The sequence below is a fragment of the Heterocephalus glaber genome, unplaced genomic scaffold, assembly GCF_053883595.1.
Source record: "Heterocephalus glaber isolate CG9 unplaced genomic scaffold, H.glaber_assembly_v1.0 deba00000281, whole genome shotgun sequence".
Lineage (NCBI taxonomy): Eukaryota > Metazoa > Chordata > Mammalia > Rodentia > Bathyergidae > Heterocephalus > Heterocephalus glaber.
This window is the reverse complement of record NW_028258139.1, coordinates 34,825,850-35,114,207: the sequence shown is the minus strand read 5'-3', so window position 1 is coordinate 35,114,207 and position 288,358 is coordinate 34,825,850. Positions and strand designations below refer to the sequence as shown.

The following is a 288,358-nucleotide window of genomic DNA, read 5'->3' as shown; positions in this document are numbered from 1 at the left end:
GAGATTGAAGATGATATCAGAAAATGGACAGACATCCCCTGCTCCTGGGTAGGAAGGATTAATATAGTGAAAATAGCCATACTTCCAAAACTGCTATATAGATTTAATGCAATTCCAATTGAGATCCCAGCAGCATACTTCATGGACCTTGAGAAAACAATCCAAAAATTCATTTGGAACAAGAAGAGACCCAGAATAGCAAAAGCAATTCTAGGTAACAGAGACATGGCAGGGGGTATCACAATCCCCAACCTGCAACTCTACTACAAAGCTACTGTGTGAAAAACAGCATGGTACTGGCAAAGAAACAGACTTGAGGATCAGTGGAACAGATTAGAAGAGGCAGAAACAACACCAGACACACTCAGCCATCTCATCTTCGATAAAGGAGCCAAACACCCTCACTGGAGGAAAGATAGCCTCTTTAATAAATGGTGCTAGAAACATTGGGTTTCAACTTGCTAAAGATTAAAACTAGACCTATATCTCTCACCATGCACTAAACTACAATCTAAATGGATTAAAGATCTAAATATTAAAATAAAAACTCTGAACCGGTTGGAACAGAGGTTAGGTGGAACTCTTGAAGACATTGGTGTAGGAAAAGATTTTATGAACAAAACCTCAGTTGCCTGTGAACTAGCACAAACAATCAACAAATGAGATCTCTTCTTATTAAAAGGCTTCTGCACAGCAGGCGAAACCACCAGCAGTGTGAAGAGACAACCCACAATGTTGGAAAAAATCTTCACCTGCTCTTCCTCAGACAAAGGTCTACTATCTCGAATCTATAAAGAACTGCAAAAGATCAGACCTCCCAAATTTAAAGACCCAATTTGAAAATGGACATCTGAAATGAACAGACATTTCTCAGACAAGGAGGTAGAAATAGCAAATGAACACATGAAAAAATATTCACCATCACTGATCATTTGAGAGATACAAATGAAAACAATGCTGAGATTCCACTTCACTCCAGAAAGAATGGCTGCTATCATAAAATCAACCAATAACAAATGCTGGCAGGGCTGTGGGGAAAGAGGAACCCTGCTCCACTGCTGGTGGGAGTGTAGACTGGTGCAAGCACTGTGGAAATCAGTATGGAGATACCTCAAAGAACTAGGACTGGAAGTCCCATTTGACCCTGCTATTCCACTGCTGGGCATCTTCCCCAAAGAATTAAAAGAATCATACCACAGTGATATATGTGCACCCATGTTCATAGCAGCGCAGTTTGTGATAGCTAAAACTTGGAAACAGCCCAAATGCCCATCAACTGGAGACTGGATAAAGAAAGAATTTTTTTTTATAAAATGGAGTACTACTCAGCCATAAAAAATGAGAAATTAGAGACATTTATAGCTAAACGGATGCACATTGAGGCAATACTCTTAAGTGAAATAAATAGGACACACATGCATAAATACCAAATAGTTTCTCTGGTGTGAGATACTGAAAATGTAAATAAGGACTAAAACATATAATAGGTAATGTGAAATAGGAAGAAAAGGGGCAAAGAGGAAGGATATGGGAGGAGTAGGGGAAAGGAAAGAAGAGAATGGAATTAATATGAGAAAATGGAAAAATAGGAACAAAATCTTTGTAAATAGGGAGGAATGGAGGGTTTGAAGGGAAGGCTGGGCAAGGGTGAAAAATAAGAAACAAGAGAGATTATGTAAAGGTGCAAATTCCCAATGATGAATGTCATTATATTGTATACCTATAATGTACCAATGATTAAAATGAATAATTGATAATGCAAAATAAGAAGAAAAGGTCCAAAGGTGTAGGGGTAGTGGGAGGGGTAGGGAAAGCAAAGGAGGGAAAGGAAAAATGATGAGAAGTGGAAAAAATATAAATAAAGTCTTTGTAAATAGGGAAGCGTGGAGAGGGTGAAGGGAGGGCTAGGAATGGGGAAAAAATAAGAACCAAGATGCATCATGTAAAGGTACAAGTTCCCAATGAGAAATGTAAATCTGTTGTATGCCTAAAGTGTACCAATAAAAGAATTTAAGAAAAGAAGAAAAAACAAGAAATCTTTAATAGAATTGGAATACATGAAAAATTGTTGGGAGTTAAGGAAAAATAGCTGTCAGGCAGGGAAAATATAACCTTTATTAAAAATCAATAGGGAGGGGATTTATCTCAGTGTTTTCACTGCCTGCTGCGCAAGCACAAGGACTGAGTTGGATCCCAGGTACCAAGACAAAAAAAAATCAATAGGGAATCTTACTAATAACAGCTCTTGCCTTTACAGTTTGACTCTACTGTTAGAGCAATTAGAAAGTCAAAGTAGAGAGAAACTAGGTCCAGAGAGCACCAGTTAACACAATTACCATAAGAATTTATCAGAAAGAGTTGATAAAGCAGAGGAACCCAGACAAATAAAAGTGCAGGGAAACTAGCCCCCTTACCCATCTTTGATAAAATGACAAAGGAAACAAGGCCCCTAATGACTCTCATTTAATATGTAAAACACACAAAAAGACCTATCGAAATACACATGTATGTATATTCTAACTTCAGCATCCATGTATTTTTTGAAATTTACATACTTTATTAAAAGAACAAAATTAAACGTAAAAGTAGCATACTAAAATGAGTTACAAAATGCACACTTCTTTTTTTTTTCAAAATGCACCCTTCTAAACACTGACAGGCATTACAGCACTAGAACTTGGGTGGGGGGGAACCCAAAAGTCAACATATCTGCAGTTGAGGGAATGAGCTATTGAATTTTGTAGTCAAAATATGATGATATAATGGGAATGGTTTTTATTTGTAAAATATTCTGATCATTATTTAAATCCACAATTTTTGTACTGGCCTGAACATTTTATTATGAGTCTTTTTAAATTGCCTTTTTTCTTCTCAAAGCAGTGCCTCCATTTTTTATATTCCAGACTGTTAGCCCTTAAAGAGTACATTTAGGAGTATCCCTTTTATTTAAAAAATTCTTAATTTATAGCTGGGCATGGCAGGACAAACCTGTAGTCCCAACTAACTAGGAGGAAGAATCAATATATTATTACACCAGATACACATATGTACCTTTTACTTAATCATTAACTCTAAGCAGCCTTTCTATCAGCTCCCCACACACTTATCCATCACAAGGACAAGAAGGAATCAAATGACCAGAAAGAATGCAGACAGAAGTGCCCAGGTTAGGATCAAAGACAATGAGGGAGCCATTCAGCTGCCAACAACTTCCAGGTGCCTACCAGGGGGAAGGGAAGCATCATTAATTCTAAATAAAAGGAACCAGGAACAAGGGCCTTTGGGTATTCAGTTTTGTGATGCTCCCTATTCTTCCAGAATACCTGTCTACTTCCCTTTTTCCACACTTTTCCAAATAAATCATCTTCTTTTATTTTAAACTTCACATCTTTAATTCCTTTCTAGTGCTAAGAGTTTATGATCCCAGTAGCTGCATGTTCCAGATGAGGAAAGATGGGTACATCCTCACCCAAGCTACTATTATAGATGGATGAGCTAGGAAGAACTATTACAGGCAGTCAGATCGGGCTAGTGAGAAAGGTTCAGGACAAATACATCATAGATGCACCAGAGATACATCAGCTGAAAACCAGGCCTCAAGATAAAAAGATGACCAGACTTACATACTTCCTCAAAGAACAAAAACTGGGCCTAATGAAGTCTAGACAGACATCAACCATCCCGGTGGGTGACCAGAGACCTCTGGACCCACCACTTCCTAGGAGAATCTTTGTTCTTTCCATCCATGCTTGTTACATGACTTACTTTCCAATTGGAACATCATTACCTAAATGACTGTATTTGTAACCTTGTTGGATGTTCATGGATGTGTTCCACATTGTACCCATATCGGTTTCACACTATAAAACTCCTCTGTAAAGTGGGTTTCCTGGTTACCCACTCAGGAGCTTTCCTATCAATAAATATCTTCCTACTCTTAACCTCCATTGTTCCTAGGACTCATTCTTTAATTTCTAGAGAACAAGAACTCAGTATATCATACAGTTAACAGCTTGGGAGATATAATATTTCGTATTTCATCTCCCCATTATTTCTGGTACCACCCTAACATGAGAAAACATTCTTAACTCAGAAATAAGTCTTTTAATTCTGAATTCATGTTTTTGTAAGGAAGATAGAATATTCAGAGTGTTTTATCATGTCCAAATAACAAAAGAAATAACCCTCTGGATAACTTTTCACAACATAAAGAAAGATGAGTTAGGAGAGTAAAGCACAAAAGTTAAAATCTTTGGAAAAATAAAAATAGTATCTGAGTAAAAAGAATTGGATTTCAGGATAACTTTGCTTCTCAGGATTAACTCTCTGCTCAGGTAAGAAGTGTCAGAATAGTAGAAGGGATATTTGCAAAAGGGAAACTACAAATATGACTCGAGTTCAACTAAATAGGAAACTGATGTTGAGTTTTCAATACTGTAAACAAGTATCTGATTAAGATAGCATAAAACTGACTCATTTTGTAAACTGTTATTTTCTACAGTATTTGGTTTCTAATTTTCAGTGTAGTTGTTCCCAGCCAGTTAGGGTCACATGCGCTGGTTCATCCACTCACTACTGACCAAATCAAACAGGTCATATACTTGAGTGAAAAGGACTTATTCAATGCTAGCTACAATGAGATGGAGGGGTCTATTCGCTTGATATCACCATTTCACTATGTACAGGTGGCAAAGGTCTTTTACAGTAAGGAACAGAGGGGAGAGGGAACAGAGAGGCAAAGTAGACTTTCACACTTGCATTATCACTTCTAGCCATTTGTAGCTCATCCTTATTCTTGTGGAAATCAAACAGGGATCCTGGGATCTTCATATTCTGTCACTTCTTTTAAGTTGATGAGTGGAGGGGCTGTTGGCCCTTTTGATACTTAACTGTTGTGTCAGCCTGAATAAGAAACACCCAACTGATTGGATTGCATAGTTCTGGGTGTGAGTGACACCAACTATGGGCTTATAGCCTGAATAGAATAAAAAGGGGAAAGAAGAAGGAAATCTTCAGATTCTTTGGAGGTGCTTGCATTTTCACAATCACCTTTGGATGTTCATCACCAGGCTTCCAGAACAGATCAATCCACCTTCCAATGCAGACTTTTCAGCCTCCCAGCTCAGACTCTTCAACCTTACAGCTCAGAATCTTCAGCTTTCTTCCATAGACCCTATGGCTTCCAATGGGACTCTGAGTGAGCATTAGGTCTCCAAATTTTGACTGGATTATTCAGCTCTCCAGTATATAGACAGCCCTTTAGCATTATTCCACACCTGACTCTGCAGGTAGCCATTGTAAGCTCAACTATCTATATTTATATTAATATCTTATTTGTCTATCTCCCTATTATTGTATTATATTAAATCTATTACCCTAGTGATCCCTGACTGATACACATTTTGATACCAGGAGTGGCTCTAGAGAAACAGATGAAATTCTTTAATGTTTTTAGTGTTTCCTGAAGTTGGCTTTTATGAGACCTTTAGCTGCCATATTCTCTCCTTCTGATAATATGTGGAGTACTGATAGTTCATGGTCTGAATTTTTTAAAATGATAAACAATGTAAATTCATCTGATTATCCTAGTTCACCACTGGTGAAGTGTAAGGAATTTAGAGACTCCATATATAATGTTTTGAATACTTTTGGGAAAGTAGGAAATATTATGCTCACTGGTTGCTCTTAGAATCTCTGGAAAAGCTACTAAATGAAAATAATAAGTTCAAATCAAGCATGAAAAATCTAGTCTTCTGAGTGTGAAGACAAATTAACAAAGAAAAATAAAGAGCTCAAAGATTCAAATTCCCAGCTCCACACATGCATATAAACTATCTTAGTTTCTATGTGTATCCTGAAAGAGAATCAACTCTCCATTAGCCACAAGGCTGAGATTGCAGAAACCAAAACACAAGCCCTCATAATTCAATTGGCTAAAATATGGTGTTAGTTTAATGCTTAGCCTCAAAGGGTACCTGGATTAAAGGTGAAGGCTCTGATCAGAAAAGAATGGGATTCTATAAATTGGGACAGAGATGTTTGGGAGGATCTTGAATAGGCTGGGGACATTGAGTTCCTAGACTCTAATGAAATTATTTTTCCAGAGAAAGAGAATTCTCCATTCACAGTGGCAGAAGTGTCCCTAATCCACTCCCTCTGGTGAGAAAACTAATCCTATGTTGACCAGGCATGATAATGCTGTCACTCCTCAGGACTCACCCTCATCACACACTTTTTCTTTTAGACCTACAACCAGGCTCAAATTGCAGAAGGCTCTTTATGTGAGGTACACAGTATGACACATGAGGAGGTCCACTATTTCCCAAAGAACTTGAGTTTTCTAACTCCTATAAGCAGAAGCTTGATGAACAAATGTGAAAATGGATTTTAAAATAGGAGAATGGATTTTAAAATGGGATAATAGTAGCAAAAACATATAGCTGGATCAGGTGAGTTTGTTGAAGTGGAATCATTGAATAAAGATTGTAAATTTAATGTTGCAGCTCATAGAGTTTTAATAATTTATTTGGCTAGTTGGCAAAAATATGGATCATGGGCTGGGGATTTAGGTGGTTTTGCCACCTGCTGTGCAAGCGCAAGGACCCGAGTTTGATCCCTGGTATATATATATGGATCAAAAGATAGCCTGGAGTAAATGAGTTAGCGATGCCTGATATTTCTTGGTTTACTGTTCATTAGGGGAATCAAAGTCTCAGGGAAATGGGAATGCTTGAGTAGATTTGCCATGTTAAACCTAATCTTTCACATGGGATGATCTAGAAAATGTACCTTTCACTAACACCTCGAGAAACATATTTGTGAGGGGAAAAATCAGCATTCCTAAAGAGCCCTCATTGTCCTTCTCTATGCCAGACCTTAAAGTGAGGACTATAATTATTCAACTGGGAAACTTAAAGGAAGTGTGTTTGATTTGGATCCCAGAGTGGCAGGGCCAAGTGACAGCACTCACCAACCAAGTACAGGGTACACATACTTACCATGACTGACAGCAGAAGCAGAGTAATGATTGGAACAGTCTGATACATGTAAACTTATGGCATTGGCTGATTAGCCACAATGTTCCCAAAAGTGAAACAGACAAGAGGCCTACTAAATTTTTACTATATTTATATAATCAAACAAAGTTAAAGGTAAAATGAACAGAAAACTACCTCAAATCATAGTAACAGAGAAAATCATGGTCCCTCAACCAGTCCCCAGGTTTGAGACAGTTTACAGATGTGGAACCCTGTGAATGAAGGGGTAGCCAAGACCTCTTGGGGATGGACCCTGGTGCACCATCAAAAATTTATATAGTCAATCATTTTCCCATCCTTCCTCAAAGGGACCTAAGGCTTTTGGCTAGGGTAACTGTACCTTGGCAGAAGGAAAATAATCTGACATTTCAGGAACTACAAGACACTGGTTCTGAAATAATGCTGATTCCAGGGGATCCAAAACATCTATGTGCCCCTCCAGTAAGAGTAGAGGCCTATGGAGATCATGTGATCAATGGAGTTTTGGCAAAGGTCCAACTCAGAGTATATCTAGTAGGTCCCCAAATCTATCCTGTTGTCATTTCCCCTTTTCCAGAATGGAAAATGCTCACATTGATTCCCTAACTTGTAGTGTGAGAGCTCTTATGGTTGGAAAGGGCAAATGGAAGCCATTAGGGGTGTTTTACCTTGTAAAATAGCAAACCAAAAGCAGTATTGTGTCACTGGAGAGATTTCAAAGATTAGTGACACTATCGGTGACTTGAAATATGTAAGGTGTGCAGACCACATTCTCATTTATTTATCCTATTTTTCCTGTATAGAGGATGGGTAGGTCTTGGAGAATGATGATGGATTACCATAAACTGAATCAAGTGGTGACTCCAATTGCAGCTGCTTTAGCAGATCTTTTTTGCTTGGCAAATTAACATGTCTCCTGGTACTTTGTATGCAGCTATTGATTTGGCAAATGCCTTCTTCTCCATACCTATCCATATAATTCATCAGAAACTATTTACTTTCAGCTTGAAAGGCCAACAATATACCTTCATTGTCTTACTTAAAGGTTATATTGATGCTCCAGCATGTGTCACTAATTAGTTCACAGGGATCTTGATTGCCTTTCTCTCCAACAAGGTATCTCACTGGTTCATTACACTGATGACATTATGCTCTTTGAACCAAATGAGCAGGAGGGAATAACCAATTTGGACTTATTAGTAAAGCAACTGTGAGCCATATATAGGAAATGAATCAAACTAAAATTCAAGATCCCTCTATTTCAGTGAAATTTCTAGGAGTTCAGTGGTCCAGGGCATGCAGAGATATCTCTTCTATGGTGGAAGATAAGTTGTTGTATCTGGCTCCCCCTACAATCATCAAAAGAGGCAAAATGCTCAGTGGCCCTGTTTGGATTTTGAAGGCAACACATTTCTCATTTATGTATTTTATCTGCCCCGTTTATTGAGTGACTCCACTAGTTCTGAGTGGACCACAGAACAAGAGAAGCCTCTTCAGTAGCCCTAGGCTGCTGTGCAAGCTGCTTTGCCACTGGAGCTATGTGCTCCAACAGATCCAATGGTAGAGGTACATAAAGTGTCAGTGGCAGATAGAGATGCTGTTTGAAGTTTCTGGAAGGTGACCATAGGTGAATCTCAGTGGAGGCCTTTAGGATTTTAGAGCAAGATTCTGCCATCATCTGCAGGCAGCTAATTTCTCTTGGAAAAACAACTCCTGATATGTTACTGACCTTTAGTGGAAGCTGAAAACTTGACCATAGGACACCAGGTTACCACGCAACCTGATTTGCCTATCATAAACGGTATTATCTGATCCACTGAGTCATAAACTTGGATGTGTACATCATTAAGTTGAAGTGGTATATACATGATCTAGCCAGAGAAGGTCCAGAAGACACAAGTAAATTACACAAAGAAGTTGCCCAAATTCCCATTGTTCCTATTCTTGCTACCCTGTTCTGTCTCCCAGCAAGCATCTATCGCCTCATGGGGTATCCCATATGCTCAGCTGTCAGAGGAAGAAAAGGCTAGGGCCTGGTTTACAGATGGTTTTGCATGTTATGCAGGCTTCACCTGCAAGTGAACAGATGTAGTATTATAGCTTTTTTTGAGGACAACCCTAAAGGATAGCAGTGAAGGGAAATATTCAAGGTGGGCAGAACTTTGGGCAATGCACTTGGTAGCATATTTTTCCTGGAAGAAAAAAATGGCCAGATATGAGACTATATACTGATTCATAGGCTGTGGCCAATAATCTGGCTGAATAGCCAGGAATTTGGATGGAACATGACTGGAAATTGGTGACAAAGATATTTGGGGAAGAGGTACATGGATAGACTTCTCCTTATGGGCAAAACATGAGAGATATTTATATCCCATGCAAATTCTCACCAAAAAGTGGCTCAGCAGAAGAGGAATAATAATCAAGTGAACAGGATGATCTGTTCTGTAGACCGCAGTCAACATCTTTCTTCAGCCACTCTTGTCATTGCCCAATAGGCTCATGAACAAAGTGGCCACGGTGGCAGGGATAGAGGTTATGCATGGGCTCAGCAATGTGGACTCCCACTCACCAAGGTTTGTCCCGTCCCACGGGTAAGTCAACGGAAACCCTAGAGAGGGAGTGAGAATGACAAAGGACAGGGGACACGAGAGATGGAGACAAGACAGGTTTCTGATCAAGTCTCGTTTATTGTGGAAGCTGCTACAGCATATATACCGTAGGGTTAGAGGGAAGGAGCAAGGGGAGGGTACTGGGGCTACTTCCTTGTTGCCGGGTAGACTTGCAGCAGGCCCACACATGCCCATAAAAGGCACTCAAGAGTTCTAGCGGGGGGGGGGGCAAGGTCCCCCACAAAGGTTCATCTAGCTACAGACACTGTTGAATGTCCAGTATGCCAATACCAAAGACCAATGCTGAGTCCCCAATATGCCATAATTTCCTGGAGTGGCAGGTTGATTTTACTGAACTGCTTCTGTTATGGCTTATTTTGAGATATCCCCCCAAAGCCTCATTCACTGAGGTGTGGCATTTTGGAGCTGGCTGGATCTAGGGTGTGAGACACGGGGATTAAGGATGTGTGGTATTAAATTAGTCCACTGATTAGAATTAGCAAAACAGTTCTAAGAGTGGTTGAATGGATTTAGTGAAAACAGAAGTCCCACCCTGAGTGTGGGTGGTACCACTGAAAAGGGTTGCAGCATGATAGAATAAAATGGAAAGGCAAGCCTAAGCTTGCTGCTTTGGTGCCTCCTGCTATGCCCCTCTCTGTCCTGCCCTGAATTGGAGTTAACGATGGACTGAAACCTCTACACACTGTGAGCCAAAATAAACCTTCCCTCCTTTAAATTTGTGGGTGATGGGTGTTTTGCCTCAGCAGTGAGGAAAGTAACTAAGACAGATTTTGGTACCAGAGAAATGAGGTCCTTACTGTGACATGACCTGACCATGTGGTGTAGAAGCCTTTGGTACTGGCTTGTGGGAGGAGTTTGGAAAGGTTTAGAGATCCCAGCCAAAGAAGCATCCCTAGAATGCCTTGCCTGAGGCTGAGATTAAGGGTGGAGGAATAATTAATTTTATGGGGGAAACTTCAAGGCATTCTAATTTGAGGTGGTGGCATGGCTACGGTTGGGAGCTTTTAGCCAGATCTATGTTGAAAATCAAGAGCAAACTGCACAGCAGAATGATTTAAAATGTTTTGAGTTTGGTCAGAAAGGAAACTATATTTTGGCCTGAAAAAAAGGAATAGAAAATTTTGTTATTGAAAAGGAATAGGACAATAGAAAAGATGGCTAGAAGGTATCACAAAATAAAAAAGACTCCAGTCTTTGCAGCCTCCAGGTTGCAAGGGTGAAAAATTTGTTTTGAAAAGAGAGCCCCAGAGCACGGTGTTCCAGAATGGTGGTGGCCTAAGGAATTTGTTCCTCCAGATTGATTTCATAATCCTCAGAATCTAAGCACTTGACCCCTAAACCCAAGAAAAAAGGAAATCTGGCTACTGCTCCAGTTGGCAGCAGACCCTGGCATCATTCACATGGTGCAAATTTTAGGATGTATGCAGAATGCAAAAGTTGTGAGGTCAGGAAGGCTTTCACCTAGATTTCAGAAGAAGGCCTTGGAGGCCAGGCAGTGTGCCCCTGAGAGGACAGTGTGTGAAGCTGTGAGTGTGAGGCTGAAGATACAGTGGATAGCCAAGAGGGTTGAAGGAGCCAGGAACATGGATCATCTGAGGAAAGCTTCAAGGATTGAGTAAGGGTAGCCCAAGAGAGAAGCCATAGGAGCTACAATCACCAGCAGTGCTATAGGAATGGAGCCATCCAAGCCCTTTGGAGATCACATCTCACCTCCAACTGCCCCATATACTGAACATGGAATTATGAGATTTAATGTTTGCTCTGCTGTATTGTGAACTTTCTTTGGCCCTGTTTCTTTGTATCCCCCTATTTGTATATTTTGGAATGGAAATATTTATCTTGTGGGATTATATGTTGGAAGCATTTAACTTTCTTTTCTTTTGTACAGGGCATCCTAGCTAAAAGTCTGCCTTAAATCTTGTAGGATACTTTGGAGTTGGACTTTTCAACAATTCTGAAATTGTTACAACTTTGGTAATCCTTAGAGATGGACTAAATACCTTTTGATATACCTGAGTCTTTTGGGAGCCAGGGGAAGATGTTATGGCTTGTATCTAAGTGTCCCCTCCCCCAGTGTCTCATGCACTCATAGGTGAAGTTTGTCAGAGATGGCTGGCTCTGGGGTGTGTGATACCCATGTGGTACCGAATTAGTCTGCTGATTGGAATTAACCTAGTTCTGTGGGTGGTTGGATGGATTTAGTGAAACAGAAGCCCTAACCTGGTTGTAGGTGGAACCATTCAAAAGGCTTCGAGTCTAATTGAGATAACAGGAAAAGGCAGGTTTGCTGCCTTCTGCCTGCCATGCCATAGATTGCTTCTCCTCTGCCATGCCCCTTTACTGGACTGCCCTGCCTTGGAGCCAGCTGACTATAACTGAAACTGCTACAAAATGTGAGCCAAAATAAACCTTTCCTTCTTTAATGTGTGGCTGTTGGATATTTTGTCTCAGAAATGAGAAAGTAACTAAGATAGCATCTCTCATGGAAAAGGCAGCACTTTGTCCCTACTTGAATGGACACTTATTCTGGGGATGGATTTGCCTTTCCTGCACATAATACTTCCAAAAACTACCATCTGTGGACTTACAGATGGCCTTACCCACTGTCATGGTATTCCATATGGTATTGCCTCTGATCAAGGAACACATTTTATAGCCAAAGTAAATGGGTCAGTGGGCTCATGCTTATAGAATTCATTAGTCTTGCCATGTACCTCACCGTCCAGAAGCAGCCAAATTGATAGAAATGTGGAATTGTCTTTTGAAGATAACAGCACCAGCTAGGAGGCAGTAGCTTGCAGGGCTGGGGCAAGGTTCTTTGAAAGGCCATCTTACTTTGAATCAGCATTCACTATTATAGTACTCTGTTTCTCACAGCCAGGATTCATGGGCCCAGGTATCAAAGGGTGAAGTGGAAGTGGTGTCACTCACCATTACCCCTATTGATTCACTGGCAAAATGTTTACTTTCTGTAAAGGAGGAAAGGTTGTACCAGAAAGTATAACAATGAATCCATTGAACTGGTATTAACACTTCTCCTTGGTCATTTTGGTCTCCTCATGCTTCTGAGCAAATAAGCTAAAAAAGAGTGGCAGGAGTGACTGACTCAGACAAGCAGGGGGAAATTGGACTGTTACTCCACAATGGAGGAAAGCAAGAATATATTTGGAGTGCGGGAGATCTCTTAGAATGTCTCCTACTATTACCATGACTTGTTATTAAGGTCAAAGAGAAACTACAACAACTCAATCCAGGAAGGATGACAAATGGCTCAGAAGCTTCTGGAATGAAGGTACTGGTCCTCCTCCAAGGAAAGAACAAAAATTTTCTGAGGTGCTTGCTGAAGGCCAAGGGAATACAAAATACGTAGTAGAAGGCAATTCTAAATACCACCTACTACCCCAAGGTCAACTACAGAAACAATGTTTGTAATTGTAATAGTTCTCTCCCAACATCCTTCCTATGTAATATAATGTTCACAGACTTAATACTAATTCTTTAGTATTGTTAAGCCTATGTCATAAGGTTCAAGTTATGAAATGTTAGAAGTAAGGAGCACACAAAGAAAATTTGCCTTCTGTTTTAGTGAAGAAATTAGTGTGTTTCCATTTGTACACAGGATAGTTTTACCATATTATGCATAATTATGAACTTGTCTTTTTATAAGGAGTCTAAGAATGGTTTAAGGAAGTGTGACTGGTTGTCATGTTCACAAGTGGTGGATTGTGACAGCTATCTGTTATGTCAATTTGAGTAAGAAATGCCCAACTGATTGGCTTAAAATAGTTCTAGGTGGGCCTGAAGGGGTTTACTGAAGATAGATGCTGGGTGTGAGTGGCACCGACCAATATGCTTGTAGCCTGAATGGAATTAAGAGGAAAGAAGACAGCCTTACTTTAGTTTCTTTGGAGGAAAAAAAACATTTTTTGCCAAATTCATCATCTGCAGGCTTCCAGCAGAGACTTCAGCATTCCAATGCAGATTGTTCACCTTTCAGCTCAAACTTTTTAAATTTCTAGGATAGACCCTTTGGCTTCCAACAGGACTCCCGCAGTGAGCTTTAGGTGTTCCATCTTTGACTGGATTGTTTGATTCTCCAGTACAGTATACCCCGCGAAGTCAAAGTTCAGAGTTTGAGCCTTCAGTCATTCACGGATTTTTCTTTAGTACTTCACTAATAATTGTTTGCAGAAACTTCCACAATATCACAGAAATTGAAAATATCCTCTGCAACTATATTTTTGGTGGGAGATGTGCAAGTAGCCAATCTGAGAGAGTTATTCAGTTCTCCTTTGCTGTTGTCTGCTGCCCTGTATCCCATCTCTGGCAATTGCACTAGCATTCTTGCATCATAACAGTTTGCTGTACGACGTGTAACAATCTTGAGTGTTCTTGGTTTTGTTCTTCTGAAAGCCCTAAGATCCCTATGATGCTGCCAAAGTGTCCTGCACCTTCTAAGCTTTTTAAATACAGCATTTCATTAAATTAAATTATGTAACTGTAGGAGATATAGCATATTTAGGGTTTGAACTATAAAATAGGCATTTATAGGCCTTTTTATTGACCATATGTGAAATTGTAGGTGCTCTAGGAATGTAAACTCTGCCATTCTCAAGAGTCCACTGCACACAGCCTTTATGTAATCTTCTATACCTAATTCTTCAGGCAGACATTGTAAATTATGTGTATAAATATATTGTATTATATTAAATCTTTTCATCTAGTGAGCCCTTATTGATACAGCTATGTTCTCCACAAGAGGAAGTTTGGAGAATTTGCTTATCTCTAAAAGAAAAAAATCTAACTTTTAAAGTTCCCTTTTGAAGTTCTTTTAACATTTCCGTCAATCTTAAGGGCATTTAAGTGTCGCATTATCTGGATTGCTGTTTGTCACATGAAAATAAAGCCAAAATCAGAAAATATGTTTACATTTGCTACAAGTACTTTTTTTTTTAGGCAATCATACATAAGCTCCCTCTTTAATTACTTCTTCTGCTCTGGTTATTTTACTAGATGACAGGTAGTTGCCTCTTTGGTGTTTATAACTTTCCCCTCTTGTCTCTAAATGCATTTTCTTTTTTTGAAAGCATTGCCAATTAACCTTCTGCAGCCTTGTCCCACAGTGCCAAAATAGCTTTCCCCAGTGATGATCAGTTAGAACCTGTCCCTTTTTGAAGGGAATGTAACAGAAAATTGGTGCCAATATCGTAAGCCATTTTTGTCAAATTTTAGCAATGTTGGATATTTAGAAAGAGTAGCTATTAGGCAAATATTTAAGAATCACCTCTTCTTGTAAATCAATATGAACTGCCTTTTGGGAGAAGCACACAATCTACTAGTGCCAAGACCAAGAATTGCAATTTAGTGCACATATAGAACTTTAAACAATTTTGAATTCAATATTCATAAATTGTCTATTTTACCAACTAAGAACAACATTTTTTATCAGACTATCTCTTATTGATGAGGAGGATCATGAGTTTATGCAGTAATATGACTATAAGCAATACACAAGGCAACAATTTAACAGTGATTTACTTTTATAGCAGTTTAAGACAATAATTACAATTGAAGACATTATATCATGATGTTTATATTTTTGAAATAAGGAAAGTAACATAAAAATAGTATACGTAACAAAACTTTAATATTAAACAAAACTTCAAACAGATATTTAAGCAAATGAACTTCTGTTATGGTTTGTATCTAGATGTCCCCCCAAAGCCTCATTCCCTCCTAGGTGGGAGATTTTGGAGGTGCCCAGCCATTGGGTGTGTGATGCTGGATTAGGCTGTGTGATAACTGTATCAGTACACTCATTGGATTAGAATAATTCTGGGTGTGGATGAATGGATTTATTAAAGACAAAAACCCCAACTTAAGTGTAAGTGACCCAAATCAATACACTTGTAGCCTGAGTGAAATATAAAAGGAGGTTTGCTACTGCTGCTGTTACTTCACTGCTTTCTGCCTACCCTGCCATGAACTGTTTCTCTTCTGTGATGCCTCTCTACTATGCTACCATGTCTTGGAGACAGCTGAGTAAGGACTGAAAACTCTACAAAGTATAAGCCAAAATAAACCTTTTCTCTTTTAACTTGTGGGTGTTGAGTATTTTGTCCCAGCAATGAAAAGGTAACTAGGACAAAGTCCTAAAATTTATTTTTTAGAAACATTTAATCTCAGCAACAGAAAATATAAGAACTTATTGTGGCTAAAATCTCCCCTTTTATTGTTTTGTTGCAAATTTCACTAAGAACAGATCAATACAGTAAGCCTTAATTTTAAAAATAGATTTTGACATTACACCTTATTATAATTTTTAAAAATAATTTTTAGATAAACCTATCTCTAATTAGAGGTGTTTTTCTCAAAAGTTATACTGCTAATATATGGAATCAATTTACAACAAATCTATAACTTTATGTTATTACAAAATGATGTCACTGCACACATAGGTCATTGGATGTTTTAAAACTTATGTTATGGAGACTTCAAGAAAAATGGTAGAGTGGTAAGCAGCAACAGATCAGACTGTCCAAGATTCAAAATTCTGACACAAAATATAATAATGTGGGAAAGAAAAGAAGGAGGGAGGTGGAGTCCTGGGACCCAGGAAAAATATGATGAGAGAGTTGTGCCCTATAGAGAAACTGAAGAGACAGAACATAACCTATAAAAACAAAATGGCAACTTGCACTTTCTCCCACCTACTGGCTTACTGCTGGTGAAAAAGGAGGGCTGAATCTATAAGAGATGTGGTGAAAGCTGGGGTCTCCAAAAGGCTCAGGGAGAAATGCAGTGGTGGAATAGACCAGAGAACACTGTGGGCTGCAACTCATGGTAAGTGGGTATAGCCCAGGGACCCGCAGTTTCCCCTGAAGTGAGTGCTTGGACACTATAACACAGATAGGACTGACTGGGCACAAGACTTGGAGCAGCCATAGGTTGGCTTTATCTCAGGACTCCCAGCTTTATGTTCCCACAGTGACTGGGCATCAGAAATGAGAGACATGCATGGTGAGAGTCATGATCAGGCCTGCAAATGACACAGTGTTTTGAGTTAAATGACCAAGGCCTGACCCACGTGGACAGAGGCCAGGCTCAACCCAAATCTGCTTCCACTTGAAAGCCCTGGGGCTGGTGCTCCTGCCCTGCTCCTACTGCCTGTGTTTTGATAACTATATTCAGTTTGGACCTGAGCTTTGACTGTCTTCTTTGTCTGCCATCAAGAGTGGGGACACTTCCTCAGTTGGACTTTGCCCTGATACTGTGCCCCAGAAGATAACCACACATTTGAAATCACAGAAAAAAATTTCTACTTGCTTTGGTTTTGCGAAGTGTGAATATTTTTAAGGTTTTAAAAAATTTTTTTTCTCTTTTTTCTTTCTTCCTTCTTCACAAGTTTCTTGAGGTTTGTCCCCTCCCTTGTTCCTAATCTCTTTTTCTTCTCTATTTTCCCCTTCTTCCTTCTGTTTCCTCCCTTTATTTCTCTTTTATTTTCACTATCTCTATAAATTCTTTCTTGTTTCTCCCTTTTTCTTTCATTTTCTGTCTTCCTAATTATTTTATTCTACCTTTATCTAATTCTATAGTTATCCTTCTCCTGCCCAATATGATCCCTCATACCTTTTCTATCTCTTTTTCGTGTATCATAGAGTTTAAGGTTTTAAAGTTTTTCTTTGCATTCCCCCATTTACAAACCCTGTATTTTCAAGGACATAACCAAAAAGTTTGTTAATCTTTTGATACTTTACAAAATTACTGTTGAACTATTTTCTACAATTAGTGAAAATATATTTGTCAAATTTACTACATATTAGCTATACGTTAACACGTGGGTTGCATTAATGTTTACATCATAATTATTGACTTTTTATCTAGGATTAAGGTTGGAACATAATTGGTGCTTTTGGTTTGTTAATATTTAATTTGTCTGCATTTATTGTAAGGTAGATGACTTGCTTGATATTACTAGGGTCCCATACTTGTCACTCTCTCTCTATAAGCCAATAGTCAAATAACTTTTGTAACATCAAAAATACTAGAATACATTCCTACAGAACTTGGATACTTTGTTAATTACATTGTATCCTCACTTTTCAATTTGACCAAGTCAGGTCCTTGGCTGTGGCAAAGATCATAGTTATCCATGCTCAAAATACATCACTGAAAGCAAATAAAGAGATTTCTATATTGGTAATGAAATCTTCAGATTACAAGCACCCAAAAACCTCAACACAAAGCAAAAAAGGCACAAACAAAAACAACCAACACATGAGAAGAAAAAGCAACAAAATGGCTCAGAAAACTCCTAACTCCACTGAAGCCAATTTAAGAGCCAAATAGCATAAGCTATAGAGCCAAATAGTATAAGCTATACACCTGAATTAAATGAAAGAATAGTAAGGATATTAGAAAGTAGCTTAAAGAAGTACTCAGTGGGATAATAGAAATTATAAATAAACAGATAGTGAAAGTAATATCTAAAAAGATGCAGAGGCTTTCAGAAGACATGAATGAGGAGTCAGATGACCTAAACAAACAATAAATACATGAATGATCAGTTGATCAGAGGATTGGTGACCATAAAAATGTTTCAATCAGAAATCCATGAGATTAAAAACTCTTAAAAGTATCGGTGGTAGAACTGACCAATGTGAGGATAGAATCTCAGATATAGAAAACAATGATGTCTCCAATGTCCAAGTACTTAAAAATACTTCAAAAACAACAAGACAGCATGATAAATGGATACAAAATCTGCTACATGATGCAAAGAGGACTAATCTAAGAATAACTGGAACAAGTGAAAATCAGAATATAACACACATGGCAAAAAAAACTTGTTTATAGAAAAATGGAAGAAAACTTCCCAAATGTAGGGAAAAATAATCATAGAGATAAATGATGCATATAGAACCCCAAATAGTTATGATCAAATGATAATCTGTTTATGCCACATTATACTTAAAATTCCAGAAGTCCATCACAAGGACAAAATTTTAAACATTTCTAGGGAAAGACAACAAGTCACATATAGATGTAAACCAATAAAGATCATGGCAGACTTCTCTCCACAAGCCCTAAAAGATAACTTTCAACCACAGCTTACTCATTCAGCAAAACTCTACTTTAAAATTGATGGACAAATGAGGTATTTTCATGACAAGGAGCACTTCAAGAAATAAATGAGCACTGAACCAACATTACAAAAAAATTTAAGAATATCTTAGACACAATGAAACTAATAATATCAATTTGACAAAAAGAATGAATAAACCTGGTCAGATGAGCAGCTAAACAAAATGGAAAACATGGGGACATCAGCAGCACAAAAATAATGCCATTACAGGAACTAGACAATACCTGTCAATAGTAACTTTCAATGTGAATGTTCTCAATTCCCCATTCAAAAGACACAGATTGGAAGAATGAATCAAGAAACAAAATTCAACCATACACAGTATAAAAGAAACACATTTAATTCAAAAAGATACCCAGGGATAAAAAATCAAAGGATGGAAAACAATACTTCATACAATAAGAAGCCAAAAGAAGTAGGAGCTGCAATATTCATTTCAGATAAAATGTATTTCAAGGCAAGATTAATCAGAAGAGATAAAAGAGATCACTACATATTGGTTAAGGGAACAGTTCAACAGGAAGACTTTACAATTATAAATTATGCACCAAATACTGGCACACCCAACTTCATAAAACAAACACTAATGGACATGAAAAATCAATGAACAACAACACAATTGTAATGAGAGAATCTCACTCCACTCTCAGAAGAGAACAGATTGACTAGGCAAAAAATCAATAAGAAATATCAGAGCTGAACCTAAATATTGAACAAAAGGACCTGGTAGATGTTTATAGAGTGTTTCACTTAACAACAGAGTACATGTGCTTCTCAGTAGCACATTGGACTTTCTCCAAAATAGACTACTATCCCACAGAGCATGCTTAAGTAAGTGAAAAAGAACTGAAATTATTCCACACATATTATCAGACAATAGAAAAATGAGACCAGAAATTAATGGCAAACAACACTACAGAAACTATTCAAACACATGAAAATCTAGTAATACCCTCTTGAACAATCAATGTCACAGATAAAATTAAAGAAGAAATTATACAATTTCTACAATCAAATGATAATGCTAGTATGATATACCAGAATATATGAGATACAATGAAGGCAGTCCTAAGAGAGAAGTTTATAGCGGTGGATTCCCACATAAGAAAAATAGAGTAACCTCAAATAAATAATCTAATTATGCACCTCAAGGTCCTAGAAAAACAAGAACAACTCAAACCCAAAGATAGTATGAAGAAGGAAATTATAAACATAAGGGCAGAAATTAATGACATTTAAAATAAAAATTATAAGGAATCAATGAATCAAAGAATTAATTCTTGGAAGACTGAACAATATAGACAAATGGTTAGTCAATCTTACTTTTAAAAAGAAAGAAAAGGCCCAATCCATGCAATTAGAAATGAAAAAGATGAAATTACAACAAATTCTGTGAAAATCCAGAAGATTATGGGTAACTAGTTTGAGAACCTGTACTCTAATAAAATGGAAAACTTAGAAGTGAATAAATTCCAAGATACATATGAACTACAAAAGCTAAACCAATAAGATAAAAATTCTGAATAGTCCAATATCAGTCATTGAAACTGAAGAATAAACATTACCAACTAAGAAAAGCCTAGGTCTTCATGGATTTACTACTGCATTCTATAAGAATTTTAGAGAAGCTCTAATACCAATAGTCCTCAAACTCTTTAATGAAATTGAAAGGGAAGTAGAATTCTCAAAGTCATTCCTGGAAGCAAGAAATACCCTGCTCTAAAAACCAGAAAAACACTTAATCAATAAAAGAGAACTACAGACCAATCTATATAATAAGGTAGATGCAAAAATCTTTCATAATATACTGGCAAACAGAATGCTGTAAATAATCAAAGAGATCATATATCATGACCAAGTAGGATTCATGCCAGGAATGTAAAGTTGATTCAACATACACAAGTGAATATATGTAATACACCACATAAACAGAAGTAGGGACAAAAATCACATGATCTCAATAAACACAGAAAAACATTTGACAAAATCCAAAATCTATTCATGATAAAAGGCTCAAGAAAATATTAATAGATGTTTCTTATCTCAATCTGATAAGGGCCATCTATGACTAACCAATGGCTAACATAATATTTAATAGTAAGAAGCTGGGAGATGTCCCTATTAAATCAGGAACAGAACAAGGATGTCCACTACCACCAATTTTGTTCAACATTCAAGCTGGAGCAATTAGACAAGAAATAGAAACAAAAGTGATATGGATAGGGAAAGAAAAAATTAAATTATCATTATTAACAGACAACATGATTCTCTACATAAAAGACCATAAAAACTACCATAAAAGACTCCTAGAACTAATAACCAAACTCAGGATATAAAGTCAACACTCAAAAATAAAAAATATTCCTGTATACCAATAACACTCTCACTAAGAGAAAAATTAGAGAAACAACACCTTCACAATATCACCAGGAAAAATAAAATACATAAGAATTAACCCAGATAAGGAAGTGAAAGATCTTTATAAGGAAAACTATAGTACTCTGAAGAAAAGATTGAAGAGGATATCAGAAAATGGAAAGATATCTCATGTTGCTGGATAGGCAGAACCAATATATTTTAAAAGGCCATACTTCCAAAACTGTTATACAGATTTAATGGAATCCCAGTCAAAATACCAATAACATTTTTACAGAACTGGAAAAAGCAGCCCCAATATTCATTTGAAATCAGAAGAGACCCAGAATACTCAAAGAAATTCTGAACAACATGGGCAAGGTAGGACCATCACAATCCAAGACCTCAAGTTATATTACAAAATTACAGTTATAAAAACAGCATAGAATTAGCCAAAAAGCAGACATGTGGATCTGTGGAACTGAAATGAAGATATAGAAAGAAAGAACTTCAGGCACATTTAGCTAGCTATATGACCTTTGACAAAGGGACCAAATGCTTTCACTGGAGGAAAGATAGCCTCATTAACAAATGGTACGTGGAAAGCTGGCTATCCACATGTCAAAGATTGAACTTAGATGCATTCCTCACACCACACACTAAAATAAAATAAAAATGGATCAGATATCTCCACATTAGAACACAAAAACTTAGTTTGTTGGAAGGAAAAATAGACAAAACTCTCTAAGACATAGGTGTAGGCAAAGACTTTCTGAATAAACCTCAGTTGTAGAAAAAAATAATACCAAGAATGAACAAATGGGATCAAAATAAATTAAAAGGTTTTTGAACAGCAAACTTAACAACCAACAATGTGAAGAGACAACTCACAGAATGTGAAAAAAAATTCTACCAGCTATTCTTTTTTTAAATTTTTATTTATATATATATATTTATTGGTACATTTTAGTTATAAAATACATTTACATTTATCATTGGTTTTTTGTACCTGAACATGATGTATCTTAGTTCTTATTTTTTCTCCCATTAGCTGTGCACCCTTCAACCCCTCCACTCTTGCCTATTTACACAGAGTTTGATTCCATTTTTTTTTCTTTCTCATAATTTTTCCTTTCCCTTCTTCCCTTTCCCCTTTCCCTCCTGCCATCCCCAAACCCTTGGAGCTTTTCCTATTTCAAATTATCAATTATTCATTTTAATCATGTTATCCCTTGTTTACACTTTCAATTTCTTACACTAGAGAAACTATTTGGTATTTACACATGTGTCCTATTTATTTCACTTAAGAGTGTGGCCTCAATATGCATCCATTTAGCTATAAATGTCTCTAGTTTCTCATTCTTTATGGCTGAGTAGTACTCCATTTTATAAAAAAACCACATCTTCTTTATCCAGTTTCCAGTCGATGGGCACTTGGGCTGTTTCCAAGCTTTAGCTATTACAAACTGTGCTGCTATAAACATAGGTGCACGTATATCACTGTGGCATGCTTCTTTTAATTCTTTGGGGAAGATTCCCAGTAGGGGAATAGCTGGGCCAAGTGGGACCTCTAGTCCTAGTTCTTTGAGGTATCTCCATACTGATTTCCACAGTGGTTGCACCAATGTACATTCCTACCAACAATGGAGAAGGGTTCCTTTCTCTCCACACCCCTGCCAGCATTTGTTACTGGTTGATTTCTTGATAGCAGCCATTCTTTGTGGTGTTAGGTGGAATCTCAGTGTTGTTTTCATCTGCATCTCTTGAATGACCAGGGATGTTGAACATTTTTTCATATATTTATTTGCTGTTTTTACTTCTTTGTCTGAGAAATGTCTGTTCATTTTGGATGCCCATTTTTGAATTGGGTCTTTGAATTTGGGGGGAGGGGTCTGATATTTTTCAGTTCTTATATATTCTTGATAGTAGACCTTTGTCTGAGGAACAGCTGCTAAAAATTTCTTCCCACATTGTAGGTTGTCTCTTAGCTCTGTTGGTAGTTTCTCTTGCAGTGCAGAAGCTTTTTAATATGATGAGATCCCAGTTGTTGATTCTTTATGCTAGATATTCTTTAGACAAAAGACTAACATGTAGACTATATAAATGTAAAAATTAGACATCCCATATTTAAAGACACAATTAAAAATGGGCCTCTAAAATGAATAGACACTTCTCAGAGGAAGAAATACAAATGGCCAAAAAATACATTTAAAAATGTTCAACATCACTGGCTATTTAAGAAATGCAAACTAAAACCACACTAAGAGTCTATTTCACTCCAGAAAAAAATGGCTACCATCAAGAAAGCAATCAATAACAAATTCTGGCTAGGTTGTGAGGAGAAAAGAACCTTTCTTATTGTTGGTGGGAGTGTAAATTGATAAAACCACTATGGAAATTAGCAAAGAGGCTCCTCAAAAAACTAAAAATAGAAATTCCAGCTATTCTTCTTTTGAGTACCTTCCCCAAAGAATTAGAAACATTACACCACAGCAATGTACCTATATTTATAGCACCAGTTTATAAAAGCTAAATTTTAGAATCAGCCTATATGACCATCAACAAATGAAGGTACAAAGAAAATGTGGTACTTATACAAAATGGAGTGCTACACCAGTTGTGTTAGTCACCTTTCTCTCATTGCTAAGACAAAATACCCAACTCTCAAAGGTAAAGAGGAGAGGATTTATTTAGCTCACAGTTCATGGAGAGCTCAGTCCATAATCACCTGACACCAAGGCAGCGTGGAAAGGGCAGACAGGCCTTCTAGAGGAGAAACAGTTCATGGTGTCCAAAAGTCTGCAAAAGCAACAAGAGACCTTATGAGCATCTTTCTGCCCCTTTTATTCTACACAGACTACTTAGGGTGGGTAGCACTCATGCCCTTAATCCTAGTGCCCACCATAAATCAACACTCTAGATTCAGGTACCTCTAAAATAGCCCAACCTCATTCACATGAGGTTTGAGGGGGACATCTAAAGCCATAACACCACTTTTGAAAAAGATAAACTTGAGGCATTTGTAGGAAAATGGATACACCTTGAGACCATAATGTTAAGTACATAAGACACACAAACTAGTACATCCTATGATTTCCTTTATCAAATAATTTAGTAGGAAATAGGAAAGAGAGAAAAGACAAAACAAATAATATGTATGTATTTTTCTGTTGTTAGTCTTTGGTTTTACTCTAATAATGGTGTGGAAACTCACTTTGCAGGATTTACATTTCTTTGGGTATGTTAGGTCTTTATTGTTGTTGTGAGCATGGTATATTTTGAAAGAAAAAAGTAAATTCCTAGAATAGGAAATATGAAGATAGAGAGTAGCTCAATGATTACCTAGATTTAGCAAGGAGATATTGGGAGATAATGGCTAGTAGTCAGTGTTTTGATTTAGTGTGGCAAAAATGACCCAAATTTGATTATGGTTGTGTACACTTCTGTCATTGTGCTGGAGGCTCTTGAATCTTACATTTTAAGTTAGTAAATTGTGTGGTATGTAGATTTTTGGTTTATTAAAGTGGTTTTATTTTTTAAAACTCATGTTACTAACTCATAATTTTGTCCTGACTGCAAAAGGAACTTTATTAATTAAGGGCATTTACAATGGCATAATTGTGTCATAAACTGCATCATATATTGATGTAAGCATTGTACATCTAGAAAAGAACATAAATATGACATAGTTGACATGGGAAATGCCCCAAATGTTTTTTTCTGAGCTTACAATACTTTTCAGTAAAAACAAAGTGATTTTAAAATTTAAAAATTCATTTTAAACACTTAATTTAACCAAAGACTCAATAATAAAATAGCAGTAGTTTACCTATTACAGAGAAGCAAGCAAGCATTTTAGCATCTCTTAAAACTACTGGCATTAGATAGCATAAACACATTAACAGACTATGTATGTCAAGCTAGTAACTTTATACAACAAAAAAATTCTTTTTTTAAAGCCAACTCTTACTAGAATATTAAATAAGTTGTGCTTATACAAATTATTAACTTTAAAATGATGAACAGATAAAACCATAAATTGCTTTGAGACTTATTTTTAAATGTTCATTTTTAAACAATTAAACTATAGCTTGACCAAAGTCTCCATTTTCAGATACATATTGGCTCTTTAGAATAGTTACTCTGAAAATTATTAAGAGAATCAAATATCTTTTAATCTTACATCAGTGTTACACAGATACATGTAACAGCAATCTATGAAGTACATTTAATAGACTCAAATATATTATTTATAAATTTTAAGAAGCAAAGAATACATGAATTTATACTTAGAAAATGTCTTTAGCCTCTTAATTTAATTGAAAATAAATTAGATATTTTACACCTATACAATGACCACAAAATGTAAAACATCTCACAAACACAGGTTAATGTCCCAAAACAAATTTTTTTCTTGAGGAAAAATCTTTAAAAAGTTGTAGTCAGTATCTCAAATTGCATCTACATGTACTAGAACAGAATGCTATTTTAAAATTCTTGAAGAGTGGTCTGGGACTTTTGAGGTTGAATATTTACATTTACACCAATGAAGTCTTTTTAACAAAAATTTTATGTCACCAAGAGGAAATAAATAGATAGCAATGATGCCCACAAGTGAATTCTTTTGGAAGACTGCAAAAGGAACTTTATTAATCAAGGGCATTTAAAATGGCAAAACTCAAAAGATCTAGAAAATCCCAAGTACTGAGGGGAAACAGCTAGTTCCTTATTAGCAACTTTTGGCTTTATCATTCCAGAGTTCTGTGAAGTGATCACTTATTTAAACATGGACCCAACTTTTTCAGGAATTTGAAAAGAAGTACAGCCTGGCTAGACAATGTTTACTCATATTATAGTCAGCTAAGTTAAGGTTGAACAATTATAAGCAGTCACACAGGAAAAGGCCCTCTAGAGAGTCAGTGCAAAAGATGAGAACAAATTACAACTGTGGATAGAGGCACATCTGTCCAAGGCCAGGACTCAAAGTAAAGATGGAATGACCAGGACTACATGCCTCCCCAAGAGATAAGCAAAAAATTGAAGGTTATACTATAATTGGTACCACTGGGTCCAATAAAACCTAGATAGATATCAGTCAATCAGATGGGTGACCAGGACCTCCTGATCCATCCCTTCCTAAAAAGGTCCTTGTTCTTTCCATGTACACTTACTATGTAACCTGCTTCCTCATTGGATCAAGATTACCTTGGTGGCTATACTTGTAATCTTATTGATCGATCATGTTTTGACCCAAACTGTACACACCTCATGATTTTCTACCCACCTTGTGATTTTGCTTTACAAAACTTCCTCTGTGTATTTGGATCTGTGACAATGCACATTAAGGTCCCCTCCTGTCTCTTAGGAGCTAGCTTTCTCAACAAATTTTTCCTTCTCTTAACCTCCACTGTTCCTTAGAATTCACTCTTCAATTTTGGGGAACTCGCATATATATCATCCCACAGATTGGAAGTTATATTATTTCCCCTATACCATTTGGAGGTCTGCACTGAGATAATTGGAAGGAGGTAAGAATATGTTTTTGTCTCATGGATTCTGGATTGTGACTCATTTAGGTAATTAGAAATTGTCATCCTTGTTTGTCAATTGCTTATGCATTGAATTTTTGTGCCTTGTCTTTTTACACATTGTTTTTTGTTAAAATGATGATAAGTTGAGAACATGGGAAAATTATGATGTTTCTTTGATGGGACATCTTACTTTGGCAGACAAGGTCTTGTATTCCTGTTTTTATATGCTGCATTTGGACATATTAGTTGCTGATTTCACTGGTGTTCCTTGGTTGACCTGTTTGACTTGTTTTGACTGTTCTGGTTTGTTGTCTTATCTTAGACAGTGGTGCTAGAGAAAAGTAATATTAGACCATCCCCTAGTGGACTTTGATACTAACCAAAATGTCAATTTATGAAATGCTGTAAAATTGGTCTTTTTATGAAATCTAGTTTATATTTAGAAAATATACATGTCTATCAATCAATCACAGGACCCCAACTGCCAGTTAAAATGCAATAGGCCAGCAGCTGTTATTAAGACTTGGAGGACAGGTGAACAAATTTTACGGGGACAGTCTGGCCCCAATCACCCCTCTACACTCTAGAGGGAATGTGGACCCTACTCTGCATCAGTTTCCTTTCAGGTTTGATCTTTTGCTGGTGAGGAGGCAAGTTTAGCTCTTGAGATTTCCCATTCTTGCCTTTCCAGGCTGAGGGTCATGACTCTTGGGCAAATTGTCTCAATAACTTACCCTGAGTGTGAGAAGAAAAGACTTCCTTTTTAGAATGTCAATACTGATCTTTTCCTGTCACTTTATACTTTCCTTTTCTGGGACATGTTTCAGCTAAAGATTAGATAGGGAGAAAACCTGAATTATCTCAACCTTTCCCTCCCTTCTAACAACTAAGAACTTTTAAGTTGAGCCCAACTAGAAATTCAGAGTTTGCTAATGATGAAGAGAGGGAAATCACCTTCAATGAGAAACACATGCCATCTCTGGGTCAGATGAGACATCAGAATTTTGCCCTTCAAGTAGAACACACAGAAAAGCTATGTTCCTGCTTAGTGTTCTGGACACAGTAAGAGAAATTGATCCTGACACCCCGTGGTAACGACTAACTTCTGGGCGAGACTAGAAGGAACTATTTTCTAAAGAACAATATTTAAAGGACCAAAACACATTCAGTTTAAGTGAGAATCTCAAAATTTCTGGCTGTCTCTCCTCTTCTAGCCCTGATCCTCATCATTTATGTGTGTAGGGGAGGGAAGTTCTTCTACTAATGTGTAAATTGTGGTTGATGGATGATGAGTACAGATTTTAACCTGTGAGTTTCATAAATGTGTTGCAGATATAGAGACAGAAATTTTATAGTGGATTTTAAGTAAAACTTAGCCTTGTCTTGCTGCTAAGAAAGATTGCCTAGGTGATTAGGTATACAATACAAATGTCTTTGGAACTTCTTTGACCTAGGGCCCAGGGCAGAATTTTTCTGAGCCATTACTTGCCTCTATTTAGCTCTGGAGGTGATCTCATTTGCAGAGTGGGTAGTGCTCCAACCACTTCCAATTTGCCTTTTGATTTTCTCTCTCTCATTTCCTTTCAAAGAATTGGAAAGCAGTTATTCGAGTCTCTTGGTTATTGGTTTAATTTTGCTAGCAATGCTTCCTTCTTTAAGCATGCCTGTTATAGCTGGAATCAACTGTAGCTTGAGCTTTTGGAAACACATGCTGGAGTTAGGAGTGTGAGTCTGCAGAGAAGGTAAGGGTACATGTCAGTAACAGTGGCTAGTCCTACCTGACCTATCTTCTGGTCACTCTTCAGATTGGAGGCACTGCTCTGGGGCAGATCATCTCAGGGGATGTCTCGAGAGGATATAGAAACCATGTAGAGATTAAAATGGATACTTCTCTTCCCCTTGTTGCTTTGTAGGTGGGAAAGTCAAAGTCAAATTTTCTTACTCCTTTAAAATGTATTCTTAAGCACTAGAAATTGTTTGACCCTCACTTATTGAGAAAGAGCTGTTTAATATTTTTCTGCACCTATGCATGGCCTTCCTACCCTCAGAGGCAAAATGGAATGCAGAAAGAGGTACTAATTGTGATACTATTTCACAATTATGATTGCATTGTAAGACAGAGAAAATGGATGGAATTACCTTATGTTCACACTTTCTTTGCATTTAGAGATAATCCTTACTTGTATTCAAAGTGCAAATGTAAGCCACAAGAAAACCATACACCTCTGACCCTTAAAGCACAATCAGGTCCATTATTGAGCCTGAGGTTTCCCTCCCTTACCATTCAGATTCTAAGGACAAGATTTCCAAGCCAACCTTAACTAAAGCCACTACTGGACTATATCCATCTCTATCTGATTTTGTTCAAGCTCCTTGAGGACAGTATCTCTTACAGGACATGGGTGGAAAATTTGGCCCTACTTGGGTTCATGTGTCCTTTTCTCTGTGACCTCAAACACATCAAACAAGATGTACAAAAATTTTCAGATGACTCTGATAATTACATTGAGGTCTTTAGGGAACTTACTCAAACATATGAATGAGACTAGAAAGATGTAAATTAAATCAAACATTGGCTTCTAGTGAGAAATAAGCAGCATTACAAGTTGCTATTACATTGGTAAATGAATATCATATTGTCGATTTTAGAAGGCCAAAAGACAGGCAGCTAGGAGAACAGCTGGTTCCTACTAGAGCCCAAGCACTTCCTACACAAGATTCCTACTGGCCTACCAACCAGACTGGAGATTAGAATAGAAAATACATTCGGATATGTGATTCTTAAAGGACTAAGATGGATGAGAACTAAGCCCTTTGATTATTTCAAATTGTCAACTATTAAACAGGAGAAAATGAAAACTGCTCTGCCTTCTTAGATCATTTGCAAGAAGTATTGATGAAGCATATATCCCTGGCTCCTGATTCAGTAGAAGGACAGATTATTCTTAAAGATAAGTTTATTACACAGTCAGCCTCTGATATGAGGAAAAAGCTACAAAAGATTGCTTTTGCTCCAGATAGCTCTCTTGATTCTTTCATGAGAGTTGCCTCCTCAGTATTTTATAATTGAGATCAGAAAGAGGCCAAGAGAAAGTGGCTGCCTTGGCTTTGGCTTTAAAAGAAATAAATTATTCATTTGATTCTTGGAGCTCTAAGAAGAGATCAATGATTAAACTCATCTGCTATCACTTCAGAAAGACAAACCACCTTAGGAGGGACAGTGATAAGAACTATCATGACAAGAGGTCCCATGAGCCATGCTCTGATTGCAAAGATGACCACTGGAAGTCAGACTGCCCCCTGAGATGGAGGTCTCAGGGATCAGACCCATTTTATCAGCAGATTCAGTAAGGCTGAAGATTCCCAGAAAACCCTGTAATTTCTCCCTCTGGCTGGACTGTAATCTCTGTGATGGAGCCCCTGGTAATCATGATTTTAGAGGGAAAAGAAATCAGTCTACTTGTAGGCAAAGCCATCGGGAGCAGCCAATGGAGCACTTTCTTTCTTTTTTTTTTATTACTGGGGATTGAACTCAGGACCTTGCACTTGTGAGTCAGGAGGAATCAGTCTACTGATGGACACTGTCATGTCTCTCAGTCCTTATTTTCAATCCTGGCCTTCCTTCCAGCCATCATACTTCAGTGCAAGGAGTCACTGGAAAGGAGATAACTATTTCTTACAACCTTTAGGCTATAACTGGGATGGCTATCTCTTCTCCCGTTCCTTTTTGATTATGCCTAAAAGTCCAGTTTCTCTCCTTGGGACAGATATCTTGTCTTATTTGAATACTGTAATATTCTGTAATACTGTAATACTGCCTACCCCTCGTGGAGACAGAAATAAATCCTGAAATGTGGGCAACTAAAGGTAAAATAGGAATAGCAATAAGAGCTCCAGTATACAAATACATCTTAAAGATCCTAGTATTTCTCCTCACTGGAGACAATACCCTGTAAGTCCTAAGGTTAAATAAAGACTATTGTCTATAATTGACAACTTAGGGATAAAAGATTTACTTACACCCTACAATAGTCCCTGCAACACTCCAATCTTGGGAGTTCAAAAACCAAATGGAGAGTAGAGGTTGGTATAGGACCTCAGATTAGTAAATGAGGCAGTAGTGCCAATCCACTTGGTGACACCTAACCCACAGACTCTCCTTTCTCAGATCTTGGAAGATGCTGGTTGGTTTTCAGTGTTAGATTTAAAAGATGCCTTCCTTTGCATTTCTTTACATACAGATTCCTAGTTTCTTTTTGCCTTTGAAAATCCTCATGATCAAACCTCTCAAATGACTTGAACTGTGCTTCTTCAGTGGTTCAGAGACTGTCCTCATCTTTTTAGGCAAGTGCTTTTCCACAACTTGGCATATTTTGAATTTTCCAAAGTCACAGTCCTGCAGTATGTAGATGATATACTGTTTTGTGCCCTCTCAGAAGAGCTCTCTAGCCAACGCACTTGTGCTCTGCTGAGTTTTCTAGCAGACAGAAGCTATAAGGTCTCTAGGACTAAGTCACAACTTTGCAGCCTTGAGGTAAAATATTTGGGCCTTATCACTGGGTTTTTTGTTTTTGTTTTTTGTGGGGTTTTTTGGTACTGGGGATCGAACTCAGGTCTTTGCACTTGTGCAGCAGGCAGTGAAACCACTGAGCTAAATGGCCTGCTTCCCTCTGTTATTCACTGTGTGTGTTTTTTTGCGGGGGGGCCTTATCGTATCTAAGTGAACCAGAAGACTTGGGAATAGAGAATGAAAATAATATTTGCCTTCCTGAAACCCAAGATCCTAAAACAGCTAAGGGGATTCCTGGAAATTATGGGCTTTTGTCATTTTTGGATAGCAGGGTATGGTGAGATCACATGACCCCAGTACCACTTTATAAAGGAAGCCCAAAAGGCAGCTACCCATATTTTAACCTGGGAACCTGATTCCCAAACTGCATTCCAGAAGCTTAAATAAGCACTTCTAGTTGCCCCAGCACTGAGCCTACTGACAGAATATCATTTCAATCTATGTGCTGCTAAAAGACAAGGCATGGCTTTAGGAGTGCTTACACAGGATTGAGGACCTGCTCAACAGCCTGTAGGGTATCTGAAAGATAAATTAGACACTGTACCACTGAGATGACTTGTGTGCCTTAGAACTGTGGCTGCCACAGCTCTCCAGGTACCAGAGGCATCCAAGCTGACTTTAGGCAAAGATCTCACTGTATATAACCCTTACAATGTGGCTGGACTTCTTTCTTCCAAAGGGAGCCTATGTCTATCAGACAGCCAACTTCTTAAATACCAGGCTCTACTTCTAGAAGGACCAGCCATTCAAATAAAGACATGTTCTTCCTTAAACCCTACCACCTTTCTACCAGAAAATGAGGAAATTGAGGTTGAAAGACATGACTGTGAACAGGTAATTCTCCATAGGTACCCACACATAGACACACCAGTTACTGATCTTGATTTGACCGTCTTCTGTGATGGTAGTTCCTTCATGGAGAATGGGACAAGAAAGGCAGGGTATGCACTAGTGACTCTACATCAGACACTTGAAAGTTCCTCACTTGCCCCTGGGACTAGTGCCCAGCTAGCAGATCTAATAGCTCTAACTAGGACTTTACAACTCAGTGAAGGACAGAAAGTCAATATTCATACTGATTGAAAGTGGCTTTCCTAGTGCTGCATACTCATACAGCCATATGGAAAAAAGATATTATCTAACAGTCAGTGGATCCCCCATAAAGTATCATAAGGAGATAGATGTTCTTTTAACACTTGTCCATATACCGTCCAAGGTAGCAGTAATAAACTGTAAAGGGCCCCCAAAAAGAGTTGACGAAGTAAGTCAAAGTAATCAACCAGCTGCTGAATCTGCAAAAGAAGCTGATTGAAGACCCTCCCTTTTGGCCCCCAATCTGGGAGTGGTCCCTTGATCTTACTTGACCCAAATATTCCCAGTCAGAAATTTAATGGGCTTTCTCCCATGGATGTCAATTCCTTCCATCAGGATGATTACAATCAGATGATGGTAAAATATTTCTTCCTTGTGCTAGTCAATGGAAAATTATTAAGTATTTACATCAAAACTTTATCTTACAGAGAGAGAAGACCCACAAGATGGCCACAAAGGTATTCATAAGAAGGAATTTTTCTCAAACAGTACAACAGATAGTTAAGACATGTGAGTTAACAATCCTCTTAACTGGACCATAGTGCCTCCAGGTTTATATCCTAGAGAAGATTGACAGCACAATTTTACTCATATGCCAAATAGCAAGTGACTCTAATACCTATTAATTTGGGAGATGCTTTCATTAACTTGTTTGAGGTCTTTTATTGTAGAACAGAAAAAGCACAAGGAGATACTTGTGTAATTATAAAGGTGAATGCTGTGTGTACATTCTTGATCCTTTTGCTAATATCTTGATGGCTCTTCAATATGTTGAATGACAAGTTAATGCCATGTCAGGTTCTGAAATTCCCTGAACATTCTTCTTACCCTCTTTGTGGAAGGCTATTACTGGCTCTTCCTGGTGGAAATATTTGTTAGCTGTATTAGTAACAGTCCTGTTGCTCTCATTATTTGCCCCATACATGCTTAACTGTTTATTTGGCCTTGTCTCCTCCAGAATTAAAGCTATACATGTACACAAGACAAGAATGCCTGCCATCTATGGAGGGCCTTTAGATAGAACCTCTTGAAAGTATCTCTGACTGCTGATTACAACTGCAACCCCCTTTAGCCTGATGTAGCCAGAATGGTTATCTTGCCTTGCCCTCTTCAGAGGGAAGAATATTATAGAGAGCTAAATTAGGTAGGAATTTTATAGGCAGTCAGATGGGACTAGGCCCTTGAGGGAGTCAGTGAAGAAGATGAAAACACATTACAACTGTGTATGGAGGCACATCTGTCAAAGACCAGGACTCAAGGTACAGAGAGACCAGGCCTACATGCCTCCCCAAGAAATAAGCAACAAATTGATGATTATACTACAATTGGTTTCACTTGGGCCAATAAATATTACCTATATGACAGTCATCCAGATGGGTGATCAGGACATCCTAATCCATCCCTTCCTTAAAAGGTCCTTGTTCTTTCCATGTACACTTGCTATGTGATCTGCTTCCCTTTTGGATTGGCATTACTTAAGTGATTATACTTATAATCTTATTGGGTGGTCATAGTTTGAGCAATATTGTATCCACCTCATGATTTTGTTCTATAAAACTTCCTCTGGGATAACAGCTGCTCAAGCATGCAGGCCCCATCAAAAGGCCTACCTGGAAAACAGCTATGCAGGCATAAAAACCCCAGCCAGAAGCACACCCGGATACCATTAATAAGTGTATGCAGCCCCACCAAATGCCCACCTGACAACAGGAGCATAGGTGCACATGCCCCAGCCAGGGCCCTGCCCAGAAAACAGCTGCTTGGGCACACAGGCCCCAGCCAAAGGTCTGCCTGAAAAACAGATGCATAAGTCCCAGCCAGTGGCCTGCCCAGATACCATTGCTAAGCATGCACAGGCCCCACCAAGAACTCTACCTAGACAACAATGCAGTGTAGGGATCCACAAGGCCATCATTCTGAATCCAGGAACTGACCTGGTAGTGAACAGCAGAGAGAAGGTCTTACTGAGGCTTGCTGAGAATTGAAGCCCATGAGGTGAGCAAAGAGTCACCTGAACAGCAGACTGCATCTTTTGAAATGAGAAGACCCATAAATAAGATTCAAAACCACACTTCCAGATCACCAAAGGCAACTACAAGGGGCAATGAGAAGGAATAGTCTGATACTCAACCACCTAGACTCCCTGAACAGGCAAAAATGATCTACAAAAACTAAAATCAAAAAAAGTTTCTTGGATAACAACAGAGATTGTGTCCATAGTGAAAGATAAAACTAATAAATCTAGAACAGACACAGATGAAAAAATACAGGAGTTGAGGAACATGATGGAATCCCACCATAGGAAACAAATGTAATCCATAAAGCAGATGCAAACAGATATTCATGATATTAAAAACTCTATCAAAAGTTTATGCAGCAGAATGAGCCAATATGAGGACAGAACATCAGATATAGAAGACAGGATTGTGATTAGTGGCCAGGAAAAGAAAGATTTCTTAAAAAATAGTAAGGAAACATGAGAAATCAATCTAGCCGTTGCTAGATGATGCAAAAAAGAATAACATAAGACTAATGGGAGTCAATGAAGAAACAGGAGATAGTGCAAATTACGTAAAAAACTATTCACATAAGTAATGGCAGAAAACTTCCCAAGCAGGGGGAAAGAATTTGACATACCAGTAAGTGAAGCATATAGGACTCCAAACAGCCATGATTTTGAAAAATCTGCATGCAGGCATATAATAGTAAAGATTCCAGAAACCTAACAGAAGAACAAAATATCAAACTCTTGAACAAAAGAACTTAAAAAATGTTTACAGAGTGTTCCACCCCACAAAATCAGAATACACAGTTTTTTCAGCTGCACATTCTGCAAAATAGACCACATACTTGCTCATAGAACATGTTTAATAAATGCAAAGGATTGAATTTATCCCTTGTATATTATCAGATTATAGTGTGTTAAATTGGAGTTCCATAGCAAAAGAAACCCCAAGAATTTCATAAACACATGGAAATTGAACAACCAATGAGTCACAGGGAAAATTAAAGAAATCAGACAGCTTCTGCAATTGAATGACAGTGCCAATAAAACATATCAGAATCTATGGGACACAGTGAAAGCAGTCTTATGAGGGAAATTCATAGCAGTGAATATTCATTTTAGGAAAACAGAGAAAGCTCAAATAAATAACCTAATTCTGCACTTCAAGATTCTTGAAAAAGGGATGCTGGACCAAGGCTGTGAGTTGCGTGGAACAAGCCAAATCAGATCGCTGCAAACAAGCAGGTCTGCAGACACCATACCAAGTTTGCACATCATGCCAAACATGCCTAATCAGCCCACGCCCCAGCAGCAATCCACTGGACCCCCCCATCCCCGCTGTTCTGGTCTCTTCTCTGTACAGCCACCTGGTTCCACACTACAAAGACACAGAGGACACCAGACCACCAGACCACTGTACTGGGTAAATTGGAGTCATCTTCACTTTCCATCAGGACCAGGACTATCTTCAGGGGAAGGGCAGCTAGAACCTGCAATACAACTCTGCAGAGTTCAACCCTAAAGGAAGACAGGGAGCTCAACTTGGGACTTGCACCAGAAATCTGCCTGAATCTCATGGGTCTGTGATGAGCTTGTTGAGATTCACTGACATATATCTGCACACTGCTACCCACATTGTCTATTGTGACACCAGAGACATACCCTGAAAGAGGTCCTTCATCTTCATTGTTATTTTTTATTCCCCAAATTAGTATTATTAGTTTGGTTTTTTTCTCTTTTCTTTTGCTCTTCTTATCTTCAATTTTTTTTCCTACTCTTTGCAAATATTTGTTTTTCTCTCCTTTTTTTCTTTTCTTTTCTTCTTTCTTTACCCTTTCCTTTCTCTCTCTCTTACACTCACTCTCTTGCTCTCCCACATTGTCCATCTTCCCTTTTTGTCCCTGTTTTGGTCCTCATTCAGAGTTCTTCTTTATTTTCCTATTATTCTCTTTTTCCTTCTCACCTGTGTCCTCTGTCCACATTGCTAACCTTCCCCTATTCTTTGGTCCATCAGTCCCTCCCTCCCCAACCCCTTCTATCTCCTCATGCCAAAGGATAAAGTTGTGATATTGAAGAGTTTATTCACTATATGTTGGGTTAGTCCTCAATCTTGATTTAATTTACACACCTAAGGGTGATAGATTAATAACTACCAAAAAATGGCATTTTCGAAGATGTACTTGATGCAGTGATGTAGCTGATTGAATTACTTGTGCGAAGGTGTTGGTATTGATCTAATCAATGAACCTTCCTAGTATAAGGAAAATGAGATAGCTTTAGAGTCATTAGAGACTCAAAACTTAAAGACCAGCTATATCTGGAAGACAACTCTGAGAAGCAATCATTCCATAAGGGGTCTAATTGCAAGCAACAAAGATACCTACAATAAGCAATTTCAAACTATCAACCCAGGAGTTAAAACAAGGACAGTACCAAAAACAAAAATGAGAAGACATTTAAGCAAGGCACAAACTCAGACTTGCACCCCACCAAGGGTAAATCCTGGGGGAAATGAGATGGAACAGTCCCATAACCAACCACCTGCATAACCCTAAACTGATAGCACAGGAAGTAACAAAACAGAAGAATGAGGCTCTACAAAAATTCGAAGCAGAAATAATCTCCCAGATATCTACAGAGATGGTGAGCAGAGTGAAAGACATGATTAGAGGATCTTGAACAGAAACAGATAAAAAATAGATGAGCTCAGAAACATGCTGGAAGCCATGAATACCCAGCATAAGAAAGAAATGGAAACCATGATCGCCCAACATAAGAAAGAAATGGAATCCATGAAACAGATTCAAACAGATATTCAGGAGATCAAAAACTCCGTTGAAAGTATCCACAGCAGTTTAAGGGAATCTGAAAATAGAATATCAGATATAGAAGACAGGATCACGGTTAGAGACCATGAAAATAGAGATTTCTTAAAAATAGTAAGGGGCCATGAGAAATCAATCCAAAAACTGCTAGACAATGCAAAGAAGAATAACGTAAGACTGATAGGAGTCCATGAAAAAACAGGAGAAAGCACAATTGACATAAAAAACTGTTCACAGAAGTAATAGTAGAAAACTTCCCAGACAGAGGTAGAGAATTGGACATACAGATAAGTGAGGTATATAGAACTCCAACTAGCCAGGATCAAAAAAAACCTACATCTAGACAAATAATAGTCAAGATCCCAGAAACCCAACCGAAAAACAAAATTCTACAAGCAGTTAAAGAAAAGAAACAAATCACCTACAAAGGAAAGCCCATCAGAATCAAAGCAGACTTCTCAACACAAACCCTCAAATCAAGGAGAGCCTGAAGTATTTCAAGCCCTAAAAGAAAATAACTTCCAACCTAGACTGTTGTATCCTGCAAAATTATCTTTCAAAATCGATGAGGAAATTAGATACTTCCAGGACAAAGAACACCTGAAAAATGTCATGAACACAAAACCAGCACTACAAGCAATTCTAAACAATATCCTAGAAAAAAGCAATGGAGGCCACAACTCCATGAGGCCCAACAGAGGGAAGTCACCAGGCAAGGTAAGACACTAAAGGGAAAGGGGTAAAAATAAGAAATAAAAGAGCCAACAAAAGTAAAACATCATGACAAGGATAAATCAATATCTATCAATAATAACCCTCAATGATAATGGCCTCAATTCACCAATCAAAAGGAATAGACTGGCAGAATGGATTAAAAAGGAAAATGCAACAATATGCTATATACAAGAAACACACCTAACTCAAAAAGAAATTCATAGACTGAAAGTAAAAGGATGGAAAACAGTTCTCCACACCATAGGAACCCAGAAGAAAGCAGGGGTAGCAATCTTATTTGCAGACAAAGTAGATTTCAAACCAAAACTAAATAAGAGAGAAAAAGATGATCACTACATCCTTGTGAAGGTCACAATCCAAGAGGAAGAGATGACAATCCTAAATATATATGCACCAAATACAAATGCCCCTAACTATACAAAACAAATATTAATAGACATGAAAAACCAAATAAACACTAACACATTGTAGTGGGGGTCCCCGATACCCCACTATTACAAATAGATAGATCATCAAGACAAAAAGTTGACAAGGAAACTCTAGAACTGAACCAAGCTATTGAACAAAAGGACTTAATAGATGTTTACAGAGTGTTCCATCCCACAAAATCAGAATACACATTCTTTTTGGCTGCACACAGGTCATTCTCCAAAATAGACCACATCCTAGCTCATAGAACATGTCTAAGTAAATGTAAAAGAATTGAAGTTATCCCCTGTATATTATCAGACCATAGTGCCACAAAATTGGAGATCAATATCATAAGAAACCACAAAACCCCAACAAACACATGGAAATGGAATAACACCCTCTTGAGCAACCAATAGGTCACAGAAGAAATTAAACAGTTTCTACAAGAAAATGAAAATGCCAGTACAACATACAGGAATCTATGGGAAACAATGAAAGCAGTTCTACAAGGGAAATTCATAGCAGTGAATGCCCATATTAGGAAAATAGAGAAAACTCAGATTAATAACCTAATGCAGAAGCTCAAGCTCCTAGAAAAAGAAGAGCATAATGAATCCAAAGCTCGTACAGAGAGGAAATTATAAAGATCAGGGCAGAAATCAATGCAATGGAGAATAAGAGAACAATAACAAAAAATCAATGAATCAAAGAGTTGGTTTTTTGAAAGAATAAATAAAATTGATAAACTTTAGCCAACCTTATCAAAAAAAGGAAAGAAAAGGTGCAAATACATGCAATTAAGAATGACAGAGAGAGCACAGATTGTGTGTAGCTAAGTGGTGGACTTCGTGGTCACAAGGCCTTGGGTTAGGTGCCCCGACACCTCAGCAAGCATTTTGCAAGAGGATTGATTTTGGTCTACATTAGAATTGCTGAGTCCAGGGCAGAGAAGCTCAACTGGTCCCAGCACCCAGAAGGAAGCTCCCCACCTCCGTCCCAGGCTCCTAGGGCAGAGAAGGTGAGCCGGTCCCAGCACCTGGAGGGAAGCTCCCCCGCTGCCATCCCAGGCTCCTAGGGCAGAGAAGCTGAGCCGGTAACAGCACCCAGAAGGAAGCTCCCCACATCCATTCTAGGCTCCTAGGGGAGAGAAGGTGAGCCAGTCCCAGCACCCAGTAGGAAGCTCCCCCGCTGCCATCCCAAGTTCCTAGGGCAGAGAAGCTGAGCTGGCCCCAGAACCTGGAAGGAATCTCCCCTGCTGCCATCCCAAGATCCTAGGGCAGAGGTGAGCTGCGTGAGTGCCAGAAGGACACCACCCCCCCCCCCGCCGTGGAAATGAGAAAACACATAAACAAGCCTCAAAAACAGACTTGCAGATCACCTACAGCAACCCCAAAGGGAAACAAGATGGAACAATCTGATACTCAATCACCTGGACTCTCTGAACTGGCAACAAAAGAGGATCTAGGAAAAATGAAATCAGAAATAATTACTCAGATAATAGCAAAGATTTTGCTCATGGTGCAAGACATGATTAATAAATCTAGAGAGGACACAGATAAAAAAATAGAGGATCTCAGGAACATGATGGAATCCCAACATAGGAAACAAATGGAATCCATAAAACAGATACAAACAGATTTCCAAAAGATTAAAAACTCCATCAAAAGTCTGTGCAGCAGAATGAACCAATGTGAGGATAGAATTTCACATATAGAAGATAAGGTTGCAATCAGTGAGGAGGAAAAGAAAAATTGCTTTAAAATTGTAAGGGAACACAAGAAATCAATCCAGCAGCTGCTAGATGATGCAAAGAAGAATAACATAAGACTGATTGGAGTCACTGAAGAAAGAGGAGAGAGTACAGATGACATAAAAAAACTTTTCACAGAAGTGATGGCAGAAAACTTCCCAAGGAGGGAAAATGAACTTGACATACAGATAAGTGAGGCATATAGGACTCCAGCTAGCCTTAATCAAAAAAAATCTACACATAGGAATATAATAGTTAGGATTCCTAAAATCCAACAGAAAAACAAAATTCTACAAGCAATGAGATAAAAGAAACAAATCACATACAAAGGAGAGCCCATCAGAATCACAGCAGACATCTCAATGCAAACTCTCAAGGCAAGAAGAGCTTGGAGTGATGTATTTCAAGCCCTAAAGGAAAACAGCCTCCAACCCAGATTGATATACCCTGCAAAACTACCTTTCAAAATTGCTGGAGAAATAAGATACTTCCATGATAAAGAGCACCTCAGGAACTTCATGAATACCAAACCGGCACTCCAAAAAATTTTAGACAATATCCTAGGAAAAGACAATGAGAATCACAACCCCAGGAAACCCAGCAGAGTGAATCCATTGGGCAAATTCAACGCAAAGTGGGAGAATTCAACAAAAAGAAAAAGTCATGACAAGGCTTTTAAAACTTTGATCTTCATCTCCCCAATAAGTGTATAATTCAATCTTATTATTGTACTGATTAGTATTTTTCTGATTCTAGAGTTGCACACCATTCCTTGTGCTATACTGGCTATTTATCATTATCTTATGTCTACATTTTAATTGGGTTGTCTATTAATGAGCTGTAAGAGTTCTTTATATATTCTGGTCATAGGTTATATGCATTGTAAATATGGTCTGTTTAAGGACTACTTTTCATTTTAATGATGTCATTTAAAATTCTAATGGAATCTCATTTATCAATTTTTTTCTTTTATACATCATGTCTTTGGATCCTAGGTAGTTCTTGCCTACCCTGAATTCATAAATATTTTCCCTTATAATTGATTCTTAATATTTTATACTTTTAGGCTTTCTTATTTAGGTTCATAGATCCCTTCAAGTTATTTTCATGTATGGAAAAAAAGGGTTGAGGGTAATTTTTTATATATGGATACCAGGTATTCTAGTGTCATTTGCTGAAAACACTATCTCTTCCTTGGCTCTTGAATTGAGTTTATATTCTATAAAATGCTAATGTTAAATAATCTTTCAAAACTCAGTGGACCATATATGTGTGGTTCTATTTCTAGATTCTCTGTTTTATTCCAATGATCTATATGTCTTTCCTTACAACACCAACACTGCCTTGAATACTGTAGCTTTAGAAGAAGTCTTAAAATTAGGTACTAAATGTTTTCCAACACTGTTTTTGTTTTTGTTTTTAACTTTTCTAGGTCCTTTGTACTCCTACATAACTTTTAAATTTCAATATCCAATTCTTCATTTGTAGCAAGTATACACAGACCTGAATTTTTATATATACCTTGTGTTTTCTACTCCTGCTAAATTCAAGTACAAGTTCTAGGGGCTCCTAGAGATTTCTTAGTATTTTCTCTGTAGATGATCATTTCATCTACATATAAAGATTTTGCTTCTGCCATGCCAATCCTATCCTAGTTGTGTCATTTTATTGCCAGACTATTTTGGTGGGGACTAGGTTTCAAAGTTTAATGGACAGATAAAGAGTAAGCATATCTCCCCTTGTTCCCCACCTTAAGGAGAAAGCATTGTATCTTCTCCATTCATATAAGGCATTCTCGCTGGAAGTATGGAGCACATGTCTTTAATTTGTTGAGAAGTTTCTGTTCTACTTCTAGTCTCCTGACAGCTTTTACCATCAACAGCTGTAGAATTTAGCCCAATACTTTTTCTCCAACTAGTGACAGGATCATATGGTTTTTTCCTTTCCTCTGTTAAAATGATGACTTTTGGGCTGGATCTTCCAATGCTGAACCAACACTGCCATCCCTATAACAAAACCACTTTCTACATACTGCCAGATCTGACTTCTAGTAGTTTGTTTTGTTAAACAAATTTCTATCTATGTTCATACTTTTTTCTTCTATTATCTTTATCCAGTTTTAGAATTAGCACAATGTTGAGTTCCTAAAATGAGGGGAGAAGTGTTCCTTCTTTTTTCTGCTTTAATTGTTTGATATAATTTATCAGTTAAAATGTATATGAGCCTGCTGTTGTCATATAGGTAGGTTTTCAAGCTAGGAATATACTTTCTTTAATAGCTGTTATTCAAATTTTATATTTCCTCCAGAGTTAGTTTCATTAATTTGTCTTCCAAGGTACTTCTTAGAAGTTGTCAAATTTATTTCAAAAAAGATTTTTGTAATATGCTTTCTATATCCTTTTAAAATCTGTAAAATCTGTGGTAATGTCTCCTAGATCTTAATATTGTAATTTTTAAAATGTATAACTGATATTGTGTAACAGGAAGAAAAGGTCTAAAAGAGCAGGGGAATTGGGAGGGGTAGGGGAAGGGAAAAAAAGGAAAGAAAAAAATATGAGAAGAGGAAAAAATGGAAACAAGGTCTTTGCAAATAGGGAAGTGTGGAGGGGGTGAAGGGAGGGCAAGGGAAGGGGAAAAAAAATAAGAACCAAGAGACTCATGTAATGGCACAAGATCCCAATGATGAATGTAACTGTATTTTATACCTAAAATGTACCAATAAAGTTAATGGGGGAAAAAAAAGAATTGCGGAGTCATTCCAAATTTAAAAAAAAAAAAAAAAAAAAAAAAGAATGAAAAAGGTGAAGTAACAGCAGATCCAATAGAAATCCAAAGGATCATCAATACCTACTTCGAGAACCTCAACTCCAATAAAATGGAAAACAGAGAAGAAATGGGCAGATATCTAGATACATAAGAATTGCCAAAGTTAAATGAATAAGATATAGAAATTCTAAACACCCCAATTACAATGAGTGAAGTTGAAAATTTCATAAAATATTTACCAACAAAGAAAAACCCAGGTCCTGATGGCTTCACTGCTGAGTTTTACACAACATTTAAAGAAGAACTAACGCCATTACTCTTTAAACTCATCAAGGCAATTGAAAGGGAAACAAGGCTTCCAAGTTCATTCCTGGGAGCAAGTGTTACTTTGACTCCAAAGCCGAGGAAAGACCCAACCCAAAAAGAGAACTACAGGCCAATCTCCCTAATGAACATAGATGCAAAAATCCTCAACAAGATACTGGCAAACACAATACAGAGGGTCATCAAGAAGATCATACACCCTGACCAAGTTGGATTTATCCCAGTGATGCAAGGATGGTTCAACATTTGTAAATCAATAAATGTAATACACCATATTAACAGAGTCAAGGACAAAAACCATATGATCACTCCATAGATGCAGAAAACGCATTCGACACAATCCAGCACCCATTCATGATAAAAACCCTACACAAAATTGGAATAGAAGGTCTTTATTTTAACCTTATTAAGGCTATCTATGAAAAACCAACAGCCAACATCATACTAAATGATCAAAAACTGAAAACTTCCATACTAAAACCAGGAACAAGACAAGGATGCCCACTATCACCACTCCTGTTCAATATAGTTCTGGAAACATTAGCCACAGCAATTAGAAAAGAGAAAGAAATAAAAGGACTAAAGGTAGGAAAAGAAGAAGTTAAACTGTCATTATTTGTTGATGATATGATACTTTATGTAGACCACCAAAAAACTCCGCCAGAAGACTTCTAGACTTAATTGACAGATTCAGTAGAGTAGCTGGATACAAGGTCAACACTCAAAAACAATAGCCTTCTTGTACACAAATAACAGACTCACTGAGAGAGAAATTAGGGAAACAATTCCTTTTACAATAGCATCCAAAAAAATGAAATATCTAGGAATCAACCTAACAAAGGAAGCAAAAGACCTCCACACTGAAAACTACAACACTCTGAAAAAAGAGATTGAAGAGGATACAAGAAAATGGAAAGATATCCCTTGCTCCTGGGTAGGAAGAACCAATATAGTGAAAATGGCCATACTTCCAAAACTACTATATAGATTCAATGCAATGCCAATTGAAATTCCAACAATATACTTCACAGAACTAGAGAAAACAATTAAAAAATTCATTTGGAACCAGAAGAGACCTAGAATAGCTAAAGCAATTCTAAGCAACAGAGACATGGCTGGGGGTATCACAATCCCCTACTTGAAACTATACTACAAAGCTACTGTGATAAAATCAGCATGGTACTGGCAAAGGAACAGTGGAATAGATTAGAAGATGCCAAAACTACTCCAGACATACTCAGCCACCTCATCTTTGACAAAGGACCCAACCACCCTCATTGGAGGAAAGATAGCCTACTTAATAAATGGTGTTGGAAAAACTGGATTTCAACCTGCCAAAGATTAAAACTTGACCCATACCTATCACTGTGCACTAAACTAAGATCGAAGTGGATTAAAGATCTAAATATTAAGACAGAAACACTAAACTTGCTGGAAGATAAGTTAGGGAGAACTCTTGAAGACATTGGCATAGCAAAAGACTTCATGAACAAAACCTCAGCAGCACGGGAACTAGCAGAAAGAATCAACAACTGGGATCTCATCTTATTAAAAAGCTTCTGCACTGCAAAAGAAACCACCAACAGAGCTAACAGACAACCTACAATATGGGAAAAAATTTTAGCAGCTGTACCTCAGACAAAGGACTACTATCTAGAATATATAAAGAATTGAAAAAGATCAGACCCCCCAAATTCAAAGACCCAATTCAAAAATGGGCATCTGAAATGAACAGACATTTCTCAGTCAAAGAAGTAAAAGCAGCAAACAAATATATGAAAAAATGTTCAACATCACTTGTCATTTTGAGAGATGCAGATGAAAACAACACTGAGATTCCACCTCACCCCAGAAAGAATGGCTGCTATCAAGAAATCAACAAATAACAAATGCTGTTGGGGTTGTGGGGAGAAAGGAACCCTTCTCCATTGTTGGTGGGAGTGCAGACTGGTGCAACCACTGTGGAAGTCAGTATGGAGATACCTCAAAGAACTATGACTAGAGGTCCCATTTGACCCAGCTATTCCCCTACTGGGTATCTTCCCAAAAGAATTAAAAGAATCATACCACAGTGATATATGTGCACCCATGTTCATAGCAGCACAGTTTGTAGTGGCTAAATCTTGGAAGCAGCCCAAGTGCCCATCAACTGGAAACTGGATAAAGAAAATGTGTTTTTTTTAATACAATGGAGTACTACTCAGCCATAACGAGTGAAAAACTAAAGTCATTTATAGCTAAATGGATGTATATGGAGGCCATACTCTTAAGTGAAATAAACAGGACACACATGTGTAAATACCGAATAGTTTCTCTAGTGTGAGAACTGATAGTATAAACAAGAGTTAAAATGATTAAAATGAATAATTGATAATTTGGAATAGGAAAAAATGTCCAAAGACGAAGGAGTGAAGGGAGGGGAAGGGGAAAGGAAAAACTAAAAGAAAAAAACAGTGGAAATGAAATCTATGTAAATAGGGAAGGGTGGAGGAGCTGAATGGCGCACAGGTAATGGGGAAAAAAATAAGAACCAAGATATATCATGTACGGGTACAAACACCCAATGATAAATGTCAACGAACTGTATATCAAAAATGTACCAATAAAAGAAGAACAAAAAAAAAAGATTCTTGAAGAAGAAGAGTAGGACAAACACAAATTTCATACAAGGGAGAAAATTATAGAGATCAGAGGAGAAATCAATGCGACAGAGACTAAGAGAATGATACAAAAAAAATCAATAAAGAAAAGTGTTGGTTCATTGAAAGAATAAACAAAAATGACAAACCATTAGCCAACCTTATAAAATAAGGAAAGCCAAGGCCCAAATTGATGCAATAAGGAATGAAAAGGATGCAATTTCAATGGATCCAGCAGAAATCCAGAGAATCATTATACCTATGTTGAGAACCTATTCACCAATAAGATGGGAAACACAGAAGAAATGGACAGATTTCTAGATACATATGAATTACCCAATTTGAATGAAGAATACCTAAAAATTCTAAGCAACCCAATATCAATCAATGAAATTGAAAACATAATTAAAAATATACCAACAAAGAAAAGTCTGGGTCCTAATGGCTTCACTGATGAGTTCTACCATACATTTAGAGAAAAATTATTGCCACTACTCATTAAACCCTTCAATGAAATTGAAAGGAAAGCAATACTCTCAAATTCATTCTTGGAAGCAAGCATCACCTTGATATCAAAAGCAGAGAAAGACCCAATCAAAAAAGAGAAATATAGGCCAATCTCACTAGTGAACAGAGATGCAAAAATCCTTAATAAGATACTGCAAGTAGAATGCAGAAAATCATCAAGAAGATCATACACCCTGACCAAGTTGAATTCATCCCAAGGATGCAGGGATGGCTGAACATATGCAAATCAATAAATGTAATACACTGTATCAATAGAGCCAAGGACAAAAACAATATGATCATCTCAATAGATGCAGAAAAAGCATTCAACAAAATCCAACACTTATTCATATAAAAACCCTTCAAAAACTTGGAATATATGGTCTCTATCTCAACCTGACAAAGCCATCTATGAAAAACCAACAGTCAATATCATACTAAATGGTCCAAAACTGAAATCCTTCACACTAAAATCAGGAACAAGATGAGGATGTCCATTGTCACCACTCCTGCTCAGTATAATGTTGAAAATATTAGCCTCAGCAATTAGACAAGAGAAAGAAATAAAAGGAATAGAAATAGGAAATGAAGAAGTTAAATTGTCATTATTTGCAGATAACATGATACTTCATATAGACCTCAAGAACTCCACTGAAAGTCTTCTAGTCTTTTTTTTAAAGTCTTCTAGTCTTAATAACCAAATTCAGCAGAGTAGCTGGAAACAAGATCAACACAAAAAAATCGATAGCTTTCTGTACACAAACAACAGAGTCACTTAGACAGGAACTGGAGAAGCAAGTCCTTTCATAATAACATCAAAAATGAAATACCTAGGAATCAACCTGACAAAAGACATCAAAGACCTCTACTCTGAAAACTAGGGCACTCTAAAAAAAAAAATCAAAGAGGATATCAAAAAGTGAAACACATTCTTTGATCCTGGGTAGGAAGAGCCAATGCAGGTGAAAATGACCATACTTCCAAAACTTCTATACAGATTCAATGCAATCCCAATTGAAATTGCAGCAGTATACTTCACAGACCTTGAGAAAACAATCCAAAAATTCATTTGGAACAAGAAGAGACCTAGAATATCAAAACCATTTCTAAGCAACAGAGACAAGGTAGGGGGTATCACAATCCTCAACTTGAAACAATACTACAAAGCTATATCAAGGTACTGGAATGAAACAGACCCAAGCAACAGTGGAATAGATTAAAAGATGTAGAAATAGCTTCAGACATACTCAGCCTCCTCACCTTCCACAAAGGAGCCAAACACCCTCACTGGAGGAAAGACAGCCTTTTTAATAAATGATGATGAAAAAAATTGGGTTTCAATTTGCCAAAGATTAAAACTAGACCTAATCTCTCACCATGAACTAAACTAAAATCAAAATGGACCTAAGATCAAAATATTAAAATAGAAACACTGAATTGCTAGAAGAGAGGTTAGGAAGAACTCTTGAAGACTGGTGTAGGAAAAGATTTCATGAACCAAACCTCAGCTGCATGTGAACTAGCACAAAGAATTGACAACTGAGATCTCATCATTAAAAAGCTTCCTCACAGGAAGAGAAACCATGAACAGAGTGAAGAGACAACCAACAATGTGGGAAAAATTTTTTACCAGCTGTTCCTCAGAGGTCTACTGTCTAGAATATATAAAGAACTTTAAAAAAAAACAGACCTCCCAAATTTAAAAACCCAATCCAAAATGGGCATCTGAAATGAACAGACATTTCTCAGACAAAGAAGTAGAAACAAGAAACAAACATATAAAAAAATGCTCAGTATAACTGGTCATTCAAGTGATGTAAATAAAAACAACGCTGAGATTCCACCTTAGTCAAGAAAGAATGGCTGCTATCAAGAAATCAACCAATAATAAATGCTGACAGGGTTATAGGGAAAAAGGAACATTTCTCCACTATTCGTGGGAGTGTATCCTGGTACAACCACTGTGGAAATCAGTACGGAGACACCTCAAAAAACTAGGATTAAAGGATCCATTTGACCCAGCTATTCCCCTGCTGGGTATCTTCCCCAAAGAATTAAAAGAATTATACCACATCAATATATGTGCAGCCATGTTCGTAGCATCATAGTTGGTAATGGCTAAAACTTGGAAAAAACCCAATTACCCATCAACTGGGGACTGGATAAAGAAAGTGTGTTTTTTAAAAAATAAAATGCTGTATTACTCAGCCATAAAGAATGAGAAATTGGACATTTATAGCCAAATGGATCCACACTGAGGCGATACTCTTACGTTAAAAAAAATAGGATACACATGTATAAATACTGAATTGTTTCTCTGGTGTGAAAAACTGAGAGTGTAAATAAAGATCAAAATGTGTAATAGATAATATGAAATAAGAAGGGGAAGTGGGAGGCATATGGGCAGGGAAAGAAAGAAAATGAATTAATATCAGAAGAGGAAAAAAATGGAAACAGTCTTTAAATAGGGAGAGGTGGAGGGATTGAAGAGAGGGCAGGGGAATGGGGAAAAAATAAGAACCAAGATACATCATGTAAAGGTACAAACTGCCAATGATGAATGTTATCATATTGTATACCTAAAATGTACCAATAAAATTAAGAAAAAATAAATTCCTCTGTGAAGTAGGGTTTGCATTAAATCCACTTTTGGGTTCCCTCCTGTGTCTCAGGAGTTATCTCTCTCAATAAATTTTACCTACTCTGTACCTCTGTTTTTCCTTAGAATTCACTCTTCAGTTTTGGGGAACATGAACTCAGCCCATCAGACATCTAGTGGATGGAGAGTTATATTATTTCCCCTATATCATTCATTCAGAATTTAATACATAAGTCAAAATTATCCATTCCTTCACATAGACATTACAAAAGTTCTCAAATGGATTTTTATTAGGTGATGTCTAATAATCAGAAACATTGAATTACTCCCACTTCACTACTGTAATAAACCATATGTGATGTCTGTTATCTAACTCAGCTTCTGGTGAATAGAGTAACCAAGTAGAAGCTGTCAGGCTCTGTAAAGCTCTCTTCTTTAAGAAATCAGTCCTAAGAACATTTTGGTAAAATCAATCCTGAAATTGGGGCAGTCATGACATAGAGACCACTATAGGTGTGGGAAATAGGAAGATCTGGGCCTTAATCTGCTACTCATTAAAAGCATGATTCACATTTTGAATTGGGAATTTAAAAGCCATTTTTGGCTATACACTCTAACTGTTTTAACCAATATTTGTAAAAATTCTGCTGCTTAAGACCCTTTCTATTATCAGAACCATCCTTCATACTGGCTAAAAATTTAACTTTTAAAGAAAATGTCAAGCCAGTGTTATAATTACTTTATGTCAATGTTTAACTGATTCTGACTTCCAGCTGTCTTTAAGATCCTAATAAACTCAAAAATTTTAATTACATTCCCTTTATCATAGCCAGCTAAGTTATGTAGAAATATAGGCAGTCAGACAGGACTGGGCCCTCAAGAGTATCAACATGAGAGATGGAAACAAACACATTACAACTGTGGCTAGAGGTGCATCTGTTAGAAGCCAGGCCTTGAGATAAAGACAAAAAGACCAGGCCTACATACTTCCCCAAGGGATGAGACAAGTGATAACACCTGGTCTAATGAAGTCTAGATAGACATCAAACAACTTAGTAGGTGACAAAGACCCTCAGAACCATCACCTTCCTCTAAAGTTTTTTATTCTTTTCATGTACACTTTGTACATGACTTGTTCCCCAATTAGATCATTACCTAAGTGACTATATACTTGTCACCTTATTCGTTGATCATAGCTTTAACCCATGTAGTACCCATGCAGTTGTGCTTTATAAAACTTCCCCTGTGACGTGGGATCTCCAGAAACCCATTTGGGACCCCCCTTACCTCTCAAGAGCTACATCTCTCAATAAACACAGTATTTCCTACTCTTAACCTCTGTTGTTCCTTAGAATTCATTCTTTGATATGGGGAAACAGCAACTTGGTGTATCTGACATCTAGCAGGTTGGGAGTTATAATATATCTCCTATATCTTTTGGAGGTCTGATATTATTCCTATATCACCTTCATGCTCTTTAATCATTTTTATAACCTTTCCAAACTGAGATTTTTCCTAGAATCAAACACCTAAATTATAATTCTGATTGAATAACCAAGGGAAAATGCATGCCCATAGTTGGGGACCCTTTTGTTAAAACTTTTAAAATATTTCCTTAAGTCATGTGAACAAAAAGGTATTTGGATTTATGCTTTCTAAGTTACTGATCATTTTTTTAAAAAATTAATCTGGTTACATTTAAACAATATACAAATACAATACACATATAGGTCATAAAATGTAATACACACATACATACTAAGACACATAAAATGAAAATTTAAACTTATCATTTACCAGATTTTAAAAAGTTATATTATTGGCATGGTTTTCCTTTTTTACAGTCCTGTACAATACTTAATCTTAAACTTGCATATCTGAAGTTAGGAGGTTATAGCACCATGAGAAATATATAGTTAACATAAGTTTGAATTTCTTGAAACTTTCTTTTGTGTTTTAACTGGATAAATCTTAGTTAATTTAAAATCTCTTGTCTGAGCTTTTAACAAATTTTTATTTGTGTTAAAATTTAGTTATCACTAGCCAAGAGTTTACACATCATATCCTAGCTCTATTTTTCAAGGCCTCTAGAATGAAAAGGAAACCAGGTTAGGAGCAATGTATCCCATAAAGAAAAACACAAATTAAAATATCTGTAGTCAAATTTTTCCATTTTTCTAGCTGAGGGATAGAGGTGGCTGGTGATAAAATTTAATTTTAAGCAAAGAAGTTTTGACAAATATTTTGAAACACAATTGGTTTAGAATGAATCAAGTACTATTAGCCTAAATGAGGATAAATTTAAACCTAAATAAACTCACCAACACTAGCCAAGTAGCTGCACATGAAATCAGAGTTTACTTTCAATTATATAGACCATGTTGTATCACAATGAAATTATCTTTTTCTAAGTCACAAGAAACTAAAACTTTTATAGGGAGGTGTAAAATACCACAAGCACGTCTACTGAGCAGTTTACAATGAGCTCCTCAAACACATCAGCAGTGCCTATATCCTCTTAAAAATCTCTTAATCCAAACTTTTTTGTTGTTGAAAAAATGGTTCAAATGCCCTGAAATCTGTATTGGTTTAAAAAGAAGTCACAAAATGACTTGAAGTCCCAAAAGACTTACATGATTCTAGATGGTACTGAAACCCTGCTGTTCACCCTAGAATTATCATGTCTAGAGGGCATGAGCACCATCCCCTGCTCCAGGGCAGGGAATGGGCACTGATAAAAATGAAAGATATAAAGTTTAAGGAAAGGAAGACATTTTATTGGACACTAAGGGGGAAAAAGGGGAAATATTTATCCTGATAAATCAGAGTAGTGCCCCGCAAAGATGGAGGACCTGAGGGGTCTTTGTTCTCACTTTTTTATTGGGTGCTAGGGCCCTCCCCCTACCTAGAATTTGTAATTATCTGTTTGGGTATTTTAGGCCCTATGGGCTATTTTAGGCCCCAGGTTATATTGTCCATGTGCACATTCTTAAGTGAACTTCATTTCATTTCCTTTGTCTTGTAGGAAGAATTTATGGGTTTGTTAAGAGGATTTTAGCTCCAAGATTGAGTTAGCAATTAAGTAGTGTGAAGCAGTGAGAGATTACATATATATACTAAGTATACTATAATATAATATGTATTATATGTAAAATAAGTGTTGTCTTTTAAGTGGCCAAACCTCATCTCCTTTATAAGGTGGGTAGAGATGGCTAGGCTGACTTGGTTCTGGTGCCTGGCTGCCTTATCAGCTTTTTCCTTGTCTTGTTAATTGCTTTCTCCAGTGAAGCTTTAATTTAACTTTCTAGTCAGGATTAGCCAAAAGGCTTACTATGGAGTTAATCTTATTATTTCCCTTTCTGTCTCTGTCCTCTTTTCCAACAATAAATGTGATTGTAAGAAGACAAAGATAAAAGGAACAAAGGCAAATGAAAGCAAACCGAAACAAACAAATACTCCAAACAAAAACAAATGCCTGGGATTTGGTTTTCTACCTCAGAATCTCTTCTCACACCAGTCAGTACCCCTAAATGACTTGCAATAGGCCCAAATGGCTTCAAATTGTGAAGCCAATTGCCTTACCACAAATGGTACTGATGACTAATCAGTGGCCTTATATGACCTGGGACAGGTCTAAAATATTCCCAAATAGTGTAGTACAATTAGAAACAATGAAGCTGATTGAGTCACTCCTTTCCCTCCATTTAATTCTAAATTGTACCCAATAGTTATTTCTGCTTCCATTTTCCTAAAATTGGTGGAGAATAAAACACAAAAGCTTAGGAGATCACTTATGCTGTAGGTGAGAACACTTGCATGTTGGATCTCCTAGCTTGACATTTATCTTACTCCTACCTCATTACAGGTTTATAAATATGCAGTATATGCCACAAGCTAGTTAAGATCAGAGTAATTTCTGGGACAAGCATGAGCATTTAGAGCCCCTAAGATGACTCAGCACCTTGTCAACAAGTCCTTTCAATCACACCTAGAGATTCAGTGGAAGGCATCTTAGTGAAAGTGTCTAGCCTTTAAATTCTGAAAACTTGATTTACCTGCTCCTTTTTTGTTGCTGTTACTACTTTTGTGTAGTTTGACCTGTGTGCAGTGCTTTTCTGTCACCCAAGCATCTTTTTCTGTCTATGCCTTATCTTATGGCAGCTTGGACTTGCTGGAGCACAATTTCCTAGGATCTCCAATAAATCTAACTGTTTACTATTTACTAGTAGGTAAACACTTGACAATCCTTTCATTGTCATGCACAAGAACTTGGATTACAGTGGACCCTCAGTTGTTACCGGCCTGGCATATGAACAACTTAGGTTACTACCAGCATTTTAGTTTTAACTTATGACCAAAGAGCTCTGGAAGGAACATTGCAACATTCTTTCCTCTATGGGGTTAATGGAGAAATCCTAGACCAATGTCTAAGTACATTGAGATTTGCCTGTATGCAGGAGAGACTTTGAAGGCTTTGTAGAGTAGCCTGACCCTTCAATTCACTAACCTGAGTTGCAACCAGCCCTATGAATAAATTGAGTTTCTAAGTCAAGGGTCCACTGTACTTACTATTGGGTGTACATTTGACATTTCTTTCCTTGTCATATACAAGAACTTGGATTATTATAGGCCCATTCTGGTACAAGAAATAATACCAGAGAAGAAATATTAAATATTATATATTCCAACTTGTTAGCTCTCTGATACACCAAGCTCTTGCTCTCTAAAAATCGAAGAATGAATTCTAGGAACAATGGAGGTTAAGAGTAGGATTTATTGATAGGATAGCTCCTGAGGGGAGGAGAGGACATGAGTTGGGAACCTGGGTATCCCAGTTTACATAGGAGTTTTATAGAGCAAAACCCATGTGCATACAATGTAAGTCACAGCCATGATCAATCAATAAGGTTACAAGTATAGTCACTTAGCTAATAGTGGTCCAGTTGGGAAACAAGTCACATAATAAGCATGGATGAAAAGAATAAATATTTCTCCTAGGGAATGGTGGGTCCAGAGGTCTCTGGTCACACACTGGGGTTGCTGGTGTCTTTGTAAACTTCGTTAGGCCCAGTGTTTGTCCTTTGAAGAAATATACAGGTCTGGTCATCTTTTCTTTATTCTGAAGCCTAGTCTCTAACAGATATATCTCCAGCTGCAGTTGTGGTGTTTTTCAGCTTTGTCCTGGTTCTCTGGAAGACCTAGCCCTATCTGACTGCCTATAATATTTCTATCTAACTCATCCATCTATAATAACTCCTTTGTAATAGGTAAAGGTCCTTAGCTCAGACAGATAGCACTGCTTAGTGACCTAAGGGAGGGTCTAAATCATGGAGATCCCTGGAGTGTACTTTCCAGAAAAAAACAAGGCAGAAATAATCAGCTCCAAAACTAGATGAAACTTGTCCATTTACCAAATCAGGTACTAGACATTTCCCCTTTCATCAGCACAAGCATTTATAGCCATCTAATGCTATGGACAGGAAAAGAGGGAGATTTACAGGTGCATAAGTGTCCCCAGAAGCTGCTGGAAGGTCCCTAGAATCCTGAGCATGGGTTCATCTAGCCTTGACCAGTCAGTTCCTCTTCCCGATGACTGATAGTATATAAGGTTCTCAGGAGCAGAGGGTAAAATTCCTAAATGTTACTGAACCCCAAAATTGTTACTGATCACTTAGGGTCATATGCTCAGGTTCATCTGCTCAATGCTGACCAAATCAAAGGAGGCCATATAGTGGGATGAAAAGGAAAAAAAAAAAGGCTTTTTAAAATCTAGCTCCAAGAAAATGGAGTTATCTCTTTGCCTCAAATCACATCTCACTGTGCACAGGTAGGCAAGGATATTTTATAGTAAGGCACAGAGGGGAAGAAAAGTAAAAAAGATAATGCAAATCTCCATAATTGCTTTGTCCCTTCCAGCCATCTGCAGCTTATCTTCCTCTTTCTTGTGGGAAAAAACCCAGGTTATTGGCCTCCTGGTGCTATCATCTGCATATTCTGTCACTTGTATTCTGAGGAGAGGAGAGGATGTTAGCTATGTTCTCAGCAGCAGGAAGTCAGGAGAAGTTGCTTATCCCTAAAAGAAAAATTCTTAATTTTTAAAGTTCTATTTTACTGTGCCATTTACTTTTACAAATGGAAAATATTAGTAATGCCTGTAAATAAATCAAAGTTCCTTTTATCTTAGGTGTCTTTCAACAGAATATAACATTATAGAAGTATTATGGACAGCTAAATTAAATAAAAATATTACAGGCAGTCAGATAGGGTTAGGTTTTCATGAGAATCAGAACAAAGGTGAAACACATCATAACTCTGGCCAGAGGCACATCTTTTGGAGAACAGGCCTCAAATAAAGACAAGATGACCAGACTTGTATACTTTTCCAAAGGACAAACACTGAACCTAATGAAGTCTAGAAAGACATCAGTAACTTGGTGTGTGACCAAGGACCTCTGGACCCATCATTTCCTAGAAGGTGTCTGTGCTTTCCATGTACCCTTGTTATGTGACTTGTTTCCCCATTGGATCACTATCAACTAAGCAACTATACTTGCAGCCTTATTGGTTAATCATAGCTGTAACCCACATTGTACCCACATGGGTTTTGCTCTATAAAACTTCCCTTTAAAGTGGGGTCCCCAGGCTACCCATTCAGGTCTCCTCCTGCCTCTTAAGAGCTATCCTATCAATAAATATTTTCCTACTCTTAACCTCCATTGTTCCTAGAATTCATTCTTTGATTTTAGAGAACACAAACTTGGTGTATCAAACATCTAACAGATTGGGAGATACAATATTTTCATATTTCATCTCCTGTATCAGAAGGACAACAGTAATTTCATTAAATATTCATTTATTAAAATGCTAATGAGGAAACTTCTTAACATTTCAACAAATTGTACAGAAGAAGTTTTTCCTCTTAATTAAGTGTATCTAAGTGTGCCAACAGATTGGAGTCCTAGAAGGCTTCTAAAACTACCATAAGTTGCAGAGGCACAAGATTTATTAGGCAGAAATTTAAAAGCACACACTCAGGAGTGGAGTGCAGGCCTTCAAGAGAGAGATAGTAACCTAATGCTTCAGAGTTGGGTATATTTATAGGTTCTTGGGGATGTTTCAAGATGGTTATCTGGATGTGTATACCTACTGATATAGGGAGAAATATCTCTCAACCTGCTAGATGTCAAATATACTGAATTTGTCTCTCTTAAAGTCAAAGAATAAATTCTAAAGGACTGTGGAGGTTAAGTAGGAAAGGTTTATTGGGGAATAGTAATAGCTCCAGAGAAACAGAAGAGGTCTCAGAAGTGACTTGCCACTGAGGCCCTTTGTCAGGGACAATTTATATGGCAAAGTCACAATGTGGGTTCGGCCTGGGTCAAACTATAAGCAACCTATAGGATTATAAGTATAGATGCTTAGCTAATTTTGATCTAATAAGGGAGCAGGTCACATAGCAAGGGTACATGGAAAGGACAAAAGCATTTTGGGGAAGGGATAGGTCTGGATATACTGGTCAGTCACCTGAGTGACTGATATGCATCTGGACTTTACTGGACCAGGTAGTGCTAATTATAGTATAATTCCAAGTTACTGCTTATCTCTTAGGGAAGCATGTAAGCCTGGCCATTGCATGTTAATCTTGAGACTTTACATGTTCCTCTAGCCAGAATTTTGATGTCTTTACTTTTTCTGTTGACTCTTTTGAGAGCCCAGTCTCTCTCCGTCTGTCTATTAATTTCTGTCTCACTTAGATGTCTATAATACTGATACAGGAAATAATACCAGAGATGACATATAAAATATTAGATCTCCCAACCTGTTAGATCTCTGATGCACTGAGCTCTTGTTCTCTAAAAATTGAAGAATGAATTCTAGGGACAATGGAAGTTAAGAGTAGGAAGGTATTTATTGATAGCATAGCTGAGGGGGGGTCTTTTCCTGGTGTCTCTGGAAGCACACCATACAGTGTTTATTTAATTACATTTGTGACTATCTCTTTACCCTGTGCTCAACACACACACACAAACACATACACACACACTTAAACATATAGTTTATATATACATAATATCTGAGTCTTTCTGCTTGCTACAGTTGTGGTTTGACTGCTTAACTCTGAGTTCCCAGCCCAAGGTATGGCTTACTTCAATACACAATGCTCACATCTGACAACTTCAACTATTATCCCCTGCACTTGATTATCTCTTCAAGTTCTAAATTATCTTTTATGGTGTCCTTGTTCAAGAGGTAGGTAGAAAAATGGCTACCATGATCTGAGAGGCCCATGTCCTTCCACCTTGATGTTTTTGCATTGCAGCCAGTTAAACATGGACTGAATCTCCTTAAAAGTTGAGCCAAATCAAACCACTTCTCCATTAAACTGCAGATGTCAGTTACTGTGTTCACCAACAGGAAGGCTGACCAATACATGTGGTTATCTATACAATTGTTGGGAGGAGACCTCTCCATATCTACTGGGAAGATTTTCCACTGAAAAGCTTGAAAAGCTTTAAAATAGAAGGTTTTTATTATATTCTTTTAAAAAATGAAGCTTGAATAACCTCAAGGATTCATGAAGTTTATTCCCTGCAAAAGGTACAACAAATGTGGATCATCCTGTTTAGTCATCTAGGATTAGCAGGATAAAATTTTTCAACTTTTTCTACAGAAAAGAATAGAAAACAATGTAAGCTTTTTGCCCCCCCCCCTTCCTTTGTCATCTTTCAAATGGCTATTAGATATGAGAAAAAATAATTTTGAAAATAAAAAATAAAAATGAATGGCCTTCTTTAGGGTATGTCTCTGCTGTCACAACAGACAACGTGGACAGCAGTGGGCAGATCTAAGTCAATTAGTCTCAGCAAGCCAGCAGCAGTCCCCTAAGATTCAGGCTGATTTCTGGCTGCAAGGCCCAAGTTGAGCTCCCTGACCTTCTGCATGGTTGAACTCTGCAAGGTTCAACTGCAGGTTCCAGCTGCCCTTCCCGGAAGATAGTGCAGGTTCCGATGGGAGGTGATGATCCCTTCAGTTTACCAAGTGCGGTGGTCTGGTGTGCCTTTATTGCAGAGATTCTCTTCACTTTTCCAGTGGGCTTCAATTTTCATCAAGGAGCCTGAGAGAGGCCCTCTTTTTATTGTTCACTTCTGCTCTATCTTCTGAAGCTCAGGACAATGGCCTTTATGACCCCCTGTGCCTCTGGGGTGTGGATCCAAGTACAGGCGCAACCAGGAGGGGAGGGGGTTGCTGCAGGCGCCTGAGCCGCTCAGCTCCTCACCAGAGCGGCCGTGGCTGGCGGCCTGGAAGGGGGTGGTGTAGCGCGGATGGCTCCAGGAGGCCACCTTCCAACTCTTAATTATGAAATGTCAATGTACTAAGCTGCAGTAGAATCTGCTGTAAGAAACTGAGTTTAGCAGTTTTTTAAAAGCACACAAATCCTAAAGAAATTAAACAGTAAAAGAATTTTTTTTCTTTTGTAAGAAAAGCCAGAATAAAAATATACATTTTGTCAGGCATTATACTTTTAATCCAGCTTTACCTGAAATGTAGTTAGGAATGAACAGAATTAGATGAAAGTGCTGGTGGGAGGTCATATTTGGCAACCAGCACAATGAAGAGACACAACAGTGTCTTCAACCAGCAAGAGAAAACTCCATAGCCCATTAGCAGTGTAAGGGACCTTTGATGCTAGGTAAACCCCTTCATTTACTGGCAAAGCAAGGGGCCAAGAGAGAAGACAAGAAGCAAAATCCAAAGCCAGAGCATGAATCCTCATATTCTCTAACCGAAACAGGTGCTTTTTCTGTACCACATTTGTAGAAACTGATTATTAATTTGATCCAGCTTCGTATTCTGTCCATTGGCTGAATAGATGTGGAAGTATATATGGATATTTTAATTATTCTATATTTACAGCTTTTAAATACACTATGGTTTGTATAATTAAGATATTCAGTATTTGGATAAGAAAGAAAGGAAAAGAGAAGAAAAAGTATGAACCTTTCATTAATTTCCATAAGTTTTCCAAAGTTGAACATAAGGACACATAAACTCTGGAGACAGCAAAATATAGCTCCTAGCAATGAGGGTAATAGATGAGATTTCTCTTGTATTAAAGATTATCATGCTGAATTAGCAACTAAAATGCTTTAGGGAAATGCACTGAGTATTAAAAGTGTGCTTGATTACAAACAGACCAAAAGAGGAATAGCTCTGTCAAGTTGTGTATGGTTCTTCTATCAAAAACAGAGGACAAAGTTTCAGAAATACTTTATATGTATGCTTTTAGATTTGAATTTTCATATGACCAACAAGTTCAGCAGTAAATTACAACTGCTGATTATTTAAAACAGCTTGAAATATGGTAATAAATCTATAATACAGAATACAGTTTAGAGAAAATTAGTGATCTTTGTTTAGGATTTGTACTATTTCCTTCTTCCCTTCTTCTAGTCCTTCCCTTATTTTCAGAGACTTTTTACCTCCAGCATATTTTAATTTCTGACCATTTAAATTCAGCTCATAAAATTATAGTGGAGCCACAGCAAAAATTGCCAATTTGTCAGCAATTTTATATGTTGTTGGGATGGAAACACATAAATATTTCAGAGTTGTGTTGAATATGAATGTCAAATGATTTATTACATCTTCTGAACAATTTGAGGATAGTCATAAAACAAAGGTATTTTTCTTGAGAACTACAAATAATACCTTTCTTATCCCACAGACATTAGGCTCTGTGAGTAATGAAAAGCCTGAGTTTCTATCCAACTTTTACTTCTTATAAAATGAATGTGTGATTTCAGCAAGTATGTTAATATGTGCTCTAATTTTTCAACCATGATATCAAAATACATATAGCGCTCGATTTCACAGTGCCTTAAATTAACCTTTGATTGCCTACCAGGACAAGCAATCAATATTCAGCAGTATTCTGTCTCTAAGCTGTGATATGTCATAGGTTAAATGTTGTCTCAGTCACTTTCCTTTTTTCTGGGACTCAATGCCAGACACTATCAAGTTAAAGTGGAGAGGTTTATCCTGCTTCACACTGCAGAAGGTCTAGGCCATGTTTGGCAGGCACAAACAAGAAACTGCAAGGTGGGAGGGTCTCGGTGGAGGAAAGCTGCTCATGTCATGGTGGCCAAGAAGCAGAGAGTTGGGGGACAGGCTGAGGAGTGAGGTGTCAGCTTCTAACCAGGCCCCACCTCCCAGCAGTGAAACACCTGTGGTGCCCCTTAATCCAGTCCCTTTCCTCAAGCCCTGCCTGTGAGTGCAGGAGGGGGACATTTAGATATAAACCAAGACAGATGTGTTCAACAGCGTAAATGTTTTCTGTTTACAATGGGTTTATGAGAATATTATCCCATAATAAGTCAAACCTCTGTAATAATAAAAAATTATAGTTGAAATAACATGTGTTGCATTACACATTATATTAGGGGGAATAGAGTGTGAGTTGGAGTTACAGTGCTTGGAGTCTGGTCCTGTCTTCTTCATAAAGTCAGCTTGTTATGGGATATCTCTGACCTTCTACATATTTCTTGATACTACTTTTGATAAACTGCACAGCATTGCTCTGAGCATGTGTGTTTATGTGTATGTGGAGATTTTATAGTATTATTTTAGTTTACTAGTACATATGGGTAGTACATAATTTGTTTACATACTTGTGGTAATTGGTACATCCCAATTCCTTTTTTCATTCCTTATCCCTTCCTTTCCTCTCCACTCCCTCCATCTTTTCACCCCCTTCTCCTTTGAGAATGATCTATCTCCCTACTTCCTATTATGTATCTTTTACTTTGCTCTTTATTTTTATTCTGAGTTTCTCATATAAGAGAAACAATGTGATATTTAAGCTTGTGTGTCTGACTTACTTGACATTATGGTCTCAAGGTGCATCCATTTTCACACAAAAGACTCAAGTTTATCCTTTTTTTTAAGGCAGAGCAGTTTTTACTCATTGTGTGTAAATACCACATTTTCTTTATCTATTCATCTGTTGATGGACATATGGGCCTCTTCTGAGATTTACCTATTATGAATTGTACTGCTATAAATCATAGATATGCATATGTCTTTGTAATATGATGTCTTTAATTCTTTCTGGAAGATACTTAGAAGGGTAATAGTTGGGTAAAATGGAATTTCTTGTTTCAGTTTTTTGAGGAATCTCTACACTGATTTCCATAGTGGTTATACTAGTTTACATTCCTACCAACAGTGTAGAAGGATTTCTATTTTCCTACAGCCTCTCAAGCTTTTCAATTATTAGATTTCTTGAAGATGGCCATTCCTTCTTGGATAAGATGGAATTCAGGGTTATTTTAATTTGAATTTCTCAAAGGCCAGTGATGTTGAGCATTTATTCATGTATTTATTGGCCATTTTAGCCTTTTATCCCAAGAAATGCCTATTAATTTCACCTGCCCATTTTTTTATTATTCTATTTTTTGAGGGGAAGGTCTAATTCTTTTTAGTTCTTTATATAATTAGATATGAATGTTCTGTCTAAGAATTCATTGTCAAACATTTTTCCCCATTCTATACGTTGCCTTTTCACTCTGTTGGTTGTTTCTTTTTCTGTGCAGAAGCTTTTTAATTTAATGACCTCATTTGTTGATTTTCAGAACTGTTTTTTTTTTCTTAAACTCTTTTATGGGTACATTTTAGGTATACAATACGTTTACATTTATCACTGGGTGCTTGTACCTGTACATGATATATCTTGGTTCTTATTTTTTCCCCGTTACCTGTGCACCTGTCACCCCTTCCACCCTTCCCTATTTACATAGACTTCATTTCCATGTTTTTTCTTTACACATAATTTTTCCTTTCCCTTCTTTCCTTTCCTCTTCCCCTCCCACAACTCCTACAGCTTTAGACCTTTGCTTCCTATTTCAAATTATCAATTATTCGTTTTAATAATTTTAATCCTTATTTATACTTTCAGTTTTTCACACTAGAGAAACTATTTGGTATTTACATATGTGTGTCCTATTTATTTCACTTAAGAGTATGGCCTCAATATGCATCAATTTAGCTATAAATGTCTCTAGTTTCTTGTTCTTTATGGCTAAGTAGTACTTGATTTTTTTAAAAAAATCACATCTTCTTTATCCAGTTTCCAATTGATGGGCACTTGGGTTGTTTCCAAGCTTTAGCTATTACAAATTGTGCTGCTATAAACATGGGTGCACATATATCTCTGTGGTATGATTATTTTAATTTTGGGGGGAAGATACCCAGGAGGGGAATAGCTGGGTCAAATGGAACCTTTAGTCCTAGTTCTTTGCGGTATCTCCTTACTGAATTCCACAGTGGTTGCACCAGTCTGCACTCCCACTAACAATGGAGAAGGATTCCTTTCTCCCCACAACCTGGCCAGCATTTGTAATTGTTTGATTTCTTGATAGCAGCCATTCTTTCTGGGGTGAGGTGGAATCTCAGTGTTGTTTTCATCTACATCTCTTGAATGACCAGTGATGTTGAACATTTTTTCATATATTTATTTGCTGCTTTTACTTCTTTGTCTGAGAAATGTCTGTTCATTTCAGATGCCCATTTTTGAATTGGGTCTTTGAATTTGGGGGGTCTGATCTTTTTCACTTCTTCCTATATTCTTGATAGTAGTGCTTTGTGTAAGGTACAGCTGCTAAAATTTTTTTCCCACATTGTAGGTTGTCTGTTAGCTCTGTTCGTGGTTTCTCTTGCAGTACAGAAGCTTTTTAATATGATGAGATCCCAGTTGTTGATTTTTTGTGCTAGTTCCCTTGCTACTAAGATTTTGTTCATAAAGTCTTTTCCTATGCCAATGTCTTTAAGAGTTTCACCTAACTTATCTTCCAGCAAGTTTAGTGTTTCTGTCTTAATATTTAGATCTTTAATCCACTTCGATTTTAGTTTAGTACATAGTGATAGATATGGGTCTAATTTTAATCTTTGGCAGGTTGAAATCCAGTTTTTCCAACACCATTTATTAAATAGGCTATCTTTACTCCAATGAGGGTTTTTGGCTCCTTTGTCAAAGTATGGCAGAGTACGTCTGGAGTTGTTTCTGCATCTTCTAATCTATTCCACTGATGCTCGGGTCTCTTTCTTTGCCAGTACCATGCTGATTTTATCACAGTAGCTTTATAGTATAGTTTCAAATTGGGAATTGTGATACCCCCTGCCATGTCTCTGTTGCCAAGAGTTGATTTAGCTATTCTAGGTTTCTTCTGGTTCCAAATGAATTTTTTGATTGTTTTCTCTAGTTCTGTGAAGTATATTGTTGGAATTTCAATTGGCATTGCATTGAATCTATATAGTAGTTTTGGAAGTATGGCCATTTTCACTATATTGGTTTTTCCTACCCAGGAACAAGGGATGTTTTTCCATTTTCTTATATTCTCCTCAATCTCCTTTTTCAGAGTGCTGTATTTTTCAGTATAGATGTCTTTTGCTTCCTTTGTTAGTTTGATTTCTAGATATTTCATTTTTTTGGATGCTATTGTAAAAGGAATTGTTTCCCTAATTTCTCTCTCAGTGAGTCTGTTATTTGTGTATAAGAAGGCTATTGTTTTTTGAGTGTTGACCTTATATCTAGCCACTCTATGGAATCTGTCAATTAAGTCTAGAAATGTTTTGACTGAGTTTTTTGGGTCTTCTATGTAAAGTGTCATATCATCAGCGAATAATGACAGTTTAACTTCTTCCTTTGGTATCTTCATTCCTTTTATTTCTTTCTCTTTTCTAATTGCTATGGCTAATGTTTCCAGAACAATATTGAACAGGAGTGGTGATAGTAGGCATCCTTGTCTTTTTCCTGGTTTTCACATGAAAGTTTTCAGTTTTTGACCATTTAGTATGATGTTGGTTTCTCATAGATAGCCTTAATCAAGTTGAAATAAAGAAAATTCTAATTTTCTGTAGTGTTTTTAATCATGAATGGGTGTTGGATTTGGTCAAATGTTTTTTCTCCATCTATTGAGATGATTGTATGGTTTTTGCCCTTGGTTCTGTTAATATAGTGTATTACTTTTATTGATTTACATATGTTGAAGCATCGTTGCATCCCTGGGATAAATCCCACTTGGACAGGGTGTATAATCTTCTTCATGACATTCTGTATTCTGTTTGCCAGTATCTTGTTGAGGAGTTTTACATCTATGTTCCTTAGGGAAATTGGCTTGTAGTTCTATTTTTGGGTTGGGTCTTTCCCTGGTTTTGGAATCAAAGTAACACTTGCTTCCAAGAATGAATTTGGAAGCCTTGCTTCCCTTTCAATTTCCTTGATGAGTTTAAAGAGTAATGGTGATAGTTCTTCTTTAAATGTCTTGTAGAATTCAGCAATGAAGCCATCACAACCTGGGCTTTTCTTTGTTAGTAAATTTTTTAATTATATTTTCAATTTCACTCATCATATTTGGAGTTTTTAGAATTTCTATATCTTCTTCAATTAACTTTGGCAAATCATATGTATCTAGGAATTTGTCCATTTCTTCTGTGTTTTCAATTTTATTAGAGTACAGGTTCTCAAAGTAGGTATTGATAATGGTCTGGATTTCTGCTGTGCCTGTTATGACTTCACCTTTTTCATTCTTAATCTTTTTTTTTTCTTTTTTGGTACCAGGGATCGAACTCGGGTCCTTGTGCTTGCACAGCAGGCAGCACAACCACTGAGCTAAATGGCCAGCCCCACCTTTTTCATTCTTAATTGCATGGATTTGAGCCTTTTCTTTCCTCTTTTTGATAAGGTTGGCTAAAGCTTTATCAATTTTATTTATTCTTTTGAAAAACCAAATCTTTGATTCATTGATTTTTTTGTATCATTCCCCTATTCTCCATTGCATTGATTTCTGCTCTGATCTTTATAATTTCCTCTCCTGTACAAGCTTTGGGTTTGTTATGCTCTTCTTTTTCTGGGAGCTTCTGGTTTTGAATTAAGTTGTTTATTTTAGTTCGATCTGTTTTCCTAATATGGGCATTCATGGCTATGAATTTCCCACCTAGATCTGCTTTCATTGCGTCTCATAGATTCCTATATGTTGTACTGGCATTATCATTTACTTGTAGAAACTTGCCTTATTTCTTCTTTAATTTCCTCTGTGACCCATTGCTTGTTCAGGAGGGTGTTATTAAATTTCCATGTGTTCTTGGGGGTTTTGTGGTTTCTTATATTATTGATCTCCAATTTTATTGCATTATGATCTGATAATATACAAGAGGTAACTTCAATTCTTTTATGTTTACTTAAACATGTCCTATGAGCTAGCATGTTGTCCATTTTGGAGAATGATGCGTGTGCAGCCAAAAAGAATGTGTATTCTGATTTTGTGGGATGGAACACTCTGTAAGCATGTATTAAGTTCATTTGTTCATTAGCTTGGTTCAGTTCTAGAATTTTATTGTTGAGTTTTTGTCTAGATGATCTGTCTATTTGTGACAGTGGGGTATTGATGTCCCCCACTACAATTGTATTAGCACTTACTTAGTTTTTCATGTCCATTAATATTTGTTTTGTATAGTTGGGGGCATTTGTATTTGGTGCATATATATTTAGGACTGTCATCTCTTCCTCTTGGATTGTGCCCTTCACGAGGATGTAGTGACCACCTTTGTCTCTCTTAATTAGTTTTGGTTTGAAATCTACTTTGTCTGCAAACAAGATTGCTACACCTGCTTTTTTCTGGGTTCCTGTCACAAGGAGAACTGTTTTCCATCCTTTTACTTTCAGACTATGAATTTCTTTTTGAGTTAGGTGTGTTTCTTATATACTTCATATTGTTGGATTTTGCTTCTTTTCTTTTTTTTTTTTTTTTTTTTTTGGTACCGGGGATCGAACTTGGGTCCTTGAGCTTGTGCAGCAGGTGGCGAAACCACTGAGCTAAATCCCCGGCTGGATTTTGCTTCTTAATCCATTCTTCCAGTCTATTTCTTTTGATTGGTGAATTGAGGCCATTAACATTGAAGGTTATAATTGATAGATATTGACTCATCCTTGTCATGATGTTTTTGTTGTTGTTGTTGTTGTTGTTACCCAGGATCGAACTTGGGTCCTTGAACTTGTACAGCAGGTGGCAGTGCCACTGAGCTCAATCCCTGGCCCCTTGTCTTGATGTTTTATTGTTGTTGGCTCTTTTTTTTTTTAAATTTTTCCCCCTTTCCCTTCAGTTTCTTGCCTTGTCTCGTGGCTTCACTCTGTTGGGCCTCATGGAGTTGTGACCTTCATTGTCTTTTTCTAGGATAGTACTTAGAATTGTTTGGAGTGCTGGTTTGGTGTTCATGAAATTTCTCAGGTGTTCTTTGTCATGGAAGTATCTAATTTCCCCATCAATTTTGAAAGATACTTTTGCAGAATACAACAGTCTAGGTTGGAATTTATTTTCTTTTAGGGCTTGAAATACTTCACTCCAGGATCTCCTTGACTTGAGGGTTTGTGTTTGGAAGTCTGCTGTGATTCTGATAGGCTTTTCTTTGTAGGTGATTTGTTTCTTTTCGCTAACTGCCTGTGGGATTTTGTTCTTCTGTTGGGTTGCTGGGATCTTGACTACTATATGTCTAGGTGTAGATTTTTTTTTGATCATGGCTAGTTGGACTTCTATATGTCTCATTTATTTGTATGTCCAATTCTCTACCTCTGTCTGGGAAGTTTTCTACTATTACTTCTGTGAACAGTTTCTTTATGTCAATTTTGCTTTCTCCTGTTTTTTTTTGTAGACTCCTATTAGTCTTATGTTATTCTTCTTTGCATCATCTAGCAGCTGCTGGATTGATTTCTCATGGTTCCTTACTATTTTTAAGAAATCTCTGTTTTCATGGTCATTAACAACAATCCTGTCTTCTATAGCTGATATTCTATCTTTACATTTCCTTAGCCTGCTGTGAATACTTTCAATGGAGTTTTTGATCTCCCGAATATCTGTTTGAATCTGTTTCATAGATTCCATTTCTTTCTTATGTTGGGTGATCATGGTTTCCATTTTTTCTCATGCTGGGTATTCATGGCTTCCAATATGTTTCTTTTTTTTATTTTTTTTATCTGTTTTTATCTGTTTCTGTTCTAGAGCCTCTAATCATGTCTTTCACTCTGCTCACCATCTCTGTAGTTATCTGGGAGATAATTTCTGCTTTGAATTTTTCTAGAGCCTCATTTGTCTGTTTTGTTACTTCCTGTGATATCAGTTCAGGGTGTCCAGGTGGTTGATTATCAGACATTTGCACCTCATTTCCCCCAGAATTTTCTTTTATTGCAAGGAACTCTGAGTTTGTGCCTTGCTTAAATGTCTTCTCATTTTGGGGGGGTTAGTATCCTTGGTTTAATTTCTGAGGTGATAATTTGAAATTGCTTATTGTAAGTATCTTTGTTGCTTGTATTTAAAACCCTTATGGAATGATTGCTTCTCAGAGGTGTCTTCAGATATAGCTGGTTTTTAGGTTTTGAGTCTCTAGTGGCTCTGAGGTTATCTCATTTTCATTATATCAGGAAGGACAACTGATTATATCAATCACAACACCTTAGCCCAAGTGAAACAAGCAGCAACACCATAGCATCAAACACAGCTTAGCAAAGGACACTTTGTGGTAGTTATTAATCTATCACCTTTAACTGTGTGAATTAAATCATAATCGAGGATCAACCCAACGTATGTTTATAGTGAATAAACTCTTCACTATACCAACTTTACTTTTTGGGATGGGGAGTTCGAAGGTGGTAGGGAGGGAGGGATAGATAGGTAGAAAGATAGAGGAAGGTTAGCGGTGAAGCCAGAGGACATAGGAAGATCATGCAAACTCTAAGAAACTGTTGAGGACAAGAGGAAAAGATAGAATGAAAGAACAACAAGAACAGAACAAACTAACAGCAATAGGGAGGCTAGAAACTGTATCTACTTTCCTGAAAACCAATGACAATCAAGAGAAGAAAAAAGAGAAGAAAAGAGAAATAAGAAGAAATATTAATTAGGGCAAGAAGAACACAAAGGGAGATGAAGAACAATGTGGGACAGCAAGCCAGCAATGAGAGAGAGAGAGAGAGAGAGAGAGAGAGAGAGAGAGAGAGAGAGAGAGAGAGAGACCAAGAAAACAGACGAGAAAGAAAAAAAACAAGAAGAGAAAAGTAAAAATTTGAAAAGAGTAGAAAAAAAAATGGCTTCTATCAAAAACTGGAACTGGCTTATAAATTTCCCCCAGTTTAGTTATAAACTTGCCTGCTTCTCCTAGTATTTTTGTCAATATTTTTGTCAAGGTTTGTAAATTTTAAATTATTCATTTAAAATAAATTTTATCAGGTACATACAAATTTTAAATTCCCTAGTTCATGCTATTGTTTTCTTTATTAATATTTATCTTTAATCTGTATTTTTGCCTGAAAATATATTTTTGTGTGACATTGAGAAATATTAGTATTGTTTTGGACAGTGTTTCCTTGATTAATATTATTACGGATTGTGATATACATCCAGTATATGACAAATTGTAGACCTAGCAGGTCTTCAACATCTCCACATTTGTGACTGTGGTGGAAAGGTTAACAAGCACCACCCTGCCATGATCAAGAGGTTGGCATCCAAGCTCTAAGAATGGTGCTATGTGTGATGGAAGGAACCTGAAGGAATTACTACACAGGTACTCATGGCTAAATATACACTAGCCTCCTTCCTTGGGACTATCAGGGACCTGAGATGACATTCTGTGGGTCAGCCAGAATTTGTTGCCTTAAGCAGTTGGGTTTAGCTGCTTTACAAGGAGCTTTATAGGAGGCATAATCTCTCTCTAGGAGGCTGATGGAAGAATAGGTCCTGGAAAAGTTGATCTTCACTGTTTGGAAATGATAGAGAAAATTTAAATAGTACCAGCAAAAGCATGATCTACCAGACACCTGTAAGAGCACACTTCACAAAATCAGAGATAGTATCATATAAAACAAAGGAACTGTTTTCTGAATGGCCAAGCTTTTAACTATTACATATGCATGATTATCTGCCCACAATGCAAGTTAACTTAGAAAGTAGCATCAAAATATTGACTTTAATGTAATAAATTTAGAATTTTAAAACATATTCATATGAAGTTTAAAATAAAGTTACAATATAAAAGGAAGACTAAGTTCTGGTGTTCTATGACACAAGACAGCAAATATAGTTTAAAAGTAATGCATTGTATATCTATCTCAGAGTAGCTGGAGAAGGGGATTTTGAATTTAATCACCTTAAAGAAATGATAAAAGTTTAAGATGGTAGATATACATGGTCAAAGATGAGGTGGCAGAGTATGTCTGGAGTTGTTTCTGCATCTTCTAATCTATTCCACTGATCCTCGGGTCTGTTTCTTTGCCAGTACCATGCTGTTTTTTTCACAGTAGCTTTGTAGTATAGTTTCAACTTGGGGATTGTGATACCCCCTGCCATGCCTCTGTTGTCCAGAATTGCTTGTGTTATTCTAGGTTTCTTCTGCTTCCAAAAGAATTTTTTGATTTTCTCTAGTTCTGTGAAGTATATTGTTGGAATTTCAATCAGTATTGCATTAAATCTATATAGTTGTCAGGTAAAAGTGCCGAAGACCAAGACCAGACCAGGCCACAACAAGCCTTTATTAGGGGAATAGATCTGCCGGGCTGTCTCTGAACAAAGGAGAGACAAAAGCAATATGGCTGGGGCAGGGAGAGTCTTTTATAGAGACTGGGGTGGGGCTTGTAGGGGCTGAGGCGGGGTTGAGTGAGGTAGTGACTAGGGAATGGAGGAGCCCGTGATGTCACTAGGTGGTAGGAGGTGAGCAAGTATTAGGTTACTGTCTAGGTGGGAACAGGGGCATGCTGGGAAGAAGGGTTTGTTCTTTGGTGGGAGCAACCATCTTGGCATGATGTCACACAGGGGAGGGGGCAAGGCACCATAGGAAGAGGGCAGCTACTATACATAATAGCTGCTGAGGTGGTGGGAGACCTATCAATAGTAGTTTTAGAAGTATGGCCATTTTCACTGTATTGATTCTTCCTTCCCAGGAACAAGGGATATCTGTCCATTTTCTTATATCCTCTTCGATCTTCTTCTTCAGAGTGCTATAGTCTTCAGTGTAGAGGTCTTTTGCTTCCTTTGTTAGGTTGATTACTAGATATTTCATTTTTTTAGATGCTATTGCAAAAGGAATTATTTCCTGAATTTCTCTCTCAATGGGTCTACTATTTGCATATAAGAAGGCTATTGTGTTTTGAGTGTTGACCTTATATCCAGCTACTCTACTGAATCTGTCAATTAGGTCTAGAAGGCTTTTGACCAAGTTTTTTGGGTCTTCTATGTAAAGTATCATATCATCAGCAAATAATGACAGTCTCACTTCTTTCTTTCTTACCTTTATTCCTTTTATTTCTTTCTCTTGCCTAATTGCTATGGCTAATATTTCCAGAACAATATTGAACAAGAGTGGTGATAGTAGGCATCCTTGTCTTGTTCCTGATTTTAGCATGAAAGTTTTCAGTTTTTGACCATTTAGTATGATGTTGTGGAGATACCTCAAAGAACTAGGACTAAAAGTCCCATTTGACCCAGCTATTCCCCTACTGGGTATCTTCCCAAAAGAATTAAAAGAATCATACCACAGTGATATATGTGCACCTATGTTTATAGTGGCACATTTTGTAATAGCTAAGGTTTGGAAACAGCCCAAGTGCCCATCAACTGGAAACTGGATAAAGAAGATGTGGGTTTTTTTTTATAAAATGGAGTACTACTCAGCCATAAAGAATGAGAAACTAGAGTCATTTATAGATAAATGGATGCATATTGAGGCCATATTCTTAAGTGAAATAAAGAGGACACAAATGTGTAAATACCAAATAGCATCTCTAGTGTGAGAAACTGAAAGTGTAAATAAGGATGAAAATGATTAAAATGAATAACTGATAATTTGAAATAGAAAAAGGTCCAAAGGTGGAGGGGTGGTGGGAGGGGAAGGGGAAAAGGAGGAAAGGAAGGAAAAATTATGAGAAAGAAAAAAAAGTGGAAACAAGTCTATGTAAATAGGGAAGAGTGGTGGGGGTGAAGGGTGCATAGGTAATGGGGGAAAAAATAAGAACTAAGATACATTATGTTCAGGTACAAATATCCAATGATAAATGTAAATGTATTGTATACCTAAAATGTACCAATTAATATATAAATTTAAAAAATTTAAAAATTAAATTATGGTGTTTCCTTCACCATGAAAAAAACAAGATGGTAGGTATACTTATTTCCCTGATTTGATTATTATCCAATAGACACTCCAATCAAAATATCACATTGTACCTCATAAGCATGTATGTTTATTATGTGTCAATCAAAAATTAAACAAAAATAAAATTAAATCAAAATTTAAAAATACCTAAATTTGAAAGGAAATTGACCAAAAATACAAGGAGAAATAGATAAGTCCATAACTAAACTGAAGAGATGTTTAATAATCCACTTTCAGATTTTGATAGAAAAATTTCAAGAAAAATTCAAATAATATGATAAATTAACACTTGAAGAATAGAGTTTACTTTTAAATGAGGTGGCTTAGTGGCCCAAGCATTAGAAGTGCTCTGCTGGAGTCTGATATCTAGCCCTGTTAGATTATTCTACACTTCCAGTGTCATGGTGGGCACTGGAATATATGCAAGCCTGCTCCTGATTCCCTCTTTCTGAGTTTAATCAATACTGATCCAGGAGGGCCTGTGCAGGTGCCATTTGTCCATTTGTCTTTGTTGGCATGGCATTTACTAATTTATTGCCACATAATCAAATAGTCACCTAAAATATTAAATAAAATTTCTGCTAGAATATTGATTAATAATTTCTCTTTATAGTACAGTGTGCCAAATCATCATAGCTGGGACTCAATTGCCTCTGTGGGGGGAGTTATACTGATAGTAAGTAGTTTGGCTCCATTCCTAGTGACTTTGGCTCAGTTTCTAATGAGAAGGGAGATTGTTTGCCTATCCAGCCACAGTTCATAGGCATAAAGATTTCCAGGGATTTTTCAGCTGTCCTTCACATATTGTGGGGCTTCTCTAGCTTCCAGCCTCAGTTGATGACCATTTCCAGCTATACTCTTTTAGTTCCCTTTAATGTCCCAAAACTGAATTCAGGATTGCCTCTTCTGTACTAACTGTCAGGTAAAAGGGCCGAAGACCAAGACCAGACCAGGCCACAACAAGCCTTCATTAGGGGAATAGATCTGCCGGGCTGTCTCTGAACAAAGGAGAGACAAAAGCAATATGGCCGAGGCAAGGAGAGTCTTTTATAGAGACTGGGGTGGGGTTTGTAGGGGCAGAGGTGGGGTTGAGTGAGGTAGTGACTAGGGAATGGAGGAGCCCATGATGTCACTAGGTGGTAAGAGGTGAGCAAGTATTAGGTTACTGTCTAGGTGGGAACAGGGGCATGCTGGGAAGAAGGGTTTATTCTTTGGTGGGAGCAACCATCTTGGCATGATGTCACACAGGGGAGGAGGCAAGGCACCATAGGAAGAGGGCAGCTACTATACATAATAGCTGCTGAGGTGGTGGGAGATCTATCACTAACACACTTGTAAACTCATAGATCAGCTGCTACCAAGTTCATTATTGTCGATATTCTATTGTATTTCACCCAACATTTTTATCTGTTTCAGGTATAGTAGGGTTTTTGAAGGAAAGACTCAATATTTCATGTTGACTTTTCTGCAAATTTTAGGGACAGCTGTTTTAAAGCCCTTTTTATAATCTTCTACTACTTGAACTCTCTCAGGTCCAGATGGTTTATTTCATTGCCTTATTGTACAATTCCTTTATGCAGTTTGGTTTGGTCTGGTCTTGAGTGGATGGGCTTCCTCTCATCCTTTATGTTGGCCCTGCCCTACCTGATGAGTTTCAGTGGTTCTCAGAAGGCCTGGTCTAGAAGGAGGCTTTATATGATGGACTGAGGATTTTTGAGCCTGTAGTTATTTTCTAGATGGAGCAAATAAATGAGTTGGCATTTACTCCCAGCCCTCATTGAACTTGCCTTTATTTTTTCTGACAGAGTATATAAACTTCAACCTTGAGTAGGTATCAAAAATTTTTGGTGTATTATCCATGTAGGAAAGTTCTACCACAATATTACATTTCTGCAGTAGCACCTAAACTGTCCCCAGAGTGATCTCTCTTATACTATCAGAAATAAATAGGCCTGTTTCATTACCTGCATCGCTCAAGACTTTCCCATCAGCCTCAATTCATTGCTCTATGTTTTTTTGTCTGAAGAGATGTTTAACTTGATTTGAATGCAGTAATTTTTTACAATTCACACATATTCATCATGCTGTGTATTAGAAAATCTTGTCCCAAGGAATGTTCAAAAAATGAAGGGGGCTTTTTCACAGGACAGAAGAGACAGCTTGAAGAAACTTACACTAACCAGAGCTGGAAAATTTAGCTTTGATATAATTAATGGTAATAATTAATTTGAATTATTGAATATAATATAAGGCAAAGAGTTTATACTGATATTGTAAGACCGGGGGCCTTACCAAAAGCTCCGAGGAGCTGACTGCAGAGAAGAACACTCCGGAAGAAACACACTGGACAAATTGGAAAGCAAAACAGACCTTTATAAGTCTGGCCAGAGGGCTCCCAAAGCAAAGTAGCTTAGAGAGGCAACTGGCTCAGACCCCGAGGCTGTTTTTATAGGGGGTTGCAGGGGAAGTTAGCAAGCAGAACTTACAGAAAAGAGAAAAAAATGTTGATGGTCAAAAGATGTTTGCAGATTGTCTTATAGATAGCTGTGTGCGGAACATGGGTTTTGGACAAACAAGGAGTCAGGTAATTCATTTAGGAACTCTATGTTTGTTACAGATTTTATCTAGTGTCCCAGAACTAACAAGCACATTTTAACCATTAACTCACAATCAGTCACTATGTTGGGGCTGGGGGAGCCTTATGATTACAGAGTTATGCCGTCCTACAATATCAACAAATAATGAATAAGCTACCAACTAATAAATGTAAGAAAAATGATAAAATTTGAAAATCAACATTGAGAAGAAGGAGGTGACAAAAATACAGTAAAATATTAACAGTTTTGGAATTTGGGTAAAAAATATTCAGATATTCTTTTGTATTTGTCTTGAAACAAAAGTGTTAGTTTTAAATTACTTTAAAATAATGGTATTATAGACAGCTGAGTTAGAAATATTATAGGCAGTCAGATAGGGCTGGGTCCTCAAGAGAGTTAGGACAAAGCTGAAACATACCAGGACTGCAGCTGGAGACATATCAATTGGAGACCAGGCCTCATGATAAAGACAAGATAACCAGACCTGTATACTTTTTCAGAGGAAAAACACTGGGCCAATGATGTCTAGATAGACATTAGACCTCTGGACCCACCACTTCCTAGGAGAATCTTTGTTCTTTATATCCACATTTGTTATGTGACTTGTTTCCCAATTGGACCACTAGTACCTAAGTGACTATACTTGTAATCTTATTGAATGATCATGGCTGTGGCCCACATTATACCAACATGGTTTGCACCCTATAAAGCTACTCTGTAAAGTGGGGTCCCTGGCTACCCACTCAGGACCCCTCCTGCCCTTCAAGAGTTAGCCTATCAATAAATTTCTTCCTACTCTTAATTTCCACCATTCCTAGAATTCATTCTCTGATTTTTAGGGAACAAGAGCTCGGCATATCAGACAGTTAACAGCTTGAGAGATTTCCTCTCTGGTATTATTTCCTATGTCAATAGTATGAGGTTGATGTGTAGTTAAGAACGAGGGTGCTTCTCTAACATTTTTGAGTCCCTGGGTTTGATGCTACCACTGCAAAAGAAAAAAAGGATAAAAGTAATATATTAAAACTGTCACAATTTGTGTTGATGAAGAAATAAAAAAGTTTAGAATTGGGAAATATGTGTCCATAAATATAAATCAAATAACTATGTTTTGAGGAAAAATATATAAAATCATAATAATTTTGCTAAAGACATTAGGTAAAATTCAATGTCTGTTTAGATATAAATTAGTTAATTGAAAGAGAAGCTACATGCTTATTATTATAACAGTATCAATTCAAGGAAAATTTTAGCCTTAGGAATATACTAAAGTATAAGAGAGTTTTCCACTAAAATTAACTTTAAAAACTTGAGCATCATTATTGCAAGTTTTAAACTATATTTTGAAAATATTTTCTCTTCATTAGTGAATGAAAATGATAATTAGATTCTGAGAATATGTGATTATTATCAATGGATGCTAAGGTAGCAAATGGGGAAACTATTAAGTTTATTTTAGGTAGGCATTTAGTAAATAAAATTACATGCTATTTTATATATGCCCAGGTAATCATTTTGAAAAAATACTCACATATAAAGCCATGATGAAATTAGGAGATTTTTGGGTTATTGAGGAATTTCAGTGAACTTCTGAAAGTACTGGAAAATTTGTTCAACAAGTGAAACAAACTGAGGTGAGGAAACTCTGGATGTTAGTACCTAAAAAAGTGCTTTAGCAGAGTTTGGCTTCAATTTGCTGCAAAGAACCCTGGAGAAATGGCTCCAGGTGGGTATTGGGGAATGGGAAAGAGTGACCAAATTGCAGGTATTAGGGGAGGACTGAGACTTCCCTGGCTCCTCCTCCCCCTAGGGACCTGTTGCTATCTATGGGCAGGCTGATGCTGATCCTGAGAAAGGACTGGTGCATATTAGGAAACAAAGATAATTTTCTGAAAGTGAAACTGTTCTTAATCTTTTACAAATTTATTTATATTTATAAATTGACAAAATTTTGTGAATAATATACTTTGAAATACATACGCATTGTGTAAGCAAGAAATCACACTAATTAACATATGGATCACCTCACATTGTTATGAATAGTTATCATTCACTAAGATTTTTTAAAAATACAATATATTTCTATTAACTATGATAGCCATGTGGTGCAAAGGATCTCTTGAGCCTATTCCTCCTATTTAACTGTAATTTTGTATTCCTTCACCAACTAATCCCTAAATATCCCCTCTCTCCAGCTACATCAGCCTCTGGTAAGAAGCATTCTATTCCCTATTTCTATGAGGCCAACTTCTGTAGATTCTGTCAGGTAAAAGGCCAAAAACCAAGACCAGACCAGGCCACAACAAGCCTTTATTAAGGGAACAGATCTGCCTGGGATGTCTCTGAACAAAGGAGAGACAAAAGCAATATGGTCAGGACAGCAAGTGCCTTTTATAGGAGCAGGGGTGGGGCTTGTAGGATCTGAGGTGGGGTTGAGTGAGGTAGTGGCTAGGGACTGGAGGAGCCTGTGACGTCACTAGTTGGTAGGAGGAGAGCAAGTATTCAGTTATTTTTTGGTGGGAGTAGGGGCGTGTTGGAAAGAAGGTAGCTATTATACAGCAGCCACCCTAAATTGGAGGGAAATCTATCAGATTCCACATAAGAATGAGAGCATGTAGTACTCATTCTTTATCTGGTACATTTAACTTTTATAAAACATCCTCAAGTTTGTCTATGTTATTGCAAATGTCAGGGTTCCCTTATTTTTTGAGGCTGAATATTATTTCATTGTGTATATGTATTACTTTTTAAAATCTATGAATCTATTGATGGATATCTCAATTGAGTCTGTGAGGTATGATTAGAAAATAGGGTAACTGAATTTTTAAAATGTATTGTGTAACACATACATTACCATAAATCCCCTTCAGAATACACCCGCTTGCTTTCAACACACTTACCATTATTGTTACTTTCTGAAGTAGCTCTGGAGATTCCTTTTTGTGAATGTCTTTAGTTCCACTTGTGGGACTGTGTGATTCAAAAGTTAATTACTCCCCTAGATTCTGTTGTAAATTTGATGGTTGGAGTGTGTTTGCCTCGGGACAATGGACAATCAGTAATAGGGCGAGGTTACTCAGCCATCTGTTTGCCCTAAATCCAAATGTCCCGAGGCCCAGTATCTATAGGACAATCTGTAAACAGGGTGGTCGCAACTGTCAGTCAGGATGTCTGCTGAACATCAGCATGTGACAATGAGCCACTAACCTTTGTTCTTTTTTTTTTTCTGTGAATCCACATGTTAAACCCCCCCCCCCCCCCCCCCCCGCTTAACCCCGTATAAAACAACCTCGGACTCTGATCCAGGTGCCTCTCTGAGCTATTTTGCTTCGGGAGTGCCGTCTGGCCAGACTAATAAAGGTCTGTTTCCCAACATGGCCGGTGTGTTCCTTCCCGGGTGTGCTCCACTCCAGCTCCTTGGAGCATTTGGTAAGGCCTTTGGTCTTACATTCTGGAGGCACCGCTGGGATCCCCGGGTGTGCTCCACTTCAGCTCCTCGGAGCGTTTGGTAAGGCCCTCGGTCTTACACACTGTTATGACTGCCTCAATGTTCTGAAACAATTCAAAATATTTACTTTTTGTAGTCATTTTGACTTTGAGGAAGAGCCAGAGGTTACATAACACCAGGTAAAATGAATAGGGTGTATGAGGACACAGTGTAATGTTTTTACCAATGGACCTGCTTTTCCATTAGATGCCACTTGGGAGCAGCATTTACTGTATTTTTTTTTTTATCATAACTCATTAAATGAATGAAAGAAGATCTCCAGAACAGCTTCAACAAGTGGCAAGAATGATAGGAAAGCAAGGGGGAGTATTTTGAGGGGGAATTAGTTGCAATATATTTTTACTGTAATAATTTTTTAATTTAAATATTCACTATATTTTGTTTGTCTTTAAAGAGACATGAGAATGATTTATTAGAGGTGGATACAGAACACACTCAAGAGTGCAGTGCAGGTGCTCAGAGAAATGATGCATAATTCAGTTGGGAAGTGGAGGTCTTTCATATGTTTTGGGTGATGGAAATTTGTGGAATTCAATAATTCATAGTCTTAGTCTTATCTTGTGTGTGGGAGAAGATGGCCCACTCTTAGTGAGGCAATGGTCCATTCATATGGTAAATCCTCAAAAGGATGTTCCATTCATGGGCAAGAGAGGACCATTTGCAAGTAAATTGGGAAGAGGCAAACCTATTTGTAGGTGAAAGGGAGTTGCTTAGGTTTACTCTGTTTTGGGAGAAGAGAGAGAGAGAAAAATAAATAAATAAACTGGGCTTGTGTTTTGAAGCTGCAGGATTTCTTCAAAGTGCAATATTTAAAATCTCAATTTCCTTGCCTTATTTCTATCTAGTGTTTATTTCTTCTATCTTACTTTGGTCCTTTATTCTTAAGGAGGCACAGAATGCTGATGGTCCACCTTCATGTAAGGCCTTCAGGCTTAGGACACATATTGACCCTGCCTAGCCAAGGACTAAAGTCTCCACCTGACTTATCTAAAGGAGATATGGGAATATGAGGTTCCACCTTTTGAAGAACTATCATCTTTTGATAGACAGAGAGGCAAGGAAATATGAGACATTAGCCCCAACAACAATGAATCATACAACAGAAAAGAATTCCAATGCACAAAAAGTAAGAACTTTCTCACACCAAGTTGTTCCAGGGAACCAGGATGCTAGTGTGGGACTGCATAACTCTGTAATCATAAAACTACCCTAGCCCCAACTGTGATTGAATGTGAGTAAATAGATAAAGATGCTTGTTAGTTCCTGGACATTAGATAAGATCTGTATCAGCCATAAGGTCCCAAAGTAAATTATTCAACTCTTTGTTCAAAAACTGATGTTCTGGGACACCGCCATCTATAGAACAGTCTACAAAACATCTGCTGACCATCAGTACAAGTCAGGCTAATTAACATACAAATGTAAGACCACTAACCTTTGTTCCCTCTTCTGTAAATTTCGCCTGTTAACTTCCCTGCAACCCCCTATAAAAAGAGCCTAGCCTCGACTCTGGGCTGATTGCCTCTCTAAGCTACTTTGCTTTGGGAGTGCTGTCTGGCCAGACTAAGGTCTGTTTTACTTTCCAACTTGTCCGGTGTGTTCCTTCCTGGGTGTTCTTCACTGCAGTCAGTTCCTCGGAGAGTTTGGTAAGGCCCTTGGTCTCACATTTTGGAGGCATCACTGGGATCCCTGGGTGTGCTTCACTACAGTCAGCTCACCAGAGCATTTGGTAAGGCCAGTGGTCTTACACTAGCTAGTCATTAAAGCTTGTGGCAGAGTCTGACACTGCATTGATTTGTGAACATGGATCATGTAATGCAGAGGACATATTTGCGGAGTTGTCTGGAATGTACACACAACATACTGCTTTGTGTCGCTGTTAGAGTATCTAGGTCCATTTGGTTTTGTAGAATGGCTTTTCTCATCATTTTTACTTCTGAATTTATAATGAAATAACACTTGATGTGTAATTTAGAACTCTGTGTATAGTTAGTAAGAGATTCAGTTGGCCAAATTATATCCCCAAGTCCTCTTTGATGAATAAAAATAGCAGACAGATGATAATACCAGTGGAAAACTGATCTGGTCCATCAATGCCTCAAAACTGTGAGGTTTGTTGGTTGATCCATGGTTTCAACCCAGCAGACTTGGAACCATGGATACCTCTAACGTACATCTTCCTGCAACAACCAGGCATGGACTGTAAACTACTGCTCTGCTGGAAAATGTAGGTCCCTGCATTCCTAAACCTGATACCAGTAAAGAATTAAAGAGACAGTGTTTAAAGTAAAAGAAGGTTGTTTATTTGAAGATGAGAAATGAGGAAAAGAGAGATAACAGACAGCTACTCTGAATAAATAGGAGAAGTTGAAAGTGAATTCCTCATGGGATCTGGTCATCAGCTCTTTTTAAAAGTTTTCTTCTCTCTATGTAGGCTTCTGGAATCTGATTGACTCCTGGCTCTTCCTAGTTGCTGGAGACCAACTGCCTTGCCTTTTGAGTTGGGCTGCAGAGGTCAAAACTGGCTATTAATTTTTAGTAAAGCTCAATGAGGCCTTTGCCCTACCTTTTCCCTACATACGGGGCCCCCTATCCCTATATTCCTATCCACCCTGGAGGCAACCAAGGCCACATACGTGTACCATAGAGCCACTGGGTACCATTTGGTGCTCACCATCTTTATTGCAGCTCTTGCCCTCCCATCAGCAATAAACAAATCAGTATCTCTCAATACAATAGTGAAATTATAGGCTTGGGTAAAAATCCCTCCCATATTTCTTCAAGTGGAATTGTTCCACCTATTATAAGTGTAGTTTTCATTTTGTTGTTGTTCCCCAAAAAGGAGTACTACTTGGCTGACTTGTCCCCTTTTTTATATTTAGCCATATTTTTATTTAATATTAGTATCAGTTTTTATAATTTTGGTTATACTTTCCATCTGAGTATTTAAGACCAAATCAAAGTAAAGTTTGTGCTGATCAAAATTAATTTTGCTCTTTATGTATAATCAAGGTTAGTTCAGGCTCCTCAGGCATTACTTTTGGACTAAGGACAGACCTTGTAATCTGTAAGAAACAGTGGCCCTGTCTTTTCTATCAAAAGATATAAACAGAAGTGCCTCCATTTTAGACTCTAGTCCATCATAGGTGGTCCTATCTCTCACACTGAAATTATGGGTAACGTCTAAATTTTGGGAACACAGCTGTAGACCAAAGATAGCTTATCAATAGCCAAGGACTTTCTGTTCCCCATACATTCTCTCCTCCCTCTCTTCCTCCCCCTTGGCAATCCTTCAGATCCTCCTGTCATGCTGTTTGAACTAGCCAACTGCAATAGATTTTAAGCCTTTGAATTCAGCCAATGAATGTAAAAGATAACTGCTTTCCCATGCAGTAGGGTTTTAAAACTCCTCTTCCTCACAACTGGGAACACCTGTTGCCTCATTTCCGAGTGCACTCATGCCCTTCTACAGAAGTAAATTTTAAACTTTGCCCTGTTGAATCCTCTTGCTTTCTGTCTGAGTGCATTATTTCTGGCAATTAATTTAAGTCTGGAGGCTTATTTCCAACAAGTTTTCCCTCTACCAGTTGTGTCATGTCCCAGGATGGGTCACAGTCTGCTAGACCATATGGCTCCTTTTTTAGTAATCCCTCTTGTAGCACAATGAATTCTGTCCTTTGGAGTCCATAAATCTCCCTGATTAGGTTGAGGAAGGATACTTTGGAGGGGTCTTGAGGTGGAAGATAGGGCATGGCTTAGACTGGCTGGGAAGAGAGGTATGCCATGATCCTAGAACCTACACAGCATCATCTCTGAAGAAGAAGTAGAAGTATGTAGAAGTTCTCATAGGTTCCCTTGAAGTGTGGATGGCATAAAAGGACAAATATGCCATGAACACCTTACTACCATGGCTTTCCTCATAGTAGCCTGCCCCTGTGTTCCTCAGGATGTATCTTTTTCCTTATTTTATTCAGCCCAAGTTTGCTCTGCAGAGCCTGTTTCTCCCTACACTTCACTTTTACTTTTAAAATAAACTTGGTCATCATTTATGCTTGTCTTGTTCAATTAATTGCTCAAAATAACCCAGAAACTACCACCAGAAGGAGACTCCATAATTCTAAAAATCTAGTAACAGTCCCCTCATGTCCTGGGTCCTTCTTGAACTTGGAGGGCCAGGGCCAAATATTTACTGTCAAGCCTTCGTTATTGAACACTCAGAAGGTCACCAGTATTGAAGTAGGAACAGTAAGTTTAACTACTATAATTCATCTGGATATCAAGCACTTTGAAATATAAAATATAGCCAGAGAAGTGGTATTTTTTAAACTAATCATGGCTGTCTTCAAAGTCAAATTCCTATAGAAGGTTAACAGATGAGAGTTACAAAGTTTTACTAGGAAAATCTAGAATCAAGAGCAAATATAGCATCTTAGAATAACAATTATGCTGGCATTGTTATACTAGAACCATTAGGTCTTTTTATCTCTAAAAATATATTTAAATTTCCATTTTAGTATAAAATAATCTTTTAACTAATCACCTTTATCCAATTACATAAATGTTAGTTGACATAAGAAAATCTTTACCTAAATTTGCTACCTTTTAAGAGGATGCCATTTAATTAGAATGCATTTATTCATAGATGCATTTTACAAGTTACTGTCTTATCTCAAATCTCTATAATGACACTGCCTCAACTATATAAGGTTTAGGCACATCTAACTATCATAATACAAATACATATTAATCATATCAATCACATAAGCATAAATCTGAAAAAGACCTTCATTGTGTACAACATTTTGGAGGTCAGCAGTATGATAAGATATCTTTATCAAGTCCTGCATCTTAAAAGACTTATACACTTGGGAAAACACAAATCTACTTAGTTATACCAGGAGGTTAGCAATAATTATCATCACAGATATATAGAAATCTTCACATATATTTACTTAGATTTTACTCATAAGGCAAAATTCAGATTCCTGTAACAGGTTTTTAGGGTATAACCGTACTGACAAGAATTAAAAGGGATCTTTAGAGCTCTTATAAATTTAGGAAAGAACGTTAATGATGATGCATAGACTGACTACCCAATATAGAAGTGTATCTCATTTATACAATAACAAAATGCTCATGTAATCAAAGCCAATAGATACAGATCAAGTTTCAAATGGCAAAACCAAATTTAAATAGATGTCAAAAAAATTGATCAATTTATGTTTAATTTCTAAATATAATGTATAAAAGAGAGCACTTATTGTTACTTTGCATGTATTAAACTTAACTTTTAAAGCTTGGCTTTATAACATACTTTCTATTCAGATTAATATATATGTATATATGTAGTCTAAGAAAATAGTAGTTTATTTAACCAATCATAAACTGATTATTGACAGTACTTTACAAGTCAAACTTAAATGATTTTTAACCCTTAGCACTCAATTGCTAGTAACCAAAACCATATCAAGAAACTATCCTAGTAAATTACAGAAACTTTGCTTTTTTAAAATCTAGTTTTATAAGTTTAACCAAGAGCACATTGATAGCTTAAGAAAAACCTCATTGCTTTAGACATAGAAAGCTTAACCTTTTAATTATAGCCCACTTAAGTATTTATCTTTTTTGTTGTTGTTGTTCTTGTTGTTTATCCATTGACCCTGCTTGGTATTTTCTTTTAAATTTTATTTTATTGGTACATGTTAGGTATACAATATAATGACATTCATCATTGGAAATTTGCACCGTTACATAATCTCTCTTGGTTCTTATTTTCCCCCTTCCCCTGCCCTCCCTTCAAATTCTCTATCCCTCCCTATTTACAAAGATTTTGTTTCCATTTTTTCATTTTCTCATATTAATTCCATTCCCTTCTTTCCTTTCCCCTACCCCTCCCACTTCCCCTTCCCTTTTGCCCCTTTTCTTCCTATTTCACATTATCTATTAAACCTTTTAGTCCTTATTTATATTTTCAGTTTCTCATACTAGAGAAAGTATTTGAAATATACACATGCATATCCTGTTTATTTCACTTAAGAGTTTCACCTCAATGTGCATCCATTTAGCTATAAATGTCTCTAATTTCTCATTTTTTATGGCTGTGTAGTGCTCCATTTTATAAAAAAACCACATTTTCTTTATGCAGTCTCCAGCTGATGGGAATTTGGGCTGCTTTCAAGTTTTAGCTATTATAAATTGTGCTGCTGTGAACATGGGTACACATATATCACTGGGGTATAATTCTTTTAATTCTTTGGGGAAGATACCCAACAGGGGAAGAGCTGGGTCAAATGGGACTTCCAGTCCTAGTTCTTTGAGGTATCTCCACACTGATTTCCACAGTGGTTGAACCTGTCTATACCCCCACCAGCAGTGGAGCAGGGTTCCTCTTTCCCCACAGCATTTGTTATTGGTTGATTTCTTGATAGCAGCCATTCTTTCTGGGGTGAGGTGGAATCTCAGTGTTGTTTCATTTGCATCTCCCAAGTGACCAGTGATGTTGAGCATTCTTTCACATGTTGATTTGCTATTTCTATTTCTTTGTCTCAGAACTGTCTGTTCATTTCAGATGCCCATTTTCAGATAGGATCATTAAATTTGGGAGGTCTGATTTTTTGAAGTACTTTATAGATTTGAGATAGTAGATCTTTGTCTGAGGAAAAGCAGGTGAAGATTTTTTCCACATTGTGGGTTATCTCTTCACACTGTTGGTGGTTTCTCTTGCTATGCAGAAGCTTTTTAATAAGAAGAGATTTCACTTATTGATTGTTTGTGCTAGTTCATGGGTAACTAAAGTTTTGTTCATAAAATCTTTTCCTACACCAATGTCTTCAAGACTTCTACCTAACCTCTGTTCTAGGCGATTCAGTGTTTCTATTTTAGTATTTAGAGCCTTAATACATTTCAATTTTAGTTTAGTGCATGGTGAGAGATATAGGTCTAGTTTTAATCTTTGGCAAGTTGAAACCCAGGTTTTCCACCACAATTTATTAAAGAGGCTATCTTTCCTCCAGTGAGGGTGTTTGCGTCCTTTATCAAAGATGAGATGACTGAGTGTGTCTGTAGGTGTTTCAGCATCTTCTAATCTGTTCCATTGGCCCTCAGGTCTGTTTCTTTGCCAGTACCATGCTGTCTTTATCATGGTAGCTCTGTACTATAGTTTCAAGTTGGGGATTGTGATACCCCCCGTGTCTCTGTTTCCTAGAATAGCTTTTACAATTCTGGACCTCTTCTTGTTCCAAATGAATTTTTGGATTGTTTTCTCAAGGTCCATGAAGTATGCTGTTGGGATTTCAAATGGGATTGCATTGAATCTATATAGCAGTTTTGGAAGTATGGCCGTTTTCACTATGTTGATCCTAATTACCAAGGAGCAGGGGATGTCTTTCCATTTTCTGATATCATCTTCAATCTCTCTTTTCAGAGTGCTATAGTTTTCAGAGAAGAGGTCTTTGATTTCTTTCATTAGGTTGATTCTTAGGTATTTCAGTTTTTTGGATGCTATTGTGAAAGGAATTATTTACCTTATTTCTCTCTCAGTGAGTCTATTGTTTATGTAGTGGAAAGCTACTGATTTTCATGTTTTTACATTGTATCCAGCTACTTGACTGAATTTGGTAATTAAGTCTAGAAGACTTTTGGTGAAGTTCTTGGGGTCTTCTATGTAGAGTATCATGCCATCTGCAAATAATGACTTCATTTCCTATCTTTATTCCTTTTCTTTCTCTTGTCTAATTGCCACAGCTAATGTTTCCAAAACTATATTAAACAAGAGTGGTGATAGGGAACATCCTTGTCTTGTTCCTGATTTTAGTGTGAAGCATTTCAGTTTTTGACTATTTGGTATGATACTGGCTGGTTTTTTTTTCATAGATGGCTTTTATCGGATTAAGGTACAGACCATCTATTCCAATTTTTTGTAGGGTTTTTGTCATAAATGAATGTTGGATTTTGTAGAATGCTTTTTTAGCATCTATGGTGATAATCATATAGTTTTTGTCCTTGGCTCTATTGATATAGTGTATTACATTGATTGATTTGCATATGTTGAACCATCCCTGCCTCCCTGGGATGAATCCCACTTGATCAGGGTGTATGATCTTCTTGATGATCTTCTGCTTTCTATTTGCCAGCATCTTATTAAGGATTTTTGCATCTATGTTCGTTACTGAAATTGGCCTATAGTTCTCTTTTTTGGTTAGGGCTTTCTGTGCTTTGGGGATCAAGGTGATGCTTGCTTCCAGGAATGAATTTGGGAGTATTGCTTCCCTTTCATTTTCATTGAAGAGTTTAGATAGTAGTGGCAGTAGTTCCTCTCTAAACGTCTTGTAGAATTCAGCAGTGAAGCCATCATGACCCAGGATTTTCTTAGTTTGTAAGTTTTTAATTACATTTTCAATTTCATTGGTGGATATTGGGTTGTTTAGAATTTTTAAGTCTTCATCCAACTTTGGCAATTTGTACGTATCTAGGAATCTGTCCATTTCTTCTGTGTTTTCCATCTTAGGTGTATAGGTTGTGGAAGTAGATATTGATGATCCTCTGGATTTCTGCTGGTTCTGTTGTAATTTCACCCTTTTCATTCCTAATTGCATGAATTTGGGCCTTTTCTTTCCTTTTTCTGATAAGAGTGGCTAAGGGTTTGTCAATTTTGTTTATTCTTTCAAAGAACCACCTCTTGACTTCATTGATTTTTTCTGTCATTCTCTTAGTCTCCATTGCATTAATTTCTCCTCTGATCTTTATAATTTCTTCCCTTGTATGAGCTTTGGGTTTGTCCTGCTCTTCTCTTTCTAGAAGCTTGAGATTCAGCATCAGGTTGTTTAATTGGGCTCGTTGTGTTTTCCTAGTATGAGTATACTATGAATTTCCCTCGTAAGACTGCTTTCATTGTGTCCCATAGATTACAATATGTTGTATAGTCATTGTCATTTAATTGAAGGAACTGTCTGATTTCTTTAATTTCCTCTGTGACCCATTGGTTATTCAGAAGTGTGTTGTTCAATTTCCATGTGTTTGTGAAGTTTTTGTGGTTTCTTTTGCTACTGATCTCCAATTTCATCTCACTATGGTCTGATAATATACAGGGGATAACTTCAATTCCTTTGCACTTACTTAAACATGTTCTATGAGTGAGTATATGGTCTATTTTGGAGAACAACACATGTGCAGCTATAAAGAATGTGTATTCCGATTTTGTGGGATGGAAAAGTGTAAACTTCTGTAAAGTTCATTTGTTCCACTGTTCGAATGAGTTGTAGTATTTCATTACTTATTTTTAGTCTAGTTGATCTATCCATTTGTCACAGTGGGGTATTGAGGTCCCCTACTACTACTGTATTAGTGCGTATATGACTTTTCATGTCTGTTAGTATTTGTTTTATATAGTTGGGTGCACTAGTGTTTGGTGCATAGATAGTTATGATTGTCATCTCTTCCTGTTGGATTGTTCATTTTACAAGGATGCAGTGTTCTTTTTTGTCTCTCTTAATCAGTGTTGGTTTGAAATCCACTTTATCTGCAAAGAGGATAGCTACTCCTGCTTTTTTTCCGGTTCATTGCATGGAGTATTGTTTTCCACCCTTAACTTTCCGTCTATGACTTTATTTTTGAATTAAGTGTGTTTCTTGTATGCAGCATATGGTTGGATTTTGCTTCTTGACCCATTCTGCCTGTCTAATTCTTTTGATTGACTTGAGACCATTAATGTTGATTATAACTGATACATATTGAGTTATCATTGTCATGACTTTTTCTTTTTGTTGCATTCTCCCCCTTTACATTTAATTTCTTATTGCACTTGATGGATTCATTCTGCTGTGCTTCCTGGGTTTGTGATCCTCATTGTCTGTTCCTAGGATATTATCTAAATTTTTTTGTAATGCTGGTTTGGTTTTCATGAAATTGCTAAGATGCTCTTTGTCATGAAAGTATCTCATTTCTCCATCAATTTTGAAAGATAGTTTTGCAGGTTACATCAATCTGGGTTGGAGGCTCTTTTCCTTTAGGGCTTGAAATACATTACTCTAAGCTCTTCTTCTCTTGAAGGTTTGCATTGAGAAGTCTGCTGTGCTTCTGATGAGCTTTCCTTTGTATGTGATTTGTTTTATTCTCTAAATGCTTGTAAAAATTTGTTCTTCTGTTGGGTGTCTGGAATCTTAACAACTGTATGCCTATGTGTAGATGTTTTTGATTGAGGCTGGTTGGTGTCCTATATGCCTCACTTTTCTGTATGTCAAGTTCTTTTCCCCTGCTTGGGAAGTTTTCTGCCATTACTTCTGTGAACAGTTTTTTTATGTCATCTGCACTCTCTCCTTTTTCTTCGTTGACTCCAATCTGCCTTATGTTATTCTTCTTTACATTGTCTAGTGGCTGCTGGATTTATTTCTCATGGTCCCTTACAATTTTGAAGCAATTTTTCTTTTCCTGGTCACTAATTGCAATCTTATCTTCTATATCTGAAATTCTGTCTTCACATTGGCTCATTCTGTTGTGTAGACTTTCAATGGAGTTTTTAATCTCCTAGAATTCTGTTTGTATCTGCTTTTAGGATTCCATTTGTTTCCTCTGTTGGAATTCCATCATTTTCCTTTGCTCCTCTATTTTTTTATCTGTGTCCTCTCTATATTTACTAATCATGTCTTGCACTATGGGCACCATCTCTGCTGTTATCTGAGAAATTATTCCTGATTTCATTTTTTCCAGATGCTCTTTTGTTGCCAATTCAGGGTGTCCAGGTGTTTAATTATCCAAGTGTTCCATCTCCTTTCCCTTTGGAGTTGCTGTAGATGATCTGGAAGTCTGGTTTTGTGACTTGTTTACATGTCTTTTCATTTTGATGGGGGGCATGCTCTTGGCACCCACATGGCTCACCTCCTCTGGGCTGGGAGTGGTGCAATGGTGGCATGGAAGCCCCTTCCTCTGTGAGTTCATATAGGTTTCAGTCCACAATTGGCCGACTCCATGGTAGAGATGCCAATAGACATCACAGAGCAGAAACAGCATGGTGCACACAAGGTAGCAAAGGTAGCAAGTATTTATTTTTAACCAAGGAAAAACTTGTAAGTTATTTAACACAAAGCAATAGACATTACATTTGTAAAAATCAATTTTTAGATATCAAAATATATCTTTACTTTTATTTTGTTAACTCACTGTTAAGACCTGAACAAAAGTATTTGTGCTATATCATTAGTGTCTACTCATCTATTTTTCAACTGAAATGGAATACATACCTGAAAACTGACACACAGTAACATATACTGCAACCCACATACTTAACTCTAGGCTATAAAACTTTAAGGCTTTTACTTGTAAGCTACTCTGAGTACTTTTCCTATGAGTTCACACTAAAAACTTAAAATCATTAAGAGTCAGAAGAGTGAGAGAAGAGCTTTGAGGTTTTGTCTTTTTACTCTCTAATTCTCCTTTGGAGAAAAATCAACTATTTTAAATCCTCCATCTTAAATTGGTCCCAAGTTCATAAAATAGAACTTAAAAGTGATATTTTGGGGATCAAAATTGAGTTACCCAAAATCATATAAGATTTACTACATTCACTTAGGATCTTCCTTGTGTACTTTTGAAAAGGGGTAATGACAAGAAAAAGAAAGATGAGAACCAGGGTCATACTCTGGGTGTGCCCCAAACCATGGTCAGGGTGTGTGGGAAAACTCCCCCATTTCCTAGAGTTGGAGCTGCCCAATGGAGCAGCTCTGCTCTGTTACCACAGGGTGACAGCTGTCCTCTACTTTCTGTCATGTGCAGAAGAAGCATTTTTATTCTTGGAACATGTCTATTTCAGCAACAGATTAGAGAATCAGAAAAAGAAGTTGTACATAACAGCTAGTCTTACTCAAAAATCTACCTCCAAAGACCTTTATATCTGGAGGTTTGTAACATACACGAGGAACTCATAGACAGTCTTAGAAATGTAGAAATTTTACCTAACTACGGAACACATGTCAATGAAAGTAAAGGCTGTACACTTCCCCTACCCTCTACCCCTACCCCTCCTCTACAGCATTTCCTACCTCCTCCTAGTAACTAATATAAGAAAAATGTTAAAGAATTTGAGTTTTCTCACAGATGAAATCCAGAGTGACACAGAAGAAAAAAGCAAACCACTGGGCTGCTTCTTGACCTGAGTCCATAGACTTCACCAAGCGCTATGTTTATTGTCAGCTATCACTTGATTAACCACTGAATCTGCATGGGTAAGGACATGCTCCCATCCACCCAAAAAAGGGAGCTATGGCATCTGGTAGACTGAGTTTATACCATTTGGTTTTCAGAGAGAAAGAATGAGAGAGATCAAAAGAGCAATCGAGAGAAAGTCCCTCAAACTTGTTATATTTAAGTCCATAAATGTATATGCTTTTTTTTATTAAATTCTTTTATTGGTACATTGTAGGTATATAATACAATTACATTTCTCATTGGGAATTGTACCTTTACATAATGCATCTTGGTTCTTATTTTTTCCCCATTCCTAGCCCTCCCTTCACCCCCTCCACCCTTCCCTATTTACAAAGACTTTATGTCCATTTTTTCCAATTCTCAGCATTTTTCCTTTCCCTTCTTTCCTTTCCCCTGCCCCTCCCACTACCCCTACCCCTTTGGACCTTTTCTTACTATTTTGCCTTATCAATTTTTCATTTTAATCATTGGTACATTTTAGGTATACAATATAATGACATTCATCATTGGAAATTTGCACCTTTACATAGTCTCTCTTGGATCTTATTTTTCACCCTTGCCAAGCCCTCCCTTCAACCCTTCCATTCCTCCCTATTTACAAAGTGTATATGCTTTTTGAGACAGCTTTTTCCATTGTGACCCAGAGGCCGGTCCTCTCCACTGTGTCTCGGGATTGAGTTTCCCATGCCACCTGCATGAGAAATTTTACCTGAGACACTGGATGGAGCTTTATCCTTACTTTGTGTCTCCTCAAATGAACAAGAATTTTCAGGGTCCTTTCTAACTCAGGGAAAGGGTGCATACTAAAGTAATACCTAGTGAGGCTGCTACACATCTGCAGTTTGCCTCTTGATACCTTTTCCCATTTCTGGTCAGAGGGAGCAAGTGCCCCTTGTCTTTGGTGCTTTTATGAGCAACTGTTCATTTTCTAGGGGCTTAGGATTCTCTCGGTGCTGGAAAGAAATAAGAAACCCCACAGCAGCAGAAGGAGAGAAAGAGAAAAAGATAAACTATGCTTCAGAGAAAACCTATGCTTTCAAAGCAAAATTGTGTTTGAGATAAATAGTATGCTTCAGAGGGGCAAGGGACTGGGGAAAGTGGGATGAAGAAAGAAAATAGTTAAGTAAAAAGCCATTTGGCTGAATTTGCCAAATGAAAACTGAGGTTTCTGCAGTTTCCACATGTTTAGGGTCCTTCATGGTTGCCAAGATGTCACCAGGGTGGGTTTGAGGGGCTCTCAGGCTGAACTGAGAAGCTTAACCCACCTTTTAAAGATAATTTTTCAAGTTCACTGATTTCTGTCACAGAAAAATAATTTTTGGAACATGTCAGAGAAAGAGACATGAGAAGGATTTATTAGAGGTAGATATAGGACATAATCAAGAACAGAGTGCAGGTGCTCAGAGAAGTGAGGTAATTTCATCATATGTTTTTATCCCTCTTTATATATGTCGGCTACTGTGAATAGTGGTTTAATGACTATAAAAAGGTAACTATCCTTTTGATATTCTGATTTCATTCTGATTTTGACATAATTTCATATTTTTTGGATATATAGTGAGATTGTTGGTAGCTCTGACTTAATTTTTTGGAGGAACTCTCCTCTGGCTTTCTACAGTGGTTGTGCTAAATATATATTCCTACCAATAGTGAGTGAGGGCTCCCTTTTCTCCACATCCTTACAGCAGTTACCTTTTGTCTTTTTTATACAAGCCATTCAAACAGGAGTGAGGTGATACCTCATTTGAGTTTGATTTGCATTTTCTTGATGATTATTGATATTGAGCTACTGTTTATACACCTGTTGGCCATTTGTATATTATCTTTTAGAAATATCTGTTCAAGTATTTTCCCTATTTTGAAAATCTAGTTATTTGTTTTATTGGTATTTAGTTGATTAGATTTTCTTCCATTTTGTAAGTTTTCGCTTCACTTTTTAGTTTTATGTAATCCCATTTGTCTAACATTGCTTTTGTTGTCTGTGCTTTTGGAATCATAGCTAAAACATAATTGCTAAGACCAATTTCATTTAGGGTTTTCCCTATGTTGTCTTTTAGTGTTTTAATAGTTTTGGGTCTTACATTTAAGTCTTCAATCTATTTTGAGTTGATTTTTGTATACAAGTATTGATAGAAAGATACAATAATTGTTTAAATTTTAAAAATTTATTATAATAAATGACACATTGCCAAAAATGATGTAATTAGTGTGTATGAAGTGAGGGGGAATAGAATGAGGGGGGATTAATGGCAATAAATTTTTTACTGTATTGAATTTTAAAAATTTAACCATTTATTATATTTTTATCATCCCTCATTGATCAAATGTTTATAACAACTTCTGTCAAATAATATCATGATGTGTCTGCATTTACATTTTTTACCAAATCTAAATATTTGTGAGCTGTATTTCTATTGTTTAGGCTTGTACCTGAATTCAAAAGATGCACTTGAATTTCCAAATTTACTTATTTTCCATCACAGTATTGCTGTGCTCAATTGTGCTTTTTTGCTTTGGTTTGCTCTGCATGTTTCCTAGAAATATCTTTTCCCTAGTTTTATCCAAATAAAGGTTGATGTTATTCTTTATTACTAAGAGCTCCTGCCATAAAGGTGTAACACAGCCCTGGATGTTTCACTATTCAGATTCTGAACCAATAGGTTCATCGTGGGTCTATAATGTTGCAGTTTACATTTTTATATAATATAAACAATCATGTCCACTTCAAACTGCAAGCCCTTTGCAAGCAGGAAGAATGGCTATTCCTCACTCTTCAAAACTCCCAAATCTGGAAAAGTACTCAATAAGAAAGGTGCTCAATAATATTTGTCAAATATTCTTTCTAAAAATTGCATTTGGAAATCTTTAAGGTGACTTCTGTATGTCTTTCTTTGTAGAAGAAATGTTTTTTCACCTTAATATGCATATCGGGGAAATTAGAGAAGCTATTTCTCCAGCTGCATTAAAACTCCATTTATAACTGTGGAAGTTAAAAATAACTGTTTTGGGGGGCTGTAGAAATCCTGATTGACATTGTGTGGTAATATCCTTTCAAAATAATTTTAGCATTCTTTTTGTTGTTGTTGTTGAATTCTTTTATTGGTACATTTTAGGTATACAACACAATTACATTTCTCATTGGGAATTGTACCTTTACATAATGCATCTTGGTTCTTATTATTTCCCCATTCCTAGCCCTCCCTTCAGCCCCTCCACCCTTCCCTATTTACAAAGACTTTATTTCCATTTTTTCCAATTCTCAGCATTTTTCCTTTCCCTTCTTTCCTTTCCCCTGCCCCTCCCACTACCCCTACCCCTTTGGACCTTTTCTTACTATTTTGCCTTATCAATTATTCATTCTAATCATTGGTACATTTTAGGTATACAATATAATGACATTCATTATTGGAAATTTGCACCTTTATATAATCTCTCTTGGTTCTTCTTTTTCACCCTTGCCCAGCCTTCCCTTTAACCCCTCCATTCCTCCCTATTTACAAAGATTTTGTTCCTATTTTTCCATTTTCTCACATTAATCTCATTCCCTTCTATCCTTTCCCCTAGCCCTCCCACTTCCTTCCCCTTTGCCCCTTTTCTTCCTATTTCACACTACCTATTATATATTTTAGTCCTTAGTTACACTTTCAGTTTCTCACAACTGAGAAACTATTTGGTATTTATTCATGTGTGTCCTATTTATTTCACTTAAGAGTATTGTCTCAATGTGCATCCACTTAGCTATAAATGTTTCTAATTTCTCATTTTTTATGGCTGAGTAGTACTCCATTTTATAAAGAAAACCACATTTTCTATATCCAGTCTCCAGTTGATGGACATTTGGGCTGTTTCCAAGTTTTAGCTATCACAAACTGTGCTGCTATGAACATGGGGGCACATATATAACTGTGGTATGATTCTTTTAATTCTTTTGGGAAGATCCCCAGCAGTGGAACAGTGGGGTCAAATGGGACTTCCAGTCCTAGTACTTTGAGGTATCTCCATACTGCTTCCCACAGTGGTTGCACCAGTCTACACTCCCACTAGCAGTGGAACAGTGTTCCTCCTTCCCCACAGCCCCGTCAGCATTTGTTATTGGTTGATTTCATGATAGCAACCATTTTTTCTGGAGTGAAGTGGAACCTCAGCATTGTTTTCATTTGCATCTCTCTAATGACCAGTGATGTTGAACATTTTTTCATGTATTTATTTGCTATTTCTCCTTCTTTCTCTGAGAAATGTCTGTTCATTTTAGATGCCCTTTTTTGGATTGGGTCTTTAAATTTGGGAGGTCTGATCTTTTTAAGTTCTTTATATATGCAAGATAGTAGACCTTTGTCTGAGGAACAGCAGGTGAAGATTTTTTTCCACATTGTGGGTTGTCTCTTCACACTGCTGGTGGTTTCCCCTGCCGTGCAGAGGCCTTTTAATAAGAAGAGATCCCACTTGTTGATTGTTTGTACTAGTTCATGGGCAACTGAGGTTTTCTTCATAAAATCATTTCCTACACCGATGTCTTCAAGGGTTCTACCTAACCTCTGTTCCAACTGGTTCCTTCCTACCCAGGAGCAGGGGATGTCTGTCCATTTTCTGATCTCATCTTCAATCTCTCTTTTCAGAGTGCCATAGTTTCCAGAGAAGAGGTCTTTGATTTCTTTCATTAGCTTGATTCCTAGGTCTGTCAGTTTTTTTGGACGCTATTGTGAAAGGAATTATTTGCCCTATTTCTCTCTCAGTGAGTCTGTCATTGGTGTAAAGGAAAGCTGTTGATTTTTGTATGTTGACCTTGTAACCAGCTACTTGACTGAATTTGGTTGTTAAGTCTAGAAAACTTTTGGTGGAGTTCTTGGGGTCTTCTATATACAGTATCAAGTCATCTGCAAATAATGACAATTTGACTTCTTCATTTCCTATTTTTATTCTTTTTATTTCTTTCTCTTGCCTAATTGCCATGGCTCATGTTTCCAGAACTATATTGAACAAGAGTGGTGATAGTGGCCATCCTTGTCTTGCTCCTAACTTTACTGTGAAGGATTTCAGTTTTTGACCATTTTGTATGATATGGGGTGTTGGTTTTTCATAGATGGCTTTTATCAGTTTGAGGTAGAGGCCATCTATTCCAACTTTTTGTAGGGTTTTTATCATAAAAGGATGTTGGATTTTGTCAAATGCTTTTTCGGCATCTATGGAGATAATCATATGGTTTTTGTCCTTGGCTCTATTGATATAGTGTATTACATTGATTGATTTGCATGTATTGAACCATCCCTGCATCCCTGGGATGAATCCCACTTGACCAGGGTGTATAATCTTCTTGATGATCTTCTGCATTCTGTTTGCCAGTATCTTATTAAGGATTTTTGCATCTATGTTCATTAGTGAGATTGGCCTATAGTTCTCCTTTTCACTTGGGTCTTTCTCTGCTTTGAGGATCAAGGTGGTGCTTGCTTCCAGGAATGAATTTGGGAATATTGCTTCCCTTTCAGTTTCATTGAAGAGTTTTAACAGTAGTGGCAGCAGTTCCTCTCTAAATGTCTTGTAGAATTCAGCAGTGAAGCCATCAGGACCTGGGCTTTCCTTAGTTGATAAGTTTTTAATTAAGTTTTCCATTTCCTTGGTTGATATTGGGTTGTTTAGAATTTTTAGGTCTTCTTCGTTCAACTTTGGTAATTCATATGTATCTAGGAATCTGTCCATTTCTTCTGTGTTGTCCATCTTATTGGCGTATAGGTTCTGGAAGTAGGTATGGCTGATCCTCTGGATTTCTGCTGGGTCTGTTGTAATTTCACCCTTTTCATTCCTAATTGCATGGATTTGGGCCTTTTCTTTCCTTTTTCTGACAAGGTTGGCTAAAGGTTTGTCAATTTTGTTGATTCGTTCGAAGAACCAAGTCTTCTTTTCATTTTTTTTTTTTGTATCATTCTCTTAGTCTCCATTGCATTGATTTCTCCTCTGATCTTTATAATTTCCTCTCTGGTATGAGCTCTGGGGTTGTCCTGCTCTTCTTTTACTAGAAGCTTGAGGTTCAGCATCAAGTTGTTTAATTGGGCTTGTTCTGTTTTCCTAATATGTGTATTCACTGCTATGAATTTCCCTCGTAAGACTGCTTTCATTGTGTCCCATAGATTCCAATATGTTGTATAGTCATTGTCATTTAATTGAAGGAACTGTGTGATTTCTTCTTTAATTTCCTCTGTGACTCATTGGTTATTCAGAAGTGTGTTGTTCAATTTCCACATGTTTATGAAATTGTTTGAGTTTCTTTTGCTATGGATCTCCAATTTCATCACACTATGGTCTGATAATATACAGGGGATAACTTCAATTCCTTTGCACTTACTTAAACATGTTCTCTGTGTGAGTATGTGGTCTATTTAGGAGAATGACCGATGTGCAGCTGAGAAGAATGTGTATTCTGATTTTGTGGGGTGGAAGACTCTGTAAACATCTGTTAAATTCATTTGTTCAAGAGTTTGATTGAGTTCTAGTATTTCATTACTTATTTTTAGTCTAGTTGATCTATCTATTTGTGACAGTGGGGTGTTGAGGTCCCCCACTACAATTGTATTAGTGCATATATGACTTTTCATGTCTGTTAGTATTTGTTTTATATAGTTGGGTGCACTAGTGTTTGGTGCATAGATATTTATGATTGTCATCTCTTCCTCTTGGATTCTTCCCTTTACAAGGATGTAGTGTCCTTCTTCATCTCTCTTAATCAGTGTTGGTTTGAAATCTACTTGATCTACAAAGAGGATAGCTACTCCTGCTTTTTTTCAGGTTCCTTTCTCATGGAGTATTGTTTTCCACCCTTTAACTTTCAGTCTATGAGTTTCCTTTTGAATTAAGTGTGTTTCTTCTACGCAGCATATGGTTGGATTTTGCTTCTTGACCCATTCTGACAGTGTATTTCTTTTGACTGGTGAATTGAGACCATGAACTTTGATGGTTATAACTGAAACATATTGACTTGTCATTGCCATGACTTTTTTTTTGTGGGGTTCTCCCCCTTTACATTTAATTTCTTGTCATGCCAGATGGGTTCATTCTGCTTTGCTTCCTGGGGTTGTGATCCTCAATGTCTGTTCGTAGGCTATTGTGTAAAATTCTTTGGAGTGCTGGTTTGGTATTCACGAAGTTCCTAAGGTGCTCTTTGTCAGGAAAGTATCTTATTTCTCCATCCATTTTGAAAGATAGTTTTGCAGGGTACATCAATCTGGGTTGGAGCCTGTTTTCTTTTAGAGCTTGGAATATGTCACTCGAAGCTCTTCTTGCCTTGATGGTTTGTGTTGAGAAGTCTGCTGTGATTCTGATGGGCTTTCCTTTGTATGTGATTTGTTTCTTTTCTCTAACTGCTTTTAGAACTTTGTTCTTCTGTTATGTTTCTGGAATCTTAACAATTACATGCCTATATGTAGTTTTTTTTTTTGATCAAGGCTATTTAGAGTCCTATATGGCTCACTTATCTGTACGTCAAGCTCTTTTCTCCTGCTTGGGAACTTTTCTGCCATTATTTCTGTGAAGAGGTTTTTTTATGTCATCTGCACTCTCTCCTGTTTCTTCATTGACTCCGATCAGTCTTATGTTATTCTTCTTTGCATCATCTAGCAGCTGCTGGATTGATTTCTAATGTTCCCTTATAATTTTGTAGCAATTTTTCTTTTCCTGGTCATTAATTGCAATTTTATCTTCTACATCTCAAGTTCTGTCCTCACATTGGCTGATTCTGCTGTGTAGACTTTCAGTGGAGTTTTTCATGTCCTGGAAATCTATTTGCATCTGTTTTATGGATTCCATTTGTTTTTTATGTTGGGATTCCATCATGTTCCTGAGCTCCTCTCTAGATTTATTCATCATGTCTTGCACTATGAGCACAATTTCTCCTGTTATCTGAGAAATTATTTCTGATTTCATTTTTTCCAGATCCCCTTTTGTTGCCAGTTCAGTGAGTCCAGGTGGTTGAGTATCAGAGTGTTCCATCTAATTTCCCTTTGGGGTTGCTATAGGTGATCTGGAAGTCTGGTTTTGAGACTTATTTACATGTTTTCTCATTTTGACGGGGGGTGGCTGTTGGTGCCTGCACGGATTACCTCCTCTGAAGTGGGAGAGGTGGGACAGAGGCTCAGAGCAGTGGTATGGATGGTGGCCCAAAAGCCCTTTCCTGTGGGCTGGGAACAGCAGGAGGGATGCTGCCTGGGAAGCCTCTTCCTCTGAACCAGGAGCATTGGTATGGCGGCTCACAAGCCCCTACCTTTGGGCCGGGAGCAGTGGGACTCATTACCGTGGTCTGGTGGTCCGGTGTCCTCCGCGTCTTTGTCGTGTGGAATCAGGTGACTGTGCAGAGAAGCAGGGGTGGGGGCGGTGGGGGGGTGTCCAGTGGATTGTTGCCGGGGCACCAATTTTAGCATTCTTGAATGTAATTAACCAAAATTTATCTGGTCTCAGAAGGAAGCATACATAAGTTAATCATTATTCTAAGCTTGAAAAATATCTAATTTATTCTAAGATGACAGTCTTAATATATTTGGTGGCACTCTAAAAGTTCCTTTGGGCTCAGAACATTTTGAACATGTTAAAACATTTTAGCTTTCTAATCTGTAAACAAATAAAAAATTTTCATTTCCTTAGGGAGATATTTTATTTTGGAAGTTCTATGAAATTCCCTGTTTTCTTCTCAGAGCAAACAGCATTTAAGTGGACAGTGTTTTATAATTCATAATGTGGGAGCAATTACTGAATAAAGAGATTCAAAGTAATTGTTTTCTCATTCAATGATTTTTTAAAAATTTCAACCCTCTTGGATGTTGAAAATACATGGACCTTGTTTTCTGAGAGCATGCAATTGATAAAGAATAAATAAGATTAAAACTGGGAATTTAAACCACATGTGAGTGTTGTAAAAATCCCATTGTCATATAGAGTCAGGGATATTATTTATACATTTATTTATTACTAAAGATTTTATGAAAGAGATAGCTAGTTCTTGGTAACTGGTAAAATGTCTGTAACTGTAAGAAAAAGAAAACAGCTCCCAGAAATTGATCTGTGGCAATAAAGACATGAAATCATAAATGATCTATTTTAACTACACACAGATTGAGGACTGTGTGGGAAATTTAGTTTGCAAAAAACTTATTTTAATTAAAGGAAAGGAGCAAGAATAGAATTGGTTAAAATTAAAACTCACTATTAAATCTATACCATCTGATTAATCTTGATTATCAACTTGATTAGTTTGAGAGATGCCCAGAATAGGTAAGATTGAGTGTGCCTGGATGCATCAAGGGGTGGGACTGTCCCTTTTTCCTCTGGCTCTTCCCCTTCCCTCCTCTTCCCTAGATGCCATGAGTTGCTCAGCTTTCCCCTGCCACACACTTCCACCATGATGTTTCTGCTCTGGATCTCACCAAACAAGAACTGAAACCTCTAAAATTGTAAGCTAAAATAAATGCCTTCTCCTTTAAGTTTCAGGTGTCTGGTATTTTGTCCCAGGACAAGAAAGCTGACCAATACATGGCTGTTGACAGAGAACGTAGAGCTGCATACCTCAAATTTCTGCAAAGAGCATCTTGGAGATATGAGTAAAAGTGAAATGAAGATTCTGAATATTTTGAGGTGAAGAAGAAAAATAGCCTAGATCAGATGAATTCATTCTTATTGGTCATAGTGTGGGAAGATCATGTGAGAGTAGGTACAGACAAAAATTTAACCTTAGATCAGTGTAACTGATTTTTCTCTTTGTCTTAGGTTCCAATATGGCTTAAACTGAAACTTTTACTGATTCTGTCTTTATTTAAGGTTTCATATTTTGTTCATCATTATGTATTTTGCATTAATTTTGATTTTATAAAAATCTTTGATGCTATAAAGAACCTTGTACTAAATATAAGTTGAGTTGATTATTGTGTTTTGCATCTCCTTAAATTCTGCACCTAATACCTCACCATAGTGTCATTACTAAAGAAAACTACTCAGCAATTTATTCATAATTCACCTGCATGTAGTGACAAAAACATGTTCCAAATGCATTAACTAAGTTGTAACTGGGTTATCAAGGTATAACCAAGATACTTTTCCTTTTAAATTGTTCTAATAAACATATAACACGAAATTCACCATCTTAACTTTTCCAAATGTGCAGTTCAGTAGTAATAAATACATTCAGATTGGTGTGCAGAAGATCTCCAGAACTTTTTCATCTTGCAAATACTGAAATTCTATGCACATCAAAGAATAACTTAGTTCCCTTATCCCTAGCTTGGGGAAGCCATCATTTAAGTTTCTGTATCTATGAACTTTATTATTTTTGATTCCTTATATAAATGGAATCATATAATATAATTTATTTTGTAACTTACTTCTCTCACTTAGCATAGTGTCTTCAAGTTGGACCATATTGTAACATGTGATGGGATTTCCTTTCATTTTAAGCCAAAATAATATTCACTTATGTGTATGTACCACATTTTGTTTATGCATTCATTTGTTGATAGTCATTGGAGGTAGTTACTTCTACCTCTTGGTTAATTATGACTAATTGTAACATAGTATACTGTAATCTCTTTGAGGTTCTCCTTTCAGTTATCTTAGATATATATCCAGAAGTGATATCTACCACTGAACCATATTGTAGTTCTTCTTTTAATTAATTTCCTAACTACTATACTGTTTTCAATAATTGTTGTGCCATTTTATAATTCCAGCAATAGCTTCTAACATCTTCACCTACATTTAAGTTTCTCCATATCTTTACCTATATTTTTACATTTCAGAAAAATTATTATTCAAGTCATTGTTTCATTAAAAATGGAATTAGTTGGATATTTTTGTTGAGTTGTAGAAGTTCTTTACATATTCTACATATTAATCCCATACCAGATATGATTAGCAATATTATTTTCTCTTCTGTAGTTGTTTTTGTACTTTATTGGCTCTGTCCATTGCACAAAATTTTTAAATTTGTACATACTTTGATTTGTCTAGTTTTTGCCTTTGTTCCTGTGCTTTTATAGTCACATTTGAGAAATTATTGCCAATTCCATGTCATGAAACTTTTCTTCTATCTTTACTTTTAGGAATTTTATGGCTTGTTGTCCTCCTATGTTCAGGTCTTTAATCTATTATGAGTTATAGTATGATATAAGCTAAGTGTCTTCTGCACATGATTATTCTACTTTACCATCACTGTTTCTTAAAGAGATTTTCTTTTCCTTATTGAGTATATTGGCACCCTTACCAAAGATCATTTAAACATAGACATTAGGGTTAATTTCTAAGCACTCTATTCCATGTCATTATTCTGTATGTCTGTTCTATGTCACCCTTAAATCTATAGCTTTAATATGTTTTGACGCTAAGAAATGTGAGCCCTCTGCTTCATTCTTTTTTTTCAGCATTGTTTTTGCTATTTGGATCCCTTAAGTTTTTATAAGAATTTTAGGATAGATTTCTCTATTTCTGAAAAAAATCACCATTTGGATTTTGGTAGGAATTGCACTGAATCTACATATAACTTGGGAGTATTGCCATTTTAAGTTATTAAGTCTTCCAATCCCTGAAGATTGATGTCTTTCCATTTACTTGTGTCATTAACTTTAGCAAGCTTTTGTAGTTTTCAGTGAATAAGTTTTTAACTCCTTCAAGCTTTATTTCTAGTTTCCTGATGGCTTTGTAACCAAAGCCCATAATTACATTTATTGATTTTCTGACTGGTCAGAAAAAAATGAGAGTGTGTTTTATAGTATATAATTTTCAAAATGCTTTATTAAAATATGCATTTAATTAGTAATCATGTCCTGAGAGTGGCAAAACTGCATGTATAAAATCAAAAGACAAAAGGGAAATTTAGCTAATATGGTAATTTCTGTGTGATATCACTGGTTTAACACAGTAACAAATCTGAATTATTTAGCTTGTAAGATGCAGATGTTCCCTTCTGCATGACAGATGAGAGGTGAAGTATAATCATTACAATGCCTATTTACCTTTCAGTATTTCTACTTTAAGTAGTGCAAGTTATGGCATAGTAATTCCTCACAGAATTATTCACATAATCACTCTTTAATTCACCATCTCATCTCTAACACCATAGCAATAACGATATTACATTAACAGTTGGTGATTTAAGTGTGCTCTGGGGAGAAAAACATGGGAATAAAAGATAAAATTTTCTTCATTTAGCCTTACAGATATCAGAATTCATACCCAATGAAAGTATACTCAATGTATGGAAATCTCTCATTAAGAGGGTAATTTTGTATTATATGAAAATTTAACAGATTTAGAGTTTAAAACACCTGCATATTATTTTTTCCTTTAAAGAATAGCATGCTTTATTGTCTTTTACACATTGCAGTAGTGCAGCTCCAGGTACCAAATCTTATTTGAAATGTTTTTCTTTCCCCTTTTCCCCTTGATCTAAAGTCTCTGGTAGGCTGTTGTGACTTTGAGAGAGGCATTCTCCTTTGCATCTTCTGAAGATCTTGTGTACTCTGACATTGTGACAAACAGGAAGCTTCTTGCTACAAAATAGCTTAATTATACCTGTGAAATCTGATCCCTTGAAAAGATCTCTCCCACTCTTGGGATTCTTCCAATTGGAAATCTTCTCAAATGTCTCCAGAATCTTCACCTACAGCTGCACTGAGGCATTTGAGGATTTAACCACCTATTGAGGACCAATAACTGCCATGTTCTGTTTGCAGCACTATGTCCTCATATATCTCCATGTTCCAGGTCTTGAGCTGTATTTCATTAAGGTGTACATGTTCTGTGCTTTTTTATTCGAGTGTGTGTGTGTGTGTGTGTGTGTGTGTGTGTGTGTGTTTGGCTACTTCTGCTGTCCCTCTGTTACTTGTAAGAAGGCACAGCTGACTTTTTAATATTTTAATGTACTTTGTGAGTTGACTTCTCTCTTTCCCTAATAGCTTTAATCCAAGTTCTATTTTCTGGAAATTGGCAAATGGGCCTGTCTCAGTTACTTCCTCATTGGTGGAACAAAATACCCACACCCACAAGTTAAAGGAGGAGAGATTTATTTTAGCTCAGAGTTTATAGAGATTTCAGTCTATAGTTGGTTGGCTTTGAGGCAGGTGTCATGGCAGAGGAACATAGAAGAAGAGAAACAGTCCGTGGCAGCAGAAAAGCTATAAGCTTATTGGTTGGTATGACTCACACCCAGGGTGGGGCTTCTGTCTTCAGTAAATCTTGGAACCCACACCCAAAACTATGCTAATCCAATCAGTGGGCTTGTCCAGTTATCACACCCATGACCCAGTCATTGCATACTGCCCTATTTGGGACACTTGAAGCTTTCGGAGACATTTTAGATATAAACCACAAGTAGGCTGCTCCATCTCTTCAGAGCCAGTTTTGAATAAATTTTTTCCTTTTTACCAAAATAAACAACCTCCTTTGATTTAGTTAGCAGCAAACAAAGGAACCTGAGCATATGAAACTAAGTATCTGGTAACAGTTTTGGTCAGTCAGCCAGTAGGTAAGTCCTACCTTCTGAGTTCCTTGTGTCTCCTGGTTTCCTACTGGCAAGGTAATGGGCACTTGGGAAAAGGGACTAAATGCTCATGGCTAGTTGAACCCTGGTCAGGAAGTCAGGGACATTCCAGCAACTGCTGGGGGCATATTTACCCCAGGAATTCGCCTTCCTTTCCTATTCATGGTGTCAGCTACCTATAAATATTTTTGTGGATAAAATAAAAAGTTGTTTGGGGAGCTGGCAGGCTGGACTTGGTTCGCTCCTGGAAAGTTCACTCCAGGGGTCTACTGTCTCTATCACTTGTACCTTTGCTTAGTTCGGTTGGCAGTACCACTTAGGTGAGGTCAGCACTTTCACCATTTAGAGGCATTTGGACTCACTGGAGATCATTTTGGGGTTCTGGCTAGTGTGAGAAGGGATTCAAAGGTAGAAAATGTTCCAGGCATATATTTTGTTGATTTAGAGTAATCATTTGTTTTAGTTTACTTTGCTTTATCTTTCCCTTCTTATATTCTAGGATGAACATCAAGGTTTCAGTACCATCTTCAAACTGCATTCCAACTAGACAGGTTGCAGCCAGGATTCTATGATTAGGAGGCCACTGAGCTGGATCTTCTTTATCATACAAATATAAGGCAGGAAAGATCTCCCCCATTAAAACCCAACAGTCCACTCAGTTTGGCCAGGGAATTTCCCGTCTGGGGGAAGAACAGTACCCTCTAAGGCAATATTTAGAAGAAGGTTTAATTCCATCCTACAGAGACACTAGGCATTATCTTTCATTTTCCTTGTCTTTGGGGGTATTATGAACTCATGGGGAGATTTATTTCAGTTACTTTGGGCTTTGAGTCATTCTGAGCTTCTTCAGGAGCCAGTTCAAAGTTCAAGGTTCTTTAAATGTCTGAGAGGAAAACTTGAATTAAGATATTTTAAGAGACTGGAGATATTGAAGTGTGTTTGAAAAGTTCTGTTGTGATTTGCCCAGGAATAAAAGTGCTGGTGCTACTTTTTAGCTCCCTAAAGAAGCTCTAATTACCTATGACTTAGAAAATGGTGATTTTATTGTGGTAGTACATGGCATGCAAAAACTAAAAGCACACTCCAGTTTCATGCAACTGTCCTTTAGAAGATTCTGTGGACTAATTTCCCCCCAGATTACTCCACAGCTACTTTCCTTGCTCTTCTGTGGATTAGTAAGGAGTACAACAAGCAAGATCCCCTTGTGACCACTGATCATGGACCTACTTGGATAATGTCGGTGAGTTTCTTATAGGGGTTTAAATTTCTCATTTTGGCAAAAAAAATTTAATCGAAGCTGTTATGTTTTAAAATATTTGTCAAAATTTCTGTTTGCTGGAAATTGCTTTTTTTCTCCTTCCACCTTCAATCCTCAACTAGAAAAATGAAGAAATTTGACTACACATGCTTTTTTATTTCATCTGGTAGCATTGTTCCTTAACTGATTTTTTTTCACACTAGAGAAGTTGAGTGATAGAGTAAGGATACAATGTATAAACTTCTGACCAGCTATGTCTAAATTTTAGTGCAATGGGTAATATCTAAAACCTGGAGTGAGAATCTTTTAAGTGGACTAAGAGCTATAAGGTTGAGGGGGAAAAGCTTTAGGAAATTCAAACTCAGATTAATTGGACAAGCAATCTCCTTTGAGAGCTTGTTTGGAGGTTCTAGCAGGGGAGCGCAGCTACTCGTATACCCCTGACCGAGGAAACGGTCCTCCTCTATGGGGGGTGGTCGTCCTCTTTGACCGAGCGCGCAGCTTCGGGAGGGACGCACATGGAGCGGTGAGGGAGGAAGGGGACATCCGCCTAGCCAGCCAGATCAGCCGAATCAACCCTGGCGATCAATGGGGTGACAGATGTCGCAGCCAGATCGCCCTCACATCCTCCTTTGAGATGTATACTTCTCACCTTGCTATAGTCAGGAATCCTACCTTCAGACATGTAAATTTAGGACTCAATATTAGGCTTATACAAGGAAAATCACACTGATAGTGTTACATTTTAAAAACTGGTAAATAATAAATCTGTCTTTTTTTGTGTCTGTTGGCATTCATACACATATTATATGATATCGGTGTGTACTTGTGTTTGTATATTATTTAGATGGTATGAGATTAATTTAAAAATAAGAGCACTCGGTTATTAAGAAAGCATAAACTCAAATGCCTTTTAGTTCACATGACTTATGCAAATGTTTAAAAAATAAAATAAAGGTGTCTTCAGAGCTGTTTTCATGCATTTTGCCCATGTTAGCCAATCAGAATCATATTTTAGTAGTTTGACTAAAAGAGTAATTTCAGTTTCATAAATATTATAAGAAAGACTGAAGATCATAAAGGAAATTTATAATTTTTGAGCTTACTACAACCTTGAAGACTTGGGAGAGAAAATGTGGTACACATATTAATAAAGTGCTGACTGGGCTGTTTTTATTTAAAAGTTTAAACTGCTTAGCTTCTCAAATGTATTATGCAGAAACAGTGTGAAAGCTGCTTTTAGTATTAGCAGAAGGGATCCTAAGATGCAATATTTTGGTAGACATTGGTTAAAATAGTTATGGTTTACAGCAAAAATGGCCTTTATATTCTTGACTATCTCAGGAGAATAAAAAACAAAAATCTGTTAAAAATAAGTAACAGGTAAGGGCCCAGGTCTGCCCATTCCTATGGTAGTCTCTGACTATGTCCTGACTGCATGAGTTTCAAGATTGGTTTGTTCCAGGATACTCTCAGGACTGGTTTTTTTTTTGAGCAAGAATGGTTTGTAGAGACTGGCTGCTTCTACTTGGTTATTCTACTCAGCAAATTTGAATTGCATAACAGATATCGCCTATGTCTTATTACAGTAGTGAAGTGGTAGCAGTTGAGGTGTTTCTGATTGTTGAAGATTATCTAATAAAATTCTATTTGAGAGCTTCCTTACTAAGTTTACAAGAAGGTACAGAGAGCTTAAGCTTATGTGGTGACTTATGTTTGAGCACACATTTTCCAGCTGTGCTTCCTCCTAATTTCCTGAAAGGGATGAGTTCACATCCACATGGGCAATAACTACTGGAACTCTGGAATGATGAAGCGGGGAGGCACTGATGGTGGGGGAGTTTTCCCCTGCAATTTGTAGATCTTTCTAGATCTTCCAAGTTTTGAGAGTTTAAATGTCCATGACTGGTAAAGTTTCCTTTATTTCTTTTGATTTTGGATACATTTATGGGCATTCATATTATCCAAAACAGTTTTAGGATCTTTCTGTGGAGAAACCAGATAAATATCAAATATAAAAGATAGAAATAGTTGGCTTCAACAATGTAATGTCAAAGAAAATAATTAGGCAAAGATGTAAAACAATATTTGTGATAGCTAAAAATTACCCAAAAGACATAATTTAACCTAATCAGTAAGGTCAATAATCTATATCAACAAAATATAAATTAATTTATGTGATATATTTATATATAAAATGTTTTATAGAGTCATGGGTAATGTGATTCCTTTGGATATGATTTTTTTGTTTTTTTATTTTTAAATTAATTTTATTAGTACATTTTATTGGTACATTTTAGGTATACAATTCATTTACATTTATCATTGGGTGTTTGTACCTGTATATTATATATCTTGGTTCTTATTTTTTTCCCCATTACCTGTGGGCCCTTCACCCCCTCCACCCTTCCCTATTTACATAGATTCCACTTCCATTTTTTTTTTCTTTTCTCATAGTTTTGCCTTTCCCTCTTTTCCTTTCCCCTTCCCCTCCCCTCACTCCTTCGTCTTTGGACCTTTTTTTCTGTTTCAGATTATCAATTATTCATTTTAATCATTTTAACTCTTGTGTACACTATTAGTTTCTCACACTATTTGGTATTTACACATGTGTGTCCTTTTTATTTCACTTAAGAATATGGCCGCGATATGCATCCATTTAGCTATAAATGACTCTAGTTTTTCCTTCTTTACTACTGAGTAGTACTCCATTTTATAAAAAAAAACACATTTTCTTTATACAGGATCCAGTTGATGGGCACTTGGGCTGCTTCCAATCTTTAGCCATTACAAACTGTGCAGCTATGAACATGGGTGCACATATATCACTGTGGTATGATTCTTTTAATTCTTTTGGGAAGATACCCAGTAGGGGAATAGCTGGGTCAAATGGGACCTCTAGTCCTAGTTCTTTGAGGTATCTCTATACTGACTTCTACAGTGGTTGCACCAGTCTGCACTCCCACCAACAATGGAGAAGGGTTCCTTTCTCCCCACAACCCCGACAGCATTTGTTATTTGTTAATTTCTTGATAGCAGCCATTCTTTCTGGGGTGAGGTGGAATCTCAGTGTTGTTTTCATCTGTATCTCTCAAATGACGAGTGATGTTGAATATTTTTCATATATTTGTTGCTGCTTTTACTACTTTGTCTGACAAATGTCTGTTCATTTCACATGCTCATTTTTGAATTGGGTCTTTGAATTTGGGGGGGTCTGATTTTTTTCAATACTTTATATATTCTAGATAGTAGTCCTTTGTCTGAGGTACAGCTGCTAAATATTTCTTCCCATATTGTAGGTTGTCTGTTAGCTCTGTTGGTGGTGTCTTTTGCAGTGCAAAAGCTTTTTAATAAGATGAGATCCCAGTTGTTGATTCTTTCTGCTAGTTCCCGTGCTGCTGAGGTTTTGTTCATAAAGTCTTTTGCTATGCCAAGGTCTTCAAGAGTTCGACTTAACTTATCTTCCAGCAAGTTTAGTGTTTCTGTCTTAATATTTAGATCTTTAATCCACTTCGATCTTACTTTAGTGCATGGTGATAGGTATGAGTCTAGTTCTAATCTTTGGCAGGTTGAAATCCAGTTTTTCCATCACCATTTATTAAATAGGCTATCTTTCCTCCAATGAGGGTGGTTGGGTCCTTTGTCAAAGATGAGGTGGCTGAGCATGTCTGGAGTTGTTTCTGCATCTTCTAATCTATTGCACTGATCCTCAGGTCTGTTCCTTTGCCAGTACCATGCTGATTTTATCACAGTAGCTTTGTAGTATAGTTTCAAGTTCGGGATTGTGATACCCCCAGCCATGTCTCTGTTGCTTAGAATTGCTATAGTTATTCTAGGTCTCTTATGGTTCCAAATGAATTTTTGGATTGTTTTCTCCAGTTCTGTGAAGTATATTGTTGGAATTTCAATTGGCATTGCATTGAATCTATATAGTAGTTTTGGAAGTATGGCCATTTTCACTATAAATTGGTTCTTCCTACCCAGGAGCAAGGGATGTCTTTCCATTTTCTTGCATCCTCTTGGATATCTTTTTTCAGAGTGCTGTCGTTTTCGGTGTAGAGGTCTTTTACTTCCTTTGTTAGACTGATTCCTAGATATGTCATTTTTGGGGATGCTATTGTAAAAGGAATTGTTTCCCTAATTTCTCTCTCAGTGAGTCTGTTATTTGTGTACAAGAAGGCTATTGTTTTTTAAGTGCTGACATTGTATCCAGCTACTGTACTGAATCTGTCAATTAAGTTTAGGAGTCTTCTGGAGGAGTTATTTGGTCGTCTATGTAAAGTATCATAGCATCAGCTAATAATGACAGTTTAAATTCTTCTTTTCCTACCTTTATTCCTTTATTTCTTTCTCTTTTCTAATTGCTGTGGCTAGTGTTCCAGAACTATATTGAACAGGAGTGGTGATAGTGGGCATCCTTGTCTTGTTCCTGATTTTAGCATGAAAGTTTTCAGTTTTTGACCATTTAGTATGATGCTGGTTGTTGGTTTTTCATAGATAGCCTTAATCAGGTTAAGATAAAGATCTTCTATTCCAATTTTCTGTAGGGATTTTATCATCAATGGGTGCTGGATTTTGTTGAATGCTTTTTCTGCATCTATTGAGATGATCATATGGTTTTTGTCCTTGACTCTGTTAATATGGTGTATTACATTTATTGATTTATGAATGTTGAACCATCCTTGCAGCCCTGGGATAAATTCGACTTGGTTAGGGTGTATGATCTTCTTGATGACCCTCTGTATTCTGTTTGCCAGTATCTTGTTGAGGATTTTTGCATCTATGTTCATTAGGGACATTGGCCTGTAGTTCTCTTTTTGGGTTAGGTCTTTCCTTGATTTTGCAATCAAAGTAACACTTGCTTCCAGGAATGAATTTGGATGTACTGCTTCTCTTTCAGTTTCCTTGATGAGTTTAAAGAGTAATGGCATTAGTTCTTCTTTAAATGTCTTGTAAAATTCAGCAGTGAAGCCATGCAGATCTGGGCTTTTATTGTTGGTAAATTTTTTATTACATTTTCAATTTCACTCATTGTAATTGAGGTGTTTAGAATTTCTATATCTTCTTCATTTAACTTTGGCAATTCGTATGTATCTAAGAATCTGCCCATTTCTTCTGTGTTTTCCATTTTATTGGAGTAGAGGTTCTCGAAGTAGGTATTGATGATCCCGTGGATTTCTGTTGGATCTGTTGTGACTTCACCTTTTTCATTCTTAATTGCATGTATTTGTGCCTTTTCTTTCTTTTTTTTGATAAGGTTGGCTAAAGTTTATCAATTTTAGCTATTCTTTCAAAAAAACAACTCTTTGATTCATTGATTTTTTGTATTGTTCTCTTAGTCTCCGTTGCATTGATTTCTGCCCTGATCTTTATAATTTCCTCTCTTGTACGAACTTTGGATTTGTTATGCTCTTCTTTTTATTTTTATTTTTTATTTTTTTTTGGTACCAGGGATCGAACTCTGGTCCTTGGGCTTGTGCAGCAGGTGGCGACACCACTGAGCTAAATCCCTGGCCCCATGCTCTTCTTTTTCTAGGAGCTTGAGCTTCTACATTAGGTTATTTATCTCAGTTTTCTCTGTTTTCCTAATATGGGCATTCACTGCTATGAATTTCCCACATAGAACTGCTTTCATTGTGTCCTATAGATTCCTGTATGTTGTACTGGCATTTTCATTTACTTGTAGAAACTGTTTAGTTTCTTCTTCAATTACTTCTGTATCGTATTGGTTGTTCAAGAGGGTGTTATTCAGTTTCCATGTATTTGTTGGGGTTTTGTGGTTTCTTATGATATTGATCTCTAATTTTATTGCAGTATAGTCTGATAATATACAGGGGGTAACTTCAATTCTTTTACATTTACTTAGACATGTCCTATGATGTAGCATGTGGTCTATTCTGGAGAATGACCTGTGTGCAGCCAAAAAGAATGTGTATTCTGATTTTGTGGGTTAGAACACTCTGTAAACATCTATTAAGTCCATTTGTTCAATAGCTTGGTTCAGTTCTAGAATTTCATTGTTAACTTTTTGTCTAGATGATCTGTCTATTTGTAATAGTGGGGTATTGAGGTCCCCCACTATAATTGTGTTAGTGTTTATTTGGTTTTTCATGTCTATTAATATTTGTTTTGTATAGTTGGGGGCATTAGTATTTGTTGCATATATATTTATGATTGTCATTTCTTCCTCTTAGATTGTGCCCTTCACAAGAATGTAGTGACCATCTTTGTCTCTCTTAATTAGTTTTGGTTTGAAACCTACTTTGTCTGCAAATAAGATTGCTACCCCTGCTTTCTTCTGGGTTCTTGTGGCATGGAGAACTGTTTTTCATACTTTTACTTTCAGTCTATGAGTTTCTTTTTGAGTTGTGTTTCTTGTATACAGCATATTGTTGCATTTTCCTTTTTAATCCATTCTGCCAGTCTATTTCTTTTGATTGGTGAATTGAGGCCATTAACATTGAGGGTTATAATTGATAGATATTGATTTATCCTTGTCATGATGTTTTACTTTTCTTGGCTCTTTTATTTCTTATTTTTTTCCCCCTTTCCCTTTAGTGTCTTACCTTGCCTGGTGGCTTCCCTCTGTTGGGCCTCATGGAGTTGTGGCCTTCATTGCCTTTTTCTGGGATATTGTTTAGAATTGCTTGTAGTGCTGGTTTTGAGTTCATGACATTTCTCAGGTGTTCTTTGTCCTGGAAGTAATCTAATTTCCCCATCGATTTTGAAAGATAATTTTGCAGGATACAACAGTCTAGGTTGGAAGTTATTTTCTTTTAGGGCTTGAAATACTTCACTCCAGGCTCTCCTTGATTTGAGGGTTTGTGTTGAAAGTCTGCCGTGATTCTGATGGGCTTTCCTTTGTAGGTGATTTGTTTCTTTTCTCTAACTGCTTGTAGAATTTTGTTTTTCTGTTGGGTTTCTGGGATCTTGACTATTATATGTCTAGATGTAGTTTTTTTTTATCCTGGCTAGTTGGAGTTCTATATGCCTCTCTTATCTGTATGTCCAATTCTCTACCTCTGTCTGGGAAGTTTTCTACTATTATGTCTGTGAATAGGTGTTTTTAATGTCAATTGTGCTTTCTCCTTTTTTCATGGACTCCTATCAGTCTTATGTTATTCTTCTTTGCATCATCTAGCAGTTGTTGGATTGATTTCTCGTGGTCCCTTAGTATTTTTAAGAAATCTCTATTTTCATGGTCTCTAACCACGATCCTGTCTTCTATATCTGATATTCTATCTTCAGATTCCCTTAAACTGCTGTGGATACTCTCAATGGAGTTTTTGATCTCCTGAATATCTGTTTGGATCTGTTTCATGGATTCCATTTCTTTCTTATGTTGGGCGATCATGGTTTCCATTTCTTTCTTATGCTGGGTATTCATGGCTTCCAGCATGTTTCTGAGCTCATCTATTTTTTTATCTGTTTCTGTTCTAGATCCTCTAATCATGTCTTTCATTGTGCTCACCATCTCTGAGGATATCTGGGAGATTATTTCTGCTTTGAATTTTTGTAGAACTTCATTCATCTGTTTTGTTCCTTCCTGTGCTATCAGTTCAGGGTATGCAGGTGGTTGGTTATGGGACTGTTCCATCTCATTTCCCCCAGGATTTACCCTTGGTGGGATGCAAGTCTGAGTTTGTGCCTTGCTTAAATGTCTTCTCATTTTCGTTTTTGGTACTGTCCTTGGTTCAACTCCTGGGTTGATAGTTTGAAATTGCTTATTGTAGGTATCTTTGTTGCTTGCATTTAGAACCCTTCTGGAATGATTGCTTCTCAGAGGTATCTTCCAGATATAGCTGGTCTTTAAGTTTTGAGTCTCTAATGACTCTAAGGCTATCTCATTATCCTTATACTAGGAAGGTTTATTGACTAGATCAATACCCACACCTTAGCCCAAGTGATACAATCTGCCACACCATTGCATCAAGTACATCTTGGAAAATGCTATTTTGTGGTAGTTATTAATTGATCACCTTTAGGTGTGTGAATTAAATCAAGATTGAGGACCATCCCAACATATAGTGAATAAACTCTTCAATATAACAACTTTACTCTTTGGAATGGGGAGTTAGAACCAGTTGTGGAGGGAGGGACAGATGGGTAGAAGGATAGGGGAAGGTTAGCAATGTGGCCAGAGGACACAGGTCAGAAGGAAAAAGAGAATAATAGGAAAATAAAGGAGAACTTTGAATGAGGACCAAAACAGGGACAAAAAGGGAAGATGAGCAGTGTGGGAGAGCAAGAGAGTGAGTGTAAGATAGACAGAAAGGAAATGGAAAGAAAGAAGAAAAGGAAAGAAAAAAAGAGAAAAACAAATATTTGCAAAGAGTAGGGAAAAAAATTAAAGCTAAGAGGAGCAAAAGAAAAGTAAAGAGAAAAAAAACAAAATACTAAAACTAATTTTGTTAAAAAAAAATAACCATGAAGGTGAAGGGCCTCTTTCAGGGTATGTCTCTGCTGTCACAATAGAGAACATGGGTTGCAGTGTCCAGATATAAGACAATGAGTCTCAGCAAACTAGTCCCAGACCCATGAGATTCAGACAGATTTCTGGCTGCAAGTCCCAAGTTGAGCTCCCTGTCCTCCTGTAGGATTGAAGTCTGCAGAGTTGTGTTGCAGGTTCCAGTTTCCCTTCCCCTGAAGATAGTCTCCATCCTGATGGGAGGGAAGATGACTCCAACTTACCCAGTACTGTGGTCTGGTGGTCTGGTGTCCTCTGTGTCTTTGTAGTGTGGAACCAGGTAGTTGTACAGAGAAAAGGCCGAGGGGGGGGGGTGTCCAGTGGATTGCTGCCGGGGGCGGGCTGATTTGGCCTGTTCCGCGTGACTCGCAACCTTGGTAAGGTGTCTGCAGACCTTCCTGTCTGCAACGGGCTGATTCGGCTCATTCTGTGGGACTCGTGATGTTGCTATGGCATCCACAGACCTGCCTGTCTGCCCCTTTATTCATTTAAATATGCTGTGTGCTTGTTTGGAATACTCTCCTTCTACCCAGATATATGCCTGATCATTTCTTACACACCAAATTTATTTGACATGCTAAGCACTTTAGTAACATACAATCAAAATGTTGCCTCTGAACTGCTGAACAACCAAAAAGATCTTGCTAAACCCTTCCATAGAGCCTCAATTTTAGCACAACTTGGAGGGATATAATTATTCGCTTACCTGCTTCCTGTGCATTCCTGCTCATTTCTGCTCCCTGAAGGAGAAATACTCTTTGCGCTTACTGTACTCTAGAAATACAGTAAATGCTCAATAACTTGTTGAATGAATATTGACTACCATAAGAGGTTGTTTATTGGCTGACCCATTTTTGCTAACTTTTCAAGGTAATTTTAAGGCCAGCAAAAATCAAATATCCTTATTTATTTATTTATCAAGTATTTACAGGGATTCTGTTATGGTCAAGCACTTTGCTAAGTTTCCAGGATAAAAACAGCAACAAAAGCTCTTACTCTTGGAAGTTCAGCCAGTCCCAGCACTGGGAAGGAGGCTCCCTGCCTCCATCCCAGGCTCCTAGGGCAGAGAGGGTAAGCCAGTCCTAGCACCCGGAAGGAAGCTCCCCTACCGCCATCCCAGGCTCCTAGGGCAGAGAGGGTGTGCTGCTCCCAGAACCCAGAAGGAAGCTCCCCGCCTCCATCCCAGGCTCCTAGGGCAGTGAAGCTCAGCTGGTCCCAGCACCCGGAAGGAAGCTCCCCCGCTGCCATCCCAGGCTCCTAGGGCGAGAGGGTGAGCTGTGTGGGTGCCAGAAGCACCCCCACCCACACACCCACCCCATGGAAATGAGAACACATAAACAAGCCTCAAAAACAGACTTCTGGATCACCTACAGCAACCCCAAAGGGAAACGAGATGGAACACTCTGATACTCAACCACCTGGACTCTCTGAACTGGCAACAAAAGAGGATCTGTGAAAAATGAAATCAGAAATAATTACTCAGATAACAGCAAAGATTTTGCTCATGGTGCAAGACATGATTAATAAATCTAGAGAGGACACAGATGAAAAAATAGAGGATCTGAGGAATATGATGGAAACCCAACATAGGAAACAAATGGAATCCATAAAACAGATACAAACAGATTTCTAAGAGATTAAAAACTCCATCAAAAGTCTGTGCAGCAGAATGAACCAATGTGAGGATAGAATTTCAGATATAGATGATAAGATTGCAATTAGTGAGGAGGAAAAGAAAAATTGCTTTAAAATTGTAAAGGAACACGAGAAATCAATCCAGCAGCTGCTAGACGATGGAAAGAAGAATAACATAAGACTGAATGGAGTCAATGAAGAAAGAGGAGAGTGTGCAGATGACATGAAAAAACTTCACAGAAGCGATGGCAGAAAACTTCCCAAGGAGGGCAAAAGAACTTGACATACAGATAAGTGAGGCATATAGGACTCCAGCTAGCCTTAATCACAAAGAACTACACATACGCATGTAATAGGATTTCAGAAATCCAACAGAAGAATAAAATTGTACAAGCAGTGAGAGAAAAGAAACAAATTACTTATAAAGGAAAGCCCATCAGAATCACAGCAGACTTCTCAATGCAAACTCTCAAGGCAAGAAGAGCTTGGAGTGATGTATTTCAAGCCCTAAAGGAAAACAGCCTCCAACCCAGATTGATGTACCCTGCGAAACTATCTTTCAAAATTGATGGAGAAATAAGATACTTTCATGATAAAGAGCACCTCAGGAACTTCATGAATACCAAACCAGCACTCCAAAAAACTTTTAGACAATACCCTAGGAAAAGACAATGAGGATCGCAACCCCAGGAAACCCAGCAGAATGAATCCATTGGGTGTGACAAATTAAACACAAAGGGGGAAAATCCAACGAAAAGAAAAAGTTATGACAAGGCTTAAAACTTTTAACTTCATCTCCCTAATGAGTGTATAATTCAATCTTATTATTGTACTGATTAGTATTTTTCTGATTCTAGAGTTGCACACAATTCTTTGTGCTATACTGGCTATTTATCATCTTCTTATGTCTACATTTTAATTGGGTTGTCTATTAATGAGCTCTAAGAATTCTTTATATATTCTGCTCATAGGTTATATGTACTGTAAATATGGTCTGTTTAAGGACTACTTTTCATTTTAATGATGTCATTTAAAGTTCTAAATTTTGATGGAATCTCATTTATCAATTTTTTTCTTTTATACATCATGTCTTTTGTATCCTAGGTAGTTCTTGCCTACCCTGAATTCATAAATATTTTCCCTTATAATTTCTTCTTAAAGTTTTATACTTTTAGGCTTTCTTATTTAGGTTCATAGATCCCTTCAAGTTATTTTCATGTTTGGAAAAATAGGGTTGAGGTTAATTTTTTGCATACGGATACCAGGTGTTCTAGTGCCGTTTGCTGAAGACACTATCTCTTCCTTGGCTCTTGAATTGAGTTGATATTCTATAAAATGCTAATATTAAATAATCTTTCAAAACTCAGTGGACCATATATGTGTGGTTCTATTTCTAGAGTCTCTGTTTTATTCCAATGATCTATATGTTTTTCCTTACACCAACACTGCCTTGAATACTGTAGCTTTAGAAGAAGTCTTAAAATTGGGTGCTAAATGTCCTTCAACACTGTTTTTGTTTTTGTTTTTGTTTTTGGCTTTTCTGGGTCCTTTGTACTCCTACATAACTTTTAAATTTCAATATCCAATTCTTCATTTATAGCAAGTATACACAGACCTGAATTTTTATATATACCTTGTGTTTTCTACTCCTGCTAAATTCAAGTACAAGTTCTAGGGGCTCCTAGAGATTTCTTAGTATTTTCTCTGTAGATGATCATTTCATCTACATATAAAGATTTTGCTTCTGCCATGCCAGTCCTATCCTAGTTGTGTCATTTTATTGCCAGACTATTTTGGTGGGGACTAGGTTTCAAAGTTTAATGGACAGATAAAGAGTAAGCATATCTGCCCTTGTTCCCCACCTTAAGGAGAAAGCATTGTATCTTCTCCATTCATACAAGGCATTCTCGCTGGAAGTATGGAGTACATGTCTTTAATCTGTTGAGAAGTTTCTGTTCTACTTCTAGTCTCCTGACAGCTTTTACCATCAACAGCTGTAGAACTTGGTCCAATACTTTTTCTCCAACTAGTGACAGGATCATGTGGCTTTTTCCTTTCCTCTGTTAAAAGGATGACTTTTGGGGGTGGATCTTCCAATGCTGAACCAACACTGCCATCCCTATAACAAAACCACTTTCTACATCCTGCCAGATCTGACTTCTAATAGTTTGTTTTGTTAAACAAATTTCTATCTATGTTCATACTTTTTTCTTCTATTATCTTTATCCAGTTTTAGGATTAGCATAATGTTGAGTTCCTAAAATGAGGGGCGAAGTGTTCCTTCTTTTTTCTGCTTTAATTGTTTGATATAATTTATCAGTTAAAATGTTTATGAGCCTGCTGTTGTCATACAGGTAGGTTTTCAAGGTAGGAATATACTTTCTTTAATAGGTGCTATTCAAATTTTATATTTCCTCCAGAGTTAGTTTCATTAATTTATCTTCCAAGGTACTTCTTAGAAGTTGTCAAATTTATTTCAAAAAAGATTTTTGTAATATGCTTTCTATATCCTTTTAAATTCTGTAAAATCTGTGGTAATGTCCCCTAGATCTTAATATTGTAATTTAAAAAATGTATAACTGATATTGTGTAACAGGAAGAAAAGGTCTAAAAGAGCAGGGAAATTGGGAGGGGTAGGGGAAGGGAAAAAGGGAAAGGAAAAAATATGAGAAGAGGAAAAAAATGGAACCAAGGTCTTTGCAAATAGGGAAGGGTGGAGGGGGTGAAGGGAGGGCAATTGAAGGGAAAAAAAATAAGAACCAAGAGACTTATGTAATGGTACAAGATCCCAATGATGAATGTAACTGTATTTTATACCTAAAATGTACCAATAAAGTTAATGGGTGAAAAATACAAAAAAAAGCAGCTCTTACTCTTGATTTTTAAAGTCAGGGTTTGATATGCCAATCATTCTTACCCCTCAAATAATAGCATAATTATTTGTCAAAATAACGATCCATCCAGCGATCAACATGTTTAAAATCTAACAGTGTGCAAATCTCCATCCATATGTCCCATGTGCATGTGGTGTGACTGGAATACAGGTGGCGCTGTGACAGCACAGCACAGCTTTCCCATGGGTGTGTTTCAAGTGAGTCCAAATTTAGCCAATTTCTAAAACTGGAGAGAGCTTCTGGGTACACCTCAAGGCTGCCTATGAAAGTTCTCTTTCCAGTTGTTCTCTTGATCAGTTCGCTCAATCCTGATGCTCCAGTGATCACCTGTGTGTGGATAACTCCCAAAAATGTTGAAAGTAGGAACTCTTAACACATTCCAGTTCCACATTTCTGCTACTGTATTACTTGGGATTACCATCTGACTCTTCTAAATTCACTTGAATCCACTGGGTGTAAAATTGAGCCAGCATCTTCTCCACCTGGTCCAGGTTCACGTCCCCATCGGATGTTCTCTGCTATGTTACTGGTGTCAGCATGGCAGAGCTGCTGAGGCTGGAATCCCACACAGGCCTCACCTCACACTCAGCTGCCAATTCCCCAGCCAATACCTCCATCACATATCCTTTCCCATACCCTGTTTTCCATTTCCACTGCTTTTCTTTAATAAAGTTCTCTCACGAAAACTATACAGAGCCCCTTGCCTATACCTGCTTCCACATTTTATTGATTCTGTTTGCTGTTACTCTCAACTTTGTTCTCACCCTAAAATTTTCTGTACTGAAAGTTGAAGGTAAGGCTTTTCTCAGTTGGCTTCACCCTTGGGAAAACCCATGGCCAGTTAGCGCTCCTCACCCATCTCCACAGCCACAGTCCTCAGGTCATGGGAGGAAAGAAGACAGGAGTCATCTCAAGTTGTAGATTGTTCAATGAGCCTAACACAGATAGCAAAGCAGGAAGTAAATAATAAGGTATTTAAGATACAGTCCTTTTTGTAGAATTTTCTTTTCATTATAGAGGTTCAAAAAATTTATTTCAAATTAATAAGCTGCCATAAAACCAACATATTCAAACAACAACAATATGTTTGTTATCAATGGCACTACTAATTATATTCTTTTTCTATTTCTCTATCCCTTTAAGTTTTTAAAATAGGAAATTTGACAAAAGAATAGCTAAGTTTAGGAATCATGAATTGTTAAGGAGAAAGCATTTGATCTGGAATATGAAGATGTATTTGTTTTTCTATCTAAATTGTGGTCCACATTCTGAGCATCTCTGAGGTTGTATTCTTTCACATCCATATAATATGGATATAATATCTATCAATTATTTTCAAGAGTTACTGGTAGACTCTAATCAAATAGATATAAAATGATCAGAGGATCCCAAACTTGGCTAATCTTCCAAATTACTTCAAGCATCATCCCCAGAGATTTCAATGCTCAGGCTATCCAGATGATCTGACATTTGGAAACCGCATCATACAAATTATAAAATTCTACACAGGTGAAGGTTACTGTAATGCTAATCTTCATAGTCCATCAGTCACTATCATACCTGAGTCTTATAATGGGGTAGATCATCTTTGGTTTGCTTTTAGTTTTAGACTTTATGTAAGCTGTCATTCTGAGTAAAAAATCCAAAAACTTTTGATAAAAGGTTTTGAACTTTGGGCTAAAGGAAATCTTTCCTTCTGTCAGAGGGTTGATAAATGGACTTAGTCATTTTTATGTTTATATCATTCTGTAGTCTAACTTGACACCATAAACTCTATCTGCAGATTATTAAAGTTAATTTCCAGAAGCAAAATGTAGATCAGAAAATTCAGAAACAAAGATATTTTAAAGTTAATAAAGTGCATTGAAAGAAAAAACACTTCTCACTCTAATGCTGCTTTGTAGTTCTAATATCCTCTTTCAAAGAAATGTAAAGTTTTCATTACCTGGGCATTCACCATAATACAATGAGACATTTTTCCTGAGGCAGCTGATTTAATTTTATCTGTCACAATTGATATTGCAGTTTCAGTAAAGCATGATTTTTAAGGTGGTAGCTTAAATATAAAAATGAGCTATTGTAATCCAAATCAAGCATGGTACTAAAATTATTCCTAGCAATGAGAAATCACTAGAAATTACTTTGTTACATTCAACTGGAAATTATTGTAGAAAACTGCTTAGTCAAACAAGCAGTTAATCAGGAAAGAAGTCTAATGGTATCTTTCTTTGATTTATTAATATGATTACACATTATTTGACAAAGCATTCATTATATTGTGCTGACACATGAAACAAGTTCAAATGTATTTTGTTTAGAAATGGTCATGACAGACGATGATTCTTCATCATACTTTTTGGAAAAGAAAAGAAAAGAGTGCTTGGACACTAACTTGCACAGGTGCTTACAGTCCTCACTGCCCTGTCCTGGTCTCAGGTCTGGGCCCCCAGGTATCATGATGAGCCCTCAATTACTTTCTTCCACAGCTGTTGTCAGCGGCCTCCCTGTGATCTCACTGCATGAACTAATTTTAGCTTCTCTGTACAAAACTAACAAGGCATAGTGGATCATCATGCAGGGTTGGAGTTCAAACAGATTTGGCTCTAACGTTACCCCTTTCACATACTGGCTGTGTGACTCTCGATGGTTACTGACTTCTAAAAGACCTTGTTACTAAAAGTGTGTTCTGTACACCAACAACTTTAATGTTATTCGAGGAGTCACCCACAGCATGACAGTCAGAGCCTGCATTCTTTTTCTAAATTTTGCATTAAAATTTGAGAATCATTGCTATAAATCACAGTTTTCTTATTTGTAAAAATAAGGTTAATTAGGATTTTAAAAGATTCCTTTTGAAGGTTCTTGTTAGGATGAAGAATTCTTTTAGGATTATAAGGGTCTTAGTATAGTGCCTAAAGCATTGTTAGCCTAAAATAATATTTTTAATAATGTTCAAAAGCATCCTTTGAAATTTTCCTATTTTAAGAGATCTAATTCCCATTTTAAGAAAAATAATGTTTAAGGAATTTAGTAATTTCTTATGACCACATATTAGTAAATGAAGTCACCAAGACTTAAATCTCCATTCTGATGTACAATACAAATGTAGTCTCCTTATTTTCTGTGCCCACTATGATACTGTTTGTTCATAACGGGAGGAGGGTGGAAAGAAAAAACTTTGGCCCTTGTGTATGTATAATATCATAATGTGTTTTTGTTTGATAAATCGAAATGTTGTGTTAAATATGTTCCTCTTTCTTGCAAGATTCCTGTGAAGCTGGTATCCTACATTTGGAGGTACAAAGAAATGGGCTCCATGTTGGGCAGTGATGACTGAGTCTGATTCCTTGACCTAGAGCCCATGTTCTCACTGAGAAGTATGCTGTCTCCCATGGCTGAATCCGGACTCTCTCCTGCGTAGTCCCTGCACATGGCAGCTTTTCATCCTGACTCAGGCTGATTCTTTCCTTAGTGGATTTGTTTGGTTTTGCTATATTCCACACACATCCTATAGGGAATGAGGAACAAGACTTCAGACTCACCTATTCGGGCTGCCTTATTTCACCAAGACAGCTGTTCTCCTGCCCTGTCCTGTTGGCCCTGTTCTTGGGTTCCAAGCCGGGGGCTACTCTTCAACTTCATAACCAGCAGCTGCAAAGTGTCTCCTGTTGTTTATGCAAACAATTGCTCAGACTGTGTTATAATAACCAGCGGTCACGGTCCAAAGAAGCCTTAAGTACTCTGCTTTCTAATTCAGCCTGCACTTTTGCCAAACCAAGCAAAGAGCTGTTTCCATACAATCCTCCACATCCCCCAGCTCCACTTTGCCCATGGTGAACTGTTTGTCTAATCCACCCCAAAACAAAGTCCAACTTGTCCCAATAGTAGTTAAGACTCAGCTTTTGTCTTTATTACTTCTAACAGTAGTAATTTTTCCTCTTAACCTCTTTATTTGGGTGCTGTAGGGTAATAATCACGTCTTGTTCACAGACAGAACTGAAAGTTTTCTGAACACAAGATTAATGTTTTACGTATTTGTCTAAACCATTCCTACTCCCCTCTTCCATCAAGACTTTACCCAATGGTAAAGACTCAATGAATATTACTGAACAAATTAATTGCTCTTAGGAAGACTAGAAATTGGTTAATGTGGAAAAGGAAGAAGACAGTTTGCCAAAGAGCCATAGTTTTTTTTTTTTTTAACTTGAGAAACACTAGTTGAATCGCTTCATGTTATATTTAAAAACTGAAGCTCATGAAAGGATCCAAAATGAGGAGTAAGACAGACACTAGAAAAATTAAAATATTTGAAAGAGTGTATTTACTTACAATTACACCATAATATACAAACTGCTGCATTTTTCAAATGCTTATCCCAACATTACCTATGAGAATTAAAATTTTTACATATATAATCACAATTTACTTAAAGTAGCATTTTTATTCCATTTAATATTATTTTTTTGCTCTTTTTATCAATATTGTCATAACTAAAACTTTTTATAGTCACATAAATTTCATTAACATACCAGATAACTCCTGCTTTTCCATCATTTAGTTAAAACTAAAAAATAACTTCTAGTTATAGTATTTATTTATTCTTTAGTTGTTTCCAATGAGTAAATTACCAAGAATGAGTTTACTAAACTAAAATCTAAGAATATGTATACTATCAAACTCTTTTCAAAAGTATTAAGTTTTAAAAAGGATTCTGCTTTTAGAATCACCTATAAGGCATGTTATTACTAATTTAAATAGGAAAATGGTCTTTAAATCTTATATTAATCTATATTTTTCTGGTTATTAGTAATGCCCATTTCTACTAATTGTCTCTATCTTTTATCTTTATGTTTTTCTTAACATAAACATTAAGTATTTGTATTCTTTGATACAATTTTTTTTTGGTACAGGGAATCAAACTCGAGTCCTTGTGCTTTCGAGGCAGGCAGCAAAACCACTGAGCTAAATCCCCAGCCCCCTTCTTTGATATAATTTTTTATTAATCTCTTCTTGCCTTTCAAGAAACACCTGTCAAACTAGAGTTATAAACAAAAATATTGAATAAGAAAAAAACCAGAGTTGAGGCCATGGCATTCTGTACCTTCTCACCTTCTGCTGCCCTCAGATCACTTAAGGTAATGTTTCCCAAATTGGGGTACAAGGTGTGATACTATGGGTGGAATATAAGATACTTTAAAATATAATGTAAAAATTAAAAAACCTAAAAAATCAATAATCTACATTTTTATTTTAATATAGATTAATATGCAATTTTATTTACATCAACATACACTGATTTTCCACTTACATGAAGATTATGTGTGTGTGTGTGTGTGTGTGTGTGTATATATATATATATATATATATATATATCTCACTTATCAATAGGGATATGTCCTGAGAAATGCAAGCTTAGGCACTTGCTTCATTTTGTGAACATTCTAGAGTGTACCTACACAAACTGAAAGGTGAAGGTGGCCATGTGTGTTGGTGCATGCTTGTAATTCTTACCATTCTAGGAAGCTAAGGCAAGAGGATCACAAATTCAAACCCAGCCTGGGCAACTGAGTGAGACCCTGTCTCAAAATTAAATAAATAATGGCTGGAAATATAGCTCAGTGTGAAGCCTAATCTCCAATACCAAAACAAACAAACAAAACACTCAAGGTATAGTGCACTACCTTGATAGGGCCTCTTTATACAATCAAGAGACTAGTTAAACACAAAATGTATGAGGCTGTTATCAGTGTAACATGGTGAAGTGTTTTACAATAAACTTTTTTTATTAAATAGGAATGCACTCTACAGAAAGTATGGTAAATATATAAACCAGTGACATACTTGTTGATTACCTTCATTGAGTATTATGTATGGTATGTGTTACGGCTTGCAATTAGATGTCCCCCCAAAGCCTCATGCTTTTTCATAGAGTGTGTAATTGATTCATGATTGGCCTAGGCCAGAGGGCACTCGGATTAAGAGCATGAGTGCTACCTGCTGTAAGTAGTCTGAATAAGATAAAAGGGGTAGAAAGATGCTGTTGAGGGCCCTTGTTGCTTTTTATACTGTGTGGGCTTTTCTAGGAGAAGCTTGCTGAGGCTGGTTTTCCTGATGCAAACTTGGCTGTTTTTGTTGAAGGAGCTTGGGGTGTCGCTGTCCTTGGGAATGGCTGCTGTTCTCATCAGGGGAGCTCTGATCTTCACCTTAAGCTTCACTTCCTGGCTCCAGTGTAGATCCCTCAGCTTGGTGACACAAATCCTTCATCTCACCGGTACAGGTTTTCTGGCTTCCACCACTGGCCTTTGGACCTTCCAGGTGCAGATCCTCAATGTATGCTTGCATGAGACATTGCTGTGGGCTCCAGGCCACTGCCTGGATTCTGCCTTGGACTCTAGACCTTCAGCTGGGACCTGAGCTGGACATTGCTGTGGGATCCAGGCCCCTGGCTGGATTCTTTGGGTCTCCCGTGTGTGGTTAGAACTCTTGCATTCCTCTACATTTGACTTTTTGGGTGGATATTATAAAAATAATCCTATGAATTAGATGTCCTGGGCCGGAGGTTTAGCTCAGTGGCACCAGCGCCTGCCTGGCATGCACAAGGTCCTGAGTTCGATTTCCGGTTCTGCAAAAAAACCAAATTAGATGTCCCATATTAATCTATTTCCCTTGGAAACCCTGACCACAACAGTATATAACTGTACGTGGTATTTTGCAAGACTGCAGTGCAGTAGGTTTATTTATAGCAGCATCAACACAAATACATGAGTAATGTATAATGTCAGTGACATCACTAGGTGACAGAAATTTTCAGCTCCATTATAATGGTCTGGGACCATCATATATAGTCCCTAACTGACCAAAACATCATTCTGTCATTCATGATGATATGCAGATATAAAGATAGTGGCGGGCTCTTTCAAAAAGCTGACTTACTTCATGGAAAAGGAGCTGGAACAGAAACTTTTCAGCACTGCCAGTGACTCAAGTTCCTCTGCCCTGCTTCTCTGGCCCCCTTAGCATGTGGTTTAAATGTTGTGATTCAAGACAGTGGTGTGAATGCCCCTATATTTAAGCTTGCAGTGAGAAAGAGGTACTAGTGCCGTTAAAGAGCAAGGAATAATGTTTTAGGAAGAAGAGCATCATCCCAGGTTCCGATGTGTTGCGTTTGAGGTGATACTGAAATAACCACTGACCACGCTGAGTAAGAGTGAGGTACATGAATGGGTCTTCTGCATACCATCACTCAAGGCCAGTGATGGGGAGAGGAGGCTGAGAAAGCCAGGCCAGCCCAGTACTGAGCTTGAAGGAAACACCTGTATCAAATGCTTGTTTCACTGCAGGATACAGTGAGTCTGTAAAGGACACAGAAAAGGGGGAGAATACAACAAAAAGAAAAAGTCATGACAAGGCTTTTAAAACTTTGATCTTCATCTCCCCAATGAGTGTATAATTCAATCTCATTATTGTACTGATTAGTATTTTTCTGATTCTAGTGTTGCACACCTTTCCTTGTGCTATACTGGCTATTTATCATCTTCTTATGTCTACATTTTAATTGGGTTGTCTATTAATGAGCTCTAAGAATTCTTTATATATTCTGCTCATAGGTTATATGCATTGTAAATATGTTCTGTTTAAGGACTACTTTTCATTTTAATGATGTCATTTAAAGTTCTAAATTTTGATGGAATCTCATTTATCAATTTTTTTCTTTTATACATCATGTCTTTTGTATCCTAGGTAGTTCTTGCCTACCCTGAATTCATAAATATTTTCCCTTATAATTTCTTCTTAAAGTTTCATACTTTTAGACTTTCTTATTTAGGTTCATAGATCCCTTCAAGTTATTTTCATGTTTGGAAAAAAAGGGTTGAGGTTAAGTTTTTATATACGGATACCAGGTGTTCTAGTTTCATTTGCTGAAGACACTATCTCTTCCTCGGCTCTTGAATTGAGTTTATATTCTATAAAATGCTAATGTTAAATAATCTTTCAAAACTCAGTGGACCATATATGTGTGGTTCTATTTCTAGATTCTCTGTTTTATTCCAATGATCTATATGTCTTTCCTTACACCAACACTGCCTTGAATACTGTAGCTTTAGAAGAAGTCTTAAAATTGGGTGCTAAACGTCTTCCAACACTGATTTTGTTTTTGTTTTTGGCTTTTCTGGGTCCTTTGTACTCCTACATAACTTTTAAATTTCAATATCCAATTCTTCATTTATAGCAAGTATACACAGACCTGAATTTTTATATATACCTTGTGTTTTCTACTCCTGCTAAATTCAAGTACAAGTTCTAGGGGCTCCTAGAGATTTCTTAGTATTTTCTCTGTAGATGATCATTTCATTTACATGTAACGATTTTGCTTCTGCCCTGCCAATACTATCTTAATTGTGTCATTTTATTGCCAGACTATTTTGATGGGGCCTAGGTTTCAACATTTAATGGACAGATAAAGAGTAAGCATATCTGCCCTTGTTCCCCACCTTAAGGAGAAAGCATTGTATCTTCTCCATTCATACAAGGCATTCTCACTGGAAGTATGGAGTACATGTCTTTAATTTGTTGAGGAGTTTCTGTTCTACTTCTAGTCTGACAGCTTTTACCATCAACAGCTGTAGAACTTGGTCCAATACTTTTTCTCCAACTAGTGACAGGATCATATGGCTTTTTCCTTTCCTCTGTTAAAAGGATGACTTTTGGGGGTGGATCTTCCAATGCTGAACCAACACTGCCATCCCTATAACAAAACCACTTTCTACATCCTGCCAGATCGGACTTCTAATAGTTTGTTTTGTTCAACAAATTTCTATCTATGTTCATACTTTTTTCTTCTATTATCTTTATCCAGTTTTAGGATTAGCACAATGTTGAGTTCCTAAAATGAGGGGAGAAGTGTTCCTTCTTTTTTCTGCTTTAAGTGTTTGACATAATTTATCAGTTAAAATGTTTATGGGCCTGCTGTTGTCATATAGGTAGGTTTTCAAGCTAGGAATATACTTTCTTTAATAGGTGCTATTCAAATTTTATATTTCCTCCAGAGTTAGTTTCATTAATTTGTCTTCCAAGGTACTTCTTAGAAGTTGTCAAATTTATTTCAAAAAAGATTTTTGTAATATGCTTTCTATATCCTTTTAAATTCTGTAAAATCTGTGGTAATGTCTCCTAGATCTTAATATTGTAATTTTTAAAATGTATAACTGATATTGTGTAACAGGAAGAAAAGGTCTAAAAGAGCAGGGGAATTGGGAGGGGTAGGGGAAGGGAAAAAAGGGAAAGGAAAAAATATGAGAAGAGGAAAAAAGTGGAACCAAGGTCTTTGCAAATAGGGAAGGGTGGAGGGGGTGAAGGGAAGGCAAGGGAAGGGGAAAAAAAATAAGAACCAAGAGACTCGTGTAATGGTACAAGATCCCAATGATGAATGTAACTGTATTTTATACCTAAAATGTACCAATAAAGTTAATGGGGGAAAAAAAAGAAAAGAAAAAAGGACACAGAAAAGGAATGATCAGAAATGCAAGGTAAATAAACAACACAAATGTAGGGGAGTATTGTGAAGCAGATGCCAAGAGAAGAAACGGTCAGAAAATCAAGTTATGAAATGCTAAATAAGACATGGATTGTAAAATTTCAATTGTGTTTATCAATGTGAGGATACTGATGATCTTTACTAGATTGTTGGATGAGAGAATCGAAGTCAGACTGGAGAGGTTTGATGCGCAAGATGAGAGGAAGTGGAAGAAATGGAAACAGCAGAAATGGATCCTGGTTTGCAGAGAGGTTGTTCCTAGGAAGAAATGATGCAGGTATCACACTTAGGGCCTTGAAGGAAGCAGGATTTTTGTTTTGTTTTTAAAGGGGGAGATTGAGTCATTAAAAACCGGTGAGAACAATTTACTTGACAGCCTTAGGAGAATTACAAGGGGCTCAGCTGAAATGTGGGAGAGGGTGTGGAGCAAGCTCTGGAGATGGGAGTTAGGAGGAAGACAGACTCTGCTACTGAAGCCAGTTAAAGCACTGAGTTGAATGAAGAAGTGGAGTTAGGGCAGTCTGAAAGGGTGTTTAAGAAGGACATAGTGAGAGAGAGAGGTGTTTCGGGCCTTCTGGGTTTTATCTAATCCCTTCCTGCTTGTAGACATAGTCCAACATTTTCAATGAGGGTTGACGGTCGGATCAGGATAGATGTTCTTGTACTACAGTGCTTTATAAGATACAGAAGTCAACTCTGAGTTTAAATGATTATTACCTGATAAGTGTTATATTTAAAAAATTTGTAATGAAATTCCCGCAATCTACACATTACCTCATTGTCTCACCAAAACATTGCCATTGTTTGCTGTCATTTTGATGACTTTTGTTAGTATTAAGGATTACCAGGAGTGATGGTTCACATACACGTTCTTACACCTTGATTTATGAGCCTCAGAATGCCTTTCTCTTTTCAGCTTTATTTCACTCCTAAGCCATTCCTCTGGTTGGTACCTGCTTAATGTGTTTATGTCTTTGTCCCCCATGACTTTCTGCATCTTGAGTATCCTGAAAAAAGCTGGAAAAATGCAGCTGGTATCACTATCTTGAACTTGAACTTGCTAAAGTCATGGGAGATATTGCCCTTCCTTGGGCCTCAACATAGTCATAATTCAAGTTTAAATAGAGAGAGAGAGAGAGCGAGGGAGGGAGAGAGAGAGAGAGACCAATAGAGAGGAAGACAGAGGGAGAGGGAGAGATGGGTGGGGGAGAGCTTCAAATCTGCAACTTCAATCCAAAACCAAGGAATCCTGTTTTAAAGGGTCTCTCTCATAGGTACATGTTCCAGTGATTTAGGCAGAGAAACACAGTAGTGGGGGAAATGAATTTGGTTTCTAGACACTGCTTTCTCGTTAAATACCACTTCTGTGATCCTGGGCACATGAACTGACCTTCAGAGCCCTACCTGATGTGGATCGCCCTGAGCTCCGGGAACCCCTCGGGCAGCACTCCGCTCCGAGCCCCGCCTCCGCGGGGACTGCCTGCGCCTCACTCGGTCTGGTCTGTCCGCGCTGTGGAAGGCTGCTCGGAGCCGCGCAGGGCCGATGAACCGGGAGGGCCAGGAGCAGGTAGGCGCGGCGCCCGCACTCCGGGTTCGCGAGACCCTTTCCCTTCCCCGGTTCCACGATGTCCGGGGCCGTCGGCTCCGAGGACTGGGAGCTGTCTGGGGCGCCGCGGGCTCCGCTCTCCTCTCTCGGGGAGAGGCCCTCTCTCGGGCTGCCGTCCTCAGTCACAGCGTGGGATCTCCGAAGTGCAGCCTCAGTCGGATTAGCTCTAGTATGGGAGATGGGGAAATCGCAGTCCTCTCCAAACCGAGAAACCAGAACACGTTTGTTTATTCCTCATTTTCCCTCAACTAGGCTGTGGATAGTTCAAAGTTTGTGTTTGTTTGTTATAATCTTAAAAATAACGTGCTGCGAGATTTTTTTGACATAAGCATTCAGTCATTCGGACCACGTGTCTAGATTTCCTTTATAGAATCAAATCCCTGTCAGTTGGCCCCTCAGTGGGTAAAGGGTGGACTCGTCTATGGTTTTGTAAACTGTGGAGAACATATGTATCTCTGTCTTCAGCTGCAGTCCTACTTAAACCAAAATAGCTTGGGTAAAATTAATGGTATTTTAAGTTACGGCTGAATTTGCAAAGTTGCTATAAAATGCTTAAAGATAATGTCAATTATCATCAACAAAGTTGAGTGGCAATTGTGTGCAGATTGTATCCACTTAGTCTCCTATCTGCTAAAAGCGTAAGGCACATGCTAATGTTAGAATGGATAATGTAAGAATCTGAAGCTTTTTCACTGTTGCTTGGTAATAACGCATGTTAGGTATATGTCGTTATCCAGTGCTTTTTGTCGATAGATTTCCCTCAAACATGTATAATTCAATAAAATCTTTCGACCAGCCACTCTTGATGTTGATTGGCAACTTCAGCAGAGTTCATCACCTATATGCTTATTATTTGACATTTTTAATACATGTGGTAAATACATTACAAAGAATTTAAAAGTATATATTAGAAATACTCTTAATTTCATGATTCTTTAACCATAGCTTTTTTCTTATTACACTACTTGCCAATATTCTCTTTCACAGACGTCAGGGGCTGCAGAAGTGTAGGTATAAATTCACCATGACCCAGTGATTGATTTAGTCCAAGAAAATTAGTTTGTGGGAGTTTTACTTGTTCGTGTGTGTGTGTGTGTGTGTGTGTGTGTGTGTGTGTCTATGGACACACACAGGCCTCCATGATGTTCATAATCCTTTTCACTGTATTGAATTATGGGTTTCCAACCTGTAATCCAGGACAAAAAATTAGGACTACTTCATTCTCAAAGCTTTATATACTTAAAAGTAATCATTGTGTAACATACCACCCTCTGTTAATGGAGAAGTGGAATTGATTTTAGTGGACTCTAAAACTATAATGCATGCATAAAAATATTAGCTAAATATAATTTCATATTCCTAAAACATATATTGTATGTTAATAATATCAACAAATTATAGTCTTGAATTAGTGAATTTTATAGTGATCATTAACCTGATTTTAGCAGCTGATTTTTCTTTCCTTTCTATTTCCCTTTCATTTTAAGTTCTAGTTTTATAAAATAATCTGGGTTTTAAATGAATTTTCCAGTTGCCTTAAAACTGAACATTAAGAATTCAAAACCTTTCTCACTCCATTAGACTGAAGAGTAGCTGGAAGTATCCTGCCTCTGCAGCCAGTCATGGTGGTCACCCCAGCAAACAGATGTTGGGAATGGCTGTTATGTCCTTTGGAGCTTTGAAATACAAGACTCCCAGAAGTAAAGTGATCATGTTCTCCCCTTTGAGGCCTCAGACTGGCTATCTCAGGTGAATCACTTAACCTCTCTCTCTAAGGCTGCTCAAGTATAAAAAGGTGATTTGGAATATGATTTCTAAAATCTTTTCACTCTCCTAGGGTTCCAGTTTCTATGGTAGAAAGGCAGGGAATCCAGAAGCAGCAGGCTCAGATATTCTTGCTGTTGGTTTGTGTCTAGATGTCACCCTAAAACCTCATGTGGTCATAGGGCTTTTTCAGAGGTGGCTGAATCTAGAGTGTGTGATGCTGGGATTAAGGATGTGTGATTACTAAACCAGTCCACTGATTGGTTTGGTACCGCCCTAATCTTGGTAGTCTGTATAAAATAAAAGGGGCAGAAAGATGCTGTTAAGGTTCCCTTGTTGTTTTTGCTCCCTTTTGGCCGCCATGATCTCTTTCTCCTCTCAAAACCTGGCTGCCACACTACTCTGCCTTGGACCCAGCTGATTATGGACTGAAACCTCTACAAACTGTGACCTAAATAAACCTTTCATCCTTTAACTTGGGGTGTTGGGTATTTTGTCTCAGTAACGAGAAAAGTCAGGAAGACACCTGCCTTGCCACTTGAGAGAAACTGCCCCAGACCAAGGCCTGAAACCCACACAATCCATCTCCCTATAACGGAGCCTGTTTCAGGAATGAGTAAAGTGGTCAGTTTGGCTGTTGGATTTGGTGTCTGACCAATCAAAAGAGGTTCTGGCTGTGGCTGGGAAGGAGAGGAGCAAAATGCAAGAGTTCCTCCTGCATCTACGTATGGCAGATTACTGGAAACTGCAGTTTGTAGCAGGCATCAGGAAAAGAGAAGGTCAGGGCCTCAAGCATGTTTTGAATGAATCTTTATGATCTCACCCATCAGGGAAGCACAGAAGTTAAATTGATTTCAGTGTTACACAAGACTGAGAAAACTCATCATTTTCTTGTTCCCATGTCCAACTAGGTCTGGCCTTTTGTTATGACTAAGCAAACCACGTATATTATATAATATCCATTAGCATAACAACACAAGCCATATCTTACCACACCAGTAATTCAAAAGAGAGGTGGAAGAAAGAAAGGAAAGGGACACAAAGTGCTCCTGAACCACCAAAAATATTTGTTCTCCTTAATTAATTGTTGCCATTGAAAATCTTAAAATTTCCAAATATTATGAAAATGTATTTGTTACTTATTTTCTTCTTAAACTATTGAAAAGGTCTTATCTGGATGTCTGTCTGGAATCTGGGTTCCACTGTGACAGCTGCAGACCAAAGCACAGTCTTAGTTACTTTTTCATCATTGAGACATAATATTCAACACCCACAATTTAAAGGAGGAGAGGTTTATTTTAGCTAACAGTTTGTAGCAGTTTCAGTCCATTGTTGGCTGGCTCCAAGGTAGAGTGGCATGGCAGAGAAGAAACAGTCCATGGCTGTGTAAGCAAGAAGCAGAGAGGGATCAAGGGATGAGGAGAAAGATAGACCCTTCTAGGTCATGCCTGTGGTGACCCACCTCTTCCCACCAGGCTTCACCCCCAACATCACACCCAGTGTTAAATGCATCAGTAGACAAATCCAGTGTTACACACCTATGATCTAGTCACTGCTCAAAGCCCCATATATGAGCACATGAGGCTTTGCGCGGGGGGGGGGGGGGGGGACATCTAGATATAAAACATAACAAGCACCTTCTGTAAGAACTGATTCTGTTCTCTAGTCCCTCACAGAAGTCTCAGTTGATTGGTGTTTTCAGCACTCTAGAGGGACTACCAAGCATATTAGAATATTGTAGTTCTGGATGCATTCTCTGGATGTTTTCAAAGTTTAGAAAACATTAACAAACTTAAATAAAATAGTAATAGCTAAACTGTAGTGAGCTGTACCTTCATGTGCATTATCTCATGTAATCCTCATGACTTTAGAAATTGCATGCAATCACATTCCCTATTTTGTGAAACTGAGGCTTAGAAATAGTTTTCCCAAGATAAGCATGGTTACTAAGTTGAGAAATCAGAAAATGAACTCATGCGTTCTCCCAGTGCACAAGCTTAAATTATATTCTGCAGAGTTCCCAGTATATGTTTACAAGAGCTTATAATCAAAGTACTTATTTCTGTGCATTCCAGGCCTTTCCAAGCAAAAGCTGATAGCTAGGAAGAAATAAAACCCTTGATGAAGGTTTCTATAAGCAGAAGAAACATCAGAGTCATTTGTGACATTCTTCAAATGGTCCTTCCTGGTTCCCACAACAGGAGACTTGTGGGCTGAAAGTCGGATCTGGGCCTATATGTATTTTCATAATTTTGAGTGAATATCATTTTCATGATATCCATCTCATGGTGAAAAAAAATCAGCCCCAATCCACACTGCTGTTTTGCAGCCATTGACAAAAAACTTTAGTGTTGTCTGGTGTTGATATTTTGTAGGAGGTCATGGATTTGAAATGAGCATCTGTGGGAGTTCCGATGAATTGGGCTACCATAAAGTTTAATCACAGTAACTGAACTTCATTGCAGAAAGTCCTGTGGCCAATTAACTGATTAAATTCTAAACAATTAATTACTTAAGCTGTAGCCAACTGGCTGGTTGATTGACTAGGCTGTAGCCATTGAGTTACTTTCTACACTTCTGTTTTCCTGCATATGGTATCTGATGTTGGTTGGATTCTCAGAACCTGCTGTGCTTTTGGGTGTGTGTGATTCACAAATTATTTTTGTTTTATTTTGTTGTTTTTGTTCAAATTAACTCTACTAAATTTAATCGTTCTAAAGAATTTTCCTTATAACAATGGGTTATGTAGAGGAAACCTAAGAAGAAAATAAACATTTTTTTCAATTCAACCTCACTAGAATGCCAATTAAATTGAATTATTGTTGATATTAGAGTTTACTGTGAGAACTTAAAGCAAGTAAGGACAACATTTCAAATTAAGAGCTTGCACTTGACCTTGTGATTCTGTGTCCAAGTGGTGGGAGGTGTCTGATGCATGCTGATGCTCCTTTCAGAGAGCGAATGCCATCTCAAACACCGCCTCCTCCATATTTTATAATACATATTTCACATATTATTACCCTTATAAATTTTTTTTAAAAAATTCAAATTTGAAAAATTTAAATTTGAACTGAAAAATGACATAACATGTGAAAATGTTGTATAAAATGTAAAATAGAATTAAAATAATGAGAACCTCATGCAAATTAGTAAAAAAATGCTAAGGCTTCATGTACTCAGACAAATTTAATGAATAAATAATTCACAAAAGAGGTAATATAAATGATTTGGAATACATATAAAGATTCTATCATCTCACCAGTAAACAAAATGTATTGTTCTTTGATACATTCAAAAATATAATTAATTCAAACAAGTGGTAATGTTGGTGAAACAGGTACTCAATATGTTGCTAGTGCAGTAGTAAATTTGTAGATAATTTCAGTATAATCTGCTATAGATACAAAGTAAAATAAAATAGTATAGTATTTGGCTATTACAAGAAAAATTTCTGGATATGATTTTAATGTAGGTTACTATAGTTATGACATTGCTAGTAAATTGAAAGCACGGAATTTAAAAAATTACATAAACAGTAATGTTCATTCACATTAGTACATATTTAAAACATGCTGTTCTAGAGTACATCCAAGTTCTGACTTGGTTCACACGTCTTTAGCATCCTGTGCACCATGCCACCTTGCTGTCTCAGGGCTCCAGCTGCAGCGGCTTATGCCAGGCTTACTCTCCAGGTATTCATGCATTCTGATTCCTGTAGTTGTCACTGACCTTCCCTCCCAGCCTGTGCACCTTTGCCTAAGGACAACCTCTTCTTGGAGTCTTAACTTAACCTTTGTCCAGGAGGCCTCTCCACTCCAGGTTACACTTTCTTAATATATTTTCCCCCACAGCCCAAATTCTCCAGTTGTACAGCTCCTCCTTGTGATTCTCTTTTATGTGCCATTGTTAGCTTGAGTGTTGTATTTTTTCACAGAAGAAGACGCTGAACAAGTGGGTGAAAAAAGAAAAAGAATAGAAATATCTGCCTGTTAGCAATAGGTTTACCATCAGTAATTGCCTCCTTTCCACCCATCTGAATTTGGAGTCACTGTACTTAGAGATGGATGCATTTAGGATAGATGTAGGCATAGAGACACCAAAACATCAGAGTTTTTTCATTTTGGTTTTTGTTTTTTTGTACCAGGGATCAAACTCAGGTCCTTGTGCTTGCAAGGCAGGCACCAGAACCACTGAGCTAAATCCCTGGCCCTTCATCAGGTTTATTAATGATGAAATTACTATTACAAGAAGTGGCTGGGGTCTGTGGCTAGGAGGATTGGCTATAAAGCTATTCCAAGTTAGATAAATTTTCCCACTCACTGCCATAACTATAGGGACACAGCTGAGTTCCTTTTTCATTGTAATGAACAGAAGTCACATGTACTTTATAAGTAGGAAGATCTTATAGGCATAATGAAAAGGCCAGAACTGTTCAAGTTCAGTTTCTTTTCCCAAACTCCCGGTTTCTTACTAGAGAAGGAGGGAATAAAGAGCCAGGGGTTTATCTGAAGCACTCTCCCAGTGAAAACACAAGCAGGACATACATTATTTGTAGGCACTGGTAATTTTATTTTCTCTAGTCTTTTACTTATATAACCTGTATTTTCCATTATTCACTCAGTATTTTATTTTATTTTTCCCATTAACTTTATTTGTACATTTTAGGTATAAAATACAGTTACATTCATCATTGGGATCTTGTACCATTACATGAGTCTCTTGGTTCTTATTTTTTTTCCACTTCCCTTGCCCTCCCTTCACCCCTTCCACCCTTCCCTATTTGCAAAGACCTTGGTTCCATTTTTTTCCTCTTCTCATATTTTTTCCTTTCCCTTTTTCCGTTCCCCTACCCCTCCCAATTCCCCTGCTCTTTTAGACCTTTTCTTCCTGTTACACAATATCAGTTATACATTTTTTAAATTACAATATTAAGATCTAGGAGACATTACCACAGATTTTACAGAACTTAAAAGGATATAGAAAGCATATTACAAAAATCTTTTTTGAAATAAATTTAACAATTTCTAAGAAGTACCTTGGAAGACAAATTAATGAAACTAACTCTGGAGGAAATATAAAATTTGAATAGCACCTAATAAAGAAGGTATATTCCTAGCTTGAAAACCTACCTATATAACAATGCAGGCTCATAAACATTTTAACTGATAAATTATATCAAACAATTAAAGCAGAAAAAAGAAGGAACACTTCTCCCCTCATTTTAGGAACTCAACATTGTGCTAATCCTAAAACTGGATAAAGATAATAGAAGAAAAAGTTATGAACATAGATAGAAATTTGTTGAACAAAACAAACTATTAGAAGTCCGATCTGGCAGGATGTAGAAAGTGGTTTTGTTATAGGGATGGCAGTGTTGATTCAGCATTGGAAGATCCACCCCCAAAAGTCATCCTTTTAACAGAGGAAAGGAAAAAGCCATATGATCCTGTCACTAGTTGGAGAAAAAGTATTAGACCAAATTCTACAGCTGTTCATGGTAAAAGCTGTCAGGAGACTAGAAGTAGAACAGAAACTTCTCAACAAATTAAAGACATGTACTCCATACTTCCAGTGAGAATGCCTTGTATGAATGGAGAAGATACAATGCTTTCTCCTTAAGGTGGGGAACAAGGGCAGATATGCTTACTCTTTATCTGTCCATTAAACTTTGAAACCTAGTCCCCACCAAAATAGTCTGGCAATAAAATGACACAACTAGGATAGGATTGGCATGGCAGAAGCAAAATCTTTATATGTAGATGAAATGATCATCTACAGAGAAAATACTAAGAAATCTCTAGGAGCCCCTAGAACTTGTACTTGAATTTAGCAGGAGTAGAAAACACAAGGTATATATAAAAATTCAGGTCTGTGTATACTTGCTATAAATGAAGAATTGGATATTGAAATTTAAAAGTTATGTAGGAGTACAAAGGACCTAGAAAAGTTAAAAACAAAAACAGTGTTGGAAGACGTTTAGCACCTAATTTTAAGACTTCTTCTAAAGCTACAGTAATCAAGGCAGTGTTGGTGTAAGGAAAGACATATAGATCATTGGAATAAAACAGAGAATCTAGAAATAGAACCACACATATATGGTCCACTGAGTTTTGAAAGATTATTTAACATTAGCATTTTATAGAATATAAACTCAATTCAAGAGCCGAGGAAGAGATAGTGTCTTCAGCAAATGGAACTAGAACACCTGGTATCTGTATATAAAAACTTAACCTCAACCCTTTTTTTCCATACATGAAAATAACTTGAAGGGATCTATGAACCTAAATAAGAAAGCCTAAAAGTATGAAACTTTAAGAAGAAATTATAAGGGAAAATATTTATGAATTCAGGGTAGGCAAGAACTACCTAGGATACAAAAGACATGATGTATAAAAGAAAAAAATTGATAAATGAGATTCCATCAAAATTTAGAACTTTAAATGACATCATTAAAATGAAAAGTAGTCCTTAAACAGACCATATTTACCATGCATATAACCTATGACCAGAAAATATAAAGAACTCTTACAGCTCATTAATAGACAACCCAATTAAAATGTAGACATAAGAAGATGATAAATAGCCAGTATAGCACAAGGAATGGTGTGTAACTCTAGAATCAGAAAAATACTAATCAGTACAATAATGAGATTGAATTATATACTCATTAGGGAGATGAAGTTCAAAGTTTTAAAAGCCTTGTCATGATTTTTTCTTTTCGTTGGATTCTCCCCCTTTGCGTTTAATTTGTCACGCCCAGTGGATTCATTCTGCTGCGTTTCCTGGGGTTGTGATCCTCATTGTCTTTTCCTAGGGTATTGTCTAAAATTTTTTGGAGTGTCGGTTTGGTATTCATGAAGTTGCTGAGGTGCTCTTTATCATGAAAGTATCTTATTTCTCCATCAATTTTGAAAGATAGTTTTGCAGGGTACATCAATCTGGGTTGGAGGCTGTTTTCCTTTAGGGCTTGAAATACATCACTCCAAGCTCTTCTTGCCTTGATAGTTTGTGTTGAGAAGTCTGCTGTGATTCTGATGGGCTTTCCTTTGCATTTGACTTGTTTCTTTTCTCTCACTGCTTGTAGAATTTTGTTCTTCTGTTGGATTTCTGGAATCCTAACTATTATATGCCTATGTGTAGATTTTTTTTTTATTAAGGCTAGCTGGAGTCCTATATGCCTCACTTATCTGTATGTCAAGTTCTTTTCCCCTGCTTGGGAAGTTTTCTGCCATCACTTCTGTGAAGAGTTTTTTTATGTCATCTGCACACTCTCCTCTTTCTTCATTGACTCCAATCAGTCTTATGTTATTCTTCTTTGCGTCGTCTAGCAGCTGCTGGATTGATTTCTCATGTTCCCTTACAATTTTAAAGCAATTTTTCTTTTCCTCCTCACTAATTGCAATCTTATGTTCTATATCTGAAATTCTATCCTCACATTGGTTCATTCTGCTGTGCAGACTTTCGATGGAGTTTATAATCTCTTGGAAATCTGTTTGTATCTGTTTTATGGATTCCATTTGTTTCCTATATTGGGATTCCATTATGTTCCTCAGATTCTCTATTTTTTTATCTGTGTCCTCTCTAGATTTATTAATCATGTCTTGCACCATGGGCAAAATCTTTGCTGTTATCTGAGTAATTACTTCTGATTTCATTATTCCCAGATCCTCTTTTGTTGCCAGTTCAGAGAGTCCAGGTGATCGAGTATCAGGTTGTTCCATCTTGTTTCCCTTTGGGGTTGCTGTAGGTGATCTGGAACTCTGTTTTTGAGGCTTATTTTCTCATTTCCATGGGGCGGGCCGGGGGCTGCTTCTGGGGCCCATGCAGCTCACCTGCTCTGCCCTAGGAGCTTGGGATGGCAGTGTGGGAGCTTCCTTCTGTGTCCTGGGACCGGCTGAGCTTCTCTGCCCTAGGAGCCTGGGATGGAGGCAGAAAGCTTCCTTCTGGGTGCTGGGACCGGCTGAGCTTCTCTCACACTTTGTATTTTAATTGGAAAAAAAATCATATAACATAAATTGCAACCTTAATTTTTCTTTGTTTCTTCTGTTCTCACAAGTATTAATGCAGGCAGTTTTGGGGATACCTATTCCCACATAAAAATGTAGATCTTGTATGAAAAAGAAACATCCAATAAAAAAAGAATAGATTGCATAAAGCACATGTAAAAGAAAAAAATTCATATTAACTATGTACAACTACCTGGTTATAATGGGTAAGAAAATTATGTTTTAGATGAAATCTCTGCTAAGAGTTGTGATTATGAGACTTCTTTTAGGATATTTTGGTAATGTGGCTGAACTGTAAAGAAATTATTTCATCCTGTATCTCTAGTAACAGCCTGTGAGCATCATGTGTTTTCTTGGAGTTATTGTAACACTTTAGAACTAGAAAATATATTAGAAATAAATTTGACCTTTGTTGGGAGCAATGCTACATAATTTTATGGAAAAATTTGAGTAGGCCCAGTTCTCCTGCCTACAGGCCAGCTATAACATTCCAAGACAGAATTCCATTTTGGCCTCAGGTCACAACTGAGATCTCAATGATCCCTTGATGCTGTAATGCTCCAGGACAAGACCACACCTGCGGGAGACACCCTGGGAGGAACCAAATCTTCATCTGCATTGTTCTGAGATTTCTGCCCCCCCCACCCCGTCTTTTGTTACACCTTGTTTATCCCAATGTGAAGTACTGAAATCTACATATTCAATTGTTACATTTGTTTCTCCTGATGTTCTAAATAAAAGGTGCTGTAAACTAGGGCTTCTTGTCTTTGCCACCCAGAGCAGCACTGATCAGACCTAAAGCTCAGCTTCTTCTCAGTCTCATTTGTCTACCTTTCCTGTAATTCGCTGTGTGCTGCTGTGGCTCGAAGGAGACTAGGACTTAACTGCAGAGGTTCTTCTGGTAACGTCTCCTTCCCCTGTTCCCTACAGACCTTTTTTCCTAATTTTGTACAAATTAAAATTGTACAAATATTTAGTCATACGGCTTAGAAAAGCCATGATGAGGAGCCAAGTTTCTTGTTCTGCAACTTGGTCTATTTTCTCCTTTTGAATACTCTCACCTGCATTGTTTACAGCTTTTGAAGATTCTATGAAAGAAGCAATGTAGGGAGGTCAATAGCAACACACCTTGCTGTAAAGAAGAGGAAGAAAGTCTTAATTCTCATCAAAATTTTATCAGAGAAGCATTATGGATAGTTTTATTAAGTTAACTGACCTCTCTGTGGAAAATACTACTAAAATGTAAAATAGTTATCAATTATGTTCAAATTTTTAAAAACCTACCTTTGGTTCTCATGTTGGATGGTTTTAGTGTTGATTAGATAGTTTGTGTGAATGAGTAACAAGGAGAAAACTTAAAAAGTTGAACTGTTTGAACTGAGAACATAATAGGATACTATTTAATAGGATACTATTAAAATTATTATTTGGAAACAGGAGCCAAAGTGCATTTATTAAACAGAATCATTTGTGCTCAATTTCAAGCCTGGGTTGTTTTTTTGTTTGCTTTGGCCAGACCTATGAAGGAGTTTTAATTTAGTGTCCTCTTTAAAATATACTTGTATTGCAGTACATTTTGTGTGAACAGAATTCTAATTTCCTCATCAAGTTTACAGTGTAATAGAATATTTTGAGAATAATTCATTTGTTACAGTTAATAAAATTTCTAGGGAATGATTTAGAACAAGGAAACAGACTGCTATCCATTTGTAGAATATAGTAGTTCCCTCCATCTGTAGTTCTGCTTGCCCTGATTTCAGGTAACTCTAGTCAACCATGGTCTGAAAATATTATATGGAAATTTCAAAATAAATAATTCATAAGTTTTAAATAAATTTTATTATGGAATTGTCTTATATTATTCTCTTTTATTATTATTATTGCTACTAACCTCATACTTTGTCTAATTTATAAATTAAATAAGAAAAAAACATAGCACAGTCCACTCCTCAGTATGTTTAGGGAATTGGTTCCAGAACATCTGGCAGATAGTAAAATCCACAGATGCCCAAGTCTCTCATATAAAGTGGAATATTATTTGCACATAGCCTATGTGTATCCTCCAGTATACTTTAAATCACATCTGGTTTGCTTATACTACCAACTATAGTATAAATGCTGTGAAGTTGCTATACTGATTGTCTAGGGAATAATGAAAAGATAAAGCATATATGTTAATAGAGGCAAGTGATTTTTCAGTATTTTAACCAGTGGGTTAGATGAAGTCTAATGTCCATAACTATGAGCAATTACATAAACATGTCAAACTAGTCACTTAAAATGGGTAAATTCTCTATGTGTAAGTTTTGCATAAATAAAATTTCAAAAAAGTGAATACACTGCAAATCAATAAGTAGTAGAATAATTTGTAAGTTCATCCTGAAATAAATAAAAGAAAATCCTTCTTTATTATATTAGTCAATTTTCCATTGCTGGGACAAAATACTTAAACACAACTCAAGGGAGGGAAGTTTTATTTTGGGTTACAGTTTCAGGTGTTTCAGCCCAGGGTCAGCTGTTCATGACATCCAGAAAGCAGAAAGAGCAGGAAGGAGTGGGGCAGAGGTAAGGAATAAGAATATACCCTTCAAAAACATGTTCCCAGTCCCCTATTTCCTCCAACCAGGCTCTGCCTCCTAATAGCCCATTCAGTGCTCATCAACAGATTAACCCTCAAAATCCCATCAGCTCTGTAGGTCCCACTTCTAAACACTGCTGCACTGGGGATAAATAGTATGTAAGTCTTTGGGGGACTCTTCATATTTACACCATAAAAATTGTCAGTTGAAGGAGCTGAGCTGCACGGGCCACCATTAGCACTGCTCCTGCTACCCCAGGCCTCTGAGTAGTGGAGCCACACAGGTTCATGCAGCACCCCTCCACCCAGGCTCTGGCTTCTGGGCTGCACCTGTACCTGGATCCACACCACAGAGGCACAGGAGTCATAAAGGCCATTGTTCTGAACTCCAGAAGACAGAGAAGAGGTGAACAACAGAAAAAGGGCCTCTCTCAGGCTTCTTGATGAAAACTGAACCCCACTGGAAAAGTGAAGAGAATCTCTACAATAAAGGCACACCAGACCACCACAGTTGGTAAGTTGGAGGGATCACCACCTCCCATCAGAACCTGGACTATCTTGAAGCGAAGGGCAGCTGGAACCTGCAGTAGAACCATGCAGAGTTCAACCCTGCAGGAGGACAGGGAGCTCAACTTGGGACTTGCAACCAGAAACCAGTCTGAAACTCAGGTACTGTTTTTGACTTGCTGAGACTAATTGACTTAGATCTGCACACTGCTTCTCACATTGTCTATTGTGACAGCAGAGACATACCGTGAAGGAGGCCCTTCATTTTTTTAAATTTTCAATATTATTTTTTCTCTTATTTTTAATTTTTATTTTATTTTTTTCTTCTTTTCAAATTTTTCTTTTCTTCTTTCTTCTTTTTCTATTTTCTTTTCTTTCTCTCTCATTTTCTCACTATCTTGCTCTCTTCCTCTCCCACCTTGTTTATCTTCCCTTTTTGTTCCTGTTCCTGCCCTAATTTGGATTTCTTCTTTCTTTTTCGTTTCTTCTCTCTTTTTCCTTCTCTCAATTGTCATTCATTTCAAAGGAAAGTAAATACAGTTTCTAGGTTCCCTATTGCTGGTAGGTTGTTCTGTTCTTGTCTTTGTTCTTTTATTCTGCCTTTTCCTCTTGTCTTAAACAGTTTCCTAGAGTTTGCATCCTCTGGCCTCACTTCTAACTATCCATCCCTCCCCAACTCCTTCTAAGTCCCCATCCTGAAGGGTAAAGTTGTTATATTGAACAGTTTATTCACTATAAATATAACTTGGGCTGGTCCTTGATTTTGATTTAATTCACATTGTTAAAGGTGATAGATTAATAACTACCACAAATTGTCATTTTCTAAGCTGTGGTTGATGGTGTTGTTGCTGATTGTATCACTTGGTCCAAAGTGTTGTGATTGATCTAATCAGGTGTCCTTCCTGGTATACTGAAAATGAGAATTCCTCAGAGTCATTAGAGACTCAAAACCTAAAGACCAGCAATACCTGGAAGACACCTCTGAGAAGCAATCATTCCATAAAAGTTCTAAATACAAGCAACAAAAATACCTATAATAAACAATATTGAAGTATCAACCCAGGAATTAAATCAAAGACAGTACCAACAACAAAAAGCAGAAATGAGAAGACACCTAAGCAAGGCACAAACCCAGACTTCCAGTTTAAGAAGAGTAAATTCTGGGTGACATAAGGTGCAAAAATCTGATAATCAACCACCCAGACACCCTGCACTGATAGCACAGGAAGTAACAAAACAGATGAATGAGCTCTAGAAAAATTCAAAACAGAAAGAATTTCCTAAATAATTACAGAGATGGTGAGAAGAATGAAAGACATGATTAGAGACTCTGGAACAGAAACAGATAAAAAATAGATGAGTTCAGGATGATGATGGAAGCCATGAATCTCCAGGATAGGAAAGAAATGGAAACCATGAATGTCCAACATAGGAAAGAAATGGAATCCATGAAATAGATTCAAACAGATGTCTAGGAGATTAAAAACTCTATTGAAAGTATTCACAGCAGACTGAGCCAATCTGAAGACATAATATCAGATATAGAAGACAGGATGTTAGTCAGTGACCATGAAATGAGAGACCTCTTAAAACTAGTAAGGGACCATGAGAAATCAATCCAACAGCTCCTAGATGACGCAAAGAAGAATAATATAAGACTGATAGGAGACAATGAAAAAGCAGGAGAAAGTACAAATGACATGAAAAAAAACATTCACAGTAATGGCAGAAAACTTCACAAGTAGGGAAAAAGAACTTGACAGTGAGGAATATAGGACTATAGGAATATAGGACTCCAACTAGCCATGATAAAAAAAAACTACACCTAGACATATAATAATCAAGATCCCAGAAACCCAACAGAAGAACAAAATACTACAAGCAGTTGGAGAAAAGAAAAATATCACATGCAAAGGAAAGCCCATCTGAATCACAGCAGACTTTTCAACACAAACTCTCAAGTCAAGCAGAGCCTACAGTGAGGTATTTCAAGCCCTAAAAGAAAACAATCACCAACCTAGACTGATGTATCCTGCAAAACTATCTTTCAAAATTGATGGGGAAATAAGATACTTCCATGACAAAGAAACCTCATGAATACAAAACCAGCACTCCAAAAATTTCTAAACACTATCCTAGAAAAAGACAATTAAGGTCACAACTTTACGAGGCTCAACAGAGCAAATCCAGCAGGCAAAGCAAGAAATTAAAGGGAGAGGGAAAAAAATTTTAAAAAGAGCAAACAACAGGAAAATAACATGACAATGATAAGTCAATATATATCAGTTATAACCATTAATGTTAATGGCCTGAATTCACCAATCAAAAAAAAAGACTGGCAGAATGGATTAAGAAGCAAAATCCAACAATATACTGCATACAAGAAACTCAACTAGTTCAAAAAGAAATTCATAGACTGAAATTAAAAGGATTGAAATCAGTTCTTCATGTGACAGGAACCCAGAAAAAAGCAGGGATAGCTATCTTATTTGCAGACAAAGTAGATTTCAAACCAAAACTAATTAAGAGAGACAAACAAGGCCACTACATCCTTGTAAAGGGAAAAATCCAAGAGGAAGAGATGACAATCATAAATATATATGCACCAAATACTAATGCCCCCAACTATACAAAACAAATATTAATGGACATGAAAATCCAAATAAGCACTAATATAATTATAGTGGGGGCCCTCAATACCCCACTGTCATAAACAGACAGATCGTCTAGACAAATAATCAACAATAAAATGCTAAAACCAAACCAAGCTTTTGAACAAATGGACTTAATAAGAGATGTCTACAGAGTGTTCCACCCCACAAAATCAAATATGCATTCTTTTTGGCTGCACACAGGTCATTCTCTAAAATAAGACTACATACTAGTTCATAGAACATGTTTAAGTAAATGCAAAGGAATTGAAGTTATCCCATGAATATTATCAGAACATATGCAATTAAACTGGAGATCAATAGCATAAGAAACTGCAAGAACATCACAAACACATGGAAATTGAATAACACTCTCCTGAACAACCAATGGGTCACAGAGGAAATTAAAGAAGAAATTAGACAGTTTCTCCAATTAAATGATAATGCCAATGCAACATACAGGAATCTATGGGAGACAATGAAAGCAGTTCTATGAGGGAAATTCATAGCAGTGAATGCCCATACTAGAAAAACAGAGCAAGCACAAATAAACAACATAATGCTGAACCCTAAGCTCCTAGAAAAAGAAGAGCAAGACAAACCCAAAGCTTGTACAAGGGAGGAAATTATAAAGATCAGAGAAGAAATCAATGCAATGGAGACTAAGAGAATGAGACAAAAAATCAACAAATCAAAGAGTTGGTTTTTAGAAAGAATAAATTGATAAACCCTTAGGCAACCTTATCAAAAAAAGGAAAGAAAAGGCTCAAATTCATACAGTTAGGAATGAAAAAGGCAAAGTCACAACAGATCCAGCAGAAATCCAGAAGATCATCAATACCTACTTCAATAACCTATAGTCTAATAAAATGGAAGACACAGGAGAAATGGACAGATTTCTAGATAAATATGAATTACCAAAGTTTAACAAACAAACAGACCCAAGGATCAGTGGAATAGATTAGAAGATGAAGAAACAACTCCAGAAATACTCAGCCACCTCATCTTAGACAAAGGAGCCAACCATCCTCACTGGAGGAAAGATATCCTCTTTAAAAACAGTGTTGGAAAAACTGGATTTCAACTTGCCAAAGATTAAAACTAGACCCATATCTTTCACCATGCACTGAACTAAAATTGATGTGGATTAAAGATCCAAATATTAAAATAGAAACACTAAACTTGCTGGAAGATAAGTTAGATAGAACTCTCAAAGACAATGATATAGGAAAAGACTTTATGAACAAATCCTCAGAAGCACAGGAATCAACACAAAAGATCAACAACTGGGATCTCATCTTATTAAAAAGCTTCTGCACTGCAAGAGAAACAACCAACAGAGCTGAGAGACAACAATGTGGAACAAAATTTTTACCAGCTGTTCCTCAGACGAAGGTCTACTATCTAGAATATATAAAGAACTAAAAAAAAAATCAGACCCCCAAATTCAAAGACCCAATTCAAAAATTGGACTTTGAAATGAACAGACATTTCTCATACAAAGAAGTAAAAGCAGAAAATAAACATACGAAAAAGTGTTCAACATCACTGGTTATTCAAGAGATGCAGATGAAAACAATGCTGAGATTTCACCTCAACCCAGAAAGAATGGCTGCTATCATGAAATCAACCAGTAACAAATGCTGTCGGGGTTGTGGGGAGAAAGGAACCCTTTTCCATTGTTGGTGGAAGTGCAGACTGGTGCAACCATTGTGGAAATCAATATGGAGATACCTCAAAGAACTAGGATTAGAGGTCCCATTTGATCCAGGTATTCCTCTGCTGAGTATCTTCCCAAAAGAATTAAAAGAATCATACCACAGTAATATATGCACTCCCATGTTTATAGAGGAACAATTTGTAATAGCTAAAGCTTGGAAATAGCCCAATTGCCCATCAACTGGAGACTGGATAAAGAAGATGTGGTTTTTTAATAAAATGGAGTACTACTCAGACATAAAGAAGGAGAAACTAGAGACATTTATACTGCAATGGATGAACATTGAGGAGATACTCTTGAGTGAAATAAATAGGACACACATGTGTAAATCCCAAATAGTTTCTCTGGTGTGAATAACTAAAAATGTAAATAAGGATCAAAATGTATAATTGATAATGTGAAATAGGAAGAAAAGGTCTAAAAGAGTAGGGGAAGTGGGAGGGGTAGGGGAAAGGAAAGAAGGGAAAAGAAAAAATATGAGAAAAGGAAAAAAATGGAAACAAAGTCTTTGTAAATAGGGAAGGGTGGAGGGGTTGAAGGGAGGGCAGGTGAATGGGGAAAAAATAACCAAGATATATCATGTAAAGTTACAAGATCCTAATGATGAATGTAACTATATTGTATACCTAAAATGTACCAATGAACTTAATGGGGAAACATTGTCAGTTGATACATATAGAAGAAATTTGATTTAAAAGACACCATTTGGTAACCACTATCAAATTAATTTATCCAGGCAAGAAGCATCAGTGACTTTTGAAACTGGCAGGTAGAGGTTTGCTGATCTGATCCTTTCCTAAGCCTACTGTAACACATTATTATGAACTTGGTGGGTTGAGAAATTTATTTGCTCACAGTTTTGGGGATCAGAAATCTAGGCAAGCCTGTATGCCCTCTAAAAGCTCTAGGAGACACTCATTCCTGTTTCTAGTGGCTTCATTTATTGCTTGTCTTGGACAACCAATGGACTACCTCCATCTCCTCACAAGCTTTTCTGTGTGCAAGTCTGAGTCTCCACTAGCCTTTCTCTTAGGAAGACACTTGTCATTGAATTTAAGGCCCATCTTTATAGGGAACAGGAATGGAGATGTTACCATGGACTTCTGCAGTAAGTCTACAGTCTCCTGTGAGACACTTTAACACAAGCTGGTAAAAAGTAAAGTCAAGAAACAAGACCTAGAGAGAACTGGGTCTTAGAGCTGATTGGTGCTGCTTAGGGCAGCAAAGACAAGGGGGGAAAGGGCACCCAATATTTTACTGACTACACCTGCAGGAAGGTAAGAAAGGTATGCTTTGAAGGCATCAAGCAGCACAGTGTGAAGCCTCTGGAAGCACACAGCTGGAAGCATCTGGTGATGGCTGATATGCAAGCAGGGATAGATGATATGCAGGCAGGGATGGATAATATGCAGGCAGGGATAGCTGATATGTAGGCAGGGATACCTGGTATGCAGGCAGGGATGTAAAGGGGGAAGACACTGCTTGTCTTTATTGGAGAGATCAAAGGGTGCTGAGACTGGGTTGCAATTAACTAGAGTCTGGTAATACTGGGCAGAGATGTCTGCTACACCTCCTAAATCTGGGATGACTTATTTTGAAATCCTTAATTATATCAAAAAGGCCCACAGTCATGCTCAGAAGTTCTCAGGGAGTTACAATTTAAGCCATTACAGTGAATTCTGGCATTTACATTATCTGGAATATCTCTTACAAAACACTTATTAAATGCCTGGGGAAAATTGAAACTTCTCAATGGAGAAGCATGGCAAGTCAAGATCAGTGTCATCAGTAACAGTATAAATTTATATTATATGGCTCCTTATATGAGACAGTAAAAACCATATTGTCATTTCTGTTGTGTGTCTGCATAAGATTAATCCCGAGGAAATACAGATGAACCTGAGTTGAGTGAGATTCTGTTGAATTTTTAGAAATGTCCATGATATTAAAAGTAGAAAGGAGAGATGGAGAGACTTGACTGGAGAAAAACTGGACTTGAGAAAAATTTCTTTAGCTTTTAAAAATTGGTAGGAATTGGTGATATTTAAGATCTATGAATACAGTTTTTATCAGTGGTAAATTTCAATCTTGATAAGGGACATGGGGCATTACATCAATAACTTTTTCCCACAGGGCTTAGAGAATAATATGTGTGTGTGTGTGTGTGTGTGTGTGTGTGTGTGTGTGTTTGTATAGGACAATAATAAGAGTGATATTAGTATTTGGGGTAATTTGAATGAAAGTATACAGCAGTTACCTGTATTTCTACAGATAGGAAATTATTTCAAAATAAAGCTAAAAAATGGAAACTGAGAAAATGTTTAATTACTTCAAGAGAGTCTATTCTCAAAAAGTTGCTCTAGTGGGTACTGTGGCATGACATATGCCTTGACCTATAGAAACTTACCTCTGGCTAGAGATCTCACAATTTGATAGTTTACCAAAGTTGCAAGTAGTTAGAAAATTTTATAATTGTAATTTCTTGTCAGTCGAACAAGCTTAGGGAAAATAAAACAGGAGTGAATTATTTGAGTGAGATTTTTCTCTTTTGGAAAAAATTAACTCTGCTATGCAATTAAACTCAGTTATTCGAGCGTTCAGAATCAGTCTCATAGGAAAGGATGTCAATTCCTTCCTTGCAGATGGGTCACACAGTACTGCCATCACATCGGGCTTCGCAAAGCAGATGGCGTCTCTGTCCAGACATGCACATTTCTCTGAGTCTTCACTGGTCTTGTTCTCTACAGAAGGCTGTGCTTGATCCTGTGCTGGTGCTGTCATGTGTTCTTAGCGTTAGAAGAAGTTGATGGCCAGGCTCCTGCCTGGTGAAAGAAGTTTGTTATGGTGGGCATGTCTACATTTTTCTTATTTTGTCATTTTAGATCAGTGAGAATTGTCATAAATGATATACTCTGTGGAAGATTTTTCATACATATGATTTGGAAAGAATGCAATTGCAGTTGCAATTAAAGGAAAGTGTTATATGGAACTTTTGGGGAAGGAAAGGTGAACTTGAGTATGGTAAGTCTAAGAGAATAATAATGTCCCAGCAATATGTGATCACATTACTGTCTGCCTGTACTCCAAGTCTCTAAAGTCTTGGGACCAGCTAGGCTACCTTACCAGCTCATGTGGTTTTTCTGTTTGTTGCAGCCCTACACACTCTACAGAGATATATACATTTTTGGGAAAATTTAAATATGTGCTGTCACAAAAGTAATTGATTCGTTTAACATTTTTTAAAAATTCTGTTTCTTCTTCCAGCTCTTGTTATATTTTACAGATATTGTTACTGTACAACAAAACACACTGATTTATTGTCTTCTTGACCAGAAGAAGAGTTCTCTCCATCACTGGCACTGTAAATGGTCAACGTGATGTAGGGATAGTATTGTTACAAGTTCTTTTTGACTAAATTGAATCTATTTTCTACAAAGACAGTCTTATGTTCTTACAAGGAATGAATGTGCAGCTATAAAAATATTTATATCACTCACTTGGAAGTAAAACAAAATAAGACTTTTAAAATTAATTTTATTGGTACATTTAAGGTATACAATATAATGACATTCATCATTGGAAATTTCAAACTTTACATAATCCATCTTTGTTCTTATTTTTTCCCCATTCCCCTGGCCTCCCTTTAACCCCTCCGCCTCTCCCTATTACAAAGACTTTGTTTCCATTTTTTTTCTCATATTAATTTCATTCCCTTCTTCCTTTTTGCCTACCCCTTCCACTTCCCCTTCTCCTTTGCAACTTTTCTTCCTATTTTGCAATACGTATTATACCTTTTAGTACTTATTTATAATTTCAGTTTCTCACACCAGAGATGTCAGTATTTACATGTGTGTCCTATTTATTTCACTTAAAGAGTGTCACCTCAATGTGCATCCATTTAGCTATAAATGTCTCTAGTTTCTTGTTCTTTATGGCTATGGCTGAGTAATACTCCATTTTATTAAAAAAAAAAAAAACCCACATTTTCTTTATCCAGTCTGCAGTTGATGGGGAATTGGGTTGCTTCCAAGTTTTACCTATCACGAATTGTGCTGCTATGAACATAGGTGTACATATATCACTGTAGTATGATTCTCTTAATTCTTTGGGGAAGAAAACCAGCAGGGGAATATCTGGATCAAACGGAACTTCCAATCCTAGTTCTTTGAGGTATCTCCATATTGATTTCCACAGTGGTTGCACCAGTGAACACTGCCACCAGCAGTGGAGCAGTGTTCCTCTTTCCCCACAGCACCACCATCATTTGTTAATGGTTCATTTCATGATAGCAGCCATTCTTTCTGGGATGAGATGAAATCTCAGTGTTGTTCTCATTTGCATCTCTCGAATGACCAGTGATGTCGAACATTTTTTCATATGTTTATTTGCTATTTCTACTTCTTTGTCTGAAAAAGTCTGTTCATTTCAGATTCCCATTTTTGAATTGGGTCTTTAAATTTGGGAGGTCTGATTTTTTTAACTTCTTTATATATTCGAGATAGTAGACCTTTGTCTGAGAGACAGCTGGTGAAAAATTTTTTCCAAATTGTGGGGTGTCTCTTCACACTGTTGGTGGTTTCTCTTGTGCAGAAGATTTTTAATAAAAAGAGATCCCACTTATTGACTGTGCTAGTTCACAGGCAACTGAGGTTTTTGTTGATGAAATCTTTTCCTGCACCAATGTCTTCAAAAGTTCTAACTAAACTCTCTTTCAGCCTGTTTAGTATTTGTTTTAATATTTAGATGTTTAATCCATTTCAATTTTAGCTTAGTGAATGGTGAGAGATATAGGCCTACTTTTAATCTTTGGCAAGTTGAAACCCAATTTGTCCAGCACCATTTATTAAAGAGGCTATCTTTCCTCTAGTGAGGGTGTTTGGCTCCTTTGGCAAAGATGAGGTGGCTGAGTGTGTCTTGAGTTGTTTCTGCATCTTTTAATCTGTTCTACTGGTCCTTTGGTCTGTTTCTGTGCCAGTGCCATGCTGTTCTTATCACAGTAGCTTTGCAGTATAGTTTCAAGTTGGGAAATGTGATACCCCTACATTGCCTTTATTGCCTAGAATTTCTTTTGCTATTCTAGGGCTCTTCTTGTTCCAAATGAATTTTTGGATTGATTTCTCAAGGTCTATGAAGTATGCTGCTGATATTTCAACTGGGATTGCATTGAATCTATCTAGCTATTTTGGAAGTATGGCCATTTTCAATATATTGCTTCTTTCTACCCAAGACCAAGGGATATCTTTCCATTTTCTGTTATCCTCTTCAATCTCTTTTTTCAGAATGCTATAGTTTTCAGAGAAGAGGTCTTTGATTTCTTTTGTTAGGATGATTCCTAGGTATTTGAATTTTTTGCATGCTATTGTGAAAGGAATTGATTATCCCATTTCTCTCTCAGTGAATCTGTTGTTCATGTAGAGGAAAGTTATTGATTTTTTGTGATGACCTTGTATCCAGCTACATTACTGAATTTGGTTGTTAAGACTAGAAGACTAGGTGGAGGGGTTGAAGGAAGTGCAGGTAAATGGGGAAAAATATTACATAACGGTACAAATTTCTAAAAAAGAATGTCAGCATATTCTATACCTAAAATTTACCAATAAAATTAAAAGAAAAAAAAAGACTAGAAGACTTTTGGTGTAGTTCTTGGAGTCTTTTATACAGAGTACCATGTCATCTACAAATAATAACAATTTGACTTCTTCATTTCCTATCTTTATTCCTTTTATTTCTTTATCTTGTCTAATTGCTGTGGCTAATATTTTCAAAACTGCATTGAGCAGTCGTGGTGATAGTGGACATCATTGTCTTGTTCCTGATTTTAGTGTGAAGGACTTCAGTTTTTGACCATTTAATATGATATTGGCTGTTGGTTTTTCATAGATAGCTTTTATCAGAATGAGGTAGAGACCATCTATTCCAATTTTTGTAGGGTTTTTATCCTAAATGTGTGTTGGATCTTGTCAAATGCTTCTTCTGCATCTATTGAGATGATCATACTGTTTTTGTCCTTGGCTGTGTTTATAGAGTGTATTACACTGATTGATTTGCATATGTTAAACCATCCCTACATCCCTGGGATGAATCCCATTTGGTCAGGGTATATGATCTTCTTGATGATCTTCTGCATTTGATTTTTGCATCTATGTTCATTAGTGAGATTGGCCTATAGTTCTCTTTTTCAGTTGGGTCTTTCTCTGCTTTTGGGTTCAAGGTGATGCTTGCTTCCAGGAATGAATTTGGGAGTATTGGTTCCCTTTCAATTTCACTGAAGAGTTTAAACAGTAGTGGTAGTAGTTCCTCTCTAAATGTCTTGTAAAATTCAGCAGCAAAGCCATCAGGACCCAGGCTTTTCTTAGTTGTTAAGTTTTTAATTACGTTTTCAGTTTCATTGATTAATATTGGGTCATTTAGAATTTTTAGGTCTTCTTCGATCAACTTTAGTAATTCATACATATCTAGGAATCTGTCCATTTCTTCTGTATTTTCCATCTTATTGGCATATAGGTTCTTGAAGTTGGTATTGATGATCCTCTGGATTTCTGCTGGGTCCATTGTAATTTCATCCTTTTCATTCCTAATTTCATGGATTTGGGCCTTTTCTTTCCTTTTTCTAATAAGTTTACCTAAGGGTTTGTTCATTTTGTTTATTCATTTGAAGAACCAACTCTTGGCTTCATTCATTTTTTGTATCATTCTCTTTGTCTCCATTGCATTGATTTCTGCTCTGATCTTTATAATTTCCTCCTTTACATGAGCTTTGGGTTTGTCCTGCTCTTCTTTTTCTAGAAGCTTGAGGTTTAGTATCAGGTTGTTGAACTGAGCTCACTCTGTTTTCCTAATATGAGTATTCACTGCCATGAATTTCCCTCATAAGACTGCTATCATTTTTTCCCATAGATTCCCATACATTGTTTTGGCATGGTCATTTCATGTAGGAACTGTAATATCTTCTTCAATTTCCACTGTGACCAATTAGTTATTCAGAAATATGTTGTTCAATTTCTGTGTGTTTATGAAATTCTTGTGATGTCTTTTGCTATTGATCTCAAATTTCATCACACCATGGTCTGGTAATATACAGGGGATACCTTCAATTATTTTTGCACTTAATTAAACCTGTTCTGTGAGTGAGTATGTGTTCTATTTTTCAGAATGACCTGTTCAGCTCTAAAGAATGTGTATTCTGATTTTCTGGGGTGGAACACTCTGTAAATATCTGTTAAATTCATTTGTTCAAGAGTTTGATTGAATTGTAGTATTTCGTTGCTTCTTTTTTGTCATTGATCTATCTATTTGTGCCAGTGGTGTATTGAGTTCCTCCACTACTATTGTATTAGTGCTTATATGATTTTTCATGTCACTTAGTATTTGTTTTATATAGTTGGGCGCACTACTGTTTTGTGCATATATATTTATGATTGTCATCTCTTCCTCTTGGATTGTTACTTTACAAGGATGTAGTGTCCTTGTTTTTCTCTCTTAATCAGTGTTGGTTTCAACTCCACTTGATCTGCAAAGAGGATAGCTACTCCTGCTTTTGGGGGGGTTCCTGTCACATGGAAATTGTTTTCCACCCTTTAACTTTCAATCTATGTGTTTCTTTTTGAATTAAGTGTGTTTCTTGTATGCAGCATATTGTTGGATCTTGTTTCTTGACTCATTCTTGCTGTGTATTACTTTTTATTGGTGAATTGAGAGCATTAACATTGTTGGTTCTAACTGATACATATTGAGTTATCATTGTCCTGACCTTTCCTTTTTGTTGGATTCTCCCCCTTTGCTTTTTAATTTCTTGTTGTGCAGGATGGATTCATTCTGCCAGGCTTTCTGTCATTGTGATCCTCATTGTCTTTTCCTAGGATATTGTTTAAAATTTTTTGGAGAGCTGGTTTGGTATTCATGAAGTTCCTAAGGTGCTCTTTGTCATGAAAGTATCTTATTTCTCCATCAATTTTGAAAGATAGTTTTGCAGGTACATCAATCTGAATTGGAGGTGGTTTCCTTTATGGCTTGAAATATGTCACTCCACACTCTTCTTGCCTTGTTGGTTTGTGTTGAGAAGTCTTCTGTTATTCTGATGGGCTTTCATTGGTATGTGATTTGTTTCTTTTGTCTAACTGCTTGCAGAATTTTGTTCTGTTGCATTTCTGGAATCTTAACTATTACATGCCTATGTGTAGATTTTTTTTGATCGAGGCTAGTTGGAGTCCTATATGCCTCACTTATCTGTATGTCAACTTCTTTTCACCTTCTTGGGAAGTTTTCTGCCATTACTTCTGTGAAGTTTTTTTTATGTCATTTGTACTCTTTCCTGTTTCTTCATTGACTCCAGTCAGTCTCATGTTATTCTTCTTTGCATTGTCAGCAGCTGCTGGATTGATTTCTCATGGTCCCTTACTATTTTTTAAAATTTTTTCTTTTCATGGTCAATAATTGCAATCCTGCCCTCTATATTTGAAATTCTGTCTTTGCATTGGTTCATTCTGCTGTGTAAACTTTCAATGGAGTTTTTAATATCCGGAAATCTGTTTGCATCTGCTTTATGGATTCCATATTTTTCCTATGTTGGCATTCTATCATGTTCCTCAGCTCCTATGTGTTTTTATCTGTATTCACTCTAGATTTGTTAATCATGTCTTGTACTCTATACACAATCTCTGCTGTTATCTGAGAAATTATTTCTGATTTCATTTTTTCTAGATCCTCTTTTGTTGCCAGTTCAGGGAGTCCAGGTGGTTGATTATCAGATTGTTCCATTTCATTGCCCTTTGGGGTTGCCTTAGGTGATCTGGAAGTCTGGTTTTGAGAATTATTTACGTGTCTTCTCATTTCAACAGATGCAGCCTGCTGTGCCTTTGTTGAGGTGACTTTTTGCTCACCCAGTGGTCTTCAGTTCTCCGCAAGCCACCTCTCCTCCTTTACTCTGCTGCTCAACAGGACACCAATTCCTTGGTTCAGAGTGGTGGCCTTCTGGATCTCTGAGCTGACTTGTTGTTTGGGGCCTCTGCACAGTTGGAATGGTATCTCAGTCTCCCTCTTGCTGGGGCCCCTATGTAGCTGTTGTCTGGGAGTGCCTTTGGCTTTGGGCTGTGCACCCCAATTCCTGTCATCTGAGCAGGCTTCTGGCTAAGGTCCCCACACACTTATCAATGGTATTGGGGTGAGCTTCTGGCTGTTGCTTGTGCACCTGTGTAGCTCTTTTCCAGGAAGGCTCTTGGCTTTGGCCAGTGTGCCTAAGTCCCTGGGATTGGGGCAGAGCCCCGGCTGGGATTCACCTGCAGCTGAGCCACTCTCACCCACACAGCCACTCCCCAGGATCTGTGTGCACTTACTGGTAGTACAGAGAGCCTCCAGCTGAAGCTTGTGTGCCTGTGCAGCTCTTTTATGGGCAGGCCTTTGGCTTGGGCAGGTGTGCTGGAGCTTCAGGTTGGGGCAGAGCCTTGGCTGGGATTCACCTGCAGCTGTGCCATTCTGATCCACACAGCTGCTCCCTGAGATCTGTGAGCACTTACCAATGGTATAGCAGGCCTCCAAAATAAGTTTTTAAGAAAACCAGGTTGTTAGTAAGTCTTACTGCCATAACTAAAGAAACTGTTTTCTATAGTTTGAATTTGACATTATGTGAAATGATAAGCTTAATTTTTAAATTTAGAATAAGGTAATATTTCTTAGCTTGAATTATCTTTTTTCTTATATTGTTCATATGGGATATAAATATAAAAGTAAGATGGAGAAGAATGTTCAGAGGCTATAGGTTGACCCCTATTAGATATTGCCATAGATTATTGGTATATAAACCAGAAGTCTTTTTCTACATTTCTTTGTCTTAGGGGTGAATATCAACATCTGGACATTTTCCAAAGGAGTTTTTCATTTTTATTAAATACATTCAGCTGGAGAGAAAAAATAAAGTATTAAAGATGATATCCAAATTTCAAAGGAAAGTAATATAACTCCTTTTCACACCACATGAGTAATTATTTTTCTTTTTAGTATCAATATCTGCCATAAAGTATGCTCCAATGGGTCTAAACACTTAGAATTATGTATATGGTATATGGTTTCTTTTTAGTACAAGTAAACAATATCCTATTACAAGAATGAAGATATGCCTACCTTTCCTCAGAAAGAATGCTGGAGAATAGAAAAGCATTAAAGACCTACTAGATAACATTCTGCATTTTGATGAGTAGTCACTTTGCTTTTTTTTTTTGGTACTGGGGATCGATCGCTTTGCTTTTTAACTTAAAATTTTTCATTCAGATATTTATGTTTCAACATGTGACTTGTTCATCTTCTAAAGGTCAACTCAGGATGTTACAAATTGAATCAAATAAACACTAGAGAACAACAGAGACTTTCAAACACGACACAAATCTTTAAGAATACTTTTAGGCCAAAATTTTAGATTTCCACAAATACCAATTTTGAAATACATGAGAACATTTTAATTTACCTATTTTCATCTTAAGCTGCAGCTTTAAGATTTGACCATATTAAAGTGTCCACTAAAATACCTACAAATATTTCTCCAGATTTTTGAGAAATCCACGAAATTTAGTATTTTTATGCAAATACCAATCTGTAAGGTAGAAATATAAACATTATCTCTGCAAATATCCAAACTTTTTTTACTCATCCCCACCTTTAAACCAAGTTTTATTGGGGATTTCAGGAAAGGTTAAGTCTCTAGAAATGAGGAACCCTACTTAGCACAGGAGTACACAGAACATCCTCAGACCTTGCAGTGAGCCCCTGACTCAGGTTGTCTGATAGGATCACTGTGGAATCCCAGGTACAGATCTTTAAAAGGTTCCCCTTCAGCATCACAGGCTGGGAGGTAGGTGACGCTGCCTTCCCAGAACCTGACAATCGTGAAAGCCACGAAGCCAGAACAAGTGTATGTGTGGTGTTGCAGAAGCAGGTTGGAGGTATCGCCACGCCGCTGCACACCTCTGGGCAGGCTGTGGTCTCCATTCTCATGGTGCACTTCTCAGAGTCATCTTCTGGGGTCCTAGGTGCCTCAGTGATCTTGGAAGCTCCCACACACACACCCTACCTTCCGAGGACACTTTGGAGTCCCTGAACCCCCAAGGCCGCTCTGGGCCACCATCATCCCCACCTCCCCAAGCTTTGTGTGAATGGGAAGGAGTCCTACTCTGAGGTCCACCAAGCTCAGGCAACAGAATGAAGAACAGGGAAGAAAACAGCTGATTCTGAGATGGATTGGGAATAGAAACCTAAACAGTGATAGTGACCAATGGGCCTTATCAATAGGTGCCAATCAGAAAACCGAAATATTACAAGTGGTTAGGTGCTTGCAAACCCTTTGGGAGAACTGGAAGAATGAAAGTCAAGGAAAGCTTCTGCCAGACCTTGAGTTCACTGGAAACTTCCAGATGACCAGGAAGTGGGAGGACAGGAAAATTGCTACCAATGATCCCAGCTTCCTGTCTCAGGAGCTCCCGACTTACAGGAATGTGCAGAGGGGCCACTGTACCTCCTGTGTGCCAGAGCCTGTGCCCCTTCCCTCTGCTGTCCAGGAGGTGGTACTGTGTCCATTTTATCTCCTCTGCCTTAGCCTCACTGGGGTGCCCCCTGTCTGTGTTTTACCAGAGCCCTGTTGGCTTGGGAGATACAAAGGAGTGGTTTCAGGGGATGGGATGCTGATGAAGCAAGAGCAGCAGTGTGAGAGTTACATAATTGTCTGTGTGTATTTACTTTCCAGAATATGGGATTGGCAGCTTCAGACTTCCCTCTAAGTTTTTGAGAATGGCTCTCATGAGAAGGCAAATGTGATCAGCACTTCACCAAATTTAGGAGACCCATTGTTCATTACATCTATTGCTCACTCCTTTTGAATTAACTAACAATCTACTTTTGATATTTAATAACCTGAAGAGTAATTATAAATTTAGAAACTATCAGCCAGGGATTTAAAAGCTCAGTGGTCCCACTGCCTGCCTTGCAAGTGCAAGGTCCTGAGTTCAATCCCCAATACCAAAAAAAAAAAAAATTTAGCAACCATCAACACACTTTTAATATACTGGTGGAAGTGGAATTTGGTAAAAATAAAACATGATAACACATATTATCTATAAAAGCAAAAAGAAAATATTAATGGTTAATATTGCCTTTCTATACATGGTCATTAATCAAATATTTCTAACTTCATTTAATGTTTATCCAATGTCTGTTTGATCTCCATAGGATATTTAGAGTTTGTGTATTTTTTGTTTTATGAAGTTGATGTTCTAAACTTATTCTTGGTATCCAACCGCTATTGGGATGCCCTTATTTCCAATCAGTTGCACTACTGTAAGAATATTTTCTAGTCGCCAGACTTATTTTCATTGTGTGTTGAAACAAGCCTATATTCTCACTTGGAAAGTGCTAAATCACTTCAACTCTAAAGTAATCTCTTTTTTCGCCTGTGAATCAGTGACACTGTAATCCCATGTAGCTGGGTGAAATTTCAAATATGTATTCACTGGAGTAATTTTTGCATTCTCTTGCAGTGGTACTTTTTCCTGGGAACCAGAATTTTAAACCAGAAGAGCCCCCCCCCCAAAAAAAGTGTAAATAAGGACTAAAAGGTATAATAGATAATGTGAAATAGGAAGAAAAGGGGCAAAGGGGAAGGGAAATGGGAGGGGCAGGGGAAAGGAAAGATGGGAATAGAATTAATATGAGAAAATGAAAAAATGGAAACAAAGTCTTTGTAAATAGGGAAGGATGGAGGGGTTGAAGGGAGGGCAGGGGAATGGGGAAAAATAAGAACCAAGAGAGATTATGTAAAGGTGCAGATTTCCAATGATGAATGTCATTATATTGTATACCTAAAGTGTACCAATAAAATAAAATTAAAAAAACAACAGATGCCACATCGTCTTCCTATGAGAAACATTTTTCACAAAAATGCTTAGACTTCCACTGAAATGTATGGAATTAAAAGTCTATGCAGTTCTGAGTTTCAATATTTAAAGACAGTGTTTTCCATAATATGTTCCATAAGAAGTTAATGAACATTAAACAATTAAAAAATGGACTGCAATAAAAAAATTGCAATTGGGCAATTGGGTTATTTTGAGGATTAGAGAAAAGAGCCACTACTACCTTTATACCTCTGTAGTACCTAGGCATGTGTATTCTGTTGTGGAAACAGTATTTATTGGCTATGTTTGGAAAAATATAGAGCCCTTTATAGGACTGGCCACATTCTGAAACATGTTGCTTCTCAGTGAGTAAGTTCTATAAACCTTACAGCTTCTGAGTAATAGGGTCAACAGAAAGACCAGTGAATCCCTGGGTATTATATGATTGGTTTTTTTTTTTCTTGTCCTATAGAGGACAAAAGATGAAAGGATTGTCTTAGTTAATTTTCTGTTTTTAGACGCCATGCTTGACACCGATAACTTAGTAGAAGAGAGGTTATTTTGGCTCACAATTTTAGTTCGTAGTCAGTGGGCCCCAAGGCAGAAGCAGGATGGCAGAGAGACATGGTAGAGGAAAAAGTGCTCAACCTATGGCAGCCAAGAAGCAGAGAGTAGAGAGGGGTAAGGGAGGGAGACAAACCCTTCCAAATCAAGTCCCCAGCAACCTGCCTCTAGCCCTAACCCCACCTCCTAATAGTAAGTCAGCTATGCCTCATCAATGGACTAGTCTACTGAGGAGTATAATGTCCTCATGATCCAGTCACCTTCCAAACACATAAGAATCTGTGGGAACATTTTAGTCTAAACCATTATGTGGATCAAAAGCAAAATGGAAACAGAGCAATGCATTCAGTAAGTCTTTAGATGGTAGGGCTGAGAAAACACTGCGGGATGGAGAAGCAAATCCATAACAATGGTAAGAGCATATTTTTAAGAAACAATCTACCACAGTGGTATTAGCCAGGTTAGCTTTGATAAAAAGAAGCATGAAATCATACATTATCTCAGTGGATACTTGGGCTAGCTTAGGAAAAAGCCTGGCTACCTGGAATAGGTTGTATTATATACTTGAGTATTGAGAGGCTTCTTTTGGTTGGCATTCGTGTGAAATATAATGTCATAATCTGTGTTACATTCAGCTATTTGATCTGTATCCTTTCTTTCCCAGTCCTCCAATATTGCTGCAATAGCAATTTCTAATTAATCATTACATGACCATATCTTTGGCAATCTCTCATGCCAGAAACATTACATAGCCAAGTGTACTAAACCAATTTGCTCTCCACCAGGAAGGCTTTCTTTCTCTGATCCCCCTTAGGGCCACTCCTGCATTCTGCAACTCTCTTCTTCTGGTTAGTGTAATTACATTTTATGTAACTGTTCCATAAGGAATTCCACAAGTGTGGATGGAGGCATGGGTGTGTCAGTACAGCAGGAATGATAAGAATATGAACTTTCATATAAATAGCTTGTAACTTCAAGACCATTTAAGTTTGATCACATACCAATTCCACTATAGAAAACCTAAAATCACAATGCAAAAATAAGTTCACATGGTCATTTATTTTTTGATTGTCAGCAATTCTATCTCAACCTACCACAGCAGCCCTGTAAAAACTTCGAAAAGGAAATTCGCTATTTTTGTTAGTGGGGTTCTGGGTGCTGTGAGTACCTTCCAGAAATTCTTTTTGGGTTCTTGTTGTCTTGAACAAAGAACTGGCCAATAAATGTGCAAAAAGTTTTACATTTATTAAAGGCAGGAAAAGAAATATTCTCTGCAGAGTGAGTGCAGGCCAATTAAAGGTAGGAAAAGGATGCCCGGGAGAGTGAGAGTGAACCAATGAAATAGCATATAGTGCCCATGAGGTTAACTATAAATGTCTTTTTTAATCCTCCACTCCTCAGGCCGACATCAAATCTAACTATCCTATCAAAAACCTGCTTGACTTTGTGCCAGAAGAATTGAAGGTAACACTTCCTGATTGGTTGCATATGCAGAGCTTAGAACTGTTTTTCTGTGTTTGTGTCCTCAATTTCTATGATTGACAGGTCATGCCCACTTTCCCAGCTGGTTGGTCACACCCTAACTTCCTGACTCATTTTCAATATGGGAACATGTATTTGCTAAAAAATCCTTGGTATTAACTCTGCATTTTCTCATCTAAGGGCTGCCAAAATTTCTATATAGTATTCTGTCACAGATCCTCAAAATATTATTAGATCTCTAACATCTTAGGGCCCAAATGGCAGAGTAGCTCATACCACAGATGAACCTGCTGCAAAACCATGTCTTGCCCTAAACCTCACTCAAATGTTGTAACTCCAAGCTTTATTCTGCAAATAATACCAATAAAGCTCATTAGTAAATACTGTTTTAAAAGAAAAATAAACTCATCCAATGTTAAATAAGCCTGTTGGTTGTTGAGGATTGCAAGATACAGTAAATGTCTTCACACTTGGAGTGAATATTCTTGTATTAGACCGTGCTCACAGAAAATCCATTAAAGAGGATGATTCTTTAATTTTCTCACCAGAGTTGGAATTATCTCCTGCCACTTGCACTAATGTCTTAACAGACAATCTAATGAATTAGGTAATTCCTGTTCACCAGGTCTGATTCATATGTTTTCAGCAAGTTAGGAGTTAAGTGTAATGGTAAGCTGAGCAAGAACCCTGAAAGACACAGAGGTAAAGAATTGACTGTTTATTCCTGAGGTAAAGGAGTGAAGATAATGGCCCCCTCTCTACATGGTGAAAACCACCTAGTTCTTTGATTAGTTTAACAATCAATATAGAGAAAAGATACTTGTTGGGCTAAGAGCTGCATACAAGACTCCAGGGACCTTAGTAAAAGAAGTACTTCTGAAATGTCAGTGAAGGGAAAAACTAGGTGATTTAAACATACAGAAAGATCCTGATATTCTCTAAACCAGTCTATCTTCCTTACACCACAAATAGGTAATTCAATGGAGATGTAAAGGGAATCAAAAGCTCTACATCTTTGAACACTTCAATGATGATACTGATTTCTGCAATACCCCAAGGAAATGGGAATTGCTTTTTGCCTAATATTCTGGTAGTTGTAGCCTGATGAGAGGGAGGGATAGGGATGTGATAGGAGGTTACAGGAACCTTGGGGGCATCAAGCTAAATTTTGTTTAAAGGAGCATCATGGGGGGTGCATAATGCCCACATTTTAGAAGTATTCCTATTGATGAATTAATAATTTTAACTTTAAGCGTTTCTTATATTAAACAATGTGTACTTAACAGGAAAATAAAATATCAATAAAATAAAATAGTAAATTTTTTATAACAAGGTTCTTCCTACTCAAATAGCATTAATTCTGAACTAGAGAAACAGTGTGGGAATTCTTTCAATTGCTGAGTCCAAAAACTGTGTGAAAGTCCCAACTTTATACTTTGTAACTGTCTCAGTTAAAGGAGAAATGGTTCATTATTGGCTAATAGTTTCTAAAGGTTTCAGTCCATAGTCAGCTGACTCCAAGGCAGGGCAGCATGGAAGAGGGACAATGCAGAGGAGAAACAGTCCATGGCAGGGTAGAAAAAAAGCAGCAGGCAGTAGCAAACCTGCCATCCATCTTTCCCTTTTATTCCATTCAGGCTACAACCCTAATGGCTGGTGCTTCCCACATCAGGGTGGGGATTCCATAATTCACACTCAGAACTATGCTATACCTATTTAGTTAGCACACATCTTTATTTCCAGTACCAACACCCTAGATCCAGCCACTTCCAAAAAGCCTGACCTGTGAGCACATGAAACTTTTGGGAGATATCTAGATACAAACCATAACAGTACTTGAGGGGTTAAAAAGGTCAGGGTATGTCTACAGACTCATGGATTTTTTTGGGACACAGACCCAGGTTGTAATTCCATGTATCACCTGTTCTATTCAAGCATCCATTATAACCTGTGGTCCAGAGTCATTTTGGGACCTTTAGCAGTGGCTATCTGAGAAGATCAAGCTTGTTTTTTCTCCAGATAATCATCACCTTGCAATTAACTGCAGTTTCCTTTATTAAAATATTTATGAAAATATTTACAGCAATGATGTATGAATTTATTCATACCTTTCCTTTTGTATTCTCCACAGACTTGGTCCCTGCATTGAAATAAACAATGCAATTTGAAGAAGTAAATATTTCTTCCTTTATCCCACTGTGCAGCAGGGAAGGCAGCCTCCAAAGAAATTGTTTTGAAGCAATTAAGGAAGGAAAAAACTTAGAGGTGTGAAGGTATTCTGAGGATAAGTAAGAGAAATGTGAAGCATGGAAAGCAGAGTGAAATTTCAATCATTCTTCATGCAAGTTTTCAAGACAAAATATTAATTATCGTAAATAAAAATAAAAGTACCCTGCAGTATTGCTTGAGAAAGGCAAAAGTGATTATCTCTTAGTAATCTTTAACTCAAGACCAAATGAAATTTTCTATCTGGAGATTGCAAGGAAGGCCAACAAAAAGAAGGTAAAATATGTTAGCAAATAATGGCATATTAGTTGTCTATTGCTGCAAGCAGATATTTTATTATTTCTGGGCATTGGGAATTGGGAATGGTTTACCTATGTTCAATAACTTGAGATCTCTCAAAATGCTCCCACCACAGTTTATACCAGGGCTGTGGTCTAAAAGATAAAACAGTCATGAGGTCCAGTTCACTCTCAAGGAAGGGAAACAGCGGGTTACTCAAGGGAACAGATATGAGGAGTCAGAGGTCATTGGAAATCACTGGAGGAACTACCTTCTAATGGTGATCAAAGTAAGAGATGGGTGACTGGGAAGAGTGAAATTGATGAGGTAGGCAGTGGCACATTACAAAGAATCTTTAGGGTTTCTGTGACAGAAATGCTTGGGTATAACGTTGTGCCCCTACTCAGAAACACTAATATGTATTTGTTGTATAAAGTGGAGTGTCTAGGGATAGGGGTTCCCCAACAACCCTCTCCTTTTCCCTGACTTCTCCACAGGTCCTTGCCCTCATGCCAGCAATGAATGAGGAAGCGGGAAGAGACTGGCTCAGAATTGCAGCCTCTGGCAGAAAATGAAGATGTCAGGGTCCAGTGGAAAATGAGGAAGTCATAATTGAAGTAAAGCAAAGTGAATGTTTATTTATGATACTGTGAATGCAGGACAGGGTTTCCTTACACTATAGCATTGCTGCAAGGCAGGGGAACCTGAGCAGGTGCTGGTCAGAGAACCAGTATACTCACAGGTGTGAGCTGGTTTCTAAAAGTAACTGTTTCACTGATTGATGTAATCGAGGCCAATCAGGATCTTGGCCTTTGTTTCTAGGCTGAGGAAAAGGTCAAGGGGCTAGGTACATGCATGCAATAATTTCACAAGAAGTAGCTTCCTTGTTAATAGTATAAATAACCATGTGGTCATTTTACAATCCTCCACCACCCAGGTCTTACCCTATGCTGCCTATGCCCTTCTGTCACTGCATACCTGTCACCAGGGAGATCTATGACAGAAGGGCTGCAGCTGCGTTAGGAAAGGCCCCGCCACCTGTGAGGACAACACACAGTAGTAGAGATGCTTGTTACCTGCCCATATCCTCACAGGTTTTGGGCTGCTGAGGGCTGCATACAGCCTGGCCAGGCCTCCCCTTAGGAGTATGTGCATCAGTAGGCAAAGGATGGACAGTGCTATCAGTGAATCTCAAATGTCTAGTGGCCAGAGGGAGAAGAAGGAAAACAGCAAGCTAAGGTGATAAGAGAAGAATAACTGACAGAGGCAATCTACACAAAAATCTCAAGCACAATTTAAAAGTTAAATTAGGGAATAAGGAGAATTTGTAAAAGAAATATCATTTCTGAATCAAGCCATTCCACAGGCAGATGGAAAGCAATGGTGTTACTAATTGAAAATGGAATTAGTGACCTAGAATATCAAGTTAAAGAACAGTTCTCTGAAAAAAACATTAGAGACAAAAAAATGAGATAGAAATAATTAAGGACTTCTAACATATAAATAATGCTAACCATAGAAGAAAAAAAGAATGGAGAAATAACAGGCAAAACAAATTCTCTTAAATAAGAGAAATAGCCTCTGCTCTGGAAAGGATTTTCTTTCCAAAATGAAATGCAGTTCTGAAGCAGTTTATTTGTGCAAACTGAGCTCCTGGTTTTAAGAAAATTGCAGAATGAAGTCATGAAGCAAAAGGAAGAGATTAGGAGAGATTTTACTAGAAATAAGAGAAGAAAAAAAAGACTCCTGATTTCTCCAGGAAGGGAATCCAAAAAGTGGAATTTCCACAGGACTCCTCAGTCCAAAACATTTTATGGATACACACAGTATAGGAATACCTCAATTGTTTACTGGCCACCTATAGCAGGTGGCTCTGTGAGTTTCAAATGAGCAATCAGAACTCAGGTTCTCTAACCCAGTTACTCAGCACATATGGCTTAAAGAAAATGGATTTTTAAAAAACTGGTTATTTTGCCTTTTAAGTTCCTGGAAATTCAAGCACTTAGTAGGGAGGGGCTGCAACCTCCCTATGTAGGAAGAGGGCTGTATTTCATGTTGCCTGAGAAAGTTCATCCTTGGTCCAAAGTCCTAGCTAGCTCTCTATGCATACTTTAATTCTTATCCATATAGCTGATCACCCAATTCTATCTCAGGCCCTTTCCCTAGCTACCTGCCCTATCCATAAGCTCACTAAATAAATTATTTTTTTGCAGTTACCCCTTCTGAAAAAGTATCATTAGTTGCAATTAGAGGAGAAGGGGCAAAGACCAAATCTAGCTTTCTCCTTGTTGCTGTTGAAGGGGTCAGTTTAAGGCCAGTAGTCAGGAATTTTTTCCAGAGATCTAATTTAAGGAACCTGTGACAGAAGTCATGTTACAGTTGAGCAGTCATGAACTCTTTATAGAGGGTTGATTTAGAGGACCCCAGTAAAAGAAATTTGGCACATTTATTGTTGACTTTATTTGTATGACCAGTTGGAGTTTGACAGCCTCTAGGTGAGAAGAAACATTTTATTATTAATGGAAGGTGCCAAGTCTAAACACTGTTTTTAAGGGATTGGAGTGGGGATTATAACTAGCCTCCTGGATCTATCTGTTTAGGGAGCTTATTTATAAACTTGATTTTCTTATTATTTTAAGTTCTTCTTTTATTTGATGTGAATTATTTATTGAAAGACAATAGGTTTTTTTATGAGTTCACAAGTTTTTCCAGTTTTTGTTGTGAAGAGATCAAGGGCTCTGTGATAATGACAGGCTATTGTTAAGGAATTTAAAGACTCTTGTTGAATTTTTACAGCTACCACTGTGACTTTTTAGCCTTGTTGAACCATAATAATGATAAGCTATGAGTGTAGTTTAAGACTGCCAGGAGGGGCCAGCATTGTGCATGGAACCTTCTTTTTATATCTAGCCTGTTTTTTATATATCTCTTTTGGTTATTATTTTTTGTTGGATGTTTAAGACCAAGTTACAGTGAAACCTGCTTTCTCTTTCTTTTTCTCTTTCACTTTTCTTTCTTTTTCTCTTTCTCTTCCTCATCTTCATCCTTTTCTTCTCTCCCCATTCTCTCTCTTGCTGTCACTGTTCTCTCTCTCTCTCTCTCTCTCTCTCTCTCATCTCTGTATCTCTATCTCTCTCTCTGTCTATCTCTCTGTCTCTCGGGCAGGCATGCTATGTCCTAGTATGGCAAAGGCATAGTGGAGAATACTAAATGCTGCATGAGACTGCCACATGGTAGGTATTAGACAAATGCTTGTTGAGTGAGTCAATTAATCACTGCATAAATGAACAAGATAGAGCATCCAGATAGGTCAATTTGCATGGCAGAAATTGAAAAGAGAATTACCAGTGGGGTCCAATGAGACAGCAAAGTAGTTGTTAAGTACAAGTTTCCAGAATTTGACTGTCTAAGTTCATGTCTGACTTTTCCTTCATTTGATGCATGACTTCGGATTCATATTGTTTGATTACTTTATTTCCAAGTTTCCTCAGCTGTGTGATAGGAAGGAGTAATAATAGATCACAAGGGAAATTGCAAGGACTGAATGGCTCTGTAACAGTCCAGCATGCAGATTGATGAATAATATGTAAGTACCCAGAATTATTATTTTAATCCTTTGAAGAATGTATTCTTCTGTTTGTCCCATTCCAACGAGGAAAAGGTAAGAATAATATAACACTAACCTTCTATTTATTTATTTATTTATTTGGTTCTTTGGGGCAGAGTCTTGCTATGCAATTCAGGCTGGCCTTGAACTCATTATGTAACCCAGGCTGGCCTCAGACTCTCAGTGATCCACCTGCCTCAGCCTCCTGAGTGCGGAGTTATAGACATGTGTCAGTTCATCGAGCTATAACACTAATATTTTTATATATATATATATTTATTGGTACATTTTAGGTATAAAATACATTTACATTTATCATTGAGTGTTTGTACCAGAACACAATGTATCTTACTTTTTATTTTTTCTCCCATTACCTGTGCAACCCTTACCCCCTCCACCCTTCCCTATTTACACAGTGTTGGATTCCATTTTTTTTTCTTTCTCATAATTTTTCCTTTCCCTTCTTCCCTTTCCCCTTCCCCTCCCACCATCCGCTAACCCTTGGACCTTTTCTTATTTCAAATTATCAGTTATTCATTTTAATTGTTTTCATCCTTATTTACACTTTCAATTTATCACACTAGAGAAACTATTCAGTATTTACACATGTGTGTCCTATTTATTTCACTTAAGAGTGTGGCCTCAATATGCATCCATTTAGCTATAAATGTCTCTAGTTTCTCATTCTTTATCACTGAGTAGTACTCCATTTTATAGAAAAACCACATCTTCTTTATCCAGTTTCCAGTCGATGGGCACTTGGGCTGTTTCCAAGCTTTAGCTATTACAAACTGTGCTGCTATAAACATAGGTGCACATATATCTCTGTGGTATGATTCTTTTAATTCTTTGGGGAAGATTCTCAGTAGGGGAATAGCTGGGTCAAATGGGACCTCTAGTCCTAGTTCTTTGAGGTATCTCCATACTGATTTCCACAGTGGTTGCACCAATCTACATTCCCACCAACAATGGAGAAGGGTTCCTTTCTCTCCACACCCCCGCCAGCATTTGTTATTTGTTGATTTCTTGATAGCAGCCAATCTTTGTGGGTGAGGTGGAATCTCAGGGTTGTTTTCATCTGCATCTCTCAAATGACAAGTGATGTTGAACATTTTTTCATATATTTAATTGCTAGTTTTACTTCTTTGTCTGAGAAATGTCTGTTCATTTTGGATGCCCATTTTTAAATTGGGTCTTTGAATTTGGGGGGTCTGATTTTTTTCAGTTCTTTCTATATTCTTGAGAGTAGCCCTTTGTCTGAGGTACAGCTGCTAAATATTTCTTCCCACATTGTACCTTGTCTCTTAGCTCTGTTGGTGGTTTCTTTTGCAGTGCAGAAGCTTTTTAATTTGATGAGATCCCAGTTGTTGATTCTTTGTGCTAGCTCCCAGGCTACTGAAGATTTGTTCATAAAGTCTTTTCCTATGCCAATGTCATCAAGAGTTCTCCCTAACTTATCTTCCAGCAAGTTTAGTGTTTCTGGCTTAATATTTAGATCTTTAATCCACTTGGATCTTAGTTTAGTGCACGGTGATAGGTATGGGTCTATTTTTAATCTTTGGCAGGTTGAAATCCAGTTCTTGCAACACCATTTATTAAATAGGCTATCTTTCCTCCAATGAGGGTGGCTGGTTCCTTTGTCAAAGATGAGGTGGCTGAGCATGTCTGGAGTTGTTTCTGCATCTTCTAATCTATTGCACTGATCCTCAGGTCTGTTCCTTTGCCAGTACCATGCTGATTTTATCACAGTAGCTTTGTAGTATAGTTTCAAGTTGGGGATTGTGATACCCCCAGCCATGTCTCTGTTGCCTAGAATTACTTTTGATATTCTAGGTTTCTTCTGCTTCCAAATGAATGTTTGAATTGTTTTCTCTAGTTCTGTGAAGTATATTGTTGGAATTTCAATTGGCATTGCATTGAATCTATACAGTAGTTTTGGAAGTATGGCCATTTTCACTATATTTGTTTTTCCTACCCAGGAGCAAGGGATGTCTTTCCATTTTCTTATATCCTCTTCGATCTCCTTTTTCAGAGAGCTGTAGTTTTCAGTGTAGAGGTCTTTTGCTTCCTTTGTTAGGTTGATTCCTAGATATTTCATTTTTTTAGATGCTTTTGTAAAAGGAATTATTTCCCGAATTTCTCTCTCTCAAAGGGTCTGCTATTTGCATATAAGAAGGCAATTGTTTTTGAGTGTTGACCTTGTATCCAGCTACTCTACTGAATCTGTCAGTTAGGTCTAGCAGACTGTTGACTGAGTTTTTTGGATCTTCTATGTAAAGTATCATATCATCAGCAAATAATGACAGTTTCACTTTTTCCTTTCCTATCTTTATTCCTTTTATTTCTTTCTGTTTTCTAATTGCTATGGCTAATGTTTCCAGAACAATATTGAACAGGAGTGGTGATAGTGGGCATCCTTGTCTTGTTCCTGATTTTTGTGTGAAAGTTTTCAGTTTTTGACCATTTAGATTGATGTTGACTGGTGGTTTTTCATAGATAGCCTTAATCAGGTTGAGATAAAGCCCTTCTATTCCAATTTTCTGTAGAGTTTTTATCATGAATGGATGTTGGATTTTGTCAAATGCTTTTTCTGCATCTATTGAGATGATTATGTGGTTTTTGTCCTTGACTCTGTTAATATCGTGTATAACATTTATTGATTTAAGGATGTTGAACCACCCTTGCATCCCTGGGATAAATCCGATTTGGTCAGGGTGTATGATCTTCTTCTTGACCCTCTGTATTCTGTTTGCCAGTATCTTGTTGAGGATTTTTGCATCTATGTTCATTAGGGAGATTGGTCTGTAGTTCTCTTTTTGGGTTGGGTCTTTCCCTGGTTTGGGGATCAAAGTAACACTTGCTTCCAGGAATGAATCTGGAAGCCTTCTTTCCCTTTCAATTTCATTGATGAGTTTAAAGAGTAATGGCAATACTTCTTCTTTAAATGTCTTGTAGAATTCAGCAGTGAAGCCATCAGGACCTGGGCTTTTCTTTGTTGGTAAATATTTTATGACATTTTCAATTTCACTCATTGTAATTGGGGTGTTTAGAATTTCTATATCTTCTTCATTTAACTTTGGCAATTTTATGTATCTAGGAATCTGTCCATTTCTTCTGTGTTTTCCATTTTATTAGAGTACAGGTCCTCAAAGTAGGCATTGATGATTCTCTGAATTTCTGCTGGATTTGTTGTGGCTTAACCTTTTTCATTCTTAATTGCATGGATTTGAGCCTTTTCTTTCCTTTTTATTGATAAGGTTGGCTAAAGCTTTATCAATTTTATTTATTCTTTCAAAAAACCAACTCTTTGATTCATTGATTTTTTTGTATCATTCTCTTAGTCTCCATTGCATTGATTTCTGCTCTGATCTTTATAATTTCCTTTCTTGTATGAGCTTTGGGTTTGTTATGCTCTTCTTTTTCTAGGAGCTTGAGGTTCTGCATTAGGGTATTTAACTGAGTTCTCTCTGTTGTCCTAATATGGGCATTCACTGCTATGAATTTCCCACATAGAACTGATTTCATTGTGTCCCACAGACTCCTGTATGTTGTAGTGGCATTATCATTTACTTGTAGAAACTGTCTAATTTCTTCTTTAATTTCCTCTGTCACCCATTGGTTGTTCAGGAGGGTGTTGTTCAATTTCCATGTATTTGTGGGAGTTTTGTGGTTTCTTATGTTCTTGATCTCCAATTGTATTGCACTATGGTCTGATAATATACAGGGGATAAATTTGATTCTTTTACATTTACTTAGATATGTCCTATGAGCTAACATGTGATCTATTTTGGAGAATGACCCGTGTGCAGCTAAAAGGAATGTGTATTCTGGTTTTGTGGGGTGGAACACTCTGTAAACATCTATTAAGTCCATTTGTTCAATAGCTTGGTTCAGTTCTAGAATTTCCTTGTTAATTTTTTTTCTAGTTGATCTGTCTATTTGTGATAGAGGGATGTTGAGGCCCCCACTACAATTGCATTAGTGCTTTTTTGGTTTTTCATGTCCATTAATATTTGTTTTGTATAGTTGGGGGCATTCGTATTTGGTTCATATATATTTAGGATTGTCATCTCTTCCTCTTGGATTGTTCCTTTCACAAGGATGTAGTGACCATCTTTGTCTCTCTTAATTAGTTTTGGTTTGAAATCTACTTTGTCTACAAATAAGATTGCTATGCCTACTTTTTTCTGGGTTCCTGTCATGTAGAGAACTGTTTTCCATCCTTTTACTTTCAATCTATGGATTTCCTTTTGAGTTAGGTGTGTTTCTCATATACATCATATTGCTGGGTTTTGCTTCTTAATCCATTCTGTCAGTCTATGTCTTTTCATTGATGAATTGAGGCCATTAACCTTGATAGTTATAATTGAGAGATAGTGATTCATCCTTGTCCTGATGTTTTACTATTGTTGGCTCCTTTATTTCTTATTTTCCCCCCTTTCACTTTAGTGTCTTGCCTTGCATGGTGCCTTCTCTCGGCTGGGTCTCATGGAGTTGTGACCTTCATTGTCTTTTTCTAGGATAGTGTTTAGAATTGTTTGGAGTGCTGGTTTGGTGTTCATGAAATTTCTCAGATGTTCTTTGTTGTGAAAGTATCTAATTTCCTCATTGATTTTGAAAGATAATTTTGCCAGATATAATAGTCTAGGTTGGAAGTTATTTTCTTTTAGGGCTTGAAATACTTCACTTCAGGCTCTCCTTGATTTGAGGGTTTGTGTTGAGAAATCTGCCTTGATTCTGATTGGCTTTCCTTTGTAGGTGATTTATTTCTTTTCTCTAACTGCCTGTAGAATTTTGTTCTTCTGTTGGGTTTCTAGGATCTTGACTATTATATGTCTAGGTGTAGATTTTTTTGGTCATGGCTGGTTGGAGCTCTATATGCCTCGCTTATCTGTATGTCCAATTCTCTACCTCTGTCTGGGAAGTTTTCTACTATTACTTCTGTGAGAAGTTTTTTTTATGTCAATTGTACTTTCTCCTGTTTTTTCATGGACTCCTATGAGTCTTATGTCATTCTTCTTTGCATCATCTAGCAGCTGTTGGATTTATTTCTCATGGTACCATACTATATTTAAGAAATCTCTGTTTTCATGATCCTTAATTGCAATCCTTTCTTCTATGTCTGATATTCTGTCTTTAGATTCTCTTAGTCTGCTCTGCATGCTTTCAATGGAGTTTTTAATATCTTGAATATCTGTTTGAATCTGTTTCATGGATTCCATTTCTTTCTTATGTTGGGCAATCATGTTTTCCATTTCTTTCTTATGCTGGGCATTCATGGCTTCCAGCATGTTTCTGATCTCATCTATTTTCTTTTTTTAAAAAATTATTTTATTGGTACATTTTAGGTATACAGCACAATTACATTTCTCATTGGGAATTGTACCTTTACATAATGCATCTTGGTTCTTATTTTTTCCCCATTCCTAGCCCTCTGTTCACCCCTTCCACCCTTCCCTATTTACAAAGACTTCATTTCTCTTTTTTCCATTTCTCAGCATTTTTCCTTTCTCTTCTTTCCTTCCCCCTGCCCCTCCCACTACCCCTACCCCTTTGGACCTTTTCTTCCTATTTTGCATTATCTATTATTCATTCTAATCATTGGTACATTTTAGGTATACAATATAATGACATTCATCATTGGAAATTTGCACCTTTACATAATCTCTCTTGGTTCTTGTTTTTCACCCTTGCCCAGCCCTCCCTTCAACCCCTCCATTCCTCCTTATTTACAAAGATTTTGTTCCTATTTTTCCATTTTCTCATATTAATCCCATTCCCTTCTTTCCTTTCCCCTATCCCTCCCACTTCCTTCCCCTTTGCCCCTTTTCTTCCTACTTCACATTACCTATTATACCTTTTAGTCCTTATTTACACTTTCAGTTTCTCACACCAGAGAAACTATTTGGTATTTATACATGTGTGTCCTATTTATTTCACTTAAGAGTATCGCCTCAATGTGCATCCACTTAGCTATAAATGTCTCAAATTTCTCATTTTTTATGGCTGAGTAGTACTCCATTTTATAAAAAAAAAAACACATTTTCTTTATCCAGTCTCCAGTTGATGGGCATTTGGGCTGTTTCCAAGTTTTAGCTCTCACAAACTGTGCTGCTATGTACATGGACACACATATATCACTGTGGTATCTCATCTATTTTCTTATCTGTTTCTGCTCTAGAGCTTCTAATCATGTCTTTCATTCTGCTCAGCATGTCTGTATTTATCTGGGAGATTATTTCTGCTTTGAATTTTTCTAGAGCCTCCTGCATCTGCTTTGTTACTTCCTGTGCTATCAGTTCACAGTGTCCAAGTGGTTGCTTGTCAGACTTTTCCACCTCATTTCCCCCAGAATTTCCTTTTTGTGGAATGGAAGCCTGAGTTTGTGCCTTGCTTAAGTGTCTTCTCATTTTTGTTTTTGGTACTGTCCTTGGTTTAATTCCTGGGTTGATATTTCAAAATTGCTTAATGTAGGTATCTTTATTGCTTGTGTTTAGAACCCTTGTGCAATGATTGCTTTTCAGAGGTGTCTTCTAGATATAGCTTGTGTTTGGCTATTTTATTTTCCTTATACCAGGTAGGAAAATGACTCTGAGGCTATTTAATTTTCCTTATACCAGGACAGAAAACTAATTAGATCAATCACAACATGTTAGTCCAAAAGACATAGTCAGCAATACCACAGCATTAAGCACAGCTTAGAAAATGATAATTTGTGGTCGTTATTAATCTATCAATTTTAACTATGTGAGTTAAATTAAAACTGAGGACCAACCTAAGATAAGTTTATAATGAATAAGCTCTTCAATATAGCATCTTTCCCCTTTGGGATGGGGAGTTAAAAGGAGTTGGGGAGGGAGGAACAGGTAGAAAGGACAGGTAAGATTAGCAGTGAGGCCTGAAGACACAGAAAGACCACACAAACTCTAAGAAGTTGTTAAAGGCAAGAGAAAATGGCAGAATGGAAGAACAAAGATGTGAATAGAATCACCTAACAGCAACAGGGAGGCTAGATACCAAATTTACTTTCCTTTAAACCTAACGATAATCAAGAGAAGGAAAAAGAGAAGAAAAAAACAATAAGGGAGAAATCTGAATTCAGTGCAGAAAGGAACAAATGGGGAGATGAGGAGCAATGTGGGACAGCAAGAGAATGAGTGAGAGAGAAGGGGAAAAAAAAGATGAAAGAAAAGTAAAACTTTGAAGAGTAAAGAGAAAGTAAAAATTAAGAATTGAAAATAGGAGAAAAAAAATTTTTTTTTCTTTCTTGCAAATAGCACTAGAAATTATGGGCCTCTTTCAGGGTATATCTCTGCTGTCACAGTAGGCAACATAGGAATCCATGTGCATATATGAGTCAGTGAGTCTCAGCAAGCCAGCAGCAGACCAAGTACAGTGGTCTGATGTGCCTTTATTGTAGAGATTCTCTTTACTTTTCCGCTGAGCTTCAGTTTTCATCAAGGAGCCCGAGAAGCCCTCTTTCTGTTACTAACTTCTGCTCTATCTTGTGGTGCTCAGAACAAGGGTCTTTATAATCCCCTGTGCCTCTGTAGTGTGGGACCAGGTAGCAGAAAAGCCAGAAGGCCAGAGGCGCCCGGGGGGTGGGGGTGGGAATTGGGACTTGAAAGATGCCGGGGTGGCTAAGCAGACCTCACCATGGCATGGGTTGGGCCCTGGACAGCAGAGTAGCTTCAAGCTGCTCCTCTCACCTAGCCAGTCCAGTTTAGAGAGTCTATAACACTAATCTTAAAGCCCATGTAAGCTAAATCTTGCTCTTGACTAGAAAAATCTCATTTATGTCTGTAAACATGTTTTAAAGTAAAAAATTAACTACCTGAAATTTTGTTAAGTGTTAAAAGAACAACGGAGTGCAACCTATAAGAGAGTACTCTATGAATACAAAGGTAATTTTATAAAGGATAGAAAATTACAGTGTAGATGGGAGAAAAAATTCAAGAGTTCTATTGTACAACATGGTGACCACAGTTAATAAAGGTGTAATATATTCTTGAAAATCATAGAGAGTAAATTTTAAGTATTCTCACTATAAAAAAGTGAAGTAAGCTAATTATCTAATTTAGACATTCCAGAATGAATACATATTTCAAAAACATGTTGTAGAGAAAAAATATCAATTAAAAATATAACAAATTTAAAAAAGTGTTATAAAAATAATTATACCCATATAATATAGAATTTTTAAAACTATAAGTTTATTATTATATTCTGAAAAGTTATTTCATAAAATTCAAGAGTCTTTTGTAAGGAAAGTGCTAAATATGATAGAAAAAAATTCTACCTGGAAAAATTCTAAGAAGCGAATTGTTTAAGCCATTTTTACTAAAATAGAAATGTGACAAGAATACTCATCATTGTTATTGTTTTTACTCACCATCGATATTCCAAAGCATTTGCAATAAGACAAGAAAATACACAATGTTGACAAAATGCATAATAGATTAAAACTTTCTTAGAACAATTCATAAATGCATTTTTGGAAGTTGATTTTCAATTTACAGAGTATTTCTACAGATTAATAAAAATGATAATTTAGTAGAAAAAATTTTTGGAGTTATAAGTAGAAAATTCACACCAAAGTAAAAAAAGTGACCAATAAACATTAAAATATGCTTAGCCTAGTAAAAGGAAATATAAAATGATATTAACAATTCCATAATAATTTTTATATATCAGAAAGACAAGCATCATAAGATGTGATTGTACCCACTTCTCTTAATCATAGCCGATACTTAGTTAAGATTTTAGTAATAATATTCTTTCTGTATGCCCAGTTAAACTGAGAAACACAGAGTCAGTAATTTTCTCAAGGCCACACTGCTACAGGGTTGCACAGCTAAGATGTTGCACCCCTTTCAGTCTGGATGCAGAGACTGCATCTCAGCCATGCACTAGACTTGATCACTGTTCTCGGCAGCACAGGTGGAAGCCCTTGTATACTGTTCATTGAAATGAGCATTGTAGCCTTTTTAGAGGGTAATATATGCATTCAAATTAAACTGAATTCTTTCACTCAGCATTTTATTTCCAGGAATCTACTCCTCTGGGGGAAGGGGAGAAGCCAAGGACTGTAAAAGATATGTGTACAAGATCATCTATTGCAGTGTACAGGACTAAGGAGCACAGGTGAAGTGTGTATACAGCAATAGGGTGATGGCTGAAAAACCTCTTGTATACTTCTGATATGCTTTATGGTGGCCGTCTTTATAAACATTTTAATTTATTGGGAAAATTTGTTTTTATTTGATAATTTTCCTACCTCTAACTACCCTTCACCTGACAATAGTTGATGCTCTTTAAGAGAAAGTGACATTATTATTCATTTTAAGGATGGCAGTTGTGACTGAGGTCATATCAGTGTTATCAAATAGAACTTTTGTGATGAACTTAAATGTCTTATACCTACATAATCTAATACCAAAATCAGCAGCAACATATGGCTTTTGAGTAATTAAAATGTGGCTAAACATGACCAATGCACTTCAGTTTTATTTTTAATTACATGTGGTCAGTGGCTGCCATATTAGACAATACAGCCTTAGCTAGTCAGTGTAATATCATCACCCAGCCACAATTACTATTTCATTGATGGGCACATTGCCTGATTCAAATTAACAAGACTAATGGAGCTTTTCTGGAGTCTTCTTGAAAAGCCTTCTACTTCTTATGAGAATATGATTCTTGCAAACTCTTTCTGTTTGTATGTTGATTAAGCATTTTGTAGTCTTCAGAGTCATTGGAACCCACACTGGTCATATGAAGGGGAACCATCCTAACAATAAGTACACACAGTAGAAGACAGTGTGGATAGAAATGTCAGTTTCTTTTTTCTGCTAAACTACTGAATCAAACCAATTCTGTAGTTGATGTTACTACTAGACTTTTTAGTAACATGTGAAATTCATTTCTATTGTTCAGGATGTCTGAGATGGGTCTCCTGAGTATATTTTATGTGGTTCAATATTTCTAAAATGAAATACTGAGAATCAATTAAAATATGATATACAAACATTTCAGTTGAGCTGAGCTGATTTCTTGTAAACATTTTAGACATAAAGCAAGAGGCAATAGAATTTGTGTATATACTGGCTTTTTAAGTGAATGAATCAAAAATATCTTATAGTTTATAGCCAAGCAAAGATAGAAGACTATAATGGTCCATGTAGAATGGAATAGAGTTGATACATCAGTATGAACTCATATTTAGATTAATATAGAAGAACCTAGTTATATAGAAATGTATATAGATGTGTCCATTGATATGGTTTAGTATTTGCACCTATTTTCTTGTTCTGTCAGTTGAGACAGCTGGAATGCATGATCCCCAGTAGCAATGAACAACAGTCTACCTCAACTGTGGACTCTAATGCCATTGTCCAATAAAAGGAACCAGGAATCTCCATAGACAAGGCTAGTTATAAGATGGGGGCAAAAAATATACAAGATGAGCCCCCAAAAAAGTGCTCAGGGAGCAACAATAGGCAGGGGTATCTCACCATACCCAACTACACCAGCTTTTTATGTCCAGAGCTAAAACAATTTGGACAACAAAATAAATCAGCTAGTATTGGATTGTAACACAGTGTATAAATAAATAATCATGGCCATTTGAGTCTAAATGAGTGGCTACATAAATAAACAAGTAAATAAGAAAAATTTCCCTCACGGAATAATTGCAAATAACTTATGGATGCACTTCATCCTTAAGGACCTGAAGCATAATTTCCTACTCCTTAAATATAAGCTAATTATAAAAACTCAGATTTAGAGAGTACAATATAAAAGGAACCAAAGAATAATTTTACAGTTGAGAAACCTAAAAATACTACCTGGATGAAGTTATCAAAATTGATATAACTCTTATAATATTGGTAGTGTATACCTTTGATATTATGGGATGAGAGCAGACCCTTGTTATTTGTCTTTCTCCCATAGTCCCATAATGCAACTTAATCATAAGAAAATATCAGATAAATGTTCTTTGAAGATATTCTACAAAATACAAGACCAGTAATCCTCAACACTGTCAAGGTCATCAAAAACAAACAAGTTCTAACAAATTGCTACATTGAAGAGGGGGCTGTTGAGATAAGAGGTCAAATATTATGATGTCCTGGATGGGATCTTGGAGCAGAAAGGGAATATTCATTAAAACCTAAGGAAATATGAATAAAGAATACACAATAGTGCTAATTATTTATCAGTGTTGTTTCCATCATTGTAATAAATATACCATACTAATATATATTATTGATAATAGCATAAAGTGAATGTTGGGTATGTGGAAACTTTGTATACTGTTATTTTTTTATTTTTATAAATCTAAATCTATTCTAAAATGGAACATTATTTTACAATCCCTATATTTGTATTAGTACACTGTTAAAAATGGACACTGATGCCTCGTAGCTTTGTATATGTTATCATTTAGATCTAAAATGTCTCCCAGAAGTCTTATGTGCTCTGAGGTGGGGCTTTTGGAAGATGACTTGATCATGGTGTCTCTATATTCCTCAGTGGGTTAAAACATTCATGAGTTCATAGCTGAATGTACAGTTGGGAGTAAAGAAATTGTCTACATGTTCCCTTTTTCCTGAGATTTTTGAGGGAGGTTGAATTTAAAAGTGGCAAATTAATTAATCTGGTGGAAGAAATTTCAAGGTAGCTTAACATTCAGGCCATGGCATGGGTATTACTGGCTGCATTGTAGAAAACTGTAAAATTATTTAAGGCAAAAATTAAAGTGTTGGATATAAAATAAGTTAGTGATATTATAAACTTATAATAAATATGCTTGTGAACAATAAATTATTTCAGGAATAAATGTATATATTACAGGGTATCTCAATGAGGTTTTCTTCTTGTATTTTTGCCACTTCTATATAGTAATTATAGCAAAATATCAAAGTGAATAATGTTGAAACTTGACTTCCTGGGTATTTAAAAAGTCAGTGATCTCCCTGAGCTTTCACTTCTCTTCATATTTTTCCACTTTTGGAATGAGACATGAGACACTAGAACATCCCAAGTTTCTTATGAAAGCAGAGAAAATCAGAAACTCAGCACATGTGCCTAAGACAAGCTAAGGCTCAGAAAATATTATACATTTGTCTGACTTTATCCCTTAGGCTAATCTTTGGGAGAAAAGCCTAAAATAATCAGAAACAAAATTAAGAACAAACAGCAAATCTAAGAAGGAGAAATTTACTTACAGAGTTACCACATCATTAGATTCAGGTGTGAAGTTTCAACAGAAACAAACAAACAAATCTGAGACATACAAAGAAATGGGAAAGGAAAGAAGGGAAAGGAAAAATTATGAGAAATGGAAAAAATGGAAACAAAGTCTTTGTAAAGAGGGAAGGGTGGAGGGGATGAAGGGAGGGCTGGGAATGGAGAAAAAATAAGAACCAAGATACATCATGTAAAGGTACAATTCCCAATGAGAACTGTAAATGTGTTGTATACCTAAAATGTACCAATAAAATAATTTAAAAATTAAAAAAAAAGAAATGGGAAAATGGCCCATTCAAAGAATTGAGGAAATGGCCCATTCAAAGGAAACAAAAACCAAAACCCAAACACTGTACCTGGAAAACACCTGACAGTGGATCAACTAGACAATGACCTTAAAATCTTTGCATATTTTAGTGAGGGTTTTTTTCTTGTATTTATGCCATTTATATGTAGTGACTGTCTTTAAAATCCTCAAGGAACAAAGCCACATATGAAGAAAATCAAGAAAATAATGCATGAACAGAATGGAACTGTCAAAGAACATAAGAAACCTAGAAAAATATTAGAAGGAAATCCAAGGACTGAAATATGTGCTAACTAGAAAATCCACATCTAGCATTCAAAGTCAAATTTTATTAGGCATAAGAATCAGTCAACTCCACAATAGGACAAGTATGAGCAATAAAAAGAATGGACATTTAAGAAGAGCTAACAGAACCTAAGCACAGACAGGCAGACCAAAAAATGCATTTGGGGGCTTCTAAAAGAGAAAATATGGGAAGAAATCCCAAGTTTGACGAAAAACATAAATATAACCATCCAAGAAGCTCAGGGAACTCCAACTAGTAAGGTCTCAGAGACCCAAACTGAGATGCATTGTAATCAAACTAAGTGAACAACACATCACAATCATGAAAGCAGCATGGGAGAAGTGAGTCGTCACATACAGAGGATCTTCAGTCACATTATCACAGGAAGTTGGAGGTCAGAAGGCAGTGTTCTGATATATTCAAACTGTTTAAAAAAAAGACATACAAGAGTGCTGTATCTGACAGATAATTTTCAAAAGTGGGGAAAATGAAGACATTCCCATATAAACAAAAGCTGAGAGAGATTATTACAAGTAGGTCTACCCATAAGAAATACTAGCAGATTGAAATGAAAAGATGCAGGGCTATAATTTAAGGCCATATGAAAAATTGAACATCTATGAATGTAGGGTAATAACAAAAGCTAGTACTATGGTAATTTTGATTTGTAACTTTATTTTTTGTTTTCTACATTACTTAAGAGACTGATATATTTCAAAATAATTATTAATTTAAAGTTAGTTTTAAGGTAATTTTGCTTTGTAACTATATTTTGTTTTACATAATTTAGAGGACAAATACATCAAAATATTAATTCATAATTCGAGACAGTGTATAAAGATAAAATTTTGTGACAAGAATAGATAGAGTTTTTAAACAAGAATTTTAGTATGTTATTGAAATTAAGCTGGTATAAACTAAAAGTATAATGTGATGGCTTCAGTATGTTAAGTATAACTATAAAAACCACAAAGAAAATAGCTAAAGAGAATACACCAAAAGAAATGAGAAGAAATGTAAACATTTCATTACAAAATATAAGCTAAACCAAAAAAAAATAATGAAGGGAATAAGGGACAAAATTATCTGTGAGGCAAATAGAAAACAATGACAGAAGTAAGTCCCTACATATCATTAATTACTTTTAATGTAAATAAACTTATCTATCAAAACCCAGGTACTGGTAAAATAGATATAAAAAAAAAACAAATCATGAGTCACCTAAAAAATACTGTCTATGAAAGACTCACTTTAAGTCCCAAGACACAGGTGAATTAGAAGTGAAGGGATGCGAGAGCATATTCCATGCAAACAGCAACAGAAAGAAACCAGAATGATTACCTTAATATCAGACAAAATAAATTTTAATCAAAGGTATTTAAGAGAAATTTAAAAAGATACTACATATTAATTATTCCATAAAGAAAGGGAATATAGCAATTACAAATATATATATATGCTTAATAACTCAAAATATATGAAGCAAAATGTGATGTGATTGAAAGGACAAATAGATAGTTCAACAATAAGAATCAGAGACTTTAATACACCTCTCTCAATACTTGACGGGCAACTGGAAACTGGATAAAGAAGATGTGAGTTTTTTATAACATGGAGTACTACTCAGCCATAAAGAAGGAGAAACTAGAGACATTGATAGCTAAATTGATGCATATTGAGGCCATACTCCTAAGTGAAATAAATAGGACACAGATGTGTAAATACAGAATAGTTTCTCTAGTGTGAGAAACTGAAAGTGTAAATAAGGGATAAAATGATTAAAATGAATAATTGATAATTTGAAATAGGAAAAGGTCCAAAGGTGTAGGGGTGGTGAGAGGGGAAAGGGAAAGGAAAGAAGGGAAAGGAAAAATTATGAAAAAAGAAAAAAAAATGGAAATGAAATCTATGTAAATAGGGAAGGGTGGAGGGGGTGAAGGGCATACAGGTAATGGGGGAAAAAATAAGAACTAAGATACATCATGTACAGGTATAAGCACCCAATGATAAATGTAAATGTATTGTATACCTAAAATGTACCAATAAAAGAATAAAAAAAAATACTTGATGGAACAGCCAGGCAGAATATAATCTGAATATTTCAAATCTGAAGATTTGAATGACACAATAAGGTAACTACTTCTTTCAGTTATGTAGAGCACTCTGTCTGACAACACAATAACATCTTCTCAGGTGCACATAGGACATAGGCCAAAGGGACAAGTCCTTTATCATGACTTTCAGGATGTACTTGGAGTCATCAGAATCATGGAGAGAGTAAGTAGACTGATGAGTGCTAAGGGTTGGGAGGACAGCAAATGGGAAGTTATTCTTGTGTAGGGAGAGAGTTACAGCTTTGTAAAATGAAGAGTCCTGGAAATGGATAATGGTGATCATTGCACAACAGTAGGAATGTACTTAGTATCCAGAAGTGTACAATTAAAAGAATGTAAAAAGAAAATCACAGAAAAAGGATGAGCATGAGTGAGTGTGGCATGAGCAGACGGTGGGAGCCAGAGTAGGCAATAATGAAGCACTTTAAATTTGTGTGAGATAGCAAAGAGAGCCAGAGAAGCTGAAGGACACAGTGGTGGGAAATAGGTCAAGAAATATGGATAAATTTGAAATCCAGGAAATCATTATGCTATGTTATAAACTTTTTACCTTACAGTTTATAGCCTATATATATATATGTATGTATATATATATATGTATGTATATATTCATTATATACAACTGAAATTACAGTCTAACAAAAAATTGATTTTACAAATTCATTTACATATCTTTTTAAGAAAATTGAATAAAATCTCCACCTCTAACAAGCCTGTATCTCCAAAATGAATACATGGACCATCAAATCCTTTGGAGTACACAGGAAGATGTCCTGATGATGTGCACTGAGAGGAAGCCACAGGCTCTTATCATCAGCAAGGAACCTGAACGAGCACAGAGTCAGTGTCAAGAAGAGGCAGAAAACAAATTACTTTACACTGAGAAACAGACAGAAGTTGGACTAAAGACATAGGTGCCATACTCCTTCAGAATGAGAATGAATATTAGAGGAGGAGGACCAGAGCATTGTAACCCAAATACAACCCAATATAGCCAAGCTGAAAGAGTGAGAGAATCCATGCGATAGTTACCCAGTGTGAATGGCTCCTCATCTCTCTTTTAGTGTGTGAATGTGTGTGTGTGTGTGTGTGTGTGTGTGTGTTTTACTGGGGACTGAAGCCAAGGCCTTGGCCCCATTGAACCCTTTTCAATTTTATTTTTTTAATTTTGAGAAAAGATCTCACTAAATTGCTAAATTGTCCAGGCTGGATTCAATCTTGTAACCCTCCTGCCTCAACCTTCTAGAGTGCCGGGAATACAGGCTTTGCCAGCATGCCTGGCTTCATCAATCATTCTGTGCTGCACTTCTAGACCAAATGTCTGTGATGTGCTTACAAATGGCAACTGAAGACACCGTCTACACTGTCAGTAAAATACAGTCTTTAATACTCAGTATTACTGCCTATAAATATTTCCAAAAAAGGAAAATATTGTTCTTTTATATGCAAAATAATAAATCACCTAAATACACTGCTTAAAAATGAGAAAATGTACTCACCCTTGTTTAGCAATAATTCAGGTAAGTGTAAAATGCTTTTAAAAATGTCTTTTGGCCCTTTTCTTCCTATTTCACATTACCTATTATACATTTTAGTCCTTATTTACACTTTCAGTTTCTCACACTAGAGAAACTATTTGGTATTTATACATGTGTGTCCTATTTATTTCACTTAAGAGTATCGCCCTAATAGGTAATGTGAAGAAGGGGCATAGGGGAAGGAAGTGGTAGGGGTAGGGGAAAGAAAAGAAGGGAATGGAATTAATATGAGAAAATGGAAAAATAGGAACAAAATCTTTGTAAATAAGGAGGAATGGAGGGGTTGAAGGGAGGGCTGGGCAAGGGTGAAAAATAAGAACCAAGAGAGATTATGTAAAGGTGCAAATTTCCAATGATGAATGTCATTATATTGTATAACTAAAATGTACCAATGATTAGAATGAATAATCAATAATGCAAAATAAGAAGAAAAGGTCCAAAGGGGTAGGGGTAGTGGGAGGGGCAGGGGAAAGGGAAGAAGGGAAGGGAAAAATGCTGAGAAATGGAAAAAATGGAAATAAAGTCTTTGTAAATAGGGAAGGGAGGGCTAGGAATGGGAGAAAAAATAAGAACCAAGATGCATCATATAAAGGTACAAGTTCCCAATGAGAAATGTAATTGTGTTGTATACCTAAAATGTACCAATAAAAGAATAATAAAAAAATGTTTTTTGGATATGTTCATAGATTTGTTTTCCACCTCTATATTTGTTCTCATATTCAGCCCATTGGAAAATACTGCTTTCTTCAGTTCTCTCATTGTAGGTTTTCACTAGTGCAACCCATGTGTGTTACACTAAATATATTATGTTTTTTGTTGTATGTTTGCTGGCATCAACCTATTGGAAGAAAATTTTATCCCTGTACAAAATATCATGGGAGTACTTAGTCTACCTCTGTTGCCACTTCCAGGGGCTGCTATGGACCACATATGCAATTACTCAACTGCTAAATCTAATAAAAGTTAGAATAAACTGTAAAGAGAAAAATCACTCAACCACCTTCATATATGTGTGCAGCTGAAGTCTTTTGCTCCCTTCTAAATGACCCTCCAATAATGGGGACACAAAATTTATATCCTAAACAGAAGAGCAGTCCTAGGGAAAATGTTGTTTAACGAAGAGATTGATTAATTTTAGCATTCCTAAAGAATGCTAGTTTTGCTCATCTTTAATATTGGAACAGCAATTGCTGCAGATCGAAACACGAACCAATTTAAAATGGCACCTACTAAAAATCTTAACAGGCACCTCCTTTCAAATGAAAGGATCTGCAGTAAACATCACGTCTCTTAGCCCAGATGTGTCTTGATTGTTAAGGCAAATTTCTCATGGGTTTTAATTTCCATTTGGTTCCTTCAGCCTGTGTTTTTGTGTCTGTTCTTTCAGATAGTTTAGCTATCAGGGAGTCAGTATTAACTGATATTAACTGACATGTCCTTCTAAAAATCAGATTCCTGTCACCAAACATTTTACTTGGATAAAGTGAGGGTAAATGAGATGTAATCTTCAGGCTCCACATAGAGGTTTTAAAGGTCACTGATGTTGTGTATGTGAGTTGGGGTGCTGTGATGCTATCATTTTCTCATCCTTGATAGAGTCCTTCTTATATAAAAATATGTGCAAACAGATGCCTGTAATCTAGAATTGGTGTATCACTTACCACTTATTCATAATATCATGTCACTAGCAATAAATTGTGCTTTACTTTTGTGAAACTCTTCAGCATTAGGCTGTCTTAAAACAGAATTTTAAAATCATATTCTTATTTCTTTGTTGCAGCTTCTAATTAGAAATAAAAGTTGATTATGTTAACTAATTGGCCATGTGGGGCTCTGTTCGGTATTGGAGGTTGAACCTGGGACAATGCACTGAGCTACATCACCAACACTTTCTATTTTTTGTTTTAAGACAAGATCTAAATCTTAGTTTACTGGGCTAGGCTCAAACTCCTGACTCAGTGTCCCAGAGTTCTGGGATTACAGATGTGTACTGTTGTATTACTGGTTTTTTGTTTTGTTTTGTTTTGTTTTTGTTTTTGTTTTGTTTTTTGGTACCGGGGATCAATGTATTACTGGTTTTTTAAAAAATGTATTATATTAGTATATTTTATGTATACAATATAATAACATTCATCATTGTAAATTTGCACCTTTACATAATCTCTCTTGGTTCTTATTTTTTCCCTATTTCCCTGTCCTCCCTTCAACCCCTCTCCATCCCTCCCTTTACAAAGACTTTGTTTCCATTTTTTCATTTTCTCATATTAATTCCATTCCCTTCTTTCCTTTCCCCTACCCCACCCACTTCCCCTTCCCCTTTGCCCCTTTTCTTCCTATTTCACATTACCTATTACATGTTTTAGTCCTTATTTACACTTTCAGTTTCTCATACTAGAGAAACTATTTGGTATTTACACGTGTGTGTCCTACTTATTTCACTTAAGAGTATCACTTCAATGTGCATCCATTTAGTTATAAATGTCTCTAACTTCTCACTTTGTGTAGCTGAGTAGTACTCCATTTTATAAAAAAAAAAATTCTTTTTTTAAAATTATTTTATTGGTACATTTTAGGTATACAACACATTTACATTTCTCATTGGGAACTTGTACTTTTACATGATGCATCTTTGTTCTTGATTCTTATGTTTTTTCCCCATTCCTAGCCCTCCCTTCACCCCCTCCACCCATTCCTATTTACAAAGACTTTGTTTCCACTTTTTCCATTTCTCATAATTTTTCCTTTCCCTTCTTCCCTTTCCCCTGCCCCCCCCCACTACCCCTACCCCTTTGGACCTTTTCTTCCTATTTCACATTATCAGTTATTCATTCTAATCATTGGTATATTTTAGGTATACAATATGATGACATTCATCATTGGAAATTTGCACCTTTACATAATCTCTCTTGGTTCTTATTTTCCCCCTTCCCCTGCCCTCCCTTTCACCCCTCCATTTCTCCCTATTTACAAAGACTTTGTTTCCATTTTTCCATTTTCTCATGTTAATTCCATTCCCTTCTTTCCTTTCCCCTACCCCTCCCACTTCCCCTTCCCTTTTGCCCCTTTTCTTCCTATTTCACATTATCTATTAAACCTTTTAGTCCTTATTTATACTTTCAGTTTCTCACACCAGAGAAACTATTCGATATTTACACGTGTCCTATTTATTTCACTTAAGAGTATCACCTAAATGTGCATCCATTTAGCTATAAATATCTCTAATTTCTCATTTTTTATGGCTGAGTAGTATTCCATTTTATTTTAAAAAACCCCACATTTTCTTTATCCAGTCTCCACTTAATGGCAATTGGCCTGTTTCCAAGTTTTAGCTATTAAAAATTGTGCTGCTATGAACATGGGTGCATATATATCACTGTGGTATGATTCTTTTAATTCTTTGGGAAAGATAACCAGCAGGGGAAAAACTGGGTCAAATGTGACTTCAAGTCCTAGCTCTTTGTCGTATCACCATACTGATTTCCACAGTGGTTGGACAAGTCTACACTCCCACCAGCAGTGGAGGAGTCTTCCTCTTTCCCCAAAGCCCCACCAGCATTTGTTATTGGTTGATTTCATGATAGCAGCCATTCTTTCTGGAGTGAGGTAGAATCTTAGCGTTGTTTTCATTTCCATTTTTTGAATGGCCAGTGATGTTCAACATTTTTCATATGTTTATTTGCTATTTCTACTTCTTTGAGAAATATCTGTTCATTTCAGATGCCCAGTTTTGGATTGGACCTTTAAATTTGGGAAATCTTATTTTTTTAAAATTCTTTATGATTCTAGATAGTAGACCTGCTGAGGAACAGCAGGTGAAAATTTTTTCCCACATTGTGGGTCGTCTCTTCACACTGTTGGTAGTTTCTCTTGCTGTGCAGAAACTTTTTAATAAGAGATCCCACTTGTGGATTGTTTGCGCTAGTTCATGGGCAGCTGAGATTTTGTTCCTAAAATCTTTTCCTACACCAATGTCTTCAAGAGTTCTACCTAACCTCTGTTCTAGCTGGTTCACCTTTTCCGTTCTAATATTTAGATCTTTAATCCTCTGTGATTTTATTTTAGTGCATTGTGAGAGACACAGGTCTAGTTTTAATCTTTGGCAAGTTGAAACCCAATTTTTCAAACACAGTTTATTAAAGAGACTATCTTTCCTCCACTTGAGGGTGTTTGGCTCCTTTGTTGAAGATGAGGTAGCTCTGTGTGTCTTCATCTTCTAATCTGTTTCACTGGTCTTCTAGTCTGTTTCTTTGCAAGTACCATGCTGTTTTTATCACAGTAGCTTTTCAGTATAGTTTCAAGTTGGGAGTTGTGATCCCCCCTGCCATGTTTCTGTTGCCTAGAATTTGCTTTTGGTATTCTCGGTCACTTCTTGTTCCAAATGAATTTTTGGATTGTTTTTGCAAGGTCCGTGTAGTATGCTGCTGGAATTTCAATTGGGATTGCATTGAATCTATATAGCACTTTTGGAAGTACGGCCATTTTCACTATGTTGATTCTTCCTACCCAGGAGCAAGGGATGTCTTTCCATTTTCTGATATAATCTTTAATGTCTCTTTTCAGAGTGCTATAGTTTTCAGAGAAGAGGTCTTTGATTTCTTTTGTTAGGTTGATTACTAGGTATTTCAGTTTTTTGGGATGCTATTGTGAAAGGAATTGTTTGCTCTATTTCTCTCTCTGTGAGTCTGTTGTTCGTGAAGAGGAAAGCTGTTGATTTTTGTGTGTTGACCTTGTGTCCAGCTACTTTATTGAATCTGGTTATTAAGTCTAGAAGACTTTTGGTGGAGTTCTTGTGCTCTTCTATATAGAGTATTATATCCTCTGCAAATAATGATAATTTGACTTCTTCATTTCCTAACTTTATTCCTTTTATTTCTTTCTCTCATCTAATTGCCGTGGCTAATGTTTCCAAACTATATTGAGCAGGTGTGGTGATAGTGGACATCCTTGTCTTGTTCCTGATTTCAGTGTGAAGCATTTCAGTTTGTGAACATTTAGTATCATATTGGCTGTTGGTTTTTCACAGAAGGCTTTTATCAGATTGAGGTAGAGATGGTTTATTCCAATTTTTTGTAGGGTTTTTATCCTAAATGTGTGTTGGATTTTGTCCGATGCTTTTTCTGCATCTATGGAGATAATCATATGGTTTTTGTCTGTGGCTATATTAATATAGTCTATTACATTTATTGATTTGCATATGTTGTACCATCCCTGCATCCCTGGGATGAATCCCATTTTGTCAGGATGTATGACCTTCTTGATGACCTTCTGCATTCTATTTGCCAGTATTGTATTAAGGATTTTTGCATCTATGTTCATTAGTGAGATTGGCCTATAGTTCTCCTTTTTGGTTGGGTCTTTCTCTTCTTTGGAGATCAAGGTGATGCTTGCTTCCAGGAATGAGTTCAGGAGTATTACTTCCCTTTCAATTTCGTTGAAGAGTTTAAACAGTAGTGGCAGTAGTTCCTCTCTAAATGTCTTGTAGAATTCAGCAGTGAACCCTCAGTATCTGGGCTTTTTTTTAGTTGGTATGTTTTTAATTACGTTTTCAATTTCATTGATTGATATGGAGTTATTTAGAATTTTTAGGTCTTCTTCATTCAACTTTGGTAATTCATATGTATGTAGGAATCTGACCACTTCTGTGTTTTCCATCTTATTGGTGTATAGGTTCTCAAAGTAGGTGATCCTCTGGATTTCTGCTGGGTCTGTTGTAATTTCATCCTTTTCATTCCTAATTGCATGGATTTGGGTCTTTTTTTTTCTTTTTCTGATAAGACTGGCTAAGGGTTTGTCAATTTTGGTTATTCTTTTGAAGAACCACCTTTTGCCTTCATTGATTTTTTTTGTATCATTCTCTTAGTCTCCATTGCATTGATTTCTGCTCTGATCTTTATAATTTCCTCCCTTGTATGAGCTTTGGGTTTGTCCTACTCTTTTTTATTATTATTATATGTGCTGCCAAAGCGAGCACGCTACTCTTCTTTTTATAAAAGCTTGAGGTTCAGCATCAGGTTGTTTAATTGGGCTCACTCTGTTTTCCTAATATGCGTATTCACTGCTATGAATTTACCTCATAAGGCTGCTTTCATTGTGTCCCATAGATTCCAATATGTTGTATTGTCATTGTGATTTTATTGACGGAACTGTCTGATTTCTTCTTTAATTTCCTCTGTGACCCATTGGTTATTCAGAAGTGTGTTGTTCAATTTCCACGTGTTAATGAAATTTTTTGAGTTTCTTTTGCTATGGATCTCCAATTTCATCGCACTATGGTCTGACAATATATAGGGGATAACTTCCATTCTTTTTCACTTACTTAAACATGTTCTATGAGTGAGTATGTGGTCTATTTTGGAGAATGACCCATGTTTAGCTGAAAAAAATGTGTATTCTGATTTTGTGGGCTTGAACACTCTGTAAGTACCTGTTCAGTTCATTTTTTAAAGAGTTTCATTGTATTGTAGTATTTTGTTGCTTTTTTTTGTCTAGCTGATCTATCTATTTGTGACAATGTGGTATTAAGGGCCCCCACTACTATGTGCTTATTTGATTTTTCATGTCTGTTAGTATTTGTTTTATATTGTTAAGCACACTAGTGTTTGGTGCTTATATATTTATGATTGTCTTCTCTTCCTGTTAGATTTTTCCCTTTACAAGGATGTACTGTCCTTCTTTGTCTCACTTAATCAGTGTTGGTTTGAAATTCACTTGATCTTCAAAGTGAGTAGCTACTCCTGTTTTTTTCCAGGTTCCTGCTACATGGAGTATTGTTTTCCACCCTTTAACTTTCAATCTATGAGTTTATTTTGAATTAAGTGTGTTTCTTGTATGCAGCATGTTGTTGGATCTTGCTTCTCGACCCATTCTGCCAGTCTATTTCTTTTGATTGGTGAATTGAGAGCATTAACTTTGATGGTTATAATTGATAAATATTGACTTATCATTGTCATGACTTTTTCTTTTTGTTGGATTCTTCCCCTTTGTTTTTAACTTCTTTTCATGCCTAATGGATTCATTCTGCTGGGCTTCTTGGGGTTATGATCCTCATTGTCTTTTCCTAGGATATTGTTTCAAATTTTTTGGAGGGCTCATTTGGTGTTCATGAAGTTCCTAAAGTGCTGTTTGTCATGAAAATATCTGATTTCTCCATCAATTTTGCAAGATTGTTTTGCAGGGTACATCATTCTTGGTTGAAGGCTGTTTAACTTTAGGGCTTGAAATATGTCACTCCAAGCTCTTCTTGCCTTGTGGGTTTCCATTGAGAAGTCTGCTGTGATTCTGATGGGCTTTCCTTTCTATGTGAATTGTTTCTTTTCTCTAACTGCTTGTAAAATTTTGTTCTTCTGTTGGGGTTCTGGTTTAACTAATATACGCCTATGTGTAGATTTTTTTTGATCAAGGCTAGTTAGAGTCCTATATTCCTAACTTATCTGTATGACAAATTCTTTTCCCCTGCTTGGGAAGTTTTCTGCCATCACTTCTGTGAACAATTCTTTTTTGTCATCTGTACTCTCTCCTGTTTCTTCATTGACTCTGATCAGTCTTGTTATTCTTCCTTGCATCGTCTAGCAGCTGCTGGACTGATTTCTCGTGGTCCCTTACTATTTTCTTTTCCTGGTCAGTACTTGCAATCTTATCTTCTATATCTGAAATTCTATCCTCACATTGGCTCATTCCGCTGCATACACTTTCAATGGAGTTTTCAATCTCCTGGAAATCTGTTTGTGTCTGTTTTATGGATTCCATTTGTTTCCTATGTTGGCATTCCATCATGTTTCTCAGTTATTCTATTTTTTTACCTGTGTCCTCTCTAGATTTATTAATCATGTCTTGTGCTCTGCACACAATCTCTGCTGTTATCTGAGAAATTATTTCTGATTTGATTTTTTTCCAGATTCTCTTTTGTTGCCAGTTTGGGAAGTCCAGGTGGTTGGGTATGAGATTGTTCTATGTTGTTTCCCTTTGTGATTGCTTTAGGTGATCTGGAAGTCTTGTTTTGAGACTTGTTTATGTGTCTTCTCATTTCACAGGGTGGTGGGTGGGTGTGCTGCTGGCATCTGTGTGGCTCTCCCCCTCTGCCATGTGCCCCTCTGTCTTTTAGCCAGCCGATTATTGTTTTTTTTTTAAAAAAAAAAACTATTAGGGCTGGGGATTTGGCTCAGTGGCACCATGCCTGCCTTGCCAGTGCAAGGTCCTGAGTTCAATCCCCAGAACCAAAAAAAAAATTATTGAAGAGAAAAATGAAAAAGAATGAAAATCCTCATTAGAGGGAAAATGTAGAAAAGAACTTTTATCAACTAGAATGATTTTCCCACTTAAGTATAAAATATTAGAAATAGACTAATGTATAAAACATGCTTCAAACATATGTAAAGAAACATATATTTGTGGTGGAGACAGAGTAGCTTGTGCTGGCTTGGGGGAACAGACTGTATGTGTCTTTCTGGCTCTGGATTCAGAGACATTATGTTGATAGATTGGAGTCAGTCCTTATGTGAGTTTATATACTGTAGAGTGGAAGCAGGCTTTGCTGATCAGCTTTGTTGGTGTTTTGAAAGACAGCTATTAATTACAAGCACACACACACATCTCTAGATATATCACTATGAACAGATGTAGAATGAAAACATTTGTATGCAGAAATAGACAAACATTGCTTCATAGCCTACATTATATTATTTAATAAAATGTATTCAACTTGAAATTATTCTTAAATTTAGAAGAAAAATTGAAGAAAAACTAAAGGAATTTCCCACCAGTATGGCTAGTGAGAAAGAGCACAGTTGTGGATCCCATGTAATTTGCCACACAGTTACCTTTTGTATTCTGTGGAGGGGTGATGGTGCCTGGTGGGCAGTACTTTGGTGAGTCCAGACCTCGCTCTCCCTGGACTGTCAGCTGTCTCCTAACTCAGAGTCCTGGGCCTCTCCACAGCCTCACAACTTTCTCAAGCTACCCTCATTTTCTCCTCATCTATCAATGACAAATGCCCATCACTGTATGATGCTCAAAGGTTTTGAAGCCAGTGTTTTAAAGTATTTTTGTTGTTTCAGATGATATGAAAATCCAGTCCCTGTAATTCCATCTTAGAAACAATCAGTTCTGATGACATTTATGCAGATATAAGGTCTTTTTCAAATTGTGTTGATACATACTTTGGATAATTCTTTGCATTTATAAAGATCTGAACAATTTCAACAAAATACTGGATAGTGGAGCCTTGATAAAGTGAAAGGTTAGCAAAGAAAGACTAGTAATCTTAAGGTATGATTTTTAGGCGCATGATATCCGTATGTTCTGTTCTGCCACTCTTGAATTAGCATCCATTAAACATACAAGATTTGATATTAGGGCAACGATAATGTATGTCTTTTTTATAGCTTACAGTCATCATCAAACATAGTATTCAGTTAGTAGTAGAGACTTAGCAAATATTGTTGAATTAAGGTACAGTTTTGATAACTATATTATTGAAGTCATATGTACTTTTGAGAAGGACAATTAACTAAAATTCTCCTTCAGCATCTCCTTTTAATATTGTATAAGAAAAGCTACATCAATATCAACCAATCTCATTTCCTTAGATATCCATAATTTTAATTAAGTTTACCTTTCTGGGAGTTTAGCGATGGACTAATTAGCATTCCATTTATGCACTTCACACATTCATGCTCATTCAGGAAAATACTCAAGTCTTCAACATTCTTAATATGATACAAATGGATTTTTGTCATAAATAAATCATAGTGGTTAAAAATTAAGATATTACATATAAAATTTAGGACATAAAAATAATACTTAATGATAGTAATAACAACAGCTTTTTTATTTTAATTGTTTCCCTTTCTCTCCCTGAACTCACCAGGATGTGGATTCCTCCTTTGCCACAGAGTTCTTCATAGAAAAACCTGAGTACCTAGAATTGAAGACAAAGTTGATTAGATCAATTGGACTCAGTTAGTGAGGGAACTTGAATGTCAGATTAACAGGTTTGAACTTCCTGGTTGGAGTGAAAATCTTTTGAAGACTATTAAACAGTAGGGAATTTTAGGGAATGAACAAGTCAATTTAATGTACAGGATGTATAAACTTGAAGAGCTGATAGGCTAAAACCACCTTAGAATGTGAAAGCACGGATGATTTACTGAGGTACTTGCATTCCTTTAAGAACTAATTTTATGATCTAATTCATAAAATCTTCTTAGAACTACTGCTCCTGGTGTCTTTCTTGAAAATCAGGGAGTGCATTTCCTTGGGAGACATAACTACTAATTTAAAGTCTATTAATTGTTTATAGTCAAAGAGACATATAAAGGCAATAGCCTTGTCTTTAAGGAAATAAAAAGAAACACTAAATTAGTTATAGTGCCTTGTCATTTCCAAATTACACTAATAGAAAATATTACCTATTAATGATCTATGTTGAGTTGTCTTCATCAGAAAATGTAACTTCCAAATAAATCTTATAAAAATCATTTAAGAAAAACACAACTCATATAAAACATTAAAGCAGATGACTTATTATAAATTCAAATGTGACTATCTGCCTTCCAAGGAGAATATTGTGCACAGTTTTGAAATAATTCTTTAAAAATTGGCATTTACCTAGAAAGGTGATGATATTTTGAAGATTAGCATTCTTGGTGTGTATTTAATGAACGATGACTTTATAGTTCCCTAGCATAATAAAAAGGTCTAGGAATGGTAACAACCACCGAGTCATAAATGGCAAGAATGGTAAGAACCACCAAGTTGTAAATAACAAACTTCACTTTTATGCCTGGCTGTATCTTTGCAATCCTGAGGTAATAAATCACTCCTCTTCAGGAAGTAGAAGAGATACCATGGAACCAAAGATCTTGAGATGCCCCTTTGGATCTAAATTGCCTTTGATGATAAGTGTGGGGATTTTTTGTCTGTTTGTTTGTTTCTTTTGATACTGGGGATCGAACTCGAGTCCTTGTGCTTGCGAGGCAGGCAGCAGAACCACTTAGCTAAATCCCTGGCCCTGTAAGTGTGTTATTTTTATCTTTTATTTGTCTTCCTTCTGGTATGGAAATTTGTTTCATAATCAGCTGAGGTTGCCAAGACAACCAAATTCTGGCTGTCTCCTTTTCAGAAATGCTTACAAGATGACATATGGTGAACACCCTGATTGACAATATGAAATGATTTTAAGAGTACTAAACTATCTTGGTACTATCCTGTGCCCAGTTTCCAATAAAATTAATCAAAGTTAAACTTCAAAATCCCAAAGTCTGTGTATTTGTGAGTGGAATAAAGAGGACTAGGGAGGCCTCAGTTATGTTCCATGTTAGAAAAGCCTTAGAACCAATGTATCCCCATGGGGCTTTCCATGTGCTTCTCCTTATTACTGGCTCCTGGAAATCAGTTCCGCCCCTAGAGTAGTTGTAGGCATAAACCCAGAAGATTTCCATGAATACCAAAGGCTATTCAAGTTATAGAAGGTTTAAAACAAATACATGTACAGAGTATTGTTAGATGGTACAGCATATACCTGAGTTATCATTCAATGGTCCAAATATTTAAGCATCATATAAAAGAATTATAAACAAATCTAGCACAATGGCAGGTTTTAGATTACAATGGTTTTAGATTTGTATGAAATATTGATAATATAAGAGGTATGATTTACATTTACATTTTTTTTTTACTTCTTTTATTGGTACATTTTGTGTATTTAATTCGTTTACATTTAACATTGGGTGTTTGTACCTGTACATGATATATATTGGTTCTTATTTTTTTCGCCATTACCTGTGTGCCCTTCACCCCATCCACCCTTCCCTATTTACATAGATATCATTTCCATTTTTTTTTCTTTTCTCATAGTTTTTCCTTTCCCTCTTTTCCTTTCCTCTTCCCCTCCCTTCACTCCTTCATCTTTGGACCTCTTTTCCTATTTCAAATTATCAATTGTTCATTTTAATCATTTTAACTCTTGTTTATACTATCAATTTCTCACACTAGTGAAACTATTCGGTATTTACATGTGTGTCCTATTTATTTCACTTAAGAGTATAGCCTTGATATGCATCCATTTAGCTATAAATGACTCTAGTTTTTCATTCTTTATGGCTGAGTAGTACTCCATTTTATAAACAAACCACATTTTCTTTATCCAGTTTCCAGTTGATGGGCACTTGGGCTGCTTCCAAGCTTTAGCTATTACAAACTGTGCCTCTATGAACATGGGTGCACAAATATCACTGTGGTATGATTCTTTTAATTCTTTTGGGAAGATACCCAGCAGGGGAATAGCTGGGTCAAATGGGACCTCTAGTCCTAGTTCTTTGAGGTATCTCCATACTGACTTCCACAATGGTTGGACCAGCCTGCACTCCCACCAACAATGGAGAAGGTTTCCTTTCTCCCCACAACCCTGACAGCATTTGTTATTGGTTGATTTCATGATAGCAGCCATTCTTTCTGGGATGAGGTGGAATCTCAGTGTTGTTTTCATCTGCATCTCTGCAATGATGAGTGATGTTGAACATTTTTTCATATATTTGTTTGCTGTTTTTACTTCCTTGTCTGAGAAATGTCTGTTCATTTCAGATGCCCATTTTTGAATTGGGTCTTTGAACTTGGGGGGGGGGTTCTGATTTTTTTCAATTCTTTATATATTCTAGATGGTAGTCCTTTGTCTGAGGTTCAGCTGCTAAAATTTTTTTCCCATATTGTAGGTTGTCTATTAGCTCTGTTGGTGGTTTCTTTTGCAGTGCAGAAGCTTTTTAATAAGATGAAATCCCAGTTGTTGATTTTTTTTCTGCTAGTTTCCATGCTGCTGAGGTTTTGTTCATGAAGTCTTTGGCTATGCCAATGTCTTCAAGATTTCGACCTAACTTATCATCCAGCAAGTTTAGTGTTTCTGTTTTAATATGTAGATCTTTAACCCACTTCCATCTTAATTTAGTGCACAGTGATAGGTATGGGTCTAGTTTTAATCTTTGGCAGGTTGAAATCCAGTTCTTGCAACACCATTTATTAAAATGGCTATCTTTCCTCCAATGAAAGTGGTTGGCTCCTTTGTCAAAGATGAGGTGGCTGAGCATATCTGGAGTTGTTTCTGCATCTTCTAATCTATTGCACTGATCCTCAGGTCTGTTCCTTTGCCAGTACCATGCTGATTTTATCACAGTAGCTTTGTAGTATAGTTTCAAGTTGGGGATTGTGATACCCCCAGCCATGTCTCTGTTGCCTAGAATTACTTTTGATATTCTAGGTTTCTTCTGCTTCCAAATGAATGTTTGAATTGTTTTCTCTAGTTCTGTGAAGTATATTGTTGGAATTTCAATTGGCATTGCATTGAATCTATATAGTAGTTTTGGAAGTATGGCCATTTTCACTATATTGGTTCTTCCTACCCAGGAGCAAGGGATGTCTTTCCATGTTCCTGTATCCTCTTGGATCTCTTTTTTCAGAGTGCTGTAGTTTTCAGTGTAGAGGTCTTTAGCTTCCTCTGTTAGATTGATTAATAGATATTTCATTTATTTGGAAGCTGTTGTAAAAGGAATTGTTTCCCTAATTTCTCTCTCAGTGAGTCTGTTATTTGTGTACAAGAAGGCAATTGTTTTTGAGTCTTGACCTTGTATCCAGCTACTCTACTGAATCTGTCAATTAAGTCTAGAAATATTCTGGTGGAGTTTTTTGGGTCTTCTATGTAAGCTACCATATCGTCAGCAAATAATGACAGTTTAACTTCTTTTCCTATCTTTATTCTTTTTATTTCTTTCTCTTTTCTAATTGCCGTGGCTGATGTTTCCAGAACTATATTGAACAGGAGTGGTGATAGTGGGCATCTTTGTCTTGTTCCTGATTTTAGCATGAAAGTTTTCAGTTTTTGACCATTTAGTATGATGCTGGCTGTTGGTTTTTCATAGATAGCCTTAATCAGGTTAAGATAAAGACCTTCTATTCCAATTTTCTGTAGGGTTTTTATCATGAATGGGTGCAGGATTTTGTTAAATTCTTGTGCAGGATTTTGTTAAATTCTTTTTCTGCATCTATTGAAAGATCATATGGTTTTGGTCCTTGACTCTGTTAATATGGTGTATTATATTTATTGATTTACGAATGTTGAACCATCCTTGCATCTGTGGGATAAATCCAACTTGGTCAGGGTGTATGATCTTCTTGATTACCCTCTGCATTCTGTTTGCCAGTATCTTGTTGAAGTTTTTTGCATCTGTGTTCATTAGGAAGACTGGCCTGTAGTTCTCTTTTTGGGTTGGGTCTTTCCCTGGTTTTGCAATCAAAATAACACTTGCTTCCAGGAATGAATTTGGAAGTATTGCTTCCCTTTCAATTTCCTTGATGAGTTTAAAGAGTAATGGCATTAGTTCTTCTTTAAATGTCTTGTAAAATTCAGCAGTGAAGCCATCCGGACCTGGGCTTTTGTTGTTGGTAAATTTTTTATTACATTTTCAATTTCACTCATTGTAATTGGGGTGTTTAGAATTTCTATATCTTCTTCATTTAACTTTGGCAATTCGTATGTATCTAGGAATCTACCCATTTCTTCTGTGTTTTCCACTTTATTGGAGTAGAGTTTCTCGAAGTAGGTATTGATGATCCTCTGGATTTCTGTTGGATCTGTTGTGACTTCACCTTTTTCATTCTTAATTGCATGTATTTGTGCCTTTTCTTTCCTTTTTTTTGATAAAGTTGGCTAAAGTTTATCGATTTCATTTATTCTTTCAAAAAACCAACTCTTTGATTCATTGATTTTTTGTATTGTTCTCTTAGTCTCCATTGCATTGATTTCTGCCCTGATCTTTATAATTTCCTCTCTTGTATGAGCTTTGGGTTTGTTATTCTGTTCTTTTTCTAGGAGCTTGAGCTTCTGCATTAGGTTATTTATCTCAGTTTTCTCTGTTTTCCTAATATGGGCATTCACTGCTATGAATTTCCCTTGTAGAACTGCTTTCCTTGTGTCCCATAGATTCCTGTATGTTGTACTGGAATTTTCATTTTCTTATAGAAACTGTTTAATTTTTTCTTTAATTATTTCTGTGACCCATTGGTTGTCAAGAGGGTGTTATTCAGTTTCCATGTGTTTTTTGGGGTTTTGCAGTTTCTTATGTTATTGATCTCCATTTTTATTGCACTATGGTCTGATAATATACAGGGGATAACTTCAATTCTTTTACATTTACCTAGACATGTCCTATGAGCTAGCATGTGGTCTATTTTGGAGAATAACCCATGTGCAGCTGAAAAGAATGTGTATTCTGGTTTCGTGGGGTGGAACACTCTGTAAACATCCATTAAGTCCATTTGTTCAAAAGCTTGGTTCAGTTCTAGTATTTCCTTGTTAACATTTTGTCTAGATGATCTGTCTGTTTGTGATAGTGGGGTATTGAGGTCCCTTATTACAATTATGTTAGTGTTTATTTGGTTTTTCATGTCTATTAATGTTTGTTTTGTATAGTTGGGGGCATTCATATTTGTTGCATATATATTTAGGATTGTCATCTCTTCCTCTTGGATTGTTCCTTTCACAAGAATGTAGTGACCATCTTTGTCTCTCTTAATTAGTTTTGGTTTGAAATCTACTTTGTCTGCAAATAAGATTGCTACCCCTGCTTTCTTCTAGGTTTCTGTTGTGTGGAGAACTGTTTTCCATCCTTTTACTTTCAGTCTATGAGTTTCATTTTGAGTTTGGTGTGTTTCTTGTGTACAACATATTGTTGCATTTTCCTTTTTAATCCATTCTGCCAGTCTATTTCTTTTGATTGGTGAATTGAGGCCCTTAACATTGAGGGTTATAATTGATAGATATTGATTAATAATTAATTAATCAGTTGCCTTCCTTCTGTGAGGGAGTAAGACTCACTCTGGGTAGTCATAGAAATATAAGTAGGTCTTCCATAGAGAAAACAGTCCATGGAAAAAACATTTTCACAGCATTGTCTTACAGGTTTCATGTTACCAGGGGCCTTGGTACTAGAAATATTTCTGTTCCCCTCTTCTAGCCACCCTCTGTCAACCCACTTAACATTTTCGCTCAGATCTACACCTACTTCCTCCAAGTTCTATTCCCTCAAAGCTTTGCCATCTCCTACGCACATTTGGTAGGTAGTCCCCTATAGTGTAATTAAATCTTCATTATATTTTCACCTACTTTTTGTTACTAAAAATCACCTTAACCATTATGATTTGTGGTACTAAAATGAGTCCGGCTCACATCGACAATATGTGGTACCATAAAATATCAGATCAAGAGATGGAGGGAGGGGGAGAGAAGCAGGGGAAGGGGATAAAAATAACTAAGATGTGTTGTGTACATGTACCAACTCTCCATGATGAATGCAAACATTATGCAATGTAAATATGTACTAATAAAGTCTTATTATGAAAATTTACTAATAGTTTCAAGAATACTTAGGCAATAAAGCAGATCAGACAAACCAGAGTGTTTAGACCAGGAACTTGGCACTTTCCATTATTGAGAAGTAGTCTCTGTTTCAAAGAGAAGATAAAAGCCAAGTGAAATTTTGGATGGTGTGGAGAGCGAAGGGTTGAAACAACCCTGAGCTTTTTGAGATTTTTGAGCCAGATAAGAACATAATGAGCCAGGATATGAAAATGGTACAAAAACAAGGATGTTGACTTGTAAAGAAAACAACGAATATAGAGAGGATTTGAATGTTTGCTGGACAAGAAAGTAACATTCCCGGAATTGTAAAGATATATTTGACCTTTTCTCTGTAAAAATAATTAGTCACGAGATCATGAGTGGAGGAAGGGAGGGAGGCTGTGGGTAATGAAGGAGGATATATAAGAGGCTCAATAAAGTGGGAAGGAGAAGGCTCTCCCTCTCCTCTCCTTTTCTCTCAAATTGGTGTTGTTTTTCTTAATCCTCACCCCTCTCCTCAGGTACTGTTCGTCTAGTGATGGCTGGCTCCGTCAGTATGGTAGCTTCACAACAGAAGGAATACTTAGACTATAAAATAGTTCTGTATCTCAGTTTAAGAGACACTTCCCAGGGAGCCCAGCATCATAAGCCCTTATAATTTACTTTAATATAGGCAACCCTTAACCAAGGAATCCTGTTTCAAAATATAAGGATTTTGTAGAAATATGAATATCTATCTACTCAGAGGTCCAGTTATCATGCTGACAAGGAAATTGGACTGAGTTGCCTCCTTTTTCTTTTCCCTCAGGGTCAGAAATATGTATCCAATCAACATCTTAGTCCTCTCCAATAAAGGATGCATTGCATAAAAGTCAATAAATTTTCAAAAACTAAATACCTAGCACCCACATTAAAAAAATCCTAATTTCTGTTTCCCGTAGCCTCCCCTCATGCTTGTTTCTAGTTACTGCTTCCACTCAAGAGTTCCCAATCTCTGTGGTTTTATTTTATGATTAAAAGATAAGTTATTTTAAGTATTGATGAGTGTACATATAGTAGTTGACATGTAGGTTAGGATCATATGTACACCAGATATAGATATTAATCTTTTGAAGTACAGGATGGGAACTAACTTCTACAACAATAATGGAATCTTCCTCATATGTTGCTTTCAGAAGCTTTGCTAGGATTTGGTAATTGTAAATAACACATAGATGCTATTGCTCTTTGCTTATTTTAATTATTTAGGCACAACATGAATGTATTTGTGCTATAAGAAGATTTGAGGAATGATAAAAACTAGTGAAATGTACAAACTTCACACCATGCTCCATTTCTGTCCCAAGAAGTAACAACTTTTAACAGAGCTTTTTTCTATATTGAATGATTTTGTTGTTGACATAAGACAATGTGTGTTATAGACCCTTATGTGTCAGCATAATGAAATTTGCTTTATTAATATTAATGCCCATATTTTATGGTAGCATAGTAGGTAGAGTGAAGTCTCTGGAGTCAGATTGAGTTTAAATCTTGATCTTTATTCTTCCCATTTATTAATGTAGGACCAGGCATCTTTTCCTCAGTTTCTTCATCTGAAAATAGGAAGAGTGATAACTATAGCACTTCCTCAGAGGATTAAGTAAATTAATATGCACTGAAGTTCAGAATAGAATGTGGCAGAGCTCAAGCCTTAGGGGTTTTGCTATTATTAGGGTAACCATATTGTACATTTGATTATTAATAGTGCAGTAATTCACTTAAATTTTGTCTACTCATGGCCAATTATATTGCTTTAAACTTCTCACAACAATGTTACAGTGAATGTAATACTTTTATAGATTTTTACTCATAAATGTATTTATGTTATATTCCTACAAATAAAAAGGTCAAGTAGAAAATATGCCATTTTAATTTGACAGATATTCTCAAACTCCCCTCAAATAAGCCTTCTGTTTATCAGATGCTAACGCTGTACAGTAATGTCTATCTCCCTTCACCTGTATGCCCAATTCAGATACCGTTGTTCCTTCTCATTTTTGCTGGTGTGACTGATTTAGACCTGTACTATTAGGAGTGTGTGGTCTGTGACGTCATGGGAAGGAGAATGCCTGCTTCTACCTGGGGCCTGTGGTTCATGTTTCCTGACCATGGGTGCCTTGGTCTCTGGCAGAGGTAGGGTGGGTACCTGCTACATTCAGCTGCTCCCAAAGCAGCTTCCCAATTTATCTGAAATAATTCCTTCAGGTCCTCTCCTGTTTTTTTACATTGTGACCCTGACCTTGAAGCAGTCTCACGGACACTCCATTTTCATAGCAGTACTTCTTAGATGTATATTAGCCTGGGATTTCCTGTGGGGTGCTTCCTCCCTTTGTCCAATCTTATAGTCTTCTCTGCCCAGAAATTTATTAAAGTTTTCTGGGCTTTTCAGAGTGCCCTTTTCTTCCTTCCCAATGAAGCTGCACATTTCTTCTTTTTGTCTTTGTTATCTTCTTCAACTTACACTTTGCAAAACTGTTATTTTATTGAAGTAATTCTCATGTTCATGCAGATCACTGAAATTGGTGATAACTTTACTTTCTGATGAATATTAACATCTATTTATAAGGGCAATGAAACTGATTTTCCAGTAAATAAATAATTATCATTTTATAGTTTGTACATCTATTAAAATAGAAACAAAAACATGGGAGAGCAAGATATCCATAGCAACACATTTTATCTACTGGCCTTTTTTGCGGTTTTGAAATTACTGCATATATTATATGCCGATGTAATATTTTGATTGTTTTGTAGTAAAGAAAATTTCTAAGCTTTTTGTGTAATGTTACAGTGAATATAATTGTTTATATATCTTTAGTCACATATATATTTATTTCAATAGATTATATTCCAGATTCATCATTATACTTTTATAACATTCCATGCTTAAAATTATTTAATTGCTACCTTTTGTTTTTATCCATGATTTTATAATTATAATAAAGTTAATAAAATTAAATATGAAAATTAGAGGTTTGATCTGAAAGAAGTTTTATTGACACCGAGAAATTAAAGGAGCAGTCTATAAACAGTTTATTTACCATCTAGAGACATAAGACCTATTAGTGGATTTATTTCTTTTTATGGACATTAGTCAGATCCATTCTTCTGTGCAGATATATTTTAAATTTTATAGTATATTTGTCCTTCTGTTCTTCTGCATTTCTTCATTTACTACACTTCTTTAATCAGTGTACTCTTTTCTTTAGTTCTTATAGTCACCTAATTACTTTTTCTTCCTTACCCTCCTAATTACCCTTAAAGTTTATTTTTGTTCTCAAAATGTTTCTTGGATTGATCCTTTGGTTTACTGTTAAATCAGCTTTTTTTTTCATTGTTTATTGGTACATTTTAGGTATACAATACAGTTACATTCACCACTGAGAATTTGTACCTTTACATGCTATATCTTGGTTCTTATTTTTTCCCCATTCCCCTCCTCTCCCTTCAACCCTTCCAGCCTCTCTATTTATAAAGACTTTGTTTCCATTTTTTCCTTTTCTCATATTTTTTCCTTTTCCTTCTTTCCTTTCCCCTATCCCTCCCACTTCCCCTACCCCTTTAGACCTTTTCTTCCTATTTCACATTACTAATTATATATTTTGATCCTTATTTACACTTTTAGTTTCTCACACCAGAGAAACTATTTGGTATTTAAACACATATGTCCTATTTATTTCACTTAAAGAAGGAAATAAACATATGAAAAAATGTTCAACATCACTGGTCATTCAAAAGATGCAGATGAAAACAACACTGAGATTCCACCTCACCCCAGAAAGAATGGCTGCTATCAAGAAATCTACCAATAAATGCTGGTGGGGTTGTGGGGAGAAAGGAATGCTTCTCTATTGTTGGTGGGAATGCAGACTGGTGCAACCACTGTGAAAATAAATATGAAGATACCTCACAAAACTAGGAGTAGAGGTCCCATTTGACCCAGCTATTCCCCTTCTGGGTATCTTCCCAAAAGAATTAAAAGAATCATAGCACAGTGAGATATATGCACCCATGTTCACAGCAGCACAGTTTGTAATAGCTAAAACTTGGAAACAGCCAAATAGCCCATCAACTGGAGACTGGATAAAGAAAATGTGTTTTTGTAAAATAAAATGGAGTAATAGCCATAAACAATGAGAAATTAGCTAAATGGATGCACACTGAGGTGATACTCTTAAGTGAAATAGATAGGGTACACATGTGTAAATTCCCAATAGTTTCTCTGGTGTGAGAAACTGAAAGTGTAAATGAGGGCTAAAATGTATAATAGTTAATGTGAAATAGGAAGAAAAGGGGCAAAGGGGAAGGGGAAGTGGGAGGGGTAGAGGAAAGGAAACAAGGGAATGGAATTAATATGAGAAAATGGAAAAACGGAAAGAAAGTCTTTGTAAATAGGGAGGGGTGGAGGGGTTGAAGGGAGGGCAGGGGATGGAGAAAAATAAGAATCAAGGTAGAATATGTAAAAGTACAAATCTAATCTCCAATGACGAATGTCATTATATTGTATACCCCCTCGGTCCCAAGAAGAGTACAGCGAAATGCTTCCCTAATGAGACTCACCTTGTGATTTTAGCCCTTTGCCATTCCCATCATAAACTTGGGTACCTTTTTGTAAAAAAAAAATTTAGTACCCAGTTTTTGGAATCACTTCTTGACTAAATAGTGTTAATATTAATGCCAAATAAAAAGTACACCACTATATAAGTCAACTTTCTTTTGTTGGGATGAAACATGTGATACCCACAACTTAAAAGAGAAAAGGTTTAATTTGGCTCATTGTAGGGAATGGGGAAAGGGAACATTACTAGAACCTCTGCAGTAAGTCCTAGTCTCCTGCGAGCTATGGCAGCACAAGGTGAATTACAGGAAAGGTAGAAAAATGAGACTGAGAAGAAGCTGAGCTTTGGGTCTGATCAGTGCTGCTCTGGGCAGCGAAGAAGAAAGCCCCCAGCTTACCTCACATTTTATTCAGTACTCAGTACATCGGGAGAAACAAATGTAACAAATGACTTGCAGAGAGTTCAGTACATCGTGCATAAATAAGATGTAACAATCCAAGAACAAGGAGGAACTGAGTAGATGTTTGTTCCTTCCAGGATGTTCTCAGCTTCCAGGATGTTTCTTGTCCTGGAGAATCACAGCATCACTGGATCATTGAGGTCTCAGCTGTGTCCAGAGGCCAAAATGGAATTATGTCTCAAAATTCCATACCTGGTCTGTAGGCAGGAGAACTAGGCTAACCAAATGATTTTACCCTAAAATTATGTAGCATTGCTCCCAACAGCTCATGGTTTTGGGATTTTAGTTTATAGTCAGTTGGCTCAAAGGCAGAAACAGCATGGTGGAAAGCATGGCAGAGGATAGCTGTTCACTTCATGGCAGGCAAGAAGCAGAGAGATATGAAGGATCTGAGGAGGGTTACAACCCTAGTGACAAATATCTTCCAACCAGGCCCTACCTCCTAATAGCACATTTAGCCATGAACTCATCAATAGATCAATTCACTATTGAGTATAACTCCCTCGTGATCCAATCACCTTCCCAAACCCCCACTGCTAAACACCTGCGAATTCTGGAGGACATTCTAGATCAAAATATACCATTCTACCCCTAATCCTAAAAGTCTCATGTTCATCCAATTATATAAAATGTATTTAGCCTACCTGTAAGTGTTGCCAAAGTCTGAACAGTATCAGCTGTAATGAAAAGCGCTCCTCCAAAGTCTGCTCTGACACTCAAGGCCACTATAAAAATTGAAAAGAAAGTTAAGTAATTCCAACATACAATGGCACATGGTAAACATTTCCATTCCAAAAAGAAGGGATAATCATGTTGAAAAGAAAGAGGCATCCATGTTCATAGATTCTAGGACAATTTCAGAATTAAAATAAACAGTGGTAATAAAAGATGATATCTTGAAGAGTCCATTGTTACACCCAGTGAGAGAGAACCAACCAGAGACCGATATTAAATCCACACAGGAGTTTATTACCGGCCGGGACCTGAGCTGAGCATCAGACTCCAGCCCCGACTGGAGGTTGACAAACATGTTTTATACACCTTTGAGGCCAACAGTTTCTAGGCCCCCCTATGGGATAGAACTAGTAAAGCAAGCAAAAGGTACAGAAGCGGAACGTCCTGCTGTTAGAACGTTTGTAAAACAATAGTTGATTAATTGTTGTTTCTAAGAGACTCTCTAAGGGGAGGAGGTTTCTAAACTTCCTCCTTCTGAGTTCATCTAAAGGGCAGGCAGGTGGGTCAAGCAGCAATATGGAGTCTGTCTTGCTAACAAGGGTCCTTCATCCATAAATCCATACTGAGAAATAAATAAATGAGTAATTATTAAATAGTTGAGTTACTCTAGAAACAGAATTCTAATTAGTAAATGTAGGATGAGTTCTGGCATTAGAAATTTACCACATGGCATTTTCCATAGTAATAATAATTCCAGGAAAGAATTATCAATGACTATTAGAAGCAATGAGCAAAAGTTGATTTAAAAAAAAGAAATTTCACAGTTTGGAATGATCTCTCAAAAATATTCTTATTAATTTCAAAGTAAACATTGTAACTTTCCCATAACCTGCGAAATAGTACTTTAGTTAAATGATTAAAGAATATTCTGATTAAATGAATGTCCTTGAAGTTAAGTAACATGATTGTCTTTCAGGCAGAATATAGTTGGGTCTTATTTTACTTTTATTCTTTTGGTTGCTCTGACTTTTATTGGAGAATTTAACTCATTTACTTTCAAGGTAACTATTAATAGGTAGGGACTTACTACTGTCTTTTTGCTACTTGTTTTCTAATTGTTTTGATACAATACTGTTTCCTGCTGTCTTCTTTTGTGGATTTGTGATTTTCTGTATTGGTATGCTTTAAATACTTTCTATTTTTGTTTTATTCTTCTGCTCTAGATTTTTGCTGGTTTTTATCATGAGGCTTATACTCAACATCTTATAACAGCCTATATCAAGTCAATAACAGCAAATTTATTGCATAGAACAATTCCACACTTTTACTTCCCCACATACATTTTATGTTTTGGGGTGTCAAAATTTACATCATTTTATAAAGTGTATTCCTTGAGAATTTATTTTACCTACAGTTGTTATTAATACTTTAACACATTGGGGATAAAATTGCTTTATGCACTGTCATTATAGATGTAGAATTTTCTGAATGTGGGCCTCAGGAAAATCCTGTGTCTGGCTTTGTGGGGAGGAAAATATAGCCAGTATGAGACTCTTCTTCTTAAACTTCTAAGTTAGATTTAATTCAGTTCTGTAAATCACATGGGTGCCTTAGGGTGGTTCCCAAGAATTGAGATTTTCAAAAGGGTATTCAGGTTTGTAGGTAGCTGCTGGTTAAACATTTTTTGGAGAGGAGAAGGACATTTGGCACCTGAGACTTTCTGTTCTATCACCTTGCTGAAGCCACTCATTATAGATGTTTCAAATCAGTAAATTTTAATTCTGTGCAGTTTCTTCATGTAGTTCTCATTTGTATTTATAGTGTTTCTGTGTTTTAGATACAAATATCTTCAAATCTTTGTATGAGTGCTTTTTGGAGACTTTGATTGCAAAGTTCAAGCCAGTAGATATTCTCAATGACAGGCCCTTCACTCCAAAGATGCACTCAGCCTGACTTTATTAAGCTAACTACATCTACTATTCTTACTGAAATTGCTTTTTTTACTCTTTTTTTAAATTTAATTTTATTTTTATTTTTTTTATTTTTTGCTTTCTTACTCTTTGCCAGCCCCTACTCCATCCCATATTCACTTTGGTTTTCATTTTTTTAGGGCAAAGAAGAGTTTTTAAATAAGAAGAAATAAATGACAAATTAATGTGAGCTACTAGAGAAAAATAATCCCTTTTATGACCTTGTTTTTAGTAACTTATTATCATGTTACTCTTTTCATCCTCAAAATACAAACAGAAAACCATCCAAAGTCAAAGTATCAAAAGTGATATCTTACTACTTATTGTAATATCTGGAGAACAAACTTTCCCACCTAAAATGATACAAATCTGTACTTGGTGAAAGACAGAAAATGGTAAGTGAGAATGAAGTCACTAAAAGCCTCCCACTAGGACCTGCAGCAGAGCCATTTCAATTTATCTCTACCAATTCAAGTTGCATAAAATAACTCCTAAAAATGTAAATATGAGAACTCAAGTGTGTAAGTCCACTGTCAAATTCATTTTTATTTATGAACACATATAACCTACTGTGTAGTCAATAGCAATACATGAAGAAAAGAATTAATAAGACCCAAGGCTATCCTTAGAAAGGCCCTCTTACAAGTTTGACCCTTGGTCTGGGAACTTAAATAGTAAACCATTCTCTGTACTGATAAAGAATTTCCTTAAGTGATGGAATGACTTAATATGTCTTGATTATACAAAGACCATGATTTATGTGAATATCTACTTTCCACCTGGAAGTCTGGGACCTCGATACATCTAGAAAGAAGGAACTCACATGGTAATTTTTCACTGAAAGCCTGGGGTGTTGTGTATCTATCTAATAAGCTTCCCTGATAGACAGTACTTCACACATATTGGCAAACTCCTTGCTACAGGAAGTAAGTTTGTCCTGTGTTACTCCATTGATGGAAGACTCTTGGGAACTTGTGCCTAGTTTCTCTGCTTTCCCCCATGTGCCTGTTTTCTTTGCTGATTTGTTCTATGTCCTTTAACAAATAGCAGCTGTAAATGCACTATATACTGAGTTTGAAACTGGGAGTGGTCTTTCATGCTTCTCAAACACAACATTTTATTGAAATGTCTGCATTAAGATATATGGATTCTAAATAACTGACTAATACATTCTCTGTGAATGAGAAAAGTGAGTAACCTATCCTGATTTTAAGAAATTAATGACATGTTGGCTCAGTCTGCATATAGACTTTGTAAAAAGAATATTCAGTTAACTGAGTCAAAGTAGAGTAAGGTAAACACAAGAAGCTTACTGGTATGAGTGTTTTGAAAGTGCAGACACTGCATCTTACTCAGATTATCAGAAAAGCTAGAGGTACGTAAATTACCTTTATAAAGACAAGTTGGTTTTGATAGGTTATAGTACAAGTGTATCAGGAAATAAAATACATCAGTAATTGCTGTATATGACATGAAGTAGTGTTTTCAAATGCTCTTACTTAAAATCTAAATAATTTTAATATCTTATTTATGGCTCAGTTTCATACAAAACTGATGAATTGTTACAAAAAGTCCATCAGAATTCAATAATATTTTAAAGTGTTCCTCTTATTAAACTCAAGCATAGAACTATGCTCTATTTGTTTTTAATTGCTTTTCTTTTCTGTCTCTCTTTTGTTAAGGTCCATCATGAGTGACAAATGGGACTCAAACCCTTCCAAAAACTGGGATCACATCTGGAGTGTCAATGACACACAGCATCATCTGGTCTCAGATATTAACATTACCTATGTGAACTACTATCTTCGCCACCCTCAGGTGGCAGCAATCTTCATTATTTCCTACTTTCTAATCTTCTTCTTGTGCATGGTGGGAAACATCATGGTTTGCTTTATTGTTGCAAGGAACAAACATATACACACAGTCACTAATCTCTTCATTTTAAACCTGGCAATAAGTGATTTATTAGTTGGCATATTCTGCATGCCTGTAACACTGCTGGACAATACTATAACAGGTATGTTGGATTATGTGTGGTGCAAAGATGATATGGAAAAGTGTTAGGTCAGATGTCACTGCAGACAGAGCAGGATCCTTCATTCATTCACAAATGTTGATGAAGTCCAAAAACTGTTCCAGATTCCTGCCCTTATGAGGTATATATTCTAAAGGACAAGATAGACAATAAACAGACATATAATTTGAAAATACTTAACCAAGAAAGATAAAGCCAGTTACAGTGACAGAGTAGATGTTATTTTTACAGAGAATTCAGTGAAGGTCATCAGAGAATGAGATCTAGCACTTCTTATCAGAATTATTGAATTCCCTTAAGAGAGAACAAGTCACATACAGTAAAGCAGAAATATTATTAAGTATATTATGGAGTATAAAATTCAAGGAATTGTTGCATCTGATTCCAACATACCACCAAAGAAGTTTCAATCTAATGTAAATAGACATGGAGGCCCTGCTGTGGTTAGCAAGGGAGATTTCTAACAGTTTTGGTGGGAAGATAGAACAGTCCCAATGATTTCTCAAAATATGGCAGTTTACATGTGTAACATAAATCATTCTCATTGTGAGGCTTAGGATGCCTCCCTGTGGTAGGTACTTCTGGGTCCAAAATCTTGTTGCTTTAGCACCGTATAGAATGCTGCAAGGTGAAGGAACAGCGTATTTCCAGATCCCAGAACAGTTCGCATTTAGAAGTAGCTTATATGTGTTATATATATGAATGAATAATACTCAACATGCTCACATTACAATCTGAAAAATGAAGTAGTCAATGAATATATTAGAGCAGCTTGAGGATATCATAGCTCTTATCTTTTTAGAGTATTCAGCTTGGCAAAGAAGTTTCTCTCTGGAGTTTTCCTCTGCTTTTTTCCTTTGTCTGTAATAGGAGTTAAAGGGAATTCAGAGTGTCTATTTTATCAGTAACACACTGCACAGATTATGAGTTTTTATGATATTTGTTATTAAACAAATAATAATTGAGGAAGTAGCGTGCTCAAGATACTGTGCTAGACAAGTGTTTGAAAGAATTGGTAAACAATTATTGTCCCTCAGGCAAGTTGCTTTGCCAAGAACTGCTCTCAATATTTTCTCCCATAAACATTTTTTAAAAATTTATTTGTTGCATTAGTACATGTTTGCAGTACATACTGCTTACATTCCTTGTTGGAGGATTGTACATGTAATTAACACATTTTTATTCCTTTTTTGCATGCTAATTACCCTGTCTTCCCCTCTTGATTTCAATTCCTAGGAGGCAGCTTCTTTCAGCACTTTTTGTCTTTATTTTTGTAATTTTACCGTATTTCTCAGTAACATCCTTTCCCTGTAATATATTGTGTCCAAACCATAGATGATTTAAATTTTGCTCTTATAATTCTGTGTAAATACAAGCATACATTCAAACACTTCACCTTCTCTCTTTCTACCAATGTAACAATGTAACAATTACACCACTATCCAGAGTATATATTCTTATTTTATACGTATCTTATCCTTGCCAAAGCAGTGAAGTGCTCTGATATCAATTTCACTAACAAAATGTTTGATTTTTGACTTTACCAAGGATATCATTGAGTGGGAAAGGGACATGAATTCAACAATCCAACCAGGTTTATTGCTAAAGCTGAGAAGGACCTCTCTATGTGAGCAGAACAGAGAAGGTGTCTCTTATAGGCTAAGAGGCTTTTTGTAGAATTTTTTGGTGGGTTTTTGAGGGGATGGGTCAGGGAAACACCATGCTTGTGGCTTGCTGATATATCCTCTGTGAACTCTGTAACCTACTGATATGTCCTCTGTGACCTAAGTGAAATGAAACCTATGTTTCTCTAAGATGGTGAGTGGGCTCATTGGAACTGGTGATGTCCCTGTCCAGGCTCAATCAAGTGTGATTTGATTTTCTTAGTTTTTGCTGTGTACTTATTGGTGAGGTATCCTCAAATTCTCTTCCCAGAGTGTTACTTTCATGTTAGCACTTTCAAATACACCCAGGAATCTATGAGCTGCATCTAGTGGTGCTCTCTACCCCTTTTCCTGTCTGAAACTGATGTTCTCCAAGCACGAAGATCAATGACTGCTGCTGTGGGATGTCCCTCCACTGGTTTGGCATAGAAAATACTAATGTGTGATTTGGATATTGATTTAAATAAAAACTATGGTATTTTTACATTGGTAGAAAGAGAGAAGGTGAAGTGTATCTAGACCTATTTGTGTTCACGCAGTGGAAGTCAATTATAACAGTTCTTTTTCACTCTTCTGTCCTCCACTCCCTATTTTTTGCATGCCATGTATGCTTATTTCTTGGTTTCTTCTTTCCTGAGAAATGGATATTGAAATAAAACACATTTGAGGTCTTGTATGTCTGAAGATATCTTTATTTTGCCTTGATGTTTGATTATAATTAAGTGCATGAGGAATTCTAGGTTGGAAATTTCTTCCCTTAGAATTTTTTAAAGATTTCTCTTTTGCTATTGCATTGAAATATGGAGTTATTGCTGAAGAATCTGGTGTCATTTGTCATTTGTTACTCATGATTTGTATCTTTTATTCATAAAAGTTTATACACTTTTCATCCCTAGTTTTCTGAATTTTAAGAAATATGCATTGTAGGAAGTCTTTTTGTTTTATATTTATTGCACTGGACACACACTTGTTATTTCTATCAGGAAACAAATACTCTCCAATACTGGTGGATTTTCTTGAAGAGTTCTTTCCATTTTTCTTTCTACTTATATTAACCACAGACTGAAGATTCTGAATTTCCCGTTTTGTATTTTTTCTTCTATTTTCTGTCCGTGGTTGTTCATTTTCAAAGACTTTATTTACTTTCTCATTGAATTTTACATTGATTTAATTTCTGTTATTAAAACTTAAATTATTTGTGCCATTTTAATTTTTTATTTCCTACAGTATCATGTATGTGTCACGTATAAAATGTGTTCTGTCTCTGATTTCGTTGGTAATGCTGTTAGAGTCTTTTTCATTTATAATTGTTTTATAATTGTTATGCAAGGCTTACCTTGCATAACAAATACTTTGAGGTTTGTTTTTCTCAGTGAGAAACTACTGAGCTACTTTCTCAGCTACTATGTAGCTGCCTAGACGTTCCTTGTGCTTGGAGGTTGAGATTAGACCATTCCTAGCTTTGTAGTTTGGACCATTCATTGGGAAAATTTTTAGATGATTTATTGCAAAGTGTTCTTCATTCTGGAAGTAGCTATGATGTAAATTGTCTTGTTACATTTTGTATAAATGATTATAGTTTATTCTGTGTACAACTCCAGACTATTCATAATTAATTTGGCATATTTCTAAACTAGAACACCAGTATTCTGATTGTTTTTGCTTATTTATGGGGCATTATCACATAAGGATTAATTGCATGGCCTCTGGAAACCTATTGCCTGAGTTCAAATCCTTATGCAACTAACTGGCTGCTACAAGGCATGTTATGTGATTATGCTTGTTACCTTGTCTATATACATCATGAGAATGCCAAAGCCTTCAAAAGCTTGTCATAGGGTTAGATATGGAATACATTTAGAGCATTTATTAAAGTGCCTGGACTTTATTTATTAAAGAGCCTGGATAAATTATAAGTTTGACATCATTACTATCATTACTATTATTAGAGTACTAAAAAACGAGCTCTGGAGAAATTAGTGAAAATACTGGAAAACATTGTTCTATAACCATAAGAAAACAGTTGCATTATTTTTTTTACATATTTCCATTCATATTCTCCATGCAATAAAAAAGTGAACTTTTCAAAGCCTTCTGCATTTCCCTTTCAGGATGGCCATTTGGAAGTGCAATGTGCAAGATCAGTGGATTGATCCAGGGAATATCAGTCGCGGCTTCAGTCTTTACTTTATTTGCAATATCAGTGGATAGGTGAGTTATCACCACCTTCTTTTTTTTTTTTCTGGTTCTGGGGATTGAACTCGGGTCGTTCCGCTTGCAAGGCAGGTGGCGGAACCACTGAGCTAAATCCTTGGCCCTATCACCAACTTCTTAATCCAAGTAAATGCCAGCCCACCAGAAAATATAATCTGCTAGATGTAGGTGAATCTTCTCCAAATAATATTAATAATACCAGGAGCAAGGCATGTACCTACTAAAGACTGCGTATGAAAAAAAAAGTAAGTCTATTGAATTATCTATATTTAAAGTTATATATTAGGAATAATACTCTTACATTTTTCACATTAGAATTTGCTAATTGTGGATGTATAAATGTGCTGAAATAAATGTGAAACACCATCTAGATTTTAAGTTAAAAATCATTTATCTACTAATTTACATACTTTGTTGAGATTTTATGATGTGCCACATATTGCGCTGGGTGGTATAACATCTAAAATAAATGAGATCAAGTGCTACCTCAGAAAGTCCACAGCCCAGTGGAATAGAAAGACCTACTAAAAATCTTTACAACTAACACTGTCTACTAGGAGTCCCATCCATAACAATCATGGAAAAGAGAGAATGATTAATTGTTAGGACAGGAAATAATGAGTTCAGAGCACAGGTGAGACTTGTCTAACTCTTGAAAGGCAAAAAATTTACCTTGGGAAAATGGAGAAAGGACACCTCTGAAGACCAGCATATACACGGGACACTTGAAACATCCACAGCAAGGCAGAGGCAGTTCCGCTCAGGATGGGGCGGAGGTGGGGTTGCAGTCACAAAAGGAGACAAGAGTGGATTCTCCATGGCTGGCTCACCCATTTAAGGAGTGAAAATTTTGTTCTGAAAACAACAGGAATCAATCAAAGTCTTTTAAGCAGAAGATGAATAGTTAGATTTTTATTTTAGACACAATAGCACATGTCTAAAAGTGGGCTGCAGTAGTATGAGGTTAGAGAGAGGGAGAGCTATAAAGACACCACACAGATGGAAGAGGGTGTGCATATCTATTAAAATGGTGGCAACTAACGATGCACTGGAAGATAAAATATGTAAGTAAGTGAAAGTGATCTTATAAAGGAACCAATCACTCAACTAATGATACTGTGTGTGTGTGTGTGTGTGTGTGTGTGTGTGTGTGTGTAGACAGTGACAGAACAAAGTTAAAAATATGAAATCCAATTGACATCCAAAAAACAAGTTAGGAGATTCTACTTTGAACATTAATCTATTATTTACATCATTTACATGATATTTTTTATTTTTTTCTCTTAAATTCTTTTATTGGAACATTTTAGGTATACAACACAATTACATTTCTCATTGGGAACTGGTACCTTTATATGATGCATCTTGGTTCTTATTTTTTCCCCGTTCTTAACCCTCCCTTCACCCCCTCCACCTTTCCCTATTTACAAACACTTTATTTCCATTTTTTTCCATTTTTCTGCATTTTTCCTTTCCCTTCTTTCCTTTCCCCTGCCCCTCCCACCACCCTACCCCTTTGGACCTTTTCTTCCTATGTTGCATTATCGATTATTCATTCTAATCATCGGTACATTTTAGGTATACAATATAGTGACATTCATCATTGGAAATTTGCACCTTTACATAGTCTCTCTTGGTTCTTATTTTTCACCCTTGCCCAGCCCTCTCTTCAACCCCTCCATTCCTCCCTATTTACAAAGATTTTGTTCCTATGTTTCCATTCTCTCATATTAATCCCATTCCCTTCTATCCTTTCCCCTGGCCCTCCCACTTCCTTCCCCTTTGCCCCTTTTCTTCCTATTTCACATTACCTATTATACATTTTAGGCCTTATTGCACTTTCAGTTTCTCACACAAGAGAAACTATTCAGTATTTATACATGTGTGTCCTATTTATTTCACTTAAGACTATCGCCTCAATGTGCATCCATTTAGCTATAAATGTCTCTAATTTCTCATTTTTTATGGCTGAGTAGTACTCCATTTTATTTTTAAAAACCACATTTTCTTTATCCAGTCTCCAGTTGATGGGCATTTGGGCGGTTTCCAAGTTTTAGCTATCACAAACTATGCTGCTATGAACATGGGTGCACATATATTACTGTGGTATGATTCTTTTAATTCTTTGGGGAAGATCCCCAGCAGGGGATACGCTAGGTCAAATGAGACCTGTAGTCCTAGTTCTTTGAGGTATCTCCATACTGATTTCCACAGTGCTTGCACCAGTCTACACTCTCAACAGCAGTGGAGCAGGGTTTCTCTTTCCCCATAGCCCCAACAGCATTTGTTATTGGTTGATTTCATGATAGCAGCCATTCTTTCTGCAGTGAGGTGGAATCTCAGCATTGTTTTCATTTGCAACTCTCGAATAACCAGTGATGTTGAACATTTTTTCATGTGTTTATTTGCTATTTCTACTTCTTTGTCTGAGAAATGTCTGTTCATTTCAGATGCCCATTTTCAGATTGGGTCTTTAAATTTGAGAGGTCTGATCTTTTTATATTCTTTATAGATTCAAGATAGTAGACCTTTGTCTGAGGAAGAGCAGGTGAAGATTTTTTCCCACATTGTGGGTTGTCTCTTCACACTGCTAGTGGTTTCTCTTGCTGTACATAAGCTTTTTAATGAGAAGAGATCCCACCTGTTGATTGTTTGTGCTAGTTCATGGGCAACTGAGGTTTTGTTCATAAAATCTTTTCCTACACCGATGTCTTCAACGGTTCTACCTAAACTCTGTTCCAAGTGGTTCAGCATTTCTACTTGAATATTTAGATCTTTAATCCATTTCAGTTTTAGTTTAGTGCATGGCAAGAGATATAGGTCTAGTTTTAATCTTTGGCAAGTTGAAACCCAATTTTTCCAGCACCACTTATGAAAGAGGCTATCTTTCTTCCAGTGAGGGTGTTTGGCTCCATTATCGAAGATGAGATGGCTGAGTGTGTCTGGCGTTGTTTCTGCATCTTCTAATCTGTTCCACTGGTCCTCAGGTCTGTTTCTTTGCCAGTACCATGCTGTTTTTATCATAGTAACTTTGTAGTATAGTTGCAGGTTGGGGATTATGATAGCCCCTGCCATGTCTCTGTTAACTAGAATTGCTTTTGCTATTCTGAGTCTCTTCTTGTTCCAAATGAATTTTTGGATTGTTTTCTCAAGGTCCATGAACTATGCTCCTGGGATCTCAATTGGAATTGCATTGATTCTATCTAGCAGTTTCAGAAGTACGGCCATTTTCACTATATTAATCCTTCCTATCCAGGAGCACGGGATGTCTTCCATTTTCTGATATCATCTTCAATCTCTCTTTTCAGAGTGCTATAGTTTTCAGAGAAGAGGTCTTTGATTTCTTTTGGTAGGTTGATTCCTAGGTATTTCAGTTTTTTGGATGCTATTGTGAAAGGAATTATTTGCCCTATTTCTCTCTCAGTGAGTCTATAATTCATATAGAGGAAAGCTACTGATTTTTGTGTGTTGACCTTGTAAGCAGCTACTTGACTGAATTTGATTATTAAGTCTAGAAGGCTTTTGTTGGAGTTCTTGGGGTCTTCTATATAGAGTATCATGTCATCTGCAAATAATGACAATTTGACTTCTTCATTTCCTATCTTTATTCCTTTTGTTTCTTTCTCTTGCCTAATTGCCATGGCTAATGTTTCCAAAACTATATTGAACAAGAGTGGTGATAGTGGACATCCTTGTCTTGTTCCTGATTTGAGTGTGAAGGATTTCAGTTTTTGACCATTTAGTATGATATTGGCTGTTGGTTTTTCCTAGATGGCTTCTATCAGTTTGAGGTAGAGACCATCTATTACAATTTTTTCTAGGGTTTTTATCATAAATGCATGTTGGATTTTGTCAAATGCTTTTTCTGTGTCTATGGAGATAATCATATGGTTTTTGTCCTTGGCTCTATTGATATAGTGTATTACATGGATTGATTCACATATGTTGAACCATCCCTGCATCCCTGGGATGAATCCCACTTGATGAGGGTGTGTGATCTTCTTGATGATTTTCTGCATTCTATTTGCTAGTATCTTATTAAGGATTTTTGCATCTATGTTCACTAATGAGATTGGCCTATATTTCTCCTTTTCAGTTAGGTCTTTCTCTGCTTTGGGGATCAAGGTGACACTTGCTTCCAGGAATGAATTTGGGAGTATTGCTTCCCTTTCAATTTCATTGAAGAGTTTAAACAGTAGTGGCAGTAGTTCCTCTCTAAATGTCTTGTAGAATTCAGCAGTGAAGCCATCAGGGCACAGGCTTTTCTTAGTTGATAAGTTTTTAATTACATTTTCAATTTCCTTGGTTGATATTGGGTTGTTTAGAATTTTTAGGTCTTCTTCGTTCAACTTTGGTAATTCATATGTATCTAGGAACCTGTCCATTTCTTCTGTGTTGTCCATCTTCTTGGCATATAGGTTCTGGAAGTAGGTATTGCTGATCCTCTGGATTTCTGCTGGGTCTGTTGTAATTTCACCCTTTTCATTCCTAATTGCATGGATTTGGGCCTTTTCTTTCCTTTTTCTGATAAGGTTGGCTAAGGGTTTGTCAATTTCGTTGATTCTTTCAAAGAACCAACTCTTGGCTTCATTGATTTTTTGTATCATTCTCTTAGTCTCCATTGCATTGATTTCTCCTCTGACCTTTATAATTTCCTCCCTTGTATGAGCTCTGGGGTTGTCCTGTTCTTCTTTTTCTAGAAGCTTGAGGTTCAGCATCAGGTTGTTTAATTGGGCTCATTCTGTTTTCCTAATATGTGTATTCACTGCTATGAATTTCCCTCATAAGACTGCTTTCATTGTGTCCCATAGATTCTGATATGTTGTATTGTCATTGTCATTTAATTGAAGGAACTGTCTGATTTCTTCAATTTCCTCTGTGACCCATTGGTTATTCAGAAGTGTGTTGTTCAATTTTCATGTGTTTATGAAATTCTTGCAGTTTCTTTTGCTGTGGATCTCCAATTCCATCTCACTATGGTCTGATAATATACAGGGGATAACTTCAATTCCTTTGCACTTACTTAAACATGTTCTATATGTGAGTATGTGGTCTATTTTGGAGAATGACCGATGTGCAGCTGAGAAGAATGTGTATTCTGATTTTGTGGGGTGGAAGACTGTAAACATCTGTTAAGTTCATTTGTTCAAGAGTTTGATTGAGTTCTAGCATTTCATTCCTTATTTTTAGTCTAGTTGATCTATCTATTTGTGACAGTGGGGTGTTGAGTTCCCCCACTATAATTGTATTAGTGCATATATGACTTTTCATGTCTGTTAGTATTTGTTTTATATAGTTGGGTGCACTAGTGTTTGGTGCATAGATATTTATGATTGTCATCTCTTCTTCTTGGATTCTTCCCTTTACAAGGATGTAGTGTCCTTCTTTGTCTCACTTAATCAGTGTTGGTTTGAAATCTACTTGATCTGCAAAGAGGATAGCTACTCCTGCTTTTATCGGGCTCCCGTTACATGGAGTATTGTTTTCCACCTTTTAACTTTGAGTCTGTGAGCTTCATTTTGAATGAAGTGTGTTTCTTGTATGCAGTATATTGTTGGATTTTGCTTCTTGACCCATTCTGCCAGTCTATTTCTTTTGATTGGCAGATTGAGACCATTAACGTTGATGGTTATAACTGAAACATACTGACTTGTCATTGCCATGACTTTTTCTTTTTGTTGGGTTCTCCCCCTTTACATTTAATTTCTTGTCATGACAGATGGGTTCATTCTGCTTTGCTTCCTGGGGTTGTGATCCTCAACGTCTGTTCCTAGGATATTGTGTAAAATTCTTTGGAGTGCTGGTTTGGTATTCACAAAGTTTCTAATGTGCTCCTTGAAAGTATCTTATTTCTCCATCCATTTTGAAAGAGAGTTTTGCAGGGTACATCAATCTGGGTTGGAGGCTGTTTTCTTTTAGGGCTTGGAATATGTCACTCCAAGCTCTTCTTGCCTTGATGGTTTGTGTTGAGAAGTCTGCTGTGATTGTGATAGGCTTTCCTTTGTAGGTGATTTGTTTCTTTTCTCTGACTGCTTGGAGAACTTTGTTCTTCTGTTGAGTTTCTGGAATCTTAACAATTATATAGCTATGTGTAGATTTATTTTGATCAAGGCCTTTTGGAGTCCTATATGCCTCACTTATCTGTATGTCAAGTTCTTTTCCCCTGCTAGGGAAGTTTTCTGCCATTATTTCTGTGAAGAGTTTTTATGTCATCTGCACTCTCTCCTGTTTCTTCATTGAGCCCAATCAGTCTTATGTTATTCTTCTTTGCATCATCTAGCAGTTGCTGGATTGATTTCTCATGTTCCCTTATGATTTTGAAGCAATTTTTCTCTTCCTGGTCATTAATTGCAATCTTTTCCTCTATGTCTGAAATTCTGTCCTCACATTGCCTCATTCTGCTGTGTAGACTTTCAGTGGAGTTTTTCATCTCCTGGAAATCTATTTGCATCTTTTTTATGGATTCCAGTTGCTTCCTATGTTGGGATTCCATCATGTTCCTCAGTTCCTCTCTAGATTTATTAATCATGTCTTGCACTATGAGCACATTTTCTCCTCTTATCTGAGAAATCATTTCTGATTTCTTTTTTTCCAGATCCCCTTTTGTTGCCAGTTCAGTGGGTCCAGGTGGTTGAGTATCAGAGTGTTCCATCTCATTTCCCTTTGGGGTTGCTGTAGGTAATCTAGAAGTCTGGTTTTGAGACTTATTTATGTGTTTTCTCATTTCGACTGGGGGGACAGGGGGCTGCTGTTGGCTCCTGCATGGCTCACCTCCTCTGAGCTGGGAGAGTTGGGACAGGGGCCGGGACCAGCGGTAGGGATTGTGGCCCAGAATCCCCTTCCTCTGGGCTGGGAGTGGTGGGAGGAATGGTGACCCAGAAGCCCCATCCTCTGGACCAGGAGCAGTGGGATGTTGGCTCAGAAGCCCCTACCTCTGGGCTGGGAGCAGAGGGATGGATAGCAGCCTGGAAGCCCCTTCCTCTGGGCTGGGATGCCCGGGACAGATGGCGGCCCAAAAGCCCTTTCCTCTGGGCTGGGAGTGGCAGGATGGATAGTTTCTGGGAAGCCCCTTCCTCTGGGCTGGGAGCAGCAGGACAGAAGATGGCCCAAAAGCCCTTTCCTCTGGGCTGGGAGTAGCAGGAGGGATGGTGGCCGGGAAGCCCCTTCCTCTGAACCAGGAGCAGTGGGATGGCAGCTCAGAAGCCCCTACCTCTCGGCTGGGAGGGGCAGGATGGATGGCAGCCTGGAAGCCACTTCCTCTGGGCTGGGAGCAGCAGGACCTATGCTATTTTAACTTATTTCTAAGAATGTATCATGTTGTTCTTTGTTTATTTAGTTTATAGGTAAAAAGAACAGAATTTAAACATTTTATTAATCACTGTGTCTCAAAGATATAAATTTACATTAAATGTGGGGTTAATGATATCTGAACTTGCTATGTACTGTTAATGTTACTATGATTATATTAAACTATCTCATCTGTATTTTTTTTATACTACTGTATTAGTCAGCTTCCCCATCACTGGGACAAAATACTTGATACCCACAACTTAGAAGAGGTTTAATTTTGCTCATGATTTTGGGGTTTCAGTCCTGTCAGCTGGCTCTAAAGCAGAAATTGTATGGTGGAAGGGCATGGAAGAAGAAAGCTACTTGCCACATGACAGCCAGGAAGCACAGAAAAAAGAAGAAGGGAGGATCTGGGGACAAGAATACACCTGTTCAGGTCATGTCCTTCATGAGCCATCGTTCCAACCAGGTCTCACGTCCTAACAGCACATGAAATACTGACCTTATCAGTGGATGAATCCACTGCTGAGTATATTGCCCATGTGACTCAATCACTTTCCAAACATATGTTGAGACTTTTGGGAACACATTAATTCTAAACTGTAACATGTTACTCCAGGCCCTAAAAGGCTCATATTCATCTAATTATTTAAAATGTATTTGGCCCTTCTGTAAGAGTTAGCAAAATCTTAACAATTTAAGAAGTGCTGAAAGGCCAAATGCAAAGTCTCCCCTGAGACTCAGGGAAAGCCCTTTAGCTATGAGCCCTTGTAAAATTCTAAACATTAAGTACTTCCAACATACAATGACACAGAGTAAACCTTTCCATTCCAAAAGGGAGGGTTAAGAAGATAACAAAGAATTGGACCAAAGCAAGGCCAAAAATCAGCAGGGAAAATATTAAATCCTACAGCTCCATGCTCAGCACTGGGATTGGGTTGTGATGAGATGTGAGCTCCAAACATCTTGGACAGCCCCAACCCATGGCCTTTTTTAGTTGCAGCCCACACAGCTTCTTCCTTAAGCTGGCTCTATTTCTTGCCTTCAGTTTTTTCAAGCAGACATTCCAAGTTCTTGGCATCTCCAACTTCCTGCTATTCCTTTGCCTTCACTTTGCAACTTCATGAATCATTCTCTCAGGAGTATATTGCCTGGCCTTCTGGATCTTTCTTGAAATATGGGTAGAAGCTTTTTGTGAATCCACAATTCTTTCATTCTGCATGCCTGATCAACAAATAATGTGGCTGATGCCAAAGTTTGCCACTAGTTCAAGCAGTAGCCTGGCTCCCTTGATTCATTGCAGTAGCTTCTGAATGCCTAGATCATAAACTCTTAGAAGGACTTCCCTAGGTGGCCCTGTATGAGCAGGATGCCCTGGGACCATCTTTAAAAAAAAGTATTTCAAAGGAACTTATTATTCTGCACCTTTGGACCTGCAATTGGTGGGATCTGGCCAGTTCCTGAGATGCCTTCAAGCTGCCTTTCCTATTGCCCTGAGGCAAAGTACTTGGATTTTTTTTGGCCTCAATTTTGTAGGCACTTCCTTTCTGGTGAAACTGAAAAGTTTTCATCTTTTCAAGTGTACTTTTTCTTTCTAATGCTCATTATAAATCTTCTTAAATCATCCAGAAGTACTCATGCCATAGCCTGGATATTGGATTGCCTTGAAATTTCCTCTGCCAGATCAATTAGTCCACTGCCCTTAATTTCAGTCTCCCACAGAGGCTCAGGACATGGTCAAAATGTAGACAAATTTTCTGCCACAGCATAATACACATGCCCTCCAGTCCAATTGCCAATGGAGTCCTCATTCCCAACTGAAACCTTCTGAGCCTGGCCTGTACTGTCACCATTGATGTCAGCATCAAGGTGTTTTGAGCTCCTACCAGATCATCCACCAGGCCCCACTTACAGCATTCTAAGGCTTCTCTAGCTCATATCTATAAAGTTTTCTAACTTATTCCCAGAAACTAGTTCTAAATAAACCACATGTCAGGTTAGTCACAGCAATGAACCATTCTGAGTAAAAACTTTCTGTATTGTGTTTTCCATTGCTGGAAAAAATACCCGACTCCCATTACTTGAAGACTGGTTTAACTTGGCTCACAGTTTAGGTGTTTAAGTCCATCCCCAGCAGGCTGCAACACAGAAATGGCATGGTGGAAGGGCATGGTGAACAAGAGCTGCTTGCCTCATGACAGCCAGAAGGTAGAGAGTGAATAAGAAGGGTTGAGCAAAGGAGAAGAATAAATCCTTTCAGGTCTTGCCCACAGGGAATCATCCCTCCATCCCATCCTTCCTAACAGCATATAAACTACTGAACTCACTGGTTAATGAATGAACCCCACGATGAGCATAACACTTGCATGATCATTAATAATCACTTTCTAATCAAAAGAGAATCTGGGGGACATTTTAGACATAAACAGTTATAATTACTAACAATAATTAAGCCACCACCAAATTATTGTGAATATTTATAAGAAATCCTATATTTTTGTTACATAATTGAATATATTTAGAATGAATGAAAGACTAGTATCGTATGTGGTTTCTACTTGGATTTTGAGCTTACATATGTTTACTTCCACATTATATTTAGTAACTAAATATTCTTAAAGTCTTCCTTTTCTGTTCCTATCATGTTTCTTGGGCAGATTTAAAAATAAACATTTATCTTAATTTTAAAATGTAAATGAAATGAGAATTAATAAATTATACAGCCTTTATTCAATGGACTACTTTACAGTCATGAAAATGATGTAGTCATTCAATGATTTAAAAAATGAATCAACATACATCAAAATGCATACATTTCAAAAATGAGTTTGCATAACAATACTTACAATATACACCACTATGTAAAATTAAAACATTATAGATGCAGATTAATATAGGGAAACCATAAAAATATACTAACACCTCAGAGCATAAAGGCTTCTGCAAAATTTTGTTTGTGTTTTTGAACTCTGCATCAGGTGACAAACCCAACTGTCATCATTTTCCCTGCATGTACACAAATGCAGCCATCTTCCCTGCTGTGACACATGGCTGTGGCTTCTTCTACTCCAGATTGTGGTCACAGACCTGTGCACACTGGCTGTGAAGCTTTTTTGTGTGCTTTTTACCACATACAATTCTGTACAGTATTATTCAATCCAGCCTGGCTCTAAAGAAAGTGTGGAGCAAGCATGGTGATAAAAAAGTGCAGAGCAGCAATGAAAGTAACAAGAATGTGAAGAGCAATAGTGAAGGTAACAAGAAAATGCACAGCAAGAATGATAAGAAAAAGATCTTGAAGAAAATAGCCATTGAATTGAAGAAGGAAATTGTAGAAAAGGTATTCATGTGACTGATCTGGCCTCAAAGTACAAGATGGTGAAGTCAATAATCTCCACTATTTTGAAGAATAAAGTGCCATCAAAGGAGCTGATGTGGCCAAAGGAGTAGTGATGTTAACCAAGAAGAGGACACAAATGCTGGAAGAGGTGGAAAAACTTTTGTTAGTGTAGTTGAATGGGAAACAGCTGTCAGGTGATAGTGTTAGTGAAGCTATGATCTGTGAAAAAGCCAGGAAACTACACAATGATTTACTACAGGAAAATCTCTCTACAAGAGTAACAAGTGATGAATTTAAAACCAGTAGAGGGTGATTTGATAATGTCTGCTAGGTAAGTGGGGTCCACAGTGTGATGAGACATGGTGAGGCTTCCAGTTCGGACAAGGCCACTGCACGAGCCAATGAGAAAGAATTCATAGAATTCATGAAGGTAGAAGGATAAGTTGCTCAACAAGTGTTCAACTGTAATGAAACAGGGCTTTTCTGGAAGAAAATGCTGAACAGAATCCATATCACACAGGAGTAAAAGACTCTGTGAGGCACAAGCCCATGAAGGACAGATTGACCCTTTTGCTGTGTGCAAATGCAAGTGCCAACCTGAAGATTAAGCCACTACTGATGTAGCACTCCCAGACCCCTTGTGCATTCAAGGAACAGAATAAGAACAAGGCCAGACCGCCTGTCATGTGGAAGGCCAATGTGAAAGCTTGGCTCACAAGACAACTGTTTATGGAATGACTGCATTAAGAAATACCTTTGTGAGAACCAACTGACTCAAAGGTGCCTTCTTCTGATGGACAGTACCTCAGCACACCCCCAGCCTTGGTGGATGATATAGATGCTGAGTATTATTTCAAAAATCTCAAGTCCCCTCCCCAACATGACACCTCTTATGCACCCCATGGACCAGCAATTGATGGGCAACTTCAAGAAGTTATACATGCAGTGCTCTTCACCAAGTGTTTCAACATCACCAAAGAGGCACTGAAAGAATTCTAGAAGAAACCCTTCAATATCCCTCACTGTATCAAACTCCTTGACAAAAAAGCCTGGGAAGATGTCACATACTGGATCTTAAACTCAGCCTGGAGGAAACTGTGGCCACAATGTGTCATTTATGTGACTGAACGGTCTGATGCACAGGTAGTGGAGGAGATTGTGTTAACCGGCAAGTGTATGGGTTTGAATATTGATTGTGCAGACATAGAGGAGCTTGTTGAGGATCATAAGGAAGAGTTGACAGTGGAAGAACTTGCTGAACTCCAGAGTGAGCACCAGAAGGCAAGCACTAGGGAGCATTCCAGTGAGGAAGAGGAAGACAGGGAGGAGGTTATCAGTGATACGATAAAATCCACCATGAAAAAATGGGATGAATGCTGGGATTTTATTGAGCAGCACCACCCCAGCATAAACTATAATGAACAGAGTGTTGAATCTGAAGAACAATAAGGTGGTATCTCATTTCCAGAGGATTGTGCAGCACAGGAAATAATAAGTGACATGAGACAGATTTTTTCATCAAAACTGACCATGCAGCTAAGTGACAAAGAAGAAAGGAAACCCCTGAAGGAAATCTCCCTCCAAACAATAACCTTCTCCCCACCCACCTTCCTGTCTTCCACAACAGAAGTCACCTCAAGCAAGTTAGTGTTCTCTCTCTTCATACTGTACTGTAGTTTGTTTCATTTTTTAGTGATTAAAAATACATATGTTTCAGAGTGGACTAATATTATTTACATTGAACCTTATGGAGAAATTTGATTAGGTACATGATAAATTTGGTTCTTGACCACTATTACACAATGAATTAAATTCATGAACCGAGGTACCACTGTATGAACAAGAGGGATTTATAGCAACTTCTGAATGTCCAAGGAAAGATGAAGAATAGGATTGAATATATCAGCCAAGAGCATTTCAACCGTAACTGTGATGTTTGATTTCTTTAAAAAAATTTGATAGAAATATGACAAATAGTTACCCTTTAACATTTGTTAAATTTGGATATGAATAACACAGAACTATATTGTTTTTCTCAGTCTTTACATGTTTAAAATTTTTTAAAAATTAGACTTAAGCTTTTTGAAACCTCAAACCTGGCTTTTCAGAGGAGCTGTTCCAAAAGCACAAGCTATACTGTGTGCATCAGGCTTGCTAATGTCCTATTGGCCAAAGCACGTTTCATGGTCAAGCACACAGATAACATGTTGAGGAACAGACAAGAATATGAAGAAGAAATAGTTCATTGATTAACAGGCAATCACAGCCCCGCAGAGCTAGCAGTCTACTGAGCACACCGTGTAGAAGTTAACTTTAAGTTAACCTTAAGGTCATGAGCTCTGAGACCAAACTACTTGTGTTAAAATCCTGCATAATGCTTTAGGTTTCTCATAAGAGAAAAGGTCATATTTAACTTTCTGAGATTATGGGGAACTAGAAGGTAGACTCTTGAACATGGGTAAGGGAATGGGGAAGATAGAGTGGGCAAAGTGGCACAAAATGACTAGGATATGTTATATGAATGTACTAAGTCCCCAAAAGAAACATCACTATTATGTATTACAAACACACACTAATAAAATCCTGTGTAATAATGGAAAAGATCTCTACCTTTTCTAAATCCATTTCCTCATCATTTAATAGAGGAAAAAGTGACAGCCCATGCAAACCATAAGAACAAAGCCTAGAGTGTGAATTGGTCATATTCAATATATTCCAGTTATACACTTCACTTACTCAAATTTTCAGTTAGAATGTATCTCTATATCACAAATGAAAATGCATGCCTCTCTACCAGCCATAGTACCTTTCCATGCTTTTAGGGGAAGGTGGGTAGGAGGTCCTAAACTACTTCCTTAAGTTTGATTCACATCTTTGTCAGGAGTTAGAAGGCAGTGCCTCACTGATATTTGCCTTTGCTTACAGATTCCGGTGTGTGGTCTACCCTTTTAAACCAAAGCTCACTATCAAGACAGCCTCTGTCGTTGTTGTGATCATCTGGGTCCTGGCCATCACCATCATGTCACCATCTGCAGCAATGTTACACACACAAGAAGAAAAGTTTTACCATGTGAGACTTGACTCACAGAATAAAACCACCCCAGTCTAGTGGTGCTGGGAAGACTGGCCAAGTCAGGAAATGAGGAAGATCTACACCACCGTGCTGTTCACCACTGTCTACGTGGCTCCACTGTCCCTCATTGTCGTCATGTATGGAAGGATTGGGATTTCACTATTCAAGACCACAGTGCCCCACACAGGCAAGCGGAACCAGGAGCACTGGCACATGGTGTCTAAGAAGAAGCAGAAGATCATTAAGATGCTCCTGACAGTGGCTCTACTTTTCATGCTCTCCTGGCTGCCCCTGTGGACTCTGATGATGCTCTCAGACTATGCTGACCTTTCATCAAATGAGCTGCAGGTTATTAACATCTACATCTACCCTTTTGCGCACTGGATGGCCTTCTGAAACACCAGTGTCAACCCCGTCATTTATGGTTTCTTCAACGAGAATTTTCGCCATGGCTTCCAAGATGCTTTCCAGCTCCAGATCTGCCAAAACAGACCAAACCTCAAGGAAGCCTGTGCTCTAAAAGCTAAAAACAACATGGTCATAAACAGATCCAGTCAGCTTGCCCAGCAGCCTGCACTGCAAAACCCACATGGAGAAAATACACTATATAGAAATAGCACTAAAAACACCAAGCAGGAATTAATGAGGGAAGACTTGAGAGAAGCTACTGATGAGAATGAGATTTGAAAAGACACAGTGTGATGATCCTATCCCTTCTGGGGGTTGTGTGTTTAATTACCATAGCTTTCTGTGGCTTTGTACTTCAATTCGTTCCAGTGTTCTACAGAAACCATTTACTGAAAGCCCTCTCTGGCAAAAATTTAAATAATAAACAAATCTGGTTTCATCATCACAAAACCAGTCTTATGATGTGTAAAATATGTAGTGACTCATACAGCTGCCTGAAAATATCCATTTCTAAGAGTACTTTTCAAAGTTTGACCTTTCCCAGCTGAGCCTTTTGTATGTGAGTCAAAGGAATCAAGCATGCGTGTGTAAATGCATGTGACACAAACACCCATCTTCACCAAATGCTGATAGGTAGGCAGCACTTTGCATCTAAGTCCATTTTGTTAATTCTTCCTTTGATGTTGGATTTGAAAATTTAGACTAGACTTTACTGATCTGCTTATGTTTGTTTCTCTTTGTCCTTAATTTTTGAAGGAATGTATCAGATCACAAAGTTCTTTGCTACCACTTTTCTCATCTTTACCAGTTTATTTGGCTTAATCTAGAATCAAGATATTGTAGGTCCATGGGTATTTATGTCACAAGCGATTTCATTTAATGTGTTAGAACTGTAGTATCAAATAAAGGGACATACATTTCATTGTATTTAGAAGTTATTTTTATTTTAAAGAAGATTAAGTTGGAAAGCACATAAATTGTTCCATAAAAGTTACTGTTGGATTTTTAATATTTTCACAAAGTTTGAGCTGTAGCTGAGCCCATGTTTGTTACAGAGCAGATTCAGAACCCCAACTCGACCACCTTCTAATGGAATTACCACATAAGGCAGCAGATCCTTTAATAATGCCTCAGCTGGCTGAAGAATAACACTTCCTCTTTAATACACTTAGCCAGAGACATCACACAGTCACCATAAAACTCCCATAATGTACAGAGAGAGAGTGAACAGTCATCCCAAATTTCCTACTGGGTACAGCATTTAAATCAAGCACTCAAAGTTTAATAAATTAGTAGAATGGTTAAAAAGGAAACTGGCAACACTGGATTCCGTAATGTATTACAGTTATGTAATGATAATGGCTATAAATGCTAGCTTTCCTCCGGGGTGAGATAGTCCCCCAGGAAATTGGGAATTATAACAAAATAATTTGTTTGACAAATAAGAATAAATCCCTGGGCATATAACCATAAAATCTTTTCAAAAGGCCTTTGAGATACAATTGTTGAGTTTGCTTGAACTGAACTGCAGGGAATCAGCGTGCTACAAATGCCTAACTGTAGGGGCAAATTATCCAAATTTTGTGGTTGCCTCTCTCATAGTTTCTTGCCTTATATTAAATTTCTTTCTTCAAATCTGCTTCTTGATGATGAGAAAACTCATTTGAACTTGATTTGATTACTAAGTATATCATATATGAAAATTGTGTCAAGTTTCTTAGTACTTTATATTTTTTCTTCCAATCCTTGATCATTTTCCCAAAATATTTTTGGGAGTTTTTTTCTCCACATATTTTTAGGCTTATCAGTACCCAACAACAGGAAGAATAATATTTTAAAAATACAAAATTCAATGTCACTTTCCTGCCTCAAAACCATTAATAGTTGCATTTTTTTAATTAGGAAAAATCTAAAATGATTACTAAGTCTTACACGCTTTGTTTTCTCTGCCCCTCAGTGCCTCCACGCATCCTTCACACTGCCTATATGCCTATTCCTCCATCATCTGCCAGAATCTTTGCTGCTTCTGGGTTTTGAAGTTTTTCCTCCAAGACACCTGCCAATTCCCAACACCCTGCCCAGGCTGGCTCCTCTCCTCCTTCAGAGTTTAACTCAAACATCAACTGAGCATGGATTCTTTTCTCTATAGCAATTTTCACTGTCTTTTATTATCTGGAAAATTGTTTTATTTATCCACTTGTTTAATATCTGTATCCCTTATCCAAAAAGTAAACCCCAGGGCAAAGATTTTATCTTATTTCTCATTTTATCTCCAATTCCTAAGAAAGTGTTTGACATATCACAGACACATGATCAAGATATGCTGACCAAATTAATTAGTTGCAAATGTTTTCCAGTTTTAAAATCTTATAATGTATTTATGAATATGAATTATATTTTACTTTCAGATATTGAGGTAACTCAAGCTATAATAGAAATATCAGATACTTTCAAAAGCAGATGAAGTACAATGAAAATCATTTACCTTGCTGCCACCTAGTAATAGCTATCCTTCCTGTCACCTTGGGGCAAGTGTGCATGCTCTCTCTAATAAGCTTATGGTTCTGGGGCATGTGCCTTATAATCTTCTCATTTATCTAGTACAAGAACATGTTCCATGTTAAGAGTCTTCAAAATAATGTGAAATAGGAAGAAAAGGTCCAAAGGAGTAGGGAAAGTGGGAGGGGTAGGGGAAAGGAAACAAGGGAAAGGAAAAAATATGAGAAAAGGAAAAAATGGAAACAAAGTCTTTGTAAATAGGGAGGGGCGGAGGAGTCGAAGGGGAGGGCAGGGGAATGGGGAAAAATATAAGAACCAAGATACATCATGTAAAGGTACAAGTTCCCAATGATAAATGTAAATGTATTGTATACCTAAAATGTTCCAATAAAAGAATTTAAGGGAAAATAAGAAAAAGAAAGAGTCTTCAAAATATTTTATTCATTTCAATGCCATTCTATTATTTATTGAGTGTGACTAGAAATATGTTATTTCTTACATTTTGGTAAATGATGCAATTATGTACATCCTGAGTAATGTGGGTATATTTACAGCTATCTTGAAATGGACTTCCAAGAAACACAACTGCTTGGCCAAAATGCATGTAAATTTCTAAATATTTTAATATACATTGTCAAATATCTCTTAAAAATCTTTTCAAACATTGTACCTCTCTTGGTGGTGTAAGAAATTATTCATGCACACTGTGGATGCAATTCTATGAGTAATTTTTCTTTCCAGTTTTATAAATATGAACTTATTAAATCCCCATGTTTACTTTTTATTTCATTATTATATGGCTAAACATTAAAACTTAGTCTTTACTCGATTCATTTCTAATCATTCTCACTTGTATGCACTTGCATTTTCTCTTTAATTTCTCATTGATACCCTTTGCCTATATTTTAATTACATTATTTGATTTTTTTCCTCAGTGATTTATAAAATCATTTCCTAATTCAGAACCCTCATCCTTGTCTATCAGATAGATTTCAATACTTTACTCACTCAGCATGTGCTTAAGTGTGCATATTTACACACAGATGTAAGAGTACGTATAAGCTACTCTAACCAAGTTCCATAAAATTCATTGTCTTAAAGAAAAAATATCTTTGTATCTTTCTGATAAAATTATTTCTCTCTCAGTAACCCAGATTAGATACCATGTTCCTCCCTTCTCCAGGGTGCTCTTCCCCTAGAGCAGAGGTCAGCAGAACCCCACCTAATCTGGCGGCCACTTGTTTCGGTAATATTAATATTGAAATGCCATAGGTCTGCCTATTTTTTACATATTGTATACAACTTGTTTAGTGTGACAATAAAACAATTGAAGAGTTGAGATGGAGACCATGTAGTTCACAAAGGCTAAAATATTCACTACCTGAACAGTTCTGCCCTAGAGCATAATCCTTGTCTCCATGCTCACTGCTGACCAGTGAGCACATCCTGTAGAACATGGGAAGGGGAAAAAAGAGGAGCTTCAGAGTGATGGCTTGTCTTTAAAATCATTGGGAACCTGTGGGACACCCAGTCACTCCCACTCACACAGACACACCAATCTTCAAGGGTGCTGGGAAGTGTAGTATTTGTTGAGCACAAATATGTTCAAACTAAATTCTACTAAGGAAGAAAGAGAATGTATATTTAATGTTTAAATAGTTGAAACTATTACAAGCAGCTAAGTTAGATAGAAATTAATAGGGAGTCAGACAGGACTAGGCCCTAAAGGGAGTCAGTGCTTAGAACTGTGATGTGTGAGAACACATCACAACTGTGGCTGGAGGGGCATCCATCAAAGACCAGACCTCAAGATAAAGATGGAATGCCCAGGCCTACATCCTTCCCTCAGGGATAAGCAATAACTTGAGATGTCCTATGATTGCTATCACCTGGTCCGGTAAAGTTCAGATAAACATCAGTTATCCAGAGCATCCAGACCAATCCCTTCCCAAAAATGCCTGTGTTCTTTCCACAATGAATCTTGCCTACTCTCAACTTCCATTGTCCCTTGGAGATCATTCTTTGATTTCAGGGGACACAAACTCAGTGCAACTGACATCTAGCTGGTTGGAAGTTATATTTCTCCTATATCAAAAGAACTGTTTTTTCTGTTTTTGATATCAACCTTAGTTTTGACTTTAGAAAATACTTTCCAGTCTTTGCACAAGACATTTGCCTCTGAATTAGAAATAAGTAGACTCCTCTCTCAATGTCTGTGTTTGGATCCTTGGTGTCTCTAATTGCAAAAAAGAACTTAGATGTGATTATATTAACAATCTAGAGATGAGAGGTCATCCTGAATTGTCCAGGTAAGCCAGCTTGATCCTAAGGATACTTACCAGAAGAAGAGCAACGGAATAGAGAGAACAAATCCTGACTGTAAGGACTGGAGTAATCCAGGGTGAGAACACCAGACACTGCCTTTGGAGTAGAAGAGGATCCAAAGAAAAGAATGCAAGTGGCCTCTAGAAGACAGAAAATTCAAGAATCTAGACTTCTCTCTGAGGCTTTCAGAAAGAAAAACAGCCCTGTTGATTCTTTTATTTTAGCCAGTGAGAACTTTGTTACACTTGTAGCCCATAGGACTGTGAACCTGTTGTGCCCAGTTTGTGAAGTCCCAAATTCCACCAGGAAGCCGTTCTCGATGCAAGCACACACGAGGGTCATTTATTCAAGCTCGAGCAGGGGATCTCAACCGTCACCGACGCAGCGGATCAGAATTGAGAGCCCCGAATTTCAAATTAGCCGGGTTTTTATAGAGGTTACAGCAAGGTTTGGAGATTTTTTACTTAGCAGTTACATGCTTGGTTAACATTTAGCGAACATGAAGTGTACATTTTTGATTGGCTAGGTACATCGGGGGTTGAGGGTGGCTACATGTAGGTTTTACGAGGGAAAAGAGGGACAAAGGTTAGTGGTCGACTGTCACGTATTGATGGTCAGCAGACATTTGCAGCTTGTTCTAAAAATTGTGGTGCCCGGAACATCAGTTCCGGGCAAACAAGGAGTTGAGTAGTTTACTTTTGGACTTTAGGTCTGTTACAGATTTTTATCTAGTGTCCCAAAGCAAACACATTTTAACCATTAATTTGAGAGGCTAGGGGAATGGTGGATTTTAGCAAAATGGAGTCGCTTTGGTCTCACAAACCCATATACCCGTGCTGCTTTAAGCTACTATGTTTGGAGCAATTTGGTGGAGCTGCAGTTAAAAAAAAATAATATAGAGGCAGATAGCTGAAGATAAGACACTTCTGTGACCAGAGTTTAGCTGTGTGTATGCCTCTGAGCAGGTGGCAGTGAGGAATAATTGGTAGGATTTGTAGGAGCAGGTTAGAAAAAGCCTAGTTTTCTCGAACAATCTCTTATTAAAAATATGGATCATATCAATTCTGTTAGTGAGGAACCAGAAGAAAATGCAAAGAGTGGTGGGGAAAATCACACATTGCCTTAGATCACACATGTATTGTCATAAAGACAGTTGATATAATACTGTTGGAAAAGGTACTACTCGCACAGACTCAGAAGGAAAGGAAGGATATGCTTTAAATGGGAAGAAAGGAGATCTATGTTGTACAGTGGCAGAAGTTTAGCCAAATTGCGTCCTGTAGTTATGTGCAAAAAAGGCAATAAACTTGGACTTTTAAGATAGATAATTGATAGATAGATAGATAGATACTTCGTTGTATAGTGTGTGCACATGTGCGTGCACTGGGGTTTGAACTGAGATCCTCACAGATGCTATGTAAGAAGCAGGGGACATTTTGTTTTGCTTTGTTTTTTGTTTTTTGGGTTTTTTTGGTACCAGGGATCGAACTCAGGACCGCAGACGCTAGAAGCACTAAGCTAAATCTCCGGCCCAGCAGAGGACATTTTTGAGCAGCGTTATATGTATAGCCTATTGGCTTCTCGTGTGTATTGTAAAGTTCAATAGGAAAAGGATAAATTAAGAAGTTTTATAAAACAAAAAAGGAACTATATCTTGATAATTTGAGAAATTCTCAGCCTATCTCAATTGCAAACTGATAAAATTATAGTTTTACAGCTATTAGGAAAGCATGCTCTATGGAAAAAGGTCACAGTACAGCTAGATAATGTTTTATTAGAAAACAAAGTTTCAGCATACTCAGAGATGCCTAGTCATCTCAGCAGAAGAAGCAAGTTAGCTGGCCCCCAAATGCAGTGGTCACTCAGGCATTGAATAAGAGACTTTCCTCTGCACAATAGAAAGAAATGAAAGGGAGAAAAGGAGCCACCAAACCCCAGGTAGTCAGGCAAATTCCACTGGGCAGCAAGGCCTGGGAATGAATCCCCTGTGACATGCAATACTTCCCTGCTGATTAAAGGTCTCAGGAGATGCCAAAAAGAAGATGCAAGTTGTCTTTGACAGGTTTGCTGAGAAGACACTCTTGTCTGTCCTGTGGCATATATAGGAGGCCTTCAGAGTTGTGGAGAATGTTTATCACCAGAAACAAAGCCAGATCAGATGGAAGAGCACTGAAAGCAATAAAATGCACAAAGGCTACCAGCCCTCCAAAACTCCACCCACAAGAGATAGGCTCACAAAGCCATTAGCCTACAACAGGTGACTCCTCTAATCAGCAGGGGAAGGTTTTGATGGGAGAGGCCCTGTGTCTCAGTGAATCATCCCCAGCCTTGTCACTTGATGGCTTTTGCCTGACTGCTCATTTGGTGGCTCATTTCTTTCCTTACATTTTCTCCCATTGGGAGGAAGAAAGTCTGTAACTATTACCCTATGCCTGACCCACCATAGGTCCACAAATAAAGGGGAATTTTGCCTGTCAGTGCCACTAATGTGGTAATTTTTATTGTACCAATACAAAACAAATGTAATTCATTTTTATAATTAAATATTTGGTTCATTTGAAGTATTTTTATGAGATAAAAGTATAGTTTTTATAAGATTTAGTCCGTTTTTCCATGGAATTATTTCTATGCCTGGCTTGTATTAAAGGATTCTAGTGAAGAGAACATCCTCTCTCGTAGGTATGATTTACTGAGCATCCAGCTGCACCTGCCTCCCCTGGCAGCAGCCTGAGCTGCTCCCTCTCTGAGAGGTTGTGCTGGGGTAGTGATCCTTCCTCTGAAAAGTGAGTGTTGGGGTGGTGTCATGTGGATTAAACCATGCACTGATGATGCACATGATCTGTTCAGCAAAAAAGACATTAAATAAATATATACATAAAAACTCACTTCAACGAACCTCTGCAAACATCTGCAATCTGAAGAAGGCAGGTGACTATGTGAGTTTCAGAATAGATGTAAGCTTTGTGCTTCACGATATGGAAAGAGGATCACTATAGTTTTTTTCAGTGGCTCCTATCTGGCACAACACATGTGGTAATGTGGACCACAGAGTACTGAAATAGAACTTGCAAGCCCAGACCAGACGTTCACTGCTTGTTATGGCCTGTGTGACTATGTGCCAGATGCCAAGCTCTCTGTGCATCAGTGTCCTCATCTGAAACAGATAGCAGTACACCTTAAGTGAGTTACACTGAATAAAGCATTTGAAAGAGTGTTGAGTCTTCCTACAAGCTCTGAGTAGTGATTTTCTATAAGATTTCCCCTATGTTACATAATGATTGAATTATAGATGATGCCAGATGCATGGCATATAAAAATTTATTAAAGACAAAATGGAAAAAATAAATGTAATTGGAAATCTCATTGGAATAACAATAGGGTGAAAATGGACAAGAATTTTATCACCATTATCTGGTTATCTGTGCATGTTTGTGTGTGTTTTCATTTACATATTGTGGGTCTCCAAGGACAAAGAATCAGCTTTTTTATTCTTTAATCTTTGTACCTTTAGGGTACAGTATTTTACACTGAATATGAATAATAGTTGATTTTAAGTAAATTGAACAAGCATTTTTACTTATGAATTTGTTATTCTAATATCTTCATTGCCTCTTAGTTAAGAAATTATGTTCTGTGATGGTGAGTTATAATAAAATAAATAAAGGATTTCTCCAATAAAAGTTCTTAGTTTTTAATTAAATGTTTTTAAAAACAAATATGTTATTATTGAAGGACTTATAATGATACTTTTTAACTGCAAATGCAAAGTATAGTGCTAATGAATAAAATTTCCCATAAATTTAACAAGAATTATATTACTCTCCATATTTTTTATTAATTTTTAATATGGATTCCAAATTAACACAAATATATTTTCAAAACTTTTACATCTCTATTTGAAAACTAATTTTTTAAGTCACCACAAAATAATTACTTAAAAATCTCACACTATCTATTCCATATAAAATTTTATACAAATAGGTCCAAACAGTTTCAGGGAAATCAAACCCATCTCTTAAGTGGTGCTACATTTGAGAGCTAAGATGCCTGCTGCTCTCCAGTCTTCACTGCAGAACCGTGGGAGCCTCCAGGAGCCCCAAGTCACACTCGAGGAGCTGCCTCAGACATGCAGGACCTTGGCCGAGCCCAAATTCTCATCAGTGTCAGCTCTGATGAATGTTCATCCTGGGCCAGGGATGGGACGAAGCTCTTCACAGGCTTTGTCTCCTAAAATTCTTGCACACTGTAAGCAGATTACCATTACTACCCACCTCTTCAGCCAAACTCAGAAGCTGAGTCCTAGAAGCCTTAGGTGTTAGCATGGAAAAGTGTTTAAAGTTGCATTTTTTTCTTTTGATTTTTGCATCCTGCCTCTGCCATCTAGATGTCAGTTGCTAAAATTCTCAAGGTCATACAATTTCTCTCTCTGTAAAATGAATATAAGTCATTTGGAAAATTAAAGTAATACTACATATAAATCCCTCATAACCATATCCAGTACTCCTCCACTTACCAAAACAAAACACAGTTCATGTCCACCTCATGTATATTATCTATTGGTAAGATGCTCAGCACTATTTTGATAAGACTCAGATTAAATGTGATTGTTCTAAATTGGCCTTTTGGACAATAATAACTTAAAAAACAACAAATTCAATGTATTATTAAGACTTTTGTGCCAAAAGTTTATATATGTCTATATTTAACCCCAAATTAGCAGATATTTTTTGTTTATCTCTATTTTATAGGTGCCACTGTGACTTGTATCTAGATGCCCCCTCAAAGCCTCATACATCATAAGTAGGGCTTTTCAAAGGTGACTTGTTCTAGCATTGATGATAGGATTAAGGATGCAATGCTGGGATTAAGGGTACCACACTCCAGGGTGTAAATGCTATCTGCCCTAAGGGCAGATAGGCTGGATAGAATATAAAGGACAGAAAGAGGGCCTGGGGATTTACCTCAGTGGTTCCGGGCTGCTGTCATCACTTGCTACTTTGGTTGCTACTTGGCCTGCTGCTGTTGCTTCACTGCTTTGCTGCCTTCTGTCTGCCCTGCTTTGCCATGGACTGTTTCTCCTCTGTGATGTTCCCTGCTTTGGAGCCAGCTGACTGTGGACTTTGAGCTGAAATAAACCTTTTCCTCTTTAACTTTGGGGGTTGAGTATTTTGTCTTAGCTAAAAGTAGAACTCAGGGACATTAAATAACATCTAAAATGGTACAAATTCAGAGGAAGCTTTGAAGTAGACACAGATCCATGAAGTTCCAAAGTCTGGACTCTGTCAGATGTTACTGCTAAATGGAACTTCTTTAAATGTCCTCAAGATGAAACATATTTCTCAACTTTCAGTTTCTCTTACAAACACCACCTAGAAGCAGTTACCAGGAAGAGAAATCAAAATAACATGTTTTCTCATCAAAATTGCAGGGGTAATCCAAAAATTCATTTGGAACCAGAAGAGACCTAGAATAGCAAAAGAAATTTTAGGCTACAGAGACATGGCAGGGGGTATCACAATCCCCAACTTGAAACTATACTACAAAGCTACTGTGATAAAAACAGCATGATACTGACAAAGAAATAGACCCACAGATCAATGGAATAGATTAGAAGATGCAGAAACAACTACAGATATGCTCAGCCACTTCATCTTTGACAAAGGAGCAACCATCCTCATTGGAGGAAAGATAGCCTATTTAATAAATGGTATTGGAAAAACTGGATTTCAATCTGCCAAAGATTAAAATTAGACCCATACCTATCACCATGCACTAAACTAAGATCTAAGTAGATTAAAGATTTAACTATCAAGACAGAAACACTAAATTTGCTGAAAGGTAAGTTAGGTAGAATTCTTGAAGACATTGGTATAGGAAAAGACTTTATGAATAAAACCTCAGTGGCATGGGAACTAGCAGAAAGAATCAACAACTGGGATCCCATCTTATTGAAAAGCTTCTGCACTGCAAGAGAAACCACCAACACAACTAAAAGACAACCTACAATGTGGGAAAAATTTTTCAGCAATTGTGCCTTAGACAAAGGACTACTATCTAGAATATATAACGAACTGAAAAAAATCAGATGCCCCAAATTCAAAGACCCAATTCAAAAATGGGCCTCTGAAATGAACAGACGTTTTTCAGTCAAAGAAGTAAAAGCAGCAAATAGATACATGAAAAAATGTTCAACATCACTGCTTATTCGAGAGATGCAGATTAAAACAACACTGAGATTCCACCTCACCCCAGAAAGAATGGCTATTATAAAGAAATCATCCGATAACAAATGCTGTCGGGGTTTTGGGGAGAAAGGAACCCTTCTTCATTGCTGGTGGTAGTGCAGACTGGTGCAACCGCTGTGAAAATCAGTATGGAGATACCTCAAAGAACTAGGTTTAGAGTTCCCATTCAACCCAGCTATCCCCCCGCTGGATATCTTCCCAAAAGAATGAAAAGAATCTCACCACAGTGATATATGTGCACTCATGTTCATAGCAGCACAGTTTGTAATAGCTAAAGCTTGGAAGCAGCCCATGTGCCCATCAACTGGAGACTGAATAAAAAAGATGTGGTTTTTTTAATAAAATGGAATACTACTCAGCCATAAAGAACCAGAAACTAGAGACATTTATAGCTAAATGGATCCATATTGAGGCCATCCTCTTAAGTGAAATAAATAGGACACATATGTATAAACACTGCATAGTTTCTCTACTGTGAGAAACTGAAAGTGTAATTAAGGATACACATGGACGAAATTGCCTAATAACATATTTCTTGGATTGTGTTTCCATCGTGTGTCATGTGACTGTATTGAAATTTGAATTAGGGAGAAGTTTGGCTTATGTGGAGTTTGCTAGCTAACTGGAGATTTTTTTCCAGACCACTATGTGTTCAATGTTGGTTTTGGGGATCTTTCTGAAACAAATAACATCCTCTGGCATCTTGTTGGTGCTTGAGATGCTTTTTTAATTTATATGGAAAAATGTTTTAAGTGCTTTTCAGTTTTGTTTTGGTTGAGTTCTACTCTATTTGAATATTATTGTAGTTTTGTTTCCTTGCCTTTTTCTTCTTTGAATGGTTTTAATTTCTGGATGTGTGTGTGTGTTTGATAATAAAGTTATTTTTAAAAATTGCAGGGGAGTGAAAATAATGATGAGTAATGCATAACTAACCTCAGACTATTTTGACATTTCATTCAAAACCACATTCTTTAGGAAATTTTTGTATATAGCCATTTTCCCTTGAACAAAGACTACAAAGAGTGGAGCAATGGAAGAAGATAAGAAAACTAGCTTTTCAGAAACACTTGTGCAAGACACCTTGTGCCCTATACCCAGGCCTCACAGCAAAACTCTGAATCCAGTTTGGCTATGGCAAACAGTTATGAGCACAACTTCATCTGTGTTTTTGTGTAGCCTATGAGAACTTGTCCTCTGTAGGCCAGCTTGACCATCCTACCTTGAAAATGATGGGATTTCAGAACAGCAAAGCCATGGGTAGCTCTTAACCATCAGGGGGAAAGGTGAATGTAATGTAAATGAGTGAATGAAATTATTTCCAAAACAGCAAAAACTTAGATTAATTCATAGAAACATTCAGCAATGGCTAATAAAACTTGAAGTTCTTAGGCACAAGTGAGATGGACAGAAATATTGTTTAATTTGTACAGTCAGAAAAAAATCAAGTTCTAATGGGCAAATGACTCTTTTGAGCTATTAGAATGGAAATATATTCTTTTAACTTCCAGGTTCCATTTATCAACCTGTTCTCAGAATCAAAGCTTGTAGATTAAAAACTGGCTCTTAAAGAACCATACCTACCACTGAAAGTATGTATGAAAAAATTTGTCCAACTACTTTCCAGAAGAGATTTGTAGCCATTATTTACTGGAATAAATTGACACTGCCTGAAGTGTGAGTCCAGGTTTCCTGTGCCTCAGTGCTTAGTTGGACTGACACCATGCCAAAAGTGGAAGTGCATTACAACTCTGAGCTAACACTGAAGCCAACAGTTGTTAAGAGTCCCAAGCCACGTGCAGACTAGAGTGATCACCACATGTGTTAGTTACTTTTCTCTTGTTGCTGAGACAAAATACCAGACACCCAAAGTTAAAGAGGAAGGGGATTATTTGGTTTATAGTTCATAAAGGTTTCAGTCCATAATCAGCCAACTCCAAGGCAGGGATGACAAACAGGCATGGAAGAGCAAAAACGGCATGGCACACACAAGGTAGCAATGGTAAGAGAGTTAACAATGTCTCCCTGCCCCTTTTATCTTATTCAGACTACTTAGGGCGGGTGGCATTCACACCCTTAATCCTAGTGTCCTTTGGCCTAGCATTGCATCATGAATCAATTCCAGCTTCACACTCTAGATCAAGCCTATGACCACATGAGGCTTTGGGGGACATCTAGACCCAAACCATAACATCATGGGTCTGAGGAAATGATCTGCAGTCAGTTATTGTCCCTTGGTGCATATTAAGGATGGCAATGCTAGGTGGTTGGCAGAACTCTCCTATTAATTTCCAGATTTATGGAGTAAAAGTCATTTTGGTAGGAAAAGCTATATTTTCTCAACTTTGAAGGCATTCTATAATTCAGTAGTGGGATTAAGTTTAATTTGCATCTAACATTTCTTAGAATAAATTCTTCCCTCTGGAGAATTTTTAGGACATTACATTTTATTTTTCCTAGATGTGGCTAAACAGAATTTGAGATGGCTTCCTTGATTCTTACTAGCTGGTGTTTGCATGTCATCCTCTCAAGTATGGATGGGACCTGTGACTGGTTTCTAAATGAAGAATGTATTTTGGTTTTTTGTTCTTACAGTTACATAAGACTCCATCTTGCTATGAAACCAATTTCTTTCTTTCTTTCTTTCTTTCTTTCTTTCTTTCTTTCTTTCTTTCTCTTCCTTTCTTTTTTTCTTTTTTACTTTGAAGCCTCAAGGGACCTTGAATTCTGTAGTCTCAGAGAAGTGAGCCACTATGGTTTAGATGGGGAATGTCCCCTCAAAATCTGAGTTGAGGTTGGCTTTGGAAGGTGTAGGAGCATGGGGGCACACTATTCACCAATGGAAGAATCCACTGATGAATTCATGGTTGAATGTGTTATTAGGGCCTGAAAGGTGATCCCTCGGGATGTGACCAGGAAAGATGCATCTCTCTCCTGGGTCTTCCCTTTGCTCTCTGCCTCCTGCCCACCACAACATGATCAGGCCCTCCCACCATCTATTCCTGCCCTGGACCCTAGCAGAGTCTGCATCTGTGAGCCAAAATAAACCTCTCCTCCTTCAGTTATGGTGTCAGGTTTTGTGTCCCATTGACAAAGAAAGTGATAAGACATGTGTTTTCTGTAATGAACTGACTCACATAGCTAAACTACAGTGATGAACATAATTTAATGTGCAGCAGTATATTTATCCTCAAATTATCTAAAACAGTCACCTTTATTTCATTAGTCTGAATTCCTCAGATTTGTTTTCTTTTCATCCAGGTTCTTCTTCATGGCACCAAGACTGCTGAGAAATGCTCCAAATTTACCTCTGATCTCAGAGGTTAGAAGGGTAGAAGAAGAGAGTTCCTGAATAGAGCCACATGATTATCACTGGAGCCAATGGTTAAGGTAACAGTAATGAGGCCACATCTGGAACAAAGGGAAAGCTGTGCCCCACACTTACTACATGAATCTGGTAAAGGAATCTTCAAAGGAATACTGAGGTATTGAGGTACTATTACCCAAAGGAGAGAAATGAATATTGGAAAAGCAAAATTTTAGAAAATCCAAAATTCTAAAATCTTGTAAGTTCCAGATCATACTATAGCTGTGCAACATTGAAAGTCAGACTTCATTCCAAACACTGGATTGTAAGAACCCGTGCACCCTGTGAAGTACAACCCTAATGCACACAACTAAAGTCACTCTTAAGCCACTTCCAAAATGAGACTACACACATTCATATACAGCTACAAAATCTAGCTCCAGGTCCTTACCTCACAGTAATGTGACTGATTTTTGATCATGCAATTCCAGGTCATGCAACCAGTAGTAAGTAATGGAAAAGTATAAATCATAATAAAATTACCATGTGTGTAAGGTGAAAAATATACAATAATTTCTTCTTTTTAATGAACTGCTTGCCAATTCTGGAGAACTCTCATTATTCTGCATATGGATGATGAAAACTGGCCAACTCTTGTTGACATGAGCTGGAAAGAACACTCTGGGAATCATGTCAGAGGGTTAGCAATCACAGACCCTCATTTCTTGGCACAAGGTTTCTCATCTGCTTATACTCTTAGAATCCCATGGGCTGACAACCAAAGCCACTTCTCAGATCAAGGTTCTTGAGCCTGTGTCTTTTTCATTGTCCTCACACTTAACTCTTTCATCACTCTCTTTCACCAACATATTTCACAAATACTTGCATTTCTGTGGGTTGCAATGATAAAAGCTGGACTTAAGTTTGTTTTTAAAAAAGGATATTTGCTAACTCATATAACCTAATTATTCTCTGGTAAATAGCTCTGGTGTGATGCCATCTAGAACTGAAAGGATAGAATGCATCTCCCTCCATCTCTTGGCTCTGATTTACCCCGTGTCAGCTTAATTCCACGCCACATTCTGTTGTATCATCTAAGACTAATTTCTTAAAAGCTTGGCAACTTTACTGGAAACAGAGCTTTGCATCTTCTCCAAATAGTTTAATAAAATGTGTGAATTAGGCCTTAATGTGCTAAAGCCAAGCAATACCCTTCTTAGGATAATTTATTTTGTCTATGGTTTCCTTCCTTTCTCTTGGTTGTGAGACTATGCCCACACAAACCACATGGTCTTGAAACAGAGGCAGGAATGCTCCCCAAGACACACACACATCCAAAAACTGAGAAATTCCTTCTAGGAAAGTGGAAACTAACACTGACACAGAGCAGCATGTACAGTCTGTCTCTGCCTCACAGCTCTTCAATATGCCACTTCATACCCTCCTCAGAATAATGATCATCGGATGGTAAATAAGTCACTGTATCAAAATGTAGGTGTTTGTTCACACATCACTGTGTGACATTGTAGGTGCATTTTTAAATGGAGATACAAAACCTGTCTGACTTTCCACATTTCTAGCAGTAGTAATAGTTTTGATGCATCCGGGGCCCTCTTGTAATGCTGGTAGACCTGTGTACCTGGTCTCAGCTCATTCTTTTCAGAAAGCACATCTTTCGGGGAGAGGAAATATTAGAAATTTTAGAACAGTGCTGACAATAATGTTGTGCAAAGTCACTGGATCTGAGTGGCTTTTGACTTTCTGGATAGAAGAACCCTTGAACAATGCATGCAGTCTCTGACTGTCCTCTCAGAGATTCCAGTTCACTCCAGGTAGACAGTCTGAATCTGTCTGGATAATACATTCTAAGTAACAGTAACTAGATGATCTTAATTGAATGGGTACTGAGTAAAATTTGTTCATTAAGGTGTATTAACCCACTTTGAAAACAATCTGAAAGGCCAACTTAAGATAACAAGTCCCCTTGGACCTAGCCCCCACTACACACCAAGCAATGTGATAGGTACGTCATATTCCCAACTGCATTTAACCCTCCCATAGCTTCAAAGCATCTATCACCCACATTTCTCATAGGAAGATAATGAAGCTCAAGGGAGCCAAATAAGGACTCCCTGAAAACAAGTTGCAAACCAGGATGGAAGTTCAGGTTATGTAATGCCAAGGGCCATGGAGATAACCAGTGTGTCAAAATGTTCTCTTAAAATCATTGCTTGCAGGGAAAAACATCTGAAATAAAGAGAGCATTACTTTTTACTCCAGGCAGTTTGGTGTAAGTTAAAGCACTGGGATTTTAAGTGTAAAGCCCTAGCTGCATAGCTGCAGGGTGTGTACTATTCTATTCTACTGCTCATTTTCCTCATTGATTAAAGAGATATAATACATTTATGACATTATTTGTAGACATTGACTCTATATCTGATATACACTGAAAATTACAGTTATCACCAGTGTAAGTAGCAAATAATTTCAAGATGTTTTAATTTATACATGCATAGAAAGTTACAATAACTAATTATGTAAACTGAAAAAATGGAGAATGTAAAAAGATAGTGCATCAAAATTTTAAAGCTTTAAACAGACTTATTAGAAATGAATGTTTTCTAGTCTTAAGCACTTCAGTCATGCTCCTATAAAGTCAATCTTGTAATTATAATTATTCAAAAAGTTTCCCTCTTTCTATTTATGAAATTTCAGATCTCTCAAGGAAATAGTACTTTGTATGCTGAATGATTCTTTTTGGACTCAATGTATTGCACTACATTGTTATTGTGAGATTCATATTCAAAAATTATGAGAAATGTAAATGTCATTAGATAAATATTCTAAAGTACTCGTTATGAAGATAATTTTGTGGGAGGTTGGAAAATTAATTACAAGTACAAATACATTCAACTCTAAGTAAAACCAGGTAAAACCAACTTTAGAAAATGACCATTAATTCAAAGATTAAACATATTAATGCGATTCATAATAATTAAATTTTGTAACATTCATTATATAACTTTGATAATTGTGTTATTCCAAATAAAAGCAGTTTTTTTATACAACATATATTTTTAAGTTAAGTGTATGTGTGTAGGCATTCCTTTTAATTGAAAAAGAATTATGTCATTGTTTACTATGAAAAAGATTTGAAAAAGAAGGGAAATGAAATGGTTCAAACAATACAAATTTGTTTGTTTGTTTGTTTGTTTTGAGATAGGGTCTCGCTATGTAGGTCAGGCTGCCCTTGAGCTTACTATGTAGCCTAGGCTGGCCTCAAATTCATGGCAAGCCTCCTGCCTCAGCCTCTCAAGTGCTGGGATTACAGATGTGTGCCACCATGCCCAGCTCCAACAATAGAAATTTTAATGGGAATATCTAGTTACAGGGTTTCAAAAGTAAAGAATATTGTAGTGAAACTATGAATTCCTATCTCAGCTCTGCCACTGATAAATTCTATGATTTTTGACAAATTATTTTATCCCCCAGGGATGCTTGCCAGAGTTCTGCACAATTATCAACTCCCTTTGTTGAAATCTGGAAATAGTCACAGAATATTAGAATTTGAAAAAAGTTTAGAGGGTACTAAGTATAACCCCTTTGTTTTTTAAAAATAATTGAGTTCCAGTTACTTCAGAAGACCATGGTACTAAGCAGAATTTACTTTCTATAGCACTTTATTAATACTTTATTAATATGTTTTACACATACTATGTTCTTTACAAAATAATATGAAGAATGTAGACCTTTAGTTTAGAAGTCAGATCTTAGAGGCACTAGAATAGTTAGTGGTGACCTACTGACAGGGCTCATGATCTACCCATAGTTTAGACACTATGTGCACTTTGATAGGAAAAGAAAACTAAAATTGCAACAAAACTTATTGAAGTTTAGTAAAATTTCTGCAAATACTGAAGTTAGAATAGAAAACAAGATGTTTTCCTCAACAGAATGTATGTTTTATTTGGTCTGGCATTACATTGATTCTAGACTCAATGAACACTTCACAAATTTACTAGACTTTTCTATATGTTTTAAGTGATTTGTGAGCACTTTGTAACTTTAAAAGTTTGGGGAAAAGGATTAACAGAAACCAACAGCAAAGAGCTTCTGCAAGGTCCTCACACCATAGACTTAGGGATGGAGGCCCTGCGTGCTGTCCAGGCTCAGGGGACCAGCATGAGGCTTAACACAGCCTTGGGCTCCACTCAAGCTAGGTGACATCCAAGATGCTGTAAAAACAGTTTACAAACCTGAATCTCTGAGTGAAAGCACCTATGTGATGAGGGGGCAGTTTGGTTTTAAAGGAGAAAAAAGCGTCTATAGATGAAGGAAGACAGGAATGGGAAGGAGAAAGTGTTGCAGCATTCCTTTAAAGGGAAATTTTGGAAAACTAAGGGTTTTCTTGATTAAGTAAGGCCTTGCTTGCTGAGCACTTGTTCTCATGACTTAGAGTACCTTGCACAGCCCAAGCCTTCAGTACCTGCTGGAGTCAGCTCATCAGTGCTGCACCTTCTGCATCTTGGCCTTCTGGCCTCCCCTCCTATGGCTGGAGAGCCTGGCTCAGCTCCAAGCCGTCCGGGATGCCCTCATTACAGATGTGGCCAGTCTCCTGCAGAACTCTTCAGTGCTGGGAGAAGAAATGTTTTGTGCCTTTGTCTCTGTTGTTGAGAGCCCTGGAAATTAATAATAAATAAATGGAGTTGTTGGAACTTAATGATGTATACCAGCAACATGATTTCTTCTTTATTCTGTCGCTAGTCAGATACCAAAAGCTCATTATTAGTTCACTAAATTAACCACTGATTATCTAATATGTGTGAGGAATTATGCCAGGTTCTGAACATAAAAGTAAAAGAAACAGACCTACACTGAAGGACCTGAGGATGTCAGTGAAGGTGAGGATGCTGACAACTGGCTGCAGGGAATAGAGGAGTTCAGGGAACCAGACAAAGAACAAGAACTCATCTGGAGGCAAGGCTGAGCACAGCCCTCTGCGCTTGAAGGAGACAGGATGTCTGCACAGAGGAGGTGACCTTAGCCCAGGTGTTGAAGGCAGGAGTGGCAGAGCCACACGCATGGTGCAGCAGGTACTCCAGGAGAGCCAGGCCCAGAAGGCAAGAGCAAGAAATTCACTGTGACACAGGAGGGAGTAGGTGGCATAAGAAAGGAAGTTGGAATCATATTTGAATGGTCTTCCATAACCAACCAAAAAGTATAGGTTTTCTTGATGTAATTTTTATTATTTCATAATTTATTTTTCTTCTCATTTTCTTATTTTCATATATAATTTTTTTCCCTCCAGTCTTCTTTCTTTTACTTCTTCTTGAGACCTTTTCAGGGGAAACAATGGCTATCTTTAATCAGTGTTTTCTTTCCTTTGGTACTTTTTGCAGATGGGTTTGAGTAAGTTGAAATGCTCATGCTGCCTTTTAAAAGCCATCGTTCCTAAGGGCTTTTTAAGTGGTGTTAGTGACCCGTGTTACTATAGATGTAATCACCATCAATTGGACCCAGCAGTGACCACTACAGGAAAACTAAATAGGTTTTATAACAGAGCTGGGCTCCGTAGGGAGCAATTTATGTGTCTTCCTAGTGTCATCTGGACTCAGTCCATGGTCTTGTCCCTCTCAGAGTTGACAATGTCTGTAGGGTCCTATATTCCCTTTGGCCAATCTCAGTTAATAAAAAACATACCTGTTGCTATTGAATTTTTAGTCCCACCAAATATACTTTTAAACTCCTTTAAGTCAAATGATTGAGTTCCTACTCAGACGCACCCACGGCAGAGGCACTGGTGGGCAAAGGAGGCATGAGCAGCCCCCTAATTTCTCCATTCGTGTCCTTCACTTACTCACTAGTATTTGTGGCTCCTCTAGGGTCAAATGGGGCAGGATGGACCTGTTGAAGGTGGCAAAAACATGAAGGAGCAGAAAATTGCTCATATGGATAAAATGGAAATCTAGATTTGTAAGCTTTCTATGTGACAGATGAGCTGCCATTGGATAATTCCTCCTCACGTGGAATACAGACAGGAGTTCCCTAGCTAATGGGACCCCTGGTCATGCTGGTGAGTTCCACACAATCTCAGTTTCTGCATATGACTCTCTACACCTGACCCTTTTATCCTGAGATTGCCTTGCTTATGGCGCAAAGTCTTCTGTGGCATGATTCCACTAAACAGGTATTTATTTGTTGAGTTAAATCATTATCCAAAACTTGATACCACAAAGGTATGATATGAACTAAGAATACATTCTGAAAGAAAAGATGTTCAGGTTCCTGCTTTTGGACATTTACACTGAATTATTCTCTTTGCTTCTAAATTTCTCCCTCTGGACTCTATGGCTTACTTCCTTACAATTTACAGAAATTTCTCACTCACGGCAGAGTTTTCCTAGGATATATGAAAACTGAATCCTATATTTCATTACGACTTTCCCAAGCTTCTGAAATTGCAAAGCAGCTAGAATCTTCCCGGGACTATGTTATGCCAGAGGTTTACTGGACCTAATTGAAGATTCTTCAACCAATGATCTGAGCACTCATTCTCTTCCGTCTCATGTGTTAGTTTTCAATCTTTTATTGACATCTCCACTGTGACAGTTCTGCACTGGTGGCAGAAAAATGAGAACTCAGTATACATTTGTTAAATGAGTATTATAAACAGAGGTTTCCTGCGACACACTAATTTTGAATATTTTCATGATTGGTTTCGATGAGAAAATAATGGTTTTTTCTTTTAAACTAAATTGTGAAACATGTTTATCATTTTTCACAGATTTTGCATGATATTGTTATATAATAAATCAGATAATTCATGTTAAATCTGTCAAAAGAATAGTGCCAGTAATCCAGTGTAATATTCAGTACATTTTGTTCAAATGCAATGGTACAAATTGGCACTAAAACGCAAAAGAGAGTTTTATCTTAAAATGCTGTGCTTAACAGAGAATCCTTAAAAGAAAAAAGTGAAATAGCAATCACAGAGAGGATCAGAGGGAGGAAGAAAATATTTGCACTATATCCAACAAGGAATTTTAACAAACACACACATGAAATTCATGTAAAAAGAAATGTCAGCTTGATAGCCTGATCGGTTGTCAGGTTGATACCCTAACCAGTTAACAGGGGATGCCCAGTTGCTGGATGAGGGGAGAGTGGGGAATGAAAGAATAACATACAAAGAACAAGGAATAAAGAATAATGAATGAAGTTTATTACTTAGAGAACTGGAAATTGATCTTTATCTCTCTCCTGGCTAAAGACCACCTGATCTTAGCTGTATCCTGGCTGAGACCAAAAGCACTGCATTAGACAGCATTTATGATTTATACAACATAGCAAGGGGGCATGAAGACAGATGTAGGGAGTGGGAGAACTAATGCACTAATGAGCCAGGCTTGGAAAAGGGAGTAACTCCATATGCTTGTGAAGGACATGTCATAGTTAACAAGCCACTGGTATTATTTTACAGGGTAATAGCAAGCCACCTGCATTATCTTATCTAACATTTGATCCTAGAGGATGTTGTACAGTCATTATTCCTCAGCTGGAGTGTTTCCTTGCTATAGAGACATCACAGCTTCATCAATCATTGAGACTTCAATTGTGACCATTGCCATAGGGAAGTCTTCTCTGAACACTAGCTGAAAGGTCAATTAGCAATTCACACTTAATCCTCCCTTGAAGAGACTCATAATCTTAATCAATAGCTGAATTCATAAGCCAAATCAATAATATGTAAAGCCTGCTCAGTGTGGTTTCAAGCTGGTCTCCTGCAAAGAATTTCACAAAAGAGAATATCCAGTACTAAAGGATGTTCAAACTCATTCACCACCAGAGATATTCAAGGTAACACCACAATGAGATAACATTACATATGCACCAGAACAGTTAAAATTTTAAAGGCCAATAATAAAAATTTGAAGTGAATATGGAGCAACTACAATTTTCAACATTAAAAGTAGGAATCTTAATTTGTTGAAATCACTTTGAAAAACTGATAACATGTACAAAAAGCTGAACTATCCTCTCTGACCCAACAATTTTGTGCCTAGATTCACACCCAAAAATATATACATAAGTACATCCAAAAACATTCACAAGAATTTTTATAGCAGACTTCTTTAGCCAATGATTTCATATTGGCCCACTTCATTGGCAGGACTTCATAGCCAATAACTCACAACTACTCACATCCATAGCAGTATAAAAAGTAATTCTTAGCATACTCATAATAGCAACACTACATTGAGACAGATGGACGTCAATCTCTGCAGGCCAAATCCAGCCCACTGATTTTTTATAAATAAAGTTTTATTGGAGTGCATTTCTTCTATTTATTTTGTATATTTATATGGTTACTTTTATACTTGGGGCTGAGTTGAGTAGTTGGAACAAGGATCATAGGACCTACCAAATTCAGAATACTGACTATCTTCCAGCCCTTTAAAGAACTGTCTGCTGAACCCTGTTACAGAAGTAGAGGAAAAGGAATGAACTGCAGCTACATGAAGTCAAATGTATGAATCTCATAAACATAAGTTTGAGCCAGAAGGGCTGCAGGTAGAAGAGTACAAGGTATACAGATCCCTTAATTTAAAGTTCAGATAATTCAAAAAATAATACACTGTAACAGAAATCAAGACAAGGAGCTCATGATGCTGGGGAAAAGGTATGGGAGGAGCTCCTAAGATATTGGCAATGTTTCATCTCTTCTAAACATTGGCCATGTGAATGTTTTCATCTTGTGATTATTAATGGGACTGAACACTATAATATGTGCATTTTCCACAATGCATGTAAAGCTTCAGTAATAAATTTATCGAAAAATACAGAGCACAAAATGTAGAGAGAATAGAGCTTAAACAGTATAAAGTATGGTTTCTCTATTATACCTGCCATTACATTTCCTTAAAGAATTCACTAATTTCTTCAGTAAACCATTTTATATCTCCTCTTGCTTCACAATTTTAATTCTTTCTGCATCCATTCAATATTTTATTGGCAATTTTGCCTTCCATGTGATAGACAAAATAGAGAGAGTCAGAATGGATCAATCTTCCATGTGCAGTTACCACAGATATGCCAATTCTCTGCTGATCATACCTTTCTCAGGCTGTGCTCTCTGCGTGTGCACCAGTCATTGTCCTTCTCACCTGTTGAGGACTTTCCTTCTAGGGTTCACCCTTCTTGTTCATATTCATCAAGTCTCCCACCATTCTTTCCTGGATTATATCCTGGGAGTCAAACAGGCTGCAGCATCTGGAATCCTAAAAGCAATCAATCAATCTATCAATCAATAAAACCTTCTCAGGATCTCACTCCTGTCCAGATTCCTCTGCTTCTCTCCTTTTCTTTCTTTTTTTTTGTTTTGTTTTTTTTTAGTACATATTTGCACTACATAATGCTTACGTTCATTATGGGGAGTTGATACATGTACATAAAACATCTTAATTCATGTTTATCACTTTTTTCTGCAGAAATTTCCTGTTTCCTATTATCTATGTTTTATTTGTTCTTTAATTTGATTATACTTTGGATTTCTCATGTAAGAAAAAACGTCACATTTAAGCTTGTGTGTCTGATTTATTTCACTTAACATTACATTTCACTTAACATTACATTTCACTTAACATTACAGTCTGACAGTGCATTGATTTTCCTACAAATGACTCAAGTTTGTCCTTCCAAATGGGAGTGTAGTACTCTATTGTGTGTATATACCACACTTTCTTTATCCATTCATCTGTTGTTGGACTTCTGCTTCTCTTTACAGGAAAATCCTTCACTGTTTTTTAGAACTCAGTGTTTCCACTTTCCTTGATCATTTTCCTTGGAGGCTACTTCAAAGACTCTGATCCCTACCCTGCAATCTAAAATGCTCAGGCCAAGGTCAGTGCTGACTACCATGCTGCTAAGCACTAATGAGGTCTTAGCTGGGCATGGTGGCACACATCTGCAATCCCAGCACTTAGGAGGTTGAGGCAGGAGGATCGCTGCCAACTGGAAGCCCGTCTGGGCTATATAGTGAGTTCTTGGCCAGCCTGAACTACAGAGTGAGATTCTGTCTCAAAAAACAAAAACAACAAAAAGAGGCCTTTTACTAGGCTTCTCTTCAGCACTTTTGCTGTTTGATCATTTACTAAAACCTGCACTAATGAATACTGATTTTTAAAAAACAACAAATTAGAAAAGTCAAGGTGAGGTTAAGCCATTGAGAGCGGAACAAGAATGACAGTCTTGCTGTTCAAAGTATGGGCCATAGTGCAGCGTCACTCACTATAAACACAGGATCTTGAGTCCTCCCTCACATATGAAATCAGAACCTGCATTTTTATTTATTTTTTTATTTTTTGGTACCGGGGATTGAACTCGGGTCCTTGTGCTTGCACAGCAGGCAGAGAAACTACTGAGCTAAATTCCCAGCCCTAGAACCTGCATTTTTAATGAGATCTCTAGAAGACTCCATTTCTTTTAGTGTTGGTAAAGCACTATGCCAAAGCAACAGCTCTGAACTCTGGTTGTCCATCGGAATAACCTGGAGAGTTCAAACGAACACTGACCTCTGGCTGCATCTCCAGATAGCCTCTCCCAGTTTGTCTATGCTGGGATATTGATAGATTTACACGATGCATAGGTAATGAGAATGGGCAACCAGAGGGGAAAAATCATCCCCTAAATAAACCATTGAACCCCCTACACAAAGAAATGAAGAAAGTCTCCCAAGCATAAACAAACAGCAAGTGTATTACCTGGTCCCTGGTGGGAGACTCTTGTCCTGTAATTAAGGACACAGCCATTGTAGTAAACAGTGTGTTCACCTTTGTGGTGATCAGCCTAATCAGATGTGTATGGGCAACCTGATCCTCAACCTGAGACCTGTCAGCCAGAAGCAAGGAAGTCTGCTTTGCCTCAGCCATAGGGACTCATTGAAAGGCCAAAGACCAATGGGATAATGTGAAAATAAGGTTCTGTCCTATTCTCAGCCTTTCAGGAAGTGAAACAAACTGCTCTTGTTGGGATGGACCTCCCTCCCTCACCCTTACCCCACCATGCTGTGGATTATGCTGCTCTCATTCTGTGACTGTGCTTCACCATGTATCTTCATCATGATTCCAGCCCCAGTCTGATAGCACTTATGGTGCAACAGATACTTTGCAGATTCTTGAATATCCTTCAAAAGAATATGTTTCCACAATACAGTGGACCCTTATCTTATGAACTCAATTCATTCATGAGGGCTGGCTGTAACTCAAGTTGGTTGTAGGTCAAGACTGTTTTTCCCATAAGAAATAAGGAAAATACCCATAATGCATTCTGAACCTTCCAAAGCACCCCTTAACTAACCTATTCATAATAAAAAAGGGTTGTATAATGTGTGTAATTTACCAGAAACACCAATAATTTTTCTAGTGTATTCAACAAAAAGTTATAAAATGTGCCTACTTTATCAGAAACAACAATTTCATACTGTATTAAGTGGACATCTTGGCTTTCAGGAAGGAAGGATGAAATGGAAGGTGGTTATTGTTTGGAGGGAGAATCCCTTTCCATAAGAATATCAGGAAGAAGCCCCGTCCCCAGCAACATGCACACAAATAGTGAGGACCTCAGCGGTGAGGAGCCCGCCTAAGGGCCAAACCTCAGTGAACAGCTAAGGTGCCCCCCATTGTCTTCCTGGCTGTGCCAGTACCTGCTTCGACACTACAGAGGAACAGGGGGTCATAAAGGCCATTGTGCTGAATTCCAGAAGATAGAGCAGAAATGAACAACAGAAAGAGGGGCTCTCTCAGGCTCCTTGATGAAAATTGAAGCCCACTGGAAAAGTGAAGCGAAAATAATAAAGGCACACCAGACCACTGTACTTGGTAAGTTGGAGGGATCATCACCTCCCATCAGAACCTGGACTATCATCAGGGAAAGGGAAGCTGGAATCTGCACTAGAACCTAGCAGAGTTCAACCCTACAGGAGCACAGGGAGCTCAACTTGGGACTTGCAGCCAGAAATCTGACTGAATCATATGTGTGTGCTACTGGCTGGCTGAGACTGATTGACTTATATTTGCATACTGTCACCCATGTTGTCTATTGTGACAGCAGAGAAATACCCTGAAGGAGGCCCTTCATTTTTTTTTTTTAATTTGTTATTTTCAAAATTCTTTTTTGCTCTTATTTTAAATTTTTATTTTATTTTTTCTACTCTTTTCAAATTTTTCTTTTTTCTTCTTTTTTCCATCTTTTCTCTTTTCTCTCTCTCTCATTTTCTCATTCTCTCGCAGTCCCATATTGTTCTTTATCTTCCTTTTTGCTCCTGTTCTTGTACTGATTTAGATTTCTTCTTTATTTTTCTTTTCTTCTCTTTTTCCTTTTCTCAAATGTCATTAGCTTTAAAGGAAAGCACAGTTTCTAGCCTCCCTATTGTTGTTAGGTTGTTCTGTTCTTGTCTTTATTCTTTCATTATGTCTTTTCCTCTTGTCTTTAACAGTTTCTTAGAGTTTCTGTGATCTTCCTCTGTCCTCTGGCCTCACTGCTAACCTTTTCTTTTCCTTCTATCTGTCCTTCCCTCCCCAACTCCTTCTAACTTCCCATCCTGAAGGGAAAAGTTGCTATATCGAAGAGTCTATCCACTATAAACATATTGTTGGGCTGGTCCTTGATTTTGATTTAATTCACACAGTTAAAGGAAATAGATTAATAACTAACACAAATTGTCATTCTCTAAGCTGCACTTGATGCTATGCTGCTGCTGACTGTATCACTTGGGCTACGGTGTTGTGATTGATATAATCAGTTGTCCTTCCTGGTATAATGAAAATGAGATAGCCTCAGAGTCATTAGAGGCTCAAAACCTGAAGACCAGCTATATCTGGAAGACACCCCCGAGAAGCAATCATTTCATAAGGGTTCTAAATACAAGCAACAAAGATACTTACAATAAGCAATTTCAAAGTATCAGCTGAGCAATTAAACTAAGGACAGCACCAAAAACAAAAATGAGAAGACATTTAAGCAAGGCACAAACCCAGACTTCCACCCCAACAAAGGCAAACTCTGGGGGAAACAAGGTGGAAAAGTCTGATAGTCAACCACCTGGACACCCTGAACTAATAGCAGAGGAAGTAACAAAACAGATGAATGAGGCTCTAGAAAAATTTAAAACAGAAATAATTTTCCAGATAACTACAGAGATGGTGAGGAGAGTGCAAAACATGATTAGAGACTCTAGAACAGAAACAGATAAAAAAAAATAGAAGAGCTCAGAACCAGGCAGGAAGCCATGAATGCCCAGGATAGGAAAGAAATGGAAACCACGATTGCCTGACACAGGAAAGGAATGGAATCCATGAAACAAATTCAAACAAATATCCAGGAGATTAAAAACTCCATTGAAAGTATTCATACCAGATTGAGTGAATGTGAAGATAGATTATCAGATATAGAAGACAGGATTGCAGTTAGTGACCATGAAAACAGAGATTTCTTAAAAAATAGTACGGGACTACAAGAAAGCAATCCAGCAGCTGCTAGATGATGCAAAGAAGAATAACATAAGACTAATAGAAGTCCACCAAAAAGCAGGAGAAAAATACAAATGACATAAAAAATCTGTTCACAGAATAGAACACTTCCCAGACAGAGGTAGATAATTGGACATACAGATAAATGAGACATATAGAACTCCAACTAGCCACAATCAAAAAAGATCTACACCTAGACATAGAATTTCAGTCAAGATCCCAGAAACCCAACAAAAGAACAAAACACTACAAGCAGTTAGAGAAAAGAAACAAATCACCTACAAAGGAAAGCCCATCAGAATCACAGCAGACTATGCAACACAAACCTTCAAGTCAAGGAAAGCCTGGAATGAAGTATTTCAAGCCTTTAAAGAAAATAACTTCCAACCTAGACTGTTGTGTCCTGCAAAATTATCTTTCAAAATTGATGGGGAAATTAGATACTTCCATGACAAAGAACATGTGAGAAATTTCATGAACACCAAACCAGCACTCCAAACAATTCTAAACAATATCCTAGAAAAAGACAATGAAGGTCACAACTCCAGGAGGCCCAACAGAGCAAAGCCACCAGGGAAGGCAAAAAACTAAAGAGAAAAGGGGAAAAATAAAAAATAAAAGAGCCAGCAACAATAAAACATGACAAGGATGACTCAATATCTATCAATTATAACTATCAATGTTATTGGCCTTAATTCACCAATCAAAAGAAATAGATTGGCAGAATGGATTAAGAAGCAAAATCCAACAATATGCTGTATACAAGAAACACACCTACCTCAAAAATAAGTTCATACACTGAAAGTAAAAGGATGGAAAACAGTTCTCCACATGAGAGGAACCCAGAAAAAAGCAGGGGTAGCAATCCTGTTTTCAAAGTAGATTTCAAACTAAAACTAATTAAGAGAGACAAGATGGTCATTGCACCTTTGTGAAGGGAACAATCCAAGAGGAAGAATGACAATCATAAATATATATGCACCAAATACAAATGACCCCAAATATACATAATAAATATCAATGGACATGAAAAAACAAATAAGCACTAATACAATTGTACTGGAGGACCTCAATATCCCACTATCACAAATAGACAGATCATCAAGACAAAATGTCAATAACAAAATTCTAGAACTGAAACAAGCTATTGAACAAATTGACTTAATAGATGTGTACAGAGTGTTCCACCCCACAAAATCAGAATATACATACTTTTTGTCTGCACACTGGTCATTCTCTGAAATAGACCACATGCTACCTCATAGAACATGTTTAAGGAAATGTAAAAGAATTGAAGGTACCCCCTGTATATTATCAGACCATAGTGCAAAAAAATTGGAGAGCAATAACTGAAGAAATTGCGGAAACACTACAAACACATGGAAATTGAATAACACTCTCCTGAACACCAATGGGTCACAGAGGAAATTAAAGAAGAAATTAAACAATTTCTGCAAGTAAATGATATGCCAGTACAATATACAGTAATCTATGGGACACAATGAAAGTAGTTCTCTGAGGGAAATATATAGCAGTGAATGCCCATATTTGGAAAACAAAGAGACCTCAAATAATCAACCTAATGCTGAAACTCAAGCGCCTAGAAAAAGAAGAGCATGACAAACCCAAAGCTTGTACAAGAGAGGAAATTATAAAGATCAGAGCAGAAATCAATGCAATGGAGACTAAGGCAATGATACAAAAACATCAATGAATCAAAGAGTTGGTTTTTTGAAAGAATAAATAAATTCAATAAGCCTTTAACCAACCTTATCAAAAAAAGGAAAGAAAAGGCTCAAATCCATGCAATTAAGAATAAAAAAGGTAGCACAGAAGAGGAGGCTGCTGGGCCAATGTACCACAACTTCCAGTGCAGAGGACAAGGCTTCTGGGCTGATGTATCACCAATCCCAGCACAGATGAGGCTTCCAGGTCAATGTGCCACTGCTCCCAGCACAGAGGAGAAGGCTATGGGCCAGTGAACCATGACTCTCAGTGCAGAAGAGGAGGCTTCTGGGTCAAAGTGCCACAGCTCCCAGCACAGAGGAGGAGGTTTCTAGGCCGACATACCACTGTTCCCAGCTCAGAGGAGGAGGCTTCTGGGTCAATGTGCCACTGCTCCCAGTGCACAGGAGGTGAGTCATGCAGGCACCAGCAGGACTCTCCCCACCCACTAAATGACAAGACATGTAAACAAGCCTCAAAACCAGACTTCCAGATCACCTACAGCAACCCAAAAGGGAAATAAGAGAGAACACTCTGATACTCAACCACTTGGACTCCCTGAACTGGCAACAAAAGAGGATCTGGAAAAAATGAAATCAGAAGCAGTTTCTCAGATAACAAAAGAGATTGTGCCCATAGTGCAAGATATGATTAATAAATCTAGAGAGGAGCTAAGGAACATGATGAAATCCCAAAATAGGAAACAAATGGAATCCACAAAACAGATGCAAACAGATTTCCAGATTAAAAACGACATTGAAATTCTACAGAGCACAATGTGCCAATGTGAAGACAGAATTTCAGATATAGAAGATAAGATTGCCATTAGTGACCAGGAAAAGAAATATTGCCTTAAAAATGTAAGGGATCATGAGAAATCAATCCAACAGCTGCTAGATGATGCAAAGAAAATAACGTAAGACTGATCAGGGTCAATGCAGAAACAGGAGAAAGTACAGACAACATAAAACAACTGTTCACAGAAGTGAAGGCAGAAAATTCCCCAAGCAGGGGAAAAGAAGTTGAAATACAGATAAGTGAGGCATATAGGACTGGCACTAGCCTTGACCAAAAAAACTCTACACATAGGCATATAATTGTTAAGGTTCCAGAAACCCAGCCGGGGATTTAGCTCAGTGGTTTTGCCACCTGCTGCGCAAGCGCAAGGACCCAAGTTCGATCCCCAGTACCAAAAAAAAAAAAATTCCAGAAACCCAACAGAAGAACAAAGTCCTACAAGCAGTTAGAGAAAAGAAACAAATCACATACAAAGGAAAGCCCATCAGAATCACAGCAGACTACTCAATGCTTACCCTCAAAGCAAGAAGAGCTTGGAGTGATGTATTCCGGCCCTAAAGGAAAACAGCCTCCAACCCAATTGAGGTTCCCTGCAAAACTATCTTTCAAAATTCATGGAGAGATAAGATATTTTCTTAACAAAGAGCATCTTAGGAACTTCATGAATACCAAACCAGCACTCCAAAAGTTTTAGACAATATCCTAGGAACAGACAATGAGGATCACAATGACAGGAAGCACAGCAAAATAAACCCACTCTGAATGACAAGAAATTAAATGCAAAGGGGGATAATCCAACAAAAAAAGAACATCATGACAATGATAAGTCAATATGTATCAGTTATAACCAACAATACTAATGTTCTTAATTCACCAATCAAAAGAAATACACTTGCAGAATGGGTCAAGAAGAAAGATCCAACAATATTATCTATACAAGAAACACACTTAATTCAAAAAGAAATGCATAGACTGAAATGTAAATGGTGGAAAACAAAACTCCATGTGACAGGTCCCCCAAAAGAGCAGGAGTAGCTATCCTCTTTGCAGAGCAAACCAACACTGATTAAGAGAGACAAAGGACACTATATCCTTGTAAAGGGAACACTCCAAGAGGAAGAGATGACAATCATAAATATCTATGCACCAAACACCAGTGCACCCAACTATATAAAACAAATACTAAGAGACATGAGAAATCATATAAGCACTAATACAATACAGTAGGGGACCTCAATATCAAACTGTCACAAATAGATTGATCAACTAGACAAAAACCAAGCAATGAAATACTAGAACTCAATCAAACTCTTGAACAAATGAACTTAACAGGTATTTACAGTGTTCTACCCCACAAAATCAGAATACACATTCTTTTCAGCTGCACGTGGATCATTCTCCAAAATAGACCACATACTCGCTCATAGAACATGTTGAAGTAAATGCAAAGGAATGGAAGTTATCCCCTGTGTATTGTCAGACCATAGTGTGATGAAATTGGAGATCAACAGCAAAAGAAACCTCAAGAATTTCATAAAAACATGGAAATTGAATGACACACTTCTGAATAACCAATAGGTCACAGAGGAAATTAAAGAAGAAATTAGTTCCCTCAATTAATGGACAATGACAATACAACATATCTATGGGACATAATGAAAGCAGTCTTATGAGGTAAATTCATAGCAATGAATACTCATATTAGGAAAACAGAGTGAGCCCAATTAAACAACTTGATGATGAACTTCAAGCTTCTAGAAAAAGAAGAGCAGGACAAACCAAACCTCATAGATGGGAGGAAATAATGAAGATCAGAGCAGAAATAAAAGAAATGGAGCCAAAGAGAATGATACAAAAAATCAATGAAGCAATGAGTTGGTTCTTCAAAAGAATAAACAAAATGGACAAAACCTTAGCCAACCTTATCAGAAAAAGGAAAGAAAAGACCCAAATCCATGCAATTATGAATGAAAAGTATGAAATTACAATGGACCCAGCAGAAATCCAGAGGAACACCAACATGTATTTTAAGAACCTATATACTAATAAGTGGAAAACACAGAAGAAATGGACAGATTCCTAGATATATATGAACTACCAAAGTTGAATGAAGGAGAGCTAAAAATTCTAAACAACCCCATATCAATCAATGAAATTTAAAACATACTTAAAAACTTACTAAGAAAAGCCAGGTCCTAATGGATTCACTGCTGATTTATATAAGACATTTAGAGAGGAACTAGTGCCACTACTGTTTAAACTCTTCAATGAAAGCAAGCATCCACTTAATACCAAAAGCAGAGAAAAGACCCAACCAAAAAAGAGAACTATAGGCCAATCTGACTAATGAATATAGATGCAAAAATCCTTAATAAGATACTGGCAAATAGAATGCAGAAGATCATCAAGAAGATCATACACCCCGACCAAGTGGGATTCATCACAGAGAAGCAGGGATCGTTTAACATATGCAAATCAATCAGTGTAATACACTATATCAATAGAGCCAAGGATGAAAACCATATGATCATCTCCATAGATCAAGAAGAAGCATTTGACAAAATCCAACATACATTTAGGATAAAAGCCCTACAAATATTGAAATAGATGGTTTCTACCTCAATCTGATAAAAGCTATCAATGAAAAACCAACAGCCAAAATCATACTAAATGGTCAGAAACTGAAATCCTTCATACCAAAATCAGGAACAAGACAAGGATGTTCACTATCACCATGCCTGTTCAATATAGTTTGGGAAATATTAGCCATGGCAATTTGACAAGAGAAAGAAATAAAAGGAATAAATATAGGAAATGAAGTCAAATTGTCATTATTTGCAGATGTCATGATACTTTATACAGAAGACCCCAAGAATTCCACCAAAAGTCTTCTATGTTTAAAAACCAAATTCAGTAAAGTAGCTGGATACAAGGTCCTCACACAAAAATCAATAGCTTTCAACAAGAATAACAGACTCACTGAGAGAGAAATAGGGCAAATAATTCCTTTCAAAATAGCGTCTCAAAAATGAAATACCTAGGAATCAACCTAACAAAAGAAATCAGAGACCTCCTCTCTGAAAAATATAACACTCTGAAAAGAGAGATTGAAGACAATATCAGAAAATGGATAGACATCTCCTGCTCCTGTGTAGGAAGAATCAACATAGTAAAAATGGCTATACTTCCAAAACTGCTATATAGATTCAATCCAATCCCAGTTGAAATCCCAGAAGCATACTTCATGGACCTTGAGAAAACAATCCAAAAATTCATCTGGAACAAGAGATCCAGAATACCAAAAGCAATTGTAAGTAACAGAGACATGGCAGGGGATATTACAACCCCCAACTTGAAACTATACTACAAAGCTATTGTGTTAAAAACAGCCTGGTACTGGCAAAGAAACAGACCTGGGGACCAGTGGAACAGATTAAAAGATTCAGAAACAACCCCAGACACACTCAGCCACCTCATCTTCACCAAACATGCCAAACACCCTCACTGGAGGAAAGATAGCCTCTTTAATAAATGATGCTGGAAAAATTGGGTTTCAACTTTCCAAAGATTAAAACTAGACCTACATCTTTCACCATTCACTAAACTAAAATTGAAATGGATTAAAGATCTAAATACTAAAACAGAAACGGTGAACCAGAGAGAATACAGAGGGTCATCAAGAAGATCATACACCCTGACCAAGTTGGATTTATCCCAGGGATACAAGGATGGTTCAACATACGGAAATTAATAAATGTAATACATTATATTAACAGAGATAAGGACAAAAACCATATGATCATCTCAATAGATGCAGAAAAAGCATTGGACAAAATCCAACACCCATTCATGATAAAAACCATACAGAATATTGGAATAGAAGGTCTTTATCACAACCTGATTAAGGCTATCTATAAAAAACCAACAACCAACATCATACTAAATGGTCAAAAACTGAAAACTTTCATGCTAAAATCGGGAACAAAACAAGGATGCCCACTATCATGACTCATGTTCAGTTTAGTTCTGGAAACATTAGCCACAGCAATTAGAAAAGAGAAAGAAATAAAAGGAATAAAGATAGGAAAGGAAGAACTTAAACTGTCATTATTCACTGATGATATGATACTTTACATAGAAGACCCAAAAAACTCCGCCAAAAGACTTCTAGACTTAATTGACAGATTCAGTAGAGTAGCTGGATACAAGGTCAACACTCAAAAAACCCTTCTTGTACACAAGTAACAGATTCAGTGAGAGAGAAATAAGGGAAACAATTCCTTTTACAATAGCATCCAAAAAAATGAAATGTCTAAGAATCAATCTAACAAAGAAAGCAAAAGACCTCTACACTGAAAACTACAGCACTCTGAAAAAAGAGATTGAGGAGGATGTAAGAAAATGGAAAGACATCTCTTGTTCCCAGGTAGGAAGAACCAATACAGTGAAAATGATCATACTTCCAAAAGTGCTATATAGATTTAATGCAATGCTGATTAAAATTCCAATAATATATCTCACAGAACTAGAGAGAACAATTCAAAACTTCATTGGGAACCAGAAGAGACCTAGAATAGCAAAAGCAATTCTAGGTAACAGAGACATGGCAGGGGGTATCACAATCCCCAACTTGAAACTACAGTACAAAGCTACTGTGATAAAAACAGCATGGTACTGGCAATGAAATAGACTTGAGGATTAATGGACTAGATTAAAAAATACTGAAACAACTCCAGACATACTCAGCCACCTCATCTTTGAAAAAGAAGCCAACCACCATCATTGGAGGAAAGATAGCCTATTTAATGATGTTGGAAAAACTGGATTTCAACCTGCCAAGATTAAAACTAGACCCATATCTATCATCATGCACTAAACTAAGATCGAAGTGGATTACACTAAACTTGCTGGAAGATAAATTAGGTAGAACTCTTGAAGATATTGGCATAGGAAAAGACTTTATGAAAAAAACCTCAGTAGCATGGAAACTAGCACAATCAACAACTGAGATCTCATCATTAAAAAGCTTCTTCACTGCACGAGAAACCATCAACAGAGCTAAGATACAACCTACAATGTGGGAAAAAAATTTTACCAGCTGTTCCTCAGACAAAGATCTATTATATAGAATATATAAAGAACTTTAAAAAATCATACTTCCCAAATATAAAGACCCAATTCAAAAATGGGCATCTGAAATGAACAGAAATTTCTCAAAGAAGTAAAAGCAGCAAATAAACATATGAAAAAATATCACATCACTGGTCATTCAAGAGATGCAGATGAAAACAACACTGAGATTCCACCTCACCCCAGAAAAAATGTCTACTATCAAGAAATCAACCAATAACAAATGTTGGTGGGGGGTTCAGGAGAAAGGAACCCTTCTCCATTGTTGGTGGGAGTGCAGACTGGTGCAACCACTTTGGAAATCAATATGAAGACACCTCAAAGAACTAGGGCTAGAGGTCCTATTTTCCCAGCTATTCCCCTGCTGGGTATCTTCCCAAAAGAATTAAAAGAATCATACCACAGTCATATATGTGCACCCATGTTTATAGTGGCACAGTTTGTAACAGCTAAATTTTGGAAACAGTCCAAGTGCTCATCAACTGGAAATTGGATAAAGAAAATGTGGGGTTTTTTTTTATAAAGTGGAGTACTACTCAGCCATAAAGAATGAGAAACTAGAGACATTTTTAGCTAAATGGATGTATATTGAGGCCATACTCTTAAGTGAAATAAATACGACACCCATATGTAAATACCAAATAGTTCTTTTTTGCTGTTAGAACCTGAAAGTGTAAATAAGGATTTAAATGTTTTTAATGAATAACTGATAATTTTAAATAGGAAGGAAAGGTCCAAAGGGTAGGGAAAATGGGAGAGAAAGGAGAAAGTGAAGAGGGGAAAAGAAAAATTATAAGAAATGGAAAAAATGGGAAGAAAGACTTTGTAAATAGGGATAGGTGGAGGGGATGAAGGGAGGACAGGGAATGGGGAAAAAATAAGACCCCAGATACATCATGTACAGGTACAAGTACCCAATGATAAATGTAAATGTATTGTATACCTAAAATGTACCAATAAAAGAATTTAAGGAGAAAAAAACATCAGGAATCTGGTTCTTCTGTGTCCTTTCTCTCCTTGGGAGAATCTGTAGCCCACTAGGACCTGCTTCTGGTTCAGTAGGTCTCAATGTTTTCAGAATTAAGAACTGGTCTGAGGTTCTCTTTTTCTGTCTTATCTTTAACACTATTCTATAGTGTGAATTAAACAAGTGAATGCAATGACTGACTTTTTCTCTTTCTCTGTAGGTCTTCTCTACAAATGTTTGTAGCTCTGTCCATTTTTTTCAGGCTTTCCTTTATTTTGGAAGAAGAACTTTGTTGCACTGATTGTTGTTACTCCTCCCTATCCTCTTTAGAAAGTTCCTCAGCTGCCATTTTCTGTTGCTCAGCCAGGAGTTGCTGAAGCTCCTCTTTAGAAAATTCCTCTGAGCATTCCTCCACCAGTATCTCAACATTACCACTGTCTATCTGCAAGCCTATGGACTCTGCTATGACAATGTCATCAACCACAGGGTCATTTGAAGGCTCAGACTCCTCTACATAGCCTTCAAAGTCTCTCTCCTGTATAATTTTAGGCCACATTTTCTTCCAGGAAGATCTCAGTGTACCTATAGAGACATTGGCCCCAGATTTCTCAAATAACCCCAAAGGGAACGGATGTTGTAATGTTTCTTCCAGAACTCTTTAAGGGTTAACTCTGTATCTGAGACATTCTGGAAGCACTTCAGGAACAGTTCTTTGGTGTATAGCTTCGTAAAGTTAGCTATAACCTGCAAGTCCATAGACTACAAAAGAGGTGTTGTATTAGGTGGCAGGAACTCTACTGAGAGCCATGGGAATTCTTCAGGCAGCTCTCCTTCCAAATCTCATGGGTGAGCCAGAGCATTTTTCATGATGAGGAGAGCTTCGAGTGGTTAACCTTTGTCCTTTAGGTATTTCTTAACAGTAGGACAGAAAGCCTCCCTAATCCACACAAGAAAAATACGTTTGTTACCCAGGATTTTGCATTAGATCTCACATGACCCCTAGCCTATACTTCATGACTTTATGTTTTCTGAACACTCTAGGGGCCTCATAGTGATAAGTCAAGAGAGGCTTTATCTTGACATCACCACTTGGATTGACGTATAGCAATAAGGTTAGCCTATCCTTCATAGGCTTGTGGTCTGGGATTTTCTTCTCTTCCTGGGTAAGTTAGGTTCTCCAGGGCATTTTCTTCCAGAAAAGGCCAGTTTCATCACAGTTGAAAACTTTATGAGAGCAAAAGCCATTTCTCTGTGTCATCACTTCAAAGTGGTGTATGCAATTTTTAGCAGCTCTTTTATCAGCACTGGCTGCTTCACCATGCCTAGTTACAGTAATAATCCCAGTTCTTGCTTTAAAATTATGAGAGCACCCCTTAATGGCATGAAATGTTTCATCATTCATTAATGGATTATCCTTTAAGAGCTCTGCATTTATGGCCCTAGCTTTTTCACAAATTATAACCTGCCATCTGGCTTTTGATTATCAACACTGATAATAGCCTTTCTACCTCATCTAACACTGTGGATCATGACTTACTAATCTGAGAAACACCTTTAGAAAAATAGCTTCCTTATACAAATCTTTTCTTTGTAAGATTGTGGAGATGGTGGATTTTAACATGCTGTATGTATTAGCTAGATCAGTCACCTGAATGTCACTCTCATATTTCTCCACAATTTTCTTCTTCTTTTCAATTGTGATTGCTTTGTTTTTTACCTTCCTTTCCTTCCTTAGCTTCTTTTCTAGCTTTTAGGGGGCCATTTTGATAGCAGCAATCATAGTGATTTATTGGAGGTCAGTCATTTCTCTGTTTGCCTAGAAAGGGGGATGGTGAGTGCTAAAGAAAAAAAGGCAATAGAGACTTTCATAGTTTCAAAGTATATGGGGGCCAGGAGGTCAGTGCCTCCGAGCGGGCAAAGACAAAGACATTGTGATCTTGCCACTATTGATTAGGTTCATAGGGAGTATCACATGACTCAGAGGGCAGCAATAATCCTAAATTGATGAGGATCTTATAATCAGAGAGAGTATTAGATGACTCAGAGCATGGCCATAATCCTATAATGATGAGGACTTTATGCGGATGAGGAACTTAGGTTGATGAGGAGCTTATGTTAGGATGATGAGATGAGCAAAATGTTCTTACAACAGTAGGTGGGAAGAATTAAGCTAATAAGGAATTTTCCCCTTCCCAGGTGAAACCTTTCTCTTTTTGTATTACTACTTGGTTCTTAAAGAACCAGGATGTCTTCAGCTGATGTAATCTTGCCCTTAAGCATCAAAACACCAGGAGACCATTGAGGCCTCAGACAGCCCTAATTAATTTAATTGTGAAATGATTTTTCCCCAAAATTATGTAGAATGGCTCCCAACAGTGGTTATATAAAGCAGACCAAAATCATGTCCACAAACACGCACATCTGGGCTTGGACTGATGCTTACATATGCCTATATACACTTTTCTGGCATAATGAGTCTTTGTTCACAACTGCATGAGTGGCTGGCATTCAGGTTATAACTCAAGACTTTGGTCATAAGTTAAAACTAAAATTCTAGTCATAAACCAAGTTGATTGTAAGTGAGGCTAGTCATAATTTGAGGGTCCACCATACAATGTTTCTGCAAATATCCAAGAACCAAGCCAGAAATTATCTTTTAACTAGGCTTTAAGGAAAAGAAGCCTTGGGAAGCTTTTGAGACAGAAACTTCATGAATACTAATCCACATGCTACTTGCAAATATTTCCTGATAAACCTCCAATATTGGTGAGAAAAGAAGGCAAGTCTTCTCCCTCATTCCCGCATCATGCTCCTGCTTGCTGAGTGACCAATCTGCCACTTATTTTCAGACTCCTTGAAGGCCTCTTGCAGGCCCCTCTGACTTGTAAGTAATGTATTTCTTCTGATTTATGCATCTTCTTTTTACTTTCTCTTATATCTCCACTGAAAGACACACCCAAGTGAGGAGTTTCTTAGAAAGTGCCTATCCTGGTTTATGGCTGCTCTCAAAATGGAGAAGTGAAGAACAAATCAGAAGAAAATGTCGATAGAAATCACAGCACTGCCCTCCCCCCAGTGCTGCACTTCTGTGTAGTCTCTATCATATTAGAGACTGTGAAGAATCAGAAGACTGCCTTGATCCATTTCGGAAAACATCTGCCTGGCTTATTGACCAGATAGGACATTAAAGAAGGAATTGGTGGGATAAAAATTTCCTTCCTCAACCATTTTCTTTATCAGAACAATGATTCAGGCATCTGACCAAAGAATCTGCCTTATTTCAATTTCCTTAAGCTAGCATCTCCTTGATCCTTTTAACTTTTCCCCAAATTTCTACCTGACTTCCTGCCTTGTAATTCTTAGTGTTTACACCAGAGAAAAGCACAGAAAACTCCATGACTGACCCTTGAAACAAGGCAAAGAGCTAATGAAGTTTATCTCCCCATGGAAAGGCAAAGGTAAAATTCCTTGTTCACATATCATAGCCACCTTAATTAAGTGTCTGTTAAAAGTGACTTCATCACCTACTAATCTCCCTAGTCATATTTTCCATTTCTAATTTCTGGGCCTGGTGCCCTTCAATGTGACAAGTCTAAATCCTTCCTATTTCACCTTCAAACATCACCCCATCTCTTGTTAAGTGAAGCTGCATGTTAAACACCAATATGTACTAACTCTAAGAGGTTTTTTCTACAGGTACCAAGTTATTGTACTCAGTCACTACAAAAAGCTAGGATGCCCTGCCGAGAAATGGGGTTGCCAAGCACTTTTCAAACCATGGAGTTGATGGAGAGGATACTTTTAGCTCTTAGTTTAAGAATTTAGGTTCTAAATCATAATCCTTATAGTTGGACTTTAGTTCCTCCAGGCTAGGATAAGGGCAACACATTTTCCATGGTTTTTCAATAGGAGGAATTAGATCAGTGCAGATAGAAGCACTGGTAATGTCCACTGCCTCCTCTGTGACCTCCCATTTTCTTCAAATATCACCCAAACTCTTCCTTCCAGCTAAGTTAGGAATTGTTTTCTTTCAACTTTTCATTTATTCACTTCATAATCTTGACCCTTAGAAGATAGCATTTTTTTCTTTTGTCAATAAGTTAGATATTGGTAACTAAGCCAACAGAGGCTCATTGCCTCCTGAATATTACTGTAGTTTCCTCAAAGATTTCAAAAAAGATCTTAAGATTAAATTGTATCCCTCTTAGCTCAAACAGCTTGTTTTGAGTCTGTTGCACATGAAAGTGTAGACACAAATGCAAAATAAGACTCATATTTCTCCTGGTAAAAATAAAAGACTTCTTCCTATTCCTCTGGTTTCATAGAGAAATTACTTTAAAATTTTTTAACTGTAAGTTATTTCTCTACTTGTTTGAAATGTATCTTACTCAGTTTGGGCTGCTATAACAAAGTACCATGGATTGCGTGGGCTTATAAACAACAGAAACTTATTTTTCCAAGTGATAAAGATCAGAGTACCCACATGTTTATGTTCTGGGCAGAGCCCTCTTCTGGGTGGTAAACTCCTCTTTTTTCTTTGTGTCTTAACATAGCAGAAAGAGGCCAAAGAGTTTTGTAGGGCATTAATCTCATGAGAGGTCCACCCTTGTGACTTAATTACTTTCCAAATTTCCCACCTCCTGATATCATCACCTTGAGGGTTTGACTTGAATTTCTGAATTTTGGTGGAACCAAACATTTATGTGCAAACCTTTTAAAGGCTAAATAAACCTTTCCCCAGCTTTTCAATCTAGGTAACTCCTGAAAGCCATCTCTTTGAAATGCAATCGTCAAGTGAAATAACACCTTATGTCCCAGTTTCTGTGGGAGCGAAAGAACCTAAATTCTGCAGGCACCTCTCTTACCAACTACCTCCTATCATAAAGATGGGAGAAGCTTTCCTTTGGAGGAAGGCAGTTGATTTACACAGCTGGTAATCCCCTTTACCTAATGAATTTAGGATGAATTATGTGAGACAAATGACATTGCCAAGCCCTGTTACTTGACAAATAGTTATCTTGAGGTCATGTATGCAATGGGTTGTACTTGTTGTATCTGCTTGGTTATAGGAAAGGATGAGTGAGATTTCTTTCTGTCTTTGCAAACTCTCTAGTGAATTACCTGTGATGAGTGTTACATTTTGTCTTACTGCTTATTCAATGATAAAACTGTTTTTCTCTTCTATCATTTGGAGACATTTTCTCAGGCAACAAGAGATATTGATTTTTTAATGTTTTCCACAATTCTGGTAATAAGAATGAGATGAATCTGGCAGTTTCTTAATTAAGGGGATCAGTTGAACATCTTGTGGCCACACAATATTTGAGTCAGAGGTACAGAATTATAACAAGTTTCCTTCCTCAATTCTCTCCTCTTTTGGAGTTAGAAAAATCATCTTCTCCAGATTGAAGATCTTTCTGTTGAATAACCCTTTATCATATGGACTTGAAAATCCCACCAGGATCACTATGTACTGGAAAACATGGAGAGCTGAAAATACTGCCTGTCGGTCTTTCTCAGTAGAGCTAAAATCTTTCTGTCATGGTTGGAAGAGAGATATAAAAGCCTAGCCCTGTACTTACCCGAGAGTGTTTATTTTGAATAGGATAAACTGATGTAGGTGCTGGGATTTTAGGTCTCCTCCCAATCAAGTGAATTAGTTATAAATGTAATAAATATCAGTGTAAGAAAATTTTTCAAAGGATTTAGATAGCCAGAAAAAAAGGATTAAAAAATGGAGAAAAAGCATGAATTCCTTCCCTTTTACAGCATCTCTCCTTCTGTCTTTACTGACCCTACTCCCCACATCTTTTGCTACCTCCATGCCTCAACACAACTCCAGAATGAGGGAGGTGATGCTCTTCTAAAACAGTGGCTCCTTGCTGTATGTTTCATTGCTAATTGGGAGGAGGGCACAACTTCCTTAATTTATTACATCACCTGCTCCACTTGAGGACACAGGGTTGTCTGTCTCCTGGCCTTGCCCTGAGACCATTTTATGTTTTGACCTCTAGGCATCCCTTCTTATCCATAGACCATACACTGATAAAATATAATATTAAGGGTACCTGTCCAGGAAATAGGGACTTTGATAGAAGACTGTGCCTCTGCAGGAGGCAACAGGAGGAACAGTAACTGCACCCATCACTTGGAAAGCAAAGTGTTCAGCAGATGAATGTCTCCTTGGGAAGAGAAACCAAAGTCCAGTTAGATACCATTTTGCCTAAGTAGAAGAATACCAGCACTTTATTTTTGAATCATCACCAAATTGGAGGCTTGTCAGAATTTTAAGGAATATACATGTCTTTCTTACCATCTCATGGCACTCATTTGAAGATTTCTTTTCAGTAGCATATAGTGGCACATGCCTTTAATCCCTGAACTCTCAGATGCTGAGGCAGGAGGATCTCAAGTTTGAGCCCAGCCTGGCAAATTAGTGATGTAGCAAAAACCATGTTCCAAATTAAAAAAAAAGAAAAACAAAAACTAAGGATGTACTTCAATTCAATCACTCTGGGTTTAATCTTTAGTACCTCCCCTCAAAAAGACCTCTTTTCCCTGCACTCTAGAAGTTTGCAGAAGTACTCTGCAGCCTGCTTTTAGTTTATAGCCACACACAGGGATGTACACTGTCTACAGCACAGAATCATACAAAAAGTAAATTTTGCTGCTTTGACGGAATAAGCATGTTGTATGGGGAAATCACTACATCTGGGGTATGGGGTTCTAGGGAAGATGACTAGATTCCCCATCCCACCACTGTGGGAGATCTAAGATATCAGAGACCCAGCAAGAGTGATTCCTAACAGCCATACTTAGATCCTTTCCACATTGGTTGACCCAGAAGAAGAAGCAGTATTGTGCACAGACAGAAAAGGCTCTGCTGAATTCCATCATTGCTGTGCTTAGCCTTCTCCAATGTACTGACTGGATTCAAGGACAGGTCAATGCTGTTCTGCAGCCCTAATCACCTTTGTCTTGGCTTTCTTGCCTAGAATACTAACTTATGTTAGGTCAAAGATGACAGGCAGCAAGGCCAGACTTACTTAAATCTTAAAAGCAGCTATTTTGTGAGACAATTTGCAGAAAAATAAAGAATAAAATAAATTAGAAACTGCTATATTAGCAATCTAAATAAAACTACTTAATAAAAAGAAATAAGCATAATTCTGGACAACCTATAAATGGGAAAGCAGGAAACTATGTCATTATTGCAAGGTGCTGTTGCATTGAGGGAGAAATTATAAAAAGAAACCCTGTAATATGCATAAATTTCAAAGACAAAAGAATCAGGAGAACATAGGAGACAAAACTTTCACTTAGAAAATAATTGCAAGCCTTGTGGATGGGAGGGACCAATGCCACCATGTACTGGACAGACCTATGCATTTGCCCCTGACCAACTCTGCACCCATGGATTCCATCCCCTGGCCATGGCCACCCATCAACTCCAAGCTGGCTCTGCATTTTGTTTCTTCTCAGAACAGGGCAGCACAGTTTATAAGCAATGAACCAAACCTGAACATGGATGAGGCCAACACCCAAGGATAGCAGGTAAACCCTAGGGTCAGCAGAGCCAGGAAGAAATTACAGATCAGGCCAGCAGTTCTATCCCCCCCAAAAGCCCATAGATATTGTAAACTAGAAAAATCCTTCTGGACAGGCTAGAACTAGAAAACAAACCCAGTGCAGTGCCAGCTACATTGCCAGATAAGGCTTAATCAGACACCATTATGGGAAGGGGTTGATTGATTAAGATCTTATAGGATATGCTATAAGCAATCTTAACAGAGAATTTTATTACTGTGAATGCTCACATTATGAAAGCAGAGTTAGCCCAAATATATAACCTATTGATGCATTTCAAGATAACAGAAAAGTAAGAACAATCCAAAACCAACCCAATACAAGGAAGGACATTATAAAGATCAGAGAAGAAATTAATGAAATTGACACTAAAGTATTACACAGAATCAACAAAACAAAGATCTAGTTCTCTGAAAGAATAAAGAAAATAGACAAACCCTTAGTCAATCTTACAAGAAAAAGGAAAGAAAAGACCCAAACCAATGCAATTAGAAATTAAAACAGTGAAGTCACAACAGGCACTCCCATAATCCAGAAGATTGTAAGTAACAATATAGAAAACCTATACTCCAATAAATTGGAAAATTCAGAAGCAATAGACAGGTTCCTAAATGCATATGAATTACTAAATCTGAATCAAGAAGATATAAAAACCTTGAATAATCCAATAACAGGCAGTAATAAGAAAACTTACTAACTGAAAAAGCCCAAGTCCTAATGGAGTCACAGTAAATTCTATAAGAACTTTGGGGAAGATCTAATGCCAATGGTCCTGAAACCATTTAAAGAAATTGAAAGAGGAGTATTTCCAAAAATATTACTGAAAGCCTCTATTACCCTCATTCCAAACCTAGAGAAGGGTCCAACAAAAAAAGAGAACCACAAGCCAATCTCTTTAGCGAACACAGATGGAAAAATTTTCAACAAACAGAATGCAACAAATCATCAAAAAGATTATGCATAATCACCAAGTAGGGTTCATCCCAGGGCTACAAAGAAGGTTCAACATATGCAAATCAATAAATGTAATACATCACATAAGTAGAAGAAATAACAAAAATAACATGATCATCTCAATTCACACAGAAAACGTCTTTGACAAAGTCCAATATCCATTCATGATAAAAAAAAAAAACCTTAAAGAAAATAGATATAGAAGTACCTTATCTCAATTTTATACAAGCCATGTATGACAAGCCTACTTCCAACATCATAATGAATAGGGAAAAACTGAAAGCTCTCCCTCTGGAAAATAAAAAAAGAAAAAGACAAGGATGTCCACTATCACCACTCTTATTCAATGTAGTAGTCAAAACATTAGCAAGAGGAATCAAGCAAGATAAATAAAAAGGGTATATATAGGAAAGGAAGAATTCAAACTTTAATTATTCATAGACATTAGAAGATCTAAAAACATCCACCAAAAGACTCCTAGAACTAATAACCAAATCCAGGATACAAATCAACACAAAAATCAATAGCTTTCTTGTTCATTAATAATGAACTCAATGAGAAAGTAATTAGGAAAACAATTCCATTCACAATAGCATCAATAAAAATAAAATAATTAGGAATTAACCTACTCGAGGACATTAAATACCTCTACAACAAAAACTACAGAACTCTGAAAAATGAGATTGAAAAAGACATCAGAAATTGAAAAGATATCCCTTGTTCCTAGACAGGCAGAAACAATATCTTCAAAATGGCCATACTACCAAAACTGATATATGTACTGAACTCAATTCCAACCAAAACACCAACAGCATTCTGCACAGAACTGGTGAATACATCCCTAAAATTTATATGGAATGAGAAGAGACCAAAACTAGCAAAAGCAATCCTGAGTAAAAAGAGCAAAGCAGAAGGCATCAAATCCCAGATTTCAAGTTATATTACAAAGCTATAATAATAAAAAACAGCATGATACTGCACAAAAACAGACATATGGATCAGTGGGACAGAACAGAGAATGCAAAAACAACCCCAGGTACATTCAGCAATTTGATCTTTGACAAAAGTGTCAAAAACTTACTGGGAAGAAAGCCTCTTTCATAAATGGTGCTAGAAAAATTGGCTATCCACATGCAGAAGATTGAATCTAGGCCCATATAACTCACCATATACTAAACTAAAACAAAATGTGAATAGATTATATAAGGAATGGGGGGGGTGTTGCTAGCTATTCCTTAGAGAGAGGCCTAATATATAAATATATACAAACACAAAATTAGATCCCCCAAAATAAAACACTCAATCAAAACAATGGGAAACTGAAATGAATAGACATTTCTTAGAAGAAATACAAATGGCCAATAAATGCATGCAATAATATGCAGCATCTCTGGCCATTAGAGAAATGCAAATTAAAACAGCATTGAAATTCCATGTTATTCCCAGGAAGAATGGCTATCATTGAGAAATCAAACAATAGCAAATGCTAGTGAAGCTGCAGGAAAAAAAAGGAACCCTTTTATACTGTTGGTAGGAATGTAAACTAGTACAAATACTATGGGAATCAGTATGGAGATTCCTCAAAAAACTAAAACTAGAAATTCCATTTAACCTAACTATTCCCCTGCAAAGTACCTTCCACAAAGAGTTAAAGCCATCATATCACAATGTGTAATGCATATCCATCCTTATAGAAGCAGAATACATAACTAAATCTTTTAAGTGGCCTAGATATCCATTAGCAGCTGAATGGATAAAGAAAACGTGGTATTTAGGCACAATGGAGTACTATTCTGCCACGAAAGAGGGTTAATTTATCATTTGTAGGAAAATGGATGCACCTTGAGACCATAGTGTTAAGTAAAATAAGTCAGACACACAAGCTTAAATATCATATAGTTTCTTTTATATGAGAAATCCAAAATACAAATAAAGATGAAAGTCAAAATATATGATGGGAAGTAGGGAGATAGATCTTTTGCAAAAGAGAAGGGGACCAAAAAATTGAGTCAGGGGGTTGGAGGAGAGGTGATGAGAATGAAAGAGGAATTGAGGTGTGCTATGTACACATACCAACTTCACACAGGAATGTGATCATTAAGCACTACAAACATGTTCAAATAAAAACCATTTAAAAAGAAAAAATAAATGCAGAAGAAATGTGTGTTATTACTTTCAGTGGCTGTTGTCCAAGTGGTTTCATCAGAATTGATAATGAATATCCAATATAATAAAATTTACTGTCCCTGAAATGTAAAGTGCATTTCTGCATAATTAATTCATGTTCTTAGTAGACTGTGAAATGAGAAATATATTCTAAAATAAACATATTGCCCTACAACCCCTCTACCCCAAACAAAAAAAGAAAGAAAAAATATTTGTAAATGGTGCAAATTGACAGAGGGAGTCTCAGGTGTGGGCACCAGTGAATGAGATGTAAATAACAAGGGCTGAGGATTTAGCTCAGCAGTTCTGCTGCCTGCCTCGCAAGCACAAGGTCCTGAGTTTGATCCCCAGTACCAAAAAAAAGAAGAAAGAGATGTAAATAACTTGTACTCAGGCTAATCTACCTTTGCATTTTCTTATAGATTCTGCTCCTACTTTGCAAACAGCAAAGTAACCTGGTAATTTCTTGCTTTCCACTTGGTGATGGATCAAGGGATTTTTGGCATTTGAGGTCAGGTTTCACTATTTGCTTTCCTCTTCAGTTCCCATACAGACAGGACTTGTTACCAAGGAACATGTTATTTTCTGCTTATTATTCTGTAACTCCACTGGGAGAGACCACAGTGCTACGTAATGAAGTCTGTACTCTGATCAGTGTCTATGGAGGCCTTTGGCAGTGATATGTTTACTCTGTGACTGCTAAAGAAAAGGGGTGTGGCAGCCAAGATTATTCTCTGTTTTGCATATGATGACCTTCACTATTTATGTCAAAGAATTCTTCAAGGGTTTCCAAACTCCATGTTTCCTAGTCATTTAAAAAAAATGTTGATGGGGCCGGGGTTTTAGCTCAGTGGTTTTGCCGCCTGCTGTGCAAGCGCAAGGACCGGAGTTCAATCCCTGGTACCAAAAAAAAAAAAAAAAAAACGTTGTTGATGAACTTGTCACATTGTAGAGATTTTTAATTATTTTAAATGTAGGTGAGTTGCTGTTAGCCTCAAAAACAAGAGAACAAAGTAAAATTGACACTTTGGCTTTGTTATAATCCTCTCTTGCCAGAGGCACAAGACCTCACTAGACAATTACAACATTGCTCGAATAAAGTAAAATACGTAGGATTCTTTTTAATTATACCCCACAGAATTTTATAATCTAGAATTCATCCCCTTTTACCGATGGAATAACTAATGAAAAAAATAGGGAGACTTTAAAACTAGCCCACAATGCACTGCAATTTTTGCAAAGGCCCCTTTGAACAATGGACATTATATATAGCCTCTCTTAGCTGGAGATCACAAATTTTGAAAATCTTCACTAATTTTTTTAATGTTCTCTTTATATTGAATACTTTAATAATATATTGATATTTTATGTATTTGTGGTAAAAGTGACCCACGTAAGGTTTCTTTGGTTTTTTTCTGTTGTTGTTGTTGTTGTTTTTGGTACTGGGGATTGAACTCAGGACCTTGAGCTTGCATGGCAGGCAGTGGAGCCACTGAGTTAAAACCCCAACCCAGGTTTCATATTCTTTTGTAGCTTAATATGTGCTAATAAGTGCATATTTGACAGGTGTCAGGAAAGAAATTTTTAAATAGAAACATCTTTGTTTCATATAAACTAAAAGAGACTCAAAGAAAATTAGTTTAGCTTTGCTAGGAGCTTTAGAACTACATGCTCAGGTATTAGTGATTCATTAGCTCAGTGGTTTTGCCACCTGCTGTGCAAGCGCAAGGACCCGAGTTCGATCCCCGGTATGAAAAAAAAAAAAAAGTTAGTGGATAATAAATTGAAAAGCTCCACTTTCATATGGTAATAAATGTTTTTTTTTCTTCTACTACATAGCAGGCTTTTTATTACACGCTCACACTTCATACTTGCAATAAGTTGTCCTCTGTAATATCTACCCTAGCCAAAGGGTAGCCTAAAAGTCCAGAGCTCCTGGGGATCTCAAGTTGACTGGTGGGTGACAGCGCCAAGATGAGCATCCACTTCGACCTGATTTTATTTATTTTTATTTATTTATTTTATTCTTTAAGTTTATTGGGAGATTTTAGCTATACGATATGGTGACATTAATCATTGAGATTTTGTACCTGTACATGATATATCTTGGTTCCTATTTTTTTTCCCATTCCCTTACCTTCCCTTCAATCCTCCATCCCTCCCTATTTACAAAGAGTTTGTTTCCCTTTTTCCCTTTCTCATATGTTTTCCTTTCCCCTATACCCCCACTTCCCCTTCCCCTTCCCCTTTGGATCTTTTCTTCCTATTTCACCTTATCTATTATACAGTTTGGTCCTCATTTACACTTTCAGTTTTTCACACCAGAGAAACTATTTGGTATTTACACATGTGTGGCCTATTTATTTCACTTAAGAGGTAGGCTTCATGTGCATCCACTTAGCCATAAATGTCTCTAGTTTATCATTCTTTGTGGCTGAGTAGTACTCATAGCCTTCCTGCACATGAACAACATACTCACTGAAAGAGGAACTGGGGAAATAACTCCTTTCACAATAGCATCCAAAAATATGAAATATCTAGGAATCAATTTAATGAAAGAAATCAAAGACCTCTATTCTGAAAACTATAGTACTCTGAAAAAAGAGATTGAAGATGATATCAGAAAATGGAAAGATATCCCTTGCTTCTGCATAGGAAGAACCAATACAATGAAAATAGCCATACATTCAAAACTGCTCAATAGATTCAATACAATCCCAGTTGAAATTGCAACAGTATATTTTATAGAACTAGAGAAAACAATCCAAAAATTCATTTGGAACCAGAAGAGATCTAAATAGCAAAAGCAATTCTAGACAACAAAGACAAGGTAGGAAGTATCACAATCCCTAACTTGAAACTATACTACAATGCTACTGTGATAAAACCAGCATGGTCCATTTTTTTCTTTTCTCATATTTATTCCCTTCCCTTCTTTCCTTTTGCCAACCCTTCATACTTCCCCTTCCCTTTGGAATTTTTCTTCCAATTTCACATTATCTATTATACATTTTGATCCTTATTTATACTTTCAGTTTCTTACATCAGAGAAACTATTCAGTAAAGTCTTTTTAAATATGGAGGATTAGAGGGGTTGAAGGGAGGACAGGGGAACAGGGAAAAAATAAGAACCAAGATACGTCATGTAAAGGCACAAATTCCCAATGATGAAGGTCAACATATTGTATACCTAAAATCTACCAATAAACCTAATGAATTTTTTTAAAAAAACAGCCTGGTACTGTCAAAGAAACAGACCTGAGGATCTATAGAACAGATTAGAAGTTAGAGAAACAACTCAAGACACTCAGCCACCTCATCTTTGACAAAGGAACCAAACACCCTCACTTGAGAAAAGATAGCCTCTTTAATAAATGGTGCTGGAAAAATTGGGTTTCAATTTCCCAAAGATTAAAACTAGACCTATATCTCTCACCATGCACTAAACTAAAATCAAAATGGATCAAGGATCTAAATATTAAAACAGGACCACTAAACCTGCTGGATGATAGGTTAAGTAGAACTCTTGAAGATACTGGCATAGGAAAAGATTTCATGAACAAAACCTCAGTTGCACATGAACTTGAACAAAGAATCAACTGGGATCTCATCATTAAAAAGCTTCCTCACAGAAAGAGAAACCATGAACAGAGTGAAAAGACAACCCACAATGAGGGAAAAATTTTTTACCAGCTGTTCCTCAGACAGAGGTCTACTGTCTAGAATATAAAAAGAACTTAAAAAAAAAAAATCAGACCTCCCAAATTCAAAGACCCAATCCAAAAATGGGCAGCTGAAATGAACAGACATTTTTCAGACAAAGAAGGAGAAACAACAAATAAACATATGAAAAATTGTTCAACATCCCTGGTCATTCAAGAGATGCAAATGAAAACAACACTGAGATTCCATCTCAGTGGAGAAAGAATGGCTGCTATCAAGAAATTAACCAAACACAAATGCTGGCAGAGTTGTGATGGAAAAAGGAACAGTGGAGGACACTGTTGGTGGGAATGTAGGCTGGTGCAACCACTGTGGAAATCAGCATGGAAATACCTAAAAAAACTAGAATTAGAGGTTCCATTTGACCTAGCTATTCTCCTGCTGGGTATCTGCCCAAAAGAATTAAATTCATCAAACCACAGCAATATATATGTACCCATGTTTATAGCAGCACAGTTTATAATAGCTAAATCTTGGAAACAGCCCAAATGCTCATCAACTGGAGACTGGATAAAGAAGATGTGATTTGTTTCTAAAATGGAGTACTACTCAGCCACAAAGAATGATAAACTAGACATTTATAGCTAAATGGATGCACATTAAATTAATAAATGTTTTTTAATTTAAAAAGTTACACAAAAATGGGCAAATGAATTATAAGAGGGGCCAAAATTACTTGACTAGACTATCAGAATTACCTAACAAAATAACTCCTACACTATAGTCCCTATTCACTTGGCTAATGCTGCAGCAACTACCATTGACAATCACTGGACAAAAGAGTTTGTCAAGTTACTTAATTCTTTTTATTCTTATGTCTGTCAGTGGCAAGGGGTTCATCTCTTAAATGTAATCAGATAGTGATAGGTCTCCCACCACCTCAGCAGCTATTATGTATAGTAGCTGCCCTCTTCCTATGGTGCCTTGCCCCCTCCCCTGTGTGACATCATGCCAAGATGGTTGCTCCCACCAAAGAATAAACCCTTCTTCCCAGTATGCCCCTGTTCCCACCTAGAAAGTAACCTAATACTCGCTTACCTCCTAACACCTAGTGACATCATGGGCTCCTCCATTCCCTAGTCACTACCTCATTCAACCCCACCTCTGCCCCTACAAACCCCACCCCAGTCTCTACAAAAGACTCTCCCTGCCCCAGCCATATTGCTTTTGTCTCTCCTTTGTTCAGAGACACCCCGGCAGATCTATTCCCCTAATAAAGGCTTGTTGTGGCCTGGTCTGGTCTTGGTCTTCCGCCCTTTTACCAGACAGATAGGTGCTCCTATATCCCAGTACAGATGAAAGGCTAGGACAGTAAAGAGCCTAAACTAAAAAGTTTTAATGTGTAATTCATATAATATAGAATTTAGGTGCTATGAGTTTCTCAAATGAACAAGGAGTAACTGAGAAAGTTGACAGAATGGAGCAGTGGTTTATGTTGAAAACATGATAGTGAGGAATAAGTTTTCTCCTGCCATGAAGATAATATGCAGCATAAATATTTATATGGATAGCTTGAGGCTACATAGTATCCAAACTAAGGACACTAATAGAATCACACTTTGTGCAGGGCAAATGACTAAATTTAAGGGCACATGAACACATTTTAGAACACTTGAAAGAATGCAAAAAAAACAGTGGCATTGTATTCCAGGAAGGACAATTCGAGCATGGATGGTGGATAATATGGGAAAGAGAAGATCAATGTGGGATATAAACTGTGAGAAGACCCTGGCCAAAGGAGTGATTAAAGTGCATACATAAAGATGAAGAGGACTTGGAACAATAGTTCCCATGGCCCTGGAAAGCATAGTAATAGTTTAGAACAGAATCTGAACAGGTCAACAGTCAACAGACTTAAAAGTAGCTTGCTCTCATAGATGTTTGCTTTGGCCATTCTGTCCCCTCTGCCCCAATAAGATTGCTTAAACTAGGTCAACATGTATTATGTAACAAACCACCCCATTCTGGCCCTAACCAAAATGATACAATATGTTGCAAATGTTTTTTTTTACATCTTTGTTCTCCTGTCTTTGAGATACAAATAAATAACTGCAGAGGTCTCAGCTCAGCTCAGCTGTTTCCCTGAGGCTGTTTCCCTGAGGCTGTTTCCCTGAGGCTGTTTTATGCTGAAGGATTAGCCTCTCTAGGTGCTTGGTGTTTGAACTAAGTCTCATCTCTAAATAATGTTTTCATGGTCTGTGCACCCACAGTCACACACTGGAACAATAAACATTTTCTGTAAATAGTATTTCCTCCCAGAAGGCAAAAATAAGAAGCTATAAATTCTTTTCTCCAAACCACTATGCTCCAAATAAGGAGATTATGCATTTCTTGTCTTCTCCGAAATCTGTCTGCAGGTGGGTTTTGAACCTTGACTGGCTCCACCATATCCTGGAACTCAGGAGTCTGTGAGGCACACTTGGGTGTTGGTGGCTACACCTGAGTTTAAAGAAACATGGGTGAGAACAAGTGGATGAATGAACTAGAAGGGGGAGATTTTACCTCAGAAACAAGAAAACTTCAAATAACAAGAGCTCTCCAAACAGACATAGCACTTTCTGGTCTGTGAAGGAAACCAATAAAATGGCATCTTTAAATTTCCTTTTTTCTTATAGTTCTGTATTTTATTCTCATGTAGAAAGAAATATGTAAACATGATGAAAGTTCATTCCCATAGCCTAGGAAATCTATTTTGTTTGACAAAAAAATACATTTGAAGCTTTACATTTGTACAAAAATATATTTATATCTTTAAAAATGCATATATATTCATACATTTTGTAATTAATATCACCATAAATAAAAACACAATAGTGAATAACGTTTGACTGAAGAGAAGAAACATTAAATGTCAGAAAGGATTTTATAGGCTCTTAAAATAACTTGTAATATTTAATAGATTAAGAGATTTTTCTTCTCTGAAATATATCAACATTGATATATGAAAGAGTAACTTCTAGAGCACTGATGATGCTATAGATGAATAACTCCATATGATTCATATGATGAATATGATGATGAATACCTCCAAGAAAATCTTGTAATTTTGTAGACAAAGCTGGTTATTTATTTTGATAATATGTCGTCTATAGAGAAATAGTCTAATTAGTGGCTACTTTAGTAACTTTTGTAGAATCTTACTCAGGATTCTAAAGCTTCTTCCTCTTTGAGTTTCACTATTTATTATGCCAAATCTTTTTGTGTATCTGTAAAATTCCAGAACCCCATACTCTTGAAATTGCAATTTACTGATTTAGGACAAAAACCACCCTTGAAAAATATGCAATCATGCGCTTGCTGCATACTGGCACATGTAATGAAACATACTTTATAGTTATTATCTGCACTGATTACTGAATTGTATAATGTAGGGAACAGGGAGAGGGAACATTACTAGAACCTCTGCAGTAAGTCCTAGTCTCCTGAAAGCCATGGCAGCACAAGGCAAATTACAAGAAAGGTAGAAAAATGAGACTGAGAAGAACTTGAGCTTTGGGTCTGATCAGTGCTGCTTTGGGTGGCAAAGATGAAAGCCCCCAGTTTACTCCACCTTGTATTCAGTACATGGGGGGAAATAAATGTAACAAATGACTTGCAGAGAGTTCAGCATATCCCTGTAAACAAGATGTAACAATCCAAGAACAATGAGTAGATGTTTGTTCCTCCCAGGATGTTTTCACCTGGTGTAATCTTGTCCTGGAGAATCACAGCATCACTCGGATCATTGAGGTCTCAGTTGTGACCAGAGGCCAAAATGGAATTATGTCTCAGTATTCCATAGCTGGGCTGTAGGCAGGAGAATTAAGCTAACCAAATGATTTTACCTTAAAATTATGTAGCATTGCTCCTGACAGTATAAATTGTTTGAGCTTTTCTCGTTTTATGAGCTTACTTCTATTTTTTCCAATTGTATTTTGGGAATAAGAAGTGATAAGGTCTTTTAAGTAAGAATATTGTAGTGTCTCTCACCTTTAAATCATTCATTAAAAGCCCATTCATAAACTACTCATTTAGTTCACAACTCACATTTCTTTACATTTTAGCCACAGATAAGGCCACCACCACCCATGTTTATATCATAGGTATCTGTTTCTAGACATGATCAAGTGGGCCAGTGTTGGTCACTTGACTCAAAAAGGATTACTGAGAAGAGACAATAATTTGATAAATGAGGAATAACCATCATCTTTCCATTTTGAGCAGAGTGGATCAGAGAATATTGAGAGAGGAAGAGTGTGAAAAGAGCCAGCACTGGATGCCCCATATCCCCTGTAAGCAGCAGTAACAGGAGACAGAGGCTGACTCTGGTGTCATCATCTGCAAACTTCCTGAGGTCCCTTGGCATTTTTGCTTTTAGGTTTCTAAGAGACACAGCAATCTCCTTATTAAAGTATGTTATTCTTTTTTTAGTTTGAATTATTTTCTACTGCATGCATCCAAAGAATCATGAAACAGTGTGTATTTATATAAATATATAAAAATTGTATATTTATATAATCCCTAGAGCTTCACTGAAAGCTTTATTAAATTACATTAGTTGGGCTGGGGATTTAGCTCAGTGGTTCTGCTGCCTCCTTTGCAAGCACAAAGTCCCAAGTTCGATCCCTGGTACCAAAAAAACAAAAAAAAACCCAAAACAAATTAAATTACATTAGTTGATTCAATCCCCCTATTAAAAGAGTAAACTGAGTATCATTCACTTTTTACAAAATATAATTAAACATTATATAAGAAGCCCTTGAGGTAGTGCCCAGCATACACTAACTTAACCCTATGTACATAGGACTGATATCACTGCCCTGCTACAGAGTACATGAATATATAGTATAGTATAGTCTGATTTCTAATATCTGGTGTAATACATGTCACATTACAGGAGTTTAATAAAGCCTTGCTTACTGAATAAATGAAGCTTACAATCATGGTTGATATGCTATAATTAACTTTAGTATATGATTGGAATAAAACTAATGTTCTTTAGAGTTCCAATCAGATCCAGAAAAATATCCCTACCATGTGAATCTTTGAGGTAGTATTTCCAATTGAAATTCATTTTATTCTTAGTTTCATCTTCCATTGCAAAAAAATTTCTCTCAATATATTTTGTGTCAAAGATAGTTATAAAATATATGATCAATACTCTAATTTCTAAATAAATAGTAGAAATATGTAGCCCTACTGAAATTACTGTATGTACATAATTTTTTCTGTGTACCTGATTGTATTTCATCTTTTTTTGTCTCGTGGGATTAATATAATGGGTTTTAATATGAATACCATATGTAAAATCACATAAATTTTGGTCACATATTTTTTTTGTAACTTGAGAGAAAATATAGTCATTTAACCAAGTTTATAAATATATTTCCATAGTAATTATTATATTAATACACTTTTACTTATTTCTCTACAAGGAAAATTATTAAATATGAATAAAATAAGGATTTAGAATTTTTGCTTTAAATATGTTAGTTCTTCCTTCAGTGAATCTAGGAACTGAATATGGGTTTTTGGATTAAAACTTCATGTTATTTCCAGTAATTTTTTTTCATTTTATTTGTAATTGGCACATAGTATCACACATATTTACAAGGCATTGTGTGATGTTTTAAATCATTTACAGATTGTGTAATAATCAAACCATTGTACTTAGAATACTCATCACCTAAAACATTTTCATTTCTTTGTTGTGGAAACATTCGAAATCTTCCCTCTTAACTATTTTGAAATATTCAATGAAATATGCTTACCCATAGTAACTCTTCTGTGCAGTGGCATAGCAGAGCTCTTACTTTTGTACAACTGTCCCTCAGTTCTTGTGGGCCAGCCTTTGCCACTCCTCCCTCCTCCACTCTTGGCTGCCTCTAGCCATTTCCCTATGTTCCTGTGAGGTCAGCATTTTTAGCTTCCACATATGAATAAGATCACATAGTACTTTTCTACCTGTGCTTGGCTTAGCAAAATGATCTCCCACTCCATCCACGTTGTCATAAATGGCAGAATTTAATGCTTTATAGCTGAATCACATACCATCGTGATACCACTTTTTCTTATGCATTATCTGTTGGACTCTGCAGTTGTTTCCACTTTGTGGCTCTTGCAAATGGTGGTACAATAAACATGGAGGGAAAATGCCTTTTCTACATACTGATTTCATTCCCTTTGGCTATTGTCGTGAGCAGGTACCGTGGGTAAAGAGGACTCGGACACGGACGGCAGTTCACACACTTATCATAATTCACTTCAATACAATTACCACACAATATTAAGTCTGCCAATTACCACGTCCCTGTACCTGTACTGCGCAAGTCCTTATGGGAGCGCGACGTTTCCTCCCGTAGGGTCAGAGGGTCCGATCCGTAGAAGAAGGGCGTCGAGTCGGAGTTAGGCTATCCGTCTCTCTGCTTGCCTCATCCTCTGGTCCCGTCTGGTCGGCGGAGACGCTCCTTCCAGCGGGATCAGGTGTGCAGATGTCTCGGTTGGTAATCAGATCAGCAGATTGACTGGTCGACTGGTCGGTGGATGGATCGTCGACTTGCTTGGGGTCTTCAGCTCCTTTTATACTATTCTAACTGGGCGCTTGTGGTATTGGTTCAGACTTATCACACTGTCCATTTCAGGGCGCACCCTGTCCAGTTCGGGGGTACTCCTTGTCCAGTTCAGGGCACACCCTTATCAGTTCCATACCACTTAAGATTCTACTTTCATCACTCTTATGATTATGTCATACTTAGGTTACAGCGCTCTTAAAGTCACAGCACACTTTAGGGTTACAGCACACTTAGGGTTACAGCACACTTAGGGTTATACAATTCCATCTTATTTCAAAGTGTTCTCCACAGATATATACTCAGTAGTGGGATTGCTGGGTCATAAGGTAACTCTACTTTTAATTTTTTGAGGAACCTCAATCTGTTCTCCTCAGTGGTTGTACTAGTTTACATTTCTAACAACAGCATAGAAGGCTGCCCTTTTCTCTATATCTTGATCAGCATTTACTATTGTCTTCTTGGCAATAGCTCTTCTAGTTGGAGTAAAGTAGTATCTTACTGTGGCTGGTGTTGTGCCCAGATTGCAAGGTCCCAAAGACCACCAGGAGGCCATTTCCGATGTAAGCACATGAGGGTCGTTTATTCAAGCTTAAGCAGGGACTCTCAATTGTCACCAACACAGCAGATGGAGATTGAGAGCCCTGAGTTCCAAATTAGCGGGGGTTTTATAGAGGTTACAGCAAGGTTTGGAGATTCTCTACTTAGCAGTTACAATGATTGGTCAGCGCTTAACATGCATGAAGTGTACATTTCTGATTGGGTGAACTCATCAGGGGTAAGGGGTGATTACGTATAGGTTTTACAAAAGAAAAGAAGGACAAAGGTTAGTGGGCAACTGTCACGTATTGATGGTCAGCAGACACGGTGACTAATGGTCACAACCACCCAGCATTGACAGTCAACACATTAACAGACTGTTCCTACAGATAGTGGGCCCAGGATGTTCATTTCCTGGGTAAACAGATGGCTGAGTAATTAACTTAGGGACTTTGGTTTGTTACAGATTGTATCTTTTGTCCTAGATCAAGCACATTTTAATCATTAATGTGAGAGGACAAAGGAGACTACTCCATTTTGGGCAAAAGTGGAGTCATTCTGGTTTCACATAAGCAAAATGGAGTCACTTTGGTCTCACAGCTGGCATTTACAGATATCTACTATTTTCAAAGAAAACTTTATAAATTACTAGATTTTTTGTAGGAAACAGGGGAAGGGGATATTACCAGAACCTCTGCAGTAAACCCTAGTCTCCTGTGAGCCACGGCAGCACATGGTGAATTACAGGAAAGGTAGAAAAATGAGACTGAGAAGAAGCTGAACTTTGGGTCTGATCAATGCTGCTCTGGGCAGCAAAGACAAAAGACCCCTAGCTTGCAGCACTTTTTATTCAGTACATGGGGAAACATGTAACAAGTGAAAAATGCAGAGTTCAGTACTTTACATTGGGATAAACAAGGTGTAAAAAGACTGGGGGCAGTGAAAACCTAAGAACAATGAGGAACTATGCGGATGAAGATTTGGTTCATCTCTGGCTCTCCCACAGGTGTGGTCTTGTCCTGGAGCATTACAGCATCCGGGATCCCTGAGATCTCAGTTGTGACCCGAGGCCAAAATGCAATTATGTCTGGAACGTCCTAGCTGGTCTGTAGGCAGGAGAACTAGGCCTACTCAAATGATTTTTCCCTAGAATTATGTAGCATTGCTCTCAACAGTTTTTAGTATAAAAAATGATTGTTTTACTCAAAAGAAGCTAAAGAGAAAATAAAATGGCACCAGATGAGTTCCTTCTATATTCCAGCATTGTGTTGTATGAAAGGAGAGAAGGTTAGCACTCCCCTTGACAAGGATGGAAGAGGCCCTGTAAGACCGAGGGCCTTACCAAACGCTCTGAAGAGCTGACTGCAGCAAAGAACACCCAGGAAGGAACACACCGGACAAGTTGGAAAGCAAAACAGACCTTTATTAGTCTGGCCAGATGGCACTCTCAAAGCAAAGTAGCTTAGAAAGGCAACTGGCTCAGAGCCCGAGGCTGTTTTTATAGGGGGTTGAGAGGGAAAATTAGCAAGAGAAAAAAATGTTGATGGTCAAAAGATGTTTGCAGATTGTCTTGTAGATATGTGTGTCCAGGAACATAGTTTTGGACAAACAAGGAGTTGGGTAATTCACTTAGGAACTCTATGTTTGTTACAGATTTTATCTAGTGTCCCAGAACTAACAAGCACATTTTAACCATTAACTCGCAATCAGTCACTATGTTGGGGCTGGGGGAGCCTTATGATTACAGAGTTATGTGATCCCACAGCCCTTGGGCCTGACAACACGCATATGGTTAAGGCATTGCCACCTACTTCTATATTCCAGCATTGTGACACATGATTCTACATGTGTGTTTTTATCTTAACTTCAAACTAAGCCTCAGTGACCAGTGCCATCTGTCACAGATCCATCCTAGGAACAACAGATCATGGCCGAGGTCCCTAAGTGGTTCTGAGCATAAGAAAAATCACTATGGAATCCTTTCAATCATGCTCCATCAGAGCTGGTTACTTACTGTTGTTATGTTTCCTCATGACCAATTTATACAGGAAGCAGCCACTGGGTATGGAAGTGGGAGCACTGCCTAAATTTCTCAGTTTGGGATTGGCCAAGACAGACAAGATAGGTCTCAGACGTAAGCCAGTCTCTACCTGTATGTTTTTCATCTCTCCCTAGCCATCCTCACTAACAAGCTATCACTCCTGCACTCTGCTATACCAGCCCAGTGCTTGTTGTGCCCAGATTGTGAGGTCCCAAAGACCACCTCAGGAGGCCGTTTCCGATGTAAGCACACAAGGGTCGTTTATTCAAGCTTAAGCAGGGACTCTCAATTGTCACCGACACAGCGGATCGAGATTGAGAGCCCTGAGTCCCAAACTAGCAGGGTTTTTATTGAGAATACAATAAGCTTTGGTTATTAGTAGCCAGGTGATTGGTTAATACTTAATACATATGAAGTGTAGGGTTTTGGTTGGCTAGGCTTTGGGGGTCGAAGGGGATTACGTATTGGTTTTTGTGAGGGAGAAAGGGGCAAAGATTAACGGCCGGTTGTTACATACTGATCGTTAGCAGACCCACTAACTAATGGCCGCATCTATCTTGTGTGGACAGTCAGCTCATTAACTGCTTATCCTACAGATAGTGTGTCCGGAACGCTCTTTCCCCGGGCACACAGGTGGTTGGGTAATAAACTCAGGAATTTCAAGTGGTGAATTCCTAGTTTAAGCACAAATTTGAGAGAACAAAGGAGACGGCTCCAAGATGGAGTCATTTTGGTCCCACATTCCCCCCTTCTCATGATGCTATAGAGGGCCAATCATGGGCCTCTGGGGGTTAATTCTATCAAGTCGGTAGGAATTGGCTGGTATTGGGACCTGAGCACCATTAACTGAACAGCGTTAATTCGTTTTTTGATGAACGAAACTAGTCTATTGAGTATACAAGGTCCAAAGGTCAACAGTAGTAACACGAAAAGCAAGGGGCCTAGCAGGGTAGAGATTAGGGTAGTTAGCCAAGGGGAAGAATTAAACCAAGATTCAAACCAGTTTTGAGATAGTTCTCTTTCTCGCTTACGTTTGGCGATGCCCTCCCTAACTTTAGCCATGGACTCTTTGACCACTCCTGAATGATCTACATAGAAGCAACATTCTTCACCT

General features: G+C 37.1%; 1 protein-coding gene, 1 long non-coding RNA gene and 1 pseudogene across 7 annotated transcripts; 2 read left to right on the top strand and 1 right to left on the bottom strand.

Annotated features, from left to right (window-relative positions):
• Window positions 1–116,732: 116,732 nt before the first annotated feature.
• On the bottom strand, window positions 116,733–285,551 carry LOC101725543 (uncharacterized). 6 transcript variants are annotated; one of them, XR_015441748.1, is made up of 11 exons: window positions 283,866–285,551; window positions 269,754–269,867; window positions 250,654–250,817; window positions 246,026–246,218; window positions 213,728–213,910; window positions 205,142–205,222; window positions 192,921–192,974; window positions 128,101–128,468; window positions 121,491–123,783; window positions 120,704–120,826; window positions 116,733–118,096 (listed from the first exon to the last, which is right to left on the bottom strand). It is a non-coding gene; the product is annotated as an uncharacterized LOC101725543 (long non-coding RNA). The 6 variants fall into 6 exon arrangements; XR_015441760.1 differs by lacking the exons at window positions 116,733–118,096; window positions 120,704–120,826; window positions 121,491–123,783; window positions 128,101–128,468 and adding exons at window positions 136,436–138,042; window positions 139,134–139,204; XR_015441756.1 differs by lacking the exons at window positions 116,733–118,096; window positions 120,704–120,826; window positions 121,491–123,783; ... (2 more) ...; window positions 205,142–205,222; window positions 213,728–213,910 and adding an exon at window positions 230,442–236,416 and having other exon boundaries at window positions 236,952–246,218.
• On the top strand, window positions 128,126–229,946 carry Npffr2 (neuropeptide FF receptor 2). Its single transcript, XM_021249821.2, is given in 5 exon segments — window positions 128,126–128,263; window positions 129,884–130,051; window positions 208,825–209,159; window positions 212,953–213,052; window positions 226,611–229,946. Coding segments are annotated over 4 exon segments (1,374 nt in total). The 5' UTR covers window positions 128,126–128,263; window positions 129,884–129,947; the 3' UTR covers window positions 227,446–229,946.
• A 917-nt stretch (window positions 285,552–286,468) lies between the features above and the next one.
• On the top strand, window positions 286,469–286,557 carry LOC147830276 (U6atac minor spliceosomal RNA; annotated as a pseudogene).
• The last annotated feature ends 1,801 nt before the right edge of the window (window positions 286,558–288,358 follow it).